Source organism: Manacus candei, unplaced genomic scaffold, assembly GCF_025592945.1.
Source record: "Manacus candei isolate 608988 ecotype Guabito, Panama unplaced genomic scaffold, ASM2559294v1 h1tg000034l, whole genome shotgun sequence".
Lineage (NCBI taxonomy): Eukaryota > Metazoa > Chordata > Aves > Passeriformes > Pipridae > Manacus > Manacus candei.
The window spans coordinates 3,431,209-3,719,566 of record NW_026138082.1 but is presented as its reverse complement, the minus strand read 5'-3'; the positions used below and the strand labels follow the sequence as shown (position 1 = coordinate 3,719,566).

General features: G+C 39.6%; 8 protein-coding genes, 3 non-coding genes and 1 pseudogene across 19 annotated transcripts; 4 read left to right on the top strand and 8 right to left on the bottom strand.

The window, feature by feature from the left end:
• Positions 1-56,530: 56,530 nt before the first annotated feature.
• Positions 56,531-107,036, bottom strand: MOXD1 (monooxygenase DBH like 1). The gene is made up of 12 exons (XM_051792584.1): positions 106,673-107,036; positions 95,345-95,491; positions 93,745-93,909; positions 93,304-93,387; positions 75,141-75,320; positions 72,777-72,879; positions 69,553-69,719; positions 67,955-68,146; positions 65,184-65,243; positions 63,302-63,444; positions 59,708-59,876; positions 56,531-57,005 (listed from the first exon to the last, which is right to left on the bottom strand). The coding sequence occupies exons 1-12, from the start codon at positions 106,943-106,945 to the stop codon at positions 56,841-56,843; spliced, it is 1,848 nt and encodes a 615-aa protein (XP_051648544.1). The 5' UTR covers positions 106,946-107,036; the 3' UTR covers positions 56,531-56,840.
• An 11,176-nt stretch (positions 107,037-118,212) lies between these two features.
• STX7 (syntaxin 7) lies at positions 118,213-158,633 on the bottom strand. Of its 7 annotated transcripts, none has more exons than XR_007905312.1 (11): positions 158,500-158,633; positions 150,362-150,502; positions 137,857-137,926; positions 136,492-136,582; positions 134,752-134,889; positions 134,046-134,098; positions 133,178-133,268; positions 132,310-132,382; positions 131,259-131,341; positions 122,215-122,360; positions 118,213-118,374 (listed from the first exon to the last, which is right to left on the bottom strand). XR_007905312.1 is itself a non-coding variant. In XM_051792622.1 (11 exons), exons 3-11 carry the CDS (start codon positions 150,441-150,443, stop codon positions 128,542-128,544), a joined length of 774 nt encoding a protein of 257 aa, XP_051648582.1. In that variant the 5' UTR covers positions 150,444-150,502; positions 154,401-154,538; positions 158,500-158,630; the 3' UTR covers positions 127,208-128,541. The 7 variants fall into 7 exon arrangements, 5 of the variants coding, with proteins under 5 accessions (XP_051648585.1, XP_051648582.1, XP_051648583.1 ...); XR_007905313.1 differs by lacking the exon at positions 118,213-118,374 and adding an exon at positions 121,721-122,068; XM_051792622.1 differs by lacking the exons at positions 118,213-118,374; positions 122,215-122,360 and adding exons at positions 127,208-128,634; positions 154,401-154,538 and having other exon boundaries at positions 158,500-158,630.
• A 16,905-nt stretch (positions 158,634-175,538) lies between these two features.
• LOC127473105 (trace amine-associated receptor 2-like) lies at positions 175,539-176,637 on the bottom strand. Its single transcript, XM_051792325.1, is given in 2 exon segments — positions 175,539-175,608; positions 175,610-176,637. Coding segments are annotated over 2 exon segments (1,086 nt in total). The 5' UTR covers positions 176,626-176,637.
• A 6,501-nt stretch (positions 176,638-183,138) lies between these two features.
• TAAR1 (trace amine associated receptor 1) lies at positions 183,139-190,787 on the bottom strand. 2 transcript variants are annotated; one of them, XM_051792618.1, is made up of 3 exons: positions 190,744-190,787; positions 186,065-186,192; positions 183,139-184,246 (listed from the first exon to the last, which is right to left on the bottom strand). In XM_051792618.1, the coding sequence occupies exon 3, from the start codon at positions 184,138-184,140 to the stop codon at positions 183,139-183,141; it is 1,002 nt and encodes a 333-aa protein (XP_051648578.1). In that variant the 5' UTR covers positions 184,141-184,246; positions 186,065-186,192; positions 190,744-190,787. The 2 variants fall into 2 exon arrangements, with proteins under 2 accessions (XP_051648578.1, XP_051648576.1); XM_051792616.1 differs by lacking the exon at positions 190,744-190,787 and adding an exon at positions 189,999-190,114.
• Positions 190,788-198,411: 7,624 nt separating this feature from the next.
• Positions 198,412-206,749, bottom strand: LOC127473199 (pantetheine hydrolase VNN2-like). The gene is made up of 8 exons (XM_051792599.1): positions 206,128-206,749; positions 203,969-204,200; positions 203,734-203,864; positions 202,614-202,806; positions 201,730-202,021; positions 200,479-200,852; positions 200,155-200,325; positions 198,412-198,962 (listed from the first exon to the last, which is right to left on the bottom strand). The coding sequence occupies exons 2-8, from the start codon at positions 204,179-204,181 to the stop codon at positions 198,843-198,845; spliced, it is 1,494 nt and encodes a 497-aa protein (XP_051648559.1). The 5' UTR covers positions 204,182-204,200; positions 206,128-206,749; the 3' UTR covers positions 198,412-198,842.
• Positions 206,750-206,870: 121 nt separating this feature from the next.
• LOC127473197 (pantetheinase-like) lies at positions 206,871-218,556 on the bottom strand. Its single transcript, XM_051792594.1, has 8 exons — positions 218,309-218,556; positions 216,438-216,679; positions 216,203-216,333; positions 213,808-214,000; positions 212,074-212,365; positions 210,521-210,894; positions 208,105-208,275; positions 206,871-207,847 (listed from the first exon to the last, which is right to left on the bottom strand). Exons 2-8 carry the CDS (start codon positions 216,648-216,650, stop codon positions 207,719-207,721), a joined length of 1,503 nt encoding a protein of 500 aa, XP_051648554.1. The 5' UTR covers positions 216,651-216,679; positions 218,309-218,556; the 3' UTR covers positions 206,871-207,718.
• Positions 218,557-219,578: 1,022 nt separating this feature from the next.
• Positions 219,579-226,043, bottom strand: LOC127473104 (pantetheinase-like; annotated as a pseudogene).
• Positions 226,044-227,126: 1,083 nt separating this feature from the next.
• SLC18B1 (solute carrier family 18 member B1) lies at positions 227,127-245,737 on the bottom strand. The gene is made up of 14 exons (XM_051792604.1): positions 245,591-245,737; positions 244,984-245,123; positions 243,842-243,937; positions 242,101-242,174; positions 241,186-241,333; positions 238,184-238,340; positions 236,614-236,750; positions 234,815-234,916; positions 233,737-233,828; positions 232,678-232,773; positions 230,894-230,968; positions 229,359-229,452; positions 229,211-229,257; positions 227,127-227,968 (listed from the first exon to the last, which is right to left on the bottom strand). The coding sequence occupies exons 1-14, from the start codon at positions 245,634-245,636 to the stop codon at positions 227,902-227,904; spliced, it is 1,371 nt and encodes a 456-aa protein (XP_051648564.1). The 5' UTR covers positions 245,637-245,737; the 3' UTR covers positions 227,127-227,901.
• A 5,403-nt stretch (positions 245,738-251,140) lies between these two features.
• RPS12 (ribosomal protein S12) lies at positions 251,141-255,051 on the top strand. 2 transcript variants are annotated; one of them, XM_051792636.1, is made up of 6 exons: positions 251,141-251,230; positions 251,370-251,421; positions 251,808-251,924; positions 253,592-253,694; positions 254,118-254,219; positions 254,965-255,051. In XM_051792636.1, exons 2-6 carry the CDS (start codon positions 251,408-251,410, stop codon positions 255,025-255,027), a joined length of 399 nt encoding a protein of 132 aa, XP_051648596.1. In that variant the 5' UTR covers positions 251,141-251,230; positions 251,370-251,407; the 3' UTR covers positions 255,028-255,051. The 2 variants fall into 2 exon arrangements, with proteins under 2 accessions (XP_051648596.1, XP_051648597.1); XM_051792637.1 differs by lacking the exon at positions 251,370-251,421.
• Positions 252,656-252,730, top strand: LOC127473228 (small nucleolar RNA SNORD101). The gene has a single exon (XR_007905323.1). It is a non-coding gene; the product is annotated as a small nucleolar RNA SNORD101 (small nucleolar RNA).
• LOC127473230 (small nucleolar RNA SNORD100) lies at positions 253,961-254,047 on the top strand. The gene has a single exon (XR_007905325.1). It is a non-coding gene; the product is annotated as a small nucleolar RNA SNORD100 (small nucleolar RNA).
• Positions 254,524-254,658, top strand: LOC127473229 (small nucleolar RNA SNORA33). Its single transcript, XR_007905324.1, has one exon. It is a non-coding gene; the product is annotated as a small nucleolar RNA SNORA33 (small nucleolar RNA).
• Positions 255,052-288,358: the final 33,307 nt, after the last annotated feature.

Sequence of the window (288,358 nt, the reverse complement as noted above, 5' to 3'; positions counted from 1 at the left end):
AGGCCAGCTCTTGTGCAATTCCAGACAAGACCATTATCTCTTTCACAGTTTTTTTTTCCAATGATTGAAATCAGAGGTGAGACTTAAAAAAAACAAAACAAAACTAAACCAAAAAGCATAGCCTTTGGGACTCTTCTGGAATCTGAATGTTCCAGTGTTCTTTTAAGATTAGAAGTGCTTGGTTGTTTGGTTGTCAGTTTCTAGCAGTAAAGTTGTGAGGGTTTGTTTGTTTGGGGGGGTTGGGTTTTTTTGTTTGTTTGCTTGTTTGCTCAAGTACTAACTATTGTATTCAAAACTAGATCTGAATTTCAAAACAAAAAGATCAGGGATGTTCATCTGGAGTACCAGGACATCTCTAACACAGAATTGTTAACGTGTCTCCATCTATCATGCCTTAGTTATATATGGATTTTTTACCACAAGACTGCTGAATACTTCAGTTAGGTGGATAGTTTGATACACTTTGAAAACGCCCTAAACTTCTAGATATTTATCTTGTCCCAGTTCCAAACCTTTCACTCACCTCCTCTTTTATATGGTTTGTTTCCAGTGCTTCAGTGAGTATCTATCTTCAGGATATATTATGAAAAAGGGAAGGTAGGTCACAAAAGTAAAATACAAATCTGGTTTTAGCAAAGACCTCTGATCAAAAGCATAGGCAACATAGAAGGAGATTAATAGAAGTTACCCTTTCCTTAGATTCACCCTTTTGAAACCACATGGTTTATGCAACGTCCCATATACCCTCCATCTCTGCTATGAACTAATACGACATTCACATGACAGCAAAGCTCAAATTTAGTCCTTAGAAAGCTGCTTGCTGAGGTCTGAGATGACGTGGGGGGAGTAAAACCTCTCTAATGCCTAAATCCTCCTGCTGCTTCAGAACAGTCAGCACCTCATTAGCCTCAGCTCTTTATTTGATAGGAAATGTCAGCTCGCCATAGGAAATCTTCTACACCCAGTGGCAGGAGCATCTGTCTCCATCTAGTGTTCATCCCTCTGCATTTGTAACTCAGTTGCCCCGCAGTGGAAATTGCCAAGGGAGAAGGGGAAACACCTTGGTCACTGAAACATCATCCTCTTACCCATGAGAAGTCAGAGTTACATGCTTGCTGCAGTCAGAGGTAGCAGATGACATATAAACCTGCATGTAAGCTGCGTGTGACCACTCACCTCTGCCTTGCCCTAGAAGACTGGAAAGTGACAAAAAGTGGTTGGAAAATCTTGTCTTTTTAATAGTACACCTCTGCCCATGGCCAAAGTTACATTCAAGCTCTTTCTATTCATTAATGCTGAGGAAGTTTTCAGCATAAGAAATCACATGTTTATTTAAGGAAAAATATCATGGTAACATTTATAGGAATACTTTCCACTGTCATTCCCAAAGTACTGGATAAGAGTTACTCAATTTGCCTCACAACGTGACTGTGAAGAGGAGAAATGTCACACCCTCTGTGGGTTGTGAAATCAAGATAATTTTCCCCCAAGACCTTCTGGGTAGTTTGAGGGCATTTGAAGTGAAACCAGGGACAGGCTACTACCAAGGCAGCCCTCGGCTCCAGAGGCCCTGCTTTTTGATGTACATCTTGCCCAGTCATTTATAAGAGAAACCTGTGTACAAAGTGCAGGATAACCATTTTGTACTGGTAGAAACAGAACTTGAAGGGGGTGATAGGCCACGCAGAAACTTTTGGAAAGAGAATGTGTCCTTTCAACTTATAGATGGTCCTTCAGACTGTCTAGCTGGAATGGGACTCAGCCTGGTGCCACTACTGAAGAGGTATCACTGAGGCTAAGCTGAACTGTCAGCCACAGAGACAACACCCTGAGAAAACCAGGATGGATACAAACACAAATTCTTAGTTTTAAAATCAGAGGTAAGAGATAGACTCCTCAAGCTCAATCTGTAGCGGAATATATTAAGAGCCTTTGGGGGAGCCATGGTCTTTATAAGTCTTTGTTAGTTCTATAATCACTAGCTGAAGGAAATTAGGCCCTAACTCCATTTCTTAACACTTCTGTATTTCAGTAAGTGGAACCAACTCCAAAATCTCAGAGAATAACCTGAATGTCAGTGGGATGAACCCAAATGATTCCTGTGAAAGCCAAGAGAGACAAGCAAGGAAGCCATGGAGTTATAGCATGCAGTTACTACTGGTATCAACTTTCAAATGCTTAGTATTGTCTCTAGACAAAACAGATTTACAGCAACAGTGCAAGACTTCAGGAAATAACATTATATCGCATTCCTTGTTTTATTTGAGAACTTGGTCTCTTTCGTTCATACTCTCTTCTCTACTGCTTGCTTCTCCCTTATTCTGAGAACTTGTCTCGATTATAATCTTCACCACTCAGTTCTTGCCGACCTCCAGTTAATAAGAACAAGACAAAGACCACCCATGATCTGACTCATGAAAATACTGCAAGTGCTGCTGATGTTGGAAATGTCAGTAAGTAAAAATACGTTAAAGCTGTCTGTAGAAAAAGAGGCACCAGCATAGCAATATTCAGCATTTCATGTACATTTTATTTTCATATTTAACTTCTCCCACCTGCCTACCTTGCCATTCCTCAGGCTAAAAAAAAGACTTTTCATTTAGATTTTGAAACAGTCTTTGCTGGATCACTTTCACCATGAACATTCCTAGTTAGCATTACGTATGTCAGGAGGTATAGTTTCCCCTGGGTGTTAGGGGTAAAGAAGAGCGTAAACACAAGTTTTACAAAGTTCGAGGACTGAGTTTAAACTTTGTAATAAAATCAGATGAGTTTTTCATATTTCTGAATTTCGCAATGACAGTTTCACATGGTATCAATCCTAAACGGGCACACTGCAAACGAAGTTGTTTTGGTTAAGCATCCAAAAGCTTGAATGCATTTACAAGCTTCCCTGGTTTGGAAATAGGAAAACATTTTCATCAGATCTGGATTTCCTGAACATATTCCAGGGATCTTTTGTATCAATCAGCTCAGAAATGGTACAGAAGGTGTCACTGGAGTGTCTCCATATTCATGTAAATAGTTGGCAACAGACGTATTCTATTCCTATCTAATACTAATATTGATAATACTAATCATTATCAGTATTAATACTACAACCAGTATTGATGGTGTGTTTATATATGTATTCCACTTTTCAAAATGTTTGAGCTCTGGAGCAAGTCTTTTTTCCTTTTTTTTGCTGAACTACGTTGCACCTTTATAAGCAATGACAATAGTTCTGTTAAGTAGATAAGTACATACCTGTGGGTATACATATAATTTAAAGTGAATGTAGTGCTCAGGAATAGGCATTCAGTTCTTCATATTATTCTTAGGATAGTAAAAGCACTTGCAGTGGCAATGCTTTCTTATACTACCAACATATCTTCAGTGTTTTCTTGTGGAAACACCCCACCCTATGAGAAGGCAGCCCATTTTCTGTGGCAATTCAACTCTCGGCTTCTTTGCTGAAACTGCCAAGAAAGTTTTTCTGGAGTAAGAGATGACTGATATGGTTTTGGATGTGAACAATGATAACGGCAAAAATGGTAAGAATAGTAGAAGTTAGCTTTGAGCAGTTGGATATCTCACAATGCTTCTTCCTTCAATTGCATCTGCATTCAGTGTACTAATTCAACACTGTGCCAATTTATACAGATGATCTTTGAACAGCTTCCATTTAGAATAAAACTAAGCTTGAGTAGCAGGAGTACCATATGACTGCCATGGGTTAACTAGGATTTTAGGACTTTACTAGGGAAATACCAAATTACAAACCTCTCCACAAATCCAACACTTTTCTTAACCAGCACTGATGCCACAAATCACTAATCTGTTTAGTACTTTAGAATGGCACTTATGGCTTTTACTAATTTCATGGTAACTCTTCTGCCCTGTAGTGGTAGGCACAAGCCTCTGAGTAAGTTTATGTGTGATATATGAAGGCAAACTGATTCAAGAGCAGCTCATGAAATAATGACTGGAAAAAACAAAGATCTATGAGAATTCTGCCCATATCTATGAGAATTGCTAGGACTGCTTTTCCCAGACCAATGAGCCCTGGGCAGCAACAGTTTGAAATGTTGAAACCAAGAGCATTTTTGAGGCAGGTCATTTTAGAAGAATGTCTTGAAACTGCATTTTGTAATTGTGGAGAATAAAGTGGAGATTTTGTGGGTGGATTGAGACTGTTGGAATTAGGATGCATCTCACCTAAATTCAGATGTCTTCAAGGAACATATTTAGCCTAAAATGGTCATTTATGTTTCCTCTGTCCGCAATGGAGAGAGACAAGTCTGTGTTTAGTCTGTATAAAAGACTTTTTGGTGACACCTATTTTAGGATATGATGCATTATCCTTGTAAATGTCAATCATTCCCCACTCAATAGTGCCTAGACAACTAGATTAGACAGGATAATTAACCTTTAAGCATCTTGACTAAAATTAGGAAAGACAAATTCTTCTTTTCCACCTTTCAGGAGAAGATACTAACTTCTACATCCTGTAGCCCTGAAGGTTGTAATATAGCAGTACAGACTTGCTTCTTGCTGGTATTTGACCCTTGCCCTGGGTTGGTCTGAGGAGTTAAGATGGTAAATATGCAGACCGCATCTAACAAAATGATGCTGTGACCTCTTCTAGTCCCAGGAGATGTTGCCTGCCTCCTTCTCATTAGAGACCACAGGTCTTAGTTAGCTGCACAATATCCCCATGGAATGAACCTCAAAAAATATCAGTGCTTAACAGGGTTGAGACCCCCATCATTGACACTGTAGTTAACTGTATACAAATATTATGTTCAATTTCATTGTCACTATATAGTTCCCAAAGATCCATGCATTCTTCCATACCTTAAGTGCAGATCTTCCTATCAGTTACAATTACCTGTGTTAACTGTCCAGGCCATACAAGGATTTAACAAAAACATCTGTATAATATGAACAAGGAAGGTGAATCCTACAGTCTAGGCAGACATGGTTATGGCCAAAGCAACCACATTATTTTGATCATAGGTGGGGGAACAGCAAGGAATATATTAAAAATAGTGTCTTCTATCTTCACAAGACAAGTGTTTTGAGAGACTTGTATCTTCATTCTTTAGAGGGACAGGCCATTCAGTCATGACACTGATACCCTGTAGCACTAACCCAAATCACTGCCTTTTGAAAACTCTGGTATAATTTCAGATGGAGCAGACTACCTTAGCCAGCTTTGAAAGGCAATGAAGAAAAAAAGATCTTTGTCTGAAGCCTCCCTTCTCTTAAGTATAAAGGAATTGCCTGAGACAGGAAAAAAAAGGGATGCATCTCAGTAGTTTTGTAGTCAGTACAGAGAAATAGCCATCCCCTAGAATCTTATCTTAAATGGGTATTTGGCACAAGAAAGGTGACTCAACTTTGGAGATGTCGGTTTGTGCCAGGCTGATGAGCCTAAGTGGGATGAAATAACTTATATGAGATGATGTGCCTGGCAAAACTGGGAACCAAACTTGGACTGCCCAAGCCCTGACCAAGTGATGATATCACAAAGACACCCTTTTGGATGAATTAGTATTTGGCTTTAGAAGAGTTGCTGCTATCATCTATATCTAATTAGCTGTGTTTGTTTTAGCAGTGAAGGCATGAAGCAGATTGTCTGATTTATTATTTTCAATATGTCATGCATAATTGATTTTTCAGTCCACTGGAATTAAATATTAACAAAAACAATATTTTAAATAAAACCAAAATGACAAATACCAGTGTCAAATATTTGACAAATTAAAATGGTAAATGAAGGTCGTGTTAAGTCAAATTCAGTATTTCAAAAGTTTTGTAAAGAAAAACCTACTTCATATTTAAGCATTTGAATACTTCTAAGCCTTCTAAGCCTATTTAAGTTCTTAATAAAATTATTAAAAAAAAAAAAGTTTTTAGGAAGTCTTTTTTTTTCTTTCCTAGCAGGAATGAATTGGCAAAAGAAAGGTAACTGTGCAAAACTGAGCTGTGGCAGCAAATCAACAATTTTTTCAAAGAAGAGGTGTTCAATGAAGTCTAGCATAATGGAGCTGGAGAAACTGAAAAATGGCTGTCCCTGAAAAATAACTGTCCCTAAAAAATGAAATTAAAAATAGTCAACAAATTTTATTTATATTTTTCACTTCAGAATAGTTCCTTTTTAGTGGCAAGAATCCACCAAAAATGATACCACCTGTCTGGAGTTGTACCTGAACCCTTGGGACACCACAAGGGGATGTTCCTACAACAACAAGACGTCCCTGTTGTCATTTATTCACTTTCTTGCCATCAGGTTCAGATCATAAATGCTCTCTTCTTCATTATGCAAAAGCAGTACAAAAGCCTATCCCCAAAGGTTGAGTATCTTCCAACTACTGGTGTTAAATCTACATAAGATGAGTGGTATGGTGGCTTTCAAAACTATCTCTGATTCTTGGGGAGCTGTAAAATGGTAGCTCCAAGGGTGACCAAGGTTGCCTTGTAACAATTTTGGATCTACCTTTTGACAGTACACTTGGAAAACAACAGTATCAGTGGAGTCGCCAATTTTCCTGTAATTTTTTTTTCCTTTGAAATAACTTCAGTATCTTTGGGACTATGACAGCAAGTGTGAGTATGATCATCTTTCCAGAAAAGTGCAAAGAGCATATGGGTGAGTGTTTTGGCAGGGCATAACTTACAAACTGGAAAAGAAGATTGCATATAATTATCTGGATGTCATCATCCTTAGGAAAACTTCTGGCATCTTTTCACTCAAAATGTTTGCTTCAGCCCAATCTCCATCAATGATTAGAAAACATTTTGTGATGCCAACAGATTGTTTGTGGGAAGTTTGTAAAGCAAACTATAATTGATGTAAAAAGGGAAAAAAATCCCTTTTAATCAGTTCCTCATGCCAAAGATTAGCAGTGATGTTGACGTGTGCAACATAATCAGTCATAATCAAATCCTAGCTGGAATAGTACCTCAGATGTTGTTAATTGTACTCCTATTAGCCTAAATTTGGTTTACCCATTAAGTGCTGATGGAGGAAGCAGGATATTGTATATTTACCACTAGCGGCCTAATCAAATGGATGGAAATATATAGCAAGGAGCATATACAGTGGCAGCTTGGAAATGTCCATAGGTGTTGAAATTCTTGCTGCATTGTCTGTCACAGAGAGTTTGGCTGATCCTCCCTGCTTCTGAGCTTAAGGATTTCAAAATGTAGCTGAAAATAACATCATCTCTACCAGATATTCAAAGTATCCTTCTAGGATTTAATTGTAAATTATGGAAATCCCTACATCATTCTTGTAGTACTTCATTAAATTCTAAAGGCTTTTCCTTAAAATAGTAGAGACTCCCTGATATTTCTCTTGACTTTTCCATTGCCCTGAGATTTAGGTAGTCTGCTAGCATGTGCAGTTCAGCATTGTTTCAAACTATAGGATTTAACATCTCTTTTGAAGTGAATATATGTCTTCCCTGGAACCTCCATCAAACATGAAAGGCCCTCTCTGAGACCTCCCACTGTGGCTAGGAAACATTTTTGCTGAAGTTCTTGGATAATGATTACTCTCCTCACCTCAGTTCACAACACTTCTTTCCCCGCTTTGTTCTATACTACATTTCCTGTTTCTTCCCCATTTTTACCTTCTCTTCAATGTTCTTTCAATGCTCCTTGTCCAAGACTGATGAAATAATATAGAGAGGAAAAAAAAAAAAGAAAGCTAGATTTTTTTTAGAAAAGAAAAAAATTGACAAAAACCCTTTTGAAAAGGTAGCATCTGCAGGGGAGTTGCAATCACTTCAAATGCACGTTTCAACATTTGAGGCTTACACAGTTTAATAGTGTAAGTTCATGATCATACAACTGTTCATCATGTACATTTGCTGTACCTGGGCTCACACTTGTATTTCTCCCTCCTTTTTTCCCAGAGAACCCCACAAAAAAGGCCCAAAGCTTTTCAAGGAAGGGCAGTTTCAGTGTTTGTGCTTCTCCTCCACAGGTGGGCTGTAGACCAGTGCACATGACTGAGACCTCTGCATGCTGCTGGAGCATAAATAGGATACAAATAATGATGGGACAATATGTAGTCTCAAAAAAGTACTTTCACCAGGTGTGGGGTGATGGATGGAGTTAAACCTAGAGGGGATTCAGAATTTTAAGGTAAAAAGCAGCTGCAACTCCCTGGATGGACTGAGGTTGACATGCTCCCCAGTACAATGATAAATATCTGCTCAGAGAAACAGAATGGAGTGTGGAATGGAGACCATGTGCCCCCCCCCCCCCCATTCTAATCCCAGCAGAATGGGAGAACACTGTGGTACTGAGACCATACAGTACCTGTCTGACAAGGGTAATCAAGATGTTCTGCTGCTGAAGCCAACAACCACGTCAAATGCCCTCCTCAGGTGCCAAAACACGACCATCTCCCTCCCTCATTAAATACATCAATCAGAAACAAAAAGGTATTTATGACTAGAGCCACTCAAACTCCAACCAGACATGAAAATAGTATAAACGTAAGTTGGGGATAGGGAGAAAGTCAGAGAAGACCTCCACCGAAACTGCTGGGATCAGTCAACAGGCTGAGTCCATCTTCTCCCTGCCCAGAGGGACACCTTGGGTGAGAAATATACTCTAAGCATGTCAAATGCTGCTTTTAGGACTAGAGCTTTTGCTTATGCTTACCCCATAGCATATTAGCAGGTTGCTTCAGATTAGAACTCGTGCTTGCTTAATATATGTCAGAAGATTGCTTTAAAACATATTTTTGCAGTAAACGCTATCACCGACAACCTTTGAACCTTATTAATCTGTTACAATTTGTATTAATAAAAGTGTTATTTCTTTAACAGTTAAAGTGAGTCCTTGCAGCTGCTGGCAGTGGATAACAGCAGCTGCAGGATCCGCTAAGGGATCTTGGCTCTGTTGAGTTTCCCCTAACAACAGAGGCTGAGGTACACTTCAATGTTGTGAACCTGTTGGTGAAGGGTCTTCTTACGAGATGCTGACAGACTGTTGGACACCAGGGTCTGAACTTTCCTGGGGGGCCAACAAGTAAAATTCTAAACTCCCACCTTTCACGTGACACCAGGTGTATGTGAACTTAATAGCCACTTGGGGAAACACAACAGTAGTTGGTGTTCCTTGAAGGAAGAAAGTTTGCTACCAAAATCCTTTCTCTCACAGGTTAAAAATGCTCATAAACTAGATGAAGATTATATGATAACAAAGATGAAGCTGTCACAATACATAATGTTAAACTTTGCTTCTACATGCTGTCTTCTCATGTTTTAGCTCAAATCCAAAATATAGGTTGACTGTGCACACCCCTTCTATTGTCAGGTGCTAGCAAGACATATCTGCTTCATAAGATTACTGCATAACTAGTATCTCATTTTAATCAAGCTTAGAAATGGAGAGATCATTTCACTGGCCAAATGTGAACCCTTATTGTTAAGGAGGTGTCATTTGACCATTTCTTCTGGCCTATCAACTGTATTTTGGCCCTGTTTTCCATAGCAGTGATACACATTTTGTATTTCTCCAAGGTTAGAAAACTAAAGCAGCAATGTTTTGCATCATGCCTCTTACTACTGTACTTCTTGCACCAGATCTAGGACAGAACATGTATGAATCAGAGTAAAGGTCCAAATAGCCACTGTCTTTCTTCTAGAGCTGTCAATGCAAATAATAAAGTACAAACATAGAGGAAGGAAATAGAGGTATTTTCCCAGAAAAATCTGCCTCCTTATGACAGTTTGTGGTCAAGCACCTCTTGAATCAAAAATGATACCTTTGCATATAAATAATCCCCTGATGTGTTTTTCTCCCAGACTAATGCAGAAAACATCTGAGTTTAGAAGGGAAAAGTTCTGTTAAATTTAGTTCCCTACCCTCTCAAAAATAGTTTGTGGAATTTTTGACTTTGGTACTACTGCCTATAGTAGAAATTACACTGTGTATCATGATGAGTACCATTCTAAATAGTGGTTAACAAAATTAAGAACAATTTTTTCTCAGCTTATTTTTGTGAATATGCTTTTCAGATTTTTTAGATTCAATTTTAAACATCATCTTGCATAAAGGAAGAGGAATCAGCAAGAAAATTATTTTTGAATACATATCCTTTGTTTTCGAAGAAAAAAGCCTCTATACAGTCATCTTTTGCAAACATGGTTGGTCTCAGTTCTGCTCTTGAAATATGGCTTGAGTCTGATTGCCACGTCACTCTTTCCTGTCACATATTGTACTGGTTCTGCAGCCAGGTGAATGGCTTCTGAGTATCACTTTCTGTTTACTGCTATTGTGGCAGTGTACAACAACAAGGTCCAGGTAAGCATAGCTTAGCATAATTCATTCTGTCTCAGCTAGCAATCATTGGCCCTTTGGTGCTTTACAACAGTAGTTACCTGCAAACTCTCAAGGCTCTCATGTTAAATCTTTTCCTTTTAATTGCCAGTTTACAAGATCTTTAAGACCGGTGAAACCATAAATGGGCCAAAAGACTTCTGTGCAATGCCCAAAATTTTCTTGGATGATCTCAGTATTTAGGGATTTATTTATTTATTTATTATGCTGCATAAATTTAGTCATTTCTGGTAGAGAAATGGCAATGCACAGTAGAGAAACAATAATGTTAGTCTTAAATTATACCATCTACACTAAGTTACATGTTTTCACTGCTACAGCATATGATGCTTTTTATCCACATAGATCAAAGAACTCCTTAGTTACCTGCTCAGCCCTTCGTCCCCAAACACACTGATCTGTAGCAAAACTCCAACATGGCTTTAAGATGTCCAGATCTTGGAAAAGAAAGTCCCTGCCTATCTGCTTATATTTTTTCTTGGTGCAATCATTTTTACTTGCCACCAAAATGTTACTCATGTGCTGCAAGAAAGGGGCTGAATTACCAAGTGAATTTCTGATCTGGCTAGCAAGCTATCATTAGATATTTTATAGTTCCTCTTTGTAGTTCTTTACTCTGCTACCAGCCTATCTATGGGAGATCTACCAAAACCAGTGTTAGCCATGGGTCAGTTATTGGTCTATGGAACACTAGGAGGTGTGATTGTATATACAGGTACAAGTGGAAATAGAAAACATACTCAAGAATCCCACCATTTTACTGTGTGTACCGACACATAACTTTAGGAAAAGTCAGTACATGATGTTTTGTTCATCATGGAAAGCAGGATTCAGGAGTTCTTGAGTCATCCACCAAGGAAATGGGATATCATAACTATCTCAGTTACTTCATCTTTTTCTTCTGCTACCACATGATACCCTACCTACCTCCTCTCCCAGTTTCACAGACTCACTCTGAGGACAGCAGCTGCTAAGATGTTAAGAAAGGCTTACTGTCTGTACTTTCTAACTTTGTTTTTGTCTCCTGTTAGTATGGGACATGGAATTTTGCAGACTTCATCTCTAAAGTGAATGTGACAAATGGGTTTCCTGTAAGTGTCCCAGAAGTGGCTTTTGTGCTATATTTTACACAAATGTAAGATTTTCAAAGTTAGGATAGAATGTGTTTTTTCAGGAACACAAATAGAGGAGTGAAAATTAAGAGAAAAATTAATAATAAATCCTTTAAAAATCTTTCTTCTGCAGAGATCAATGAAACTCAGACTGAAGGAAATAGATGAAAAATTCAATTGTCTTTTAATGAACTAAGATAAAATTTTCCAAAGGGTCTTGGGAAATTGAGCTGAGAAGCTCATCCTCTTTATTCAGTTGCTGGAAAGAGACACGCATTTGCAGGTATTTAGAGGACTCACATAGATTGCTTTCAGTGCTCCCTCTATTCCCTGTTAAGGAAGTCAGTCTGTTTCCAGAGAGTATCTGCCTCTTCCAAAAGAAAATGGAACATTACTTCTGACCACTCAATCTCCAGTGGTCCAGCTGTGCCTGCTCTAAGATAATGCAACACAGTCCTGGCTTTGATGCACTGAATCTCAATTCACTGGTTCCCAAAAGGCAACCAAGAGAGATTTCAAACATAATGAAACAGCTTAAGTGCTTAAGTATTTCTGAAAACCCGAGGAAAGGTTTGGTTACACAACACCTTCTGAAATTGGTGTGCCAATGGTGGTGGTGGTGGCATGCAATCTTAGATGAGATTTTTCTAGCAGTCCTCCAGGATCAGACACTTCCTACACTTTGTCAAGTCTGGCTTTTAGGCATTCCTAAAATGCAGGGGGATCATGCAAAAATCTGTGCAATGAGGAACTTGCCATGTGGTGAAAGGAACTCAAACTAGGTCCCTCCCTGAACAAAAACAGATGGAAAAACACAGACAGACCACATCAGTGCTCCATGACCTACATCAAACCTCCCTCCAAAACATCTCCTAAACCAGTCAAGAACCACATCAGAATAAACTTCCTATTGCTGAGATCTGTCAGATCAACAGCTTACAAGCATTGGGGCATGACCCAAAAGTGGGTCACCAGAGGACATCCACTGGGTTTCATCCCAGCAATTGAAAGGGCAATAAATCCCTGTGGTTGCTAAAACCAAGCTGGAATTTTAAGCCCAGTGAGAAGGAGCAATTCTTTCCCTCACCCTTCTGTAGCTGCCCTTGCCCTGGATTCCATCTTGTCTTGCTCACAGCAAAGTAGATGACCTGTTCTTCAGTTGCCCTCTCAGCTTCCCATTGTTTCTGTTCAGCTCTGACAAAATGCTCATATGATGCATTGTACTGTGTCAAAGTAATGTTGCCCAAGTGCTGAGGATCACAGAAATAGTCCTGTTCCATTCCTATGGTTTGTCAGGAAAGCAGCCTCCAGGGCTCCTCACCCTGCAAACTCAGGCATAGCAGGTTCTAGGGTCTCAGCTCATGGTTAAGACTACCAAGCCCACTCAGTCACATGATTATGTTTCCACCCATAAATGGTCAACTGCTCCTAAAGTAGGACAATACTTATATTTGGTATGACATTTATAATGCTTCTATTTTTGTTAAATAGAAGGAGGATGATAGCAAATGCAGTCACACATATGTAGCTAGAGCTTTCCAGACATCCCTAAGAGCATATGGATAAACAATTTAATGGAAAAACTAAGAGAGTTGCTAAGCCACCAATCAAACTGTGAAGTACAGCATTAGAGGAGACTTTTAAGTTTTACCAATTAGAGCTGACATTTCTCTAATTGATAATGAACTATCATGGCAGTTACATAAGGGCTCTCTCCATGGAACAAATGGGAAATTTTTCTTCCAGACTTTTTTGTATAGGAACAAACCAAAATGCAGCCATTTCTACTTTATAATAGCTATTTTAATAAGTACTAACAAGAAAAATGAAAAAGAATAAAAATAGTAAGAATATTTACTTGCCTGGAGCACTGTTCCCTGTGGCAAGTGCAATGCAAATAGAGAATGAAAAGAGTGTTCCTGCTCCTGTTTATATTCTAAGGAAATGGGCAGACAATACCACATGAGGAAACAAGACACCAATAGCTGAAGCAGAGTTTCAACACACCAACCGTTATTATGCTTTTCCCCGAATATTATGTTAGAAATCCCAAGGCAAATCCTGCTGTATTACAACTGCTGGCACCCTACTAGATTCCAGTAGGACAGGGATGGTTAATTGTATTTGTGTTAGAAGCGGAGAAAACACTGTTAGTTCCCTAAAGTGAGAACTGTACCTAATTAATACTGCATTATTAAAAAGAGCACTAATACGGTTCTTTTCTTTACTAAAGATCTTTAGACTCTAGCCTCAAGCACTTCTTAGGTTTTATGGTTTTAACTTACTGTGACATCCCTCAGCAGCTGTAACACATAAGCACTATCTTATAGATAACAAGCATGCATGTGCATAATTCATTTCTTTCCTAAATTATCTCTCAGTAGTAAATGTGCTTAAAAAATAATTATTTTTCTTTTGTGCTTTGCTCAAAAAATCCATACTTTTCTTATCAGGAGTCAACTTTTCCAAACATAAAGATAAATAAGTATGTTGGGGTAGTTTTAAAATCTTGCCTTAAAAGAATTTGTAAGTATATACTTTGCTATACTATACTAAGCTTCTCTGTTTCACTACTGAGCTCTGGATGTCTACACTGACACCATATAACTGTGGCTCAAAACCACCCTGCCCCTTGTCTGACATCTCTTCTGTTGTGTACACGTGCTTGATGTGGTTTTTATGGTGTTCACAAGATATTAATGAGGTCTTGACGTGTTTTCTTGCATCAGTGATATAGTAAGCCTGAGATTTATATGAGTGTTTTCATTTGAATTTTTTCAATTTAATTCCTTCCACTCCCCAGGACAGGAATTGTGCTCAGTAGTATCTCTGAGTTTGGATAAAATTGAGGGGTCCATTGTACCTCTTGGAAACTGCATATAGTTTAATCACATACACTGTTGTATTTTATACACAGTATCTGTCTCACGTTCCTTTAGTTTCAGTGTCAGCTTTCTTATCCCACCTCCCCCTGAATCTGTGCAGCATAACATGGAAGGAAGAATCATAGCCAGACACATAAGTATGATATACAGTGTACTTTCACAACTCTTTGGTGCAAAGCCAGCATGGAGTTGTTGAAAAGCATGATAGAGGGCTGTTACTTACTTTATTCCAGTTGCTGTCACAAAAAAAAGCAAACATGCTGCTTTAAGTAAATGCTAGTAAAATATCACATTCCTTCCTTCAGTAATAAATTAAACAGTTTGTGTAAATGTTACGGAATTTGCGAGGATTTGGTTTTTCATAAAGCAGCTGGACCTACAAGTTTTGCAGTTTACAACACCATCTTCACATTCTTCACATCTTTTGAAGTAGCGCGTAGTCGTTAATACTTTGTTGGCTGTTTTTATCCTTGCGTACCTCTCGCCACAGAAGCCTACTGGATGGACAATCTCAAAAAGGAGAGAAACAGAAAGTATAGATGTAATACAGTTGATAGAAGTGGAAATTACTAGGCAGGAGATCAGTGATCTAATGTATATTCATAGAAAGAGGCTCTGTCCATGTATTTCAGATATATGCACTAGCTTCTGTGCTAATGCATTGCTGTGGTACTAACTATCCCAAATGCACGAAATCCTGTTTTGTTCTCTCTTTGAAGTTGTGATATGACTACAAGGGGAAAAGGAGAAGGCTGGTAGAGCTTTTGCAAGGCTTACTGCAGGATCTGTAAAATTAGTCATTATTAATATTAATTAATAATTACATTTGCATGTACAAAAATATAAAAAAGGACTAGAATCTATTGCAGAAGAAATGCTCACTAGAATATTAGGTTAGGTACAGCACTGGTCTTCTGCTATAGGTGAGGAGGTTAGGATAGAAAACAGATTAAGCAAAGATCTATTAATTCTGAGTCCATCGTCCTGAAAAACAAGAGATCAGGCCAAATTGAAATTGATGTCCAATGACTTCAGTAATTAGATCATAGTCTCATGATAGGAGGCACATCACATAGTGAACTGAGTATGGGCCAAGAATAAAGAACAGAGATCTCATTAACTGAGATTCTGCAAGTTCTAAATTTTACGAAATCATCTTAATATCACCTGTCACCACTAAGTAGCAAAAATAATACAGTGAAAGCAATCTGTATTTGTGGTACCAGACATGTCTAACATACTGCCTATGAATCCTCAGAGTTTATAAAAATACAAGCAAATATTTGTTAATCAGACCCAACTAATTTATTCTTAATCCTTTCCAAGATTTTTTCAATAATAATACTGGTGATTTCTCCGTAATTTTTTTTATCACACACAGAACATAATTATTTATAAAGCTATGGGAATGTACATGCAAACATGCTTTGCAAATGTGCAGAAAGTATGAGCAAGGTCATAATTTAACGGGGACTAAATGGGACAAATTCCAATCCTGCAGAATACTAAAGATAACTCATTGTTCTGTGTAACAAACACAATGCTTCAGTGAATGATATTTTAAGAATTTGTGAGCAACAGACTTAAGGAGTTCAAAACATAACCATTCTAGAAAGTATGTGGTTACGTCAAAAAACCTTTTCACACTGCTTATCTCTATCTGCTGCCCACATTTGCTTTGCTGGTATGAGTCTAGTCTGATCCTTCTAAAAGTAGATCCACCAAGGAGAAATGTTGCCTAGAGTGGTAGAATCATTTTAACAGGAAGGAGGAGTATGGAAACATTTTACAGGAAAAAAGAGTATATCATTCCAGTGCTAATGAGCAAAATGAGAGAAAATTTATGTAAATACAGTCCAAGTTACAAAATTTTATCATTTTTCTCTCTGGAAGCTGCATGAAGAATGAGCTATAGACTGAATAATGATCTACCTCAGCATCAACCACTTGGTGTGATAGGAAAAGATGTTAGTTATGCAAATCTGTGTAAAATTCAGTCTGCTTTTTATCACAACACTTTATCAAGACATCTTTTACTTAAGGATAGTTTTCTGGCCTATCAGACATTCTCATATACAAGAAGTTTTACTACATTTCAGGGAGAAGTGACATCAGCAATGACTGCGTGAGATTAAAACCCAGCAATAGCAACAACAAAAATCATATTCCACAAGCTGGAAGAGTACCTGTCCAAAGATTATCTGATTTCTTAGACCGGGAATAAGATCACACTAGACTTCCTGCAGAATGTCAATTTGTTTTAAGCATGTTGTTCACTTTTACATAGACTTTTTGTTTAGCAGGTCAACAATGTCATATCCTCCATGGCAAAGGAAAAAGTAGAGTTCAACCACTGATGTGCCTTATAGGAAATAAATCCTTTTGTGTTTGGAGCAGTCTACTTTAGTTGTCAAAATCAGAGGAGACTGGAAATCAAAAAGAAAAGCAGAACCACAAACAATCATCTTGCCTCTTTCATTAACTGAAACTGCTGAGTGAAGTAACAATTAGGGCTTTATCTTCGGTAGTCAAATGAGCAGATTGTCAGGTATCCTGTGAAATGTATGCTCTTTTATGAAACCACACTCATGAGATGGGTAGCACTGCTTTTAACTGGTATGTTATGGGCACCTGTATGTCCCTCTGCATGTGGGGCACAGAGGACAGGCACACACTGACCAGCCAGGGCCATAAATCAAGAACAAATCCCACCCTGGCACACTGAGACCAGTCTCCAGTTAAGCAAACTATCAGCGGGAGGTGAAAAGGTACTTGAGATGTTTAAGTCCCTTTGAATTCACCCAGGTTCAGAGAAGAGCAAGGTGCCTGTGAAAGAATACACTCTCAATCTGTATCTCAGCATGTGTCAAACTAGACTCTGTTTTTCACCTGCCCACTCAAAATGCAGTGACTGTAAACAAGAAGGAAAGGCCATCTTTCTGTTTACAGCACAGCAGGCCCACATCCCAGGCCTGGCAGGAGAATTTCACCACAAAATGTCCACACTAGCAGCATGGTAGCATACATAAACAATGGATTTTTTGTAGTTTTGAGTTGCCTTTTTAAAAAATTTGTAATTAAATGACCTTTATGAAAGTAAATTTTGTATCATAGAAACTCAAATACAACTTTAAATTTCAAACTTAAGTCCTTAAAATCAGTACAGCCACCGATAATAGCAAAAGAAAGAAAAATGTTCCTTCACTTGTGAGAAAAAAAGTCGCAATAAACATATGTATTTTACATTTACATGAGTATTTTACATTTGAACATACTCACAACCCAGAAAAGTGGCAGTCATAATGATGTGACAGATCATTGTGTCATATTCACAATAATGATGTTACTTGGAAACAATTCAATTTTTTGACAAAAGCATATGGCTTCTATGATGTCATTATTCATAAATTAATGTCAAGCCTTTGATTCAGTATTGAAAGGGCCATATGTTCAAATATGTCTCTTACACATCCAGTGATAATCAACACGGACATTCACAGTAATAACATGAAGATTTAAATTCAACAAATGTCACGAAAACCTGTAAAATTTGGATGTTACCCTATCTGTGTAACTAAACCATCTGAACTTGATGCATTTAAAAAGCTGGTCTAGAAATACCACAGGAACCAATATCCCCATGAAAGAAACAGATTGTGTTATTTGTAAATTGTTTACTGCAAGATATCTTTCTCTTACTGCTCGTTCTCTGAACCACATGCTAATGTTAAACTAACCTATATTTAATCAATGTGTTCATTACTTCTAAGTAGAGTCACATAAAAATTAAAAGCAACCAATAAGAACAACAGAACAAAGAAATCCCCATAGCTATTACTCTAATATTCAAGATTATTTCTGTATAAAATTATGTTACATCTTAATTAGAACCTGTTTCCATGATCTTGGACATATTTGACATTCCTATGTATAAAGTTTTGCACATATATGTAGTGGTTGACCCTGGCTGGACACCAGGTACCTACCAAAGCAACTGGAGAGAGGAGAGAAAATATAACAAAGGTTTCATGAGTTGAGATAAGGACCAGGAGAGATCACTTACAGATCACCATCACAGGCCAAACAGACTTGAAGTGGGAATATTAATTAAATTCATTACTAACAAAGACAGAGCAAGATAATGAGAAGAAAATAAATCTTGAAAACACCTTTCCCCTGTCCCTCCCTCCTTCCCAGTGTCACAGAGAGACGGGGAATGGGGGTTATGATCAGTTCATCACAGGTTTTTCCTGCTGCTGCTCAAGAGAGGGGTCCTTCCCCAGCTCCAGCATGGGGTCCCTCCCATGGGAGACAGTTCTCTATGAACTTCTCCAATGTGAGTCCATCCCATAGGCAACAGTTCTCTGCAAACTGCTGCAGCATGGGTCACTTTCCATGGAGTGCTGTCTTTCAGGCACAGGCTGCTCCAGTGTGGGTCCCCCAGAGGGCCAGGATCCCCCAGAGGGCCACGGATCCCCCAGAGGGCCACAGGTCCTACCAGCAAACCTGCTCCAGCATGGGCTCCTCTCTTCACGGGTCAGCAGGTCCCTGCCAGAGCCCGACTCCAACACGGGCCTCCCGTGGGCTCACATCTTCCTTCAGGCATCCAACTGGTCCAGCATGGGTCTCTTCCATGGGCTGCAGGTGGATCTCTGCATCCATGTGGACCTCAATGGGCTGCAGGTGTTCATCATGGGCTGCAGGGGAGCCTCAGCTCTGGCTCCTGAAGAACCTCCTCTCCCTCCCTCTCCGCTGACCTTGGCGTATGCAGAGTTATTCACACATTCTCACTCCTCTCTTCTCTGGCTGCAATTTCATCTGTGCAAGAACTGTTTCTCCTTCTTAAATATATTATCACAGAGGCATTACTATCATTACTGATTGGCTCAGCCTTGGCCAGCAACAGTTCTATCCTGGAGCTGCCTTGCATTGGGTCTGTCAGACATTGGGGAAGGTTCTGGGAGCTTCTCACAGAAGCCACCCCTGTAACACCTCCACTACCAAGACCTGGCCACACAAACCCAATAAAATATGTTTATTTTGTAAGTTGCTGCTTAGCTCCTTTTTTTTTTTTTAAGTTTGAAAGAACACCTAAGTTTATGTAAACAAGAAGGAATATCACCATGTGATTTACAGGTGTACCTGGAATTTTCCAATGAGAATTGTCAAATGAGGGGTTTAAAACAAATCCATAAAATAACAGTAAATACGATATTGTAAATGTTACTGAATATCTCCATTCCTGCCACTGAATCACAAAATTGATTAAGCAATCTAGAAATTTTCTTTTAAAAAATCCCTAGGGAGCTTATGTATCACATTGGAAGACCTTTGCCTGTGTTTTGTATCCCCTGTAAGTCCTCATCTAATGTGGCAGCTTCCCCCCAGCATACTCTTTGCCCAACCACGTGCCTTCACCTGCCCTCCAAAGAAGTCAATCAGCTTCCAGCCCTCACTTTGCAAGTCAGAACTGTCGGTTATTTGTTGCTAATCAAACACACATTTTCTTATGACAGCAGTTGTTCTAAAAAACCTGAAAAGAGCTCAGGTTGTTCTCAGGCTACAATTTGGATAGCACTGATGGGAAATTCCCTGAGGGCTTTAATATTCAAGGTAAAATGTTCATGTAGATGTACAATCAGAGAGCAATTGACAGGATGAGTATGCATTGTATCTGCAAGTATCTCATCAAATTACATGACTCAGACATCAGTATGTGTTAGGAATTTGACTCCATGTACAAAGAGAACAGTTAACTGTGAGATAGAGGATCATAAGCAAACTCACAGGTACCTGTTATTCTTAGTCAACTGCAAGATCACCAGACATTTTGTAATAATACTGTGCACCAAGTTGGACTGTGCCCAGTAAAAGTTCCTGCAGGTGAAACAATAATGGTCTGGGGGATTCAGGCTTACCAGTAAGTTACTGTATGACACATCTTTCTTGTAGAAATGATTTTCACCAAAAAAAAAAATGGACCCAAATTCTGGCCTCGTTTGATCTGAAAGGTCAGCTGGTCATCATTTTGCCAGTAGGTCAGGAACTCTTCAGGGCAGTTTGTTCTGTTTCTCCCTTGCTGAGCAGGTTGCCTGTAGTGGGACATGGATGTTCATTGATTATCATACCCCAAACTGAGTCTCCTATCAAATTACAGCCTTTGGTTCATGCAGTGAGTGTGCCAGTTTAGTTATATCTCAGTGTATTTTCCATGAAAAAGGTGGTATTCAACTTTGGGTCCACCCTGAGAATCCTAACGGGACATAACTAGAAGGATTGTGTCTTGCCCAGGGTCCTACCACCCTGGAACCATGGGCAGGCTGCAGCCTTCTTCAGGATAGAGTTTCCAGGAATCTCTTTGATGTGATTTACACTCACAGAGGCACACAGTATGAATGCAGAGGTTTAGACCATCTGCAATGTTTGTGCAAGTGGGCCCAAGGATGAAAATCTCTTTGTTGCCTGCCCTGCTTACTCCCACACTCAGCTTTCAAATGTGGGTGCTGGACTCTGATGGCACTTTTCAGCACCTACAGTGACATGACTGATGCACTTTAGGATCAAACTGTGTAGCCTGTTTGCCCAACTGAGATACTTTGTGCAGAGCTTCATGTTTAAAAATTCATTAGATGTGAAAAGTTCAAAGTGGTTTCAAATGATCTGCATTTCAAGAAGGAATCTGCAAGTGAGCACACTGTAGTTTAATTTCTTTCTGTGTCCCATCATTGAAAGCTTCTTAGGTAAGTTTCCTTAGATAGAAAAAGGCAATAACAGCTTGATCATTCACTGTATCAAATGTGACATGCACAGCATCTTGGTGCTGAAGCCATTATTTTATCTTCATCCAAAGATCAGAACTTTAATTTTTTAATCTCAGTGTTACTAGCCTGAAGTGCGTGGTACTTTGTTTTTCTTCTACAGTAAGGTCAGAGTGCATAGCTGCTACATAAGGTTAAGAATTAACAGTTAAGGCATTTGATGCTCAAAGGAAACAATATATTTGTGCAAAAATCACAAAGGTCATTGTTTTCACCCTCCAGCTTCCAATAATGTCTTCATCATCATAGTTTCAGAATTCATATTCTTAACCCTGTCTAAAAGACCTGACTGAAGGTAAAAAAACTGAGACTGATTGTTCCCTTCCAGCCTTACCTGGAAATTCACCTACATTGTAGTAAAGCTCTAGCTCAATGGCTCTTTCTCTAATTATCAAGTGTTAATTGGCTTTAAATTAACTAAATAAGGTATCGTTTTTTCTCAGCATCTAGGGAGGGAGAATTTACACCTTTACTGTAGCTTTTTGTTTCATGACTAAACACATCTCCTCCTTCTCTCTCAGTGACAATAACTTTAGGTACCACTCTGCACTCAGAACTTCCCATGAGGGAAGTGCTGCACCACATCCAGCAATAAGTACTGGGCACTGCACTGGATGAGGCACAAGGACAGGTGAACGTAGGAAACTTGTGGTTCAAGTTGTCCTGGGTATGAACAGATTGGAGAAAAGGGTACAAGTGTATGTGTGTTCCTGGCGAGATCATAGATATTTGTCTTGAACATATTTGCCTTGAACGTTGATACCAGGTGCCACAGCTACCCCTAAGTAAGGTTTATGCTGTCATTCCTTAGATAGGATGAATCTTAAGACTTTAAATCAGTAACTTTTTATTTCCATATGTTTCTCATTCAGTGTGATGTGCATTTTCCAGTTAAAATAAACTCGGCTTTGGGATAACAGTGAAAGATGATCTAGGCAGTTCACTATCCCACAACAAACTCTTCCCTTCCTCTGTGTTAACATTCTCTGGTTTGGGTCTGATGCCACTCTAAGGGTTCCTGCTGCTAAATACTGTTTTCTTCCACTGTCTTACACTCCTCTTTCACTGATAATAAGGTTGTATTACTTGTTCTCATGTAAGGATAGTATTGTTCTTCTGTCTCTTCCACACGTATGCAAAAAACCCCCTCTGCAAAGGAAAGAGATGCTGCAGGGAGAAAACAGAGAGGAAAAGGACCCTCTCAGGAGGGTCCTGAGAAGAAATTAATGAATTGGTCCAAACGCAGGCAGACCACCCCTCATGATTTCCTTACACCTAAAGGAGCACCTACAGCACTTCTCTTAGAGGGAGTCAACTTAGAATATTGCAGTGCAGAAGCTCTGCATGGCCTCAGGTCATAGTAGCAAGCTCTGGAGCATGAACAGGACCTTTGCATTGCACAGCCTGACATTGCTGAGGTGTCCGAAGGCCATTGTTTTGCATGGTGGGGCTGTCCTTCTCCCAGAAACCAGTTTTAACATATTTTTTTTAACACATCTAGCCGAAATCCTTTCACTTCAAAAGAAAGTGATGATGACCACACCAAAACATCAGTCATTACTGCCAGGTTGCAGAATAATAACAATAAAAACTCATTTGCAAGGTGAACAAGGGTCATGTAATACTCATGAAAAGGTCACCTTGTAAGGCGGCCGAGAATGAGGAATTCTGACCTCTAAGACTGAACGTAGCCCTCTAAATGCATTTGTTTTTGTTAATGCTGAATACAACATAAAATCCTAGCAAATGGGTACTGGCTAAGGAAACGAAGAGATCCCAGGAATGAGACTGCTGCCTTTCTCCCAAAGAACCTCCTGTTATCAAGAGAAGTAAGTGGTCTGGAAGAAAATTTGTTGATGTCTGCCTTCCATGAAGGTACTTCAAACAGTAAACGAACACACAAAATCTCATGTTTATTTTCTTTTAAATATATTTTTGAAAATATTGTGTGATCCAAAATATGTGTTTTTCAATTTTTCATGGCCTGGCCATGAGTGATGTACTTTATCCATATTCATAACAGTGTACAAACTTTCTATTCATAGCTCTCTCCACAGCATAAATTTGGGTGGGCATGCTGGAATTTCCTTTTGCGGCATATGGTAATCCTTTACCTGAGGGCTTGCTCCAAATAAATGTTTACATTCCTCTGACAGCTCACTTGAAATGTAAAGGAATAAGGTATGTGAGTCTTCCATTAAATAACTGACTGCATTTACATGTTCAGGGGAAGAAGGCACATAGCGTTCCTACACTGGACTGGCTGCAGGAATGTCCAACCTTGTTTCCTCTCATAAATATTTCATAATAGAAAGGATCTTAAAAATATGCCAATTTAAACTGCGGATTGACCCTTCCAACTCCAGGCACCATAGCTAGGAGGGACTGAAATAAACACCACAAGTAAGTGGTGCCTGCAGTGGGCAGTCATCTGTGGAAACCACAGCCTCCTCTTTGGTCCTGGGGACCATCGTTTCATTTGGAGGCTATTCCAGGGAGAGCTGGCTGAAAAGGACACACATCAAAGGCGCAAAGAAAGGTGGAAATGATCTGGAGAAAACTTCCTAGTCTGGGATCAAGTTTTATTTTATTTCACACTGCTCAAGCAAATAATGTTTTTAATGATGTTCATGAAAGAAGGTCTAAGCTGCTAGGGATAAGCATGCTGAAGCAGTAAATAGGAGAAATGTCTATATATGGTATATATCTCCAATTACCGAAGTAAACGTGCCACTGTTTGCTTATTAGAGTACCAGGTTTATTCAAGCTTCCGTGATTCCAGCTAGTCACATGGGGTTTCTTTAACCTTTTAATCATTATTCACATCATCAGGGCTATTTGCTTGCCCATCCTCCTTCAAGCTACTACCATACTGGGGCTGGTAGGTTACCCAAACATCACCAAGAGAAAGAACAGCACAGGAAGTCGGGAGCTTGTTATTCCACAGGAATCCAAACCCACAGCTTTCTCTAGTCACTCCTGCCCACGTTCCTTGGCAATTTAGCTCTAATAAGATATTCTTCAGCTGTATTTGATATCCTTTACTGAGGGAACATGCTGTTTAGCCCTGGGAGGAAGGTAAAACACAGAGGCTCTTTCTCCTCTGTTACTCGTGTTCCTGTACAGTGAAATATGTCACTTTTCCCAGTTATGAGTCCTGTGTTTCCCATAAGTGCTCATTGACAGCATATTTTTTACTATTCCTCTCAATTGCTATCAAGATCACTGTCAGGCCTCTCTAAGTGGGCATGAGGAGATTGTGCAAACTGAGCAGAAATACAACTAGTACTGTGTGGGAAACAGGCTCTCTCAGTGTCCTCGATAGCCCAATAGGAATGAGGGTTTGGACACTTCGATGTGTGGACACTTAGGTGCAAAATGGAACACGCTATTAACATGGCTCCTGCCTTTTATAGAGCAGGAGCAGAACTTGCTAAAACAAGGGGAGTAACTGGGGAGGAGCAAGGGTGGAGTATGCAAACTAGAACCATATAGGGAGAACAAGGGGAGGAGTATATCAGCAACTGGCCGATAGAAATGCAGGGTTTGAAGGCATAGGGAAAATAATGGAAAATAGGGGTACAATGAAAGGGAATAATACAATAACATAGTATAATAACATAACAAAAATCCTAAAACACATTTTCTCAAAAATCAGATCCCAATATCTCCCCCCTTTTTGTTTTATAGAAAAGCAAATTTAAAGAAAACTTTCTTGAACAAGAATTGATTCTTAAGATACAAAAAAGTATATAAAAAAATATATAAATAATTGTACTGTTTTTTGGTAACAGAGAACATTAGTTATAGTTTTCTTAGTGAGTCTTTGGGTCTCTCAATATGACAAAAGCAATCAATAAGGAAAGGAAATCAAGTTATAATAACGGTAAGTAAATAAAAGGGCAAATAAGCACAAGGGAGTAACATAGTTTGTCTGAGATGAGTTCTTTGAGGGATTATGTTTTGGTTATAGACAACAGAGATTTAAAGAAGCAGAATTTTTCATTTAATTTACTTTATCTTCACTTCTTTTTCCACTACACCCTTATAACTTATTCTTTTTTCTTAGAACTACTGCTTGCCAGTTGTCTTCCTTCTCGTACCATCTTTCGACTTACTTAAACTGTCTTTCCTTAGCAAACCACTCTTAAAGCCTTCTATTTAATAGCATTCTGTATTCATTATTTTTAGTAAACCACTCTGGGAGCTTTCTATTATGTATTTTTTCTTTATCACCTTCATATTTCACTTACAAGTCGTACAGATGTTTCCCCAAATTTTCTGCTTCAGATTTTGGTGTGTAACGCTTTCTTTTTTGTTATTTATCTATCCTCATTCTAATGAAAACTTTTTTCAAACTAATATTTTTAAATGTCAAAACAATCTATTTCATAAAATAAAGTCAATAGGATATTGTCAAATTGTCAGGGTTGTCAGGGTTCTTCTGTCATATTGCCAAGGTTCAATTGTCAGGGTTCTTCCCCAGCTGCTCATGTCTTATATTAGATGCGAAGATCAGCCCACCTTGCAGTGAGATATCCGCTGTTCAACTGGGGGCAGCTGCTGGAGTGCTGCTCTCTATTCCACAGCACCAGTGCCCAGGTGGGCAGGCGAGTTCCTTCAATATGAAGGACCTACAATTCTGCACCACATCTGGATGCCATTTAATGCAGCCTGATTGGAGAACAGACCTCGAGTACTTTCCTCAAGATCCTTAGTCAGGGATATTTGCCTTTTAGGGAATTTACGAAATAGATTGTCTTTTTTGTTTTTTAAATTTGAAGGACAGGTTTGAGATGTAAAAAAGGAATTTGATGAAGTGGTTTAACACGTTATTGGTGATAAGTATAATGTTTTTGTGTAGATGAGAAGTGAAAGGGGAAGGAATCGTGGGAGAATATTATATAACAGGGAACATTTTAACAATTGATAACAGTCAGCTGACATAACTGCTTAACTATAAATTGGTATGGTAAAATAAGGAAACTTCTTAATTCTTCCACTGACAGCTTTTTAGAATTGGTAATGCAACATTAGGCCTATTCTTTAAATTTCAAGGATATCCTATGGTTGCTTTCAACTTGACTATAACCATTCACGATTTTAAGCTGTGTACTTTTAAATTGTTAACTTCGTCAATGAAAAACTTTTGATAACAAACAATTCAACAACTTGTGATAACCAGGATTACCTCAACAATTTAACCTTGGATAGCAAAACTTTCAACTACAATGAACTTTTAAACCATAAGCAATTTAACAACCTGTGGAAATTTGCCAGCATAATTTTCAACTGTGATTTGAGGTACCAAAGTAAAGAAAATAAAGATTAGTCATTAATTCAAGAAGAAGGAAAAAGAGAATTTATGAAATTAAGCAAAGGTCATTTACTAAAACTTATCACTCTGCACTCAGAACTTCCCATGAGGACTGAGGTCAGGGATAATTAAAATATCATCATATCTCCCATTATACATTCTACTTTGTAGAAGCTTGTTGTCTGTGACACTTTGCACTCTGACATCAGCAAGTGAAAGAATAATTCATCCTTTGTCTCCTGTATTTATTTTATACCTTGCAAGAATGCAGAAGCTCTTTTCAGGAGACAGGGGGTCATCTGAAGAATCATGCCCACAAAACTCCAGTAGACCACCTCCAAGAAGACGACTAAGAGCCATCCCCTTGAGATACAGCCAGTTCTCTTGTTCCACAATCTGAATTGCCTCTTCAATATGCTCACAGGGAGAAGAGTTAAATATCAGCCTTGAATGCTGCTTTTCAAAGACAGCCATGTCACTACTCATTTTAAAATAAACAGCTCTTGCCCTGGCCAGTAGGATGAGCTAGGTGTTTCTTGTGCTATCTATAAATTGGTGGGTTGGTCTGTGTTCTCTCATTTCTTTATTTCCTATGGATAAAGGTCACCAAAAGAAGAAAAACCTTATTTATTGGTATATAGGTTTGTGGCAAAACCAATTTCCAGCATTTAAATCAGAAAATGATCATATCACTCACCTTTAGTTCAGCAATATTTGGACATGGTCAGGCTTCTTTGAATACCTTGAAGACATGATAAGATATAATCTGACCACAACTGTGTTCCGCTGGACTTATGTTTGTAGACCTACCATTTTCTTCCTCTTCCCTCGTATTTCTATTTTATTTTTTCCCATTTTTCTTTCTTTTTTCTCTACTAGAAGTTCTGTCCTTGCTCTCTCTTCAACCACTTTATAGAAATTCTGCTTTCATGCACTATTCCTCAATCAAGATAGTTCAGCAGAATAAATCTTTTATCAGGAAGCCAGGAAATTACAGTAACGACACATCCCTAATAGCCAGTTTAAACAGTGAGGAGTTTAAATGGATCATAGATCCTTTTCATAGTTCACCCAGACCCATTCTATGAGCTGGCAAAAAGAGGAACTTCTGCAGACATCATTACTGGTGGTATTAATGATCTCATCTCCTCTGACGTAGGAAACACAGCAGCTAGTGGTCAAGGTGGCTGGGAGCAAGGAATGTACTGTATTTTTTAAACAGAAGACGACTAAATGACCACACAGTCAATGCTGCTAGTTTAGAGGGGAAAAAAAGAAAAATCCACCTTTGCTTGTGTTTCTGCATCATCCTAGGAAAAAGTACTATATATGTTATTTTTAAAAGAGCCAAAATATCCTTGTGCTTTGTGACACTTTTCACTGTAAATTTGAAGTGGGTGATAGGAACTATGTAGCAATGGTTCATGGTCTGAAATATCTGTTTTATTCCAAGACAGCCAGCTCTGTTCAAGCTGCTACTATTCAATAAAATGTTAGAAGAACCATCAGAGCACATACCCTGACTGCCTTCTTCATATAAGTCTATGCTTCTACCAGGACAAACGATTGCCGTGTTTGATTCATGTCATGTGAAAGAGTATAAGTGAGAGCAAATTTAAACATAGTATTATACTGAGTTACCATAATAATCTCTCAGGTCTCTGAATTTTAAGAAGCAATGCATGTCAGATCTGGATCATGGAAAAAAATACAGTGCTGATATAAGACGCAGGAAAAGCAATTCTCCAGGCCCTGTTTTTTTCATGCAGAGATTCACTTCATGATGGCAAAGGAGTGTTTCAGCTCATCAATTGACTGATTGTTGCAGTATTTGTCGTTGTGGCGCTTACTTGTTTTGCTAAAGGAAATGCTTTCGCAGGGAGCGCACACACAGCCTGGTACAAACCGGAGTGTGCCCACATTCCTGACAATGATGGTTTACTTAGCTGTGCAGAGGGAGACTGTTTTCAGCTGGCTGGTTAGAGTGCCCATTTTTTCATGAAAAAGGAGAAACATAATACTATGAAGAATCATGGACATGACCTGCCTGATTTCACCATCAGATCTAAATTCTTCCAAAACAAAATACCTCAAAACTTCCAGTGGGCAACAAGATGTGCATATATGCACTGCTGTGGAGTGGTTTTTCATGGTGACTTTCAGCTATCTCAGTGTTACAAACCAGGCACAGTAGCCTTAGCTACTGATGGGTCTCCTAGCTGTTATGGTGGCATAACTTTTTTCTCCAAAAACGCTGCTTTATACTACATAAGAGTTTTGTACTTCATGCATTAAACCTCTAAGAGATTGGATGAGGATATTTGCATGTCATTTTAGGGGATGAGATGGCTATGAGGTGCAGCAGGTTGGGACAGCTCACCTGGAGGGAGAGTGATGGTATAGGTAAGGTTTGTACAACGAGGAAGAAAGTGGAGAAGGTGAGGGAGAGGGTGTTCACCCAAATACTCCACCAGCAGAACAGGACTCAGTTTAAAACAGGTAAAAGTCACTTTACAGACCAGGCAGTACACTTATAAAACATGCTGACACAGAGTCATGGTGAGGAGTTAGGCAAAACTTCCAGGTTCAAAACAGGATTAGACAAAATAAAGCAAATTAGGTCCAAAAAAGACACCATTGAGAATGGGAAGAGAGGGATGTGCCCTAGGGTATCCCCAGTCTAATAGATATTTTTGTGCATTTGTAGAAAAGTTAATCTCCTTAGGATATCTTCTTCTGCAGAGCAAGTCGTGGAGGATTCTGTCTCTCCCCAGTGGCTCTTTGGTGAGCTCAAGGAGGCTGATGCATTTAGGCTAAGTTAGCTTCAGTTTACACCTCTCTCCAGATAAAGAAAATTTAACTTAAGATGGAACTAAAAACGTTGTATGATAGAAAAAGAAGAAACAAACACTATGACCTATTTTTAGAGCAAAATAAATGCTCAAACTCCAAAACACTGTGTCAAATTTTTCTCCCATATCAACCATTCCCTGACATGAAGCCAAAGTTCAGCCACAGTGGCTCAGCTACATCTTTGTCCCCTTGTGGCAGTAGGATTTGAGAAAATTGCACAACTGAGGCAAAAATGGCCAGTATCTTGAGCCAGGTGCTGCTTACTTTTCCCTGCTGGGAAACAGCACTGCTAGCCTTGCTTCAGCTGCTGAACAAGAACTAAGGGGATCATATTTTTTACATCGGTTTCAGTAATGAGATTATAGCCTTTGACTACGAAATTATTTCCAATATTCATTTTGATCCATTTCTTTGTATTTATCAGGACTAACTGCTTATCTTTGTTCACAGTAACCACAAATTCCTTGACGAATGGCAATCCATGTGTAAGCAGTCTGATAGATAGCCTCTTACTGGAAACTGTACCATACATAATTATGACTCAATCTGAACAATAACAAAAACTGCTTTGGTGTTTTGATTTGTCAGCTCTGCTGTGTAATACTAACACGTCTTTATAATCCAGGGCAACAACACAGACCGGCTCATTTCAAGTTTTCTTCCCATCATTCTTTGCACCACAACTGCTAAATTGATTGGCATTCCTCTGCTTCTAAACTGCGTTTTGAGAATTAGCTGAACTGTAATTAGCATAATTTAGCATCTAGAGAGGAATCATGTTTCTAGGCTTGGATTATCCCTGGCTTCAAAGTGTGGAAAAGCTACATGTATATAAACATAATATATTCATAGGTAATAATATGTATGCATAATATAATACTGTATTACAGTGATCTGTGACACTAACCTCTTTATTCCACCCCTTATCCACTCTGCATGATTGTGGACTCCCCCCTGTTGATGGCTACTATTAGGTGGAAAAGAATGATAGAAACATTCCCTTTACTGCTGGGACACTCCCTTGTCTGCTGGTCCCATGGGAGATCAAATCTTCACCCTCCCCCTCTGCATAATCTGGTGTTTTGGGCCTCCCCTCCTTCCTAGGAAAGATATTTCATATGGAAGAATGTTTTCCATATTTATTTTTGTCTTATTCTTACTGAGCTGTGGCATTCAGAGTAGCCTGTTGACTTTCTGCTTCATGCCTTGCTGTGAATCCCAGATTAACACTGGTTGCTTGCTAGTGCTGCAATTTATTGGTCCAAGGAATTTCACCAAGTTTACAATTCCGAGAAGTCTGTCTCACATGCTAACAGGGAGTGAAGGAAGAAACTGAGCATGAAATGAAAAGCATTCTCTTGACTACCCTAGGTACAAACTGAATTTTCATTGAAACTCATCTCAAAAAAGTCATCCAGGAAGGAACCAGAAGTAAAATTACCCACAGGCTTACTTTGACTGAAACAAGTTATGGGAAGTCACATGCAGAGTCTGACCAGCAGATCAGAGGGGATGGTAACTTCCAGTAGCAGAGTGGGGAGGAGGCTAGGGCACTCATCTTTTTTTTGGTACAGCTGCAGATGGAAAAGAACATGCATCCATAGACTTGAGCAAACACCAGCCTCAAGAAAGGAGATGAGAAGAAATGCCAGAAGAAATGCCATATGGGCATGTCAATGTGCATGCAGTTTCTGGCAAAATATCTTGGGCTTGCAGTGAACTTACTCCACTCAAGGCAACAGGAGCTTTGCTAGTTACATCTGTGGCAGAAATAATTCTGAGTTCTGAGGACAACTTGAAATGTATTAAGTGAAATGACAGTTTATTACACATTGTAGGATGAGTGTCAGCTTGCTAAACCACATAATTAGATCACGTGTCAGAGCCCTGAATTCTTACTTATGCATCTAAAGAAATAGATTGAATTTCATAAGCACTGGGAATCCAGGCATCTCCTCTTGACTTAGTAATTCCAAAGGCAACCATAAGGTGCCCAAATTTTGGGAAAATAAAACCATTTATATGGCCAAGGAACCTACTTATAAGTGTGTTCATGTTAATCTTTCAGTCTGTGCAACTGAATGCAAGGAAATAAAGCCCATTTGGAAGGGCAAATTTTAAATACTGCCTCTGTTATTTAAAAATACTACAAAAGCTGTAAGGATATTCAAATAGACTAGAATCTTAGAGCAGCACAACTACAGTGCTTTGGATGACTGTGGTAAGATCTTAGTATAGTGATGGTTAAAATTCTTCTTGGTACATAAATACTTTTCTACAGAACAGAAACCTGTTATTCCCATCAAATTTAAATTAGTCTCTAATTTCCGAATCTAAAGGGTGTGTCAATCACTCCAGCAGCTGTTATCTTTCAGACACATGTAAGTAGATCTTACAGCTTTTATGTTTAGTCATAAAAGAAATTACTTAAATAACCAACAGCAATCTCTGAATAATACAATATTTTGCCTCTTCATTAATTTTACTGTATCTTTCACAGTGTCTTTAAAGGTGACACTGTCCCACTGTCAGGGACGGAAAATTTTACTGTTGTTTTGTGCTCTACACTCAGAAGTTTCAAGAGAGTGAGGCTGAGAAACTACCCTCACAACTTCATGGTTTCTAGATTTGAATGTGCTTGGCAATGGAGACCCAACTGTGTTTACCCATATCAGTTACCTTGCCCAAGCTCAGTGTGGAATTGGTGTGGCAGCGCTGTAAAGCACTGTGGAGCACTGTGTAGAGTGTATGGTGTAACCAGAGCATGCTTCAGTGTAGTGGGGGCTCTTGACCTTGAAAGGAACAGACAGAAAAAGAGACAGGGAATGGGAAGGGTGTAGCTCCGAATAATAGAAGATATTAAAAAAAAAAAAAAAAAAGTAAACTCTCTGCATGTACTGCACATACTTAGTCTTTTTCATTACACCAAAACTATGTACAGTATACAATAGAACATTCGTTTTTACAGACCAAATTCTAGATATTACAGTACCTCATTTTCCAACCCTCCTTTTGTAATCTCTTTTCCATATGTTAGGGAAGCCAGTGGTAAAGAAACAGACCTGTGCACAAAGTTCGTATATCAAGCACCTGAGCACAATAGGTGGGAAAGGAAGCTGTGAAACGCTTTTATCACTTCCATACCAGACAGTGTCTCAAAGTGTCTGGAGAAATGAGGGAGCAGTAAATTGTCTTTCCTCCTTTAAGTTGCCTGTAGAGGCCCTGTGGGGAAAGCTGTGCTGGCTGAAATCTGGAAGGTAATAAGATGTTGTGTGCCTTGCCCAGACAGGTAGTGTTCTGACATTGGGTAGGTCCGCCTGGCCCCTATGCCCAAACTTTTTGTTTTCTCTCCTCTTGTTATATGATGTCATCAGGCAATCAAATCTCACCTGAAAGTTTGTTCAACCCAATATATATTTATTTAATCCAGAATTTAATCTAACCGTTTCTTTGAAATATGCATTTCTTTGGATTCCCCAAGTTTTTTGTTTGTGTACACATATCTATATATTTGTGTATATATACGTATATACATATATAAAAATGTATTGTGTGTATATATGTACGTACTAATACACATCTGCATGCACACACATATAAATGTAACAATCTATCAACCAAAGTAATATGTTATCAGGGACCTGTCATCTCAGGGACTGCTTGCCACTGGAAATACATGAGGGCAGCATGATGTTCTTACTAGCCTTCCCCCTCATATCTTCCTCATACCTTGACTCACCATTGCTATCCCCTGTTTCAACCCACTAACGCTGTGCTGGAATACTGCTCAGGTCCTTGCAGACCATGTTTAAAGTGGAGGCTTTTGGAGCAGAATTAAGTGGACTCTTCCTAGCTGAGGAATCTGACCACGCACTTGGTAGTGTTGTCCCTTGCTAGAAAAGGAGGTGTTGTTACATGAATAGGAGGCCTTTCCACCTTCTAGTGTCTGTGTTTGAAAATTAAACAACTAGACTGCGCTGAATCCATGAAGTTCAGATGGAGAGTGAGGAGCTGGAATGGAAAACCTTCCCACATATAAGTGTTTTCTTTTCCAAACTAACTGGCTCAAATCAGTTCAGCATCAGTGAATAAGACAATTAAGGCCTGAATGGGAAGTCAGTTATGGACAAATTTAAATCAAAATATATTGTGGCTTGACCCTATGCCTAAAATGTTTACGTCTATATTTGAATTGGAAGTTGTTTGTTTCAAGCAACTGGTAGGGTTAGCATGAATTAAGTTAAGCAAATGTATTAGTACTTGTTAGGCTGAAGTCTAAGACCTAGATTCAGTAAGTGATCTCCTCAGATGAGACACAATCATTGGTCATGGTAGGTCCCAACCTAATGTGCCAAAAAGATGCTATCCGAAGGGTGAGGCAAAACATCTTATTTTGCTTCATATTTGCATACATGCACTAGGCATACATATCTGGCTGGTGACTATAGGAGCTGACTCTTGGCATCTTCTTAAAACATTATCATTCAAGCATTGAGGCTGGGTTCACAGGTGCAGCAGGTCAGAGCAGGTCACAGCCTAATTGCTTTGAAAGTGTCTAATTTCCAAATGCAATCAATCCCTCTTGGCATTTACTTGACCACTTTCAGATCCTGCAAGTGCTTCTATTTTGTAGATTTCTATGCAACACATCTCAATCTAGTACTGGTCTGCTTCTCTCATCTTATCTGGTAGATGTTCTTAGAGCACTTCTACTAATGAAGTATCACTACAGTAGAAGTGTTTCCACCTTTTTGCCTCAGACAATATTCACATCCACCCTCCTCACTGAAGCGCAAGAAAAGCTCTGAACTTCAATGTGAGAGGATCAGTCTCAATTCCATCCTCTTCTGAAAGGCCTTTTCATGTCCCTAGCGTTTAGAGGTGAAGACCATAGACCGCTATGCAATAGCAATAGACTGCCTTGATGATTTGAATAATAAACTACAGTGAATAACCACAAGTTCATTACATCAGAGAGAGGGAATGAACAATTTTACAGACTCTTGGGCTGCGTGTTCCCATGGCCGGGAAAGCATCTCACCTGCTGTAGTTCTTGACTGCTTAACTATGTTGCATGGAGGTTTTACCTCTGGGAGGGGTATACTGCTTTTTGCCACAGACTGTCTCAGAACATCTAATACTCACTTGGTTTAATGGTTATCCAGGAGGCAAGAAATGCTCCATCCAGTTCTTAAAGGCAAAGGAAAGGAATTAAATTTCACATCCTTCTCTCCTCTGGCTCTGTTTTTGATACCCCTGTATTATTGAGGAAAGTTCACAATGGCCATAATCTGTGTGAATTGAGCATTGCACAGGCAAGTAGGGATGGAAGAGAGTTCAGAGTAGTGAATTCTGATTGAAAAAACCTCCAGTTGCCTGCATTTTGAAGATTGGGAAGAGGTAGAATTTCAGATAATATTTCCTCTGGTTTATTTATGCCCACATTGGCTTTTTTGGATCCGGCTAGTAAGGATTTAGGCCTCTGCATATTGCAAAAGGAGGATAGGATTCTTCCCTTGCAGGCAGGGGAGTTGATTAAGACATCTAAAAGAGTAAAGCCACAGTATAACACTGAAAATCCCATCCTGAGGGAGTAGGCTTCTAGGAGTTTAATTCCCATTGATTCACATCAGTCTAGGTGCTTTTTAGAAGATAAGTCTGCAGCCTTAGGTCTCTCCAGGGCAGTGACCAGCTATTTCATCTGGCTGCAGAGCAATATCTGTTCCTAGAGTTTATAGTAATAGTGAATGCCACGGAAATCAGCAACTTACTGTCAATTTAAATATATGAAGTATATACCATCTGGCCTTGAAGCATTTGTTTCTCCTGTCTTTCCCCTCTGCATGTACTGTTATGCTTCATCTGAGAGCAAAAGATTCATCACTATCTCCCTCCACTGGTAAATTTTGGTAATTTCTTTTCCAGAAAGAAAGATATTCAGACATACTACCCACTATTTTATAAAGTTTTTTCCAGTAGAGGGAAGAGAGTAGAGTGAGAGATTGACAATTTTAAAAGTCAAATACGCATTAGAACATGCATTCATTCCTGAAAAACAATTCTCATTTATTATGTAATTATTTATTTCTATATAATAGAATCACAGGGTTGAGCCAGAGGCTGAACAGTAAGCTCAGGAAATCTCTATTCCAGCCTCCTGCTCACAGCAGAGCCAGATGTATGCTCAGATCCGGATGCTCAGGACTGTGTCCACTCAGGTGTGGCAAATGCCTGAGGGGTCCCATTGTCCTCAGCATGAAAGAGCTTTTCCTTACATCCAGCCTGAACATTTCAACTTGTGCCCCTTTGTACCTCAGCCTCCCACCATGCAGCACAGTTAAGACCCTGGATGCCTCTTCTCAGTCATGTGCTCACAGGTGCTGGTCCCTTCCCCAGGCTGAATCAGCCCTGTTTCTCCACCTCCTTGCATAGGAAGAATCCTCTGTTCCCAACACCTTCAAGGCTCCTACTGAGCGTGTTCCAGTCTGTCCATGTCTTTCCCACAGAGGTCCCAGCTGAAGACAGCACCTACATGTGGTCTGACAAGTGCTGAGCTAAAATATCATGTAATCTAATGTCTGTGCTTCTATTAATATAACAAAATATCAAGCCTGAGAAAGATCTCATTGCCTTTCTTCCATGCTCACATAAGTAGTTAAATTTCTCTCTTTCCAACATTTAGATGAAGGAAACTTCAGTAGCTAGCTGATGGTCATAGGGGAGTCACCTCTCCCCAGCTCTGCCCCTGGGGAGAAGAACTGATATGGTAGCCCTGGCCCTTTACAGGGTGTGAAGCCCTTTCCTTTAAGGGTGTGAAGAGGGGATGGGCCAGAGCAGACACATTCACTTAAGCATATGTCTTTTGCTGAAAAACATGGAAAATATGAATGTAGCTCAGCTGAGAACACAGATCGCACAAGTCAAGGTCAGGATTTGCTGTGGTTTCACTGTTTCCCGGTAGAAGTTGCAAGAATTTCCATGCTTTTCTGATCTGAATTTCATTTGGAAAGTATGTAAATGGCTATTTTCATTGCTCATACAGGCTTAGTCAGAAACTCATGCTGAGGAAGACGGGCATTTTCCAGAATTTTCACCAATAATAAAGCCATCATAGTTCACTCAAGAGATTCTAAAAAAGAGGTTTGACAGCATAGCTGTGGAACAGCTTTGTGTGGTAGAGCTACTGGTTGTGACAACTCAGCATGCATTACTGGCAAGCCTGCACGAGGTAACAAAAGCTATGCTATTGGACTCCAAAACATCCTTGTTACTAGCTGTGAATTTTATTGTATATTTTGTTTAGATACTCTATTATCCTCATGACTTGCTGTGATTTAGTCAGCAACATGGTAATCTAGATAATAATAAATTGCCAAGAATAAGATATTTCAAATGGTAAAGTAGTTGCTAAAAGATAATAATTATTAAGTGTTCAAGAGTATGCAGTTTTGGCAAATAGATTCAAAAACTGTGCTCAGGTAGAGTTTGTAACTAATTTCAGGGATTAAAATGATGTGTTTAACATATGTGTATGTATGCATAATGAAAGACAGAGAATAAAATTTGAGGGATAATTTATTCAGAAATCTAATTTGACAAAAAAAAAATTTCAGAACCACCTCTGAGAATTGCGGGTCTTGGTCATCGTCACTGTCAATGAGACTGAAGTGTTACTCCAGCTAGTTACTCTAGCAAAAAGTCATCATTCACGAGATACTCAAACATCATCACATCTCAAAATCTGGATGTGCAAAAGCGGAGAGAGAAGAGAAAGAAACCCCCATTGGAAGCAGAGCAAAAGCAAGTAATTTTGGTGCCTGTGGTAGAGTATAAAGTAGGTTTTCCTCCACCCCAACCATCAGCAGGCAGCAAGCAGCACACACAAGGCAACAACATAACTGAAGAATCAGATAAGTTTGGAGAGGGGATCTGATCATCTGAAACACATGGGGAATCAAACTTTTCAGATTTCTTTTTGTCAGAAGATGGCTGAAAACTTCATTCACTGCTCCTTAGTATTTGTTTCCTTGTGGCAAAGGAACAGATCTGTTTCCTGCTTGCTCTGTATTGTAATTCTCTATCGGGTGATCAAAGATGGTGCCTCTGGGGACACAACACTACAGTGTTCTCAAATCAGACCAATAAATAACAGGCAAGACAGAGCCCTGTAACTATTTTTTTACAGGTCCATTGGTCTGGGCTGAATATTAAGCATGTAGTGAACTAGTTGCTAGATTTCTTACTATCCCTTTTTAATGTCTTCAGTCTGATGATGTTACTGCTGCCTCTTTCTGTGATAGATCCAAGTCCTAGAAAGAGAAATGAGCCAAATCTAAAGGACACCATATTTAAAATTCTTGTGATATGAGGATCTATCTCCTAGACTTTCACTGTAGAGTCAGACTGTTCATAAGCCTCAACATACAAAAATTACATTATTTTACAGGTGAAGATACATAGATTGAATTCAGGTAGAAGCCAGTATATTAAAACAAAAAAAAATGGACGACACATTAATTAAACAACAAGCCCCCGTGTATTGCTCACCCTTAAAAAAAGATTATTTTTACTCTTATTATTTACCATTAAAAATGGTAAATGTTACATTTTAAACAAATAAGAATACGAAACCCTATATTTATATTAACAATCTGAAGAATTATGTGAGAAAATGCCTGTTCTAAGTAGAAAACATTTACTAGTAAAATGTTTCCTTCATACGTTGAAGAAAGAAAAGGTATAGCTGTCTGAAAGGCAAAAGGCAAAGTGACATTTTCAAGGGACAAGGTACATACAAAATTCAAGCTGGGACCAATATTTCCTAGTGTTATTGTTTTCCTCTCTGTACATTTCCTATGATCTGAATTTCTTCTTAATAACATCCTCTAGCAAAATTTCATACGAAGTAACCTAAATTTGATAAAAGTAAAAAATATATTATTCTTAAACAAGAATACAAGGAATTCTTGGCAAGAACACTTGCTCTCTAACTTTTGAATGAACGTACCTGATCATTTGATACGAGGTAATCTGGGGACATGTACTTCTGTGATAACCTTTAATGACACATAATAGAGATTACATATGTAACCAGACAACACTAATGGTACATTTTCTTAACTATGTAAAACTTGTTAAATGGACAAGTGCTCAGTCCATGTGGTTCATTCCTATCTATATTCCAATCTCTTTTTTCTCCATCACTTCAGTTCCTAAATATTGCTGAATTTTATTGGTTCTGGGCTGAGATCCTGTCTAATGTGTCTGAGTACATTTCAGCACAGTAGGACTCCAACCTTTCAAAAAAATACATTATACTTTATTCAATATACAGTTTATAGTTTATGTGACAGATGATACGTTAACAGAAATACATTCTAAAGGGGTTTTTTTCCAAAGAAACAGAGAAAATGAGAAGAGAGTCTGAATAAAATCCCATTCTAAACAAGCAGTGAAAGGTCTGTCCAAGTCCTGCCGTGAGCGGCTCTGAAACACATTATAGCACATAATGTTCTCTATGACAGGATCCCACAGACATATGAGAGAGCAAATATTTATTTCACAAATTTGGACTCTGTGGTGGAACATAAACATTTTGTATGTAGCCTGTAGCTTGTTATCACAGATCCAATGTTACATTTCTCAGAAATCAATAACCTAGAGTGCACTTTGTACTGAGATCCAGGGTAGGCAAGGAATAATAAGGCTTTGTATTTCAACAATAATCCAGATGCAAGTATAGGTGTATCCCCCAGGAGCCTGGTAGAGAGTCCTGAGTACCTTGACTGCAGGCCAAGCCTGTCGGTATTGTACTGTTTATGGTCTGTTCCTTACATTCACAGCCAGGCCTGGAATCTGCTCTGTCTGGACAGTCCAAGAGAGCTGGGTGTTCTTGGCCAAGGAGCGGGTGTTTTTCCACAGCTGGGACAGGAAGGACTCAAGTGGGTACTCATGAACAGAGAAGAATTGGACAGGTTTCTGCTGCTGGGAGGAGGTAACTCCTGGTCAGTGGTAAGCTGTCAACAGAGGAAGAGACATACACATGTGTTTTTCATGGAAGAAAAGACAGGAACTTTGGTAAGGACCACACTCATTTCTCCACTGAAAAGTCTGTGAGACCACCTGGAGGTCTCAACTGGCAAACATGAGGGATTTGTTGTCTCGCATGTTTCCAGAGATATTTCTACGCTGGGAGAGAATGCCAAATGCTATCTCTAAAAACATTTGAGATTCACTGGAGTGAATTTCATCTAATGCCATATTACCACTAATTAATTTACTCAGTTTTTTTCCAGTAATTACAGGCACTGCTTCTCCACTCACAGGACACCTTTTGAAACATCCCTTTGCAGTGTTGGGTAACTGAAAGCCATTCAGTCTCTGACCACAAGAACTATCTGTTTTATAAGCTGAAAAAAAATACCCCTCGGTATCAGAAAAATCCTATCCAACCCACTCTAAACCCAGGTGTACATTGGACTTTTCAAAAACGTATGGCATGAATTGCATAAGCCGACTACCAAAAAAATTAAATTTTTTGTTGTTAAATTATTGCACAGGAATAGCTACAAATGTTTTTTTGTGTTACTATACAACATAACAGAAGAACTATTTGTGATTTTGTTTTCCACAGATCAAGTTCCCCTAACCTCTTCTGAAGTAGCCATGAACAAATTTTACAGTTTGTCGTGGTTTGCTGTAGCTCACCAGATCATTATCTCTGGCTCAGTCCTATTTGTTAGATGTTCTAATTCTTGGCTGCAGTGGTGGTACCTACTGCACAAATTAGGGCAAATTTATGAGCTTCTCTAACCTACGATCTCCAATCCATGATACTGAACATTTCTATTACCTAGACTTGGCCAGGAACAAACCACCCATTCTCAGTTGCATGCCGTGAACCTCAGGAGAGGTAAAATAAGGCACTAAAAAAACAGTTGTACTAACTTTATAATGCGTGTGGGAAAACACCAGAGGGAATATTTGAGGGAAATTGAAGAGTGTTGGTGTTTATGCAGGCATCCAGAGAGGCATTGACTTCACTTCAGGACAAGAACTTGGTTCTCTATTCCCTTGATTGTGCGCAAAGTCCAAAGAAGGAATTAATGAAACTCCTATCCATTGCTTGCACCTCTAGGGCCCTTTGGATTAACAGAGTAAAAAGAATCCCATGTGGTACCTTGATGAGAGAAATGGCACAGTGAGATAAAATCTATGAGACAACAGTATTAAAACTTGGATTAATGCACATTGATATAAGAATGAGTCAGGACCTGGCTCCTTAAGGCTCCCAGTGATAAAGGGAGGTAGTAAGCTCATAAGAGCATCCAACATTATCTGAGATTTGAGTAACCTTTTGGATGCCCTCTTCCTATTGACTATAGTAGCAATCTGACAGGCTTCTGCAGCTCTTCAGTGTTCACTCTCATCTTTACCACCTTAAATAATTTGTTATTATCAGGAAATTTTGGTACTTCACTTCCCAGCCATTTTTCCAGAATATTTCTGGAGATGCTGAGCACAGATGGTGGCAGAATATCATTGATGACATCTTCTGTTGTGAAAAGCTGGCATAGCTCTTTGAGTATCATAGTCCCTTTTGTCCTCTAGAGACACTGAAGCTAAGTACAGAACTGTGGGTCATACCAGCAGTTATACCACTCTGCCAAGAAATAATCATTGATAATGTCTTAAAAATGTGTGTCTCTCTTCACGCCCCTGGATAGGTGGAGTGAGAGAATGATAGGGATTTACAAAGCCATGAAAGGTACAATAGATATATATAAGAAATTATATTTAGAGTCTTTAGGTTGCTTTTTAAAGGTTGCACGTGTCAGTAAACATTGTGAAACTGAAACAGAATTGTTGTTTCTAAATATATACAAAGGTATAAGAAATTTTTCAAAAATCATTATTGTTTTTCCTTCCCAGTGGTTTTAAGCACCTAGTCTGGGACAAGTAACACGTACCTGTCAGAAGTCTACAGCATAAAAATTTTCTTCAAGGAAATTAAATAAGTGATCAATTACTCATGTCATTAGCACATCAGTAGGAAGATCACCTAAAACTGTCTAATGGAACTTCAGGAAGTCAAAATCTTGAGATAATTTTCTTGCTGTTTTTAATCATTGTTTTTGTTGTTGTTGTTAATTGTGGGTGCAGTAGATTATCTGTCTTGAAGAGGATTAGAATTTACCTTTTAAATACACTCCTGAGACATAGTATAAGATACTATAAGTGTTTCTTGTATAGTTTTAAGATTGTTCTTTTCAAAACGTCTATGACTTCTACAGATGTGATAATAAATTAATTTCAATGAGGTTAAATGAAGTGTATTTTCACATACCTTAAAATAAATTGCAACTCTTGTGATTAAAGGGAAAACTTATTTAGATGAAGACAGTGGTTTAAGCTCTAATTTAATATAGGTTTAAACCAATTTAAAGATCACAGACCATCTGGATAAGCTCAGATGCAGAGAGAACATCTTGAATCAGTCTGCATCCAGGTGCACAAATCCAAGAAACTTAAGGATGTAATGAGTGATTCAGGCTGAATGCTAGTCAGAGGCTGTCAGATATCCAGTTCTCTCTTTTCTCCGTCTCTCAGCTTCCAGCCTAGAGCCGTAGCTGGCAATTCAACCTGTGTGCTGCTGTTCTGCTTACAGTAAGCCAGTCATCCAATACTACATTGTTATATATAGTGGGAGAAACCATCCTGCAGATAATGAAGATTATTGATTCCTCAGCAATGTGTGTATGTGTATATACGTAGTGAAAAACAGAGTGTAAGTGATATGAAGAAAGAGGAAAAGACAAAGAGAGAGAGCATGAAAAGATAGCATTGGCTATTGATTAATATTTACTATGAGGACAGCCCCTCGACAGAGAAACTATTTTCCCCATCAGACTGCTTTCACATTTTTTTCCAAACTGCAGCCTGAAGAAAATAGGAAAAAAAAACACCCTCTATTTTTCCAGATCTCATACCAGGATGCCAGTCTTTTCCTAGGTCATCATATCAACCTTGCTGATTGTTCAGCCCACTGTGATCTACGTAAGTTGTTTTAGCAGTTGTGTACCAATAGCAAACATTCGCCTCTTACCTTCCTGTGTCACTGAGCTTCTCTCTTTGCCCAGGAACTCCTGGCCAGCTGCCACAGACAGTAGATTCACCATCTTGACTCAATCATATTTATTAACTCGGTCTAGATAAACACAGCTGATCAGCAGCAGCCAGTGGACCTTACTCAGCTATTTTTCCTGACAAACTCCACTGTCATGAGGTGCACTGTGTTACTGACTTGGAGGGTTACTATCTGCAGAGCTCTGGAGAAGGATGCAGTGTCAGAAAGTGTGAAGTGTTAAAACACAGGTCTCCAAAACAAGCCCTGTGAGCCTTCACAACTCCTAGGAAACAACCTTTTCCAGACTGACTGAAGAAAGCATGAATTAACAGACAAGAGCTTAATTAATTCAGTGGTTCCAAAGGAAAATCACATTTCTTGGCTTGCCCAAAGAAAGGAAAGGATGTGAGTTTAAAGAAGGAAAAATATTACAGCCAAAAGCGCATAATTGTCTTCAAGGAGAGTGATTAATTGCATGAGAAATACATAGACTGAAAGACCATGTAAAAATACTTAGTAAACACCTAAAACTTATTCCTAACAAATTCCCTTGAACATAACTTTTGCCATATTTGTCAGTTTTGCTTTAGTCTTAAAGGTGCAAGAATGTCTTGTATTGAGGCCACAGTTACAGAAAGGATGAGTGCCAGTGACTGATATGGGTACTTGGGAGATCTGCTGCAGGTAATAGAGGTAATTACTGTTCTAATGATGCTTCTCATCTGCAGAGACTCTGAGGTGGGCGGAGGTACATTTACCAAAAGCTCACATTTACCAAAAGAAAATATTGAGAATCAGAGAGCCAAAACACTGAGCAAAATGATTACCTCCTGTTGTCTGGTCTGTCTGCTAACTCTCTACCGCTGCACTGAGTTACTTGTCTTGCATTTTTCTTTCTAATGACACAGCTGGCTAGATGTTTTCCAAAATTGTCTGACTGGGAATATTAAAGCTCTGCTAAATAAGTCCTGGAAGAGGAGTGCTGATTGATGGGTGCTGATTGGTGAGCTACAGATATTACCAGAGACCTGTTGTGGGAGGAAGGAGAAAGAAGTCTTTTCAGTACTGACAGCTGTAGCATAAATCTTTATTAGTTTTATTGTGTGTAGTTAAAATAGCTCTCAGTTGGACTCTGTGTGGAAGTCAAGGCTACACATTGCCCCTGTTTTTCACCCTGAATAGGGATTTTGTTCATATGATCCTCTGATGTCATGAGCTCGATTTTACTTTTGATGCAATGCCCACTCGGTTTTTCCCTGACTGCCAGCAGTACAGAAACAGACACACGAGGCTGAGGGAGCCTGTGTGTCCAGTCACCTATCCACCAGGATACAGGACTGAAAACAGAAAAGGAAGATTAATAGAAAACAGTCCAAAAACCCAGTGGGAAAGAGCTGAATAAAGCTACAGAACTGGATAAAAGGGTCCCTCTTACCTTCGGACCTGCTGTCTCAGCTCTGGAGGTAATAACAAGCTGGCTTTGTTTTTGTGATCCAGCCTCTGGTTTGTGGGAGAAGGCTGGCAGCCAGAGGCTCTTGCCCCGTGCCGTCAGGGGAGCTGGGGAGCGCTCACTCCAGGACAGCCAGTGGGGAGATGGATTTAGGCATATTGTGCACACCACAATTAGTCTTCCTTTTCCACTGTTTTGTTGTTGTTTGGGCAAGCATGAACCTTTCCAAGAAAGGGATGATACAGCAGAAACAATATGCAGTATTTTGCAAGGAACTGTTCCCTAACCTACTCCTAATAATCACAATTCGGAAAAATCTTGCCAATTCTTGTGGTAAAAATGTTGAAGAACACAACAATAATATTGAGTGGTAATATTTTATATTAGCTTCTGAAATGTTCATTAATTTGTCTCACCTACTGCTATATATCTCCATAGGAGATGAGTTAAAAGACAGATAAAAGTCAGCATTGACAAAAAAAGGTGCAAAAGAATAAAAAATGCCTTTGTTGAATTATTTATCTTTCCAATAGGATTACTGTAAAACCACTTAACAGAATCAGTTACTACTAAGATCTCCCCATCATTTCCCATTTGAAGGTCTTATTTTCAGTTGTGTATAATGTTTCTGAATGCTTCATTTGGACAAAATTTTCCATGTCTAGTGTCTGCTTCAGGCTGCTTTGTTTGTGGAAAAAATCAGCCAAAATGATTCATCGGTTTCCAAGTAAGAGGTTATTTAAAAATACATTGTTTTTCACACAGTAAAAATATTCTGATCCCCTTTCCCTGAAGGCACTGAAGTACTCCTCTCATTTGAAACCTGGAATCGGGCTTGGCAGGAAGGTCAAAAGGAGAGGGGTGCTTAGGCAGTACAAGTGGGCTTAGAGCACACTCTGATGTACAAGTAGTAAATCAGTAAGTCCAGTAGTCTCTCCTCACTGGGATTCTGCCAGCAGATGTCCAACAAATTTGTTGTTGGGTCATTCATCTTTTTCCTCTCTTCCATATCTGCCACTCTTGTGCAAATGCTATGCAGCTGTCTGCAAGAACCAGGGAGCTTTGGGCTGTATGTTTGCAATGCTCCTTGGCTGACCAAAAGTTGCAGATGCTTTTCTCCTCATCCAGGAGAAGCTGAATTGCAGGCATTTGGCTGCTGAATTGTCAACACCTGGGAAGAGCAGTCAGCATTTCCATGGGCAGCACCTAGTGGCTTCTCTCTGATTTTCTTGCGTTATTATTTTTAAAGACAAAATTGCAAAAAAAAACCCCCACTATTTTTGAAGAACATCTCTCAGGTTGCAAAGCGAAGCCTTTTCATCATTTGTACAAGATCTCTGCCTCATAAGTTGTAGAGAGTAAATAGAGAGAAATAGTGAATCGTGCTAAGAACTGTCTGGCAGTTTTTAAGCAATACAACGTCTACTGATTCAGCATAGGAAAAGGTACATTTTTATGTGTCTGATCTCTTTGCACACGGGGAGTACGGAGGCGTGGTGCTGGTGGGGAACCCAACAATCTGTCAAAGAAATGGGGCACTGCCAGGAGAGTTCTGGTCTGTGTGCTTGTGTGACCATACCCTGCACTGCATCAGCGCATCTTGTCCTGGCTTCTCATTCAGCTCCATTTCTAAATATTTTCTTCTGCATGTGTTTATGTGGGGAAGTCTAAGTTTCAGCTGCTGGAGCAGGACCATAGGTCACAGGGCCATGTGTCCAGGTACCAGCATCTGGAGCAGGAGGGGGTGTGGGTGTCTGTGTACAGCCATCCGCCAATATCACACTGGGCTAGCTGGTGAGAAGGACAAGGGACCTGCTTGGGAGTTGAGGGGAGTGTCTGTGTGTGTGTTCATGTGTCTACTTGAACACCAGCAAATGGAGCAGGGCAGTGGGATTGTAAGTCCAGGGGACAGCTATCAGAGGGATTCACGTTATGCATAGACATATATTTCCCTCTGATGGACCTTCATCATGAACTGGTTGAGAAGGCAATGGAGTTAGGCTGTTTGTGCTGTCTGTTCATGTGTGTCACTGTTGGTGTTGCTTTTTGAGGTCAGCCACAAGCATATGCATATTTGCATATATGCATACATCACGTTTGTGCACGCGTGCCAGATGGGGCACACATTCAGTCTTGCCACTGGCTAGACCTGGTAACATGCAGCAGCAGCAGCATCTTCACCTGTTTTGGGACGTCACATTCAGCAAACCCAAATAGTTATGGTATTTCTAATGTAGAGTAAATACCCTATGTGCTGATGGGAGAATGAAATGGACAAATAAAATAGGCAGATAAAACCGATAAAAGTATTTTAATAGTTCCCATTAGGTGAGAACTGAAATGTGACAGTATTTGAATCCTTGCCCCTCGCACAGCCTACCATTTTTTTTAACATTGGTGGATGTTTGGGGTACTACTGGTTGCCAGGGAAGCAAGACCAGGACAGCTGAAGCACTCGAGTTATTCTCCCTTAATGCCACAAGATGGCAGGACCTTAATTTTAAATCTTTCATATTTCTGTTTTATTTATTATTATTGCCTTTTTTAAAATTTCTTTTCCTTTTTTGGGCTGCCTGACACTCTCAGATACTGCTATTTGTTAACCTTAGAAAATGAATATAAATTTTGTTTTTTTAATGATGAGGTTTTGTCTGCCTAGCAGTTTTGCTTTAGCTCTGGAGTGGATTAAACACTTCAAAAAAATTACACTGTTTTACCAGTATAACTTGGTGTAGATAAGTGCACCTTTCTGATTCCATTTTGGCACCATTTATTTAATTTTCCTTCTTAGAGTAGACTGGCCACTGCAAATATCTTTATTCAGGTATAAATTACAGATGTAATAGTTTACACATAAAATGCCTCAACTTTTGTGCCTGAACAAGACCTTAGTAAAATGACTTATTTGAAGAAGGCAGATGTTGAGGTGTTGTTGGTGTTGCTTTTGCAGTCGTAAAGGGGTTTTTTGAAGTGCACTAATATTGCCTGATTTCAGCTCTTCCCCTCTGACCTCTGCAACTGCACGTGATGCTACATCAGTAGGCAGTAAACCAGATGGGGACGGAAGATGGGGTTTTGATGCATGAGTGTACATTAAGGCCTCCCACCTTCCTGTCCTTCATTACCTGTGAGCTCTCCCCCCCCTTGCCTGGCTGAGCAAACAGCAGGGGGTAAGGCTGGCATAAAAGACTGTTTAGCATCATCCTGTCTAGTGCCTTGTCAGAAGGCAGAATTTCTGCCATGTTATGAAGTGTCCCTCTTATTGAAAAGCTTAGAACTGATGCCACATGCAAATCTCTCAGAGGGCAGCAGAGAGTGCTATTCAGTAATCAGTTATTTTTTCAGTCTGGTTCTCTCTTTTTCGAGTTTTAAAGCAAAATTGAAGAGGAAAGCATGAAAGGGGGGGGAAGAAGTATTTTACTCCTTCTGCTAATAGGAAAGAGCCCTCTGTCCCCTGCAAATTAAGTGGTGTACCAAATACAAGCTGGTGTGGGACCCTAAAAATAGACATGAAGAGCCTTACACCTCATTGTGAGTTTGACAAGTTCATTTCTCCTGCCCAGGTATCTCAGCTGTACATTGCTTCAAGGCTAGTGGCTGGGCAGATGAGGGGTAGTTCCATAGCACAGCATGGGGAAGGTGGCAATCACCTGCTACCAATTCCAGAATTCAACACACTAAAACTCCTCCTCTGCTGTTGCTAACTCTACAGGCAGAAGCAGCACCCTCGAATATTCCTCAGGGTCAAACAAGCAGAATAACTATTTCTTCATGCCAGCCAGATTCAAGTATGTGGTTTTTCTTCTTAAGAGACAAAAGAAAAATGAAAACCTTGGTGGAAAGAACATGATCAGCAGGGATCTTGTGGTATCAGAAGAATTGGAAAATTCTAGATAGGGTTGGAATAGGAATAAAGGGAGGGAAGCCAGAGAAAGCAAATTATAGTAGCAAACCAGCTGGGAACTAAATCCAAATAAATGAAGATAGCACCTAACCTAGCAAGTACTGAAAGAAAATAGGAAAAGAAAAGAAAAGAAAGAAAAAAGAAAGAGAACAGCCCTACTCTTCCTACTAGTGCAGTATTTGAAAATTGAGAGTTTTCAGTGAAAATTAAACTTTGATGAGGACACTACATAGTTGGAACCATTTTACTGTTCCTGTTGGGATTGAGGCTAACTAGCAAATTGAATATGAATTTTTCTCTTATATGAAATCTTTTCCTCCACTTGCAATTTCCAAAATTTCTAAACTGTTTCAATATCACATAAGCACTTAACAAAAAATAGAGAGAAACACTCTAAAAACCCCATGGGTCTGGTTTAAAAAGACCAATCAACCAACCAAACAAAAAGACCCAGAAAAGAACCATCTCTAAGAATCAACTTTGGCAAAGAGATCTTAAGCCTTTAACACAGTTAGATTGTTACAGAATAAAAAGAGGTCCTTTGAAAAGGCATGTTTTATCTTTCTATTTGCAAGGGAAGGTCCTTATCTGGTTACCAGGCTACCTTCTGTCAATACAGCAATGTTCTTCTAAGTGGACAGATTTTGCTGAATCTAAGATTACCTGCCCCTGAGAATAAGTTGCCAGGAGTTCAAACAGGAGAAGAACAAGAAGTAGAACATTATTTCAGAATCAGAAAATCTTGGCTAATTGTCTTTCCCAGCCTTCCATAATTTTAGTTTACCTAATTGTCAAAAAAAAAAATCTTTAATAATTTCTTCTCCTCTTCTGCACCAATACATTCTCTGTGCATTTCTGGCAGTTCTCTGTCTCTCTGTGGTATCAATTTTCACAGAATTATCCACCATCACCCTGTCAGGAGTGGTTTGGAGTGTGTATTCATTTGACTGTAGACATACTTCTGGTGATGGCATGGATAGACTACTGAACTTGGGACTCCCAGGCTCGGTTTAATGCATTAAGTATGAAGCCAATTGTTCTTTCCATCATGCTTTTTAAAAATATCTACAGATTTTGTATTCAGTGATCATCTCTCTTCTCGCTATAGCTCACTTCTTCTACACCTCAGCTAAAAAGCACTAACCTTTGGTGGTATGTTCAGTAGGACACATTTACCTTTAATTTTTTCCCTGCTCTCTGGTTCCTGAGATACTTTTCTCAACTTTCTGACCTGCTTTTCTGTATCTTGCCAACCTCGAAGGACCAACTCCTCTACTGCTAAAGGACGAGGTAGATTCATATAGCTCTATAATGGATTTGTGTCACCTTACATCAGCAGCAAATCCAACCTGTCAAGTCTAAAAATGTGTCCAGGTTCAGTATTCCACTTAGAGCCTCCCCAGAGAGGCACAATCTGGGAATAGCTTCTCCCAGGTTTATTACATGATGCCACAAACAATGGTCAACTCTTGAGCAGCTTTTGTGGTTTTCACAGCATAATGCAGACTTGTAACTTGATGTCTAAAAGACACAGGTATATATATAAGTTTACTGTATTCCCCAGAAATGCTTTGCAAAGTTCGCATAGGTTATAAATAAGTTTTCAAACTTTATCCCCTTAAATACCTTAAGATATCCTCTGATGAGAAACTAGTCATGCAATCCTAAGACAACCAGTGAAACAAAAAATATACTGCACAACATACTGTTTTAGACCTAAGAGCATAAATTCCTCGTGAAACCAACAGGAGAACCACAGAAATGCTATTTGTCTTAACAAAGTAGATATTTTTAAACATATTTTCTCTTGTACTGATAATGTGTGCTTAAAGGCATTTGAGATTGTCACATTATTTTTATTCCTTCATAAGGCACAACTCTTCACAGTATTGTGTCTAGTTGCAAGAACCTTTTATTCTCTAGGTCACAGGTTAGAGCAGGGGAAGGAGTCAGCAGCTCAGATTTTGGCAGGTTTCCTTTCAAGAGATTAGAAATTTCTAGTGAAAAAATACTCTTATGTTTCTCAAAAATCAGTGCAAACAGGGATAAACAGTTTAAATAATGATTAAATAGTGGCAATGTGTTAAGGAAACAGTTGCTCAAGCCTATAAAGCTAAAAGACAGAGTAATTTTTTTTTTGCTTTGCCACTATTTTGTAACAGAATTGTAAACCACCAGCAATGGTTGTCTGGTGGTTAATTAGTGACAGAACCACATTCAGCAACAAGCTGGTTTCTTGCTTACTGGGCTGGAAGAAGCTGGAAGCATTTACAAGGTGATGTATATGTGACCCATGGGAGGCATCCACAGGAAAGGAGACAACAGCCTCACAAAAGGCAGTTTACTTTGCCAGTAACTCTCTGAGTCTCCAGGAGATTATTTACATAATCTGGTCATGCTTTCTATCTCTCAGAGCTCACCTCAACACCACAGTGTTAGTTGTCATTGGTAATGAAATTGCAGTATGTTGTCTTAGATCAAATGTGGAGCCCCAGATTCTCTGTTACATGAATTTGTCTCACACAGAGTAGCAAGCATAAAAAGACATTCACTTGAAGTAAATATTTTGCTAGTACGACCTGGTGCAAAACATTCCTTCACATCAAAAACTGTCAGGGAAGAGTTGTTCCTCCAGGAAAACCCGTATTCCATGCTGTTCTCATCTGCTAGAAAGAGCAACTAGAAGCCTCAGCTGGCTAGGTATAGGAAAAAACACTTGGCATCATTTAAGGAGCTCTGGCATATACCAGGTAAAAACAACAGTATGTGGGGATGTATAGCAACTGTGAAAAAAGGGCTGCCTTTTGCACAGTAAGTACAAAAAAACCCACAAGGCACATATGCTTTTAACACCTGGAGCTTAAAATACAAGGCAAAGGTATAAGGTGAAGGAAAAATATGTTCTGCTGCATATTCTATATTTTTCAATGGTTAAAATGTTGGCACATTTCAAGATAGATGGTCAACCCTTCCCCCAAAAGCATGCTCTGCAAGCCAAGAATTGTTGCAATATATATCTGTCATTAGGTATCTATATGCTGTCTATGACATAATAAAAGTTGATTCCTGAGCTACGATATGGACATGATCTTAATAAGTGAAAACATAATAGAAAGAGTTTAACACAAGTAAAATTATCTAGAAAAAATTTTATCTAATAAGTCATGGAGATGAAAGTTTTTACCTGTCGTAGCTAACACAGATCTTGCGCTGTCCACCCAGGTCTCTTTCAGTCAAGGGAGCAAGCAAAGAATCACCCAGTGATTTTATTTTCAGGAAGTGGTGATAAGGACGGTGCTACAACCTGAGCTTGTACCATTATCACTTGCACACTCCCAGTGTACCATCCTTCCTTTTTTGTGAAGTCATTCACTTGCACCTTCGGGGTTTGTTTGCATTTAACTGTAAAGGTGGGTATCTCATTCAAAAGACCTTCTTAAAAATCTTAAAACACAGTTTAAACTTCAGTAATTTTAAAAGGACACTTCAAAAAGTATTTAATCAACCCTCATCAACTTTCCTAACTGTGCATGATGCTATATGTTATAAGACAGATTTTACTTCTAAGGCAGGTAATCAGAGTAGTGAAAATTTTCCCTGTATATCAGAGTAACTATGCTCCTTGGAGCTGTTAAGAAGTTTCTTTTTCTTACCTTTACATTTGGTAGCTATGACTGGTTAAAATCCTCGTAGTATATACACAATCTAACTATGCAGTTTCTTCAGTTTAGAGTTCCCATTACATATTGAAATCCAGCTTTACCCAACTTTGTGAGCACATTTTAAAAACATATTTCACTTACTCCTTATCAGTTTTATTGAGACCCAAGGTAATTTGCAGAGCAGCCATGACAAAGCCAGTGGCCACAGTCAGTTCCAGCCCTACTCAACACAGTCGAGGGGCAAAGAGCAGCAGAAGCTGCACAGCCAGAGCTGAAGTCACTGCTGAAGTCATCAGACAGGTCACCAGCAGTACTACAAGCGCAGGAAAGGCAGGACACAGAGCAAACAAGTGTTACTGGAGTCGGTGGCTCACTCAGCAAAGTTGTTTGGGAAAAGCTTCATGTTCTCCTCATATTTTTACAGGTGTGGTACCTGTAGCCTTGAAAGTTTTTATGGGTCATCTTGAAGGCAGTTAGATTTAGTGTAGGTACTGGGAGCAGGAAATATTATTCTGCTCTGTCTTCTTCAGTTACATAAATCAGGGCAAAGTAGATTTTGGAACAATTATGTCAATCACAGTATTTAAAAATCATTTTGCACCATTTAATACTGGCATTTATACACTGTGCAGAACGGAAAGATCCTCCGTGAGCATTACCTCATACAGGTAGTACTCATTTCCTACTGAGCAGTATGAGTAGGAGAAACAATCACAAATTTAGAAGAAAAACACATTTATACTTGTAAAAAAATTGCAGTGTAACTATACCTTTTGAAAACGCTTTTCAACATTGAAGCCCATGGATGCAATGCAAACCAAGTGGGTAATAGGAAAAGCCACGTCTGATTATGTGGAATTGTTCAAGTGGTGATGTGCGATTCTTGTTCAGTAGTTTGGAAGAACTTGAACTCAATTTTAGTGCGTCTTCTTTTGAGCAGGATGCAACTAGTCGTCTAAAATGTCCATCTTTCAGAAGCAGACTATGTCACATTTTTAGTCATCTTAAGTTTTCTTATGTTTGCCTGATATCTTACAATTTTCCTGCAAGCTGGAGTCATCTCAAAAATAAAAATTCAATCTAGGAAAATAGTCTACTTTGCTAGTTTCGATGTAAAAACATAAATTGCTTTCATACCTTTTTCCTATGTGAGTACACTAAGCACCAGGCTTTAGGTTTTGGTATACAGGCCAACTGCACCTGCACTACAAGCACTTTGCAGGGGCTGAAGTAGGGAAAATTCATGGTTGCCCTCATCCATTTGTTCACCCTGTGCCAGGCTCAGTGTAACTGCAGGACACTGGTGGGGAGATGGGAAATGCTCCTGGTGATAGCTATGACCTAGGGAAACCTCTGTGGTGATGGAGGAAGAAGGACAGAAGAGCTCTTTGTGTCACAGCTGTCATTTTCTTCTCCCAGCTTTTCCCTCTGTTAAAAGATTCAGGGTAAGTTTGCTCTCTTTCTCTCTCTCACACCAGGCAGGGATATACCAAAAATCAGAAATAAGGCACAGAGAGTGGAAGAAATGAAAATTCTTAAACATTCCAATAGTAATAATTGGTCTAAAAATATACACTTTCTGCATGAAGGGAGGAAAGGGGAGAATGAGACCAGTGTTTCTGCTAGGTTTTATGTATTAAATTTGTACCCCTTCAGCATCTGGAACAATATGGCCACACAGGCCTCTTTTAAACCAACCAGTCCTGTTACCAAGCCAGATCTCCCCATTGAAAGGGATTAATCCCAGCACAGTTGCACTCCCACCAGCTGCAACTCTGCCTCTCACCCTTGTGCTGGTCCACACTTGCACCCAAGTTAGATGTCACTGAGACACAGTCATGGATGAGCTGATACAGGGTTGTATGATGGGTCTTGTGGATGGGGTATGTGATCAGAGAATGACACCCTCCTCTACAGGGGCAAATTTAGGAGCTCCATTCTCAGACGTCCTGTGTACTTTTTGTATAGCACACAGGCAAAATCCCAAATAGTTGCTGATTTAAATAACAAGCATATTTGAGGACAGCTGTATGTTTGTTAAATGGAAGCTCCATAATGAACAAATAATAAACCTAAAAGAGATTAAATAGTATAAATATTATAACTATAGACAGTCGGCAGATGACAGGCAGCAGGACCATTATGTGGGGAATCTGATTTAAGTAGAACGGGATTTTTGGCACCTATTCTGGAATGCAACACCTTATCCCACTAAAATACTTATATATTTAGCTTCTCACTTCTTCACATAGAAATTATGTAATCATTAAAATACAGTATCATACTTAGTCATTTTGAGCTCATCATGCCTTAAGTCATAGATTTTACACATCTTCTTCTCTACTATGGTTTGCTTGATAATAGTATTTTCTATGTATACTTTTAACTGTAACTATTATGAGAGCTTTGAGTAGAAATACAAAACAAGAACATACACTTTACCACAGCACAGTAATGAATGAAAACCACAGAAATTTGTGTCTGAGAGCTTTTCATGTGCAGTGTGACTAGGTATCTCTTTGCTGCATACATTTTTAGTTCAGTGACATAGAGTTAGCTTGTGGCATTTCTCAATTTTTCCTTTGTTTGAATTCTCAAAAATTTTAGATTCTTCTTTTTATGTTTTTTTCTTATTTTAAGTTTTTTTAATAGTGTCATGTGCTCACATGTTTTGAATCCTTTTATTTGGAAGTCTCCCAGAACTGTATCACCAGTCTCTCTTTTAATTTACCTGTGAAGCAAAATTTTCCTTTCCATTCCTCCAGAAGTCATAAAACAGTTGTAGGTTAAACAAAAATATTTAACGTGTATGACAGGTCTTCCTGATATACTGCCAGCTATCTCTCACAGACATCCTTTTTGAGCTGTCTTTGCTTTACATCATCTCATGGCATACTGGATGGCAACAACAAGCACCCGTCTGTTCACGTGTTCTTAGGATGGGTGCCCACAGAAAGGAAATCCCTGTAGATAAGAAACCACATTAAATCAGAGAACAACCAGAATGGAAAATAGTCCTAGATCTGTTTTATCTTTGTTGCAAACCAAGTCAGCCTAGAATGGATGCCAGTAGTAGCAAATGAGACACCACAGTGCATGTGAAAGGGCTCCCCTCTCCAACACAAATGCTCTGTTCTTATTTAATTCCCTGTTATTTTTCCCCTTGCTCCCTGACAGAAAGCTGTTCAAACATTCCCATTTTAGGGATGGTATAAGCATAAGAAAGGCCAAGGTTCCCGCTGATTACTTTTACAATAAGAGGCATCCTAGACTCCATGACATCTTAACTGAGGATGCTCATAGCTTTTTATATTCAGAACAGATCAGTAATCATTCAGAAGACTTTTCTGCCTATAATTTGCCAAGACTATGTTTAGTTTTTGGTTTTGTTTTTCAATCAGTTTTATTTGGGAACACAAAACAGAAGAACATAGTTCTTCTGCTGGCAGGAAGAAATGTCAATAGTTACATTTCTTTATTGAATCTTCAGGGGCTAAACCCCAAAAAATCCATATGGTCTTTGGCATACACCTTTTCCTTACCTATCCAGGACCAAAGGGAAGAGCAGTAGAACATATCGCTGTCCAGAAATACTTAGAGCAAGCAGCTGCCCAACAACGGTAAAGAAATTTCCCAGGATTTGGTGGGACTTGGTCCTACTCCAAATGCAGATATATCATTAGGAGGATATAGTAGGCCTTGTGAACCTCTACCTTCATGGCTCATTTTAAACTCCCTTTATGCATACGTTCTGTAACGAGATTGTTAGAAAATTAATCTATACTTGATTGATTCTCTCATCTCTAGTTGAAACATTAGCTGCTTCAGTGACTTTTTCCTGTGTCATATGCATTGTCATTTTGACTACCCACAGTGGAGCCTTACCAGCTCTGTGATGTTTTTCTTTTCACTTCTCAAATGCAAAGAAGACAGTTCTCAAATCCTCTCCTTATTTTCTTTCTTACGTGATATTTCTTTGCATCAGAACAGCCTAACAGCCTCATTAAGAGGAGTAAATGCACAGATAGGTGGTATCAGTCATTAATAGTTACTGAACAAAAACAGGCAGAAAACCAGTTTATCTTGGCTCAGTCAGGTTCTTGATCTGGTCTGGACTCACCACACTACACAAGAGTGCTCAATGACATAAAATGTACATAAGAAAGAACTGTATGTTACTAAGTCTACGGAGGTTAGTCGTACTGCAGGTGTCGCAATGGCCAGGGAAGCACTTTTAGCATCCAAACGAACTTATTTTTATAGCCACACTCCAGTAATGTTTCTGCAACACTGAAAAAATTATATCTTACTATAACTCTGGTATGTCTACAAAAATGAAGGTTTTTTTTTAAATGTTCAATGTCGTTTTCTACTGTGTTGCCTAATTTCATTGGTGAGTAATAAATTGGGTCTCTTTTGGGAATCTTCCCCACCCAACACCATCTGAGTCAAAAAGTTGCCGATTTCCAAATGTATAAACAAATAAATAAAAAATTGTACATATGAGACAGAAAAACAACCTCTTAATCAGCAGTTTGGCCTATTATTATGCTCAGCATGTGCTAACAATACCTCCTGGCAGGCTCGTATTCTGATTCCCTGTGCATGCCAGAGCCTGACTGTGAGATAGATCTTAATTGCTACTGCTGTCCAGATCAAATCTAGAAAAGTAGTGCCTACTTCTTGCTAAAGATTTACTCACTGGACAAGTACCTTAAGACAGAATAAAAACTCTGAATTGTCAAGGATCAGGAAAAAGAAATGCCAAACAAGCCAAAGGACTCGTACAGGATTCACTATTGGGAAATTTGGGGTTCTGCCTGTGTTTTCAGACCTTTCACACCCATAGTTCCCACTTCTCTTAGGAGCTGAGATGGTTTGCAGTGTGTTGCTCCCAGAAATGTCCTCCCTGAATGAATTCCCCCTGTAGTTTTACGGCACATGTCAGTCAGACAAACATATGTTCACAAGACCTGTTCAGTAATTTCGTTAACTGCAGATGTCAAGAACTAAGACAAAATAATACAACACACATCAGATTGAATATGGTTAACTAGGTTGCATTTAGTTTATTAATTTCATTCATATACATAGATGACTTTGAAAGCACCATGTGAAATAGCCAAGATAAAGTATAAGAAAATGTCACAGGAAAAGATTTCTATATGCAATGTGTCAGTGTACCTACTGTGTTTCATACATACTTTACATTGAAAACCAAAAAACCCACAGTTTTCAGAGGATATACACATTTTATTTTGAAATGGCAAGTTTCGTTTATTAATATGTAAAAAAATAAATCTACAATAGCAACAGTGCAAACACATCAGAACTCGCATGGCATACAGAACACAAACGAATAAAAATTATTATACAAAGAGCTCAATGTTTCCTTTGCTACTGGCTATGATGTGTACCACGAACAACAGAGTGAAGAATAAACTGCAACTTAAACAGGAAGATGAGCTGCATATTACTGGCTCTGTCTTGTATGGTCTCTCTATTTCAGGGGGTAAAGCTGTCATGCCTTGGATCTGCAATTAAAATAACAAAAAATGATCAGAGTTTTGCCACATAGGATTAGAAAACTATATTTTGCTCTTAAGCTAACTGGAGCTTGCATGAGAATCTATTGTTAGTTTTGTACTGGGGTTATGATTCTTATTGTGGAGACATCAAGCTCAGTAAAAATATTGATACATTACATGCCAAATGATCAGCCAGTGTGCACATCCTATGTTTTCAGCTCAAGAGCAGCTGTGTACATTGGCATCCTCTCCAGTAAAGCAAGGTTATGCCGTGGTTGGTTGATTTGAGTGACCTTTTTTTGCTTAGTAGAATTGTTTGGTTGGTTTAGTTGGTGTTTTCATCCTTCTGGCAGAAAAAATCAGAAGTTTACAGTGGCACAGTGCTGTAGGGATATAGGATGATATCTGAATATGTTCATTTCTATGTACAAGGCTTACACTTCCATGTACAAAGCAGCTAATTGTGTACACAGTGTTTCACAGAATCACAGTCTGACTGAGGTTGGAAGGGATCTCTGGAGGTCTGGAGGATCTAGAGGATCTCTGGTCCTATGTCCCTGCTCAAGCAAGGTCGCATACAGCAGTGTCATGTTTCTATAAACTGAGCGTTTTCCACTTTCCCCTTAGAAGTCAGTGCAATTTTTATTGGGTTGGACATAACTACATGTTTGTTATGGTTTTGATATGCAATTAGAGACATTTGTATGTGCTGCGTGGCTTGCTTTTCCTAAATGTACTCCCTATATATTAAAGAAAATAATCTCTGCAAAAGCAAGCTCCTGGGCACAAATACTTTTGAAAGTCTGAATGTCCACCTGTACAGCGTGTGCTTGCTTTGGGTTTTTTTCCATGTTCAATTGTTCTGCACTGCAGAAAAAAACCCAAACACCTAAATATTGACTTAATCCTAGCAAACACAACACGAAACTAAAACTGATCAAGGGACCATCACTATAGAAGAATGAAGGTATTTTCAACTCAGTTCCTCTGCTTCAATTTTTTTTCAGTCTTTTAACAACTCACGGACTGTTTGGCCATTCACGTTAAATTTATTCTTGATTTTGATGTGAATGGTCATTTTAGTGTAATATCACTAACGAGTGAAGGGAAAGGAAGGAGTCCTAATCTTAGCTTTGATGAATACGCCCTATTCATTTGAAATAGGAAACTATGATTAAAAGGAAGAACTAAGAATACCCAGTTCAGTGAGCTCATTCTTTGACTATGTTTTTTAAGTTGTAAGTGTTGCTCCTTCATCCTGTAAGATAAAGAGGAACAGCATTTTCCAGAAAGTATACCATTAGAAAAAAAGAAAAAACAGCTTATTCCTGCTTGATAAAATTTCTGTCATCATCTTAACTTGTCCTCTGACAAATAATCAGTGAAAGAGCGGATATGCAACTGCTACTGCTCAGTTGTAATGATCAAGAAGTTTAACCAAAACTGGTGAATAATCACGTGGAGGGCTATGATGGGACAAATACTAGAAAAAACACAAAACCTCTTTGATTACTTATAGTACACAGTATTTCTTGGACATCCCATGGGCAGAACCGTCTAATAGATGTTGGAAAAATCTGAGAACACCACTGCAGGAGGGGCAATTTCTCCACCACCTGAAAAGACTGCGGGACATGCTATGAGACACCACAGGCTTATTTCCAGGGTGAGGAGAATGAGGCAAATGTCCTTTCCTAGGAAGTATTTCATTAGTAGTATCTTCTGTCCGCTCTGGTATACTGGACTGAAATCACCATAGGAAATAAGCCAGTAAAATCAGACCATCTCCCCTTCAGAGCAGAAAATCTCAAAAAGGTAAAAGAGCCTTGAACTTGGAGTCTGTAAAGGAGTTCAAACAAAAATACATATTTTTCATCATTCCTTTCAGGGATGATACTACATGCACTAGCCATTCTTAATGAACACACATCAACACTAATGATGACAGCTTTTCCCAGCAGTCCTAGAAAAATACCAGTAGACATTTGGAATAAATAATAACTTACTGGGCAATTATTTTTTATCTTACAGGCTTTTTTCATCAAGAGAATAGGAAAGGGAAACCTATGGAAGATAAAATCTTACAAAGGTGCACAGGGGAAACAGACAATACAAATGTACTTTCTTTGGCCCAATACTATAGACCATTCTGTGATACAAGACAAACAGAAAAGCAAGAGATATTGGAAGAGTACTCATATAACTCTAGGTTGTCTACATGCCTGAGTTAAGAAAGTAGATTCTTGAGGCTACCTTATGCAGTCAATAAGCTTATGCCTAGAAGGTGACTCAGAGAGGAAACCCGATTTGGGTTTGAACGGGTTTGAATCACCCATCTCAAGACCCTAACATAAGTCCCTGACCATGAAGGCAGCCAAGGAAAAACAGCTTCCTGACTCAGTCACGTAATCCGGACATGTGTGGTTACTCTCTGACCAGTCCCAACCACACTGAAAGACTCCATTCTTCTATTACCGGTCCCAAGTGCTGATCAAAACTCCAATTTTTCTCTTTAAATGCTTCTAGAACTCAAGTTAGGTGAAAGCATTGATAAAACTTTCTCATCATTTGTTATTGTATGTAAATGCAATATAGCCATGTAAACATTCTAAAGATATATAACCAGATATTTATTCATATACAATGAAAGAGACTAAATCACATTTTTTTCACAACATTGTTGCTTCCTTTTCAACACACAGACTTACCGACCATTCTGCATTATCTGTTTTTGAACACCTCACGTTCACAGGTAGTTTAAGAACAAGTTTATTATAGGAGAGACCCTCTGATCTGGACCATTTGAATTTGTTCATTGCATCCATAAAAGATAGGTTTTTATATTGCTTAGGACTCTTGATAATGAAAGGCCAAGTCCTAAAAAAAAATAAAAATAATTACAATTAGATTTTAAAAACCCCAAAACATAAATACTATCAAGTTGGAACTGATGAGGAAAAGCTTTTGGAGAATCTCCTCAGAAAAATAAATGTACTATTACTGTGTACATTATGCATAGCTCACATTCACAGTTAAGTTCTATTCTACTGAAAAGTGAAGCAGTTTCATTGATTTTAACAGACTTAGGACTCTTTAGGACTTGTTGCCAGACGCTTTTAGAAACGAAGGACTTCAAGAGTTACATTGCTGTTCTCTGATCTACAAACTGAATACACAGGCAGTACAAAACAGATCTTCTGCTGTAACTTCTCAAAAAAAAAAACAAAACCAAAAAAAACCCACACCCTCTCTGAGGTTTGGCAGGCCAGGTTGCCAAGAAACATTTGCCATTAGAAAGCTGCTTCCAGATGGTTCTGCCAAGCTCTGGTCATAACTCAGATAATAGGTCAAAACCGAGCCTAACATCACAGGAGTTGCTCTGACATGCATTGGTTGGCAGCAGAGAATAACTGGTTGTGTGGACATTGCCTTTTGGCATGTTCCTACATGCTGGCTGCAAAGGGGTTTTTGGCCAGAGGTGGTATAGAGAGACCTGCTGCACTGCTCTTTTGCTCACACGTGGGAATCCTCCCATGAACAAATGGCGACAGTCCCACTCCCCACCAGCCAAAAGTGTGGAAAGGGAAGGAATGAGATTTCTTGTCTTTCATTTAGTAAAGAAAATTTAGTAAAGAAGATTAAAAAATAGTAACAAAGGAAAATTAGGAAAAAATCCAAAAAAAACTAAAGAAAATCTTTTCCATTCTTCCTGCTTTCTCCTTGTATGACTCTACTGGGATGAATGAAAACAATATGGTGGACAGGTCAAGTTCTTAAAAACATAAAATCCAATACAGCTAGTAGAAGAACAAAGGTATTCAAAACTTTATCTAAGTAACCTAATTAATATTTTGGTTGGAGCATGAGTTGTCTTTTCAAAGCACTTTAGATAACACTCTGTCTTATCTTGCAGTAGGCTGTCTCCCATTTGCTTTGGGTAAATTGCCTATGCCAGAGTTCTATGTCCACTATGTTCTTGATGTCCACTCAAACTCTAGGTATTGAGCACATAATTTTAATCAAACACCTATTTGACACTATTGTGGCCCAATTACTTTCATCTGAGCTCCTCGTGATTTAAACCATTGACCAAAAATGTTTTAAAGTGAGCTATGGTGCCTTGCTCCTGCTTCCAGTTTGTCTTCATGTGTAAATTGAGAGAGACTTTAGAGGAGTCAGTGAAGCAATTCTAGTGTTAGACTGATACAAGAGAGATGAGTATCAGGTCACATATCCTTAGGCTGACAGAGCTTAATGAAACAAGAACTGTGGATTAGGTCATAAATACTAGAGGCATTAATAATCTCCTCTTCTAATTACTATTCCATTTGTGGCAGACAGTCTGCATACTTAGTCTATTCAGAACATCCTTATTTCCCCAGGCCAAATGTGCATTTTTTCCTTAAGTACAGTTATCATGAATGAACACTCAAGAGAGCATATATTTGTTAGAATATTTTCTTTCTAAGCTCAGAGAGACTCTTTTAGCTAGGACTAATTTAGAAACTCTGTTCTCTCTGTATTAAAAGAGGTCGCAAATGGAAATAGTGTGGAAAATTAAGTAGACATTCATTGCACCATGCATTCCTTCAAACTCTTCTTTCTTAAATGTAAATTTCAGAACTAAGACCACCAAGCCTGTACATCAAATTATTTTGCAGTAATAGTTTTATATGTTTTGTTAAGATAAACTCTGTAAGGAAAGACAACTTTTAAAATGTAAATGTGGTGACACAATAGTAGTCTATCCATTTGATTTTAAAATCTTGCTATTACCTTAATTTAGTGCAACCAACAATACAAATTTAATTCACCTTTCACTGCTAATAGTGCATTTTACTTTTTACTGTTTAATTTTTTTTCTGCATTTCATTCATTTGGGAACTTTCCTCTTTTGATTGTTCTCACTGTTTGCAATCACTTCGACTCTTGATCTGCTGTTGAGATGCTTTAATTTTAAGCATTATGAAGGAGACTTAAAACTTGAAATAAACTCTTTGTTGACTTTTATGTATTCAAACAGATTTAACCTGTCTATAATAGACTTCCTCCTATCTCCTAGCAAAATTTAAGTTTTATGTTAGATTCTGGAAATCATTCTTAATGAGTGATATTGTTGTGCAGGTCATTCCATTGACATTAAAAAACAGAAAAGGCAGATCCAACAGCAAACTGGGAAGCATTTCGTTTTCGATGAGAACTGTCACGAAGAAGAACACTTCTATCAATTTACTGGAGAAACTCCAACACTCTATATAAAATTCACCGATTGTTCACTGTTGTTTACTCCAGCAGTCAGCTGCCAGCTGAAGTGCATGGACCGTTATGGTGATTATTATGGAACCTGAGTTGCCTAAATGGTAATGGCCCCCAAACCCCACCATTCACAGAAGGGCTATTTAACATTTGTGGAGTACTGAAGTTGACAGATCTTACAACAAAATAATATTATCCCTTTTGAGCAGAGGAATGGGCCAATAGTCAGATCTTGTGGGTTATTTTGATTAGGAACCAATGTTGATGAATGAGCTAGGGGTTTTTCTTTCTGATATGGATTTACTACTCAAAAATGTGCAGTGTTCTGTTTTCCTCAACAGTAGGAGTCCAAGGCTTGGGAGAGTGTGTCTTTACACAAGATTGCAAGCCCCTGTAGCCAACAGTTCACCTAAAAAGCTCTTTGCTTCTTCTTGGCTAGAATTCTAACACTACTTTCATGTTTTTCTCTCTACTCACCTTGTACATCAACCTCTGACTCTTCCAAAGCCTTCTTTTACTGGTCCATATCATGGTCCTTATCTACCATTTATCTTTTACTATGGACAATGTAATATTCTCTCAATCCCTTCCCTTCCTTTCTACCTTACAAATTCTTCCCTTTTTGTGCACTTTTGTCAGCAGAATTGCTGACAACAAATCTGCTCAGGGTGATTCAATACTTACACTCACAAACTCCTTTTTCAAAATTATTTCTCTATATATGAAATGTTGGTATGTTTTAATAAATTGATAGATTTAAAACATTAATATGTAGTCTACAATCATAGATGGTTGGGGTAAAAAAAAAACCCTGATGTGAACAATATAATCTTTTTAAAAGAAGAAACTGCTTTCCTATCAAAAGAAAAAAAAAAAGGCAGAGTAATTTGGCAGGAAAAATACTTATCAGCACAGCATATTGATCAAAAGAAAGCAGCATGAGTGACCATGTTGCACTACCAGAAAGAAAAGTTGTCTAAAAATTATTCTATAACCCCATAGACAGAAGTAGAGGTGCTACACATATTCATAAACATTTTGCATACCTGACTGGTCTATAGATTTCCTTAACTCCAATGAACTGGAGCTGTTCCATTATATCTGGAATACTCGCACATCGGGTGAGGTTGATTCTTGGGTAATAGAGCAGATATGACAGGCACATTTCATTCCTGGTGCTCAGACCACCCTGAAAATGGGATTTTTCTTTTAATCAAGGTAGCATTGGAATCCCACAAATGAAATCACTGATTAGCATTTATATGCTAATGAAATGTGTATCAGGAGGCCAACTCAGCAAGTTTATCTTGTATGCTAGGTTATCAAGTAACAAGAAGTTATTACACAATTAATTACAAAATATTTAGCAAGCTCAAGCAATAGCTTCTAAGATAAAAAGACCACAGAAAGAACATCTATGAATAAAATAAGACTCATATTATGTTGAAGAGTACTATCTGAGAAGTTCAGGTTTGCTTTCAGTTGCCTCCAAGGTACTTATATCAACCATGTTTCAGAAAAGGGTTTCAAAGTGGAACAGAGGTAGAAAAAAACCTGGTAAGATAATTGATCTGTTAAATAAGAAATTAAATAAGCATTGCCTAGTAAAATGGAGATTGGGATGGAATATGTATCTCTCTGGACTCTGCTTGTAAGTACTCATGAAGATAAACAGTAAGAAAAAAATCATTTATTTATGCTAACAGACAATGTTGACTCAAGAAAAAATGAGCACTAATTATAAAAGAATTAATTATAGTAACATTTCTAGAAATAGAATCTTAAACACTCTTCCATTGAGTAACATGGGGCAAACAACTACTTTAAAATTAATCTTGGTAAATATGAAGATTATGAGCTACATAATCCTAAATCCTGTGTGGGTACAGTTCCACAAATCTCATGGAATCACAGGAATGGGAATGGAGAAGACAAAACACATGAACCAGGGGCCAAGAACTAGTGTGGTCACCACACAGAAAAACAGGAGAAAACCTCAAACCCCTCCATTCTTGCTATTTTGTTTCTTAATATAACTACTGCATGTGCCTACATGCAAGCCATGATTCAAGGAGAAGTATCCCTGAGCTCACTGGATGCCAGGAACAGTTCTTCCCTGCAGAACAGAAACCCCTCAGGTCTCACCTCCTAGAGGTTTGGAACCAGTCCCTCCCCAGTAAGCAAGATCAGATCCATGTGAAGGCAGCTATATGCCTCCCATAGGCATACTGGGTCTGGCATCACTCTACATTTTTGTAGCCAACTGATACAGTCCAGCTCGTGTGCCAACACCCAAATTTCTTTTACCTCCAAAACCAAGTGGCTGCATCACAATGGCCAGTGCCAACCTCTAAAGCTGCACCTGGGAGACTGCACTAACGTGTACCAAACCTGAGCTGGACCCCCTTGATGGGGGAAGGGTCCTCGGCTCCTCTTCCCAGTCCAAAGGAAATGCATTCTGCCTGGATTCTACATTAGGCACAAAACTAAACAGTCCAGTAACATCCTGGTCATATCTTAAGTAAAAATCAATACATAAGAACTGGCAATCACAATGTCGGGGAAAAACATGTAGTAAGTCCATTAAAATAATTCATTAGAATTTGCAGAATTTGCATGTAAATACATGTTGTGATGAAAGCATTCCTTATACTAGCAAAGTTTGACTTTTAAAGATTTTTTTGTGAGCTGAAGTGCTTATTGTTATAAACTAGTCATATGAATGCCTTATGCTAGAGATAAGACTATGATCACCATCATTCAGAAGATTTTAAAACCTAAGAATCTGTGAAAGGAAAGATAATACATAATTGCATGCACACAGGCCTTAACAAGTAAGTTCACTTTTTTTAATAATGTTTTATGAAAAAGTTTCTAATCTCCAATATTGTCTGTGTACTTATTTTGATCCATTTAAATATTGCTTACCCATGTCATGCGAATTCGGTCCACAGTATTGTAGTGACATTCTGTGATTAAATTATCTCCCTGGAACACAAAATTCAGAAAGTTTGCAGTTTTGAAGCTTATTAACACCAACTTCAGGTAACCACAGACGACAGTGAGCACTTAAGAAATAAACATCAGAGCAGTGGATATGACTTTTTCAAAGAGAAGGGTTAAGTAATTGCCATATGCTAAGGCCTCGGCACTTAGCATTCATATTATCCCAGATTCTCGGGGATACCCCATGGATTTAAATAGAGTCTTATTAAGACTGTTGTCTGCATTTTTTTTAAATAGCAGTGAAGGTGCCCAGTTATCATCCAATTTCTGGAAAATTATATACTAGACGATGCATACAAATGATTCTTACTCCAAAACTCATCCAGTGCTACTTTACCCAGGCCAGTTTATCCTGCCAACTACAGCAGAAATATTTGGCAAATGAGGAAAAGAAGGTTTTCCACATCACAAAGGCAACTATTTCTCTGCCAAGCCTGGGAGTAGAGGAGTGGCAGGCAAAGACTTCACTGCATTGACAGATATGTATGGGAAAGGCTTAATACTTACCTTCTCAAGTGCATACAATTACCTTTTGGTGTCTTGACAAACTGATCAACTGTTTGCTAATACCTTTACTCCCTGTACCTAATCAACTACAAATCTCAAAATCACCACGATAACCAAGTGGAAGTTCAAGTATTCAAGGACATAGCCAGACACCAAAAACCTGGTATTTTTGTCAACTTCATGTCACAAGGTTGCCAAATATTTGTTTGGTTTGGTTTATTTTTCTTGTATCATCATCTTCCCTTATCACCCATTATACTTCCCTGAAAAAAATCAGATCACCCTTTAAAGGCTTAGATTTCCTCCTTTCCTGAAGGCTGTCTCATCACCAGATAAATGCCAGCAGAGTCTGTACTCCAGACCGCTGGAAGAAGGTGTGTCAGCTTCATGTCAGCCAAATGGAGATGGAGGTTTCTGAAGCAGCATGAACTGGCATTGCTTCACTACTTCCAGCAGGAATATGCTGGTTCCCACCAGAAAGATCTATGGCTTTCATAGGTTACGGACCGTATAATGTTCACTAAAAGTGTTCCTTTTGTGATATTTGATCTCTTGCTTCTAAACGGAGAAGAGTGTGTGAGCACGTGAAGAAAGCAAATAAACTGGACTCCACAAGCTAAAAGAAGGATACACCCTTGGAAGAGCTTCTGTGAAGTGAGAATAAGTAGAACTTACTTGAAAAATTATATTATTATTAGTTAATTGATTAGACTGTTATCTGAATTACACCAGATGATGTGTGCAAAGCTGCATTGGTAGTTTTGCATAAGATAAAAGCAAAGAAAGGCCTGAAAAAAGGCTTTCGACTCAAGGTGGGGTTTTTTTCATGTTGCTGATAGTATCAGATACCTTTTTTAGTCTTTCTGCTGTCTACTCCCTTATGTTCTTGAATTGTAAGAGGCCTTCTTCTATAATCTGCATGGATTTTCTTAAAAATATTACAAGCTTTCTCTGCAAACCTGTCATCCTCTGCCAGCCCTCTTCCTAAACCTTTCAACACTTCTTTCCTCAAGGAGGTAACATCAGTTTGTCTTTGAAGTCCCTGTAGAGTACAAGCAGTTTGACTTCAAAGAGTAAATGCTGCACTTGAACATCCAGGTTTTGCTGTAGAAATTAAACTAGAAATTTAGCATTTTAGCTTCTTGCCTTTAAAGTACAAATATCAAAGTATCCCAGTGTGGGAGAAGAGACAGAAGAGACAAAGAAACTTGAAAAGAAGTCTGGAAGTTTAAAACCATGGGGCTCCTGACCATACTTGAAGTTCAATGATTTCATTGGTCTTTTCTGACATTTTGTGTCTGATCGATTCTATTAAGTAACAGGCTTGTTCCCATGTACCAGGATAAGCTTCTCTGCTGGCCAGATCTGGAGCACCCAGAGTGTGCAGCACTAAACTTTCTGTCTTCAGGCCAAAACATCAAAAAATACGCTGGCTGGAACTAATAAAAGATGAGTGAATAATTTTTAAATGAATGACTCACACAAAAAACCCAGACTCTTTTCATGTGATATCTATGGATAGCTACTGCTTAATAAGATAACTGTAGCTGGAAATTTTCTATAAGTTATGTTACACTATTTTCACAAGCAGAATAGATAGAGTTGTATGATTTCTTTTTCAAAAGGGTTGTGTTTACAAGTGAAACCTCAGGCGGAAGATAAGCATGGAGCTTTCCTTCCAACAACAACAAAAAATGTGAAGCAAACAGAAGATATGGCTGATTTGTAGACATGTTTGCAAGGCTGGACATTTGCTGTGTGAAAAAACTGACGATGTGCTACTTGGTTCCAACAGCTCTGTAAAGCCATGCATTGACATTTCCATTATTCGTCTTGCTGGATGCACAAAGATGGCACAGCCAGGCACATGTGGGATTTGCTAATCTGCTTTGTTCAAATATTTGTGATAGTAAAGTTCAAATCAAGTAATTGTGGATATCAAACATACTCAAAGAATAGCTTGAATTGATGGACCAAGCCAGTTCTGTGGTGAATTGTGTGGACACTCCTGAGATAACGAAATTTTAATGCATTAGTCTGCGATAACTGGAAAAACTAACAAAACATTCAAAAATTCTATGATGCAATGGTAAGAAATTTCATAGCAAAATTAATCCTACATGTGAAAAAATGTTAGGCACATGATCTCTTAAAGAGTTTAAGGGAAAGAATGAAGTGTGTCGTACTGGCAAGATGGTTCTTTCTTCTTTCAGATACTGAAACTCCTGGAAGTTGAAGTCAAACTCATCATCATAAGCAAGCAGCTTCTGCTCCTCGCCATTATGGAAGTGGCGCATCCTGATAGCTCTGCCAGCAAGATGTGCATGAAGAAGGACTGCAAACACTTGAATCCCAGTAGGTCTCTCAGCACCTAGAGCCTGGCCAAGGGAAACCACTATTAGTGTGTCCAAATGCAAGGTAATGTCATGTAATGTAATGTACAGAGTGAAAATATATTAATTAATGCATTTTGCATTCATGCAGTTTACTGCAAAATGTAGTCTAGACTGAAACCAAACCTGTATGTGAAATTAAGGTTGTATACACACAAAAAAAAGGCTAGATTTTTTCTGTAATTATTTTTTACAAAAAACCCATGGTTTTACTCTTAGTACATACATTTTTTTAATGAAAATCAACTAGACTGCAAACAATTCTTAACAGTTTAAGACTTCCAAGGGAATCATACTATAAAACCTGCACATTATTTTAGTGCTAATGGCTGATACTGGAGAATGTGGATTTTTATTGTGAAAAACAATTTCTCTGTAGTTATGAATGATGTTGTCATCAATACCGTGCCAAGAGATGCACTTAAAATTGAGAGGCTGTAATAATAATATGCTCTATTTCCCATCTTCAAGTGAACTGGTAGTGAAATACTGTAAGTTCACATCTGAAATTTTTTGCAGGTCAAGAACATTTGAAAATTAACTTTTCCAAATTGATACAAATCTGATCTCACTCCCATTTAGATCTACTGATCTAAACTTCCAGTATGCTCAACTTTGGTTCTTGTTCAGAGCTTAAGGTAGAAATAGTCTCTTATTGCAGTACCTTTCAAGAACAGCCCTAGGGTCAGAAACCTCATGAAATAGATTACTCAAGTGTTTTAAGGCTGAAAAATGCTAGGAGAATATGCAATATTTAACACCTCCAAGAAGAAATCTAAATTCTGTGTCTGATTTGGCCTTCATAGTAAACTAAGTTCTTGATTCAACCTTTCCTTATAAAGGACAAAGTATATGAGAATCAACCATGATACATTAATCACAGATCTTGGACAATGCTTCCATTACCTGTAGAGATATTTAAGTTATCTTAATGAAACCAAGTATTTAATAAATGCATAAATGTACTTCGGGCCATACAACAAAACCTGGTCAGGTCTTTATTTTCTGTGGTTGGTCTAAGAATACCTTTCAGCCTTTACCTCATCATTAGGAGCCTTTTGCACATGCACAGGTCTGAATTAGTCTCAACATTTTTTCTGGGCTAGCTATTCCAAGTTATTAATAGCTTTGCCATGGAAAGCAGTGTATGCTTATATATTCAACACAAAATTAAAATATTGCAAGCACTGTGTCATCCAGTATTGCTCATGTAAGTAAAGCAGCCCGAACACCGAGCAGTCTTAAGACCCATTTCAAAAAGACTCAGCATTTTGGAGGGCAACATGTAGTACCAGATGCCTTTGCTCACATCAATCTTCCCAAGAAGTTAAAGTGACTCTCTAAAACTATTTCTATGAAGGAAAACCAATGGATTTAGGCAGGGGTCATACCTCTTCCAGGCATTCCAGCGTGCAGTGACCCTCTGACACAAATTCGGGCATGCCTGGTGGGATATTGTGGAAGAGGCTGACCCAAAGACCAGCTTCAATAACTCCAGCATCATATTTCCTTAAAACTGGAGTATAAATTAGCCTCAGACCAGAGTTATCTATCAAGCCTGCAACAAAAGAACACAGTGAGCCATGGCTATAAATCTGTATTTCAAACACAAAAAAACCAAAACCAAATTGTTTCACATTTTTCATGCTATGTCCTAAGTTTTTTACATGAAAATCGAGAAATCAACCTCAATAACCTGGAAATGAGTTCAAACTGTATTCAGGAAGTAATAAATAGGGGCAGTCCACAGGACAGTTTTTAAGCACAGTATCTTGTTCTCTTTGGTGTTTAGATGTGAAGGAAAAATATGTACTCTCTGTAGCCCTCCTGTCCCTTCCACTGAGATATTCAACACGGATTTCAGGGAAAAGAAGATAAATCACAGGCAGAAGAAACAATACAAGGAAATAATAAGACCTCAAAAGGTTCCGTGTATGATTTTCATATTAAATATTTAAAGCAAAGCTTAAAACTTTTGTGTTTTATATTCTTAAAAATTATCTTCTGCTTATGAATGTTATCTATTTCTTTGCCTGGAGTCTTAGCATTAATTATACTTTCCTTTGCTTAGGATTGCCTGTTACATTACAGCATACCTCAAATGACAAAATATGCCCCTTTTACAATCTCTCAAATTAAGAGAGCATCAACTAAACATGAACATTTGCTTACTAAATCCCAAACCTGTACATAACACCAGTACCTTGAGTGAGGCAGACAAGAGAATTACAGGGTATTTTAATGCTGCACTGTCTCAAGAACTTCTCTTGATTTCAAAAATTAGTTTGAAGAACCAAAGCCTGCTGTGAAGAGGATGAGTTTTTAACAGTCAAAAAGATATAGTCTATTTTGTTCACCTACATATGTTTAGCCATATGTTTGTTTGTGTAACAATTATGTTACCTTCATCATCTAAATGCTTACAATTATTAGTCATTCATATTAATTGAGATACACACAAAAAAGATTAATTTGTATTTGCACAACTGCTACATTCTGGTGGTTCACTTTTTCTTTGTATTTATGAATAATCGCTGAAATAATTTCAAATTTGAAAATTAAAAATGCAAAAGGGTATCAAGTATCTCAGAGAAGGTAAGAGGCTTCCTAGTGACCTATATTAGTCTTCTAAAAAACAGACATAGCAGTGCCTGAAGCCAAATTTTACACCAATATGATATTACAGTCTATTTTAAGATAAGTAAATAGCAGAGGGACACAGCAGAGACTGTTACCCAGTCACTAAAATATCTAAGATGGAGTACTGTATATAATTATTAAGGAACAAAGAATATGAACTGTGTATAGCCAATTAAAAATGGTAATCAACCATTCTGCAATACATGAATCATGACATTTATGGTGATATATCCTATCCCACAACATCACAACTTTAGTATCTGGGAATCCAAACTCGCTGCCTTCCTGGAGCTATTCATGAAATCTCATCAACTTGGATTTTTCCTTTGTGGAATTTCCCCCTCAAACTGGTTGCTAACATCTAAATGTCAGACACTTTTACGGTCTGTCAGAGTTTCTGATAAACAATCTGAAAAGAGGCCATCTTTCAAATGAAAAGTGAAGTTAAGGACTACAAAATCAGAAACATCCACATTAAATTAAAAATGTTTGAACTGCTCCTGACTGGGAGCCAACAGTGACTGCCAATCTGAGTCGATCAGGAAAACGTTACCCCAGGTCACAAAGTGAGGGAAACAGTGCAGCCTTTCACCATGAGACCCAGGCTGGGGTAACACAGATGACAGAGTACAAAACTGAAGGTCACCCAGTGGTGAGTTTGGTGTTGTGTCAGGAGAATTCTTTTGTCCCCATGTGAAGCAGATAGAGCACTCAGGTGTACGCTCTCACAGTCCTGGCACAACTTTATACTGTGTATTTTGCCAGGGAGGAGGAGATGTAGGACCTGGATTACAGGCACCCTTCCCTGCCTACACTGTCTGAATTTTTCCAGGTCTTCAGTGAGATCTTGTGTTCACCTGGGAGTGTCCCTGCAATTGTCCACATTGCTTGAAAAGGAAACAAAACATTATTGATTTCCAGCTTTTGTATGTGCCACCTGAACTAAACCAATGCTGTCATACAGCACAGTCAATTAAAACAAAATGATAAATTTAGGGACACAACCAAATCAGACACAGTTTTTCCGCATGTGACTTCTGAGGCTTGCAGGTAACATTTGATGGAAAAGCATACAATATCAAGGATGCAAACAAAGTTTATTGTATCCCATGCAAATGTGTATGCTAAAAGGACAGAGTCTGTCACTAAATAAATTAAAAAAATGATAGTTAATTTAGAACAACATGAAGGGGGAAAATGACAGTAAGACAGAACACCATAACCCACATAGTGGATTTTATTTTAAAACACAGGGGTGTAAAGAAAGGTCAGTACACTATGCTGTATTGGATTTTACTCAGTTCATGTATAAAAATCACCAGAATATTCTCAGGTACAGTAGCTAACAAACTTCTGCTTCAGAACAAAAAATATCTTTTCCAAAGACAGCTTCAAAGTTCCCCTGATTTTCTGAAGTTCATTGGTTTCTTCCTTTTACTTCTTCTAAATAAAATTTACTTTCAGGAGGAACATTTAAAAAACACTGTTATAAATTTAAAGTTTATCTTATAAGACAAACTGCTTTTACCCAGTGAATGGTCTAGCAATCTGAGTCTGTACTTCAACTTCAGAGACTGCCCACAGTTCAGGTAGATTTAAAAAAAAAAAAACTATAAAAATTAATAAAAGGATCATTTCCTGTGTTGCTGCCTCACAGTTTGAGTGCTATACTGCTTATTTTCATTCTGATTGGATTTCCCAGCAAACGGAGAGAGAGATAATAAGAAGAATGTAGTGATAAAAGGAGATTTATTCACCTGGTCCCCAATTTCTTGTATACCTGAATCTCTCACTGACTTTGGCTTAAACTTTTGAGAGCAGTGAGAAAAACACTGTGAATCACTTTTTCCTGTGATCAGGAAAAAGTAAGCCGTGGCTTTGTATTTGCTCTGTTCGCCACGCAATGCAGTGATGAGCACTTGTGCCTAGTACATTTTCCAATGTTGCATGTTTTAAAGACTGTGAGGCTACAAACCTTCTGTGTATGATGGATTGTCATAATGCACCTCCATAAGAACGAACAGAGGGTCAGATGCTGTGCCAATGGATAAGCCAACATGTGGAGGGTAGGTGAAGCCCTGGAAATCAATACATGCATACAGAGTTCAGGTATTTTTGCCACAGTTAAGAGTTAATTTCTCTTTATAAATACAGTGACTTCTTTTTGCAATGATATGATCATATTAATGATAAAATTTACAAAGGTAACTTCTTTTACAGCTTTGTGAACATGAAAATTTGATATAATATAGTTATTATATGCTCAGTACACTAAATAATTCTATCAGTGTAAAATAGCAGATCCCATGATAGCTAGAGGACAAAGCTCTGAGCAAACAAGTCTGACCTCACTGCTTTGAGTAGGAGGCTGGACTAGAGACTTCCTGAGGTGCCTTCCAATCTGCATTATCCTGTGATCTTATGATTATTTATTCTGTATTTATTGTTTGAGAATAAAAGGAAAATTTCATTTTAAATGTATAAACATTGTATCATCAAACACTTAGCCTGACAATAAAACCCTTATGAAAAAGTGAATCAACATTTTAAATGTTCCCAGTTTCTACAAGCAGCAATTTCCAGGGAACACTGAGACTGCATGTAATTAACTTGGTTTTCCTGCACAAATCACTGTATTCTAAGTAAAATTATTTGAACAATAAAGATGATCTTCATGACTGCATTTACATTAGCAAGTCAGTATTGCAAAAGAAGTAGTTTCTGTACCTTGCTACAGCTTGTGCTGGACCCACTGCCCCCAAATGATGCTCCTTTGGACAAGCTCTGGTCAGCCCCCATGCACTGAACCTCATTTATTGCTAGAAGGTGCTGGGTTCACCCCTGCACATTCAGTTTAAGTTCATTCCAAAGGGGATTGTGAAAATTCTCAAACCACTCATGATGATAAAAAGAGCTTGCTGAGTGGGAATAACTGGGAGATTTACTTCAGAAGCTCACTCCTGAATCAAACCAAAATGCCAGTATCTCCTAAATGAACTCATTTACCAAACTCACTGTAACAGGAATTAATCTGCAACATTTTATAGTATATAGCTAATATTTTAATATGAAATTTGAGATTCTAACTTTCTGAAATGTGCAATTTGAGATTCCAACTTTCCGATGCTTGATGGACATTAATGAATTAATTGTAATATATAGTAAAAAATATTATCACCTTCATTCGATGTAAGGGTAAACTGAAGTTAATGAAGTGGGTACTAGGTTAAACCTGGATGTACCCCAGATCTGTCAGATTCCTCTCTACCAGTCTTTAACATCAGGATCATCCTTGCAAAAGCCTCCATAGTGCTTGTTAAATGATAACTTATTTATATGAGTTTTTAATTTCACTTAGATTAAGATACTCGAAAGTACAAAGACTAGGTCAGAGCATAGCTGGTGGCAATGCTCAAAGCATATGTCAGGGATAATGCTCATAGTAGATTAAATTTCTTTTGAGGAGTCCACGTAACAGCTCTGGCTTCCTCGCACTGCAGCACTCGCAGATAGTTTTGGACTGCAGGCTGGCAAATGAAGGCTTCAGAAACTATCATCACCCCAGTGCCTCTCTGTGCCTACACCATCATTTGTGTGGGCACACAGTGAATCACGGGGGTAAAGGGGTGGAATTCTTTTGGCAGTAATGGTGCATTATGTCAGCTGAAAGCATTAACTGGAGCTTAAATTGACATATGAAATAAGCTGAAAACACAGCCTGAGGTGAACATGGCAATCAGAGTCTGTATTTTCTGTAGATATGCCCCCTCTGACGTGAGCAAAGTGGTCCTTGTGCTGGCTCAGCACTGACACAGGGTCTCTCCTACACTGAAATGATGTCTTCTGGGGCTGTGTAGGAAACTTCAGAATGATATGCCTGAATGGAGCAACAATGAAACCAGGTCCTGGTGAGGCACATAACTAAGTAAATCTATTTGGAAAGTCCTGAGTCTGTGTCTTTTACAAAGTCACCTACAGACACTGTTTTCCTTTCTGTTATTCTCCACAGGTAGCTGGTCATTGCTGGAGGCAGTGTGTTTTCATACCCGATAGGACAAGCTGATACAGTGATAGATTTCCATGCTCCAAAGCTCCCCTACGGCATCTATACTATTTTTGTTACTTTTGGCTTGTCACTCAGGATCACCATTGCATTGCATACTTAAAAGGCCAATAAGAGGTTGAGGACTTACTGATGAGGCATTTAGGGATTGTGATTGTGTATCCTTAAAAACAGACAGGTTAAGTAATCTCTAATATACTAGGAAGAAACTTCATTATGATACACCCCCTTGTAAAGTCCCATTGATGAACCATGCTAGACAGACATTCATCTTACCTCTCCTCCAATGGCCCAGGCAAAAATTACTGTCTCACATGTGAGAAAAGAGTCTGGCATGTTGGGGTGGTAACATTCATGCCCATAGTCCAGCACACTGTCATTCAAATTGCTGCTGCATTGGTAAAGCAGGATATGGTGCACCAGATTCTCATGGCCTTTCTGGATCAATGGCTCAACCTGTCAAGGTTAAAATGAAAAGGAAAAGGAAAAAAGAAAACATATCTCAATGTGACTATTTTAATGCAGGTATGAAGACGGATATAAAAATTATGTAATACATTTATTTTAAAAGAGAAGACTTGATGTTTTATTGTAGTTATGTTGAGATGTACTTTCAGCACTCTGCAAACTCAAGAAATGAAGTTGCCAAAAATTTCATTTTGCCCAAGTGCATTAGTGGGGAACAGAAATAAATACTACATCTTGACAAAACCTCTGTTACCACCTTTCTTGATCTCTCTTCTCTCATCCCCGTCTTGCACTGTCACTTGTCTTTCTTCCTGCCCAGTCTTGTTTAGCAACATTCCAGCATGAAGGGGGTATAAACCAGCTAAAAGTCTGAACCAGCTTGGTGTCTGAACGAGTCAGAGCTTTTCACCCGTTTCTGCCTCTTTTGTAGTATTTCAAATTACAGCTACCCTTAGATTCTGTGTATCTAGGGTGAGCCTAGAGGTATAGCCCACATTCTTCAGCAGCTCAAAATGGACTTTACAATTTTTTTGACATGTACGAGAAATCAGAATTATTTTAAAATCTGCTCAGTTGTAAAGACTTTATTAACATGAAGTCATTCTTGAGAGGTTGGGTGTTTCAGCCTGTTTACAGCAGTGATGAGCTGGAGGGCTCTCAGTGGTGCCCGAGTGCCCCCAGTACAATTAAATCACCAAACTTCAGGGTAGGCTGAAATTATTTAATTCCCGTATAAGTGTTCACTCTCTATTTGGATGGATGATGTTAAATCATCTCTGTCAGAGATGATGTCCCTGGGGTAAACATGAATACTTTTGAAAAAAATTATTTTGCTTTTCAGAAAGATCATATTCCACAAAATATCAGCATATAGAAGACAGTATTAAAATGAAAGGATTTTTCCCCTTGCCTTTGCTTTCAAAGATTTCATCACATATCTACTTTCAAACTGAATAAAATAAAGATTAATATTTTTACAAGAAAAGTCAAGCTTTGGCAATGCAACTCTTAAGACACAGGGTGCCATGCAGTATTGCCTCAATATCACTGAACCAATGAATCACTGAATAGTTGCAGTAGGAAGGGACCTTTGGAGGTCATCTAGTCCAACCCCCTGCCAAGGCAGGGTCACCTAGAGCATCAGGAGAGAGAAGGTTATTTTAAACAGGAAAAGAATGTATATACATCGTAAATTTACATCCATTTTATTTTGTAAGCACATTCATGTGCTGCCAGAGGACCAGAACACAGTAAGCAGGAACAGTTTATTACATTATTAAAATATTGTCAACACAATTTATCTCTCTGCATTTCATTCAAAAAACTAAATCAATTGCAAAAGAGGAAGGGCGATAAGAAGCAGCCAGAGCCCGTGTGTATCAAGACCAGCCTTGTAGGTATGAATCCACAAAGTACCAAGTCCAAATGATGCTGAGTACCTGCATGTACATTCAAGAAGTGCACAACCCACTTCACTGGGCTTAGAAATTAATGGAAGGATGCCAATTTAATTGGATGCCCCACAGTTTTGTTCTGGAGGCAAGATTGAAATACTTCATAGGAGATCATCTGAACTGTTCACTGTTCTCAGTAATCCTCCCATCATCATGCATTACTGTACTGCACTATGGAAGTAAAAGGTATTTTTGAAGGAGATAAGAGTCAGTTTTCCCATTAAATAAGAATTCAATCCCAAATATATCAGACCGAATGACAAAGATTCAGAAATTCATTTCAGCTTGATGTTTCTTCTTCCCTCTGCCCCATCATATACCTGCATATTTATCCAAATACTACAGAAGAAAAATGGCCTTGTAACACGTCAGCTTATACATTAAATAGCAGGATATATGTCAAGAATTCTGAAGTTCCACATAATGTATAGGTTAGTAAAAGAAATGGTCATGGGAATATTATCCCTGTATCTACCAAGAAAAAGGAGTACTTTTGTCCCAACATGTGACATTTCTGCCTGCTGCTACAAGATCCCACTGCATGCTGTGCTTACAATCACTACTTCAAAACCAGCTTCCTCTCAAAACAATGGGATATCACCAAAATTAGAAACTCACATCCTGTCATCATTTTTTAGTGTCAGTTACCTAAATAATAACAGCACTTCAAAAAACAGTTTTGTTCAGTTTTCTTAAATGAGAAAAAAGAAAAAGGAAGCTAAAACAAAATAAATCCTTAAACATACTTCTATTGCATCTTGTAGGATAACTTATATTGTTCAGATGCAGAAATAAGTCATGAAGAACAGCAGTGAAGTTATGCTTTTTACACGTTTTTATTACAACTCGGTTGAAGAGGTCTTTCTCTTTCTGTTTTTAAACAAGTTTTTAAAAAGAAAATATTAGGAGTGGTCAAAATTCTATTAAAAAACATCTTCAGAAAATCTCATTAATCATGAATTATTCAGAAATGTATGGAGATATTTTAATGGCCAGCTTACTAAGGGTCACATCATTATTTCTCATTGAAATGAGAGAAGAAAGAGGACCAGACCTCTTAGGTATGTTGAGCTCCCCTTCTCTGATCCGATGAATAGCTAACTGTATTTATTTACTAGAATAACTTCAGCAGAGAAAAAACCTAAAAACTATGATTTCTTACTCTATTGTAGTGATTAACTGGAGTAGGGATTTAAATGTGCCATTCTACATCCCAGGTGAGTGCTGCCTCTTTACACAGCTATTTGTTATTTTGGCTCATAGAATAAGTTGGTTATTTAGGCTGCCTCACACTTCCTCTCTCACTTTCCACAAAGAGCATCTGTACAGATTACTTTGCTCCAAGCTGAAAAGAAATTCCAAAATGTCATTTTTTTCTCAAATAAACAAAATTCTTGTTCTCTGGCCAGCCTTACAAATAATGATGAACAACAATGATGTTTGTCAAATTGGGGGCCAAATTCAGAAAATCACTTGTGTTTAGAAGTGCACATAAGTAGTCCCAGGTGTAAAATCAGTTGTTAAAGCAGGTATCTACAATTAAATATCTAGATCAGGGTGGCCTGATTTCCAGAGCACTTGCAGCCTCAGTAAATGACAACACAATTTGCAGTTACAATTTGTGCAACTTTAAGAATACTTGCGAAAAGATAATAATTTGATATGGCACATTAGGGAAAAGGAGTGAAATACAGAAAAATAGTGATTAAAAATAGGTATGGTACATAATAGTCATTAAACTCTGCAGATTTAAGTGAACAGTTAATTTTTCTTTGGATTTTATTTATACATAGCCTTGTTTGCTCTGCTCTCTTACAACAAGGGACTCTCAAATGACATTTTCAGTCAAGTAATTAGATAATCAGTGATTGAGTAGTTTAGATGGTTGCAGTGAAAATGGGAATCCACTTTTCATTTTCAATAATTATGAAGAAACCTGACTTTGAAACGTAGTTCCTTCTCTTGTCCTTGTGAATTCCTATCCACCTCTTGTTAGCCAAGGCAGCCAAGAAAAAAGCTGACAGGAGACTAAAAAGGAATATGCATGTAACTACCTATTTTCCCCATTTTACCTCATTCTTTGAGGCTCCTCTGTGGTGTTTTCCCTGTTGCTGACATGCAAGGAAGACCCAGCTGTCAGGGTTCATCTCTTTGCCATGTTGTGAATAAGCCTGCAGAGATACTGCACCAACGGGCACCTCGGTGACTTCTTCCCCTGCAGGCAAAGTGCATTTTCTGCTTGACATTTCCTAACTGCCAGAGGCATGGAGAACAAAAGCCCCATATTCATGCTACATTAAAATGCCCAACATGTTTGGGATTGCAAAACATAAATGCATGCAACAAGACACCATCTCTCCTGTTTTTCATGAAACCTGCGGTAAGAAGCTCATGGTTTATTATTCATGATGACTTGCTTTCTGCATCTTCCTCTATCTTCTTTTGAAAGCCTGGGAAAAAGGTCTTTCTATCTGAGCACACTCACATATATGAACCTATCTGACTCCCACTAACAGCGGCAAAACATAATAGAGGTACTATAATCCTGCACCACTCCAAATCAGAGCTTTCAAAGGAAGTATTTAAAATACACCATATTCAAATATAAATGAAGACACTACCTTCTGCAACCAAAAGTAGAGGTTTCAGTAATGGTGCTTGGTTGACATGACCTGTGCTCATCGGACAGGTTGAGAAGTTTTGCAGAGCTCCTTTCATGGTACTGAATCTCTTAACACTTCTGAAAACACTGACTTTCAAAAACTATAAATTAAAAAATTTTCAAGTCATTATAATGTTAAACCAGATAAGATGTGTGTTGTCTACCTGTTATTTTAACAGAAGCCCTATTCTAGTCAACAGGCTGACATCACATGAACAAAGAGAAGGTTTATATCTTCCAGGGCCAAGTTACTCATCTTCAATTTTTCTTCCTCTCTTCTCTATTTCATAGAATCAATCACAGAATCACAGAATCAACCAGGTTGGAAAAGACCTCCAAGACCATCAAGTCCAACCCTTGATCCAACACCACCGTGGTTACTATTATTCCTTATCTATTATCCCTTTTATCCTATTATCCCTTTACCTATTGCACAAACTGAACCTGTCATATGTTGTTTCTGTTTTTTTTTCCTTAAAAAAAAAAATCAAAATTTTAATATAACAGTGGCTTGCATCTCAAGCAGGGTCAAGATACTAATGTGTTATGTATTAAACAGGATGAAAATTAAAAGACCTCAAGTGGTCCAAGAAGTTAGATTTTCTAAAAGGAAAAAAAATATCTCCAGAAACCTGGAAGACTTTCTTGCTTATTCCTGGTTTTCTCCTTTTTTATTTGCTCTGTTTTATCTGATGCTAACAGCCGTGGTTTGTTCTTCATACCTGTTCGTGCAGACGATGAAAGTTAGCAAAATATATCCATAGTCTCACCGTAGTATCCCTATTTAGAAAATATAGCCCACTGAATGTCAGAAAAAATACCCCTGAATTTATTTTTAGATATGAAAATGACAACAGGTTTTTGATCTTTTTGAAGTGATGATTCTACACTGAAATGTCAATGAAAAGTATGATTTTTTTTTCTGGCTCAAAAATGTAGCTTCAACTTAATCTTATATTTTAAAGACATATGGGATTGCATACTGCCATATAAATGACTCTGAATAAGACCACAGCCTTACATCACACCTCATGTAAGTAGTCAGTGGTGACACAGGGAAGAAAATGCAATTAGTTTGTCTCAAAATGGACACTAAAAATTTGACATATTTTTGTCCTGCTACTGTTGCATCTAGAAGAGTTTCTAGCCTGTGGTTGGTTCATTTATGTGTATGAGCTTTCCATGTCTCCGATTAACTCAGACCAAAAAGTGATGGCTGTGAAACTGAATACTGGCTGAGTTTAGTTGAGAGAATTTTTGCAGCAGAAAACTAAGTTATAGGCTTTCTATACTCCTCATCAGGAAGAACTATTATATTCTTACTGATTACTTTGGTCCTTGTACTGCTGTAAATTTGTACCATGTGCATGCATTGAAAAATTATCTGACTTGGAAAATTTCTTCAAAGGTTGACACAATTTCTTCTTATTAGATTCATCAAGATTTTTTCTGATTTTTTTTCAGAAGTGTAATTGTGAAATGATCAAATATTTATCTAAAACATCTCCTTTAAGGTTTTAGATTTCTCTTCAGAAAAGCAAATACTTAGTTGGCTTTATAAAGTTGGGTCTTTTTCAGCAAAAAAACCCTCCATGTATTCCAGAAAAAAAACCCTCAGTAATATGGTTTTATTTTCTTATAAATGTTCTGAAAGAAAACCACCAGCCATTTGCTGCCTAACACTTGCACACAACCCAGAAATGTGCTGAGCAAAAACTCAAGAACTGGAAACATGCCTCTCAGCTGGGGTAGATGTTTAAGTCCATGACTCCAGGGAAGAACAGGGTTTTAACCCTAACAACACAACAACTAGTTCATGTGAGTAGAAAATCCTGTCTACGCCAGTGTCACATCTGGGACACTAATCTGCTGGAGACTTTCAGCCCAGAGTTAAGGCATTCCAGGGTCAGCAGAGACCACCCTCCCCATGCCTCCATCCTACCCTGTCTGTCAGAAAGCATTAAATAATTACCACAGAATAGACAGAGCTGAAGGAGACAGTTCCAATGCTCAACTGGCTGCAGTCTAGCATGGACTAACTGCTGTAATGTTTCCTGAGATCAGCAGTATCATTTGCATGTACACAGCTAAGTGCCCGTTTCTGTTTTCCTCCCTGTACAATCCAGGTCTTAAATTCAGTCATCACTACTGACAAATCCCTTTAAATCCCTCTCTATTCGAAGTGCTTCTGTGTTAAGTAAGTGACCCTTACTTAGAAAGGTGTATATTTTGTTGAGTTAGGAGGCAGAGTAAAGCCCTGCTTCTTGTTGATTCATAGTCATCTGAGATGATGTACAACTGATGTACATCAGGAAGCATCACCGCTTGACGTGAATTGTCCTTCAAAGGTAAAAGTGTTCACTCGCATGTTTTTCATACATATTTTTCACATCCTCCAGCTGGAGGAAAATATAACCTGTGTAATTAGTGACAGCTCTTGATTTTTGTATTTTAAAAAAAAAGAGATGTAGATGAGAAAAAGGCGCAGGCAACAGTGATATCCCCAACGTTAATCTTATCATGTGATTACATAAGGTTTCCTTGAAGGATGGAAATTTTCCAGACCAAGACTTCCATGCAACTTAAGGTATTGAAATTTGTATGATTTGTCCTTAATATATTTGGGTTGGGTTTTTTTCCAAAGTGAGATTCAAATATCAGACATAATCCTAAATTGAAATAACAGTGCTAACTTAATTGATTGATTGATTGGTTGATTTAAGCTATATTACTGGCATTTCTGTTCAACTGGTTTTGAGTACACTTTAAAACGCAGAACAAAAATCCTAACATCACTGTGGAGGAAAAGTCCTTACCACGTAAATAGAAAACTTGATTCAAAGCAGATATTTCCTGTTCTTGATCTAAAGAAAGAATTTTTTAACTCAATAACTGCATTGTTCAATGAAGGCTCTTATTTAAGTTTTATTAGTATATGGCATAAAGAAGTAATTAACATACCTCTGTTTAAAGCTGCAGAATAGTTATTGGAAAAGAATACGTACTTTCAGGTAAAAGGTAATTGTTGATGTACTGCTAGCTGAAAGAGGAGGCCATTTATCTAAATTTACACAAATCTGTCTATTCCCACATAGTATTTCTAATGATTACACTCTACATCCAGAATTTTGCAAGTCAGTGTGCAGAATACCTTAAATATTTTAATTAGGAAAGAGGAATAAAAAACCACAATAAACAATAATCCCAAACATTTAAAAATGAGAACTAGAGATGGGTTTGCGACTTCTTGTTCTCTCTGCCATGAAGTCCATTCTTAAGTTCTTATTCCTATTTAATCACCTGGAACTCTGCCACTCATAAGGAGTTCCAGACTTTAAAGACATACAGTAATTTAGACTACATCCAAAAGAAGTATAGCTTAAAAAAATACCCATAAAACATTGTTTCTGCCTGACGTATGTCTGAAGATTTAAGATAACGCATTTAGTAACAGTTAAAAAGTATAACCCTGAGGAACAATCTCATAAAAAGCTCAAGTCAAGAAAAAACATGTTTCATTTAATTACACTTCCTGGCAATACACTCATTGCACTCTTAAGCAGCAGCAGCAGCACTGGCAGAGTGGTTGCGGTATTCAGTATGACCATAGTCTCTCAGCACAGCTGACACACTCCAAGCAGAATTATTTGTCAATTAATCGTCAATTAGTCATCAGCATCATTACTTCCCTGTGAAAACAATATCATAATAAAGTAATATGAAACCAAATATGTTTCAGATCTAAAGCCAAAACGGGTACTCTATAATGAGTTTATATATATTTAAGAGGAACATACAATTTGAATAGTATAAATAATAAAGTCAGTGAAGGTACTCCCTTTGTGAAATCCTGAAATCACCATTCATGCGCAGCAACGTCTACCTATTTTTTGAGATAGCAAAGGAGAAGGTTTTAATTCTATTGTACAACTGCAAAACATTCTCATTCAATCACGTAGTTAAATAACATTGCACTTTTTCTCCTCCTGCTTGGGAGTGAACGCACAGCTTTGCCCAAAGACAGAGCACGCAAGAATTTACAACCTGTCCCTTTTTTGTTTTACACACACAGAAGTATTCTATTAGGAAACAAATTTTCTGAAAAGGACATGCTGACTTCTGTGAAGGACGACCAAAAGTGAACAAATGTGAGAAAGACCTTAAGCATTTGAATACTGAGCCTCTAGAAGAGTCACCAACCTGCACACTCTGGCACCTATAGTTTGCTGAAGGGAAAGCATGGGATTAAATAAGCACAGGGCTTATGATTTTGACATGACACAGCCTCCTGTGTCAGAAGAACAGCTCTAAGGGACTATTGCTCATAACCCTCTAAAAATGTATATTTGCAGGGTTAATACACAAACATAAGATGGCTTACAAAATAAGTGCAGTTAAGTAATGCTCGTATTAACACTATTATTTCCAAATTTTCTCACCCAAAGTCAGGTCCTGGTACCCTTCTCTAGGATTTAACACACCTCAACACAAGCATGAAATCACACAACATGGGCTATTTTCAGATTACATGGTTCTTTTAAAGTCTATATTAAAATTATACCATAGCAATTCTCTAGAAACCAAATCTGTGATTGGCACTTCTCAAAACAGAAAGACGCAGCTTCAGTTCTAGCAACTTAAGCCATAGCAATGAAAGTGAGGGGATTGAAAAAGGAGACTGAAGAGTATTAAATTGTAGTTTATAATAATTTGCTTAGATATTTAGTTTTTCTCAGGATTAGGTGTTTTGTGTTTGGGTGGATTTTTTGTGCATTTCAGTTAGATACAAGATGTAAATTAATTCCATGCAGGTATAACATCAGTCTTGGTGTAATGAGAAACTATTCACCATCTACCAGTGGTTCATTTGTCATGTGTATGGATTTTGATGTCATATATGTGTAGTGGTTTGACCCTGGCTGGATGCCAGGCACACACCAAAGCCGCTCAATCACTCCCCTCCACAAGTTGACAGGGGAGAGAAAATATAGCGAAAACTCATGAGCTGAGATAAGGACCAGGAGAGATCACTCATTGAATACTATCATGGGCAAAACAGGCTCAACTTTGGGATGTTAATTGAATTTATTCCTGACAAAATCAGTTCAAGATAATGAGAAGTAAAATAAATCTTAAAAACGCCTTTCCCACATCCCTCCCTCCTTCCCAAGCTCTACCTCCTCCCTCTCACCAGTGGCACAGGGAGATGGGAATGGGGGTTATGGTCAGTTCATCATGACTTGTTTCTGCCACTGCTAAGGGAGAAGAGTCATTCTTCTGCTCCACCATGGGGTCCCTCCCATGGGAGATAGTCCTCTGCCAAGTTGTCCAACAGGAGTCCGTCCCATGGGCAACAGTTCTCTGTGAACTGCTGCAACCTGGGTCACTCTTCCACGGGGTGCAGTCCTTCAGGCATAGGCATCTCCAGTGTGAGTCTCCCACAGGGCCACAAGTCCTACCAGAAAAACCTGCTCCAGTGTGGGCTTCTCTCTCCATGGGTCTGCAGTTCCCTGCCAGGTGCCTGCTCCACCACAGGTTTCCCATGGATCCACAGCCTTCTTTTGGGCATCCACCTGCTCTGGCGTGGGTCTCCTCCACAGGCTGCAGGTGGATCTCTGCATCCCCGTGGTCCTCCATAGGCTGCAGGGGCACAGTTACTTCACCATGGTCTTCACCACAGGCTGTAAGATAATCTCAGCTCCAGCGCCCAGAGTAACTCCTCCCCCTCCTTCTCCACTGACCTTTGTGTCTCCAGAGTTGTTCCTCACATATTCTCACTCCTCAATTCACTGGCCACAATTACTTCCATGCAATAACTTTTTTTTCTCTTATTAAATATGTTATCACAGACGTGTTACCATCATTCCTGATTGGCTCAGTCTTAGCCAGCTGCAAGCCTGTCTTGAACCTGCCTGGCATTGGCTATGCTGGGCATAGAGGAAGTTTTTAGCAGCTTTTCACAGAACCCACCCCTGTAGCCACCCCGCTACCAAAACCTGGCTGTGCAAACCCAATGCAGTATGCTATGTGTGGACGCAGCACAGTAGCATTGTCTGCCCATTGTCTGTCTGTTTTCCCACTGTTACTAAAAAGAAGTCAATGAATCTATGCTGTAGACATAGCTGTGACTACTGTGCACTGCAAGGGGAAGCAGAGATGGAGGGGGTATCATAACATCATATATAGGGCAATTATATCAGCCCTATAGAAAATTTGCTTAAGATGCTGCTACTGTGTGATTTGTCTGAATTAGAAATTTGATCTTAAGAAGCAATGCCAAGATGCTAGTAGGACCAAGTTAGATTTGTTGTGTGATCCACCTACACAACCCCCATCAAGACAGATGTTACTACCTATGAGCCTGCTATTCTGATACTGGCACAAAATATGCTTCAAAATTGCTGATCTTAGGCCCAATCCTACTCTAAAGTATTTTATTGCCTGCTGTGATAAGAAGCGTTGATTGTTTGGTTGCAGACAATTTCTAGATACAATTTTCTTATCTTTTCAGATAAGAAGTCACAGGCTTACACTAAAACAAATCTAAGGATGAGGAAGAAAAAATAAAGATGTAGCACAAGACAAAATGGGGTAATCATTAAGAATCCTCTCCTGAAGATCACACTACATATCATCTCAGAATTGGGAGGTGAAACTCAGACATCTTCACATCTCTTTTCCATTCTCACCTTTGATCAATCCTAAGTTAAAGCTCCTGACATTAAATCCTGAATGTAATTAGAAATTACACACCTTCATACAGCACACGTAGCACACGTATTTTCCAACCACATACTGGCACAGTAAATACATTGCCTTTATGGATAGATGTTGTTTTTATTTAAAAAGCAAAAATTAAAAGAAAATGGGCTAAATTAACTAGATGTTCAACTTTGCTGATAACAAAAACGAGTAGGTTATTTTTGCATACCAAGTATGGAATAAATAATGCAGAAATAACTGCGTAACATAAGCATTCTTATCATTAACACATAAAAGTGAAATGAAAGACTATAAGAACATAAGAATATGTTCTGTAAGAAATATTGTTTGGTGTGATAGTAAAATCTGTGGTCATGCGTAATTTAATCTTTGATCACAGAAAGCAATACTATTTCAAACAGTTTCACATATGAAATAATTTAGTAGAATATGAGAGAATAATGTATTTCTGTTATTTCCTGAGACAGTCCTTGGGAAACTTTTAATTTCCAGCCTGTTCGGTTACATGAATCTCTAGCACTGCTAAACCTAATGGGCCAATTCAGGCTTGCACTGAAGAGCCAGCCCTCCAGATCAAAGGGCAGAGAGCTTACAAGCTTTGCAACCTAAGATGATTGTTTGGTTGCCAATCTAGTTTACCGAGGCTGCAATTGCTTTGTAGGGGAACGTATGGGAAAATATAGAACATTATATTATGTCAGGCTGCACAGTGCAATTTGCTAGAGTTATCACATTTAGCAAAATGTAAAAGTTCAAGCCCAAGAGAATAACAAGCAGTTACTGTCTGGTATCACTCAAGTTAAAAATCAGTGCCCTCATTTAGGTACAGCAAGATACAAGCTTGCCTTCTGGCTTCCAATCAATCAGTCTCTTAAACTGGAGTCCCTTTGTGTTTTCACACTGAGGTCTTTGGTATTACTAAAGCATTCCACTGTCAAAAAGCAAAGTTACCCTTGGCAACAAGTTTTTTGGAGTTTTTACTTCCTTATCAGAGTTTGCCCCGAAACAGAACATGAAGATTAACTAGCAGCTGCTGGTGTGTTATAATACAGGCCTTTCTTTAATTGAAAAGAAGCTCCATCTTCTAAGGAGATCAGTAGTGGAAAGCTTTGGTGCTTATATAAAAATATGCCCAATGTAATGCTTCTCAGTTAATGCTAAATAATTAAGTTTTTTCTGATTATATGCTTAGCCTGTTTCACTAGTCACATTGTAAGTTTAGTGCCAAAAAAAATCACACAGGGTTGTGGTTAAGAAAAGTCCATTTTTCCCAAAAGCAAATTTTTTTAAAAAATGTATTTTTTTGCAATATTTGCTTCTAACATAATCTCTTCTCTCCCTTGACCTGGTGGGATATGTCTTCCTGATTCATTCATCTAAGAGTTAGTTATCCAGCACAGACTGGTTGTCTGGGTTCTCTCATCCGTCAATGGAGAGAGAGATTGAACCATGCAGGGGGTGCTTGAGCTCGTACATTTCAAACACCTTCTCAGGATGATATACAGCTAGTTTTGTCACTATAAAGGTCAATTAAGCAGCTGACTCAGACCCTTGGTTAAGTCAAGTCAGATAAGAGGAAGCACATCCTCTTGGTTGAAAATTGACTGTCTTTAATATGTTTCCTGAGTATTCATGAGTTGTACTTAAGAGATATTGAATTTTGACCACATAACCTCATCCCTAGGATGGGGTTTATTCCCCATTTCAGCAGTGCTAAACCCGTTCATTCCATTTTCATAAGCTGGTTCAAATAATGCATATAGAAGGACTACTTTCTACAAGAATCCAAATGTTTAAGACCTTACAAAAAGCAACCTACCACCCTCCTTTCCGATGCCAAAGGTCCTCTAAAAGTGGACATCCCATTAAAAAAGCTCTCTTACAGAATCAGAAGTATTTTATGCTTGTGAGCATGGCCACATCACAGCCTTTTTGCTGGTATTTCTCTGACTATACTAGTTTTGGAAAAAACCTAGAAAGTTTGAGACTGAAAGAAAATGAGTAGTTCTTAGAAAAAGGACATGAAGATACAGCTAAGTGACCCTGCTATCCAATTATAGTTTTTATTTTACAGAAATTATTTTTCCTACTCTTAAAGTGAAATTCAATATTTGACATTTTTCACTACAGGATTATTACTAATGAAGCCTGGGGAACTACTTTTTCTAGGAAAACACAGTGTATTTCAAAGGAATTAAGAAAGCATGGAGAGAAAATTTACAGTGTTGAAACTAGCACAGACTTGCTATGCACTGAAGCTGAAAAGCTTCTCACAAATTCATGATGGCATGTCTGGCATGTAGGATAAACATACTATTCCTTCACTAGTATATGCTGTAAATTTTCGGCTTACACACAGAATTAAATAATTTGTCAGGTGGAGTGGGAGACCACAGGTCTAGAGGATTCACAGAAAATCCAGAGACAATAGAGGAAACGCTATCTTAAAGTTTCTTAATTGCAGTGGAAAAAATAATCAAGCACATGGGAGATCTGTGGTTAATGTGAAACCAGAGTAATGAATCTTTAGCAGATGCAGTTATTTTAATAAGCAGTACAATTACATTAAGTAACAAAAGACACGGAGTATTGAAACCTAAGCTAAAGACGGTAATAAAGAAGAGTTGTATCTGTAGAAACATGAGTAGAAAAAGCAGTAAGAACAAGCTCTGAACATAAAGCAAAAACAGTATTTACTGGAACACTGAGAAGTGTTTCTCATGGATGTAAAACAAATTTTCTCTTTCTTGCTAATGGTAAATATCTGCATGATGCCACCTCACAATGAGCAAAAAATAAATTCAGCAAATAGACAGAAAAAAACCCAATTGTCAGCAAATAGACTTACAGCTTATCAAAATAGAAAGAGATGTGTCAGCACACACATATCCACACACACTGAAAATCATGAAAATCAGACATCCTAACAGTACAAACATGACAAGATTTTGGAAGTTTTCCAGTGTGCTGCCACTGAATAACTTTTTTTTTTTTAACCTGAAAAAGTAATAAGAAAGAGACTTTAAAACCAGGTAATTTACAAGAGGGAGGGTGCTGCAGAGACTCCCCTTTTCGGGGTGTGCTCCCCCGGGTTAGCTGTCTCTGTCAGCCCCTCTCCCAACCCTGGCATTCAGTGTCTCTGCCTGTGTGGGCTCTCCACACCCAAGGAGCTGTCCTCAGCATGGCATTTTCATGCAAAGGTGGGTGCATGGACATGCCTGTGTGTCTGGTCTACCAGTGGGTCTCTCTCTCTCTCTCTCTCCCTCTGACAGGTCCTGCTGGAGCAGAGGTCCTTCCCAAGGTGCCATCAGTGAAACCAGAGAACTTTCTTTTAGGGATGCAATTAAGAGGCACATTCAGGACCAGTCAGAATAATTATATTTACAGAGAACTGCAAAAATCCTAGCAAGACGTAGTCTTAAACCCACCTCTGGAAAGTCTGGCTCAAGAAATGGAATGCTTTTTTCTAAGAAAGCTACTTCTGAGAAGGCTCTCAGCTAATTTCGGTACGTGAGAAAAAGTAAAAATCCCTTGGGTAGTAAGCCTGAGGCACATACCACAGCCTGAAGCTCAAAGCAGCACAACAGGCCAATGCACACATCGCTGCAGGAAGAGTTTGCAGGCAGGCAGCCATGTGTTGTCCCGTGTGAATAGCAACCAAGGTCCACCACTCCAGCACCACTACAGAGCCATCCTGCAAATAGGTGTTTTGAAGAAAGATGGTTGTCTGCTATTACCTCCAACGAAGTCCTTTCATCTGTTTTGCATATTATTGTTTTCAAAATTTATCTATTTCTCTTGTAATTGGTTCTGCTATCAGAAAACACACGAGAGGGAAAATCTGTAGAAGTTTAACAAATTTTCAAACAGTCACAATTCAGCCGGGTAGGCAGCTTGAACTGAGGAGTGATGTACACCATTAGTCACAAAACCAGCTTGGTGCCTGGTTTTGGTTGCGATCTGGGTAATTATTATCACTGTTACGCTCAGCTATTGAGAAATTTCTTATTCTGTTTTATTTTTTAGCAGGCATAATGTTATTATGAGTTATCTCTCCAGAAGTTCCTGGAGGCATTACAAAAGATCTTGTAAAGGAAGGCTTTGTAGGGACATGTAGGAAGACACAATCTCTTCCCTAGGGAAAAAGTTGCAAGAGATGTGAAGCAAAGGAAGATTTAACACAGAAGTCCTAACCCTGGCTGGGTGCCCCCTTATTGCAGTGAAGCTCTGTTCTCCACTGGTAAATGCAGCACAAGGAGAAATTACTGAATCACTTATTCATGTCCTTATTCTACCTACGAGACAAACACAAGATTACAGTCTTATCTCTTTCACGATTTACATGTCATGGTGCATGCTTGATCAATGAAAATATGCTCTTTCCCATTACCTGGGATTCCCAGAAAGCAACATGACTATTATGTAAAAAGAAAGAGAAGACTTAAGGTCCTACATAATTTACTTTTGACTAAATTTGAGATCTCTTATGCTAGTTATTTCTTCGTCTTGTGCTAACAGAAGAAACTAAAACACTAGAGTAGATGAAGCCTAAGTCCTAGTGTTATGTCACCCATCTGTTGCACCATCAGATTGTATCTACGAAATATATTTGTAAATACCTTAAATATATTCTGGCTAACAGCATATAGTCACTCTTTTTAAAAACAATGCCGTCAATAGAAATTAAATAATCCTTTTACATTCAGAATCTGAATTCAGAACCTGGCATTTGTTAACCAGAAACGATTAAAAGTCTTGTCCTCTACCTTTAATAACAGGTCTGATTTTTTTCAGTTTCCTTCATTAAAACATCATGCTTTCCTGATGAAACTGATTTTTTAAAAAAAAAACACTTTACTATAAAATGCTCAGAGTAATTTTCAAGAAGGAAAGAATGACAGAGAAGAGCTGAACATATGAAAAAAAAAATTCCTATTGTGGCTGTTGCACCCACTTGAGACTCCAGATTATCAGCAGATTTACATATCAGCACAGCTAAGCACACATTTTTGGTGGCACAGGTTGTCCAGCAAGCACTGAGCTGTGCACTTCAGTGCTCCACAAAATCATACAAGAGGACAGAAATGGCAAAAGTCAGTTCACATGTACACTACTGAAGTAGAATAAATCATACCAGGGACAAATTTGTACCATTTTGAAACCTTTTTTTTTCTGTCTGTAAAAATGAGATGTGTAGATTTGTGTGAAAACTCTGTTACAGAATGAATCCAGAATCAACATCTACAAAAGTATTTAACTAACACAGACAGTTTGATCAAGCCAAATAGTTCATCTGTCCTCCCCTTTGTGAAATTCAATCTTTGTTTGCATAGCTAATGTCTTCCTGAGTAGCCATAAGCCCCATCCTTTGTGTATCAGTAGGCTTTAGGAAATGTTTAATCAGTTTGCGAGAGAACATAGATACAATTCCACAGTAACCCTCTATGTGTCATCTAAAAAAAGTCACTATATGAAAATATAAGTTGTGTCCCTGAAAAGAAAGGTTAGGGGAGTGTTCCTACATAGTTCTACTCTCTTTCTGTATTAGTTTTTCTCTCTCTAAATATTTTTTAAGCATTAACATGAAATTTTCTTGTTTTTTGAAGATGGAAAATCACTGAGGATTATACTCTAATTTTCAATTTTATTTTAAGAAAATGCATTTCTGAAAATACTATCTCTAAAATTTTAATATTCTTTATACATTTTAAAAATAAAAAAAATATAAAACTATTCTGAAAAATTAGTCAATGTATTTCTGAGCTAAAATCTTGTTTTAGCTTCAACCAATCACAATTTTTTAAAAACTGAGCAACTGTATGTGCAGTCAGGCAAAACATTTAGAAAATATATTCCAGAGAACCTTTTAGCAGAACGTGTATCTACAACTTCCACCAAATTTAACATGGAAAGCTTGAATTCTAATCCTACCATTTAAAACTCTCACTTGAAAGCAGAAAACTAGGAATCTTGACATATACACCATAATACAAGTAAAGTCTGCTTTTCATAAAGATCTGTGAAAGTAGCTGTCATAAATTTCAAATGTGATTAAAGATCAAGTGCCTGAAAGCAAAAATTTGGGCCTTGCAACTGTTCATTCTGATAAGCGCAGAAACCCCCAAAATTTCAGAGTCATTATAGGTATTTATCAGACTTACACTGGGGATCATATGTTGTCTGAGTTAATTTAAAGTTTCAGTCTTACTGACAGCACTGGAAAAATATGACTGACAATAATAAAAAAATGGAATAGAATTGTATACTTAAAGCATTTAAGAGTTTAAAGAACATAAAACTGAGGGCCAGAACTACATCACTGTACTATCTTATGACTTTTAGAACAATAAGAAGTTGTTCTTTCGTGAGGTCTTCAGTACATTACTTGGGAAGAATTGTGAGCGCTACCTTTTGCTCAGCACTCCTAAGCTTTCATTTTCAAACTGAAAGAAAAGTTAGAAAATGTGTTATATGAAAACATGTTTATGCATGCGGGTTTTAAAATCACCTAGGATTCTTCTGAGTCTTGTGTGAATGTTTACACACACATTTTCACTAATTTTTAAATAAACTACAACATCACCTCTTTTTTTCATAATATTTGGCTTTTACAAGGCTGGAGATAACGGTGTCTTTGCCTATGTGACATAATGTGGCATAACTCCACAATGGCCACCGTAAAAGAGGTGACTGGAATCAAACAAGAACCTGGCCCTTTATTTGAGTAAACATCACCATTTAATTATTTTTTAATCTAAAATTACTATCTGTTAAAAGCAATTCATTAAATTCCTATATAAAAGTAGAAACCTAATGTAACATGGTTTTTTACTTAGTCTTTCCCGGAAATCTTTACAGACAGAAATAATTTTCAACCTCATTTTCTTAAAGGAGAGAGGACAAAGGAGAAGAGAAAAGAACAGAAAGAAAGGGGCTCCGTCCTTGTGCATGCAGTTGTCGGGGCACACCTGAATTGAGTCCTGGGAACACATACACATACGCTTGACCCACGTTTGTGAAGACAGAGAAGAGGTCTTATTTTTCCCTCCAGTAAGCAGTAAAAAAATTTCCAAGTGCAAGAATTGAATTATTATCTGAGTTCCTCTAAAGTTGGTCAGTCTGAATCACTCACCTTTGTCACGTGATGCTTTTCATGTTGTATGGGAATCTTAAACATTTGGCACCAATATGTTGTATCCTTGTCTGGTACAGGCACCTGTCTTAATAAAAAGGGCAAGAACACAATATTATCATAGAATCACAGAATGGTCTGGCTTGGAAGGGACCTTAGAGAACATCTATCCCACCCTATGTCAATCCCCTCACCATGGGCAGGGACACCTTCCACTAAACCAGGCTGCTCAAAGTCCCATCCAGCCTGACTTTGAACACTTGCAGGGATGAGACATGCACAGCTTCTCTGAGCAACCTGTTACATCAACCTCATAGTGGAAAATTCCTTCCTTATATTTAATCTATATATAGAAGTCACACTACCTGTTGTGTAAGCCCAAAGCTTTGGCTACCACTTTATTCCCATCTCCACATAAACTCAAAACATGGAGTAACTTACGTCTTTGTTTGTCAAGTCAAAGTATGGCAGAGAGGCAGATAAGACTTCTTTCTCAGGATTTAGCAAACGTAGACTCTTTGTGCCACGATTAGATCCATGGTAATTTTGACCCGTTTCTCCCATGTCTTTGTGGTGGTAGGCCCAGATTACCCGCACTGTGCTCTCCTGAAAAAACCAAAACAAAACCAAACAAAAAGCCCATGAGGAATAGAAGCAACATCTTCCTTACATAGTTCACATAGTTCCTACAATTGTATGGCATAGATGTAGCTGTATTTGAACAATGACAATGTATACCAGAGGAGCAGTCATCTACTTACGCAATTTTGCCTTTAAAATTAATAATGTATAGGGTTCACTGGAGATACACAGAAGTTAAATCTTTCTCTGAGAAATTCTTTCCCTAATGTTGGGAGTTGAAATCCTATCTGCAAATGGCAGGACAGATTCATACAGAGGTATCCAACTAAATGCATGACAAATATTTTTCTAGAGATATTACTTATTTGGCCAGCAATGAGATTCCCTGCCAAATTTTTTCCAGGTTCAGATCTGTGAAGATGTGAATACCTTCAGTGAAATGCTGTCTTTACATACTAGGGAAGATAGACATTCAATTACAGGACAGATTTACATCTTAAAAATCATTCTAGTCACTGCACAGATCAGTTCTCTGCAAACTATTCTCAGGTTGCAATAATCACCCTTGAGTCAAAGTGCTCTAATAAATCCTGAAGTGTCCCAGAATGTTAAATTATGCTCAGAATTTGGAGCAGGTGTGAAAAACAGAGATCCATTGACTGCCTGGAAAACTGGTGGTTTATACAGCTGTGGTTTGCTTCCTTTGCTTCCTGCATCTTTCAGCCTCTCATGTTGCTATTATTGCATATGTTATGAAAACATAGATAAAGCAAATACTGTTTTACTCTTACCCTACAGCTTCCAAAATAAGTACTAAACAAGCCAAAGCATAGAATGCCTTGCAAATTTGTCTAACTTATCTGCCATTTCCAATACAGAAGTCATCAATTTAATGTAATTTAAAATTACACTTAGGAAATGGCACAGCAGTCCCTAGGGCAACACAAGAATTTAACGTGGAAAATATTTTACCGTGGAAATTTTTACCATAAAATTCTTTAACTTCTTAATTTTGAATAAAGAAATAAATAGATGCTTTAAATATGTCTGCTCCAAACTTTTTAAAAATCTGTTTCTAAGATCAATTACAAGTTAGTGTAATATCTAAAAACTGTTTCTTAATTTGGCATCTTGAAAGATTGGAACTGTGGCATCTGGGACTTGATGGCCCAGAGATACCTGTTTCAATCCTCTGTACTCTTGTTAGAAATTAAAGAACATAATGTATTAAAGAACAAAGGACAAAGAAAGCAGAAATGAAAATATAACAGCTTAATAAAACTAGCACAAGAATTTTGCTTGGTTAATTTAAGTTGAGCAAACAGATATTTTGGAAAGTGAATTTCTCTAATTCTGTCTTTTTACTAAAAAGAGATTTTAATAACCAGTTTAATAACTACATATACAATTAACCTGTATAAATTACTTCATCTGTCTACATATAGTCAGAGTCTCTTACCGTTATGCTCTTGTCGTTTGTGTCACAAGTGTGCAGATCTCTGCTAAAAGCCAATATTGTATGTGTACTGTTTTCCATGGCATATTCCAGATGGTAATCCTGTTGAGGGTCCTTTTTTAGTACTCTGTTTTCATCTGTAAAATAATCCTGTTTTAAAGAGAAGGTGACCCATTATTATTAAAATTTAATATTAAAAATGAAACTCAATGTCTAATACTGAAGCCCCTTGAAACATGTAAAGTTCTGAAGTATCAGTTTTGAAGCAAATGATAAATGTGAGGTGGCACTGAACTATTTTTTCATACAAAATCTCCAAGAAAGTCTCCTCGATAAGCAGCTTAAAGGACATCTTGAGTAACTTTAGCAACAGGTTGTCTGACATAACTGCAGAAATAAAGGTTGTACCCAACAACCAAGAAACCTTATTTATCATAACTGGGATGCCATGAACTTCAGAAGAAATTACAGAGATAACTAATTTCACTTAATATTTGTAACAACAATAGTCATTCCCTCCTTTCACAACATTTCCTATGTTTTTCATTTCCCCATAAAAACAAACTTTCAATGAACATTGACTGGAACTAGAAACCCTATGGCTTAACTAGGACAGAAAGTGCTCAGTTCATTCAAAAGCTGATGGGCTGGGATTAGACTGAGGTTTTGAAAGAGGCTAGGGAACTGTTTATAAGAAAGATGCTCTCCTTCAAGGGTTCAGCAAAGGCCTGGTACAATGGAGTAGCAGGGCAGCAATGTCAGGTCATTAACCTCCTCACCCCAAATTCCTGCAGCCCAGCGCAGCTGGGACCCAGCCTTCCCTCTCCTCCTACACCAGCCACCTGAAAGGGACTGGCCACTGCCTCAGACGCACCTTCTCTGGTTGTCCTCTTTTGAGTTTTAGGCTGTTTCTCTGCCTGAGTTGGGGTAGGGAAGGGGGCTTCTAACCAATGTATTTCTCACACCAAACAGGCAGACACCATTAATTGTGTGGTGTCCCTTGCAAAATAATGCAGCACTGGTGATTCTGGCAGGCATTTACTTTTGTAGCTGTTTGGACCTCTGTTCACTTTTGGAGAGATTTCTATCTTTCTCCTTCTGTTTAAGTTGAGATAACAAAGATGAAAAATTACAAAATGTTATGTCCAAGCATTTTGATACTAATAAGCAACAACTGAAGCCTTATTAATTCACTAAGGGATCATTTAGGAGCTGTAATCTTAAACTTAACCCCACCCTAGAAACCTGTGTGTGTGCAAGAGACCACAGAGTCCTTCTTTTCCTATCAACACTTCTTACAAATACAAATTAATGAGTACATATGTCAAAGAATAGACACATGGAAAAAATAATCACCAAAAAGAGCAAAAGAAGGACCTGGGACCTGAAAGAAAGGGAACCAATGTTTATTTAGAGAAATAATTTTGGATTTGTGCTTTTCCAGATGGAAATAATAGACTTGTTCTGGGATGGTTCTTTGAAGATGGGTAATTAATGGGATCAAAACACTCCACTTTAGCCCTGCATCAGAACTTGGAAAGAGGTAGTGCATGTCTGTACACAATATCATTCCTGCTCTGAAAACACTCCTCATTGGAATCTCTGCTTCTGCTTGAAAATAGTGAGGGCTTGTCTGGACGAAAAATGTAACCTTGTGAACATCAGCTTTTATTGAAGTGTGATATCTTTGCTGAAATGTTACCTTAAATTGGAGGAAGGCACTCAGAAAGAGCACCCACACATTGAAATATTGAGGAATACAAATTCAAGAACAACTTTTCCTCATGTGAACAAATTCAAAGTCTTTGCCTGAACCCTATGAGAAGGAAAGCTGAGAAATGTGAAGCAAAGCTAGGTGTTCGCACTCAAATATTTTGTTGGTGAACTTCACCATTTCTTCACAAGTCTAGAAGACACAGTTGAGATGTGCCTTGATAATGTGACTGTCACTGTAATTATTTCACTTACCTGCATGACAGTCAAAACCAGGTCACATCTCTGGCTCACCACGAGGGACTCATTTTGTGGCTGCTGGCGAATGCTTTGGGGAAGGTGGTCCCAAAGCCCAGGCCACAGGAGAGGACCAGGATCCTCCCCATGGGACAAGAGCTGTGTTGGGCACTCACATTTCTGCCTGCCCGGGTGCTCGCTGCCCACCCCTGCTGTCCACAATGAACAGCACCTCACTGATTTCAGTGGCACACCTGAAATTATTCTGTGGCTAGATGCTAATCTGACAAACTAACAATAATCTTTCTCATGTGAAAATTTCTGTGAAAGAATTAATTCCTTGTCTCTACTTACTTTCTCTGCCTGATACACGCTATGTTCAAACACGTCTTGAATATCAAAGTGCTGAGAATACCTGGGAAGCAAATTTATATAGTGCCTAGGAAGACAGTGTTTTTTCCCCAGTTCTTACAATTCCACTGTGTGCAGTAGAAACATCGAAGAGGAATCAACTGCAAGTACTCTTGCCAAGACCTATTTAGGAGTAAGCGAACTGCTCCTATTACTATTTTTACTTCCTTTGTTGAAAATTATCCAGCTGTTCATCACAAAAATAAAACCAAATGATGTAACCAAAAAAAATCTAAACAACTCAGACTTTGATTGCTCAACATCTCACGTAAAAATTGTTTGTTTACCAGTTTTAAAACAAAATAATGCCATATTGCCCAGGAACTATACGTATCTCTTTCTGTTCGCAGAGATTTTAAGTCAAACTGTGCAGATTTTGCTGAATTTACTCATCACAGCTTAAAAGCCTTTAAGATTTGTGTTTATATACAAAACATAATGAACAAAAGGAGGTTTTCAAAAATGAAGACACACTGAAAAGATATGATGCCACATCTTTTTCAGTCACAACTTGGAAAAGTGAGAAAATGTTAGTTGTAGATATACCTACGTAGATATATGTCTGTATCTTCACACGTATCTTATGCTTCCTTTCAGAGTAGAAAAATAAAAATAAATTAAAGTCCTGCTCCTATGCTGCAAATGCAATCAAAATCACCATATTTGGACTTCCTATACTCCATTTAAGTCCTTGTGTCTTGTCAAAAGAGAAAGCTGGGTACTTCTGAATGCCTTTGAAAAGCGACAGTATAGAGAATGGATTCACAAAAGGCCAGAGAGGGTAAGTTGGGTATCTGTGTTTCAGCTGAACTGAGGATATCTAAGTATGGTTTGAAACCCTCTCAGGTCCAGACACGGAAGTCATTTAAATTCATAGGTTTCACTTATTTAATTCTTAGAGAAAGGAGTGTGACGTTTTCATCAACAGCGTTACAGTGATTTGATATCTGTCACAAGTGGTCTGAAACATGCTTCATATTGGAACCTTTTATTCTTCCTACCAAGTAGGAAAAGGCTCTAAAATGGTGACTTTTTTTACACAGATCTGGTTTTGCTACCCTATACAGTTAGCTGGAAAACCTGTGTCTTTTGTAGGATAGATTACACTGATACAAGTCTCCCCAAATTTCATGGAGTCCCAGCAGAAATCTACACTAATTGTCAATTCCTTAAAACTGAATTTTTGAAACACTCACATGTGTGAGTGTGGATAAATCCACAAAAAATGAATGCAAGTACTGATTCAGTACTTGCACCCAGATTCTTCAGTTTCTTATACACACTAAAAAGCATATATCATATGTTTAATGAAGATAAAGTTTTCAAATTACAAATCACCTTTACAAAAGTATAAGAATTACAGAAAGAAAAGGGTGAAGCAACTATACTGTTCTAGTATGAATATCTTTGATTATTTAAAGAGTGTTTAAAACTAAGTTTCAAAAGTGTTATTGGTCATACTACATGATAACAAGGATGTTTATTTCAGAATATTCTTATGTAAATTGTTTACACATGAAACATTTAAAGTTTTTGTACTCCCTTTAATAATATTGCATAAAATACCATATTAAACTCTGGACTAAGTTGTGCAATCCATCACATAATTAAGTATCTCCTTCCTCATAGAACCTGGGAGTTGAAAAAACATATGGAAAATGAAAAATCTTCCTGACAGTATAAGTTATTTTATGTTCCTTTCCAGATGTGAGGCCGATCATGTTATATGTTTTTCAAATCCCATTAGCCTCTCTCATTCCTAAAAAAAAATGTTTTGTGATATATATGGTTTCCGATTCTGCTTCACAAACAGTTAGGGAGAGTAATTTCTTAAGGATGTGAAAAGAACTTGGTTCCTCCTTCAAGAATGCAAGCACAGCTGCAGAGGGAAGGCTGACCCCAAAAGCCCTACCAGCTGTCATCACGGACTGAAACAGGTGTTTATGGGACTACCTCCCCACATCTTTACAATGTACAAGATTGTTTTGTTTACAATATCCATTTCCTGTACTAAATTACATATATCTCCTTTCAACCTCAGGGACCATAAAATAATTCTCAGACTGTGGCCCCATCCAGCAATTGTCTTGTGGGCTTGGCTTGTGAGCAACTCGGCCACCCCAATTTATGTATGCTGCCCTTCTCTAACTGGAAGATTGCTGCTGTTTCATCAGCAATTTAACACCAAGAAGTTAAAAAAGTGACAAGCCAAGAATGGGAAATGACAGAAAAACAAGCTGTGTTGCAACTCATCCCCACCGATGTTCTGTAGCCAACCCAAATTACCAAACCGATGTCTATGACCGGGATCAACGACAAGTTTGGCAAAAGGAATCATGAAGCTGGAACAAAGATGAAAGTTGGTGCAGGAGAGGATCTTAGTATAAATAGGGTGGATATCTTACTACAGTACAGAAAAGAACTTGATGAAACAGTTGTTTGAAATAAACACCAAGCTATGCCTTTCTGGGTTTCAAAAAAAATAACTGTGGTTAACATTTCTCTTTTTTATTGTTGCATTCAATTTAAATGGAATCCTGCTGCTCAAGGTTCCAGTACACACTAGATATTACCACCAAAAAGAAGCTGCTTTTACACCGTATTTGGCAAGAAGCAAACAGAACACAAATTTACAAATGAGCAAACCAAACTTTTTTGCAACCTCAAATGAATTTCAGCTTGAGTTTCAGGCAAAGATCTTACTATGCTCTTATGCTAGGGGAAAGCAGAGCCCACCTGCAGAAACCTAACACAGGAGTTTGAAAGCATCACTGCTTAGTGCAAGAACACCTTGAGAGCATTCCAGTTGACTGAGCCGATCTTGGGATTGGACACAAACGAAAAAATAACCATAGAAAAGGTAGAGCAACAGCAATCAAGCAGTTGCAGTATGTTCCTAAAGTAACTGGGATAAGTAAGTTCAAGTTAGCAAAAAGTGATTCAGTCCTTGCTAGGAAGCCTGGATCTTGCTCATGCAGACAGTTCTGAGAAGCTGTGCACAATTCGTGGTACAATTCCAATTAAACTGGATAAAATACGCTAAAGTAAATGTGGGTTGTTTACTTCCTGCGCACTACTAACTTTGATAGGGACAGAAAATTTTTACCTCTAACAAATAATTGTGGATGTGTCTGTATTTCAAATGCAGACATACAGATATACACAACAACAACACATTTTCCACTTGAGTATTTACAGAAACAGAAAATGCCTGTGTATGTACATACATTTTCTTTATAAAAAGAGGGTTTGTATTTTTTACACATTAAACACAATCATTTATTTAGAAATATGTCTTTACTCTTTCAAACTGTGTCACTTGAATACACTTCAGGGTATTTCTTATATCTAGTTAAATGCTACCCAAGGTGGCTTCCCAGTAGCCTATAGCTCACAGTGACACCCTTTTGTTCATGGGACATACCTGAGAGATAAAAAAATATCGCTTATGCCGCACACAAATGAAAACACTGGAGTGTGGAGACCTGTCTAACTTACCACACAAAGGTGTAAGAAGCACAAGCAGTTAGAGGTTGAAATACAACATCACACATTGGCATGGGTAATTTGACTTTGCAGTGGAGTCCCAAGGGCCTATCCTAGTCTTTACATGGAGAATAAATGTTAGTTTAAGAGTTTATATTCCAGCTATATCAGAAGATACTAAACTAGATTAAAGGTTGTCCTAACACAAATAGACTAGACAAAACATATATCAAAGTGTTTTAAGGGAAAGAAAATCAGTAAGTACGAGATACTGCAAGATACAATCTTACAACTGCACTTTATCACAAGCAACATTCCTTACACAGGAGCCACATTTAACCAGTACAAGTTTTCTTGGTTTAATTACTTTAATTACTTCAATTACTTCAATTATGAGGAAGATTAAAAACACTTAGGGGATTTTCAAGCAAAACTATTAGTGATACTTGTTCCCAAAATTTCTGTATGCGCCTTAGAAAATCTCCCCTCTTCCCCCTCCTACTGCTGTGATCCTTGTTTGTATTGGGAATCAAATCACTCTTCCATTATTTTAAGCCTTTACATCAGTCATGGTGGTTACAATTCCATATTTTTGGGGAGCTGTAGGAAGATTTCATTTTCTTGGTGTTTCCAAAATCCAAAAGAGAGGTAAAAAAAATATAAAAGAAAAGAAAACAACAAAACAAAACTAAACAAAATCAAAAACAAACAAACAAACCCACCAAAACCCCCCAAAAACAAACAAATTAAAAATACTTGCAAAAATGTCCTCTCCAAAGCCTGCAAACAGCTTCAGAATTCTTCCCATCTTTTGTTCTCCAACTGTTTCTTCCTTGTCCTAACTATTGTACCTCTGAAAGGGAACTACAAAGCATCCAGCCAGAGAAGATGTACACTGGAGTGTCTCTTTATGCCCCACATTGAAGCCAAGAGGGAGACATTAGTCATCTGGAGATTTTGCCCCAGTGCCCAAAGGCATGAAATACCTCCAACAAAACACCGACTGAGATATGTCAGTGTGGCACTTGCTTTGCATCTCTTGGTGCCTTTCAAGTTGTTTTCTAAACACTTCTTTTGTTGCTGTTGGCATGAGTGCACTTAAAAGCAGCATATCGTTAAGTACTGAAAATGCTCACTGTTTTCTGTCCTTCAAAATCTCTTCCAAGTACTTCCCTGTGAGCAATTAAGCTAACTCTATGGGATACATTTGATAACAGATATTCTTTAGTTTGGGTGACAGTTAACAAGCAAGGCTCTAATGAATAATAAAGTACTTTTTAGTGACACACAGTCCCTATTCACCCTGAGTAGGGACTATTTTTGTGCAAGTTCAACAGAAGATTCTAACAATGCAACCCTCTTGTATAACTTGCACAAAATAGGCATTCATCAAGGAGGATTACTCTCCCCAAAATGGGGCTCTCAGCAGCTACGTGCTGTGGGTGGGGATGCACAATTCCAGACAGGGGTGGAGACCAAGGAAAAAGCATGGGTCTAGCCTGAAAATGCATGCTGTGTCAATTCAGAAGCACAAAGAGATGTATTAGGGAAAAAAAAGAAAGGGGGAAAAAAGAAAGAGAAAAAAAAAAAAGATGAAAGAAAATTAGATGCAAAAGCTGAGGCTGCCCCAAGAACTTGTAACTTGTATGAAGAGTAACACATGATGCAAGTGACCGTGGCAATATTTCAAGGTAATATTTTGTTAAGTATGAACTCTCCTAAGTCCACCTCCTTCCTATACAGACAAAGACAGATTTCCAATATCAACCCCCATTGGTATCTTGTTCTGAAACATGCTCACCGAAACCTCACACAATCTGGCACCACAGGGCTCTCAGTAATGTGTGAGAATAATTTGATCTCCTTCTTTTTCTTCTTCTGCTTGGTGGAGGTGCGTCTCTCGTGACAATACACTAAAGTTATGCATGTATGCATGCATATATCCATGCTATGCCTTCTAAATCCTCCCAAAATATGCTTAGCTTCCCATTTCAAATACCTTCTGAAATGTTATTAAAGTAAATGTATAATTCTCTGATCATTCAAACGCTTTTCAAAAAACTACTCTGGTACACCATGAAGGTTTGTTCTTCTTCTCTTATGACATTGTAACACTTTTCATCTTGATATAATTGAAGAAAACTAAACCTCAGATTTCTAGATAATTTTAGCCTTTCCTTATGTCAGGCACACTTTCAGATTAAATACAGCTCAAACACAGAAAAGCAAATCAAAACAAATAGCTCATTATATTCAAGTTCAGGATACACCTGAAAAATGAGAAAGTAAAACCTAATCTTGGATATCCAGGACCCCATTTTTTCAAGGTAAACACTGCCTGCTGAGGGTGGGAATAGCATTTACTTGCTCTATGAGGCCAATGAATAAATGCCAGAGAAAATAACATTCTCTTTCTTCTCTGAAAACTATCTGAAAGTTTTCCTCTACCTCAATAGCTGGATGTTCCACAGACTAAGGAGTATCTGCTTTTACCCTTACTGACAGCTGTAGTCTAACTACATTTACATGTTTGTTCCCAGAAGAGAACTCTTACCTCTGAGAACACTTTCTATTTTTAAGAAGGAGAGAGAATTTAAGGGGGAGAAAGAGGCAAAATTGACCCAAGAGACTAGCAATTTCAATGCCCACTTGAAAGGCTATAAAGGTGTTTCAGAACATCATCTGAATGTCAGGCCACTAACAAGCATCTCAAAACTTTCAAAGAAACCAAAAAATGACCCTTCTAAGAGTTTAGACCACGATGCACATTTTCCAACTGACGGTCATGGAATAAAAACATATTTCTAAAACCAAAAAGAAAAGTAAGTTCATTCATTATAGGGCGTACATATTTCATGGAGTGCAGTTAGGCATAAAACCACATACTTTCAAGGGTGCTATCTATGAAAAAATCTTTTTCAGTAGTAAATAATGTAAATTATGATGATATACAATTAACACAGAATGTATTTTTAAAATATCAACTGTATTTGTGTGTCCAGTAAAGGCAAGAATTAGATATTATTGAAATGGCATCCTAGAACAAGTTATTTGTTTTATAGTAATCCCTGCTGCCTGATCAGAAAAAGCCTTTGGACAAATTTGGGGGGCCACCTTGGGGCCATCTTTGTTTCCGGCATTTCCTTGTTGATGCAAGTATGGAAATATATGGAAATATTTTAACTGAGCAACTTTTTAAAAAGCCTCAGTCCACTTTAAAAGGAAACTGTGTTGACCGGAACTGAAGAAGGAATGGGGATGGAAAAGGCCTCATGTTGCAAGCAACCATAACAGGAATATTTCACAGAAGAAATACTTGAGTTGCATCTCAAAAGTGCAACAAAATAATATAGCACTTAGCATAGCAGTTTATGTGTTAAATTAGTGTTTCAGGAAAAATATCAGTAGTTCTGTATCAGCAGGCACTACAGTCCATTTCTATTTGTCATGGAATGTCAGTGAATAAAATCTGTGGAAGAATGGAATTTGTATGGGGTCACTCCTAAAGGATGACAAAAACCTGTGAAGAGCACTGGAAAGAGCCACAGAAGTGCTTTGATTGCTGGGGAAAATGTCCTGTGATGATAAAGAGCTCAATCTATTTATTTTATGAAAAAAGAAAATTGAGCAGTGACTTGATTGCCTTGATTGCAGCATATAAATAACTTTATGGAGGTGGGATGCAGGGGGAGTACATTTCTTAATATAGCAGAGAAGATACACAGCTGAAACCTAAACTCAGACAAACTAATACTGGAAATCAGGAACAACACAGACTAACAAGTGAAGCGATGGATCCTCTACCATTGGATATGTCTACTCTAGTTTTGAATGCCTTTCTAAAAGGCTTGCTTTACTCTAACTGGATCTGTGAACTAACCAAGCAAGAAGCTTGGGGTTCTTTTAATTGTTAATAGTTGTATCTTCTGAAGTGTAAGGCTCCAGAGAGCCTTACATCCTGTGAGCGAAGAGCTCAATCTTTAATGAGCAGAATAGGTTTTATTTTTATTACTATTAGTGTTTTATTCAGGCTCAGGTTTTCAGAAAAATTACCTTCATTTTGAAATATGGAGAAAACAACATTCTGAAAATCATTGATCTGAACTTAGAGAAGACAATATTTTGCCTAAACTTCATACAGTAAACTAAGAGGGGAAAAAAAAAAAAAGAAAGGCTCCCTTTTTCTGGAAAAGTATAGATTTTATAAAATCTTGACAAATAGTAGGGAAAGCATATTATGCACTTAGCTTTCGTATGGTAAAATGCTAATAAAAATCCATAATCTTAGAGTAAAAGCTCCTAAAATTTAAGCAGCAGCTTCAAAGATCAAAAAACTCTGACAATGAAATAAAACCAGACAACCTCTAGACCATACTCTAACAACTGAGTTCTAAAAACTCTGCTCTTAAATTGCCTGTAAAGTTTTTATTTAAGCAACAGGGGGCAACGATGTCGTTCCAGGCCTGATTCCCCTTTCACTGACCTATGGGACGAGTTGTCCCTGCTCCCCCGGCCCCAGGGCATCTCCTCCAGGCCGTATCTCAGGTTGATGAGAGGGGACCAGAGGTGTGGGTCCCTTCCTCTCTCATGGCTTCTACCCCACCACCCACCAGTGCCTTTTGGAAGGGATGATTCATTGGAAGCACCAGAAGAGCGTCTGTTTCACACTCCTGTTTCCAAATGCAGCCCTGACAACATCTAGACTACTACAGAAACATACCAAGCAAATTATGCCAATACAGCTGGGCCCTTCTGAGGTTGCTTTACCAGACCAAAGACATGTATCAGAAGTCCCTGTGGTTACTCTGCAAGTTCCTTCAGATATCTTTGTCAAAACACCTCCAGGTGAGTAGAGGAGGAACAGCACAGAAAGGAGCATCATCGGCTCTGCCCCAGCAGACGGGGACGTCATCAGGCTTGGAAGCTGGTGGGATCGTGCTCTCATGCCAATAGAATTAGAAAGATCAAGCTCAGTCGGCATCAGGACGGCCAAGCTCCGTCAGTTGTCGGCAGGGTGAGGGGAAAGGTGGTGCACCTCCTTGGGAGAGACTGCCATCCCTCCCCTCTCCTCTGCGGGTCTAGGCTTAGCGGGCAGGCAGGGAGAGCGTCCAAGGAGGGAGAAAAGGGTTGTTGCATTTTCTGGATAAAAAGGAAAGAAACCTGACACCTTTAAATAAAAACATTGTAGAAGTTTAGAGGGAAGGTTGGCAGGGAGGGGATCGAAAAGGAGTATCTCCTCCGGGGGAAATGAACGCCGAACAATAGGGGTGACCAAAAAGCTTGAGGGAAGAAGTAAAGAGGTATGGAGATGCGGGGCGAGGAAGTTGAGAAATAAAAGAGGAGCAGGGAAAGAGGGGCATCCAGAGAGAGAAGCAGCGAGGGAGAAGGTGGGCGAACAAAGAGGACCCGGCAAGCGGAGTGGGAGCGGGGTGCCAGCAGCGCTGGTCCCGGGCCGGCGGTCGAGATAAAGGAGCCGGGCCTTACCTGCAGGTAGGGCTGGCCCCTCTCCACGCCCCCCACCACGATGTCGGCTGAGGCCATGCTGCCGCTGGCCGAGAGCCCGAAGCCCACGTAGCCGTGGGTGCGCACCTCCAGACAGAAGGCGAGGGCGCTGCCGCGGCGGCCCCAGTGGAGGCGGTAGGCGCCCGCGCCGTCCAGCACCGCGCTGTGCGGGTAGCTCCGCAGCGACGGCCCGGCACCGGCACTGGCACACAGCAGCCCGCACAGCACCAGCGCCCAGGGGCGCAGCCGCCGCATCCTCTCGCCTCGCACCAGCGGCCTCTGCGTGTGTCCGGGAGGGCGTGTTCGGTGTGCGGTGTCTGTGTGTGCGGTGTGTGTGTGTGTGAGCTCAGAGAAGGGGCCGGGTGCCCCGGTCACTCCGCCCCCGCTGCGGGCGGCACCGCGCCGGCCCCGTCGGGGCAGCGCGCCCTCGGCAGCTGCTTTGTTCGCTCCCCGCCCCGACCCGGCGCTGCGGCCGCCCCCGGCTCCCCCGCGATCCCGTCGGGGACGGGACGGAACCCGCCGCGTTCGGAGCACCTGCCGTGCGCTCGCCGCGGGGGCTTCCCGGGGAGATGCTCGGAGTCGGCATTAGCGAGCGAAAATCCTTCTCCTGACCGGAGAAGCGGAGAGAAGGCGGCGGACGGGAGACCCCCGCCTGTCCCCCGGCAGCTCTAACTCCGGTGGAAGAATTCTGAGGGAGAAAGCCCGGAGGCAAACGGGCGCTTTCCCTCTCTCGGCCGCTTCTTCACTCAGTGCGAGCGCACAGTGCGGCAGACGGATGGAACGATGCAGGAGATCTCCCGTCGGGAGAGTTCTTTTCGCTTCATGAGTGGAAAACGAGGACCCCTCGAGTGATTTGCACTGAGACGGCTACAAAAGCACAGCTCGAAAGCCCACTCGTGTCCCTTGACACCCCCACAACCGTCCCCGGTGCCACCAACACTCGGCCGGCCCGGCTGTGCTATTTCCGACACACCCGCAGCAAATGCTGCCCCCCCTTTTCTCGGCACACCACCACTGCCATTGCCGGGGGAGAGCAACGGACAGAAAGATGGGTTTGGAGGAATGTTCCCAGCCCTCTGCAAATCTGGATGGAAACAAAAAGTAGCATAACATCCAAAACGGGAAAGTTAGAGTCGACAAGAAGTCATAATGGGACTTGAAAGCTCCAAGAAATACAAAATCAATTTCAAAAGAAAATTACACCGTTTGAATTGTGTTTTCTTCACACTTACATGAAAAAGTAAGAGTCTGGTACTCAACGAAAATTAAATATTAATTTTATAAAACCCAATTAAACTAGTACATAAGGGGAATTAGTAATGCTTCTTTTTTTGCCTTTTGCATGAAAATATTTCACAAAATCGCTTGAGCTTCCAGAATATCACCACCTCCTGTCATGTGAGGGATATATCAAATGACAAAACATCTTCTAGAAAAGCAAGTGCTTAAAAAAGGATAAGCACCAAAACTTACTTTTACTTAAAGCATCACAAGAAATGAGAGAAAACAATAATTAGATACTGGTGAAATGAAAGCAATCTTTAAAGATAATAGATTATTTTGACCTGTCTTCTAATTATAGCAAGAACTTCAAATGTACAACCTCAGATGACTGACAAAACAGAAAATTGTGAGATTTTCATAGAATCATAGAATCAACCAGATTGGAAAAGACCTCTGAGACCATCAAGTCCAACCCTTGATCCAACACTGCCATGGTTGCTAGACCATGGCACAAAGTGCCACATCCAGTCTCATCTTAAAAACCTCCAGGGATGGAGAATCCACCACTTCCCTGGGCAGCCCATTCCAATGCCTGATTACTCTCTCTGTAAAAGAGTTCTTCCTAATATCCAACCTAAACTTCCCTCAGCAGAGCTTAAGATTGTGCCCTCTTGTCCTACTGCTGGTTGCCTGGGAGAAGAGACCAACCCCCACCTGGCTACGACCTCCTTTCAGGGAGTTGTAGAGAGTGATGAGGTCTCCCCTGAGCCTCCTCTTCTCCAGGGTAAACAACCCCAGCTCCCTCATTCTCTCCTCATAGGACTTGTGCTCAAGTCCCTTCACCAGCCTTGTTGTTCTTCTCTGGACCTGCTCCAGCACCTCAATATCCTTCCTGAACTGAGGGGCCCAGAACTGGACACAGTACTCCAGGTGTGGCCTCACCAGCACTGAGTACAGGGGAAGAATCACTTCCCTGGTCCTGTTGGCCACACTGTTCCTGATCCAGGCCAGGATGCCATTGGCCTTCTTGGCCACCTGGGCAAGAAGGCTGGCTCATGTTCAGCTTCCTGTCAATCCAAACTCCCTGGTCTGCCTGGCTGCTCTCCAACCACTCTGTCCCCAGCCTGTAGCACTGCAGGGGGTTGTTGTGGCCAAAGTGCAGGACTCGGCACTTGGCCTGGTTGAACCTCATCCCACTGGAATCAGACCATCTCTCCAGCTTGTCCAGGTCCCTCTGCAGAGCCCTCCTGCCTTCCAGCAGACCAACACTCCCCCCCAACTTGGTGTCATCTGCAAATTTGCTGATGGTGGACTCAATCCCCTCATCTAAATCATCAATAAAGGTATTAAATAGAACTGGGCCCAACACTGATCCCTGGGGGACACCACTAGTGACCGGCCGCCAACTGGATGCAGCCCCGTTCACCACCACTCTCTGGGTCCGGCCCTCCAGCCAGTTCCTGACCCAGCACAGAGTGCCCCTGTCCAAGCCGTGGGCTGCCAGCTTTTTCAGGAGTATGCTATGGGAGATGGTGTCAAAGGCTTTACTGAAGTCCAGATAGACCACATCCACAGCCTTCCCCTCATCCACCAGGTGGGTCACCTGATCATAAAAGGAGATCAGGTTGGTCAGACAGGACCTGTTCTTCCTAAACTCGTGCTGGCTGGGTCTGATCCCTTGTCCGTCCTGTAGCTGTTGTGTGATTGCACTTAGGATGATCTGCTCCACAACCTTGCCAGGAACCAAGGTCAGGCTGATATTTATCTTAGAGAAAAAACACTCAAATTAGGAACAACAGTTTTGTCTGAACCTACTCAACTAAGGTGAGAGAACAAAGCACCATGCTTATTTTATTAATGTTTATTGAAGCTGCACTTTGGAGAGTAGAAATACAGCCATGTAAATGTATCAGAAGTTGTGTATTGGTCTTTAAAGTTTTATTCCCCTCTTATTCTTCTCTGCCACCCCTCTTTCCCAAATAGTTGAAAATTATTTTTACAATGTAAAGTGGAAAATGTGCACAATTTAATTGATCACTGCAAACAGAGTAACTGTATGAAGGCTTTCAGAAGTCTTTAATTCTCTTTCTTTCTATGCATTTTTTGTCCTTTTGAATTTTTCTTTTCTATTGCTGGAGGTAGTACAGAATAAGACACGGTTGTTTTTCCTTTCAGATAGGCATACTGAGGAGATGCAAATTCTTCTTATGAAGTAATATACAATAATCAGTGAAGCTGGAAGCAAAGTTTGGGAACAGTGAATACAGAGGTGAACCATTCTGTTCTTGAAGACTGATTTGCTCCAGTGAGGATAGTTTTGGAGCTCTGCTGTGCCATCTATAACCTACATTTTAAATGTTCTGTTAGTCTTAAACTAGTATAAATAAAGACTAGCATGCTTTCAGCTATTCTTATGATGATTCCGGACTCATGCTGGTTGATATTTTAAATTAGTTCCTTGAGGACAGAAAAATAAAATCAATGTTAGAAAAAAAAACATTTTCCCAGCCCTGTGCTTGGGGCAGCAGCAGAACGATTTAGCTTTCTTTTCCTCATCGGCAGGCTGGTTTCAGCAGATATTGCGAAATTTCCAAATACCTTGACTCAAGTTCATAAAAACTTCTTAAAACTTCTCTTGGGAGAGAAAATTGGAGGGCAAGAGTTTTATTAGACCAGTTGGAAAAGCCAGCAGGCTTTACAGCAAAGAGTTCCTCATTTCTCTTGGTTGTGGTTGTTGTCTTTTCCCCTCTTTTACGAGTACCTCTGCAGAAGGAGGCACTTAGCCGTAGTCAGTCATGCAGGGTAATGCTGGGAGCTGATTCACGGCAAGTCCCACAAGGGAATACCTCAGCAATGGCATTTTTATACAGTCATATGTCCTCAGATGTGGGGAAGAATTCATTCCCTTCCATTTGAATTTAACCTAATCTCAGGTTTTTTACTTTTCCCTGAGTGTATTTGTTCTGGTGCTGGTGTTCCCTGAAGAGAAATAGCTTTTAACACATGTACCTTTAAGGATGAGTACTATTTTAAAATGATTACTTATGCTTCATATATATGTTCACTAAGTTAGTACACACATAATCACAATTTTACCTGTCTCTTCATCTGTCACACAAGACATACACAGTTCAAATGCTTTTTAGCATTAGATATTAGATACGTATATAGAGACATATAATATTTAGATAACAGGAAGAAATTATTTACTGTGAGGGTGCTAAAGCACTGGAACAGGTTGCTCAGAGAAGGGATGGATGCCCCATCCCTGGAAGTGTTCAAGACCTGGATGGATGGGGCCCTAAACAACCTGGTCTAGTGGAAAGTGTCCCTGCCCACGACAGTGGGGTTGGAACTAGATGATCTTTAAGGTCCTTTCCTGCCCAAACCATTCTATGATTCTGTGATCTTTTCTGTTTACTCCCCAGCTCCTATCAACTCCTAGGAGCAGGCTCAATAGGGTAGCACTAGGAAGGAAAGTGCATCTCTTATTTCTTAGAACTTCTTACCATTTCTAAACCTGGGTATACCCCACAGTACTAAAATGTGCCAAATTTAGTTTATGTACAAGGGTTATGGTTGTAAAGTGTAGGCCTGAACAAATGAGAAAATTATTATATATAATGAGTATGAAAGCAACATAAAGTTTGTGGAGAACTCTAACTTCAAATGCACAAAACCATAGGTAAAAAACCAAATTTAGAGTTGTATAAAATGACTTTTTCAAAACAAATGAGGATTCTGAGGTTCCTGACTTTAGGAGGTCTATGGTACATCTCTAAATTTATTTCTCATAGTCTCATTAATAATGTCATCTCAAAGATTTTAGTGATTACAAAAAGCACCCGTCTGGATTAAACACTGTAAAATAATTCTTCTTCCAGTATTTCTTCATCTAAAAAGTACCTCCTGTATTCTTCCTCACATATAGCCAGATGAATCCATTTATTTGGAGCAGAGGCAGAGTGCAGGAAGCCAGCCAACCCTGGAAGAACCCTGGTGCCAGGTGGACTTTCACCACAATAACACCATTGAAAAAATGGAGTCAAAATGCTTCTCTCTGCTGTGTCTTGGCAATTTCAAACATGAGTAGAAATCTGGATAGTAAATTTAACATATTTTTTTACTGGTTATAACAAGATCGCAGAGAGATTATTATAGATTTTATTGGTTAATTAAATATTGTCATTTGCTATCTCCACATAATACTAAATTTCTGAAAACAGAATATATGCTACTGGATTAATAATGATTTACTATTGACATCTCTTTTACTAAAAAGTAGTAAATAATGCAGGTTGACAAATAATTGTCATATTGAAAATAGACATGTCGATTTTAAATTTTTTCCTTAAGACAGGCTGACTAAAATCAAAGTGAAAGTCTTTATTTAAGTAATGCACTTCCCAGGTGACAATTAACTTTCTGAGACCACGTAAGCCAAACAGTGGCTCATGGGCTGGAATCACCTTTTACCTGTAACAGACCTAAGAGATGTCTGTCTAGCCTCCTCATTGCGATGTCCATCACTCTCAATTTTTTTCTCTTCTCCTCTCTTGCTCTGCCTTTGGATAGAACCAATTCTCATTCATCACCATTCGTCCTGTTAGAAAGCTCTGTTAGGTGGCTGATCTTGGAAAAGGCAGTTCAGGCCCATAACTGCTGTTCTGCACCTTATATATTTCTGTGACTGTGTGGAAGACAACACAGCTGCTCTTGGAGGGGAGGAAGGTACTTCCTGGTCCCTATCCTTCACTGTCTTGTTGTCTGTCTTGATCCAGTTCAGAAACCAGCTGGTGGATATAGGTTTTTAACCTGTATGACTTCTGTAAGAAGATGAAGACTATCCCTCCTGTACAGCTTTCACAAAGTTCATTAGGCATCCAGTTTTCTAAATCTAAATAAACAATCTCTCCTTTTTTCATAATTGGACAGATGGATTCAGAAAGCATGATTTACCTCTGGGTTTAGTTTTCCCCTCTTATTTATAATGTTAATATTAGCAGAACAAACACAAAACAGAAGGAGAGCAGGAGGTGGAACTTGGTGCCTTTGGGGGGATGTATTGCTCTGCAGAAGGAGAGAGTGCACCTACCTACCCTCTGTGCAAACAGCCTGCATAGCCAGTCAAAGATATAAATACGCACAAGAAACAAAGATGTAGCAGAAAGAGGGTGCCAAATGTACTGCATCCTTTGGACAACAACAGTAGTATCTTTCTTCCCCACAAATTAAAAAGATTAGCTTGAAGTTACTCCATCTAATGAAAATGTTTCCAGAATTTTTCAACACAGCAAACTACTGAACCCAATCCTGTTTTCGCTGAAGGCAGTGGTAAATTCCCAATGCAAACAAGAGAAGTAACCTTGCCTTTGAGAAGGAAAACATTCTTTGGTGGAAAAAAATACTCATCTCTAAAACTTTGAAGCACTCTGCTGAGCTGAGGTTGTTTTTTACTTAGAACTGATGCAATACATTTTGCTCTGTATATATAATACCCTCCCCCCTCCCCCACCAAACACTTATACACAAAAGACAGCTTGTATTTAAGCAATGAAAATTTTGTTGAAATGTGGAGTTTACAAATAAAGTGTGTGCATATAAAGTGTACACAGGTTGAGAAATTAAATTCTTAACTGCTGATTCAACAGTAAGTGTACTGTAAAATTTCCAAAAGAAACTGAGAATATAGAGAAAAATGACCTAAAGACTCACTGAAGCCCTCAAAAATCTCCTTCCTTTTCTTAGCTCTGAGTCAAAGGTGAGATGAGTTGATTATGGCTTGTAAATACCTATGGATAAAATTACAGTAAAAAATATGATCTGCAAATAAAGATAAGTCCCAGCTGCATCACTGAAAACAAAAACTGTTCAAATTCAAAACAAGGACAACTGTATGGAAAAGTTACATGGTAACCATAAATGCTTGACCAGCTTCCCAAAAGATGAGGTGGGTACTCAGGCCCTGCAGGCTTCCAGGCAGGATCCATGGTCCTAATACACAGGTACATGCCAGGTCAGCCTGGAGCTGTGAATTGGGCACAGAAATTTCTAGGTAACATTTCATGGGACAGAGAATTTCTGGGCAATATTTTTAGGGACATGCTTTAGTGGTGGCTTTGGCAGTGGTGGGTTAATGCTTGGACTTGATAATTAGAGGTCTTTTCCAACCTAAATGATTCTGTGCTGATCTGACATCAAAGTCACAGTAGCTGTTCTGGCTTTTACATTAGCAGGAGGTAGCAAGACATAGTTTTTAAATAAAAAGGTATAGTTTTTAAATAAAAAGGCTTTATCAGAAAGCTAAATTCGAATGTTTAATGACAAGTTTTCATTGTAAGAGATTTTAATCAATGTAATACAATCTGAAGCATGTTCAGGCTGTCACCCATGTAATGTTTTTACTGCATCTGAGCTGTGTAAAGAGATTGCTCTCCCAGCCAAATTCCAAATGTTCACCATCACCATTTTTCTCCCATCTCTCCTTTCCTTCCCTACACTGCTTCTGCTCCTTGCTTTACTGCCCTAAACACCCCCTAACCCATTGTTTTCCAAATAAGTTGATCCAAAATTGTGCTTTTAAAGTTTTTAAACTACCCTAGCTCTTTATAGTTTTGACAAGAAACTGCTTTTTTTAAAAAATATTTTTTTCAAATTTTTTTTCCAGGTTTGTTATACAGTTCTGTCCCATATATTTATGAGGTAGTCTGGTAATTGCTTTTCAATACCACCATTCACCTTCTCAGTAGTTGATTGCTTAGAGAGGATCTGGACAGATGTTTTATGACCATATGAGAAGGTTGTATCTAGTTAAATATTCTTTGATGCTCAGTTTGGTCATTTAAGAGTTACTCTAATAGAATTATTTATATCTTTACATTCTTATTATTTTATAAAACAGCTATGTTGAGGACACAGTGTTATCAATACATATTATTTTATGAATTACTGACATTTTTTTCAAAGACACTATACAAGTGTTGCAGAAGAGACAGTGGGTATGATGAACAGATTTCTAGACTTTTTGAGAAAGTCCAGACAATAGCAGATTGCAGACGTTTCTTCTAAGCATCAGGAGAAAAGCAGTTGTCTGATGTTCTAATATGAGCACTACTGTACAGATTTGCAGCTGTCTAATGTTCCTAGGCACAAAAGTTTTCAAATTAGGGCTCACTTCATCAAAGCTGGAGTATTCCAAACATAACTAAACAAATTACTGCTTGGAGCACACAATACCAATCCAAAGGAAGAATACATGTTATTTCAATTTTTGGTGATGACAGGTTGGTTAATATACCCATGCGACTGTAGCCTCAAACCCAGACTTATATAAGAAACCTTTTGACATGTGACTGTACCAGCTGAGCTCAATAATGACAGACTATTTCTGGGGACTTCTGGGTGGAGCTGCATTTAACACTTTCTGCTGGTGATATGAATTTGGGTCCTTGTTTACTTTATAAGCCATCAGATGACTCCAGGTGTGCTAACTGCATGGGTGTGAGGGGAGAGCAAAGATCATGCAGAAGCATCTGCCTGTTTGCTGGTTTTTGGTTTAACTGAAGCTTTAATTCCTTTTGTATTAGTCATAAGTCATGATATTTATGAAATACATAGATAATCCCATTTTGACAAAAGATCACTGGGCTGTGGGAAAAAGAAACTACCTCTTTCACTAGCCAAACTTGCTTTGGACTTCCAGGAGCTGCAGCTCTTTAATATGAAAACTTGACAAGTGAAAAATAATTTAAATGTTTATTTTAATTTAGGAAAACCTTTACTTTTGAATACAAGAATGAAGATTGATTATGCAATTCCTAAATTTACTTCAGCTCAGGTTGTGTTATCATCTTGTGATTGGGGTAGAGGGAAGCAGGGAAGAGGTTGCAAAAGAGTACTAGGAGCCCCCCTCCTCACTCTTGCTCATCTACAGAAACACAAAAGCCAGGGCTGTTCTTTCCCCACTCCCAAAGAGAAGATTTCTGTGAGAAAAAAGCATAAAGATGGGAAAACAGCTCCAACCTCCATTCCTGACAGTCTTCAAGCTGTAAATTTACAGGGGTGCTCCTTTTGCAAAGCCAGCAGCTCCGGTGTGTGTAAGACAGACTTATGCAGCAATTCCACACACAAACTATTAACAGTGAAAGTATCAGAGCAGTGACTTTTGTGCAATCTGGATATGGGAATACATGTGCACAAAAAATTCTTCTCAAATATCCCTCCCAGGGAAGGTCAGAGGCCTCCCAAGCTGCATTTCTGCAAAAGACTGGAGGGGTTGCCTTAAAAGTTCTGTGCTGGTGCCAAGATTTCAAGCAGCTAATTTGGGTGATTCTGTGTGATGATGGAGCCTGTGAAGTACCTTGTAAACAAATTTTTTCCACAGTCCCTGATTTCTTTATGATACAGCATTTTGAAGACAAGTAATGTTTTCATACACTACTCTAGCTCAGAGCAGGAAAAGGAGTTTGTTGTTGGTTTGTTTTTTTTTCTTTTTCTCCTTTTCCTTCAATCGGTAAGAGAAAAATATAACTCTAATGAGATCAATGTTTGTTCTGGAGCTCGTCTATCTCTGCCCATAATGGTTGTATTTTTGAAGAAGAGCTCCTCAAGGAAGCAGTGAATTCAGCACTCTCTCCCAAACCCTCTGGAAGCTGGAGAAGTCAGCAGTACACATCCATCTGTGGTCACAACCTCAGAAGACTCATGTGATACCAATATTGTTGTTGACCACTTCTTTCCAACCCAGATGCACAATGGGTTATTTTCAGTAAGTAGTGGCATTTCAGACTTAAAATCATAAATTTTTTTTGGTTGTTTAGCTTCATTCATCTCTCTCTATTCTTACAAGCCTGACATTGCAACAGTCAAATACTCAGTTTTCTATTAAATAGAAGGTCTACAAATAATGAATTTTGGTTTGTTGGTGCTGTACTATAATTTCACAGTGCTAAGTATAGACCAGTGCCTGACTCCTCAGCATTTTTCTGGAGCTTCTGTGTTATTTTAACACCATACACTCATTACCCCTGGTAGGATGTGAGGTTGCAGTCCAAACCTGACCTTCCCTGCAAATTACTAGTTTATTGCTCACAGCCTCTTGTCAGAGATTTCTCTGTGAAGCATATCACCGCCAGTGCAAGGAACATCCACAGTCACCTGCTTGTTTTTCTAGCAAACCTGCATCTGGACTAATGATTTTAAAAACCATCATTGAGGGTTTTCCAAGAGAGCATCTTCAAGTCTTGGGTAGATCTTGCATGGTGTGTCACTAAACCGTACTCTTGCAGCTGGTGGAAAAAATGTCACTAGTAGGGTGACTGGTGTGGAGGTTGTCCAAGTTGTTCTTATCCTCTTTGAGAGAAAAGAGGAATACCATAGCCTTTCCAGCTTCAGACTCTACTGCTAGGCTGTTGCCTTGGTGTCAAGCAGACAGGGTTTGTTGATTTGCCTTGTTGGTTTGATGGTTTTTTTTAAATAAATTATTTCCCCATCACCACTCCAGAAGCAGCATGGTTCTGAGGTGCCGCTGTCACCCACTTGTTCTCATCCAAGATGATGTCCATGCACCAGCTCAGACTAGTCCCAGTCTTGTGCCATCCTGTTAAATCTTCCTCATCCCCTTGCCCACAGCATCTTTCACAAACACCCAAGTTACCTTGACACCCATTGAAAACAAATCAGTAATATTAGTCCCATAATGACTAATAGTCATTAAGCACTACTCAGCACAGTGGGAAGTATCCTGTAATGTGCATCCGTGGAAAATTTTACAACCCTGCACTAGTAGAAAAAAAACCAAAATAACAAGCAATTATTAAAAAGAGCTTGTGTTAGAGGCTGGGTTAAACAATGCAAAATTTGCATTCTCCTTTCTCATTTTGATTTACAAACCCCATGGGTTTTTTAAGGCTCAGGAATTTTTCATCAGTCAAATAGTTTCCTGATAAAGCATTTGATAATGTTGTACTTTTTGCCTTCTTTAAATTATTTTCGTCTGATTTTGTTAAGGACCATATCAAAAGATCCTCTATCTACATGGCAAAGTCTAACAAGGAAAGACAGAGGGCCAAGCTAAGAAACCTCCTCCTTTCTGCCTTTAGAAACAAACTGAAGGCCAACCCAAATTTCTATTTCAGAAAAACCCCAAAAAACCCCAATCAAAACCCAACCAAAAACGGTTTTGTTGCCAGACGAAAATATTCAAAGTGTCCTTGGCATCAAAGAGCAGCAAGTCAGATTAGCATAAGATTTTACTTACATCTTCCATACCTGCCACAGTATTTTGTACACACTTTTCAAAAAATATCAGTCTTGAAGAGTCATGTCCTTGCATTCCTTTGGGGATCAGGGTTGCTGCATACAAGCAGACAACACAGCTTTGGGCAGAGTTCTTGCTAGAAACATCTCAACAAAATAGCACAGGACTGTTGCAGACATGACTTTGGTGCAGAGGAATCATGCTGAAAATCACAAATGAACAAACTTGCATTGGGAACAGCTCATATTTCACCAACACCTTCCTGACAGAACAGTAGAGATGAGGAGGCATAAAAGTAATTAAGAAACAAAAGTAATTAAAATACAACACCCTCTGACTTTTTGCAACCTTAAGGACATTGTTCAGGCAAATATGTTTTACTGAAATTTTGAATATCATTGAATAACTATTTGACTTGCTAAGTTTTTGAGACTAGTATATATTTTGTCTTATAACAACTCATGCATAGCCAAGTTGAATTATGCCTGTATATCTCAACTTCTTCATATTACTATGATGCCAATGCTTTTGTCTTCTTAATCCTTGCTCCAGTCCTCCTTATATTTTTATTCCAACTGCAGCCCTCCCAGAAAACAAGAAAATAACAGGCAAGTCAATAAAAGTTCAGGGAACTGGCCACTTCCCTAGAGTCATAGCCAAAATGACTCCACCAGACTATTGAATTCTCAGGCATCAAATGAAACACAACAGGCAGGGAAGCTTCTGTTTTTTCCCTCCCTGTGAAACAACAACAGCAAAAATGGGTTTTCTGGCTGTAAAGAAGGCCAGCTTCAGAAGGCTATTCATGGAAGACCAATTTCCAAAGTTTGTGTCATCTGTATGGGGTAATAGTCAGACACCATTTAATGCCCAGAACAATGTTGCATAGTGTTATTCAGTACAACCCTCTGCAGTCATGTCCAGTTTCTCAGACCTACAGTTGTCGTATTTGTTTCTGCCCTTCTCTATAGCACAAGATATAGAAAGATCCTTTTCTGTCTCCCCTACCTCATCCTTTCCCCTCAAATATTTTTCTTGCTTTCATTTAGTCTTGTGGCCTTTATGTAATATTTCTGGGTTTTCAAAACTCTTCTAGTCTGTGTGCATGGTTTACAATATACCCCTTTAGCCCTTTTTTTGTAGAGCTCTGTTTGCAAATGGATGAATCATAAATCTCTTTTTTTTTTTTTTTTCAGAAATAATTTCTAATGAAAATGTAGAGGAGTTGCAGTTTAGGTAGAGAGTTTATGGATATCTTGTCTGGGCGCAAAGTTAAATTTGAGGTCAAACTTCACAGTCCTGGCAAGGTTCAGATGTAAATTGGGGACTGGGGACAGGCAGAGGAGATGACAGAAGGGCTGACTTCCAAGGAAATGCTTGGTTTACTGGGTATGTGCCTGTTTTCAAGTGCAGTTCCATCATGGAATTAGAACTGTAGGTATTAAATAAAAAAAATACTCTCTCCAGTGTCTGTCAGAATAAATAATCTGAAATTTTTACTTTACTGAGAAGAGCTACACTGAGATAAAACCACTAATTGGTTGAGAAGTTCACTGAAGTTTCCAAATTGATGATGTCAGATTGCTTCATCACTGAATGCCTTTGACAATGATTGAATAAAACGTTTGTTCCCAGCCTAGAACTACTGACTTGCACAGCAATCATGTAGCCAACCTAAGTGGCCTTATTTGCAGAAAGAAAGTCATCACAATGGGGTAGGCAGAGCCTTAAAGCACAGCTGATTCTGCCCATATGGGTTGCCAGGCAAAGGCTGGAACAAGGGGAAAAGCTGCCAATAGGAAAGCCAAGACCAGGATAAATTGTGGAGAGATGCTTTTAAAAAAAATTGCCTCCCGTTTGGGTGACTTGACATAGGGAATGTAGGGAAGATACTGAAGGAGGCAAGTCCCAGTCCTGGAAGGGAATTCGGTTTTACCACTCCCAGGATGGTGAAGCCTGAGAGGTGGATTGGAGCACCAGTTGCCTTCACTCTCTGGTTTGTGCACCTCCCACATTCTGTCAGTGAATCAGATACAACCTCCCTTGCAAACAGCAGTGGTTGCTTCTCCTGTTAAGTTTCTGCTGGAACAAACTCGCAGCAGTGCTTCACAGAGGCAGTTTCAAAGGGATGGGGACACTACAGGGTTAAGCAGAATGACTCAGCAACAGCTGACAGGGTCTCAGTCCCATCTACCCCAAATGAAGGTTATGGAAATCCTATTGAAACAGCCCATCTTTCCCAATAGCTGCTCGTTTAGTTTAGCAGAATGAGCAACCAAGCAAATATCTTACACATCTTACAGAATCATACTGATATTTTACCTGAATAAATCCCAAATAGCATACAATGTACTCCCCTCAGTTTATACAGCACTTAAAGCAAATTTGGGTATTTCAAAATCTATTTTACATTCCAAATATTTTTACCAAAATCCATACTCCTTAAAACAGATTAGAAGGTGATTTCTACCCTTCACTGAAACATCCAGATACCAAAACCATGAAAGAAACTTCCACAAAATGCATAACAAAGATTCTTCATTCATCTCAAGGCACCATAGACCTTAAAAAGAACCAGTCCAACACTCATCTGCAAAGCAACTATTGAGAGATAGCCAAGTGTCTCTTTCCAGTAAGCCAGCTGTATTTTCTCACTGTAATTTGAAATTCTTCAGGTGTTCAAACACCTGATTCTATTCCTATTTGTAACAGATGAGCTTAAATAACTACCACATCCCGCTTCAGCTCACGATGGCTGACCAGGTTGCAGAAAAGTCCTTCCCCCAACTCTAGAAACTCAGGCATCAGAGAGATATGCTTCTATTCCTCTGGCATCAGATGGTACTTAAGAGTATTTCATCCTTAAATAAAAAACCTGCTTTTACCTTAAGACTTGAAAATTAGCGATGCCCTATGCTTTTGCCTGGCCACTCAGGCGCCAGATTGCCTTTTTCCAGGGACGCCACTGTGGGGCTACAGTAGAAGGATAGTGGCTGCAGAGACAGCTCCTCTTCCCTCAGAGCTTCAAGGCTTGAAGGAGCAAGATTCAGGATGGGGACACTTCCAGGCATGGAGAAAAGCATACAGCAATTGGCAGGACTTTATTATATGGACCTTGCAGTTATCATATGGACTTTACTGTTATTATGTGGTTTCATTGTGTTCACACTGCACAGTGCACAACCTGGACATGTCCAGGCTTGCCATGAGTTTGCCTGCTCCCTGCTCCCTGCTTCCCCCACTCCTCCCCCTTTTGCCCATGTCCCTATCCTGGTTTGTCCCCCTGCTTGTCTGTCTCATGCTCCACCCTATGTTCTGGCCCTTTCCCCTCTTGAGCTGACAAAAGACAGTGTGTACGCGTGAATAGGGAATTCAACTTGCACCCTTCCTCATGTCCCATCCCCTCTTCGGACCGCGGCAAAGGCTTGCAGTTTCCTGCTTGGGAATCTACAAACTAGTTTGTAAACTAACAAAAACAATACAAATTGGGGCAAATGGTCTACTTTCATTCTCTGTTTAAAGTTTGTTTTATTATTATTTTAAAGAAAGACTGGTTGAAGACAGCAAAACTGTGGTTGACACAGAATAAGCCTTAACAATTTTTTGTCATCTTACAAAGACAGTTTAAATCTACTTTTTAATATACATTTCTAATCCTCCAAACTTCTTCAGCCTAATTCTCCTGACAACACAGTGGCTAGTCTCCAAGACTATATTTATTCTTTATCTGGTCGAAGAAAAGCTGTTGGGGATATCAGACAGCAAGGCATCTATTTCAGTAACACTGTACCAGAGAAGGTCTTGAAGAGCACAAGATACGAAGGTCAAATTCTTCTCTTGTGCTGGGCTCTGGGGACCCCATTTTGGGGCTTCAGTTTTCTCTGCAGCAAAAATATCTGGGTGTATGAGAAGGGAGAAAGGGTGGGTGGGAAGTGAGCAAACAGTGCCGATGGCAGGGAATATATTTCTCCACTCTCCCCACAAGTTGCTGGTTGCTGTTCTCCTTTTGAGGAGAAAAGATCCTGTCTTTGTCCCTACTTACCTCCTTCAGATAAAGGTCCATCCAGAGAACAGGGCTTGGGAGCAGCTGAATCTCTTGCTGAGGAATTCAGTGTGGATCTTGAGCACAGCTGAGTCCTTCCTCCTAAGCTGCAAACTTGGCAGCTACAGTAAACTCCAGCAGCTTTTCTGAGTAAAGGTGGAAAGGTAGATTATCATTTGTACTGCCTGGATTATGCAGTTTGCCTACTCCTTCCCACCTCTTATTACCTCTTTAGACTTCAGACTTACTGCCAAAGACCATATGTTTCTGCATAAACATTAAACAAAGGAAAAATGCAATTATAACTCAGTCCAGGATGAATCCTGAAGTACTTGGTGGAAAGGGAGGGAGTGAACAATCCTGCTATCAATTTCTAACTTCTTTTTTATTTTTTTTTTTATTTTTACTTTTCCCCCACAATTTTTGCAAAACATATTTCAAAATGTGAAAGTAAAAAAAAAAGGCTTCAAACTGATTAATTTTCTTGTGCTAACAAGCTCTTTAATCTAGGTTATTTTTGTCTTAAATCAGAAAAATATATTTTATCAGCAGTAGCAAAGAAGTGTGTTCATGGAAAGAGATATGTCTACAAAAGAGCAGACACTTAAAGTGAATATTCCTTCTTTAGAATATTCTTGCAAATATAGAATCATAGAATAGTTTGGGCTGGAATGGATCTTCAAAAGTCACCTAGTCCAATCTCTGCAACGTACACAGACATCTTCAACTAGATCAGGTTATTCAGAGCCCCATCCAGCCTGGTCTTGAATGTTTCCAGGGCTAGGGCGTTCACCACCTCTCTGGGAAACCTATGCCAGTGTTCCACCACCCTTATTGTAAACACTTTCTAGTCTAAACCTACCCTCTTTCAGTTCAAAGCCATTCTGCTGCTGCCTAAAGAAAATTCAGGGAGAAAAAAACTCTGAGACAATTTAGTTTTGAAGGTGAGATAAGGAAAGGGTTTAATTTGTGCCTAGGCATAGGTTACAAGACATGAGCCCCTGGTCTGTTACAGATGTTACAATTTATAATACTGCCTGTCCGATCAGAGATTTTTCCACCTCCTGGCTTTTGCCCTGGACCACCCTCAGTCACACCCCTTGGGAACTGAGGTTGAGGTCTCGGAGACCCTCTCTTCATCAATTTTGATCATCTTCAGAGCACAAAGGGGACTAGTTCACCCAGTTTTTGACTGTTCTCAGGCCAGGATTAGATGTCCTCAAACAGAAGAGGCCTATCTTAAAGAGAGACTAAACATTTCTACTGGAATTCAGGTGTTATTGATATGGGGAGTTGGGGTAAAAGGGTTGGAGAATGTGTGTAGCTTCTATGCTAAGAGTAAGGGAATAAGTGCTGCTGCTTCTAAATCTACTTCTACTATATAACTACTTATAAAGCTTATAAAAATTAGAAAAATAAAAAAAACAGATGGATCTTAAGGCATCACTGCCTTGACCCATCACTACACCCCTTGTAAAAAGTCCCCCTCCAGTTCTCTTGGAGAACCCCTTTAAGCACTGGAAGGCTGCAATGATTGTCCCTGGAGCATTCTCTTCTCTAGGCTGAACAACCCCAACTCTCTCAGACTTTGTCTGTAAGAGAGGTGCTCCAGCCCTCTGATCATTTTTGTGGCCTTCCTCTGTACCCACACCATATCAACAAGCGTGACGCATTTCCTTATTCTGACTACCTTTCTGGTATTTGAAATAGTCTGTGATATTTGGAATAGGAGAGCAAACCAAATCACTGCAGCTGTGTTCAAGCCTAGACATTTGATATAGCCATGTGGGGGAAAAGTGGAGAATGAGTTGTATAAATAGCAAGTTACATCATCATTTGTTGCTTTCCAGCCTGCCTTTCAAAGATCAACATTTTGTTGCTTTTTCTGGTTATTTCTAGGTTTGTGTAATTCTTTACTATTATGCAAATATGACTCCCCTTATCATTGAAGGATATGATATATCAGGAAATATAAAGAACTAAATAAATGCCTTGTTACTTGCATTTTTAAGCTACAGAAACCTTGCAGTGTCAGGGACACCATCAAAAACACATACAAGGACAAAGATGTCTGGAAGCTGATGGCTTTCAGATATTTATTCTTGCAATTCTTATGTTGCAATATCATCTAGAATGGCTCTGCAGGTGGGCACCTCATCAGAGGATAATTACTCCTCACTCCACAACGGCTTTGGGTGAGAGATCTGGACTTGCAATCTGAAAAGGAAAGCTGTATGGCACCCACTTAAGCACCACTTTTCACCGTGGGTATCATAAGAAACAGAAAGTCATCAACTGTTGATATCCAGCAGGAAGGAGATCTCTGTGCATTCCTCTCTCACTGATGTTCCCAAAAGAGTCAAATAGGTTCATACAGAACTAAACAAAAACAAAGCAAGTAATCTCTTCCAAATGTGATACTCAACAACATAGTCCTTGAAACAACCCAATACAGTGATCAACTACAAGGCTATTGGTTCTTTCCAACTTCACTAACAGATTATGTCATTCTCTCCCTCCCTCCACCTTTAGACCCCTTGCTCCCCAATGTTAACATTTTTTTCATGGTTTCAAACTACTTTTGATGCCAAAAATCTAGTCCATACCTCTGACATACAAACATATTTGCTGACTATACACACACAGTGGGTGACATAAGAAGACTGTTAGGTATGAAGTTAGTTTGGGGATATTGCATACCCTGCCGATTATCAAGAACAATTTCCAAGGGGGGAAGTGCAGGAGGAGAAAGAAAAAAAAGCTTTAAAAAGCTGTCTGCCCCTCTGATTTTCAGCTCTTTGAAAAAGTAAGAAAGAACAGAAAAGCACCCCTGGTGTGTGGTTAAGATAACTACAAAGGAACTATTCTTAGCAGGTTCCTTCAGTAAAATGAAGGGTGCTTTTATTGCATTTTTTGGCCTTGCTAATCTGACAGATATTGATGGATAATTTGGAACAGCCAAAATCTTTGTTCTAAGAAACACTGACTCATACATGTTACATCCAGATGTTTTACTGGTTTCTTAGTAGATATCAAAGTTTCCTTTAAACACTTGTAAGTTGCATTTTATACATTTAAGAGTGTATGCATGCAGGGGAGGGAAATGATAGAGAGAAGTTCCACTAAGAACAGCTTAAAAAAGAATTTTTATGCCCTTCAATGCGCTAAATACAACCACTCCCAGCACTTTGTTTCTGTCTAATCAAGTTTGAAAATTAACAGAACCAAGATTCTTAATGAGCAATTAAGGCTTTGCAGGCTGGTCTCTCCAAAAGGTACAGGAGCTTGTATGTAAACACTCTAGTGCTGACTTCCCCACCACCCCCTACCTCAGAGGCAGGGCAGCAGCAGCAACCACCCAGCCTGCTGGAGCCAGCCTGCCCCATCTGGCTGCCCAGGCAGGGATATCCCTGTGATTTCTGGCAGTTGGCCCTTCATCTCTTCCATAGGTAAAGGGGTCCAGCATCCCACCTCCACTGGGATTTAAGAAAGGAAGAATACTTTCATCTGAGAGCACGTGGGAAAGGCCCCCCCACACACCAGAAGCTGCTTTTTTTAGTAAATCATGAATGAAAGCAGCAAAGCACACATGTGAGCTCTCAGCAGTGCTCTTCTCCCTGACAGTGCCCCAGCCACTACCACCAGAGAGCAGCTGAACAGGCGCATGACTGAAAATAAAGAGCCAATTCCATGTGGGAAATAAAGACATGCAGACATCAGACACAGAAGAACAAGAACAGAGGCAGCAGGTTGCAGTAGGGGTTAGGGAAAAGCAATGTGGCACAACTCACAGAATTTCCAAGTCATCTGATGTTGTTGCCCAAGCCTGATTCTCACCAGCTCCTAATGGATGAAGTTTTATATACTGGCTATTCTGCTTTGCAGCCACTATGGGACAAACTCAGTAAAGACTGTATTCATTCCTTTATAAGGTAAACAGACCATGAGTAAATACACCATTCTTCCCAAGATGAGCAATATTCTTCAAGTTGTGTTTTAGTAGAGAATCCTCCTAGCAGAAAACCAAACAAGCAGACAAAACACAATGCATATGCAATGTGACAAGTATCAAGCATAGACAAAATTTCTGATCTGCCAGGAAGGAGTCAGCTGCTGCCAAAGCATTGCTTTTCCTTCCTCAGCATGTCAGTCGAATCAGTCAGTCACTGACAGACGTATTGCAGCAGCAAAAAGGATCTCCTGGGCAAGCAGAATCAGGCCATGTCTCTGTGCCTGTTTGCAATAGTATAAGGAGTTTGTTAAATATTAAAGTCAGGAAATTTCCAAGTCAGTTTTAGACAGTTCACTGGTGAGAAAGCTACTCAGCCACAATGCTGACTGCTGTTCTATTTTAGACTAGTGTAGTCTGAAAACAAAAGACCCAAGGCATTAGCATCACTAGTGTTAGCCTTAACATAGCTGGTAGTGACCCAAAGTGTACCTGATGGCTACTTAAACGGACTCCCATCGTCGTGCTCAGCACAAAGTCAGCCACAGGAACATAGGAGCTGGGATCTCAACAAACAAAAGAGTCCATACTGCAATTTGAATTCCCTTTTCAGTCTCAGAGATGTTACATAAAACATAATCATGCAGTTTCAGGACTTATTTTTACTCCATTGCTTTTGAAATCCAAACACAGAAGAACAAGCCTCTTTCCCAAACCGTGGATGCCAATTCCTTAAGTTACATGCTATGCTGAAGGTGAGCTAGTAAACATCTACCCTTAGCACCCATTGTCAGCAGCCCCCCAGCGAAAGCAGCCTCTCCTACCATGGCTGGGCTCACACAGGTGGGAATGCAAGATCCAGGAGTGTTTTCATTAACCCTGTGTGCAGCACAGGAACAGAGGTTCCCCTGGGCTGCCCCACTAGCAGAGCTGAAATCCTCTGGAATTGTTCAGAGAAGTTTCAATCATTTACATAAAGGCAAAGACAACAGCTGTGTTCTTAAAGATGGATTCCAAAAAAAACCAAACCAACTATTAGAAAAATGTACTCTTTAAAAGACCTTTATTTTGGTTGCACAGTTACAATTCTAACATCCATTTATGCTTACAGTTAGATTGTTCCCGAATAATATTTCTTAGCTCATCATGTAAACAGTGCATTATCTATCAGTCTGGTGTATAAGAACATTATAAAATACAGATGAAATTACTTTTTCATCTATAGACTTTCAGATTAGTTCACCAAGATCAATTAAAAAGGCAAATAGATTAATTGGCAAAAAAGTGTTGTTATATTTTTAATATATTAGTACAAAATGGCACAAAAGGAAGAAGGTCATTTTAAAGGCCATAAGCATCAAATGCCTTAAATAGTTTCAATCAGTTCAACCGATTTTAACTTAATTTCAAATTCCAGTGTTGAACTTGAAATTTAAATTGTAATCTTCTTCTCTTCAGCTGTATGAAAGACCTTACATACGAGGTTGGACCTGTTCACGGAAACTAAATCACAGCAGTTTCAGAACAGTGACATTCAAGTGCAGCTAGGAAGTTGGGAATTTCTATTTTTCCCAGTAACTCTAAGAATTCACAGACTAGACCTTATTTTCATTTAGCCAAACTCATTGATCCGCACTTCAGATGCAAAGATACCAGATGTGTGCACATAAAACATAGTATTTCTTAATGCAAGAACTGAAACAAAAAATTGACATAATTACACCATCCACCCTACCTACCTTTGCAGGAGGCTCCAGACATAACCATATCCAATGCCAGATACAGAGAAACAAGAGCATCCAAAATATTTCAAGAAAACTTAGAAGGCTTAATTCACAGGCTTCAAGTATAAAAGAGAGATCACACCAACTTCAGCAACCTAAGTTTTATTTTTGAACCACCCATATCAAATGGGTAGGTGAGTTGGATGGAAGGGAAACAGACAAGAAATACATTTCTAACTTAAAAATAAATTCTGAGATGTGAATTTGTTGCCTCAAGCAACAATTCAGGAGTTTGTTTTGGCAGCAACATTTAGCAATATCCCAAAAGATAATTACCCACTCTGTCAAAACAAATTATCATGACTTTGATTAGCTCCCTAAACCTTCAGAGGTTTTATGTTTAAGTTAACGAAACAGTTTATGACCTTGACTGCTTCTTTTCTTGTAAGACAGCACCCACATCCAAGAGGGCAGGCAGTTATACTGATGGTAGTACTGAGAACATTATTTCTCAGGTCAAAACAAAAAGTCTTATAAAAAAAAAGTGAGATGAAGTACAGAATTACTATTTTACTCAGCTTCACAATGAGCAAACCATGACTAGGAATTTCCTTTCCTAATTTAAATACCAATTACAAAGCTTTCTCCAGAGACTTATTTGTTAGATAACCATATGATGAGTCCAAGAAGCAATAATCCAACAACAAGTATAACAATGAGTATGCACATCTTCTTTCGGGATCTTTGCTGCCAAGAGAGAAAAAAACAAGTTGATTGAAAACTCTACCACCACAACAGAGGACTACTCAGATGCTTTTATGGTCCTACTGCTTGTGCAATCTAACCAAATTGTGTCCTTACTAACAGGTCATATAAAGATGTTCAAGGAAAATAAAAGGAAAGTTATCCACATTATTATTCAATGGAAAGATTTTAGTGGTATTTTCTGGCATACCTAATAAACTAATGAAAGAGAATGCAGTAATGTAATGAATGAATGTAATTACAACACTTGGGGAAGTAAATGTGAGGGTGCAGATGACAGCTTATAGAGGAAAATGGACAATCAGTCTGCACAGTAGAGGAGATAGAAACAGTCTGCTAGGAAAAAAAACATTCAAAGACTATTAATGGATATACAGAAGGTCAAAACAGACTACAATTTTAGACTTCTCTGCATCCATTCACAGAGTTATTTTAAAGCTGTTTTTGTCAATTTTCTTAGGTACAACTTGCTCTTAAAGAAAACAAACAACAACAACAAAAAAATCCCAAACCAAACAAAAAAGACCTGACTAGAGACCCAGATATACAGACATTACTACAGTAAAGCGTAAATATAAGCATGTTCAGAACTTCTGCATTTCCCATACAGATCTGTAACTTGAGATACCAGAGCACTTAAGACTAGAAGCCATCTGTCATCCTTTATCTGAAAGATATGGAATCAGAAGGTTTCCTTCACAAGAGGAAAGAAAATTAGCAATGCATTTCTCAGGCTTTTGCTGATAGCCAAGGAATAATAACACTCAAATCTTGGGATTCTAGGTCACAGCCCCAGAAGTAAAGCCAGGCTGTGCTCTTGGCAGAAGATCTTCTGCCTGGGTGGTTTTGTTGTGTTTTTTTCTTTCTCTTCCCCTCTGAAGAACAACATCTGTGTCAGTTCTTCATTGGAGCTGTCAGTTCTCTGCCGAGTACCACCCAGACTACCAAGTTTCCTAACAATTCTCCCCTCCTAGTTTTACTGTCTCATTGCCACTTCTCCAACTGTTGGCTAATATTTCATTTCATCATTTTACTTGCTAGAACTCAATCTGTTTGCTAGGATATCTTCCTTTTTTAGACCCTGCAGCCAGTTCTCTCTTTACACACAAGTCTCTTCCTTCTGCATCCCGCAGACCACCTCTCGACAGCAATGCATTCAAGTCAAACATTTCCACTGTAATACTACTTAAGCAAGGGAGTAGACTAAAGACACGGCAACCTTATTTTCTCATGCAATTCATCATCATTTATACAAGTGCTGAAGCAGCACTGGGAAAGGGGGAAAGAAAGGAGAGAAGCCTGGCTTTGCCCAAACTGCTCTGCTGTGTGAATGCACCCCATAGAGCAGATGAGTGATGCAAACCTCATCCAACCACAAACAAGATGCTGTGAGGGTACCAACAGCCCTGTCCCTACCAGCACACCCAGGCCTCTAACACTTCCTTGAGCAGGTCAGACCAATAGTTGCTGAAATGAAAATAAGTTTGCTGAAAGTGGAAATGATTTTTCAGTGCCTTAGAACAAGGACGAGTGCAAGCAAAGGAAAGTTCAAATCCAAAGCAAACTACACAATCCTTTCAAACAAACACAGGACAACTCCGCACAGTGTTTGGTCTCTGCTGCAAGACCCACTGAACAGAAGCATTCAAAAGTATTGATAACCTTCCTTTGAGATCAGAAGATATTCATCCCTTCCTCTTCAAAATAAAACATGGAAGTTTTTAATTTTAAATTTCAACGAGAAAACTAACACCTTCCACCAAAAATTTTGGCTGCTACTACTTTTTTTTCCCCTGAACTTTGTCATTATCAAAATAGGAGCCATCAACTATAGTTAATGTGCCAATTAGTGCCACCCATAATACAATTCAAGGATGTACCCTCTCTCACTTCTGAAATCAGTAAGCAATGCTTCAGACATTCCATCATTCATTTACTGTCCTGGTTACTACTAACACACATAAGAGGATTTAAAAAAAAATCTAAGGACTAACTCTAACTTTAAAGAGCAGATTAATCACTAATACGATTATTTCTAATAAGTTCCAAAAATGTTATAAAGAAGTGGTATTTAAAGGTACTTAAAAGGTTTTTCAAAAAAGTTTGACAGTTTCAAATATGAGCTTTGAGAATATTGTAGACAGCAAAAATTGGTGCTAACTGGCAATGTCTTCAGAAGACTTTTCTGCCTATCTTCCCTACTCCTTCAGTGATCTTTAGAGGCTTGCTCTCCATTTAAAGCAACCTTTTACTTCTTGAACTATAAAATAAGGGGTTGGTCTGTTTGCATTTTTTTGTTGGTTTGGAGCTTTTTGTTTGGTTGGTTTTAAATAAAGATGTAACTCCAGGTGATCTCATAGAATCATAGAAGGCTCTGCAACAGCCTATCTGGAAACAGCTTTACAGGAAACCCAAAGCTTTCAGAGATCACTGATTTTTGTTTTATAGTGACCTAGAAACACCATGGTAGTCTAACATAAACCTATAACTAAGTCTTCAAGCCTTGAGGAACTTGCTGTGCAAAATCTGAACTGCCTAAAACAGTGGATGTCAGGACTACTGAGAAAAGACAGTTACACACAACTGGCAATAGGCATTGGCATTACCTGGTAGTTTGCTGCTCTTGCCAGCTGCTGGTTTGCTTGCTGCACGTGTACATCTGCATTTTCCACGTTGGCTTCTATGCTGTCTTTATTTTAAAAAGAAAAGATTTCAAATTTTTATTAATTATAACTTGGAAAAAGTTTTGGCATGCTGAAATACTCTTGAGAGCATACGTAATAGCTGCCCCCAATTGCTGGTGTCTTCATCAATATCCGAAGTTTTATACCTTGTACTGTGAAAGCTTGACTCACCCTATACTTATGCCAGAGCTCATTTTAGAAGTGCCCAGGCAATGAGTGGCTGAATTCATGACAGGTAACAACTCCACTGTTCTAGATGCAGGACTGAAACTTTGATACGAAGTAGAGTAAAAACTTACAATACTTCTACTTTTTTTTTTTTTTAATAACCTTTTACTTGCAATCCAACTTGCTACTGACCACTCTCTGCTCAGACTAAAAAATTCCTAAGGCTTGTGAAAACAGGAAACAGACACAAAAAAAACCATCCCCAAAAGCTAGTTTGGTATTCTATCATATTGACAAAGATTTACTTTTTCCCCTGGAAAAATATTAATAGATTATGGGCTAAGGTCACAGAAAAAGCCCTGAAAATATATGCTGGACAGAGACAACAGCATGACATGGCAACAGACTCAGAAAATGTATTCTCCAATCACATTTTATTAAAACATTAAACCTATTTGTAAGGAAGGCAGGCATGAGCCTTTGCTGAATCTGCACACATATCATTAGCAAATACAGTAAAACTTCCCACATAAATTCCAATTTCATGTATAAACAGTTCAAAAAACTACTTTTAAAGACATTTTATACACATGAAAAACTACATAATGTTTTAAACTACATTTTAAACACAGTTTATATATTCCCAGTCACCTCAACCAGTCTACTCATTATTAGGCTGCACCGCATTTGCTTTAGCATTGTTATTCTCATTAGAGGAATTTTTCCAGCAAAAGGAAGTTCTACGTTGCAGCTCTCCAGCAAAACCGAATAAAATTTTTTCGGATAGTATGTGAATTGGACTTACCTATGACATCACCTTGTTCATGAATCATCATTCCTAGATCTTTGAAAATTTCATTGATGTCCATAATATCAGCCTGTAAAGAACCAATCATAGCATCAATTGGCATCACATATTCAAGCATCTCTGCACATTTAGATATAAATAGTGTTCCTTCTCCTCCCGAGTGCATATCCCTGACTCTTTATACTACAGGATAAAAAAACTCAACTTAATGTACTTATTTGGAAGGGGATTTTTGGTACTATGAGACCAAGTTTATCATAATCAAGTTAACCATCAAATCCAACTGAGGATAAGCATGTGCACAAAGTACACTTCCCAACACATCACAAACAGGATCTCTCATTGCTGAGGGCTCATCTAGACACATGCTTGTATTATAAGTTTAACTGCAAAGAAAAATTCATGACAACATTGCTTAAGATGTATCTAAGCCAAATTAATAAAAGCCGGTGTAGGACATATTTTGCATTAGTTTTAGCACTAGGGTGGTTCAGATTAGATATCAGAAAATTCTTTTTCACTGTTGGGTGGTCAGGCATTGGAATAGATTGCCTGAGGAGGTGGTGGAGTTACCAGACCTGGAAGTGTTTAAGAGGCGTCTGGATCTGGCCCTGGGTGATTTGGTTTAGGGGTTACAGTGGTAATGCTGGGTTGATGGTTGGACTTGATGATCTTAAAGGTCTCTTCCAAACTTGATGATTCTATTATTTCAAAAGCACATTTTACATCTAAAGGCAGTATTTTCAGTTTTAAAGAAAAAAACCCACACCAACAAACAAATCTCCTCAAGATTCACTTCTGCAATTAATGCTCATACCATGGAAACATCAAAAGCATATTCTGCTGTAAAACTACTTGTACTTACTTCAAGCTGCCTAATGGAAGATTCCCTCTCCTCGATAAGACGGAGATCATCCTCTGTAATTTCTTCATCTTGTACTTGTGCTTGTGGTTGACTATCAAACAAAAAAAACCTCAGAACTCACACAGAATTGAACAGGCACAATGAGAAATAATAAAATGACAGTTAACTACATAGCACATTTTACATTACTGGTTAACAAAATGCATGTTTTTACCTTTGCCTGTTTAGTTAACAGGGACAGCATAACCGTCACACCTTAGGTGTAGGAAGTTGCTGCTGTAGCAAAGCTAGTAGCTAGCTAGAAGATAGCTGACTGGAAATTCCAAGTATGAATACAAGGGCAAAGTTCCTTCCAAATTATAAACTGCAGAGTTGATATCTATCAGAGGCAAAAGCAAGTTACCCAACAAAAAATGATCTGAGACCAAGAAGCAGTTCTTGGAGCATATGGAAGCAATGAGACACCCCAGTAAACACTGTGCCCTTATCACAGCAGATTTACTCTATTCACAGGTTAAACTCTTCTTCCCTAAGTTTGGGTCTCAGAAAACCCAAAGGTAGATTAGGGGAGCTTAAGGTGATGGCTACAGCTGAAGCATCAGGAGAACTCTTCCTTTTTTCTTCCCATCTATGCCATCAAAATCTCTTCTCTATGCTAGCATTATAGAAGAAAGCCTAACTGAACAACCTATCCCAAATCCCTCCAGAAAAAGGCAATTGATCAGAAAAAAAACCCAAAGCAAAACAAAAAAAAAAACAAGTGAAAACAAAAGAAAAAACCCAATCCAAAAAAACATGGGCAGGTGTCTTCCCTGCAGGTCATTTATTATTCTGAGCTTGGTTAAGGTTGTGAACTAAGTCAACCTACCTGTCCCAAGACACAAGTGTTCCTTCTTTGTAGCTATCTTCTGGAGCACCACCCTACATGATCGGAGATTAAAAATACAAATATAACATTATGGCCCTGAAAGGAGCACTGTCAGCATTTCTATAACAAGTCAATATTAGAAGGTTTTTAGAAAGTCAATTTCAAACTGAGACATGATTTAACATGCTCTCATTCTGATTTTGCTTTATGCATGCACAAAGACGAAATACAAGCAAAAGCATTCAGCTCAGTAACTGCCTGCTAAAATTTGTAAGTACAGTAACAAGTATTTGGCAGAGTGAAAAGGCAAAATTGATATATTAACACAAAAAAGCTCAACATCTGAAGCTCCTTAGCACTTCTTCACTTTCATACTCTGCAGAAATCTGGCAAGTCAATTTTCCCTGTAGGAAAAAACCTGTTGATATCTTAAAGCTACAGCAAAAGCATTTCCAAATCTACTATAAGTTGTTTTTGCAAGACTACAGCAAGAAAATGGAGGCAGTTTGTGACAAAAGCAAGGGAAAAGTAACTGTTCTCTTGGGAGATTACTACAGCTTAATGTAGCCTCTACTATAAAGTCATATAACACACGGTCTGCAGTATTTAGGGTCAGATATGAGCTTTCTTAAGCAGCATTATGGAAGCCAGTTTGACATCAAACACCACTGTAAAGAGTATAATGGCACATTTTTCTGATACTTACAGACACCCTTGAGCTGGCTCTTACTCTGGCTACAAAGTCTTTTTCTTTCTCAGCAGCTTGCCTTTGGAGTCTTTGGAAATTTGTAAGTGCTGTGGTGAACTCCCCCACAAGACGGTCTTTCTGTATTTTTCTCTGACGCTATAGGAGAAAAAGTTTTACTAAGTCAAATGAGCTCAGGCTTTCCAAGGCTTTGCTATTTCCAGTCTGTTCAATGCTAAGGTATATACTCTTTTTCTTCTAAATAGGTATAAGGGAAGACTGCCTACAAAACCATCTGCAATTGCATGGACAAACCTTCTTTCCTTCTGGAATAATAAAACTGCACAAATTAATGCATTTAAAGAGGAAGCTGACGTATTCATTTTCATTTAACAGCTGGAAATGAGAAATGGGCAGGGACAAGAAAGCTTTTACCTTCCTTATCATGTGCTGATTATAAAACCTACTGTTACAGTGTAAAATATTTTGATACCAAGAATGCTAAAATATGCAAAGGAAATTGATTAGAGAGGAAAGGTGCAGAAAAGAAAGAACATGGCACTTCTTATGTATTTTACGTAAATGTTGGAAATACATATTGAGCTGCATGCAGAAGTAGCTTCACATACCCACTTAAGTGCTTTAGAACTGGTACTAAAATACATATTCTAACTTTTCAGGCTTTGTTTGTTTGTTTGTTTTCCTTAAGATGTAGTGAAGAGTAATATTGGACACTCAGGAAAGCCTCTACCAGATTTCCCTAAATATATACAATATATCAACCTTTCTTCCTAATGTCTAAAAGGCTGTAATTTGCCATTCATTAATCTGTTATTTATGCCTTTTGTTGAGACGTAGCTTTGATAAAAGGAGTAAAATTAAACAGTAAAATGTTTCATTGCCAACTTTTCAGCTCCAAGATACGGAAACAGAGAAACCATAAAAAAGACAACAAACTAAATATACTTTGCCTGGTTATGTATTAAGACCAAGTTTTAACACTGCTATTAGAAGTTTACAGCTTGACAGGATGAGTACACATGGATCATGGCCTGCCATTTGAATTCAGTGTTTCAAGACCGTTCATTTTCCCAAGGGCTCCTTAGTAACCAATACCAACCAGGCAAATTGAGTGATAATAACCCAAATCCATGTTTTCTGGGATCCTGTTGGTTTTGTCTTATATAAGTGACGGATTTTGCTAGGACAAGAAACCATAGGATGGCAGACAGGAGTGTGCTAATCACAACAGCCCCTTCACATGTTATGTCCTGACAAGATTTTACACAGACCTGGGAAAGAAGAAGTTTAAAGACTGCACAAGTTGTTTTAGTAACAGCTCCCATCTACTCCTCTTAAGAAAGGAAAAGCCTGTGGACAAGATATAGCACATACGATGATCTGAGTGATATGGAACTAACACACTGTACATGACACGTTGACCTTGGAAGCAGTCAGAGTGCCAGTGGAGTCAGATTTAGTATCACTGCAATGGATTACAAAGTGTCCAGCTACCTGAAATCACAGGCAGGCACAGTGCACTGCCTTGCTTCCCACCATTTCAGTCAAACTACCTCATTCCTGACACATAAAACCAACTTTGGGACAAGTCTGGACTGCAACAAAATATTCTTATAAGTATCCCCACAGTGCAAATGTGTTGACTAACTAAACAGTGCTTTGAAAACAGGAAAGAAGAACTCAAATACTCTACATGAGCCAACATGATAGTCAAACAAGCCATGCTCTTTGGTTTTATACCTGTTCACTTGTTGCAGCCAAAGATCCAAACTCCTTAATGTACTTGTCAGTTTCTTTGGCAAGCTGGTTGGTGTATTGCTGCTTTTGTTGCCTAAAATCAAATGCAAATTTTCATTAGAGACCATTGGGTTACTTCGCTGAATTTTACTGATTCTCAGAAAAGCAGCAGCACTAAATGCCTCTTTAAAGCACACAAAGCCATCTTTACTCTGTTCTTTACTCTGCAAAGCTATTATCAAACCATCAGTATCAATATTTAAAATAATCAAATAACTCTTGAAAAGGCCAAATGTTCAGACAAGTGAAAAATGGACAGACGAAAGCTCAAGGAAACTTGATATATATATTGCATCCATAAAGGGACTGAAACATGTCCTTCACAACAGTTTCTATCCTGTTTAGTTGTGAATTTTTGCCTAGATATGTCAGGTTATTGCATAAACTATATCTTCACCTATTCCCAGTCACCAGTAGAATACCCACTGTGGATTGTACCTAGCTAATCTTATGGGCCCTGAACTCAGGGTATCATAAAGCAATTTGGCTGTTCACACAAAATGAACACGATGACTTTGGTTCAATACACACATCCTCCTACTACTCAACGGCCACAGCGCAGCATTAACCGCACCGAAAATGCCAACCTTCTCACCTACAGGGTGAGCACAACGTGTCGCTTACGTGCATTTATGATGCTGAGATTAACGTGGTAAAGGAGTTGAATGAAAAAAATCATACTGGTTCATTAGACCACACAGAGAAGTGGAAAGCAGCTGACTGTCTCTGCTAGAGGTATATTAATGAAAGACAGCCTTTAGGTGACAGAACTACAGCAGAGCATCTGCCCTGGAGTCTGATTTCACTGCTGTTATATTACTATTTCTGATACATGTTTATCCTATAATGCCATCCCTTACTGCAGCTTTCATCACTAAAAACGACATTCCCCTTTCTCTCCCAGCACCCCATCTCACAAAAAACCCACCCCAATATATTCATTACCTAGTGAAACTTATACAGACAGATTAGAAGTGTTGACTGGAGTGGAGGGGTACAGGTGTACGTTTTTAAACAGCGCTATTCCTTTGTGGTTGTGCCACTTTCCCTTCCCTGACATAGAGCACAGGTTTTACAGAATGTTGATACTTCAGGCAATATGTATGGGCAAACCAGATGACTCTAGTTTGCAGACTATCCAAAACTAATTTTAGAAAGCACATCTCAACATTTAAGTTTCAAATACTTCCCTATATTCACCTTTCTCAGTGAAATCAAGAACTCTACCTAACAAAAAATGACCGCATCACCTACCAGGAGATTGTTTACAATGCGACAAAACTAAACATTTTTGTGTGAAGTACTCACAGCTGTTGCCTCAACTCAGGCGTGTCCTGTGGTGTTCCAAGCTGATGTAGTATTCTTTGTATTTCAGCAGCTGTTTGAGAAGAAGAAGAGAAATTTTAATGGGGCAAAGACAATTCCTGCATAGTTTTATGCATTTTTGCTTGATAATTCTAAAGCAATATAAGCTGACAGAAACTGAAACTCAAGACTTTTTCAACCTCCTACAAAGACTCTACTTTTAAGTCTCAAAACAACTACTAAATGGTTTTTGCCAAGGACAAAGCCCAGGGTTTCTTACAAAGGATGAGAATGTATACAAGTCTTTAGGTAGAAACAGGCAATTTAAAGATTAGTTAATAGTTTCATTATAATAAGTCTAAATCAAGACTTCTAATATTTTGATAGACTTATGTTTTTAAATGTGGGATACAAACTGCCAGTGATTTTTAAATGTATTTCATAAAATATATTAGTTTTGAACAGCAAAAAGTCATACATCATCTGAGCCTTATTTTCAGCCTGGTATATATTACTGTCACATGAGAAAGCAAGGAGAAAAACACACAGAAACTTCAAGGATATGTAGTTTTTCACACTGCAAGACTTATATCCTCAAGATGCTTTATCTCAGCTTAACATCCTCATGTTCTGAAACAAAAGAATATATATCCAGAATAATTTATTTTGCTTGACCCTCAGCTGGGCGTAGACTTGTCTTCCTTGTATTTCTGTGGCCTTCCCCAGGCAGACTGGTATACTGCATAGTCAGTAGAAAATATGTTGGTATCATACTTTGTGGGATCCTCACTTTACTAGCATACTATCTTTTTTTTATCTCTAACACAGTTAAAAATGCAGTAAGTGACAACTCCATGTAATGAAGAAAAACATACTAAAAAAACCCAAAAAGAGTACTTTTCCATATGCAATAAAGAGACCTGTAAGAGACAGAACTTCATATAAAAGAAGAAAATAACCTATGACTTTTGTTAACCAGTTAGATAAAATTGGAATTCCTTAAAGCAGTTTTAGTAATAATATTAATTCTAATCTTTGTTTCATAGCAAGTCTCCAGTGAATTAGTGATACTGGATTTTCTACACTGCTTTACATATCGTCCAATGCCAATAACTGCTATAGGTAATTCTTTCTGTGCACACTCATGTAATGAAAATATCAAAACAGGGGAAAGTCAGTACCTAGTTTTGCACAAGGTAAAAAAATAAAATACTTCGAGGCAGATGTTTGAGGAGCATAAACTACTTACATAATTTCTGAGGGAGAATAGCACTGTAAGAAGGGTTTCATCATGGGTTTCAGCTTATATTTTAATTGAGCTGAAAAGCAGCAAAACCGAAGTGAAAATCTTTGAATTTTTCCTACAGTTTGACTACCAGTCACTTAGAGCCAGCCCTTTCCTGTCCAGTGGGGCCTCCTGAGTGCTGGGCTGAGGCACTGTCCAGCTGCCCATGCTTCTCCTGGGCACCTGCAGCTGGTCACACGTACTGATAAACACAGGTTCAGGTCAATTAAGCTTCTTTTTTGTGGTCACGGTAATGCATTATTTAAAACAAACAAACAAAAGGATAACTGGCTAGTGTTATCTTCAATAGCATAGAGTTTTAATATCTATAAAACTGAACATTAGCTATCCTTTATTTGTTCCAAGGCACTCTCCCTTCTGATTCAAGAGCCAAGGAGCTCAGTGATTCCGTATGTACCTTTAAAAGGGAGAGTAAAAGGAAAACCAAAACAGAGGCAGAAAAAGTTCCGGTGTGTCCTACCGCCACCTAGAGGTGCGTTATTTAACCGCAAGTACAGAAAATGTAGGTTTGCGTTTTAAATAAAAATTCCCTGAAACAAGGCCTATACTTAAAATATTTGCATCCCAAGCTAATTACATATTTATCCTACTTCTAAAGCTGAACACTAGTAGATAATTGAGGGAAAATTAAAAGCCAGCACTGCATAACTGGTCAGCTGTACAATTCCAGATGCAGAGGGAAGTTCACCTCAGCGCAAGTCTTACAGCTCAGGAATTCAGCATAAAATTAAAATACATTTTACCAGAAAGTCTGTAGCATGTATCAAAATAGTAAAGTGCTAACGGGCTTTCAAGTCACGAGGGAAAAAAATAAAATAAAGAAAAAAAAACCCAAGGACTGAACCAACACCATTTTTCTGTGCTTCCTGTAATTTAGCATTTTCCACCTTAACCTTTCATAATCAAAATACTACTCAGAAAAAAACCAGCATTTCTCACATGAATTTTTTTTCATATGAAGTATATTGCATAGAAAAGTGAAACATGGCTTATTCAAGTAAGCAAGTATAAAAAAAGGCAGAGCATTAAAAGTAAATTTTGGCCAAAAGTCTTCAGCACTATTCCCAAAGCTGCTTCATAAAAAAGCCAAAAGCAAGTTGATAGGACCAGTATAATATGGGTAGTAGAGAAGGTGACCTTCCTGAAATCTTGATTTACAGTGTATGCTTGCAGGTTGATGAGTTAAAGAAATCCATCCTTTGTACTCTTTCATGTTAATATAAACACACTGGAGTGTATAGAGACTAAAACATATATTTCTTTATAGTCTTATAATTCTTTTGGTTTGGATTGTTTACTGATTTCTTACTGTAGCTACTTCTCATTCAAATATTTGATATTATAATATACATATAATCACAAAAACACCTAAACTATAGACATTTGTTCAGACTCATGCACTCATACAGCTTTATTGATAAAAGCAAGATTTAAAACAGGCTTTAAGACACTACCACCTGAATCACACAGAGAAGGTGTCTTGTTCCCTCACATGTACACACAGAGATCTCACAGAATTTGATTCAAAGCAAGAACTACCTTTGAAACTTCTTAAATCAAGTTAGTATCCCTTCCTTTCCTCAAGGAAAAAGCAGGGCAGCCTTAGTCTCTCTTCCTAAAGGTTAGCAACCCCTAGTTGCTCCTTCTACTGCCCTACTTGTGAAATAAGCAGGGAGAATGTCTTGGCACTGAAGAGCAAAACTGCTGGAAGCCTGGGATTACTCTTCATAAAACAGAGGTCCCTAAAGTCCTGGCCTCACAGGTGGTATTTACAAGGGTACTGAGCCGCTCATTTAACCAGCTTTTCGGCCCTGTGCAGGGAGTTCAGGCTGTCACATCAAGGCTCATGGCATCTGCTCTGGTACCTCTCAAATCACCAGTAACACTCAAATGTCCCGGAGAGCCAAAGGCTTACGCCCAGCTTACAAAGGCCTAGCTCTGCACTGTAAACGTACTGGTGACAGTCAGGGACCAAAGATCAGAGCACGGTTTTGACAGGTTCCTAGGTTACCTCACCCTTTATGGGTTTCCCTTCCCCAGTTCCCAATCCTTCAAACTTTCCAAGGAGTTCTGAAAGACAGGAGTAATCTGACTACCAGATGTCCCTCCTGTCCTGGACATTACCAATCCTGTAACAGAGACTGACTGGATCTTGTACATTATTTTAATCCATTTCAGTGCAAAGTCTTGACACTTTGGCTCACTTTAGCACTTAGGCTCCTTGGATGTATACAGCTGGCTGCTGGACTTTGCTCAGGAGCTGCACAAGGGCACACACCATGTGCATACAGGCATTCTTCACCAAAGTCACCAGGACATGGGAACAGTTTGCATCAGAAGTGTGCGAACTCCTGAGACCACTTCACACTGAAGATCAGGGTACATGTTTGCATATAATGAAAATTAACAGCTCTTTTAGGGCTCAGACTACAATCCTGCAGGAGCAGCCTCTTGCCAGCTGTGGTTGGCAATAAACCACTGCAGAAAGAAAGTCCCCTTTGGGAACTGGGCAGCACAGAAAGCAGGGTACACGATACCATGCAAGCAAAATGCATGTTTTTCCAAGCAACTGCTGTCTTGCACGCAAAAGAAAAGAATCTTTTTTCATCCCAAAATTAGTCTTGTCTTAGAAAGAAGAAATATTATATTAGTAAGAAGACTTTTCACTTGTAATTGCAGCATTCCTGATCTAGATCTCATAATACACAACTATTAGCGGATGAAAGTTACTTAGCTACTCTCAGGCTGGTCACATGCTCAGGAACAGGTCAGACGTGGTTAATGATGAGTCAGAGAAACAATTAAGACCTAACCTGAATTCCTAAGGAGAAAATTATTCCAGAGTTAGCTTATGTTTTCTTTTACTAAGCCAAACGGTGCTTCCATTTTTAGTTAGTGGAAGCTCTCCCCCTAGTTAAAGAGAACAAAAAAAAAAAAAAAAAGGCACAGGAAAGAAAAAGTAACAGTGTCTCAGATAAAAGGCTTCCTTTTCTCCACAAGAGTTACAGAAGTAGTCATAGTTACAAGGGAAATATTTACATTTTTTAACAGGTAGGAGTATTTGAGAAGCATGTTCCTGACAGATTTGTAATACATATTTTTTTTCATAGATAAAACCATATTTGACATACTGGATCACACACTACCCTTGCTTAACAGCTGGCTAGGAAAGAAGAAAGTTTCATCTCCTTCCTCCTCATCTTGCCCTGTTTTTAAGTCAGCTCTGGAAAGCTGTTTCATTACCACAAGTAAATCCCTGTTGAACTGCTGGTTCTGGTCCTTGAACATGAGAATGTTTAATATCACACAGGAAGTTTTAAACTTAAAATAAAGACACAAATAATTTAATACAATGAAGATCAAAATATAAATAACTTCTTGCCTCTAAGATCATCAGTGCAAATAATGTTATCCCCATTTGAGAATAAGTAATCATTGTACAGGGTGTAACACCACAGCATTGCTACAGAAGAAAAGGTGAAAAAAACCCACCAAAATCCTTCAGTAAAATCCTAATGTTTGAAAGGCAATGAACCAACTAAGAGGATGGAAATGAAGAGCAGATTGCAGGTCATCCACCTGACCAAGTGAGTCAACAAATAGCACATCCAATTATAGATTAAGTTGTATGGAATCTAATAAACTGCACAGTCTCTTCAGAGTAGGTTATTGGAACAAAAGAATTACTTGTTAAAATTACACCAGTTCAAGCTGCTTCTGCCTGGGGACAACAGACTTCCTCAATTTATTCAAATCCAATTCAATGTGTTTTCCTTCTGCACTTCAATTGAGGGTACTTGACTTAAGACGAACAGATGCTGCAGAAAACATTCCTGGATCAATCTTTTATAAAAGCTGCTACGCGTAGCAACCTAATGGTTACACCTGCCTGGAGGATGGTGACGAGAGGTGTTTCAGGGCTCTGCCTTGGGACCGATGCTCTTTAATATCTTTATCAATGACACAGACAGTGAGACCAAGTGCACCCTCAGCAGTTTGCAGATACACAAAGCTGAGCAGTGCAATTGACACAACAGAAGAAAGAGATGCCATCCATCTAGACAAGCTTGAGAAGTGGGCCCATGAGAACTTCATAAAGTTCAAGAAGTCCAAGAGCAAGGTGCTGCACCGGGGTTGGGACAATCCCAGACATGAGCACAAACTGGGTGATTAACTCATTGAGAACAGCCCTGCCAAGATGGACTTTGGGGTTCTTGAGGATAAAAAGCTGGCCATGAGCCTACAAAGTATGCTAGCAACCCAGAAGGCCAACCGCATCCTGGGCTGTATCAATGGAAGTGTGGCCAGCAGTTCGAGGGAGGTGATTCTGCCCCTCTACTCTGCCTTTGTGAGACCCCACCTAGAGTCCTGCGCCTGATTCTGGGGTCCTCAGCACAAGAAAGGCATGGACCTGTTAGAGTAAGTCCAGAGGAGATCCACAAAGACGATCAGAGAGCTGAAGCACCTCTCTTATGGATACAATCAGAGAGTTGGGGTTGTTTAGCCTGGAGAAGAGAAGGTCCCAGAGAAATCTCATTGTGGCCTTCCAGTACTTAAAGGGGGCTTATAAAAAAAAGAAAGAGTGACTTTTTATATGGGCAGAGTGTGATAGGACAAAGGGGAATAGTTTTAAACTAAAAGATGGTAGGTTTAGATCAGATGTTAGGAAGAAATTCTTTACTGTGACGGTGGTGAGGCACTGGAACAAATTGCCCAGAGGAGCTGTGGACGTCCCATCTCCAGAAATGCTCACAACTGGGTTGGATAGGCCTTTGAACAACCTGATATAGTGGGTGTTACCCCTGTCCATGGCAAGGAGGTTGAAACTAGATGTAGTTGCAATAAATTCATCAGATGAAAGTCTTTTGTGTGAGTGTGTTTCTTTAATGCTATTAATGTAGTTCACGCTCACTAAAATTTAACATAAACCACAATGCCACAATGCTGTCTGCACACCTCACTAGCCCTACTTTAACCAAGAGTGACAGTTTATTAGAGGAATCAAGTACCAGACAGGCCAAATGATACCAGCTTATTAAAAAGCATTCCCATGTGCAAGAGCTCACCTAACTGGAATGAAATATCTAAAAACATCAGTAATTTGGTTTTAAGTAATTTGCTTTATTCTGTCTTAATGTATAACACTGATTATTCTGAAGCAGGATAATACATTAGCAGAGAAAAACAGTAATTGAACTACTGTGGGAAGGAGAAAACAAAATGAGGATCGGGGGTGAAGATTGTCCTCAGAGCTCTAAAGACTAAAGACTCTTTAAGCATAGAAGAGCGGGAAAACATCCAGTCTTGTAACCTTTTCTCTAGATTTTATTACAGCTTCTAGCATTTCTAAATAGAATCATGCCCCAAAGTGACCAGGAACATCAGCAACAATGTCTGGAGTTCAGGATCTACCTTCATTTTTTTCAGTGCTTTTGTAATTATTTCATGCTAATGTACTCCCATCTAAAATGGTCTTTCAAGAACACTGTGAAGTGGAATTGAAATAATGCCTGTTCTTCTAATGTGGGCATAGAACACACTAAATACACATTGGTTAAGTGCACAATAACTGATCATGCGGTCAAGTATTACAGCTCAGCCAAGGCGAAGTCATTAAATCAAGCTACAATCACTTTATATTTATATCCTAAAGTGTCCCTGGTAACTCCCTGAAACCCCAAAGGTTGAATGTTCCTCTAAAGAATACCAGTCACTTATTAAGTTATGAAAATGAGGCACAGTTCTGCAGTAAACTGCAGCTACACAAACACCATAAACCCAACCCACTTACATGAAGAAAGTTTGGTTTTTTTAAGAGGACAGGTCATTACTACAGGAAGCTAACTCAGAAGCTAACATGGAAGCAATGCACACAACACATCACTGACTAGTCAACACAAACAAGTTGCTGATACTCCAGGGGTTACTCACAATCAACCACTGACCTGGGTTTATTCTGAGCCCTAACGGGAGTGCAGCCTCCAGCACAGCAGTTTTATAGATTTGATAGAGGGTTCTCTGTATAGTCAGACTGCTATGCAATCTCCTCCTCTCCTGTCCACAAGGAGAAAAGATCCAACAGAACTGAGCAGGAACAGGTACTTTAAGTACCCTAGAGAGACTGAAATATAACTCTCTAGAGATAGGAAGGAGCATGAGGACCCTGGCCATATCCCTTCTCCCCTGCTGAAAAAATGCAGGCTGTTTTGCAAAAGTCATCTTGTCAAGGTGAGTCCATTTATACTTGCTCCATCAGCAAAAGCAAGAGTTGCAGTAAAAATTGTGCATGTCTTCCCTGGACACCTTGTTATTTGTAAATTGTGGTTTTACAATTGTTATTTAAACTGCTTCCAAACTAAGATGGCTTAATTTACAAAGGTCTTTCTTCCCCACCCTGCCCAGACTAGTTAACTAAGGTAATGCAATACAGTGTAGGTCAAGGAAAAAATCTACCTTTTCTGCACATAATAACACAAGAAGTGTGCTGGGGTGTACATGAAAGATCCATTTTTCACTCTATTCTCCTGCTAGCATAAATAAATCCCCATCCCTCTTGCTGAATATCATCCAAATCAGACACTGTTTCATATGTAATTTTCCATAGAACCAAAATATTTTAACAAACAGGACAAACCACAGAAAAATATTAACAAACTCCAGATTCACAAACAAATCTGTGAGGTAAACTACCTTATATATATGTGCTACTTTACATAGAAGAAAGCCTTAGTAACTGCATGCAAATGATTCAGGTTTGAAGTTTTCAGAATTTTTTTATTTCTAAAAGAACTAGGGACTTCATAACTTCACCTCATTGCAGAAAGACAAGCATTTACAAAGACCCAAAATAGATGAATTTCTCCTCAATTCCTCCGCCTTGAAAAAGTCCACAAAATGGAGGACCATAATGGGAGCTTAAAATCCCTAAATAACCAGCCTTTTCCAGGTTTTACAGAAACTTCACTTCAAATCCAAGAAACCTTTCTGACAAAAGCAACAATAATACAGAATTCGTTCCATAAAGTTAAATCTGATTAACTGCAGCGAATTGGAAATTTCTAACAATATCATCATTAGAAGTCTCAACCAGCTCTATTTTAAGCCTATTTGCTTTAAAACCACACCTGTACAAAACCACACTTTATATAACAGAATTCTGTTTTCATACAGGCTCTGACTTTAACACCTCAGTGATTTCATTTATTTTCCATGTGCCCCTCTGTGTTCTTTAGCTAAGAGTAATCATGCCAACCTGTTGGTGACAGACACAGTTTTTAATTAATGTTTCAACCTGTTTTAGCTGAACGTTTTAGCTACTTACTGGACTTAAACGACAGCAAAATGCATCTCTCAAAATTCTTAATTTTTTCCAGGGTTTAATCTATGTTTAGGATTTTCTACAGTTATATAAAGTGAATGGGAAAGTCATATGATTGATCTAATTCTACTTCAATTTTAACAACATTCAGTGAAAACACTGGCTTATACAAAACTTGAGATGCAACAGAAATTGAACAAAATTGTTGTCACAGGACAAGTATCACATGACAGAGGGATCTCTGCTGGCTTAAGTTGGCCTTCTGGGAATGTGCTCTATATGAATTGGTGTTTGTGCTACCTCAACAAATAGCAAAGAAAGTCAGTAGAAAGCAAAAGTTCTTATAAGAAAGAATCTCTCAAAGTCAGACTCCCTCTGGCCATATGTGGATCGTGGCTATTGAATTTTATTTAATTTTTATTATCTTGCAGTATTCAGAACATGTTTTTCCAGCTGGGCTGATTATCAGTGTGCATGAACAGGTCAAATATTCTATCACTGACTTTGCCAATACTGAGCAAGGTCTTACTTGCTTTGCAACTACCTCTGCACAAAATCCTGACGCGACCTGGAAGAGTTGGGAAGTGAAGCGAAGGAATATGAATGCATCACTTCAGCTAGCGTAGCTTCTCCAACTGTTTGATTACTGTTTGCAAACCGGAAATGTTTTAGAACTCAAAGACTGAGTGTATTTTACAAATGTTAGTCTTTGTTCTGTGTTCCCAAGCAAAAGGCAGCATTCTAAACTGCTTCTAAAGCAACAGCTTCCAAAGCCCAGCTTAAGATGCCAGTGAAGACTTGACAGTTATATATCTGGGCTGCATCCTTGCTTTTCTTTGGGGGTTGCTCTGAGTGACATATTTGGTAGCTACAAATAAAATATTAAAAGCTAAGCAAACCAAAGGCATACTAATCTGCTTCCTCAATGACCCACACATGGGAGAATGATTTAAGAATTATGTGGGGGGAAGAAAAAGCATGTCTGGCTATTTCTTGCACAGTTCCTGTCAGACACATGAGTCAAATCTTTCCAGCTGAGCAGAAGAGGCACCTATTCCTCTAACTATATCCTTCCTACATTTATAACTGTGGAGTTCTTCTCCCTGTAGAGGGATGCAACTCCCATTTTGCTCCCTCTTGGGAACATCTTTTTAAATAAAATGCTTTCCCTCTTTTTGCCACACACAGAGAATCAATTTTTTAAAATGCAGAAAACAGTCAATTTCAAGGAAATGCTCCCCTTCATCTTCAGTTGTAAGAAGTCTGAAAGCGACATATTTTAAAGACTTTAAATTATACTTTTTGTTTGTTTTGCTTAATCCACTTTCACCTTTCCACTTGTTGAAAGAGATCACATTTATACAATTGTATGCCCTTCAAGAAGAGGAGGTAAAAAAAAAAAAAGAAAAAAACCCCAATCACATATGTATTCAATGCTCTCATTCTCCTAGGCATATCCCAGTATACCTGGTAGAAATACAGATTTGTAAGCAGGCAGGACTTGTTTTGTCACAAAGAAATATATTTTACTAGCTCACCTTGTATCTGTGCATCACACTTATTCCTTGTCTATCCAGTTGCTGTAAATGAGTGATCAATATGAAATATTTCAAGGAAATACTGAAAGAAGGCATTGAGATTTATCTCAAGAGCAGCTGCCATTAAGCTGCCACATAAGTGAGACTGCAATCTAGGAAACCCAGTTCTAGAACTACTGCTCCTTCAGTAAACACTGATTAAACCACCTTGATAATAGGTTCTCCATCTGCAAAGCCCAGACACGTTGGAGCTTTACACCCCATAGGTATTCTTCCATATATTCTCTTCTCCATACTCCTGTTCTTCATATCCAGAAAGTTGGGGAAAAACCTCAACCACCTTTAAATGCACTGGACTTCTGAAATATGAAATGTAGGTCATCTAGATTTTATAATCAGATATAAGATAGACCTGGAACGAGAATTACAGTTACTTTGGACTCAATGCCAGACAGATAGACTTTGAAACCTTAGTTATCAGTTGTGTTCTCTAAGACAAATTTAGGAGCTGCCCAAGTCTAGTTCATTATATGCTTCTTTGGTTTTATTACTTAAATCTGAAATTTCCCTAGCTGTTTGTAGATCTGTTTCTCATCACTGTTAACACGAACCTGAAACCAAACCAGTGAGACATGGCTTGCCGGCATCGCTGACCTCTCTGACATTCAGCACACAATGCTGCAGCTCATTCAAGCACATGTGATTCAGGCTCCCCATGTGTTACAGCACTTCTCAGAGTCACAGGTCCCTAAGCCTGCAGGTTTCTTCCCATTTGACCTGGAACTTCCTGCAGCTCACACTTTCCAACAGAAAGCTGGACAGGTATTACACATGGGAACAAAAGAGCTAGAAAAGTGTACATAAGCCCTTAGAGAACTCAGTCCAGGAAACGTGTTCTCGATGTTCATAGGATCCAGATCCTCATAAAATCTAACAGAGAATGGACTACAAGAGTAACTGAGTGGTTACAGTTCAATCAGGTCTACAGAAAAGTAAGGGATGGAATCCAGCTGTGTAGCTACCAGAACCATAAAAGTGCTTGGCTGGATCTTTTGAAGGCAAATCTCCTGTTTCTGAAGCCAGGTAGCAGTGGGGCTAAGAGACATTTGGACTTGGAATGGCAGATGCATCTGCCTATTGCTCAGACATTAGCTGTCTAAATTTCAAAATGCAAAAGACAGCAGGATTGCATGTCTTTCTGGCATTTCTCCTTCTATCTAAGCCTGAGCAGCTTGCTTTTAGTATGCCTTGTTTGTCACAAGGGGAGAAGACACACAGTAGAAGGAAGAGAAGAGATGGAAAAGAAAGGATGAGATTAAGGAATTGCTGCATCCAGTATACAATGGTTAATTATGTTCAGCAACTGTCTTCACAATGTTCCAGTTTCAATCACTGATTTGACTTTATGTTTTCACCTGACAAACAAAACTTTTTTGCATCTTGGAGCCTCAGTGTCTGCCACAGGTTGGCAGTTGCCTCTGGAGGACCAACTTAGATGCCAAGAGACTGAAAGAATTCACTGAGCAGACTTTAAGAAATCAAGCATAAGGACTTTTAGAGAGCCAACTTCTTAATCTTATATTGAGAAAATACAATCCTGATCTACAGAAACTTTTCAATAAAACAAAATTGCAATTTTTGTTCCTGTCTATTGAGATCTTAAGAAATTCTATCTGGAAGAATATAAAAAATGTAGCTGAAAAAATGTGCTAAACTAACTGTGCCACTAACCTATGCTAAAAATACCAACTCCTTGAACTCGTCTTGCAAAACAAAGATCAACATTTTAATAAAAACTGACATACCCAACTGATCATTATTAATTTGAAGTTTTAACAATAAAACACTTCTTTCTGCATGCACTCTGCATCCCGAACAACATAAAACACATGCGTGCCAAAACTAGGCACATGCTGTTCATGGATACCTCCCTTCTGATGAACAGTATACTTTGCATAATTTGTGAATCAAGTTGTATTTGCCTCACACACACACACACACACACACACGAGGAAGCTGCAAGGCCACAGCTTCTGTCCCTGCTAAACAATTAAAGCTTCAGCAAATACTTAATGCAATCCTTGCTCAGCAAACATGTCAACCAATCTTTAGGTGCCATATAACTGGCCAGGACAAAAGTGGTGAATATAGAGTGACACTATACTTCCCCATGGCAGATCACTCTTAACCACATATACGAAGGACTGACCATGCTGCGTGGGGTGCCACAAACGTGCCAAATGAGCGGGCAGAGTCAGAGTGAACTCCCATGAATGAATCTGAGAAACTCACCTGGAATGGGGGCACTACTAAAGTTTTATAAAAAAATGCATAAATGCAACTTACAGCACTGCGTGATCTTCTGGATGTTAGAAGTTATGTGTTGGGCTAGTTGATTAGGATCCCCAAAACCCGGTCCGTACGACATGGTTGAGTAGAGTTGCTGTAAAGATCATCCACAATGGGAAACAGTCAGACAGTCTCTACCTATAAAAAACAATACTTTTGATCATTGGCTTATAAAGGTCTTCACCATCTTAAAGAAGAATACATAGGAAAAGATTAAAGAAAACTCTATATACTAATGCTTACTCTCTCCAAAAACACAGTACTTCAAGGACAGAATTTAAGGGAACACTTTCTTTAAAAAGTAACAAATAGGAATATGACGTCCTTTTTGAATTTCCTACAATAGCTCTTACTATTGAGATTCTTAGTAATACACACAGCTTAAGATCTGCAATTACTCTACAAGAGCCACATCACAGAAACTACATCCTTTGTCAGACTTCTTACATATTTTCCCCACTGTAATCAAAGAAAGAGTATACATTTTCATTTGTTGCCATTCCAGAAGAAAACTGATGTTTAATCTGAAAATGCCAAATCCTCTAAAGAATTATGTCCCAAACTAATCATATTGTTATTTCCATACACTGTATCACCCACCCCAGCCACGCCAGGCAGGCAGCAGTCCCCCAGCCCCAGTGGCCGCCGGCCACGCTGGGCAGGCTCCCGGTGGCCGCCTTGGAGGAGGGGAGTAGAGAGGAGGAACTTTGGAGCACACAGAGGTTTGCCAGTCCAATTTAGGGGAGCGGGAGGGGGTCTAGCGGGCCATGGGGTCTCAGTGGGGTGGAAGCCTGTGTACCCCTATGAGGTTGCGAGCTATGCTGGCGATGGTACATGCTGTCGGTAGGGTCTCCCATGCCAGACAGGTCAAAACCAAAGGGTCAGACATAATATGTCCATGGGCAGGATGGGCTCACTAGCCTTCTGGCAACCCTCCTAGGAGAAGGACAACTCTAATTTCCAAACCCGGGCAGATGGAGCTCACTTAGCCCTGTAAGGCCATCCATCTAAGAGAAGGTCACTCTAATTAAACTTGTGTCCTGAGGACCTCACTGCCACCGTCCAAGCTCGGTCGGCCCTGGCAGATGAACCTTAGGATTAAAGGGTGGGTTCAGTTCCACCCATACTGCGTCTCACCTAAAAAATCCATTGTGCAGGCTCGAAGGCTTTACCCACATTTGCAAAGCCCTGCAGCAAAGGGCAAGGGTCGAAATGGCAGGTTAAAGGTGCACTGGGAGCCGCAGATCCAACCCTGCATGCAGGCGGTTCAGGATATTGGTCATCAGAGACTGACTGAAGATGACAGTCTCTTTGGGCAGCACCCTGAATGTCCAAGTAGCCTTTTCAAGAACAGCACTGCTTGCTCCACTCGGAGAGGGGCCTAGAAAAGGTGGCCTAAACAAAGCTCATCTCCCCCTTCACCCGGTTGGTTAACCGCAGACCAACAGGCATCTTCTTCCAATGTGGTCACACAAAGATCAAAAGACAAAGGCACACACCTGCCTCCAAAGGTGTACCTAAATTAACTCTAGCATGCTGGAACATCACAACCATGCTTGATTCTGCGGATAGTGGACATCCTGAGCATCGTTCTGCCCTAATTGCCCATGAACTGTCACGTCTCAACATCGACATTGCTGGTCTCAGTGAAGTTTGCCTTCATGAGGAAGGTAGCCCTAGAGAACATGGTGCCGGTTACACACTCTTTTGGTCAGGTAAGCCCAGAACCAACTCTAGGCATCTCTCAGGAGTTGGCTTCATGATCAAAAACTCTATATTGTTCCTAAACTCAAAAATCTGCCGACAGGTCTTTCTGACCGCATTATCTCCCTACGCCTTCCACTCCACATTGTAACAAACGTGGGTAGTGCCCTTCTCAAATCTTCGTTCGCGAAGACTAGCCATGATGATGATGATCACCTATCCCACTAGTCTATATAGTCTAGTCTATATAGTCTAGTCTATATAACCACTAGGAAAAAAAACCATCAGATATCACACAAGATATCAGAATGAAGAAGGCACTTTATTTCCTCTTAAGATCAATAATTTGTATCAACTTCAGCTTTAGTTGTAACCCAGTGTCACCTAAGTCTTATGAATTACCACTTTATCCTGTTTCATCTGGTGTATTTCTCAATATGAATTCATTTTTCAACAACTTGGGTATTCAAATGCATTTTTAGAGGTGCTTTTTCCTCCATACAGACCAAAGTTCAGCACAAGCTCATATGCTCATATCCTAAATCTAAATTAACAATACATGGATTACAATACCCATGCAAATCAAAACTGGCAGTTTATCTGTTCTGCAGTGAGAATGCAGACTAATCAAGCATAAATGCATCCAACACAATCCCACAATTTCATCCAGGCTGTGCTCTCCTGCACATCACCTTCATGGGTTCAACATTTTAACTTCACCACTTTCCCACATTTCCAGTGTTCAACCCAAACCATGTGCCTTCCAAGCAATATCCTGTTCTCCTGGCCTATCAGCTTCTGGTTAACAGACACTGCTAAAACTCAGTTTCAAGGAGAGAGAAAAAGAAAGTACATTAAATAAGTAAAAAGAAGGAAATGAAAAAGCCAGCTGATTTGTCAAGTATGATAACAGCTGTGCTACAATTTGCAAACCCAAGTCCTTACAAACTTTTTTTTTAGTACAAACAATTAACACTCCCTGTTGCCAAATATTTTCTTTCACCTTTGGAAATGCCTGTATTAATGCAGGCAGCAACGCCCTGGTTGTTTTTGTATCTCTATGATATGAAATGACCTTTAGTGGAGCCAGGACACTGTATGGGTCCCGTCATTGTATATACCCAAAACTTCACCAGGGGTGTAACTACAAAGGTCAGGCCCACCCCTGCTGCCCTGCAGGAGACACCACCTATGCCAGATGAACAAGCTGCTGCTACTCTGGAGACAAACCCTGCATGACTTTGAAATGAATGCTCCACTAGGGTCCCAAGCCCTGCCTGGAGTCTTTAGGCCCTGAGGTATCCCCTAGAAATGAACAACCTGATTGCAGATGAGGTGACAGGGAATGTATTTGCACTCTTCTACTTACTTGCTGCACAATTGCCCTCTAGTCATGCCAGCCCTCTGCAGTATCGTTTCCTTTGTCTGTACCACATGCAGATTCAAGTTATTTTGACTGAAGTCAGTCAGCCAGACAGCCTAAATATCACTTATCTGGACCAAGGCTGGCATAACAACCCTTGATCTTTTTGGAAACCCTAGGCAACCCTGCATTGAATTTGGATTGTAAGGCCAAAGCCATGCAAACTTTAAAGGTGAACAAACAGCTCTATACCCTACCGTATTGACTAAGTAAGGAAATCTACCAATTTAGTGGAAAATACAATCATAGGCATAACATCCAAAGAAACTTCCTAAACATTTAGTTTGAAAAAGATTTCTCAGAACTGCTGACAGATTGGGGTTTTTTTGAAGTTATGACTATTCCTAGACACCTTAGTAGCATGCTAGCTACAAGGCTAGCACTGACTAAAAATACTTTTTAGTTAAATATTACAGTTAATGTCAAAAGTCAATGTTAAAAGTTAAACGTATGTTTGAAGTTAAAATGTCGCAAAAGACCAAATTACCTTGTGTAGAACTAACATAGTCTTTCATGATTGTTTTTTCTTCTTTCATATTTGTATTCACAAACAACTCCTGTAACACTGTTCTCAGGAGCATCATTACAATTAAGAGATATACATTGACTGTTTCATCCAATTCTTGACAAAAGCAGTGACTGCTTTTCATTGTCTTGCAAACTTCTACAGCTGACCAAAAGTATCTTTAAACAAGTTACACTGCACTATACTGACAAATGTACAGATTGTACAATACATAAGACTTTGAATTTTTCAACTTTCTAGCTATATAGGTAGCCAAACACAACACATAATGAGAGGATGTTCAGATGATAGATTGCAAAGTCCACAGGATACAGTTCAGCTTTTCATCTGCAAATGTAGATCTCTCTGATTGTTGATACAATTCTTTGTATCAGCTCACATACCTGAACTGAGATTTATAGTAAATTTGTAGGATAGCAATGTAAATTCACAGCTGGTTTACTCTGTGCAGATTCTTCCACTAGCAGTGCTATTGATGAGTATTCTAATAACACAGGTTGGTGACAGAGTAAGCTACTGGTCTGGGGAACAGACAGAAAGAGATGTAAGGGGTCAGCCATCAGCTCTTATCACCCCTCAATCTTCACCGCACTTTAGCATTCTAGTTTTCACAGCAACATGGGCATCTGAACTGAACAAACACCCTATTTCAACCCACACACCCTTCACCTGTTAGTGTTAAGTTACTCAAACTCCTCTGAAAACACAGATAGATAGGCCCTCGGGAAGTCAACTGGTGTTTTTGCTAATGTCTTTGACCCAGACAAAGTCAGGGTTTCAACCACCAGGAAACAAACCAGGCATGCACCAAGCATTTCCTTCCATCCAAGGGGATAGGAGCATTCATCAAGGTTCTGAATTTCCATAGAAATTACTCCTTTTCACTTCCACAGCATTTAACTGCTCTGTTGTGATATATTTTGGCATTACTGGCTGCATAACTTATAAATTGGGGAAGTTAAAAATCTGCTGCAGTTGAGGAAATTACAGTCTGTGTTCAAACTGGAACAGAGCTCCATCTATGGTAGTCTTCAGTTCCCCTAAAAGTTTCAGTCAGGTGTGAGCTTCTGATTGTACCTTTTATGTTCCGCTCAGTATCTCTGTCTTTGGGAGTATACCTAGTGGCAACTCAGCTTGCCAAGCTACTGAAGAAAGTCGAAGGAACCGAGTCCACTGTCACAAATGAAATGAAAAATCAGGACATTTCATCAACACTCCCTGAAGCAGGACCTCGCTGCACATATTTGAGGTTTAAAGAATTCAAAGGACTTCTACATATTTTTCATAATTTTTGCACTAACTGGTTCCTCCACTGTCACTCTATACCAGAGCAAAAATGAATCTTAGTATCAACATATTTTCTAGAAAGGTGTTCGTCAGGTATGGGAAAAGATCCATTTTTCCATAGGTTATGAATGTAGAGACAAGAAACTGGGAACTCCAAAACCAAGCAGTTCCCCAGTGTCATTCTTGAAAGCTCCATCAGGACAAAAGGATATGATGTGTCAGATCTCACAGCAGTCACCTAAATATCTTCAAGGTTCCAGTCAGCTAGTTAAGTACCTAATTTATCTTGTATTTTCTCATTTAGATATTTTAAAAGTCTTCTTTCTCCCATAAATCTAGACCATACACATTAGGATAAGAACCCTTAAGCAATAGCTTTACTGTTTGAGGAATGTTTCAGCATCAGGACCTAGAAATGATTACATGGAACCTTAACTTTCAGAAAGCAAAAAAAAAAATACATGCTACATTCCATAGAACGCTTGGAAATTTAAATCTGATCTGAATTTACATCTGATTTTATGCCCTTAATTATCCAGAGACAAGTCATGGGGCTTTCTTTATGTGATTTTTTTTTCCTAAATAAAGGTCACAGTAACAAAGCTTCCTGCCAACAATAAGACTTCCCTTGTAAACTGCTTCCCCCTCACAAAAAAAAAAAAAAGTTTAAAATCCTTCAAGCAGGGTGAAAACACAAGTAAAAGTGATGAACTAAAAATTTCAGCCAGTCACAATGTTAGTTACAGAAAATATAAGGATGTCCTGCTACAGCACCTCAGGGATTCTCATAACTGACTCATAGCAACTGACTTAGTGAGATACAGGTGAGCATTAAATCTGTCACTATTTTCTCTAGTGGGTATGAGGGAGGTCAGAGTTTTTTTCTGGACTCATCTCTTTTTTCTTTAAACTTAAGCTAAAATATTTACTAGACAGATATCATATTTTCCACTATGTGTTTTTACAGCTCTTAATGTACTGAAATCTTGGTCCACAAAGGCAGGCTGTAGGCCCCCATAATAAAAAAAACAACTGTGGAGCATAACAAACATGCAAACAAAATTAAATCCTTCTGGTCTTCTTGAAAGAAAAGTTTTCAGATTTATTTTTTTTTGTGATCTAGTGTCAGGTGAAGTCAAACTTAAATCCATATAGGAAAGGAAACAGTTCATTTAAAATTTTATTTCTCCTGCAGCAACACTTACATAAAAGATGTCAAAAGATAATTTTCTATCCACTCTGCCCAATTCCCTCAGCCTTGCAACACTAGTGATGCTGGAACCTAACAAAACCAAGTTTACATTGTCTAACAGCTATAAGTACTTCTTTTTTTTTTTCTTTTTTTTCTTTCCTGTTTTCTTTTTTCCTGGAAAGAATTATTAGATTGTGCCACTGGTCAGTGTTTTAGTCATTTTTCCTAGAAAAGATTCCATTGAACAAAGGTGCAATTTAAAGCAGTGGCGTTTAAACTGCCCAGCATGAAAAACTAAATTACAGAAGCCTAAAATACTACTAGGTCTAATGCATCACCAATGCTTAGCATATACAGATAAAAAAAAATAAAATGTTTGTAATTGTCTGATTCATCCACACTGATATTTATAATGAAGTAGGTAAGAATCACATGCTTTCACAAGCCTAAAAGAACATTTTAGTTCTTGGTAAAATGCCTTAAGAGAATCATGTTTCCTAGGAGTGCACGAAGTGTTTAAAGGCCTGATGATGAAGCAGGAATAGGAAAATGAACACTAGGGACTGGAACTATTGGGGAAGATAGGGAACAGGAGGTCTGAAAATGGACCTGAAATGACAGTTTCAAAGTGCCTAGTTTCTTGTGCTACTGACAGACAAACATCATTTCATGTGAAAATGAAGATGGATTAGAAGCACAGCACACCTGGCATGCTAGATAGTCTAACTCAAATCTCCCTAATGGTAGTTTGTTCACATTGAACCAAGTGCTCAGATCAAGTGCACCAAGGGAGAAATTACCTTTGCACAAAATCTCACTGCAATGGATGTCGAGTCTCTCTGAGGCCCACCAGGATGCTAATAACTACATATAGCTCATGGTCTCTTTTTTCCTCCTCCCACAAGAGTTTCAGTTCAGTGTAAGTCACCAAGAAGAGTGCCACTTAATATTCTGCCATAAGACTACAAAAGACATCTTCATGAAGGGAACACAAACACAGTTTATAACAACACCACCATTTAGCATCACTTTCTTCTAATTTTAAGATATTTTAACTTTTTTTTTTGTCCCCTTTCTTTTCTGTTAACAGTATTTGCACAAACTGCAAGCTCTGAGCAGAAGGGCTGCACTGCCGGCAGAGCACAAGACTGGATAATGACGCGTCAGGAGCGCTCCTCTCGCCCGTGGCACAGCCCTCTGCCTTTGCAAGGCTTGTTCGTCAGTGGAGGGGGTCACAACACATGAGCACCTTGCTTCTGGCAAAGTATTCCTGCGATTGTATCACTGGGCTTCTTCAATTTAAGATGCAGTGCCTCGCATGGCACGGACAGTGGAGCGAAACCTTCCATTTAATTGCAGAGTTTGCAGAAGTGCCCATCCCTGATGCAGCGGAGAGTGATTCACCAGGAAAGTAGCGATAACATCGGCCCAGGAGCCCGGCGCGCCAGGCCCGGGGTCGGTATTTACATCGGTGACTTTTATAATCTCCCTTCCTCCCGCTGACATGCTCACCTCGGACCTGGAACAGCACGGGGAGCGCTTCCACACGGCGGAGGCGCGTCCTCCCCTACAGTTCCACACAAGCTGCTGTAAAACACCCGCTGTAGGCCCCAACTCCCTTCTCAGAGCATCGCGGCCAGCGCCCAGTCCAAAGCCTCGGTACCGGGGATGTCCCGGGAGGGTGCAGGGGAAAGGGGATGGTGCTGTCACGACCCACATCGCTCCAACACTGCCCCCGCCGAGGCCCCGGCCCCGCAACCCCCGTCACCCCAGTCCCGCCCGCAGCCGCCCCGCTCGCCCCAGGGCCGGGCACAGGGGGGCGGCCCCGAACCCAGCGAGGGCCCGAAGGGCGCTGCGGCCCTTCCCGCCGCCCTCTCACGGGCTCCCCGTGCCTGGCAGCCCCTTCCCGGTTGGCTGGACACCGCCCCGGTCACCCCCTTCCCCGGCGGGAGGGAGGACAGCGAACACCCCCCGCACCCCTGAGGGGCTCCGGCTGCTCTTACCCGGCCCCGGCGAACCCGCTCGCAGGGGCGCGGCGGGGGCGGTGGCGGCTGCAGGGCGTGGAGGGGCGGTAGGACCCGGCCCGGCCCGGCCCGCCCCGCCGTGACGGCGGCGGCGAAGGGAGGTACGGCCCTGCCCGGCCGGTGCCGGAGCAGGGCGGGCCAGGGCAGGAGCGGGCGTGGCGCCGCTCGGGCCTCCGAGGGGACCCCGCTGCTGCAGGGCCCGGGGACATCGGGAGGAGAAGGGCAGCCCTGTGCGAGTGGAAAAAATGGGGATAGGGAGTGGGGAGAGTGTAATGTAGGGAATAGATACTGTTGCATCCGGAAGTAGGGGTAAACATGAACAAGGAAACGACACTGCAGAGAAAAATACGAAGTTGCTACGTTAAGACCCTGCTTTGCAGCTCCGCCTTCAGCTTGGGTCATTTCTTCTCCAAATGGGAATGGACACTTCAAAGAAAGTGAGTGGGAAACTGTAGATCTATTTAAAGGTGCCTTTAAATGCAGAGGTGCATGATATACAGCTGAGAGAGGGGGCAAGTGATGCCAGGAACACGAGGAAAGAAGGGTGCGTTCACACGGCTGCCAGGACTGGACTCGGGAGGAGGAGGAGGAGGAGGAGGAGGCCGCGCGTGGCTGTGAGGGCAGTAGCCCCGGCACCAGGGCTCCTCCTGACCCAGCCGCCTGAGCAGGAGAGGCAGGTGAGCCCCGAGGCTCACCTCAACCTGCACGGCAGCTGAGGCGCTTCCTCATACTCCCCACTTCTTCAAAGCGAAAATGTCGGGGCCAAATGCTCCCTAGAGCCCCGGGGCTGGGCTGCTTCATCTGGAGGATATCCCCGTGCACATTAAATACACAGCAAACATCCCACGGCACCCGGTTGCTGGGAATGCTGCCGCCTCTGCAGAGCCTAACCTCACCTAGGGAAGAGCTGCAGAATTTGAGAAGTGCAAGTTTGTTTCTGCTTCATCATAGATCTTGGTGATTGCTAAGATTTAGAAATAGCTGGAGCAGTGAAAACTTAATAGGCATCCTAATCAAATAATAATAGAAAAGTCCATTAAACTACCAACACAATGGAGCGAAGTTAAAGATCTGAAAAAACAAGACTAGCCTTTACATGGTTCTCAATGGGTCTGCAAGCATGCTGAAAGGAGAGACAACCTAACCTGCAAGACTCGGATGCCTACAAATAGTTCTTATGTTAACTGATGCTTGGAAATGTCATTTTCTCACTTTCATGAATTAAAGTTACTAGGGAAAAAAACATTCTGATATGCCTTTTTGTTGCAGGAGTGCTGTACACGTGGTCAATCTACTTTTAATAGGTTATTTGCAATGATTTTAGCATTACTATCTGGACAGGTGTTTTCCCCATGCTGTTGACATACCGAAGCTGATCCAAGATGATCCCACTAGATGGTGCACTAATGAGAGTGTAATGCAAGTCCCTTCCAAATTAAGGCCTCATCTTGATTATTATCCTAAATGTTTGTCATAAAACTTCATTGATTGAACCGGATCACTCTTGTTTTATAAAACTTCAGCTGAGATCACTGTCAACTTTTTTTCCAGAGAATAGTACATCCTTTATATATGATTTCAAAAACGTATGTCCTATTCTAGAAGTGACTCCTCATCAGTGAGAATACTTTATCTACAGATCACCACTTGGGTATTTTTTTTAGGCTTGGAAGTAATACACAATCATTACTGATCAATGTTCATTCTCATTCTATAGAAAGGAGGTATCCAAATGCTTTCCTAGCAATGCTGGGTGTTTTATGAAGAAAATGCTGGTCCTCACCTGCAGTTAGCTCACTTATCATCAGCATCCACCTTTTATTATTAAATAAGTAAAAATCTTTGTGATATGATTATTTAAAGCAACCAGTTACAGCAATGATGTTACAACCTGGGAGGGAAAGATGGATTATAAAACAAACTTTTCATTGAAATGTTATTTGTACTGTAAAAATACTTAAATAGCTTTTTAATATAATAATAAAATAATTATGAAAGTTACTAGACCATTGATCAGATACTGCTAAGAACATGGTACGCCCTCAGAAGATTTTTGTTAACTCCTACAGGAAAGCCACTGACTGGGAGAACATGCCCTGTTTCACACTTCTAAATAAAACAGGAAAATTCCTTCAATTTCTTCTACTAGCAATAGTGTATTGACAGGCCTTGTGAAGAAGCCATCTCTAAGTGTTATCATCAGAGTTCCTGAAAGGGAGTACTGCTACACCATTTTGTCTCTAAATGCATTTCATTGGCTTCTCTCTTGACTTCCCACACAAGCATTACCTGGGGATTGAGTTCAGAATCATGTATCCATTTATGTTTCCTGTTTCTTATGGAGCATGATCAAATTTCAAACAATTAAATGAAATGGGGAAAGCTCTGGGGGAAAAAAGGGGAAAATGTAGAGACCTTACTATGCATAGTCACCATGGAGGATGCTCTGGATATTTAATGACTGAAGGGCAGAGTATCTGCCAATTGTATTCTAGTAATTGTGTGTAAAACTGAAAAGAAAGGTATGTCACTTCAGCCGCGTGCTGTTTGAGAATCCATACACAGTATGGCATATAATGTCTGGAAGAGCTAGAAGTTAAGCCACACCAGCATGGTGTGATTTTGAAAGAGCACACCTTCCTCCTAGGCCAGTACCCAGATCTGCCCCACCTTCCTGACTGTATTCCTGCCTCCCACCTCCTTCTCCTGCCCTGGCCCCAAACCAGCAGACACACAGGCCCAGCAGCGTGGGTGGCACAAGCATTGGGGCCACCAGTGACGCAGAAATAAGGCGCTCATTTCCGTGCCTGCATGATGCGTGATGAAATGAAGGGGAAGCAGCCCAACCCTGGCCTCATATTCCTGATGAGTGTCCTCTTTTCAAGGTGTGAGCAAGTGCGCAAGTCATTTGTAATTTACCTTATGGGCCAATTTCATTCTCTGCCATCACATTTCACTTGCACACTTTCAGCTTTAGATAGGAAAAGTAATGTTGCCAGTATTTGGTACTGATGTCAAACCGTCTGGCAGAGCTTCCCAGGTGGTTGTTACTGATGCATTCCACCATCAGCAACAATTCCTCTTATTGTCATCATCTCTGTTTGGTAATTTAATAAAAACATCCACTCCAGACTGTGAAATGAGATTAGCTTCCTAATACACCTAATGCTGTACGTAATTATGATGGATGATGGTTTTCTAGCCTGAACAATTTTATGGGTTCATTATATTGCAGAATGGCCTGTAAAACCTATTTGTTAAAAAAAAAAAAAAAAGGAATGACAATTTGCATGTTATTTAGGCTGGTACTTGCTCTCCAGTAGCAGTAATTAACATAGTAGCATGTTTTAAATAAACAGAGAAACATTCTGTTCCTGATATTGATAATGTTTCTTCCTTCAAAAAGATGTTTACTAGCAAACTTATTTTCAAATATTTCTTTGCTTTTCTGTTTAATTTTCAAAGACATATTATACTTTTATAGGCATTAGTGAAATGAGCTGACATTATTGTTTCAAAGCCCAGTCTTTAAGTAGTATTTGCAAATACATAATCCCTCTAACTTCAGCCAGATCATTTTGAAATAATAAACATTTATAAAGTGTATAAAATTAAATGGCAATATTTTATGCAGATAAAGAAATACTAATCTAGAGAAGAAAAAATATTAAAAGTAAGAGAATATATGGATGTTAAGGTCAGCACCTAGCTCTGTTAGAATCCAATAGATCTTCATTTGGAAAGTGAGGTCATTGTTAAGCAATTAATACTTTTCACTTTACAGGTCCTCATAATCTTCCTCCTACTCCTAATTTTCAACTCATAATTACCTTAATTTCTTTTTGAAACAATGTGGAATAAAAAAAAAAAAAAAACACACACACAAAGGGATCTTGACAGAAATTGGCTAGGTAAATGAAACAGACATCAAAGATAAGGGGACAAGGGGAGTTACAAAGATGAGGTAAACGTTGTTTAAGGATATTTGCAAAATGTAGTGTCAGAAAATTAGGAAAGCAAACTTGGCTACTCCCAGAATTTTAGCAGCTTTTCCTGCTCACTTGTATGCTCTCCCATTGTGACTGTACACATCAGTACTCGGGGTTCTGCTTTTCCCTCTCCATTATTTGCCCTGTTATTTAGCCAAAAAGGAGATCTAGAAACAGTCACAAGATGTTATGGCATAGTTCTTATATAGCAGCATAGACAGTGGTCACCCATTGCAGGAACAAGGTTCGTCCACCTCCATTGAAGAAAAGAAAACAGTGAAGACAGATTATGCAGTGGGACTCAAAAAAAAAGGGGGGGCAATTGAATGTGTTCATGGCATCTACCCTCTGTGATCAGTTGAGGACTGGTAGAAAATATCTCAAAAAACAACTAGAAACTCAGTGGATGTTCCCTTTCTCTATGGATTTGGCTGCAGTGAGTTCAGAGCAGAAGGTGTCAATGGAAGATGTTAAGATGTCGCTAGGATAAGACTCAGTTTGAGACTTGGAGATTTCTACATGGCTAAATGTCAAAAATTCTGTTATGTACCCCACAGATAAGCATCTAGTACCATTTAAGATGCCCAGATGGGTCCCACCTTGCTCTCAGCTATTGCTTCATTGGTGCTCTCTGTGTAGATATCTCAAGTTCCCTATGATACCTTAGGTGGCATTAGGCAAATGATTCATATCCTCTGAATACCCACTGACTACAACCTCAGCTTAAACAGCCATTCCAGCTGTAGTTGTAATCAGGACTTAGACAATTACCATAATTATAAACACCTACCTGTACATATTAAATTTAAGAGTCTTAATCTCAAAACTCATCCCACAGTCTAGGTCTTCCAGCATGTACCACAGCTTTCCTATATGTTTCTGTGGTAATTTGGCACCTGAACTTTTATAAGAATCCTATTCTGCTGTTCAGTCCTTAGCCTGATGCCTTGGGTTTGGTACCCTTATTACAGAAAATCTACAGCTGCATGCAGTAGGGGATCGGGTTTTTACCTTCATGCTACAGCATGAGTAGACAGAGGAACAGTATAAGCAGCTTTGGTTTATGTTCAAAGAAACAATGAATATAGCAAACTGGGAGTACATCAGACAGTGGGAGAATGAAGTGAGATTGAATTACACTCCAACTCCAGGCATAAGACTTCATAAATGTCACAGTTTAAGATGAACAACATTTTATGATCACTATGTACTCAGGACATCCCCAAAAATATCATTTAAGCTCTCCTTCTCTTCTCCTTCCTCCAGTTATATGTTTTAGCTTTAATTATTTTGAATACCAATATTTTCTCTGACCAGGGTCTAAACATTAAGGACAAAACCACAAAGGATTTGAAATAAGCACGTGTCTGAACAAGCTACAATGTCCCACAGATGTAGCTAATTTTGTACTAGCAAAAGAAATTGTTCTTGCTGTACAAAAACATAACGATAAGATAAAACAGAGGAAAAAGAGTTTTACCATTAGTTGATTGCATATATTAAAATATATAGCTTCTACAACAATCACTGTATTGCGCTGATTTCCTACAGAATATCTACTGTGCAATTGCTTTGTCTGCTTCTTATACATGTAGGGCCTGATCCAATTGCCTGCTGCATGTAGTGAAAAACTGACCACTCTTTTTAGTAAGCTGTAGGGCATCTGCTAGTCTCTTGCTCTTAGCTGCATGCTTCCTATAGCTGTTTGTTTTTCTAGTGTTTGTCACTCAGAAAATATACAGATGACTATGCAACAGAATTACTTTTTTTAAGAGGCATTAAAGATTTTAACAACTTTCAAACTGTTACCTAAAAAGAAAATATAGGGAGAAAAAAACTCTGAGACAATTTAGTTTTTAAGGTAAGATAAGGAAAGGATTTAATTTGTGCCTAGGCATAAAGTTACGAGATGCACACCCCACGATGTTACAATTTATAATACTGCCTGTCCAATCCGAGATTTTTCCACCCTCTGACTTTTGCCCTGAACCACCCTCGATCTGCCTCTTGGGAATTGGGGCTGGGGTCTTTTGAGATCACCTCTTTATCAATCTTCATCTTCTTCAGAGCACAAAGGGTACACAATTACCCAGTTTCTGACTGTGTTCTCCGGTTTAGGCTAAAATACAAGCATTCTCCAAACAGAACAGGCCTATCTTAGAGTGAGACTAAACATGTCCTGGTGGAATTCAGGGGTAGAATTGATATGGAGAGCATAGAATGGGATTAGAGGGTTGGTAATCTATGTAGCTTCTGTGTAAAGGTAAAGGTAAAGGAATTAAATGCTGCTGCTTCTAAATCTACTTCTACTATACAACTACTTATAAAAATTAGAAAAATCAAAAAACTAAAAGGACCTTAAGGCATCAAAACCTAATGATAGGTTTACACAACATTAACAGAAAAAAAGGTCTAATTATTAGAATTTTATTTGTATGCTTGTTAATTTTGTATAGAGTTACTATAATTTTTTTCCTAATAAAATTCTCGTAATAATGAGGTAGAAAATAACTCCCTTATAAAAAGTACAAAATTTTACCATGCAGCTTGCTGCTGAACAAAGATTTTAAGAAAGATCCAGCACGTTAAGACAAGTTTCACAGCTTTCCTGAACCAATGGTAGGAAAATACATAGATGCACAATATGCAGGATTGCAGACTGAACTGAAGTAAGCAAATCAAATTAGGGCCTGTAGTGGTTTGGACTTTGTTTTTCCCCCAGAGGCTAAGAAAGTGGTAGACCCCGAGGGGTGGAAACCCCTGGAAGTTTTGGAGTTCTGTCCAATGGGCGCTCCTGCAAAAATGTCAACATCCCACAAGCTCACCGGAAAAGATGAGTTGTAGTTTTGGTTGTTGAGGAGAGGTGGCCATGTTGTGAGCCACGAGGAAGGGGTTCTGAGCCCCTTGGGCCCTCTGGGGCCTCCCAGCCCCTGGTTGGGGGCTGCAGGGACCTGGAACAGCATAAAGCTGGGCTAGGTGCCTGTAGTTATGCCGGGAGATGTTTTCTCCATGGGCGCAGAGCAGCAGCCGGCGCTGACCAGAGAAACGGTGGCAGAGAGCCAGAGATAAGAACCTGAACTGAAGGAGCAGCAGAAACAACATGCAGCACCAGAGAAAGGACTCCTGGAAGGAGAGCCGGGAGAAAGAGAACCAGCAGCTGAGAGACAGAGTTCTGGGGGTAAGACTGTACCAGATCCCCTAAAACTCCCTTGAGACCCCTCTTGGAAAAGAGGGAGATGGACTCCTATTAAGGAGAAGAGTTTTAGACATGCAGCACCGGAGAGAGAGAGGAGCTGAGAAGCTCAGAGCGTCCCGGAGCTGGACCGGGACGGCCAGAGGAATGCGGGGGGAGTTGACCTTGGCTCTCCCCCCCTTGCACTGCTGCCACGGTGGCAGCCTGAGAGGCAGGGCACAGAGGCCCTGCAAGGAGCTGAGTCTCCTGGAGATACCAGACCGTCACGAAGACCCCCCCCTGTGTCTTCGTGATATGACGTGGTGATACGACCTTGTCTGGGGTTACGAAGCCCACGGAAGACCCCTCGGTTGGAGGCGATGGGGCCGAGAGAGGCTTGAATACCTCCCTCGTGGATGCTGGCAGAAATCCAGCTATCAGCTGCTGCATGTGGAGAAGAAGACAGACTGCTGCCTCAGAAGATGCTGCTGTTCAGAGACTGGAAGGGATCTGTCCTTCTTTCCCTCCTGGACTTTTATTTGGAGGGGAGATCTGGTCCATTGTAAATACATATGTCATGGTAGAGATAGTTGTGATCATGTGTATAATGTGATATGGTATTTATTTGTACAGTCATTGTAATATATTCCCTTTCCCCCACTTTGAGTCTGGTGTGTTTTGTCTGGAAAAACCCATCTCACATTAGGTTGAGATGTGGGAGGGGGGAATGGAGCTAGGGAATTGGATTTTGGGGCTATCTCAAACCATGACAGGGCCAAACAGAGCTGGAGTAGTAATGAAATCCAGAAGTCTGTCTGCGATGGTGTCAATAGAAAAGGGCAACCAACACAAAAGATGGACTCTTACATCTACCCAAAGAGTCTTTACTGCTTTCCTTTTGTTCTTGGATGCCTCTATGTGTAGCTGAGACGCAATACTCCTACTCATGTTGTTTATCATCCTGACTTGCTGATGTCAGCCTGCCCAGATCCCACTGCCCCCCTTCCCCCAACCCCAGACTCCAGCTCTGAACACATTATTTGTTGGATTCACTTTGTATTTTTTCCCCTCTCTTCTCATCTGGTCATGAAAAAAGAGATCAGTTCATGATTAAGAAAAGGTTCAATTAAGGACAATTTACATCCATATGCTTTGGAACAAGAAGAGCTTTTTAACATGTATTAACTTACAAAGTTAAGAATGCAACCACAAAATTAAAAAATGCTCATCATACTCAAGATGTTCCTTGCCTTTACCCTCCCTTCTTCAGGCAAAGGGATACAGTCTCAAACTGAAGTTTCATTGAATGTACTATGCAACCCAGTAATCCACAGGAAAACATACAGAAAAAAAGGATAAGTGTGCTATCTGATATGGTTCAAACTGCAGTGAAGTCATGCATAGCCAATGTCTTTTTTATTAAAACTCCTGCACATAACTTCTAAGATCTAAATATCTCTAAGTAACCTCTGAGTCTGAGTTCCTTAAAATAGAACAAGACAGTTTCAAAGGATTATTGATTTTCTAAAAGGGCCATCATCAGTGCCCCTTTGCTGTGCATTTTTTCCTCACAGCTTCCAAAAGAGTCAGACTGGGATCTTTAAATAGAATATAATAGTACAAGAAGGCTGTAGGCTACTAAAATGACCTACACAGAGCTAGCGTGCCCAAATCCCAAATCTTCCGTCACGTGTATTACAGCCATATAGCCCATAGGGCAGGCTTTTGCCCTCTCTTGTAGTAGTGAGAAGTGATCATCTCTGAAGAAGTTACTGTATTGTATATGAGTGTTTTATCATTACTGAAGAGTGGCAGGAAAGTTTGGAGAGTAAATATTCACTCCGTCCTGTTTAAAATTCTGCTAAGTGTAGCACACCCCACCTCTGAGACAGGGGGTCTCCATAGCGTGTGGTATGTGTTCTTTCTTCATATTTCTTACACAAAAAGCAACATTTGACCCTAAGCTTTGTAACTATGGAAAATTCTAGTCCAAAGCACTCACAAGAAATTCTTCTACCTGCTGCATCCTACTTTTCTTTAACTTTCGCTTTTATGTTTCCCTGCTTTTAATTGCATTGGTCTGTGTTCTGTCCATTCAAGTACTTATATAGGACACACCTATATGATCAGTTTTAGAAGCAATACCTCTGTAAGTTAGCTGTGGCAACTTAAACCATGTTAAAAGTGGAAGTGAATATGGAGCGAAAAGAACTCACTGGCATCCCTATCTGTAGCATCTTTGTCCAAATTACTCAGCTGAAGGATTAGAGAAGAATTAAAAACAGATAATTTAGTTCAGAAAATTGATAAAAAGAATAAATTCAGATATTTTTTCTGTTATCTTTGAAATTAACAACTCATATATTTATTTCAATCTAGGGTTGTCCTAATGCAAACTGAAATGTTTTCCTTTCAATTTATTGATCTTATTATCCTTTTATTGTCTCATTTTTTCTATTATGACAAATTTGCAATTATTAATCCCATAATAAAGTGAAAAATCCCAATAGTTCCTCATCTTCAAACATTCTCTCTCATCACTTTTTTCTGTCCAAAATTTTTTCTGATGAAGCACTTTGGCCCCAAAGTGTAGTTTGTAGTGAACTTAGTGTTTAGTGATGAAGCAGAGGAATTGCAAAAGATGTGACAGAAAACATCAAAATACACACAGAAAAAAAGTTGAATAGTCAAATGTGACATCCTCTGGTTCAATAGTTCCCTGTAGAAGAATTAATTAATAACAGGTGTTAAAAGTAATGCCAAGACTGCAAAAGAATTCTGCAGTGACAACCAATACAGTCCTTCCCCAGAGCTCCCAATCCACTTTGCTGTTGTTTGCAGTGAGGAAAACAAAAGTCAGCTGGGAATAATCTAAGCAAAACAAGCAATGTGTTAACAGGACCTGTTAATTCCTATCTTAGAAGAAATATTAGAAACTTAAGTTATTTTAAGCTGGTAGAAAAGAAGGGGAGGGGGGGATGTAATGTGTTGTGCTTCACAGCCCTGGCAGAACAAAATGAATGAAGAAATAATACCTAAATACAAGCCACCAAGTAGTTCAACCTGTGGAAAGCATCAAATGGCCCACGCAAAGCTGCCTTTTTACACTCAGCAATTATTTAGTGGCACAAAGCGGGCAGAAGTGGCTGAACTGCCCTAGGTAAGGGGCAAGGAGAGCACATGACAGGTTGAAGCAGATCTCCTCAACACCTACATGTAACACATCTTCTGCTTGTTCCAGGCACCTGTGCATCACTGACCTGCAGCCAGACCACAGATCCCAGGCTGCACAGATACTACTCAGTCCCTGCTATTTCCACCAAAGAAAGCAGAAATGGCCAATATAATTGCCCACAATTTCTTTCTTGCTTGTCCAGTGTGGGGTCTGCAAGATTAGAGATGATGCTCTGGTCCACAGCTGCTCCATGGATATCAAACATCACTTTCAAACTCTGCAGAAAACACATTTTCTTCCTCCCTGACTGGACAATGCTTCACTACTGGTACTGTTACTTGAATGAGATATTGATTTCTGCTAAATTGTCACAAAAAGAAATAAAAATCACTATCACTATTATTATGGGCCGATAAAAAAAGTTATCAGCCCATAATATTAGAAAAGCCAGATGCACTGAAATGTCCTACATCACTAAATAGGATCATCTTCCTTCTATACTCACACACTAGAGGAGCTGCCTGGCAGCACCCAACTATCACTTTGGTGTCCTACCTGTGGGAAAGTAACCACTTTCCTGACTGTGCAGTAACCACTGGGAAGACAGAATTGAAGTTTTGACCATGCAACCTTTGACAAACATGATGGGGTTTTTTTTATTTATATTTGATTTACTACCCTTTTAAATATCTAACTTTTAATTCCTCTGAGGGAATGTACCCACCTCCCTAGATGATAACTAATTTTCATAAGCAGTGCAGTGCAGCATATGGAGAAACAGGCAGTTGTTCAGAGACCACACCATCATACCCTAAATCAACTCACATTTAAGAAATTTTTCAGCTACAGAATGAAAAATTACCTTTATAACAGCAGGCTGAGGTTAGTTTCCCAGTGCCATGTCTGGAGCCCTGTGAGTAGGTAAAGATGATGGAATATTTTCAGCTGGAAAAATTTTTGGCTCCATTCTGATCTCCTGGTTCATTTGGAAAGTTTGGTTAATAGATTGGGATGACGAGGGTGCTAATTTTCAGATAATGATATCTAAATAATTACCTCATGCAACTTAAACATGAGTGCTCCCACTGGTTGTTGGACACAGTGGTTCTTCAGTGTCATGGCCATGTAGCTTGTGACTCTGTACACACAGCAGAGAATCTGGATAACGTATCCTGTATGTGTTGTCAGTTGTCATTTCCTAGAATATGGCACATTTCTCGGGATATTGTAATATTTTGCTGTATGTAAGTACACTCATAGGTTACCTGTTACTGTATGTGACAGTATATGTAAATACTGAAAAGATAAAAGAACCTATATAAGTATTTGCAAAGTTTTCTGAAAGTACTTTCAGGAGTAATTAATGTATGTTGAATACGACTACGTAACCAAGTTTTACAGGAAGGCAGTAGAGTACCCTGAAAATAGCAGTCTGAATATTGCACCTGCAATGACCATTTTCAAAGGTTTTCTTGAATCAAACAAAGCATAAATTATAGGTCTGCAGGCAGAGCTGAAATAATCCATCCTGAAGGCAGTATTGCACAAGTCCTTAGGTGCTGAGAAGTTGGTAAAAATATCAACTATTGGAGAAAAGCAGTCAAGAACAACAAAACCAACCAAAGAACCAACAACAACAACAAAAAAAGCAAACCAAAATTAAACAAACCAGTTAGTATTTAACACTGAGAAAACCATGCTAAATGCGAACAAGAATAAAATTCATGAGCCATCTAAGAAAATTACTTCTTTCATAGGGATGTAATTTTGGGGATCTAATGCAATTGGTCAAAGATAGTATAATTACAATCAAGTGAGAAAACTCCAACAGGAAGGTGAGGTGCTACACACAACTGCATGACAAGATGTGTAGAGTTTGAAGGAGAGCCTCAAGCTACCAGCATGATTTAATGGAGCTGGCTGTGATGTGGGCCATAGCATAACACTGAGGAAAAGTCAGTTTTGACCACGAAGTAGACCAGAAACTTGGTGAGAGAGCAGGTATCTGGAGATGATGGATGAAACCACTCACAGGCATATTTCCCCTCATTTTGGACAGAACGGTTCTACCCATGCACATATCACAGGGGCAAAGCCCAAGCCTTGCATTTCTAGGCACTGAAATCTTAACAAAGTCAAGCCAATATTACACCAGCTGTGAGCTCCAGAGCTGCATGAAGTCATGATTTGGCAACTTGAGATATTCATGAAAGTATTGCAACACAGTCAGTCCTGGGGAAGAAAATCAGGTAAAACAAAATTACTTAAACATAGAAGAACAAGAACTGTTGGGGAGAGTTTTCTTGGGAAAAGGATGTCTTTAAGTACACAATACTTCCTTTGAGTCAAACCTTACCTCTTCTGATTTATTTAAAGCATATCTTTATGTCTTCAGAAGTGCTTTTAAACCATCATGATTACAGTGTTACATCAGGTCTAGAGACAAATGTGACAGTCACAAGTGCTGTGAGAGTCACTTCTGTCACTCAACATCTGATCTGAAGGATGAGGGAACAAAATCTGGCTCTTAGCTCTGCTGATGTCAGGTACCTGAAGTGTCAGTGCACTTCAGTCACAGCATAGGCTCTGAAATTAAAGTGTCTGAGGGCGGGATCCCAAGCACAGGGTGGGGGACAATTCTGATGGGGACTGGTGACTGAGGCCAGCAGCCTCCCTCCCAACTGGCATTGTCTGCAACCTGCTGCAGTGACAGCCTCTGTTTGCAAGAAAAGGCTGTGCCAAATCAGAGTGAAAAAAAAAATATTTGCCTGCTTTTATATCACTTCTTGCCTCAGAAGGCTCCCTTCCTCCGCCTCTTCATCTCGGTCTAGTCTGCACCCCAAAGCACTACCAGATTGCTTTTTTTTCTGTGTGTTTAGGTATCCTTTCTTTATTAAAATCCAAAGCTGCTTTGAGTGGTCTTTTTTCTCCATTCTGCATTTTGGTGGAAATGTGGAATTCAAAATGAAAGTGAAAACATTCCTCCTTTCTTACAAGAAGAACTAGAATGTTCCTGGTTTATATATAGATAAAAAGATTCATGGCTGTCTTTTGAGACACTGTACATCCTTTTCTGTGTCAGTGTTCTCTGTAATGCTTCATTGATGCTTGTTGCTGCTGCAGCCATGAAGGCAGACATGCAGCTCATCCAGAGGGAAGATAATTTGATTACTTTAATATGTTATTGTTACTACTGTATATAGCCTGTTGTCAGGAGTTTCTTGTAACAATTACTTTCATTTACTTAATTTTAATTGAAGATTATTAAAATGTTGTCTTTTTTTTGTCAAAAAACATTATAATTGTAAAATGTATGCTGGCTATTGAGCATTAATTTGCCTGAACTTATCTGAGTTCTTTGACATATTTTAATTTTTAATAGAAAAATTAGTGCCTTTAAACCAAAAATTTTTAATTTAAATCTTGAAGGACTAGTTTTGGAACTTCATGCTAAATATTTTTAAGTCCTCCACAGTATTAAGGTGTAAAGTAAAAATCAACAGAGAACTTGCAAAATGAAAAAAATCTATTTCTCAAAGTTTTCAGCTGTTGTTTCTGCAACCCAAACTTTTTTTTTTTTACTCCTGTGTTAATTTAAGATATTGTTGACTTTTTTGTTAAAGCTGCTTTTGCCTGTGGACTCCACAAGAGGGTAGGAAATCCTTTCTCAATGTTTAGGCTGTGACAGAAAAGATTAAAAGAAAAAAAATAGTGAGTTTAACTATTCTGACCACAAGCAGGCACTGTAGATATACCTGCAAGTTCCTGAGCTGCAAACCATTTAAAAATATAACACTTTTTAAAATAGAAATCACTGGCTTTGAAGACAGCTCTGAATGTAGGTGTTCAAGGTGCTGCAAGAGAGAGGCTGAGTGTGGATTTCCCAGCTGGAATGCTCTAAAGCATATTTTGCTGTCCTACTTGTTCAATCTGGGATGTTTCAGAAAGGGAAAGGGCCATGGAGATGCTCTCAGACTGAGGGGCTTGCCTGGATGTGGAAGCTTGAGCTCCCTCCTGAAGCCAGAATTGGAAATATATCCTCCAAGAGCAACATTAGCTCTTGCTAGAGTAATTCACAGTAATAGAAGATACAAGAAATCCTAACCCTTCTGGCTGCTTCCCTGAGGAATAAGAACACCATCTGGATTTGACATAGACCAGAATTCCTGTCAAAACATTTCACTGCGTAGGGTGGAAAAATAGATTAATGCATAGGCATGTGTTTCAGAAAAAAACCCCAACACAAACTTACCTGATATAAAGGAGAGGAAGAAATTGAGATCTGTAGTACTTGCAACTGAACATAAGTGGTGTACCCCGTTGAACTGAATGTCAGGTACTCCTGACAACAGCACGTGTGGTCCACAAAAGAATTCCCTTTTATTCTGATTCCCTAGGTTTTGTGCCAAGCAGTGGGGTTTTTTTAGCACCAAGTTTAGCACCAGTATCAAGTTTAACAGCAGGTAGAACAGCATGGCATGCCACTAAGTTGCTCAGTAGCCAAATTACACCATCTGACACATCTGCAAGACCCTTTGGCTGGAAGAACTACTGAAGACCTACTAGTAAGCTGCAAATTGGGTAGGAAGACTGACTAGATACTCATTTAACATCCAAGAGCACACACTGAACACACAGAAGGACATGACACACTGAAGCCTAACGGATAGCTCAAAATTGTTCCCTGAAGATGTGCTGTCTGAGAGAAATGTTGTTCTTATAGGAGAATGTAATGTATTGGGTTGACTCTAAATGATTTATGCTGCATATTAATGAAGTAATTTAATTATTACTTAAAATATCTCCAGTTGCATTGTGTGTCACCAGCTAGACATCTAATACTCAGAAGAGTTTTCAGAAATACCTGAATGTGTATTCAGAGACTCAGACACCTAACATTAACGCAACATGTTCTTGTGTAACTAACAGAAGGCATTTAAACTCTGCAAAATAGTTAAGAACTGTGGCAAATATTGCTGGCAGCAAACTTTGTGAAGACACTTAAAAAGGATCTATAGTTATCTCTAAGATTAGTGCTCTATATAATTTTTTGTGATCCATCATTTGACTCATGGTTTCACTGCTGGAAGGATGTCAGGGACATACATCATTCGTTAGCTTTCAAGAAAAACCCCTCATGGACCAGTTTTAACTAGATCTAGATTAAACTAGATCTAATTCCAATCAAGTTTCTCTGAAGAAGCTGCATTGAACTTCATGCAGACATGATCTGGCACAGCTGTCAGGGACACCATCTCTGCTGCAGAAATGGGATCATGGAGCTCCCCTCTCCCTGCCTTTGTGGACATACTGCAGGCTCTCTGTACTATCCCCAAACACTGTGTATTTCATATGGCTCCGCTCCAAAAGGAAAATCAAGAATTCCTGGTGACATCCCAGATGGTACCCTGGCCACTAAGTTGTCATGTAAAATGTATGCAAAAAGTTGCTCTTCTGCTTCACCAGTGTCCAGTGAGCTGGTCCCCGGGAAAGCACTGCAGATTAAGTCTAGAAAAACCTGAGGCAACTGTACAGGCTCTAAAAGTCAGGGCTAGGCTGTGTTACAGGTCCAACTCTCTAGAGCTGAGTCACTGGCTACAAGCAACCTGATGCTCAGTTTTCTTGCTCTCCCTGAGCACTGCTCCTGCTGCCCTCCTGTTTAATCCAGGGGTCTCCCTCAGCATGCATTTAGCGATGGTATGGGACAGTATATTATCCAAATTCTAGGTGCCTAAAGACTTCGTTGCATCCAGCCCTGATCTGTCTGTTCAGCTAATGATGCACAAAGTACTTGTATCAACTTAAAGTCTTTGGGTTTATGTTTCTATTGTGAAAGGTGACAGCCTTATGTAACACCTCAGATAAGTCTGTGACTTTCCAGTTCCTTGCCATCTTAAGTGTTTCAGAGTTGGTGTGCAATTGGAATTCTCCAGATCCAAAATAGTATGTGTTACAGATCCACAAAAAAGTTCTCAGCAAAGAAAACAAGCTGCTATCACTGGCATGGCATGCTAGTATAGATGTGATAAGTCAAGAAGTGGATAAACATGGATAGCTTTGTGGCAGTCACTGTTTGATAAGGGTAGAGTATACACTGTATGCATAACGCAAAAGGTAAATCAGAGGTACAATTCACAATAAAAAGATTGCAGTGACTGCATTCAGTAATGACAACTCAGCCAAACTTATTTTAAGCAGGTAACTAACGTGAATGCTAATACCTCTTTCTGACTTCAGAGGGAGCTCAGCATGGCAAGGACCTCAATCAGATGTTCCAGTTCAGTGTGACAGTGTGGTTGGATGTCAGCAAGTGTATTTTATAACATCTGGAGCCTGACATCTAAGCAAAGACAGGACAAGAACATACCTGAGTATGAGCCATACTCTTGTTCCTGCGTACTCCTTTCCAAGGGTTTCTAGAAAGACTCATACTTCCAAAACACTATCAAGGCATTAAGAGTGAAAACAAGTGATAAATAAATATCATATAAAATTAGTCTGATTTATTAGAGAAAATTCAACAGAAATGATAAGTTAGAGGTAATAAATGATTTATTAGAGAGAATTTTACAGAACTGACTCATAAAATTCATGTTATACATTTCAGGCTTTTACTGAACCATGAATATCCAGTAAGCCACTGTTTCTTCATTTCTAGAGCTACTGTCACTAATAGAATCTGTTACTGTGACTGATCTTCAGATAAAAGTTTTACTGTACGAAAATGCAGGTTAAATATTTTGCCTTTTAAGAAATGTTTTCCGAAACCATGGATAGAAAAATCCATATATTAATGGATTGCAGAAAGAATTTAAATACCCAAGCCAGTTTACAGAATCGAACAGAGATACAGGAACAGAGAAATTTAAGAATGGACCAATTAAGATTACAAAAAAATGAGGAAACCAACATATTAAGAAACCCAGCATAACAATACTCAAAGCCTTAGCAGCTTTCCTATCTTTATTCTTAGAAAGCTCATGTTTCTTATCAATTTTTGAGTGCCTGTGTGCCTGGCTCAACTCCCATGTGTGCCTTTGGGAGACTGTAAAAATTTTAACATAAATTCCTATCATAATGCAAGCAGGATCAAAGAAACCAACTGTAAATAGAAAAGCCACCCCCAGTTTGTTGAACACAATAAGGCACAAGCATTTAACTAGCTTTTCATAGACCTCAATTTCAGAAGCATAAACTTCTGAGAAAACCACACCAAAAGCAAAAGCAGCAGGCACTGACCAGCAGACTGCTACAATTTGTTTTATGGTTGTGACAGTCATGGTGCTGGTGTAATGCAGAGGATGGTGGATTGCATAAAACCGATCCATGGCAATGGAACAAAAATGGAAAATGGAAGCTAAACAGAGCATCAAGTCAAAACTGTAATGAACTTTGCAGAATATAATTCCAAAAAACCAGCATTTCTCTATAGACCTCACCATGCTGTAGGGCATAATGGCAAAGCCCAGCAGGAGATCTGTGCCAGCCATGGATAAGATGAGGAAACTGGTCAGAGAATGAAGCTGCTTGAAATATGAGATGGAAATTATTATGGTCAAATTCCCTAAGATGGTGAGAATGAAGACTGCAGTTACGAATAGATATAGTACCTCTCATACTCCTGCTGACCTAAAGCTCTCCAGACAAGATCTGTTTCCAAACTCAGAGCAATCAGTCAAATCCCTCGAGATATTCGGAGAAAGCATAATCAATCCTTTATTAGACTTTTCTTTTAGAGATGCATTTCCATCAACAGATTTAATTCTCATGAGTTTCCAAAAGATTCCAAATTTTAATATGAGAATACAAGATAAAATAAGTCAAGACTATGAACTCAATTACTATGTGAAATGCAGTAATTCGGAGGGGAATTTTCTCTCGCCTTAAATAGGGACTAACTACAACCAATTATTCTTCTGAAATTATTCTACCTGAAATCTAGCAACTGGAAGCCATTATAAAATTAATTGCAAGCAATATTTAAAACGTAGCAGTTGAAAGTAAACTTAATTACCTCTTAAATCAATAAATTATATGATAATATAAATCTTATTTTGTATCTGGAGCATTTTGTAAAATATTGTTCTTGTATTTTATATAAATCTTATATTAGTAAATTTAAATTGATAGAAGAAAAACGTGCATGGACAAAGAAACCCCTCAAGTCACTTCAATCTGAAAATATTATGTAACATTCATATGTCTCCTTAATCTTAGAATATTGATATTTTTTCATTAGGAGAAATGCTATGCAAACTGTCATACTTTAGCTTTCTTGAAGATTTCGGTTAATGAGCTACTCACCTAAATGATCGTCTTAAGAGACACAAATCAGTTGCTAAACCCCCACTTTCCAAGTTATTTATGATGATAAACTCACCTGCTGTGCATTATAAAGTACTAGCAATGAACACATCTCATGGAAATCAGTTGCAAAACTGGTATGATAAGCAATATTCTTTTCTTTCCCCATATATACACTTGTTTTCTATCATTATAATTCCACCAGCAAAAAGGGTGTGGAGGCAGGCTGAGGCTTGTCTCCTGTACTACACTGCGGTCCAGGTGCAGTAGTTATAAATGAATACACTAGTGAACAGTTTCAAGGGGCAAAAAATTCTCTTCCTTTATCTGGGAAGAACCAGATCAATTTCTTCCACCTCTTTTCCTGATAATTTGTTTTGGACTAACAGCAAATTTAGAAATAGGAGCAGAAAGAGATACTTTCTCCACAGCAATTTAACCCACTTAAAAGGAATATGAGGAGCAGCTAAGTCTACTGATCTTTTTTCCAATAGGTATCACCCAACAATGAGGAAAATACAGAGATTGTGCATCAAAAGATCAAAAACAGATCTTGGCAGTCAGTCTTATAGGCTAATCCTCCCTCCATCTCTTTTAATTGTACCATAAATAAATTCTCTAAGTAGACATTTTTCTGTTCTGTTATTGTCCTGCAAAATTGCAATCTTGGTAACAGGCAGATCCCCTCTGTAACTTGGCTCTGATTCATGAAAGGTGGGAATTTATTTTTCTTTTATGATGTTACATTTAATTCCCAGTAGATTTTGAGCTAAACATATGTATGCAATTTAGGGGCTTACATCAACTGGAAATAAACAAAGCCAAGTGCCTGTATTGACAACACCATTATTTTTATTTGTTCTATTAATTATCTACCCTCACATATAGGGGAGCTCTTTTGGTGACTTAGTCATGTGACAAGTCATGTTGTACCTCATCATTTCCATGATAAGCTTAAATATTAACTGAAGATAACTATTTGGTTACTTATTACTAACTGCTTTTATTACTCTGGGCTTCCTTCAATAAAACAACAATAGACAGCAAAAGACAAACTCAAGCTTTCTCAATGAATTGTGTGATCCTGTTGGTAACTGAGAAAGTCCAAAGGGTATAGGATGCTCTGTTTTCAGCAATCCCTCTCCAACTGACAGATACCTTTTAGTCAATATGTTATGAGTACTTGGTGTTGGAGGAAAATTACTTTTCCTATACCTCTGGGAAATAAGAAGTCGATACATTTTGGAGTGGGTTGTGGAGTTCTCATTGTCTAAATTATGCTGTGGGTCAGGTCTCTTAAGAAATTAATCCGTTTTACAAACACTGTTGCATAATCAGTTCATAGAAACATTTCCAATTACCCATGCAGCTGGTTGGATTTAAGGTGCAGCATGAAGAGGAAGAGAACTTATTAAAAATCCTACAAAGTAGGAAATTTAATGTTGCTGGTTATGCAAGACCATTTAAAATTATGCAAGACAGTAAATATTAAAGGAATAAAATATCATAGAATCACAGAATCATGGAATGGTTAAAGTTGAAAAGGTACGTTCTACCCCATCATCCAGATCATTAATGAAGGTGTTGAAGAGGATTGGACTGAGTATTGACCTTAGGGCACACCACTAGCTGTTGGCCTCCAACTAGACTTTTTGCCAATGATCAGTAGCACCCTAGGGGCCCAGCCAGTTTTCAATCTGCTCCATTCAGCCCGTTTTCAATCTACTTCATAGTCTTCTCATCCAGCCCCATACTTCATTACCTTCCTTGTGAAAATCTTATGAGAGACAGTGTTAAAAGCCCTACTGAAGTCTAGGTAGACAATAACCACTGCTCTCCTCTTGTCTATCAGGCCAGTCATTTCATCATAGAAGTTTATAAACTTTATAATTTGTCTAATGGAAACAGACTAGTCAAAAAGTGCTTACAGGTAGACATAGTCTTTTTCCAAATCAAGTCTTTCAATGCAGTAGCGTGGAAGTAGTAGATAATGAAGATGAGCAGAAAATATGCAGAAGACTTTTGTAGAACATTGTGTCATGTTTGATTATGTCCAGTATTTTCCCTCTTGTTGAATGGGTATTAATGCATTGTAGAGGTCAGAGAGTGCACAGTGTGCATGACATAGATGAGTTAATGATTTAAAGAAAGCCATACACTTTGCAATATTTATAGATTTTGAGAGCTCATTTTTTCCATTTGAACACTTCTGATGGTTCGGGTCCTGCCTAAGGTTCTGTTTCGGCCCAAGCGGCCTCAGAGGAAGGACCGAGTGAGGGGCGGGAAGGGGCACTGGGAATGGGCACCGGGCACCGGGAACAGCGCCAGACGGCGCCCTAGGGGCGCTGGGGGGGCGGTGGAGGGAGGTGGTGGAGGGAGGCGGACAAAAAGGGGCAAGGACCGAACAAGCCAACCAGCCGACCGAAGGCAAACTAGCAAAAATCTCACCACTTCCCTTCGAACAGGCAGGATGGCTAGACACGGCCCAAGGCTCTCCCCTCACGCGTGGCAGATAACGGTAGTCACTGTAGGCCTCGGCTCCAGATAAACCAGACCAAAACAGGGACCCGCCGTTCTCGAACCTCGCCGGAAAGGAAGAGAGCGAGATCCCTCCCGCTGGCCTTATTTATACCTCAAGTTACGTAAAGGAATAGCATGGAATACTTCCGTGATCACTTTTCTAGTTCCTTCCTGGTTACAAGTTGGTCTCCAGGAAGGCCTAGAGTGAAACCACCACAACACTGCACTAATGTATTTTTTTTATCTAGTAGTTTAAAATACTCCCATTTTAGAGTGATGATTTCTCTGTGAGGTTTCTAGAAGGGACTTTCATGGTGTTCCACCTCTTTCCCTGGCCTCCTGCATCTGGTACCTGAGAGGCTATGAGATTTGGACACAGATGGCACCACCTTGCATGATGTAGTCCACCAAGATATGAGCTACAGGGACTAAGGCAGGATACAGGCAGCAGTTCAGGACTCTGAAATTTGCTGTCAGTTTTGTACAAAGCATGAGAGGAAGGTGACATTGCAAATGGTGCTCACTGGTGGCAAAATGAACAGACAGAAGTTTACTGGTGAATCAGAGACTTTCGTCAGGCTGGAGTAATTCCTTTGTGCAAGTTTTCAGGGAAGTTAAGACATATGAAATCACCCATGGGGGAATAATTTGTTTTGCAAAAAGTAGCCAGCTGGGAATTGTTTAATAAGATCGCTAATTAAATGTGTTGATAAGGAATTTAACAATATCATTTGCGCATCATTTGCATTATGATACTTTGAAATCCCAGTACAATGTATTCTGTTTCACCAGACCTAACTCATAATCTGATTGGACAGCAGCAAGAAGCATTTTTCTTGTGCTGTCCTTATTTATCCATGTCTTGGGTCCAAATAGAGTCCCTGTGGCCTCATTAACTTATTTCATTTGTCTGTCCCCCTTATAGTGAGAAATAGCTTTGTGCTGTCTGCGATTAGAGCTAATGAGACAAAGTAACCTGGGACTTCATTACAGTCCCTCTGCTAGAGAAGGTTCGCTGTAAATAGAAAGCAAGGAGGCTCTTTGGGAAAGTGCCACTTTTAGGTAATAGGAAACTAGAGGAAAAAGTTATTTCTGAAACCTTCTGAGCTGGGCTGTGCACAAATCTGGCTAATGTTGTAGGTTATTAAGAACAAGGAGTCCTGTCTTCTAGCTATAGATGAAGGTCACCAGCAATCTGTGTGTGGAAACTCCTTCTCAGTTCTGCAGAGAATAAATATTGGTTACATCTTGGCTAGACTAGCTTGCCAGAGAGTTGTTGATACACTAAAAATTTCTTCTACTATTTCCATTTACACTCAATAGATTGTGGTGATCTTGTGCAGCCATGTTTGGATGCCTTCTTTACTGGTTTTGGCTGAGATATGGTAATTTTATTTATAGTAGTTTGTTTGGTGTTATGTTTGGGATTTATGATGAAAAACAGTGTTGATAAACACACATGCAACTCCCATTTTAGGTAAGACTGAGCACTGCTTACACAGTCCTAAGGTCTTCTCTGCGCATAGCCTGGGGGTGCACAAGAGGTTGGGACCCCAGCTGACCAAAGAGATACTTCACACCATATGATGTTATGCTCAGCAATAAAACCTTAGGAGAAGGAGGAACTGGGATGTTGAGAGTTAGAGTGTTTGTCTTCCCAAGTAACCAACCCTGCTTTCCTCAAAATGGCTGAAGATGTGCTTGCAGATAGGAAGTAGTGATGAATTCCTTAATTTGCCTTGCCTATTAAATTGTCTTTATCTAACCCACAATTTTTATGCCTTCAGGAGTGTGGTTCTGGTTTCTGTGGTTTTCTAATTAGCTTTGCTCTAGGGTCTAGGTACAGACTGCAGAGACATGCTCCATTTGAACTACCATCTATCCCACAAGCAAGTTGGGATCGCATTCACTTTCAAACTTCTCCTACAAGCACAAAAAAATGCCGGAGAGATGCCAGAATAAGTGATAGCATGATCACTTGTGAACTCTGGTAGAGCTGGAATTCTCTGGAAACACAGTAATGTTTCCAGATTTTCAGGGAGAAAGACAATGGATGAAGGGAAAGAAACGACTTCATTGACTTCCTGAAGGGACTATGTCAATATGTGCTGAACTTTTATTTCAGAAGGTAACACTGAGCATGAGAAAATTACTGCATCAGGCCAGATTCACTGGAGATGAATGAAGAAGAGAATTACCCATTATTTATCAGAAAGATAGATTTTTTTTTATTTCATCTTACTTTATTTTTGTTCCTTTTTATGTCATTTTGGAGAGTACAAACTTTACAAGACGGCAATGAAACAGTAAGAGAGACAATCTCAGATCCCGATATTTCATGCTGCAGAAACATATCATCATTCAACTTTTATGCTTCACAGCATAGAGTGTTTCAGTGCTCTACAAATTACAGAAAATAAAGACAAGATACACATATGATGTGCACTTATACAATGAACATGAACGAAGGGCATACTGTTGAATGTAGTTCTTACTTCAGTACAGTCACCAATTTCTCTCCATGGTTGCTTCTCAGATACTAATCCTTTCCTGTCCATTGCCACTACTGGTCCTTCATAATCCAACTGATTTCAACCACAAGATTTCTTCACAATTCTCTATATGCTTTCTTCAAACGCTGTCACAGCATTGCCATCAGACAAAATAACAATATCTCCAAGCTAAAAAAAGTTCCCTGACACAAGAATTGGCAAATATTTTACATCTAAACATTCATTAGATAAATATAATTTTCTGGCATTCTCAGGTTCAATGCAGCTTTTTTGCAATTGTTTTTCATTTCGTACATCATATTTTTCCTTGTCTTTGATCTTGTTAAACATGCTTTTGATCTCATTAAGCAGCAAAGCCTTTAAGTGACAAACTCATAAGTGACAAGCACTAGTTGAAATGAAAACAGATAGAACAGCACAATTTTTCTCTGTCTCATCTTCCCTCCATTGAGTGTGCTGGTATGGCTGGTTATTGGTCTGTTTAGAACTCTGCACAAATATTGAAGAGGAGGGAAAAAACTTATCAAGCTTTGGGTAATTGCTCAAAGATGTAAAGAAATTCAATGGAAAAGGTTTTTCCGTTCTTTCTAGAGGACAACAAATAAACACAAATATTGTAATATAAATCACCTCGTTCAAGGAATTAATCTGTTGTATCAGAATAGTTTTTTAATGATTAAGATCAGGTATGTAAAGTGTTGTAAGTTTTTTTAAGCGTAAGTCTTGCTCTTCTGCACATTGAAAATAAATAGATCTAATCAAAACATCACATACAAATCTCAGTCTGGAATGAAATAAGATGTAAAGTACAATTGCTTATCTGCTTTAATTGGATTTGGTAAATGAGTAAACAAATAGGTGTTTCCTTCCTTTTCAGATCTTACACCCAGGAATTCAGCCTCCAGGTAAAAGTTCTAAGCCATGAATGCAACCATTTAAAGCATGTTAATCTAAAAACAAATGAGACCTGGAAGAGTCCTGTTGAAAAATTTTTCCAAACAGAATAATTTTTAATGCCCTGCGAAACCACATGTAAAAAAATGCATAAACAATTGGGTTAAATGTAGAATTTAAATAGCCAAACCAAACCAGAGCATCGATGAGAATAGGAGGTATCACATAATTCATAAATGGATTGGTAGCTGTAAAGAAGAAGAATGGAGTCCAGCAGATGAGAAACACTCCCATTATTATGCCTAATGTCTTAGCAGCTTTTCCTTCTTTGCAGAATGAAATGTGATTCTTCATTTCAAATTGCACCTTTTTTTTGCTAATTGCATCAATGGATCTTGCCTGCTTCTTGGCTACAGAGTATATTTTCCTATAGATGTACAGCATAACAAATCCAGGTATGTAAAAAGATACTGCAGAGGCCACAATACCTGAAGTTTCACTAAAAATGAGAAGGCATCCTCCTGCACAATGGACATGATTATAAATCTTTTCTGCCCCTCTCAAGTTCAGGTCTAGAAAGATCATCCCAAAAGCAAAAGTAGCAGGGACTGTCCAACTTATGAACACCATGACCACAATAACAAAAGTATTTATCTTGGATTTGTATCTTAAAGGATCACACACAGCATAGTAACGGTCAATGGATATGAAGGAAAGGTGGAAAATAGAAGCTGTGCTCAGCATAATGTCCATGCTCGTGTGGATCTTGCAGAAGAGCTCCCCAAAATACCAGCAGTTCTCAACGGAGCGCACCATACTGCAAGGCATGATGAAGAATCCCAGCAGGAAGTCTACTGTAGCCATTGAAAGTATCAGGAAATTAGTAGGCGTATGGAGCTGCTTGAAATGTGATATTGAGATGATAACCGTCAAATTTCCAACCACTGTGGCTAGAATAATGCAAACCATGAAGATATACATGGAAACACGGGTACTGTTTGACCAGCTGCTCCTTATGCAAGAGCCATTTACAGATTCACAGCACGGTTGCATCCTTACTGGTGTCTCAAATCCACACAGGTATGGAGAACAAGTACTGGTTTTCCTAATGCTGAGGTAAATTTACAATGGTTTTTTCCTCTTCTGTATGTGGGGAGAGCTGCAGGGATGGAAAAGAAATGGCAATTTTAAACACCTTCATTTAGTTGAATGTGTAGGAAATTCGCATTTCATTATTTATGAAGGATGAACACTGTGTAGCCTGCTGAGACTAAAAAGTTTCCAAGAGCCTTGTTTTTTAGGTAAATGGCACTGACTCACCAGATCAAGTTTTCCTGAAAAATTCTTGCAGGCTCTAACTGTAAATAAAGATGTAAGTAAAAGATCTAAGAGGAGAAAAGAACTTTCCTGCCCTTTTGCTGCCAAAATATAATGGAAGAACCTGACTAATCTGAAGCATTATCTGCTGTATGAGCAAATATCATTTCTGCTGGGCTGCGTTGTTTTCAGTGCTAGTAGTTTAGCACTGTTATGAGTATTTATTACGTTAATACTTTTTTTAGCCAAAGCACAAACATGGAAAGAAACATTCTGAACACAGGTTTAGTTTGCATCTGAGGACACATATATTACTGTCCTCTTGTGTATGCGGTAGTATGTCCCTTTTGCAACTCTCTTTATGAAATCTTTTAATGAAAGTACTTAAGCACTTGGCAAGCAATATCCATTGTTGAAGGATCTGGTTTCCTTTTAATTAACAGAAAGATAGTGTTATTGTGAAAAATAAAGATCATTAGCATGTGCTACTCAGTAGCACTACATTATAGTATAAAATGATTGTTTAAGTCAGAAAAATACTGACATGGCACTTCAGCCAGGACTAATTTAACCCATATGCTTTGGGACTTTGCTGCCTCTGGTTATTTTAGATAGAACACAACAAAATACCATAAAAATTTTCCCATATTGAAACAAATGTTATCACAAGCACACCATGCCACTGGAAGCTAAGTGAATATAGATGATAAATGGTAGCTTGCAAATCCCTGACAGCTACCCTGTGTTATAGAGAGGGATTTTTCAAGTAGGGCCAGGCAGTGATACCTGAGTGCCAGGGACAAGGTGCATCCAAACCTACAGGAAGTGTGAAATCTAAAAATATTTATTTATTTATTTGGTTGATTGCTTGTTTATTTATTTATTTATACTGGGGGGTTTGGCTTCCCCTTTTTTCTGCCTACTAATGTTTAACACAATCTCAGCTCTTTTTCACCTGTAACTATCACTTCGTATACCTTTTCCTTCACTTTTTGTCAGTCTCTTCCTGTTTCTTTTTCTGCCTGTCATTCCTTATTTCATCATTTACACCGAGGCGAAGAAAACACATCCAGATGGATACTTATTGACACAAATTTTGCATTTTCACAGTAGAAAGAATTAAACACTAGTTTAGCTGTATATACTGGGCATCATTATAAAAGTTTCAAGCCCATTAAGGTTATAAATGTGTTACATAGATTTTGAACTTCATTTGTTCTATATAGTAAATTATTTAAACAAATCTGGTAAAAGAGTCTATGAAGCCAACTAAAAAGAATTAACGTTATCTCTAGTTTTCTTTAAGATTAAAAATTTTAATAGCTTCTCTGTTGTTCTCTGATAGAAGAACTATTTAGCCTAAAGAAATATGATCTCTCCTGAAAATTGTTTTTCTTTTAAAAAAGTAATATTCTCAGGGAAATTTTTATTTTTTTTAAACAATAAGATGAAACTCCAACCAAAGGATTGAGGAAACTGAGATCAAGTGAGTGGCTTTGCATGAAATGGAAAACTGTGTCAAACTGTTCAAATGAGTTGACCTCTGAAGAAGTTTTCAAAAAGAAAGCAGAATGCTTCCCTTCCATATATAATTACAAAGGTTAAAATTTAATAAGGTGGAATTAAGAAGAAACATACATTTAAAAGCCTGTTCTCCTACCTTTCTCCCTTTGTGCTGGGTAGAATTCTGCTCTTGATGCTCATTTGTTTTCTTCTTGTTGACTGGTATTCCTTCCTTGTAAAGACCGTCTCAAAAAGCAGCTGAAAATCTTCACCATCATAACAGTTCTGGGTAACACAAATTTTGAGAGGACAGGCTTTTAATCCACAGCTGGAGCAGCCTCCAGAAACCCCCCCTCATTGCTGGAGGGTGGTGGTGTGATGAATAATATTCTTGGTTGTTTGACTCAGGAGCAGCTGTTGATATGAATACTAACTCAAACTGTTTATTTTGTCACCCACTTAGAGAACAAAACCATGGCTGTTACACTCACACTTGTTTAATGGGCCTTATTTATAGGTAAATTGAAATAATTTGAAGTAAGTTTACCTGTTTGATTAAACGTTATGGTCACATTGTGAGCAGCCTAATATTATCTAAGTAAAGAACAAAAGACACCTTCGCTAAGTAATATACATAAGTATAGGTAGGTTACAGCAGTACGTAAGATTTTCCTGAAAAGGAATATTGTGAACAGAGTGACACGGAGTGTATTTACCAGCCTATTTCTGATTACTGTACAAATAGGCTGAATCTAATAGCCTCATCAATTAACAGCTATTTGCAAGATACAGTTACTGAAAAAGTGTTTTAAGTAAACACCTATTATTGGCTGTACCAGACTCACGGACAAGAAGCATTGATTTTTTGCTCCACAAAGGACCATGCAGCCTTTTAAAACTGCTGAATATCAAAGACTGGTGACCATCAGCTAAAACCCAGTTATGTTGGATGACTCAGGGGCATATGGAATATGGTATCTTAGGATACCACTTCTTGCAAACTACTCTGGTGACCTGGATTAACTGTGTTATGTTATGTGCTCAAAAATCAAAATTAATGCAAGCAACTCAGTTCTTTTTTTTTTTTTTTTGAGCCTGCACTCATAGACAGACTGGCATATTGCACTGCAAGGTTCTTCTTGCTATGGGAAGAGAGTGTTCCAATGAAAAAAAGTGCAGAAAAAATGATGAGGCTGAGTGAGAAACCACTTAAGAGAATCAAGAGAGTATGTCGAGGAGAGGAGCCAGGTCCCATTTCTCAGATTTGAGGGAATGTGAAAAAGACATTTTGGGTACCCAAATACTGGACTCTGAAAGAGGCCTTCACCCTTCTGAAATGCACAGCAGTGTAATTCCTTGCAGCCAGGTACTTCTCTTTGAGGAGTGAAGGTTTAGGGCCTGGTAATTACTGTCTTGACATATACATTTTATAGGAAGGTAAAATTGAGGGGAACAAATCCATGTTGCCTTACTCTGTGCAGAACTCGTCATTATTAAGAAGTCTGGTGGCCAGCTCATTGTGGGAACTTAGTCAAAGGCCATCCATGCATGAACACACTGCTCTCCCTTCATGCCCTCTCCTTTGAGTGATGCAGTGGCCAAAACTCAAGGGGACAATCTGAAAAGGCAAGTGATTGTTTCAGAGGCATCTCCCTGACAGCAACCAGCAAAACTCTGGGGGTCCCCCTGCATCGAGGGAGCCTTCTCCTGCCCTGAGCAGGTCTTCCCTGCTGCAGACAGGCAGGCAGCAGCCAGCTATGGAGTGTGGGTTTTGCTCTACCTCTTCTCAGGACCAGGCTGGAAGTCTGGTCAAGGAGCGTTTCCCTCCAGTTCCTGGCTTGCAATAAAATTCAATTACAACTTGTTGTTCTTCCTCTTACATGTGACATTTCTCCAGGACTCAACCTGCTTCTTTTTAAACCTGCTGAGGACTTTGGAAGTGTTAGGAGTTCTCAGGGAGATGAAATAAAATGAAGAGGAAGAGTCAAAACCTCATGATGCAAAACAACATGTTGCAGGGTTTATCAGACATACTGTCCGTATGACAATTGTATCTTGTCTGCCAGCACTGTGTGCTTGACACTGGAATTTGCTGGTGGTGGTGAAGTTCAAATAAGAAATCTGAGGGCAGCCAGTTTAAGCAAAGGTCCCTTGGACAGGCCATGTTTGCTCTCTTGTTGGCTACCAGCATTGCCTATATACTTTGAAATAACTAAGTGACCTGGTGACATTAAAGGACAATTTTGTCCCTGTTATCAATGCGAATGGGCTCTCATCTTGACTTCACCTCTAAAGAAGAAAAGCCTCATCTGTGGAGCTGGCCAGCCTTCCTGCTCCTACCAAAATCCTCTTGGGGCCAAGGGCTGCAAAACACCTACCATGTACTTTGCAAAACATAGCAGGGGGACTGCTCTGGGGCTGGTTGGTGAGCACGACTTCCCTCAGCAGGGATGGGAGTGGCATGGGGTCCAGTAGGTGCTCCTCCAGGCAGGAAGCTGCCTGCAGTTGGAACTGCTGGAGACCACACCATGAAGTCTCTGTATAGACTGTTTTGGGAAATGCCCTTCACTCTTCTACCAAACACAAACCCGCAGGCATAGTGTTTGATATTCAGTATCTCAGTACCAGCTTGTACTGCAAGACCCACACGCATTGGAAAGGACTGAACTACAGTTCTAAAGGAAGCTGTGAGCATGGGGAGGGTGGTATTTAAGGGTATGTTTGCTGGAATAAAAGTAAAGCAGCAGCTTTTAAGATATCAAGATAATTAAGTAGTTAAGCAAACGTCTGCTAATTTAGAGCAAGAAGGAACACTTTAGCAAGAAGCTATCATGCTGTTCGGGCAGATGCTTCAAACAGGCATTTTCTTGCGCCTTAGTGCTGATATGGATCATGAAAATATTCACAGAGTTGTTATTTATAATATCAAAGAGAAATATGTCAAGCTCTATTTTTGTGACACCTCAAAGCACTTAAAAATAGTCAGTGTTTAACAGTCTTTTGAATCTATCACATAGTAAAGAAGCATCAAAATTCAAAGTAAAGACTTTACAAAATTGTTGCTGTGGCTTTCTATTCTGAAAAACTTGTATTTCTGCAATAAGTAGTTTTCAGATTTTTGGAAAACCAACAAAAAGAGATGTTGTCATAGTGTCTAGAATACCTTGGGCCTTCTACTCTTCTTATTTGTTTGTTTTTAAAACATAAAATAATTAAAATGGAAAACAGTACAGAAGAGAATGAAAACAGCACTTTTGCCAGACATCAAACACATTTGAAAAATGTGTTGAAAAATCATTCTATCCTTCTTGTGCAAGACGGTGAAAGAGACAATGGAAATAGCAAGGAACAGAAAAGGGAATGGAGATATGAATGGTTACCATTAAAAAAAAAAAGCAGGACGACATTGATTTCTACTGTAATTATTTTAGCTTGCATTTCTGTGGGTACAGTTTGGTCATTTGGCAGAAAATATAATTTTACACTATCCAATAGGCAGAGGAACATTGCTCATTTCCATATGGTTAATTTTAAAAACTGTTTCTCTTCCTAAGTTTCCATTCATATGTTTGAAATTTAGGAAAAATCACAAATTCCCAATAAACTATTAGTTCAAAATAATTATTTCATTATATGTGTTAAACAAGAAGATGTGCTGATGGCTAATTTGAATGCTATTTCTGTAAACCTCATGCAATTCCACTGAAGCTAGCCTGAAATTAGCACAGATTTATACCAGAGGAATTTAAAGGAGAATAGATGAGATGATTGACCTCTAGAACTTTTCCCATGGTTTCTATACTTAGTTTTCAGTGGAAACTATCACTTTTCCTTGCCAAATAAAAATAGCTGTTTATACAGAGTGATGTAATGTTTGTGCTCTTTCTCAAAGTGTAATGCTTAGGATGAGGACTATAAATCCAAACCCCAATATAAATACAAATCTCTGAAATGCACAGAGGAAAAGGGATTCCAAGAAAGTAATGTTTTAACAGCAAACCAAATACATCCATATGAAGCTGAGAAACTGTCTCTGCACAGGGTGCATATTTGGTAGCCCTGCTAAGTAATGTCGTAATGTAGTTCATTACCTTCACTCAGTAGCAAAACTGCTCTGCCAGAGAGCAGCACCAGGGCTCCAGAGGGCAGAAGCAGGCCCTTGCTTCTCGCCCTGGCAGGGCAGGCGAATCACCCAGGCTGCTCTGTGTGTCCAGAGCAGAGGCACATGCACAGCAGGGCAGGTCTCTTATGCCTCTCCAGTGTTTCTGTGCATCAAAAATCTAGCATGAATTAGTTTAGGACTTTGACTGCTTTGTCTGTATTCGTTGACCTCTGAACACCACCTTCAACAAGAAGGCAAACACAGAGGAGGGAGGAGGTGACAGTAAACAGGTATGATTCTATTCTGTCCTCATGGCCCTTGAATAACTTCACAGAAAGTAAAGAGCCTTACTCAGAATTCATAGCTGTGCCTTAAAAGTGTTTTGCCCCCTAGCTATGTTTCTCTTTCATCTATTGGGAATGGCTTTAAAATCATTCTCTCAGCTATCACCAAAATCTCATTGCTGCTGGTGCTATTGCTGTTCATTACAGAAAGAACTCACTCTCGAAGAAAAAATGCAACGCAGAAAGAACCGTGTATTGCAGAATACACCATCTAAGGAGTCTTTCTATTGTGCCTTTTGCAATCGGATATGTCTGTCACATATTGGCCTCATAAGCCACCAGTGTGCCTGTATCAAATGTGGATAGAGCCTTCCCAAATCTTCGTTCGCGAAGCCTAGTCAGGATGATGACAGAAAGAACACAGTGATTTGTGCAGAGTAACAATCTTACCTTCAGTGCTAACTATAGTAGATTCATCTATGAAACAAAGTAATATCCTAGACTAGTATATTAGCAGTTGATCCTATTTCAGACTGCATGACACGGAGGCGGTACCTTCTCAGGAGTTATTTCCTCCTCACAACCCGGCAGAGCCTGTGGACAACAGTGCAATAGTGACTCATCCCACGTGAAACTCCCAGCTGAGTGGCTGCATGCTTGGTCTGACTGGTTTACAGCCTGATGGAAAAATCTCATCAACAGGATGACGTAAACCTAAAATATTCAGAAAAGATAAGCCTGTAATAAATCTATTCTGACACAAGCCACTAGCATATGCGAAGATTAATCCATTTGAAGTAAGTTAAAGCCAGGCTCAGGGAAAGAAGCATGCAAAATAAAGAGAAATGTTCATTGTGGTCAAGGTATAGATGGACTTAGAACCGAACTATTTTAAGATTGTCCAATGTTTCACTCCCTCCTTTCAAATTTCTGTAATGTTAACAAACTTTAACAATTTCATTTATCTTTGAAAATCTGATTTGTCTATTCCAGACTGGACATTTTCAAAAAACTCTGAGCATAATACTTTGACCATATTTGAGAACAAGACTGATTAAAAAGATATTGTTTCCTTCAAATGAAAAATTCTGCAAGTCAGTTATTTGTGATGCTCTGATGCTTATATGCGTTGTAGTGGGGATTTAAGAGGTGTTGCTTTCCTATTTGTATACCTTTTACCATACCAGAGAACTATACCTGCAGCTCATTGATGGCATCCATCATCTTCAAACAACAAGAGGTTTAGTTTTGCTCTGGAACCCAAGAAGGAGTATTCTTCTTTCAAAAAAGTTATCCCAGAGAGGAGGATTGACCCACTTCAGGTCACTTTGTGTGCATCAATTGGTGGGCTGTACTGGTAGAAAGCCAGGCCTTTCAGCTTCTGCTCCCCTGAGGTTTCTCTGAGCCCTTAGTGGGACTTGTGGGGCTCAGTTTGTAACTTCTCCCTGGGGGTTTGGGGTGGGCTTGGGAGTTAGTAAAGTATGGCACTAGCAAGGTGGCACAAGAGAACATCAGGTTGAAAAAGAAGGACAACTCTTGGTGAAATCAAAGTCTTGAAATGGCACATTCTGGTCAGGAAGTGTGACTACTCCATTGGAAGCCACTGAAACCTTAAGTTGCTAAGAAAGGTTTATATGTCAGTAAGCAACCTCCTGTAGCCTCCATTCTCATGGACTGTTCTCCTTCTGATGCTGAATTTGACTACAACAGACACATGCTGTTTTCCCAGAAATATTGAACAAATTTGACTGCTTCTAATAGTCCATTTGCAAGCCCAATAGGCTGCAGATTCCAGTGCTACTGTACTGTGGGCCATTTTTAAGGGGGCAACCTGGCAGTGCCATCTTTTGCTTCCACAGTTGTTTCCTGCAGCAGGAAGCAGCAATGCTGTGCATGAACATCACTGGTATCATGTCACTGCAGAAACAGCAACTCAACTAGTGCAGAAATTCCCAGTGTCAGAGTCCCAGTGTACCTTTTCATGCCTACCCTCTGCCGCCCAGTCTCACAGAGACATGCCTGGGCAGCCTATTTTTTTCACCAGAAAAATTTAATTTATCTTCTCAGTAGGTGCTATATATCAATTAAATATCAGGTCACCAAAGAAGAGGTAAATCAATTTGAATTTGATTTATTACTTTTTATCAAGTTCTTGCTTGCTAGCTATCGCCTGTTCAATACCCATGACACTGAGAAGGAAGAGATGGCAGCAACAGGACTTTTAGCTGTTTAAATGTGCCTCTACCAGCTTGCATAACTTTTTGTTCATGCAGGTGAGGACTGGTGAAGAGAAAGTATCTCTCCTCCTCTCCCACCTCCTTTTTTCATCCTCTATAGTCCATTTTGTTCTTATCTGCAATTGCTACTGCTTCTCCCTTCCACGTTGCAAGTGTTTGTAAGAAATCTAGATTTTAGCTAATGATGAGCCTTAGAAAGCCAAGGAGGAATACAGGTCACATCCTTGGTGACAGAAGGGACAATGATCTGTAAGAATAGACTCAGTAGAAAACAAGAAGCATTGTAAGACTCCCTTGGCAAAACGCAAGAGTCATTACACTAAGTGTTGCACAACCCTTCTGTTTTTTGTTTAGTCTAATACTGAATTTGGAAGAGTTCCTGCAAACAGAGGTTAATGTTACCATGAATAAACAATCTAAAAGGCTTAGTGTAACATTAAAAATTGACTCAGAAACTCCTCAACAAAAAAAAATGTTTAAGCCTGTTGTTAGATAATGATGACTGATCAAACTTAAGCTTTTATTCAGTGCTTATACATACAGACATCGGATATTCTTGTGGTACAGCTAACTGACACCAGTTATGAAAGGTACCACACATATTTTTTTACTTACACCTGCCAAAGGCTTTCTGCCATTCAGCTTAGCTACCAGGAAGTACATCATTATGTATTAATGGCCTGCTTTCCACAGTTTGCTCTTCCTTTTCATATCTCAGTGTCAGATATATTCGATTTCTTCTTAGGTGAGAATAATTTTTCTTTTTAAAAGTAAGTTCCCAATGAACTACAGTGTATTTTCACTATTTGTGTATTTTAGCTATTGCAGCCAACTCAGCTTAAAAACATGTCTGAGAAAATTGGAGAAGACAACTACTAATGAAGTAGTGGAGTTTGTATATTTTTGATCAATTTTTCTACAGTTTGTCAGCTGGATGACAAACTAAGATACTGGGAATTTTACAGGGTCAGTGCACTCAACTTTTGCAAAGGTGGGAGCTGTACTAGTCACCATCTCTGGACTCTCCTGGTCAGAATTGATGACTTCCATCTACAACCAAACCCACTCAAGTGGTGTGAGAACCTCCATGAGGGACATGGCTGATTGAATTCACAGATTATGGTTGTTTGAATTCACAGTTAAATGCAGAACATCTCTGTGTCTGTAGATGCACAATCAGTAGAAGCAAACTGACATACCACCATTGATTAGACTGGTACTGTAGCAAACTCACTGCTCTGATTTGACTTTATTGGACCTCAATTGGACCCATTAGGTCAAGATTTCTGGCTCTTAGTGGAGACAAAATGAATGAAAGGGAGAGCTTTAGGTATTATTTAGCAGCACTTAATCAGCACAGGAATAAATGCTGTATGGAAAACTTGGAAAGGTCTCTAAAAGTATGGGAGAGTGAATCCTAAAGAGTCTGTAATGTAGCAATGGCATGGGCCTAGAGTTCAATGTATTTTCTTTGCTCAATTTAATGGAAACTGCTTGTCATTATTATATTTTCTCTAAGATTTTCATAAATTTTACAGAATAAAATTTAGATTTTTCCAAAATCATCCATAAATTCGACAAGAAAGTTTTATCTGCAACAAACCCCAACGCATCTTCCTTAGAGAATCCAAAACCTATAACTACATAGTCCTTTTTCAGTGTACAAAACGCAGTCTCATATGGCTAGAAAACACAGTAAGGTGAATTAAGAGTATAAAAATAATCATCCTATAAGCACAGACCTTAACATTTTCATTTGACAAATTCAAGTATGTCTCACGTTCCTAACACTCATTTAGAAGTAAATGTTCAAAAATTGCTGTTACAAAAATCATCATTTGCTCCTGAGAATTATCTCTAAGGTGGTTAAATTACTTTATTTATTTTAGTTTTATGTTATTACATTTTGCAGTACATAAACTGGACAACCAACTGTATGCAAATATTATTCTCCCTTTTTTTTTTCTGAAAAGGTGTTTCCTAAAGATTTGCTATATTTGTGACATTAAAATATATCTCTGCTTTATACACTCCTTGCTGCTCTTATATGGTGACACTGTCACAGCTATCAAACTATGAGTTCATAAAAATTAACTCTAACATCAGAAGTAGCAAAAGATGATAGATAGACAAAGTTAAAATCATGTAGTTACAATGCATTTCTTATATTGTACATATTTTTAGTAGAAATTCCCTTCTGTCATGAGAATATCTGAACAGACAATGGAGTATTTCACTTGCAACTTTATGGTAATGAGTGGCTACAAGAAACATTTTGATACTTTCACAAGTGGTGGCTACAAGTGCTTCTGCTAATTCTTACTTTTTTTTTCCAGACTGAAAGAGAAAATAACATAGTGTTGTCAGTATGCAAAGTTTCTGTTTCACCAGGACTGATCCTTTTTGTCTGTGCCTAATTCACAGATAGACAACACTTGGTAATGCTGTCATGCTCATCTGTGGCTTCAGTAGGAGGTGTTGTTTGTCTACAGTGTCAAGAGGTTCATTTTTAGAAGGCATACTGGAATTACTTCTCTGTTGGGGTCCATGACGTCTCATAGTCCTTCACAAGCCACTGAGAAGCATTTCTGTATTAGCTACAGTAAGCCTTGTGATAATTGCTGCTGTCTTTATTGGCCTATTCAAGTTATTTCTCTTTTTCAGCTTTCCTATCCTGATGGTGGACAGTGACATTGTAAATACATCTGTCTGGATGAAGTGGGCTTATAATTTGATTGTTGGTTAATTAGAAATTCTGCAACTCAAATTCAGGTCATTGCCATTCTATTTGTCACTCTATACCTGCACTAATTCAGTGTACCTGGGAACAGTGTCCCACTCTGCCAGTAATTCACCTATGATAACATGAGTTGTTCATTAACACCTAGTTTTGAATTACTGGGTATAGATGTTTTGAATTACTGGGTATAATATTTGCACAATCTCTGATTGTACCTCACTGTCCCACATTACTTAATGGATAGCTTGAGGTCATGATGATTTAAATATATGTACAAAGACATGGCTAAAGAGTCCTGCTCTCTTAAAAACACCCAGATTGTTCTTTCCTCAAGGCCTGCTTACTTTAATTCAATATGTACAGTAAAGCACATTAGATTTTAGTCAAAATTTCTCTAAAATTGTTACCAGTTTTACTTAAGTCAGATGCAAGGTTTGGATCATATTTGGTTTAATGGAGTATTTTTCTACCTTCATCTGAAATCTTGCATCAATAAAATCTATTACGGATTTGTTTTTCTTTCTGTGGGATCAGAAACACTGTGGACCGGTGGGTCTTGTTTGCTTTCGCCAGCATCAAGGTAGAAGGAAGAAATATTGACGTGTGAAGAGCAGGCTTTTCCAGCTCAGAAAAGGATGGTGTTCATTAAGATACCATCTGTAGTAGCTTTTGAGGTGGGGTTATTTACCTGAATTACTTATAAATTAATTTGATTTTCCTCCTCTGGCACATCTGTCCCAGAGTCAGTAAATATTCCAGTTCTTTCAGAAACTCAAATTCTGTCTCATAAGGAAAGCATAGGACAGGATTTTTTTTTTTTTTTTTAACTAAAGACGAGCTAACATTCTCTGTTTTCTAACTCCCACCTAGCAGGTAGGAAAGTAACTACATAGCTGGTTAACCTTCTGTGAATTTAACAGAAACTGTTCCAGATAAATGTGATTTGTTGCATGTGTCATTTATTACCTCTCTGCTTCTGTATCCTGAATGTTTCTGTAGTTTGTTTCTGTAGTCACTGAGGTGAAGGTCTGGTTGGTTTTTGCAATCCCTCCAGGGAATCCTTACCCAAAAACAGGGGTTGTGGTTCTTGTGTATTAAAATGATGGAGCTATTCTGAGGCTGCTGCAACAGTCCATGCAACTTAATTCTCTGCTCATCTAAATTCTTGCTTTGTTATCAGAAATGGGAAAGGGATTAATAAATTCCTCAGAGGTCCATTGTATGTCACTTTTGGAACCCTCTCAGGGAGAGGAAAGCTGTGCAGCACATTGAACTGCAGGTCTGCCATTCTTCACAGTTTTAGTGTAATTTTCAAAGAATCCTGGACTTCTGCACCCTCAACGGATGAAATCCAAGAGCCCTTTTCTGATATCCTATAAGCTATTTAACTAGCAATATTAATTGTATCCTATTTGTGTCCAGCTCTGACAATGTAAACAGTCAGTAGGTACCTGGGAAGTACTCAAAATTTCAGAAATGCCAGCATGAGAGATGCCAGCATGTGAGAGATTTTTATGTTCAATTATCACAGTCTAGATAGGGATAAGGGAGCAGAACATGGCATAAAATTTGCCATTAAATTAAAAAAAGAAATTTCTTTAAAAATTTAGTTATCTTCCCAGGGGGCCAGTTTCATTAACACTAATGAACTCTCACTGATTCCACTGCTACAGATACTTTCAGAAGTTCGCATATGATAGAAGAAAGATAAAACTAGTAATAATAAACTTAATGTCTAGAGTTCCTGAAATACTTAGTATTTAGAGTACTACCAACCTGAAAAGTATTTCACAGAATCACAGAATATTCTGAGTTAGAAGGGACCCACAAGGATCATCAAGTCCAACTCTTGAGTGAATGGCCCATACAGGGATAGAACCCATAACCTTGGTGTTTTTAACACCATGCTCTAACCAGTTGAGCTGGTAAATCTGCTTTTTCCTACTGTTGACTTTAGTTTATTTGTTCCAAAAGTGTCACTGATGATTCCATGAGGCATTTATTTCTAAAATGGTTTCAGATTCTTCTTTTTTTTTGTTGATTGCCAAACAGTGAAAAAAGATTTTAATAAACTGCTTTGACTGTGGAAAAAAAAAAAAAGACAAATTGCTTTCATGTGCTATTCCAGTAGCAGTTCCCCTTTGTCAGTTTTGGTTTTTGTTTTCTTTTCCACTCGAACAATTCTAGGCCAGGTAATAACAGCGTATTTCGCCAGAAGTGCAGCCTCAGGGGAGATGGAGGTGAGCAGCAGGGGCATGAGTAGGAGGAGCTGTGGCTCCACCTCCATGACTGAGTGGGCAGGTCTGGCAGTGCCTGTGAGGTGAGAGGGCTGTGGGATGCAGCAGATCCCCCAGATGGACTCCTTCTTTCTTTCAGACCTACCTGCTGGAGACAAGGCCTGAGCTGTCTCAAGGAATCACCAAGCCTAGAACAGAAAGGTACCAGAGGCAGAGAGCAAAAAAGCAGGGTGCAGGGGTAGCTGACAGAGTTACGTTTTTGCATCAAAAACTGGTTTAGGATGTATTTCAGTACCAGAGCTTACAAGTCAGGATAACTCTTGCCTTTCTCAGGGAGGTTCCTTGAGCTTTTCAAGCACAGAGGCCTGAGCGAGCAGCACTGAAGACAGGCAGGGAAGCATGACCAAGGGGAGCACCCCCAGGGAGAAGCTCCCAGCTGCTCTGCTGTGGAGATGCTGTACGTGGTGTGTGCCTGACTGTGCTGACCCCAGCGCAAACCTGTAGACAGGATGACACTGCAGACCTTCACAAGCAGCCTGGTCAATCTTGTTTGCCCTTCTCAAACTGTTGTCCATTATGGACAACACAAGAGGCTCCTGGAGTGTACCAGACTGGCTTGGGAGCAGGGTCAATTCTCACTCTTAGCATGGCCATCTGTGTCTTGAAATTCTGGACCCCATATGCACTACACACGGAACAGTCATGTGGGATTAGGTTTGCCACGGGTCAGTCATAACCATACTTGACCAAAATCTCTTCTGTTTGATGGAAGACTAGTCTGTGCTACCCCACAACTCAGGCACCAGCAAGCAACAATTTGAATCCCTGCCTGTTTTGACTGACTGCTCCCAAGAGGTAGAGTCCCTCCCCTAAGTACAAGCTCAGCTGTTTTATTTCCAGGATGAAATAATTCCTGGAAAGAGCCTCCAAAATTGCATGCTAAGAAGCCACAGAACACGGAGTAACAGAAATCATGAGCTTCTTTGGAGAAAATTTGTTCTGCAGTAAAATGACAAACCACATTTCATATGTTTTGGTAACAGTCTTCTTTTTACTCTTGTCCTAGCAATCTACATGATACCTTGGAGGAAATGAAATTTCTACTTAAAAGTTTCATGTGACAGAGCACTTATACTAAAAAATAATTGCTCTGGCTCAAGCACTGTTAAAAAGTTACACACAATGGAGTGATCACTTCCCTTTCTCCTAAATAAACCAAACTGCCACAGCCGCTGAGCAGAAGTGCAAGATTGCAGAACAGGAATCATACAGGATAGCTGCTATGTGTCATGAGGAAATTCCCCTCCTGTCTTTGTGATTGTGTAAGGAGTCATGTTATTGGGAGGTTCGCAGAGGATGTGGCAGGTCCTTCTCATAAAGCCTTCCAAAAAGTGTCGCTGTTATGAGCGGTTTCGATGTGCCATGTTTACTTTTCAAACGTCCGTCACGTAGAACCTAATCAAAAAGAGAAAGAATGACACTAACAGTCCATTAACAGAGTAGCAATATTGCATAGTACAGAAAGAATAGAACTTAGATGTTGAATATTTTGATGCAACACTTTTAAACAATCATGAGAATGAAAGAAACCAGAATTACATCTGGCTCTGCCATAGCCTTCCCACTATAGCCTTCCCACATTTCCTTGGACCAGGAGGTCTTTAAACATTTCTCTATCTTTGGAAAAAAAAGATCATTTTCTCCACCTCAAGAGAAGGTGAGAGTGAGAATAACTGATTTGTTAGGTTCTCATTATACTCATAGAAGGCAATGAAAGCTATATACATATCTAGGACAGATTTGAAATATTTTTTTATTTGTAGACCCCTAAACAATTTTCAGATGGAAGTAGAAAATTTCAAGCTACTGGTCATATGTAGCTTTTCTTAGTTACTTTTTACATATCAATTGGAAATCACTGTTGTTCAGAGACTATGAACACCGGCAACTTTTTAAGAGCCTCTGTGACAAAAAATAAGCACGCATTTGTTAAAAAAATACAACATATAATTTTTATGTTAGACTATGATCATAGCATGACAATAAATTCTTTGATGTGTATATTTTTACAGAAGTCCCATTCAAAAAAAGTATGCAAGGTGAACAATGCTTTTCAATTCCCTACCTTGTAAAAAAGTCACCCTTGTTTCCCCTAAAACTTTTCAGATCTTTTCCACTGTCTTCATTGCCTCTTCTAAGTTTCAAATAAAAAAATAAACACTACAAAGCCCTAAAAAATTGTTTTTAACATTTTTAACTGAGTAGGATCTCTGCTCTTACACATGATACTCCTAAGCAATTTTTCTCATTTGGACAACTTCTCAAGAGTATTTGATTTCTTTTTCTCCTAAAATCCCCATCAGCAGAAACCTGTAGAAAATAGCTCCTTGAAAGCTGTTGTTTACAGATTTGGGACCTGAAGTGGGAAGGTGTATTTGCTACAGAAAACACTAAAGAGATTCTCAGCCTCAGCATTGAAGTTGATATGATGGATAGAATTCAATCCACCTGTTTTAATGTGTCCTTTTGAGTTACAGTTTGCAAAACCAACGAAAGTGGTTCTTGAGTGGGACTTTGCTGACATGCCAGTTTTCAGCACCACAGCCTGGAAAACTTTGCATCAAACAGCTCCAGGGTGCCTCCTTACCTCAAACTCCCCAGGGGCCAGCTGCACCCCACTGTACAACACTTCTGGAAAGACATAGTTGGTGCCAAATGTGCCGCTGAGGGAGAACATCTCAAACTTGGTCTGAGCCGTCTCCACTGGCTGCCCACATGTGTCCAGGTTTGTGCTCTTGCACTTGAGCAGTGTGCATATCTGCAGGGAGGAGGATAAAGAAAGGTAAAACACCACCAAACTTTCAAAATCAAGAGCTGGATGTGATATCAAGAAAAGTTCTCAGTATGCAGTAGCGGACAAGTGGTTTGGGGTGGTTGGGGTAGCCACATTCACCCCTAAAAAACCAATTACCTGCCAATGGTATTTTATAAGAGAACCGTGAAGCCCATCAAATGCACCCAGGACATAAACTTCGTTTTTCCTCTTGTTTGACATCTGATAGACCAGATGACAGCAGAGGTCTCCTTGGCAAACGGTGTAATTTCCAGTTTTGCGCCTGAGTTCACTGAAAGTGAATATATCCCGCCGGACAGATCCCGAAAAAGTGTCATTTTCTCCTGGAAATTTCTTGATACTTGTGGCATACAAACTCCAGTTGATGGCAGGAGGGTAAGTGGGGGAAAGACAGGGGTATGCGCTCAACTCTGCTAGCAGGAGACATCCCTCCTCAGTTCCAGTGTCATAATGGTAGGCGGCAGGTCCTTCTGGAGTGAACAGCCCACTGCCTGTCAAGGACAAGCAGCAGTCCTCTGTTAGCCAGCACCCCAGAGCATGGCTTGGCAGGGGGACCAGTCGCCTCCCATGCCACACTGGTACTGTTTGTCAGTTACAGTATTTTCTGTTAATACCTTATGGAGAGTTTTGGAAGAATTTTAAAACACAGAACTGCTAAAATATCCATCATAGTGTTAAAACTTAGGTTCATGTTAATATAGATCAGGGCTCTAAGAGGGGCATATTTGACAAATAAGGAAACCATGGGGGTAGTTATTTTTAACTGGATGAAACACAGGGTTGTGGCTTAAACTCAATTCAGTTTATTTAGGGCAGGCAAAAATGTTCCTTTGTGGTTTTCACTCAGGCTTCAGAGAAGAGTTACAGATGCAGCTACAACATTTTCTCAGTTTACAGGAAAAAAAAGGCAGAAAATATCTATTCAGAGCAAAACAAAACATATATATCTCTAATTCCTTAGCAGCCCCAAAATCTGAAAATATTTTATTCAATATACAATAGGAATCCTCCTTTTGGTTTTACATTATTAAGTTTCAATTGAAACATTTTTTCTCTACTTAACTGTTGATTGAATTTTTTTTAAAAAATGCTGCTTCTAAACAAAAGAATGAAAATTTAAGTGAAACTTTGTGCTGTTTTTGAAATAAAATTCCACTTTCAACTTACCAAAATTTAATGTCATGGGCTTTCTAATTTTACCTTTTCCAGTACATTCAACATTTTAATGCCTGAAGGTGTTTATTACATTTAGGATGGTACCACAAAGATCTTTAGTCTGATTAAAACACTATTTTCCTGAGACTTCACTATGTCTAAAACATTTCTGCCTGCTTCTGAATCTGAGGACAATTCCTGAATGTAACTCACCTGTCATTGCAAAGCTGATGTTGTGAGTATTTGCTGAAAGTAAATTGACACCCATGCCCATAGCCCAGGCAGAATGAAACTCAACTGCAGTCAGAAATGGCAGGACATTCATCCAAGCCGTTGGGAAGAGCACAGTGTCCACCTGCATCTTGCTCACCAGGACCACTGCAGGCTCATGGAAAAGGATGTCAAAGCAAGTGAAAATGCCGAACTTCCCAAAGGGAGTCTCAAAGGTGACAACTTCTGGTTCTTTTGGGTAATTAAACTGAGTTTCACCTCTAAACAGGTTGTACTGCAGGTGAAAAAAATGGCATATTAGAAACTTAAAAAAAAATGCCTCAAGATTATGAACACCTATTTTGCATCTGAGATAGGCTTTAAAGCAAAGCTGGGAGTTGAGGTACCTGAGCCGGCCTGCACAGCTGGTTTAAAACCATCCAGCTGACCCTATCCACCTACAAAATGGGGTAGCTGTGCCCCATCTACCTCCTGGAAGCAAAGCCCAGCCAATATTAGATGCTAAATTCTGCCAAGACTTGGCAGACTAACTTGGCTAAGAATGTATCAAGGATGAGCTAACGTTTATGGAGTATGGAAAACTCTGTCACTGTTTCTTTACCATTTACTATCATAAATGTAGCCTTTATGTATTTGGCAGCTGGTAAGCTCTCTGCATCTGTGATGTGCCTGGGAATAATGTCTGATTGGTCAAGCACTTGCTTATTTTTCCTTCTGGCCACAAGATCCTTGCATCAAATCATCCTGAGTTGGTTGACAATTTATAATAATGTTAAATTATTGTAAAAACAAGCTGAAATTGGTGATAGAGAGATGAAAAATATATTGATAATAAATTACAGGATGATGCTGAAGCACCTCCTTACCTTGTGATAACGAGCCACCAGTTTCCCCTCTGGATCAAAGACGACATCCGTATTGTACTGGTAGCGACCGTCACTGGGGCAGCCGGGATCACTGGAGTTACATGGTTTCTTGTCCCCAATGTTTGCAACCACATAGATGGAGTTATTCCTGGCCATGCAGCTGAGTCGTTCCTGCACTGGTGCTGGACCAAATCTAATGTATTTTCAGTGAAAGAAGAAAAAACTTCTAGAAGTTTAAGTGCATCTGTAGAAGAAATGCATTCAAAATACTTTTATTGTCTGCACATCCCCATATGCAAAAGAAATTGATCAAATCATAGTTTCTGTTCATCTTCTTCTCTGTTCATAGCATCATTTTACATTGACAGTGTCTTTTATCTTTAAAAAAAATGGTGTCCCTGTGTTCTTCTTTCCTGTACCCTTAACAATGTTATTTTCTGTGTGTAGAGAATTCCCAGTTAACATGCACAAGATATGAAGAGCTTCAAAAAACAAAGGGGAGAATAAATCATATACAGACATAAATTTAAAATAACTCCTGAAATCTAGCTTTGCAAAGCCTCAGAAAAGAATATAAAAGCTTAGCTTAGACACGAACTCGGTCCTCTTGGTGTCCCCTGCTGACACAGATTCAGAGGAGCTCTGTGTAACACAGCAAATTGTGGAAGTGGCTGGATTTCCAGAAGACACTTCTTTCAGATCTAGATAAATATCTTGTGCAATTTGCTTTATAAATAACTCAGCCACATGAGCTGAGGACTCTATCACTTAGTCTGATCTATGCATCTGATATGATAATAAACTAGCTTATACTTACAGGATTTTCACAAGTGATCTGAATTGATAAAATTTTACATGTTTTTAAAATAATTATTTTGCCTAAAATTTCCTCATTTTCATCCTTTTGTAAGTTTTAAAGTAAAACTGTCTCAATGCTTTTTACTTGGCATATTCCCATTACCATTTAATTAAGACTTCTTTTTGGTTTATCTCACGTCTACAGTACTTGTGATTTTTAACAGATTAAAAAATTAGCAGTTCCTATGCATTTAGTGGGAGCTGCTCATGACTCCATGAGATACTAGTTTGAAACCACATAAATCACTGTAGAAGGAATCACCTTGAGGGGTCAGTGCAGGGAATCCAGTTCACCACTGGAGCAGGGATATCCTCCAGGTACGGGTAGATGGATTCTCTTGTGAATTGCCAGCCATAGATGCCATCTTCAGGAGTCACAATGATGTGGGCACCCTGTCACAACAAGCTCTGTTAGAAGCTCACCCATCAACATATAACCAGGGGGGTCAGACAGAGCAGAAAACACTAATTAACAACCCTCATGATACATCTGGTACCTGCTGGGCAGCTTCCTTTATGGCCCCTTCCAAGACATCCATGTTTTTGTTCATCAGGGCCAAAGCAGCATCGGGAGAAACAGGCTTGTCGGTGGGATCTGGCAGGATGACTGCGTGCTCGTAGACGGCTGCAATGAAGGTGTCGGAGGCAAGGGCCTGAAGAACTGCGAGTGCGAATACCCCAGCATGCAGGAGAGGCTGGGAAGGGAGCATGGCTGGTGCCTCACAGCTCCTGGATCAGGCATGGGGAATATAAAGCAGATAGAAAGAGGAGGAGTAAAGACTAATAAATTTGCTTTGGAAATAATCTCCTGTTGAGTAATCTGAGAATATTTCTGCCAACAATCAGGACATTTATTTACAATAAAAAGTCAAAGGAACATTTCTAGGAATGGGATCTTGTTTCCAATAAGAAATGTTTAAAATAAAAGAACAAAAGGCTAACAGAGCTTGCCAGAAGCAATGCTAATCTACAAGGGGCTCCATTAGAAGGAGCACTTGAACACTCCATTTGCACATCCCTATCCAGGCTTTTAAACCCATCTTGGTGCGAGCCCAGACTCCCTTGGTTTGGGCACACTACTACATATAACCTTACTGCACATGGTGCCATCAGTTAAAGCTTCAGCCAGTGCTGAAGGCAGATCACGTGCATGAAGTACAGCTGTCATGTTTCAGAGTGCAGATGATTTATTGGCCCTTATGAGACACGTAGTCCTGCCATACTTCTTGCTTTTGGCCAGTGGCTTACTATAGTTGTAGTTCGTGCCTTGAGAATGTCCTCCTTGCTGGGCTCACACTGCAAACTATCCCTCGAACTATGCTGACCTCTCTGCCTAGAGCTAACATACTTGCTTGTTTTGTGAGAAAGAATTAAACAACACAGATTTTTTTCTTATTATTGTCCTTTCAAAAAGAAGTTTTTGCACCAATAGCAATTTGAAATTACCCTTAGAAAGCAGGTTTGTTTGGTTTTTTTTTTTCTCATGGAAGGTAATTTTTAGCACAGTATTTCATAAATAGAATATTACTACTATAGTTTCAGGTGAGGCCTAGAAAAACCTTAGTTAGAACTCCTGGTATATCTGTGAGGATGAAAGAACATAACCTGGTTCATAATTTACCACTTAGCAGGAAGCCAAAGAAAATATTCTTCTTCCTGAAAAAACCTTCCTCTTCTCTATGTTGTGTCACCCAAAAGACTGATTTTTCCTCCATCAGCACCAAAGCTTCCTCAGGAGAAACCAACACTTCAGTAATTCTGTGATTCTAAGACTATGTTGTGCTCATAGACAGCTTTGACATAGGTTTGCAGGTGACAGGCTTCCAGAGCAGACAGCACCAAAAACATAGTAGAGGCACAAGCTTTAGGAAGCCCCATGTCTGGAGCCTGGAAGTCACCCAAGAGGAGGCTGTGGGCAAGCAAAGACTGGGATTTAAAGGAGGAAGTCTTGTATGAAACCTGGGAATTCCCCAGGATGGCAGAAAGCCAACAGACACTGGGAAATGCAATCACCCTGCCTGGAAAGTCTCACAATATCAAAGGCAAGAGAGCCACCAGCATTGAGCAATTCTGCCTTACATCCCCGGCAGGAAGTCACTGAGAAGTCACCACTGTGCTGCAGCTGAAGAAACATATCACTTGACAGATTTACAAAAAGTTCAGGGATAGCATTGCTGCAGTAACACAGCTCAAGGCAAATCTGAGTCACAATAAGACAACAAGTTCAGGAAATCTTGGCAGAGACAAGCATGGACACATTCCTGCCTCAACCTGGCAGTGAGGGGTGCCGGCATGGTTGCAGGAGGCAGGTGGCCGGGCCCCAGCATGGGCACTACCTGTGCCACCCCAGCTCAGCACAGCACCAGCTCAGTGTTTCAGGGTCTTTGGGGGCTGCTGCACATCTCAGGGTGGTGCCAGGCAGGCTGATTGTCTGAGCAAATCCATTAGCACACCCACCACTCAATAACCGAGCTCTGAAGATCTCTGGTGCCCAAAGGTCTCTGTTTGAAGAGCATCATGAATAGGAGCCACAATTTCTAAATTTTGCCTATTGCAACCTGCTTTCTTATGCCTATGGATCACTCCAGAAGAAATCTTGAAGCTAAAGCTGCATGTGCACAAAAATCGCTTGTATTTGGTTACCCAAGTTTCTTACCTTCTTTGGTTCTGACTCAGCTGTCAGGTATCAAAATGGTTTTTTCTGCACTGCCCTTGAAGAAGTGTTTATTGCCATCTGTGGCTACACACAGCCTTGTCTTTATACAGAGTAAGTTGGTATGTGGGTAATGGGTGGACTTGTACAAGATTACTTTCTGTATGCTTGACTCATTTTACACAATAACACATTTCACAATAAGTGTTATGCAATCTTTGTAGCAAAAAGAATTTAGTGCCATGATGGCTTATGCCAGTCTTGTACAGGAAAATACTCAACATACAAATATACCTTAACCAAAAAAACAATGGCCTGGAATCAAATCCCGGATTCAAGATACTCACCAGATTCAGGGTTAAGCTATATACTACAAGCACACGCATTCCCTTATCCAGAGGACTGGCAAGAGCAGTGAGTAAATCTGAAGAAGCTGCCTCTCAGTTCTGAGAGTGGCCACACAACTCCTGCTAAGATGAGACTTTCCTGGGTGCTTCCCTTAAATCCAGATCCTTTCCCTGGGAGAAAGTTGTGGTATCACCCACTAAGTTCCCAGGGCACAAGTACAGTATCTGCACTGAATTTGTACCCACAGGAAGAGGACCACACTGGATAATCCCTTGCTGGACCGCGATCAGTCTGTGGTCAGACAGTACCTGACTCCAACAGTGAACTAGGTTTTAAGACAGCATGGTTCTAGCAGCAATGATGCTGAGCTTTCCTGAGTCAGAGAACATTGTCTGGAGTTTTTGATAAACATGTCATTATGTTTATTAGACATGAGACTATGTTATGTCACATGTGAGTATTTATTTACATTTGAAAACAAAAAAGGTCATATGGCACACAGCAGTGGTAATCAGTGCTGGTGTTTGGAAAGTATTTGCAATCCCAGTGTCTCACCAGTTCCATAACAGAAATACACGGGATTGAGGACCTTGAGAGCATCATGGTGAGGCAAGTAATGGTGCCAGTGTGGAGAAAAGGAAGGAAAAAGAAGATTAATAGAGGTCTCTGACCACTCTTAAGGACACAGCCACAAATCATGCACATGTGCTGAAACTCATGTGCTGAAAGAAGGTCACTAGGGTCCAGCAGCAGCAACAAAACACAGGTCACTGGGGGAGAAGAGAAACCAAAGATGTGAACAGTGCCTTCTCACCAGGAGTAGTTGGTCTGAAGTAGAATTCTAAATCCTCTAATCCCTAGAGCAAATTCATCTACAGGGCAGCACTACTCAGCATTAACAGGAAGGAGTAAAGGACAAGGTTTAATTCAAATATGTTGGTGTTATACGACTAGAAAGACATAGAGAAGACGTGAGGGAGGAGTTGCTATGTGATACCAGGTAACTCAGTGACTGGTTTACTGGTTGCAAACAGTTCCATCACTGAATAGCATCCAGTGCAGACAGGAGGTGTTGCCAAGCTGTTTTTCAGAACCGATAAGCAGAATAACTTTTGATTCCAAGTTTTGGTTCAATGGAGATTTCCAAGAAATGATGATTCATGTCGTGTTCTGACCAAGAAGTGGTGGCAGGTTTTGTTGTAGTAGAGGATGCTGTATCTCATTTGGAAACAGTGTTCAGCTTCAATCACAGAAAGGCTGCTGGCTGTGGGTCTTGTTTCAGATGATCATTTTCATACCACCGTCCAAAAAGTGTCACAGTAACGACTGGTTTTGTCGGTTTTGTCTTATTTATCAAGCGTCCATCATTCAGTACCTGATTGAAAAAGGTAAGAGAAGAATGTGATTAGAGAAGTACCTATATGAACACACTAAGAGCTCAGAAAAATGTGACAAACAGGAAGAAGGAACGTCAGACCCTATCTCTTACTGAAACTAGTGATTTCATTAAAAGGTATTTAATAGATCAATTATTCACTATGAGCAAGTTCACTTTGGCTGCTTTGACACAGTTAATTCCATGACTATCCTGCAGAGGACCTGACATGACACAGCTCCAGGGTATTCCATTACCTTGAACTCCCCAGGGGCCAGTTGCACTCCGCTGTACAACACTTCTGGAAAGACATAGTTGGTGCCAAATGTGCCGCTGAGGGAGAACATCTCAAACTCGGTCTGAGCTGTCTCCACTGGCTGCCCACATGTGTCCAGGTCTGTGCTCTTGCACTTGAGCAGTGTGCATATCTGCAGGGAGGAGAAGACAACAACGTATTTAGCAAGATAGAAACACTCTGACAGGAAAGCCTTGTGTCATCAAAGCCGGTATGTGTCAGAGCAGATGAGAGTCACAGGATCTTTTTCATAATCTTCAGGCAACTCCTTTTTAGTTGTACCTTATTTTTTACCCCTTGATCTGACTGGCAGTATTCCAGACCTGCATTGCCTTAGTAGTTACAAATAGACTGCCTCTGATGTAAGTGCTGCCAGAGCACCTTATTTCACCTCTGAAGCCCAGTCTTGTCACTTCCACTAATTCTTCCTATTGCCAGTTCTCTTATTTGAAGGTTCCTTTCCCATGTGTAAGATAAGTTTGTGAATGGAAATTTTAGGCAAATGAAACAAAGTCCTTCTCATGGGTACACTGTGCAAGTATACACCCAGGTCTGCCTACTAGTATTTGTACATGTTGGTAATGACACCTCATTAGATGGCCTGGTAGTCCGTGGGAAACCTGAATTTGATATTCCCTATCCAAATCCTGGTGAATACAGGCCAAGGTGATGAAGTTAGCATCTTCTGTTAGAATTTAGTGTTAGCAATTGTAGCACATAGAGGAAAGTAGGAATCAGTGTCTCCCTATTGTCCTTAATTATCCAGCTGATAAATATTTATGGTCTTCAAGAGGAAATACGAAATAGGGTGCTAGCACTGCTATTATTCAGGAGTGATTCGAAGATGTTGGCTGGTTTTACTCATAATCATGGAGTTTTTCTATTTTGTCAGATATTGGAGAACAGAAGCATATTTGCAAAAATCAGAAGTATTATTCTTCAATGAATATAGTTTTGTGTTGAAATGCAAATAAGCAGAGAAATAAAGAATATGTTCTGAAGAAATGAAAAAATAATGAGGGAAAAAGGAAGAGTAGAAATTCCTGTCTTCTCTAGAACTTTCAGTACTCGTAGAGACTACCTGGCAGCTTCCACAACCACTGAAATAAATTTTACAACCAAGTTCGCCAAGAACTGAATTTGTTCAAGCTACCTTCATAAATGCATTAGATGAGCTGTTTTCTGTTTAAGACCTTCCCTCATATCCTGGAGTCTGTACCAGCTGGTATGCAGAGGCTGTGCTGACAGACAGAAGTAACTAAAACAAAAGTATAGTCTGGTGGCACAATAACTTAATTATGAAGGCAAAGAATATTTTCAGATATGGCTTTAAGCAAATTCAGCCAGGATGTAACTCACTGTCTTCCCAAACATTTGATTAAAAGAGAGGAAGACAGGATATTTCCATTAAAAGTCATATGCCATTTCAGTAGACTTCATTGCTATGATGTGGGTAATGAAAAAAAAAATAACATCTCTGCGACTTTAAACTGTCTTATAAAGATAGCTATGATCAACTGATTTTTAACAGCAACTCTTTGAGGAAGATACAGTGAGGCCCCATCTGGAGTACTGTGTCCAGTTGTGGGCTCCTCAGTACAAGAAAGACAAGGGGATACTGGAGAGGGTCCAGGGGAGGGTCAAAAAGATGATTAGGGGTCTGGAGCATCTCTTTTATGAGGAGAAACTGTAGGAGCTGAGTCTGTTTAGTCTAGAAAAGACTGAGAGGGGATTTTATCAATGCATATAAACATCTCAAAGTGCCAAGAGGATGGTCCCAGACTTTCTTCAGTGGTGCTCAGTGACAGGATGAGGAGCAATGGCCATAAACTAAAACACAAGAAAGTTCACCTCAACATGAGGAAGAAATTCTTTACATTCAGGGTGGCAGAGCACTGGAACAGGCTGCCCAGGATATTCGTGGATTCTCCCTCTCTGGAGACATTCAAAACCCACCCAGATGCATTCTTGTGTAACCTGCTCTAGGTGACCCTGCCTTGGCAGGGTGTTGGACTATATTATCTCCAGAGAACTCCATTCAATCCTAACTATTCTGTGATTCTGTGATGCAGAGGAGATTCAGAATAATTACTGCAGATAGTCACAGAAGAAGATCTAAATTTAGCCAATATTGCACACCCAAAATAATAGTGAGTGCACTCTGGGAATTTAAAAGAAGCTTAGACACCTCTCCACTGCTTTTGTTGGTTTTAAAGGTAAGTAGGCTTGGATGTTTTAGCAACTCCTTTCCATTGCTAACAAAAACAACACCAGGACTCCAGCATACAAGAGAATCATTGTCTTTTTCCACCATGGAGCTGAAAGTTTCTCCCTGTAAAAAAGCTTCCTAAAGCAAGTAACCCCCTCCAAAGAATTACCTGCAGATAGTACTGTCCTTCAACAACATGAAGCCCATCAAAAGCACCCAGCACGTAAACTTCATCATCTCGTTTCCCTGCCATCTTGTAGCTCAAGTGACAGCAGAGGTCTTTTTGGCAGACAGTGAGATCTCCCCCAGGCTTAGTGAGCTCAGTGAAAGTGAACTGGTCATGAAAGATGATTCCTGTGAAATCATGGTCATCTTGTGACAATCTTTTGACACTCAAAGCATATGAGCTCCAGCTGACAGCAGGTGGGGAGGCAGGAGAAAGACAAGGGTGTGCATCTAGTTCGGCAATGAGGAGGTGACCATCTTCACTTTTCATATTGTAGGAGTATGTCCTGGCTCCGTCTGGTGCATAAATACCACTCCCTGAGGAGAGCACAACAGTCAGTTCAAGAATTAAAAAAATCATATTATCCTTTTAAGTGTCCCTACTGCTAGCTCATCAACTATTCCACAAAGATTACAGAAATTTTAGTCTCACTGAAGGTGACCATTAACAACTCAGTACATAGAGCTCGTGCTTTGGCAAAGAATAGCATTTATTCCCCTGGATGAGGTCTGCTCAGTGTAGCCAAAGGCAGAGGATGTTATTTCTGTTCTGTTCTGTTCTGATTCTATTTATAGCCTCCTCAGTTCTCTTTTCTCCTGTATGCAATTAAGTTACTTGGTAATTCCTTTATTCTCAGCTAATTGAAGTGAAAGGACCACCCATGATTGAGACAATCCAAAGCACAACACAGTCAAGAATCACAGGCCGGTCCTGGTGAAAACATAAGGAGGTAGCAGTTGTCCAGCCCCCTTTAAACTGGCTGAGAACTCCTCCCAGTGTGGGGAATTCACATCTGACCAGTACCAAGCAACCGAGGGAAATCAAAGTAGATCTGTCATACCCATCACTGCCAAAGAGCCTCATAAAACGGGCAACAAGCAGAAGCCTCTCAGGCATGTCAAATGAGAAGCCCAAAGACAACACTTTGGTTTCACAGCTCAGTGAAGATACTGGTCTAACTGAAATATACTGTCCCATAAACTAAGCTCTAAAAAATCAGTCCTACATTGTAAAGTGAAAATGTAGACTTCTTAGCAGTGTTACTGCAACAGATTTGAAAGTTTGTTTTTAAAGCTCTTCCATAACCATGTTAAATACGGCTACAAATAAGTCTTTAATTTGGTCAGAATAAATGTAGCCATGTACATGGTTTACAAGTATATTTACAGTTTGGCATTCAATCACAGACTTAGAAGTGGAGAGGAAAAGAGCCTAAGTGGCAAAATTTCTATTCAGGTATAAGGAACAGTAAGTAGTAAGTAGCTTACTAATTGTTTAGAGACATTAGAGAACAAAAGAAAATCCTAAGAAGCTAGGGCAAAGAAAACACTACAAGTTTTGCTGTGCCTTGTATGGCAACAGATGGAATCTGTCAGGTTTAAAATTTGGTGACTAGACTTCCAGATAAACACATTATATTCCTCTGCAAAATCACCTTGTAGAACAAGACATATAGATTCACGGTTATAAAGATTTTTTGGACAGAGTGAAATTACCTGTCATTGCCAAGCTGGTTTTGTGAGTATTGGCAGCTAACAGGTTGACACGCATACCCATAGCCCAGGCAGAGTGAAACTCAACTGCAGTCAGAAATGGCAGAACATTCATCCAAGCCGTCGGGAAGAGCACAGTGTCCACCTGCATCTTGCTCACCAGGACCACTGCAGGCTCATGGAAAAGGATGTCAAAGCAAGTGAAAATGCCGAACTTCCCAAAGGGAGTCTCAAAGGTGACAGCTTCCGGTTCTTTTGGGTAATTAAACTGAGTTTCTGTTGTAAAAAGATTATACTGTAGGGGAAGGAAAAAAGAGAAATCAGTTAGAGGCACTTACTGTGAGACCCTGGAGTCATTCCCTAAAACTGTTCAGAATGACTTGTGAAAATTTTTGACCTGTACTGGAACCCCTCACATGCAGGAAGTCAGGCTAAAATTGTATGATCATAGTACCCAAAAGACGGATACGGGGAGACACATATTGCCCTGGCATTTAGTTAGGAAAGCAGCTGGTTGTCTTCATGTCTGCTGATGTCATCATAAAAATAATCTCTCTACTCTCCCTACCTGCTTTATACTTCTGGTGACCAAAATGCCCACAGAATAATAATAATAATTTAAGAGGAGCAGGGAGGTTCTGGTGCCAAGAGACAGAATTGGTGACCTTGGTGTGGAGATGCCCAGAAGTACTGTAAGTACACAACACCAGCATGAAGCACGAGACAGTACTGGAAGACTGTAGAACAGAGAAGAAAACAAAGGATGGGCTGATGGGGGAAAGGCAGATGATCTCAGCCAACAGAAAAATCCAAGTTTGCAAACATTCTTGGTTTCCAACATTTTCCTTTTTCCTTCACATACATGTTTTTTAACAACTCTTTATTACTGTCCAAGTGGCCTGGACAATAAACATGGACACCAAACCAGAAAAGAGGTCTAAATTTACTGAACTTATAATTCAGCACCTGGGTTATGCTAGGTTGGAATGAGGGGTGGACCAGACTCGCATTATCACCCAGTTTGCTCACAAATAAATATCTTGGCATCATCTCTGAACAACAAGGTGAAACACTGGGTCCAAAGTGCATTAAATGAACAACTGACTTCACTCTAGTAACATTGGTATGATATCTGGCACACAATTCATAAACAACCTTGATGGAACTTGCAGGAAAGAACATAATACTGAAAGAACTTTCATTGGGTGCAAATGTTTCAAAGCCCTCATCTCTTTTAACACCCATCTTAGGTCCATGGTTTTGTCCAAATAATTCCCATTGTACAAAACCAGTGCTGAAACAGCATCAGAAAAAAATTTACAGGAAGGGGCCTGTCTTTCTCAAAGCAGAGTACTCATCTATAATGAGATACAGATGAATGTTTTCAAATCCTGGAACATGAAGGGGTAGTCTGGTGAAAACCTGGCACTGAAAACTGAAGCTGCTTAAGCAGCAGGATTTCCAGTATTAGGGATTTAATGATCTGAGGAAGTCAACCAAAATCATATGCCACTAAATTGCACCAGAGCAATCATTTTTCATACCAGTCTGTTTTGAGAAACATGACAGGAAATGCAAATTCGGCATCAATACTTCAAAGCAAGAGAGAGATTCTTTTAAATTATAAACAGAAGAAAACTCTGACATGGGACAATGACTGGCATCTAATTCTCTTTCCAAATGAGACATTTTGGAAGTAGTGGAAAATTAGTTCCTGCCTTTCCAAGGCCACTTTACCTTGTGGTAACGAGCCACCAGTTTCCCCTCTGGATCAAAGACGACATCCGTATTGTACTGGTAGCGACCGTCACTGGGGCAGCCGGGATCACTGGAGTTACATGGTTTCTTGTCCCCAATGTTTGCAACCACATAGATGGAGTTATTCCTGGCCATGCAGCTGAGTCGTTCCTGCACTGGTGCTGGACCAAATCTAATGTATTTTAGAAAAGGAAAAAAAAACATTAACAAAAACTGTGCTATCAGTGTCTGTCACTGGAGTGCTTGAGGGCACACGAGCTGCACCTTCAAACCTGTAGCCATGCAGGGCAGGCAGATACACAGAGTTGCTGCAGTGCTGCCTCAGATTGCCTCCTGCACCTTGGGGTGGGTCCTGGACCCTTCCCATTGGCATATGCAGGGACATGCCTGCCAGTCACCTTCAGCACCTGGAACGTGCTCTGCAGCAAGCAGATAATCCTCGGGTTGGGAAAGGCTAGGAGAGGACTCTCTTCCAGAGGAAGACACTAACTTGATGTCACACTGGAAAATATTTTAGCATCTGGCATAGTGACACCTGAGGACCGCAGCTCTTGGCCCTTAGCACACTAAGAGAGTTGAGCTGTGGAATAGTGCAAAGGAAAGGGTCAAGGCAATTCACCTCCTCCCATGGGCAGGAGCACTTAGACCTCTAGCCATGGCATGAAGAGCAGTGGGCTATTAATTTAAAGATGTGACAGGCCATGTGCCAGAAACTGGCACCACATCTGAAGCACTCATACTAGGCCATAAAGAGAGCAGCCATCCCCCTCTGCAATGTGGCAATGCATATGGCTTTGCAAGGTGTGCATGGGCCACACAAGGAGGACCATCATGCAAAATACACATACAGCAGCAAGGAATGAGGTATGCCAGACAGTGATGGTAGGTGTTATATTACCAAAAGCTGCTAATGAAACCCCTGATTTAGAACAGTGAGATCACCTCTGCCAAAACTGTGTGAAGAACTGGAATAAAGACTTGCTTAGACACACTGCCACCCCACACTCCACAAAGACATTAAGCTTTTGGAAAGCATCTAAAGGAGGACAACAAAGATGGTAAAGGGCCTTGAGGGGAAGCTGTATGAGGACTGGCTGAGCTCACTTGACTTGTTCAGTCTGGAGGAGACTGAGGGGAAACCTCATCGCAGTCTACAACATCCTCGGGAGGGGAAGAGGAGGGGCAGACACTGATCTCCTCTCTGGTGACCAGTGACAGAACCCAAGGGAATGGTCTGCAGTTGTGTCAGAGGAGGTTTAGGTTGGATATTAGAAAAAGGTTCTTCACCCAGAGGGTGGTTGGGTGTTGGAATAGGCTCTCCAGGGAAGTGATCACAGCACTAAGCCTGACAGAGTTCAAGAAGCATTTGGACAATACTCTTGGGCACACAGTGTGTCTCTTGGGGATGGTCCTGTGCAGGGCCAGGAGTTGAAATTTATAATCTTTGTGGGTCCCTTCCAACTTGGCATATTCTGTGATTCTGTGATTCAATGAAAGGTTGTATATTTTAGTTACTTATATCTCAGTAAAAAGTTGCACATCCTGCACTGTTCCCCATTATGACACTTCTCAGAATTGAAGAATTATATCCTCACAGATATAACAAGCTCCTCCTCAACAAGAAGGTGCAGAAAACTGTGGTGAAGAAGGTAGACCATGGCTGTAGTTCCACAGCTGAGCACTTAAAGTGTAAGCTGTAAGACTCTGAAGTCCGATACTCAACTACAGGTTAGTTTGTCACTGCTGGAATATGCTGCTTGAATGGCAGATCATGTTCTACCTCACAGAGACTCTAGCAATTCAGACTTTATCTTACCTTAATTGTGGAAAACTACGATTAGAAGTTTCTGGGTTTGTATCACTCTGAGGTTTGAACTTTGACTACTGATCTCATCACCTCTATTATTAGCTGCTCAGAAACTAGTTCTTAGCTGTCCAGAAAAATGGTGTGTGTGCATTTTTTGAACATGGCATTTGTAAAAGACAAACAAAAAATGAAGAAAACCCGGTGTTAATAACTTACAGTCAGTTCTATTCAAAATAATGTGAAAAAATTGAAAGTAGAATGAGAAGCAGCATATTCTGGCATCAAAGCTTTTCCAAAAAAAAAGACATTTCCTCTACTTTTCATAACTCAAATTCTGTATGTTGTTTGAATTTCTCCTTGAAGAGCCTAATTAAAAAAAAAGTTTTTAATGTTTCCCTCACCAATTAGTCATGGACACGCTATATATTTTATCATGTAACTTCAAACTCAAATTTAATTGAAACTTACGTCAAAAGCATTAGCAGTTACTATGCATTTAGTGGGAGCTGCTCATGACTCCATGAGATATTAGTTTGAAACCACATAAATCACTGCAGAAGGAATCACCTTGAGGGGTCAGTGCAGGGAATCCAGTTCACCACTGGAGCAGGGATATCCTCTAGGTATGGGTAGATGGATTCTCTTGTGAATTGCCAGCCATAGATGCCATCTTCAGGAGTCACAATGATGTGGGCACCCTGTCACAACAAGCTCTGTTAGAAGCTCACCCATCAACATATAACCAGGGGGGTCAGACAGAGCAGAAAACACTAATTAACAACCCTCATGATACATCTGGTACCTGCTGGGCGGCTTCCTTTATGGCCCCTTCCAAGACATCCATGTTTTTGTTCATCAGGGCCAAAGCAGCATCGGGAGAAACAGGCTTGTCAGTGGGATCTGGCAGGATGACTGCGTGCTCGTAGACGGCTGCAATGAAGGTGTCGGAGGCAAGGGCCTGAAGGACTGCGAGTGCGAATACCCCAGCATGCAGGAGAGGCTGGGAAGGGAGCATGGCTGGTGCCTTGCAGCTCCTGGAGTACTCTGAGACATGGAAAACAGTGCAAAAGGAAAATGCATAGAAAAGAAAAGAGGGACAAAGTTCAACTTTGAAAGAGGGAGGAACTGCTGGTCTGTTAAAACATTATCTTGGAACCAAGCGTGACATACAGGAAGGTATAACAGCACACACTAAGGATGTTGCAACTGAACATAACTAAAATACTGGACAATGCCAAGACTAATTGTGCCAATAAAAAAGTAAGTCATTAAAAACATGTCTAGAACTAACAGTCCAATTTTTTTTGTATACTTTTCTCTGTCACTGATTCAATAGATTTTTGCTATCTCTGTTGGCTCGCTCTTCACCCAGGTGAAAGGTGGATGTGTCACCCATGGAGCTAGTGTTCTGTGAAGTCTGAGTGGCAAAACTGAGGGTCTTAAAAACTGCTTTATGCTAGTATCTTCATATTCCTCAATTCCTATGTTGTGTTAGTATGTGCAGTGAGTTTCTTTAGACCAAAGTAATTGCATTAGCATCTCACTGTACTTGATGTCATATACTTCAAATGCCAGCAACAGAACTGTTCCTTGAGTTCATCCAAGTTTCTCTCCCAGTCACTTTAGCTGTACATCACTTTCCAACAGCATTCCATCAGAAAATACAAATCTGGAGGGAATGTTTTCCTCTGAAATCAGGCAGGTAAGTAACTCATTGCCTGGCTCTCACTAACCTGAAGCAGAAGAGCGGTAAGCATACCTGCTCCTCTGTACACCTTTCTAGTCCCCAGGAACATGCTGTGTATTGAGAGGCCTTCACTTTTAATCTTCAACTCAGTTCAAATGCATTTGTTGCTATGACATTTTCAATTTTTTGTCTTTCTAGTAGTTGCAGTATTCTCACTTGAGAAAGGCTGTCTGAACAGTGGAAAGCAGAATAGGCTGTCTGCTTTCAGCTACAACAGATTGCCACTGTAGAGCTGGCTCAGAAATTACAGACTTGTGGATGAATGTAGATACCACAAAGTTCTCTGCAAGAGTAGTGCTGACTGAGCATTTCAACCATTGGGAACATTGATTTCTATTTGGTAACATTCACATCTAAGTACTTCTCCACACATTACTAAATGTGAGCCTTTTAAACGTTGCAATAGAGATTTCAGTGATACTTGAACTAATGTAGCTTGGAGGCCTTCCCCTCCTCTCCACCCCACTTTTCTTACCAAATCAAATATGTGTTGAATCATATTAACCACAATTAGACACCAGCCTAAAGGAGGAAGTAGTAAATGCTCCCTTCTTTAGCAGTAGAGAGGACGTCAGCCAGAAAAGTGACTGACCTGGCAGGGCTAAACAGAAAAATTTACTGCCCTGCAAAGTTCAAGTCACACCGCCGGGACAAGGGGGTTTCCGTAGTACAGTGAGCCTCTATCTGCCTACTGCCTGCAGGGCTGGGAGCTCACCCAGGAACAAGGAACTAACACAAGTTAACAAACAAACACACTGAATAAACTTAACAAAACTGCAATAGTCCAGGCTATATGTTGCTGTGGACAATGTAAGGGGAAACTTTATCTAGAGGTCTGTCTGCTTTCCACAACTCTATCCTCCCAATCCACTCTTCCTGTACCGTACCCGCCCCCATCTCTGCTACTGCCTGATGATGACGGTTACCTGAGAACTTCTGTGAAACAGGAGGCAATTTGGTGCTAAATCGGCTTAGCTATAGAGGGAGTCTGTCTTCAGACTGGTTCTGCTTCTTTTCTTGTGCTAAGACAGAGTGTGTGGAAGACTACTGTGCATTCAAAGGGTTAATCTTGCTGTGGAGAAGCCTGTGTGAAACGTCAGACCTGCAACCATGCAATCACTACACAGCAGTGAGTACATGTGGGCAGGAATGAGGAAATCAGAAGCAGTTTATTTTTTGCAACAGCACATAGTCATTTTACTTAGCTGTAACAGGACACCATATCCTAGGGCACAGATATAAACTTAAAGATACAGTACTTGCCTTCCACGAACAAGTAGAGTACATTATTTCTACTATATGAATTGTAGAGGATTCTAATTTGATACTTTTCCAGACAAAAATCTTGTTTTTAAAACATTCATTTTGTTAAAAAAACAATGTATCTTGCACCCTGGAAGTCTGGTTTTTTTATTATGTTGGTCAGAATAAACGTAAACAATGTTTTTGATTCCAAACAAACCTGCAGAACAAACAACAGAATTAGCCACACATAGAAACCTTAGCAGCACCACACAAAGTAATCCAGTCCACTTGCCTAAAAAGTACAGTCTTCAGGGCCTGCACCCTCACACATGCCAGTGCATTCCATCTGTTCAAGCTGTTCACTGCCCCTTACCAACACCTGCTGGCACAGTCTTGACTCTCTCTCACACCAGCATGAGCAACCATTTAATAGGAACGCAGATATACTCTTGAAAAATTGCTCATTTTGAGAATTTTTGAAACACACCCACTTGCCTGCTTGGAAAAGGTTATCAACAAGTTTTGTGGAAAGGAAATTTTCCACACCCTAAAAATGTGGCCAAGAAAGATCCAAAGTAGACTCCTCTAGTTGTGAGTTAGAGCACGGTGTGATAACACATTACATCGTGTGCTGACTTGAATAATTGTTTTTTGAATCAATGGTGATTGGAGGCTTGTTTTCTTTTTCAAATTAAATGAGAACCTTTAGATGTTCTGGTTTAGAACAGTGCATGTCCAGAGATGGGGCAGAACAGTATTGTAGAAATGGCTTCTGTTACCCCATCAAAAATTTCAAATAATTAAAAATTGGTTTTTGTTGGGCCACAACCCACTCTTATGTGCCTAAATCCTACACCATTAAAGTCAGAGGAATTTATTTTCTATTGTCCCCAGTGCCTATCCCAAGCCCATGACAACCAAAGCGACTACATAAAAACACAAACACAACCGTCCAGCAGAGCAATTTATTTTTGCTGCAAAATCAAGTCAATAAATCAATGTGCAATGACTATACTGTTAGATAAGGGAACTTTAGAAAGAGAATGCCATTATAATTATGAGTATTAGTATTATTTAACATTAATTAACATTATGATTAATTAGCATTACAGAAAAAGGAGATTAAATATTTAAGGATCTGTAGTGAAATCATGGTGAAACTTGCTGTGTGTGTGGAGGGTCCTTATCATACCACCTCCCAAAGAGTGTTACACTCAAAACTGGCTTAGATGTAGTAGTCCAACTTATCAGACATCCATCAGACAGCACTTAGTTATGGAAAAGTAAAATGAGCAGGAACATCATCACAGCAGTACTATTGCATGGCAAACACACAAAAAAATATTTAATAATGTCAATCTAGGTGAGAGAGCTCCAATCTCAAATGGAGCTACCATGAAGTTTGAAAAAAACTACACTTTGTCTTGAGGGAGATCTTGTTCTAGGGGATTTTTGGGGGACAGGGAAGAAGGGAATTGGTAAGATGGACGCTCTGTATGAATACAACCAGGAAAATCAGATAGAAATAAAACTGCCTTGAACTCAAGGCAGTTAATGAAACAGAGGACACTGATAACTACAAGTAGCTTTTTGACCATTTGTGTTACAAGTCTGACATATCACGAGGGTGTCCCATCACCTCGAACTCCCCAGGTGCCAGCTGCACCCCACTGTACCGCTCTTCTGGAAAGATGTAGTGGGTGCCAAATGTGCTGCTGAGGGAGAACACCTCAAATTTGGCCTGAGCTGTCTCCACTGGCTGCCCACATGTGTCCAGGTTTGTGCTCTTGCACTTGAGCAGTGCGTATATCTGCAGTGAGGAGGATACAGGAAGGCAAAATACCATTAAGCTTTCAGCAATCAAGAGCTGGATTTGACAGCAAGAAAAGCTGTTATGAGGAAAAAAATGATCCAACATATCTGCTCATTTATTTAGGCCAAGAATATCCAAGGATGGCACTTGAAACTTTGTAAAAAGACAGTTCCATTTATTTAGGCCAAGAATATCCAAGGATGGCACTTGAAACTTTGTAAAAAGACAGTTCTTTGCCAATACTGCAGCAAAGCCTTGTGTCTGCATTTGCACGTGCTTATAAGTGTGTGCATTAATGCATAATATGTATGCATTTAGTCACAGATGCGACCTAGAGGAGTTACTGAGTTTCCAAAAAAACTGAAGCCATACTCTATATATTCTCTATATATTTTTATATATATAGAAAAGATATATAGCATACTAAAAAAAAGCTTAACAGAAAAATTTTAAAGAATCAATACACTGGTAATGTAAATACAAATGTTATATCCGTATTTAGCTTCTTAATTCTTTTAAATAACCACATGGTAGAGAATCACATCAGCACAATGGTACAAACTACTAAGCAGAAAGAGTGACAAGAGCACCCCTATGAAGACAGGCAGAACTCTACAGTCTTCTCTCCCTTTTTTACACATATACAGAAATCTCCTTAGAATCACAGAGTCATTTAGGTTGGAAAAGACCTTTAAACTGATCAAGTCCAATCATTAACCCAGCACTGCCAAGCCCACCACTAAATCATACCCCTAAGGACCACATCTACATATCCTTTAAACACCTTCAGGGATGGTGACTCAACCATGCCCCTGGGTAGCCTGTTCCAATGCTTGACAACCCTTTCAGGGAATACATTTTTCCTGATACCCAATCTAAACTTGCCCTGGCACAACTTGAGGTCATTTCCTCTTGTCTTGTCACTTGGGAGGAGAAACCAACCCACACCTTGCCACAACCTCCTTTCAGGTAGTTGCAGAGAGCAAAAAGGTCTCCCCTCAGCAATAAATCCTCCCAAACCTACAACCTGCAAAACCTGAAGAGCAACTTACGCAAGATGTGTTCCAGAAATTACAACCAGCATGGATATGTATCCATCTTGTTCTGTCCTTGACAAAATTACTGAGTGACCTCACATTGTTGAAGTGTGGCAGCATATGGTCAACCCAAGGTCTTCACTTCCATCATTTCTAACATAGAAAATCAACACCCTTAATGAAGACAAAATGTATCATGAAGAAAACAAACCTTTTCCAGGGGGCCTAAAAAATGCCTTGTCTTAAATGCTCTCAAATAAAAAATGGAACAAATGGAAATGGACTGTAAAGAGAGTATTGCAGCCTTCCCACTGCTGAAATAAGAGCAGAAAACTCTTACCTGCAAATAATACTCTCCTTCAATGACATGTAGCCCATCAAAGGCACCCAGAACATAAATTTCATCTTGCTGCTTCTCTACCATCTTGTAACTCAGATAGCAACAGAGGCCCTGCTGACAAATGGCATGATTTCCTTCAGACTCAGTGAGTTCTATGAAGGAGATGAGATCATGGTAAATGACACCACTGAAATAGTGTCTGTTTGATGGAAGCTGTTTGATCTTGCTGGCATAAAATTTCCAGTTAACAGCACCAGCATAGTCAGGAGAGAGACGTGAGCATGAAGTCAGTTCTGTCACCAAAAGGTGACCATTATCCATTACAGCATTGTAATAATATGCTTTTGGACTGTCTGAGGCATAAATACCACTCCCTGCAAACACATAACACCAGAGAGCTTCTGATCTGAAAGCAAGTGCACGGGACAGGTAAGCAGTATTCACTAATTATATGTGTGCAAAATTTTATTCTAATGTTTACCTTCACAGACTACAATTGTAACCTAATGTTTTTTGCAATCAACAGAAAGTAGACCAACCTCTGATGTTTCAAGTATTGTAAGTGACAAAATTAGTGTGCTGATTATATACGATTTGAGTGGCTGAAGCTATACATTCTTCCTTGAGTTTACCTGCATTAGAAATCACTAACTCTGACTAAAATAAGTGGTAACACTGTCAAATCAAAAAGTTCTGTATGTAAAAGATATTACCAAAATTCACATCCTTATTCAAGTGCTTTACATAAATACAGAAATCTTTAATGCCCAGAGGAAAACCTATTCATAAGGAATAAGAGTTGTGTGACATTGGGTTATCAACAACATAACTAACTGAATGGCCCGGATCTGCTTTTACTTGGACGGCAAAGTTTAGAGCTACATTGCAGCAGGAAGTTTCTCTCAATTCTGCAAGCACATGCACACAAAATTTGTGATTGACGTCTAGCATCTGTTTAGGAAAAATAATGAAAACAAAGCCTGCAAAGAAAACGAGACACAATGTCTCCAGCCCAGAGGTACTATTTACAGGACTCACAAGAACATTTCTCAGAATCAGGTTTCCATCTAGTGGAGAAAACAAAGTTTGGGCTTTCGCGTGACCAAAACGATGATAAACACCAGGGTCAGACAATGAAGAATAACACTCATAAACTCTCAGGACTCATTATTTAACAAATAACTAAAAGTGTTATAGTCAACTTGAGCATTTCTGAGTTCTGACATAGTACATTTTTAAATCCTTTATATCTTTACAAGTACTCCTGTCCTAATCCTATTGACATGTGTGTATGCCTGCTGATAGGAATTTCTACTCAGGTCAACTGCACTACACAGATATAAATGTTGCCCATGTGAACAAGACCAATTAGAGCAATATCACATTACCTATCACACCTAAAGTGGAGTTGTGCGTATTTGCTGAAGAAAGTTGATGCCTGTTCCCATGGCCCATGCTGAGTGAAACTGGACTGTTGACAACAGTGGAAGAGTGTTAATCCAAGCAGTTGGGAACAGAATGGTGTCAACCTGAAATCTGCTTGCCAAGACCACAGCTGGAGTGGTCTAGAGCATACTCTACCACATGATAGAGTATGCCTGTGCAAGTGAAAATGCCAAAGTAGCCAAAGGATGTATTGAAAGTCACAAATCCTGGATCCTTAGGGTAATTAAACTGTTTCTCTGTCATGAAAAGGTTGTACTGTTAATGGAAAAGAGAATGGAGGAAATAAAATATTAGAAAAGAAATCCAACCATTTAAGTTAAAAAACATTGAATACTCATTCACTTAAATACAGGTAATGGAGAACATGTTTTGTGAACATGCTATACCTCAGTTTCAAAGAGGAGAATCATACCACTGCAAGAGAAGTCAAGCACAAATAACTGTGGTTCTGATTTATACCAGTGTAGGGGATTTGTATTTAGTTAGCAAGAGTTTATTTAGGATATTAATGTTTAAATATCTTAAGTGTCACTTCCTACTGAGATGCAGTAAAAACAGAGGGCTTATTGAGCTCTAATTAATTTCATTTAACTACTTGCTATTAAATTCAGAATAGCAGGAACAAAGATATTGTAAGGCAGTGGCTTCCACCTGCCCTCTGACACTTGTTCTATAACGACTCTATGTAGAAACACATTTAAGCCTGGGAAGCAGCTTCTGTTTCTCATCTTTAATCACCTGAGAATCATAATCGCTTCCTGAACATTTTAAAATCCTCTCACCTTGTGATAACAAGCCATCAGGTTTCCTTTCTGAGTCAAAGATAACATTGGTATTGTACGGATAGTGGCTATCACTTGGTCACCTTGGATCACTGGAATTGCATGGTTTCCTGTCTCCCATATTTGCAACCACACAGATGGAGTTATTCCTTGTCAGACAGCTCAGTCTTTCCAGCATGGGTGAGGAAGCAAACCTAATCAGCAGGGAAGGAAGAAAGAAGTAAACGATCAAAACTATTCGATCCATAAAAATTCTAACGCTAAGATTACAGATCACAAGAGTGATAGGTCTAGGTTAGCCATATCTAATCGGAGACTATTTTTTTCTGTTATTTGACAGAAGGCAGCAGATTTGTGCTTCAAAGTGTAGCATGCTGAAACTCTTGCATCACCTCACATTAACTGAGGAACACAAGGGTTTCCTTGCAGTGAAAGCAAATCTTTGCACCTTCAAGTCTCCCTTCTGCTGCTGGCATGTGGCACGGCACCGATATTACACCAACACATGGGCTAATCTCAGCCGTTCTGCTGCAGCTCTCCATTTGGCTGATGTGCTGAGGTAGCTTCTGATTTGTTTCTTCTATGGTATGTATTGTTACTTGCCTATTGCAGCTTCAAAAAATGGAGCAATTTATTAAGAAAAATAACAGAATAAAAAGGCTACCAAATCATGATTCAAAAATGTAAGTTTGGAATTATGCAGTATATTCTTTCAGTTGTAGCTGTTATTTTATTCAGAAATATTCCTAATATTCTCATAATGTAAACATTTTCTACAACATGCATAGAATAACTTATTGAAATGTAGATTCCATAAGTTTCTTCTTTTAAATAAATCTCAACCTTTCTGGTGTACAAATAAAGAGAGTTACAGTGAAGAAAAATGACAGAGAAAAACTACAAAGAAAGTTGTCTGAAGCTATTTATGGCAACTACATGATGACTAACCTGGTTTTATTTCACAGCAGTTGCTCCAAGACACTTAAAACTATCAATCACGGCTCCTAAAGGTAGCCATCTTTCTTGTCACTGTTCCCCCATTTATAATAGGGACAATACCTTCCAGGATCAGCACATGGAATCCAGTCCACCTGTGAATTTGGGATATCCTCAAGACAAGGGTATATTGTTTCCCTTGTGAAGACCCAGCCACAAATGCCACCTTCAAGAGTCACAATGGTATAGGCACCCTGGTACCAACATACAAACCACCAAAAACACCATTAAGATAGGAAAAGACAGTCAGTGTTTACTCAAACAAATGTCTCTAATGAAATCATAATAGCTGTCTGGCTGCTTCTTTGATGGTCACTTCCAAAATTGCCATATTTTTGTCCATCAGCATCAAGGGTTCCTCAGGAGAAACTGGCACTTCAGTGTCCTCTGTTGTGCTCACAGACCCCTGCAACACAGGTTCCCAGGGCACAGGCCTCAAGAGCAGATAGCACCAAAGGGCTTTAGGAAGCCCCATGTCTGGAGCCTGGAAATCATCCAAGAGGAGGCCACAGGCAGGCAAAAGCAGAGGGCTTTAAAAAGAGGAAGTCTTGCACAATATCTGGAAGTTTCCCAGGGTGACAGAAAGTTGACACCAGGAGATGCAATCACCCTGCCTGGAAAAACTCACAGCATCAAAGGCAAGAGAGCCACCAGCATTGAGCAATTCTGCCTCACACCACCACAGAGAAGTCACCACTGTGTGGCAGCCGAAGAAATATCACCTGCCACATCTTCGAATGAGTCAGGTGTGGCATTGCTGCAGTAACACAGCTCAAGGCAAGGTCACCGCAGGAAAACAGTTTGGGAAATCTCAGCAGAGACCAGCACGCATACTTTCCTATAGAAACTGAAGGGCGTAGGGGGCAGGCAGGGCTGCGAGAGGCAAGCAGATAACTCCAAGCTCAGCACCACCACACAGGCACTACCTGTGCCACTCCTGCTTAGGGTTGCTCTGGTCTAGCTGGTTGTAGTTTGGCTATACCTGGCACAGTTCCCATTCATCACAGCTTCACAGCTTGTACAACTGTGTGGGTAATGACAGGTGGGTATTTAGACCTGCCACTGAATGAGACAAGCACAGCACTAGTCAGAGAGTGGCTTAGCTTCCTGTAGAAGACCTGACTGCCCTACTTTAACTATTGTTCCAGGACCTTTGGGTAATCATAGTAAGAGAACATGCTTATGAATTATTTCACAAGGTAAAAAACTTGGAAATCAGGATTCCCTTTCATGTTTCTTTGGTCTCCATTGTGCCCATGAAAGAATGAACAAGGGAGAAGATATGTTGCCAGGAAGTTAAAGGAGTTAGTTAAGCCTGCCTAGTTTCTACTGGTGGTCTGGTGAAGTTTTCACATGCAGCAGGACAACTCATTACTTTCAGTGACATTTGTGCTTTTTCTGGTAATCCTGGGCACGCTGAAGTCCTAACAGTACACATGAGGTAAGTGAACAAGTCATTGCACAAAACAAGCTAATTAAGTCTCATGTCTATAGATCTGTATCTTGTGCCCCTTGTGCCTAACTCTAGTTCTCTCAGCTCCTTCTCACCTGGCTTATCATCAGCACTGGCATGATCAGCATTTCATAAAAACTTGAGGTGTACACTCCTCATTTCAGTAAAGTCTAACACCTGATACAAAAAGGAAAGAAAGATATTGACAGGATGTTTCTAGGGGAAGCCTGCCCTTTCATACCCTGATGTTTCACAGCTGGCTACCAGAGCAGTTGGTCTTGCTAGTCCCAAAGAGCGCTGGCAGAGAAAGAATCATTTCTCATGTAAAATCCAGTAACTACTTATAAGAGGAAACTGATTGGAAATTGCGAGACAGACCACTTTTCTTATTCATGGAAAACGGGTACCACAGAGAATCCCTTCCAGTACCCTTTCCAGTGAGTTATGAGCTCAAGGACAAATTAAAAGACTTTTGCCACAATCAAAGTCAAGAAGTCTAGTGAGAGTTTACCAGGCACGTCCTTGTCTCAGTTCCCCTTGAGTTTCTTTTGCCAAGCATCTGGAGGAGGTGAAGATGTTTTTTTTCCCTTAGTAGCCCTAGACTCTTGATAGATTTGCTGTTGCAGAAGCAATTAGTACAAACATTCCAGGCAGGATTTATTAGCAATATAAATCTCACACACACCAAGCTGAGTCTTCATATATAATACAAACATACATATATCTGTCCATGTGTGTATACACACATATACAGAAGATGCCAAATCTCCTCCGGATTGAAGATCAGTTGGTTCTGTGTAGACATGGCAACTCTTCTCTTCGTTACTTTTGCCTCCTATCTTCACGCACTCTCAAGATAATACACATACTGGTAGACAAAAAGTCTTTTGGACTTAAGTTTTCTAAGAAAATTTACAAAACTTAGGAAAAAAGTTGCTTTATTGAAAATAATATTGTGCTTTGTAATGCTTTGTAATTTCAAATTCTGTCTCAACGTTTTATGTTATCAGTTACAGTATTACAAGATAATGAACTTCCCTTAAAAAGGTACAGAAAATCATGGTAGCAAAATAGGACCTTTATCCAAGAATAATGCACAGCACACACAAGTATAGAAACTAGACATTTGAAAACGTGTCTCTTCACATACAGCGGTGCACTGTACATGGAACACAATTAAACAGGCTGACAGCTGAGGGTTAGTCATCACTTATGAGAACTTCCAAAAGAAAGGCAGTCAGTGTTTAGTGTTTAAAAACAGTAATGCAGCTACAACTAAACCACAACTGGTTGTTCAATAAGGGATCATGTCACAGCTCCAGAATAATGAAGCACTCTTAAGTCCAGTCACCTCAATACTAGGTTAAACCACAATAGTAAACAGAGAATTAAAAGTAGTATGTCTGGCTATGTTTCACTGCCCATGAGATGAGTTCTTTCTTCATTATTACCAGGAGAATTTGGCAGGCTGGAACTGTTTGCATAAGGAAAAGAACAGGAGAGAAAACACAGGTTGCATATTCTCTAGACACTTCTATGCAATATCAGCATTAAAAGCAAAAAAGCATATTGCATACAAAGAGCTATGTGAATCACTGGATTTGATTCCCTGCTATTGCACCCAACCATTCATTCATTGCACCCAACATTCATTCATACTATCATATAATGGTTTGTACTGAAAGTGACCTTTAAAGGTCAGCTAGTCTAACCACCCTGCTATGGGCAGTAATATCTTCAACTAGATCAGGTTGCTCAGAGCCATGTCCAACTTGGTCTTGAATGTTTCCAGGGATGAGGCATCCACTACCTCTCCGGACAACCTGGTTCAGAGTTTTACTACCCTCACTGTAAAAATTTTTTCCTCATACCTAGTCTGAATCTACTTTCTTTAAGTTTAAAACCATTTGTCCTATCACTACTAAAAAGTTTGTCCCCATCTTTCTTGTAAGCTCCCTTTAAGTACTGAAAGGCTGCAATATGTTCTCCCCAGAGCTCCTTCTTTTGCAGGCTGAACAACTCCAAATCCCTCAGCCTTTCCTCACAGAAGAGATGTTCCAGCCCTTTGATCCTTTTTCTGGCTCTCCTCTGGACCTGCTCCAACAGGTCCATGTCTTTCCCATGCTGAGGGCCCCAGAGCTAGATGCAGTACTCTAAGTGGGGTCTCAGAAAAGCAGGGTGGAGGGGAAAAATCACCCTTGTGATTGTCCAGGTCCCTCTGGATGGCACCTCATCCTTCAGGTATGTCAGCTGCAGCACTCAGCTTGGAGTCATCTGAAAATCTGCTAAAGGTGCGTTCAATCCTATTATCTACGTTGTTGTTTAAGATACTAAATAGCACTGGTCCCAAGGCAGACCCCTGAGGGACACCACTCTTCACTGATCTCCACCAGGACACTGAGCCACTGACCACTATTCTCTGCATGTGACCATCCAACCAATTCCAGCTCACAGACACCCTTATGGAAGAAACATCAGTAGGGTTTGCTCATTAATGTCATGGTCCTGCTGCTTGTATAGAATAGGCATTGTCCTGTTTATGTGTCTGTTTAGGTCAGTGGGATTTAGGAAACCATACAGACAAATAATTTAAGCAGTATTTTTACTACTTATCATTCATTATCAGGTTGGTAGTGAGGAAAAAATGGAAGCACAGCTTTCAAAGGTTTGCTTTATATGACTGCAAGTAAAATAAAGAATAAATATCTCAGCATACCTTTTCCTTGTTGCCTCAATGATATAGAATATTCCAGTAGCAAGGCCCTTTGAGGAAACAGTCAGTTATAATTGTAATAATAATAACAACCTTATCCAATAGCTTGCAACTGCAATAGATATAAAACAAAAAATGTGTTCCTACTTACACTTAACAGTGCCCATCCTCCTTGGATGGCTGCGGCCCATTCAAAACCCAGCTTTTCATTTAGAAATCCTCCCAGAATGGGACCTGCAAATGCTCTGTAACAAACAAAAATCAGGTATTTGCATCCCAAACAAAAAAGATAACATCTCATATTCTCAGAGAACTGTTTTATTGTGTTTTGTGGTCTTTATAGACTCTCTCACTTTTGTCAACAAAGAAATTGCCTTCCACAGGTCTAACTTCCCTATTACCCACAGTAAGTATTAATTCTTTGTTTTCCAAGGCCCCAGTAAATCTGTCTAGTCACCTCCTCAGCTGGAAACGGGATCCACATCAGAAAGCTGAATGCAGTCTTCTTCAGCAGAGAGAATCCATTGAAGACCATGTTCTAACAGAACATCTACACTGATCAATTCTATCATAAGAGAAATTAAAAGTCTGATCCCTCAAAACACAAAGCTTCCAAACTTCAAGACAAAGGACTAGTGAATATAGGCAGGTGGGGAGACACATTGTGACAGACATGGTCACTGCAAGCTTGAGCGGTATCTTAACTGCCCTGCACCTTTAATGTCTGTCTAAAAATGCCATGAAAGGTTATGCAGCTGCTGTCCCTTTATGAAAGGTAAGTGATACAGTCTCTCACTACAAAAGGGACAAAACTGTGTAAAACTGGAGAGATTTCCTGGAAGAAAGTTACATTATAAAACTGGGCTTGATAACAGCATAAAACTGAGGTTTTGTAACTTTATAGTACCAATGTCTATACTGAATCCTATGCCAAATAAACATGACATCTGGACAGCTAGAGTTTGTAAAAAATGGTGTGAATTTGTGCCACTGAAACAAACCCGCAGCCACTGAGGACTACCAGGACAGATGAAAATATCCTGGAAGTGGCTGTCAATAGGGGCACTCTATCACTTCCCACTGAATGACAACTCTGAAGGGTCACTCAGCCAGTAGCACCTTTCATGCATTTCTGTGTTGATGACCACTGACTAATAAATACAGACACATTCTGCTAAGTTACAAAAACACAGACCTTAAATAATTGCTGAGGCTGAAAAAAAAGAGAAGATTCTACCCTATCATATACAAAAGGAGGAAATGTGGAAAATGGAAAGCAGAATTAGTCAGGAGCAGGGACCTTCTAGCTCACCTCATGTGGGTGGACATAGCTTTGTGAAAAATTAGGGTCCAGATCTCTCTGTACTGAGCATTAAATTACAAGAAAAATGATCACACAGAAGTGCAATCAAACATCCACTTAATCACCGTAGTTTTTTGATATGCAGGACAATACATTTCAAGGAAGACAAGTTCAGGATCTTGTCAAAACCAGTTTTACCCTTTGTTGGGTAAAAAGCTTTGTTCTAACATGCCCACTAGGCACCTGTCTAGCAAGAAACTTTTGAATCAAGGTCAACATAATGGCTACAAGGCAAGACTTCTGGTTATAATGTAGCCAGGTTTTGCGTGGCAATAGTGTAGAACAACCAAACTCTCCTAGGTTACAAAACGGTGTATACATACCCAAGGGACCACATGGCATTGAAGAGTCCAGACACCACTCCCAGCAGACTAAGACCTTCTTCAAATCCATTCTCACTGCAGAAAGACAGACCAGTTAAGAGTAGTACAACACATTATTGTGTCTCAGTCTATAGCCTTTCCTTATGGAGTTTTTCCCCTCCTTTTAATTTGCGCACTACATAATTAGTTAACAATCCAAAGTGCATAGTAGAATGTCTGTTTACCCAGTACTTTCTTCCTTGCTGCCTCTCTGGAGGATTGCAGTGCTACTCCTCCTCTCTAATTTCTTCCAAGTAAGATCACTAACATCACAACATCACACTCATTCCCCATGTTTCATATGGCAAGTGTAAAACAGTGACAGCTGGCTTTTAAGAAGAAAATACCTTGTTCCAAAAGGAACACAGTAATAAGAGTAAATCAAGACCCTTCTAGGTCATTACTGCCAAGCCACAACACAGACCTTGTACTTTGAGCACATATGACTCTTGCAGGTGCAGCTGTAAGAGCCAATACAGTTTGAAAATCCAGTGAAAGCTGCTTGCTATTAGTAGTCCTCAGAAGATGAAATAATCTAATGTATATGAAATCACACACAGGTTCACCAGATGCTATAAGACCCAAAGTCTGATGGACTTCAGTGTGTTCCTAGTACTGAGGTACACATTTACAAAGCTATATTGGGAGTATAACGACTAGGATATTCAGAAAAAACTAAGACAAGGGAGTAGTGGAAGCATTTAAGTGTTACTAGCTGCCTTTGTCTCAAAGAGGGGTAAAAAAGCCACACTTCATATTCACCCCTTGTGAGATATGGGATCCAAATCTCACTGAATTATTGATATGGGTCAGAACCATCTCACTGTGTGTGTGTGCGTGTCTGTGGGAAGGGCTGGGCCTAGACCTGCAGGTACAAGGTAAGGCCTGTCTTATCACATAAAGCCTGCTGAGAGCACACGGCCTGCAGTTAAGAGGGCCAGGTCCCTGAGAGCACATGGCAGAGCCAGAAGGCTGCAGCCAACATGGCTGAGCCTATGCAGAGCACACGGCATCACTGAAGGCCCTGTAGCTGGGCTGTTAGTCAAGGCAGACCTGCCCAGTAGCCCATTGACACCACGCCCCTGGAGCCTGTGACTGGCTATAGCACACCTCACTCTGGCCTGGAAGGCACTGACTGGATATCCCACCTGGGGGAGAAAACTGAACTCTATAAATACATGAGACTCCTTGTGAGCTCTCTCTCTCTCTCTTCTCTCCTGCTGCCTGCACCATGTGAATCATCGAATCTTGTTGGTAACCATTTTTCCTTTCCTCTCTCTCCTTCTTTCTTTCTTCTCTCTTTCTTTATGCTTTTCATCGGTCTTCTTCTTTTACTCTTTTTCTTCTCTTGTGGGTAACTTAAAACAAATGAATTGCGGTTTACTAAAGCTGGTATATTGCTTATTTATAGGGGGTGTTTTCTGTTGAATGGGTCTTTGTGCTGGGTGTTTTAGTAAAATGCTTTTCTTCAGTTATATGTTACCCGTTATATGTAAAACCCTTTGTCAAAATGTCTTATTTTTCTCGCCAAATTAAAAAAAATTTCTCTTAGACAAGTGTGCGCGGCTCTTTCTCCAGACACAAATTCGAGGTTATAACGAACCAGAAGGTTTAAAAAGTCTTAAATAATATGTAACTGCTCTGGGTATCTTATGGCTTAAAATCCAGAGTGTAACACCCCTGAAAAATAGTTGCAGTTTCCTACTGCCAGTAGCATGAAAGATGGGTTGGACCAAGTTACTTACTATGCACATTGCAGTATCTCTGGAAACACCGGAATAGCACTCATGCCAATGGAAAAGCCAATCAAAACCAGCACTAGCACAAACATCCACAGCTGACTGAAAAAGAGGTATTTAAAAGAAGTTAGCTGCTTAAAACTCTTTTCAAAGGACTCCATTTGACTGAAGGCTGTTATGTCAGCACTCCACGATTGATCAGCAAACTATGTTTCTTGAAGCCAATACTAAGACTTGAAAAATACAGTTCTTTGCTTTAAAAAAGGACTTTTTAAAAGAACGTGAAGAACCTGTGCTCAAATTACATATTTTCTTATCAAATGGAGTTTTGTTGATAAGTTACAAATCTTAAGTTGATTTAACGAGGAGCACATAGAGAAGAGGTCGACAGACGAGCTTAACTCAATAATGCATCTGTCCAAGCTCCAGACTTGGTTTGTTGCAGAAGTGAAGGATTTTGAAGCTAAAATTTTGTAGCCTAGTATATTATAAGCAAATATACTTAGCTAAAGAATATTGAAGACATCACTGATTTCTTTTTCTCACCAGCTCAAACATGTCACCTCACCAGTTTCAATATATAATCTTCTTTAAAAATTAGAAACCTAGGAGGAATTCTACACATTAACAAGCCTATCATCTTTAACACAGTATCTGACCTAGGACAAAAAGACTGTACAGTTGTTTTGTAAATGTAGCAGCATGTTTTGTTGTGAATTAACTCAGAGAGATATGGCAATACAGCATTCAGGTGCAATGGACATTATCTTTACTTAGCTAGCTGAAGACAAAACTATAATCTGGCACTTTCCTCAGTAAGCTATACATACAGAGAAAAAATCATTATGAGCACAGTAACAGTAAAAAACAAAGGAAAAGGATCTATTTATGAAGCTGTAAAATCTCCATTTTCAGATGCTTTCACTGCTTTACACTCAGTCTTATGTTAGACATTAAAATAAAACTGTTTCATGGTCAGAGGTGCTAATTATAAACTTGAGGACATACATGACATGGCTGAAAACATCACATAAGGGGGTAGGTTCAAGAAGAGGCAGTTATTACCTTTCAATGTGCAACACTGGAGCAGGTCCTAACATGAAAAAGGACAGTGCTGTCAGTAAGCCTCCAGCTATCAGCAGCCACTTCCTGATGTACTGTGAAAGACAAGGTATGCAATTTAAAATTTGTGAATTCCTAATGTAGCTATTTTGTCTTTCCTAATATTCCTGTTCTAAATCTTCATCTGAAAATACAACTCCTGTAGAGACCATCACTACAGACAAAATGGGAATTCAAGTTTCTCTGCCAATTCCGAACACCATCAAGAAATAGTGAATCCATGTTTCCTCACCGCCAATGCAATCACTGGCAGCAGCTGCTTAATACAGAGATTTCTTTATGATACTGACCAATAGTGCTTCTCTGTTAGCAAAGTATTTTAGGTCTCACTCTTCTTCAATACAAGAAATATCATGTAGCATTGCTCCTAAAGGTTCCTTCCAACCCAGGCCACTCTATGATTCCGTGTAATTCTCATGTAGAAAGGCCATTATTACTTTGTGTCAGGAAAACTAAGTGTCGGAAAACACAGTGTCAGAAAACTGTCACTGTGCTTCACTCACGGCATTCAAAGTGTAGGTTTTCTTGATCCATTTGTGGTGCCTCTCAACTAGGCAGTTTTAGGTGTATCACTGTCAAAGTCTCTTTCTATGGTGCTGTCAAGAGCTAAAGGACTATAGCCAGCCAGTGTGCTGATCTAATTTGGATATTAAACTTTTTAAGAGATAAAATCAATACAGATAACCAGAACACCTTTAATCCTCTTCTCAAAAGCTAATACAATTAGATGTGGTCAAAAGCAGGGGTAACTGTGACATATTTTCCCACTCTCTATTCCATATTGTCTGGAAACAGTTTGTGCTCAGTCTACCAGAAAAGCTCAGCACACTTCAACCGCTCGTCCAATATCCTTTACTGCATTGGACATTCCTAAATTACCTAGGCCTTGCAAAAGAGACCTTCCACTTGGCAGTAATGGGTCCATGTACAAGATCTTGAAAGGCAGATCCCTTCACAGGACCAGACCTACATCCATTGCTTCAATATGGGAAGTCCTCCATCTTTACCTAACAGTACTCACTGGCAGTTTGTCGCTTACAAGTCCAAGGAGAGGAGAAGACAAGGAGTATGAGAGTGCCAAACCAAGGAACACCAAGCCCACATAACCAGCTGGGAGCTTGAACTATGGAAAGGAATAAACAAAACAAAAAACCAAAACAAACCATATATGCTACATTTATTAGAGGACAATTCAAGAATTATATTTTAGTTCAAAATACTGAAATGCATGATTTTAAGCATTTTACTGACATCATACAGAGGTTTTTCAAATATTTGAAGTCATCACAGAGCTTCAGTTTCATTGCTTTCGGCAACACTTTTAAGCATGGAGTGGTAGAAACACCTGACACAACTGTACTCATAAAAAGCCTAAATAATGTCAGGAGGAAACACTGTGCTATGCCCCCTACAACAGCACGCTGGTTTCTAATGTTACTATCTGACACATTTGAAACAGACACTTCAGACACTGAAATTTAGATGGATTTAGTCTTTACTTCTCCAATCTTCAGTTTGATTTGCATTTAGAAAAGCATAATACTGTAGCCATCCACTGTTAATCAGCGCATCTTAAAAGTAAATAGTGCTATAAAACTCAACTCCAACTTTTCCACCAGAGGATGATTTTTGTGAGAATGAATAAGAGTTCTTTTGCAAACACCCCGAGGTTTACATTTTCCTAATGCAGAGACACATTTCTGTACCGAAACAAAATGCGTAATGAACCAAAAGCATGCCAGTCTCTCAAATGAGTGCCTTGACTAACAGTTAGAAGGTATTCCAAGATGTTTCATGTGGCATTGACTAAATAAATATTCATTATTTCCTTGCCATATGCAACTACATGATAATAACTCTAATTTAGTGGTTAGAACATCTGCCAAGAAGGCTATAGCCCTTTCACAGCAAGTATCTGTAGCACAGTAGAGAAGGAAAGCAGAAGAGCCACAGAAGCACACAGTATTCTACAGTGGGATAATTACAGACCCCTCCTGGGTAAAGGAAGATGTACATTCACATCTCCACTGATGAAAGCAGTTAGCACCAAGTCCCCTTCACCCCAGATGAGTGCTCTAAGTACAGTACTAGACAGAAAAAAAGTAGGAACACAACCACCTGAGAAACACTATCCCTTAGAAAAACAATAAATAAAGCACTCAAAGAGCATTGCTTAATTTCACAGAGAAACTACTTACTTCAAATCCATTACCTTAAACACCACAGGGAAAAATAAATAAATCAAGTAGGAAACAAATAAGTACTAAAATAAATAATAAATAAATAAATAAAATGTCATTTGCCTTTTTAATGAATGATTTAAGTCAACTGGCAACTACATAGTTGTAAACAGTTTAATTTTAGGATTGCTGTAAGAGAATGCAGAGCTACGACACCACTTTGTGGAAAATAAGTGTTCACATCAAGAGATGTAACACTGTCAGTGACTGTGGCAATTTTCAAGAATTTTATTTCAGAAAGGAAGAAAAAGTCCCTTGCTTACAAAACCAGCTGCTGTGCCCTATTCAGAGAAGGTACTTTGCTGTTGAAAGCCAATTACGTGAAAAAAGCACATTTTTAAAGGCCTTACATTTCCTTGTTCTCAAAGTTACCAAGATCCAGCAGGATGAGATACTGTCAATGGAAATTGACTTGTCAGTACCATGGAAATCAAGTTATTTGGAAATCATACTATTAACAGTTAATCAAAGCAGTGTAATTGGATAAAGCTCAATTTTGTTTTGGATATTTAAGCCACATTTATAACAATTACTTACTGTTTAGCAACTCAAGAGTTCACTGCATGTTAACAGGACTTACCTTCTTTAGAATAAATAGAGACATTGTGGGATCCAAAAAGCTCAAACATGCACTTAGAGAAAATATAGTGAGACAGAGTACTAAGACTTTTGGTAGATGTATAAGCTTCCAAAAGGATTCCTTGCTAGGGATTGAATCTGTTTCAATAGAAAAGGGGGGAAAATTGCATTATCATAAGCTCATGACTGATCTTCTTGCTATAGAAAAGAAATCAGTATTTCTCTTTTTCTAGTCCTATTACTCCTGTTTACATACCAAATGAAAGTCAATAGTAGATTACTATGCACTATACTATTTTTATAGTAAAAAACCTAATTTCGTAGATGAAGAAGAAAAGTGCACAATTTAGATTCCAACACCGCAAATCCCCAACTTGAAAAGAACAAAAGCATGTACTACGCCAATTATGTGTAAAAACAGTTACTTCTCTGCTAGTACTTACACAATGAAATTCTTACGGGTATGTCTCAACATGCACACATACATGAACAATTCATATCCAAACAAAGAAACATGGTTTAAAAGTAAGATAAAAAGATTGTTATTTATCAGTTGAGATCTGCCAGACTTTTTAAGCAACTAGGTGTTTGGGTCTCCTATATGTTCAGTTTGTACTCCAGGAAACTTCTTTCACATGTCATCGTTACATGGTACTTCTACGTCAGGCTTCTTTCCTGATGCTGTTTCTCCTTTAATAGTTGAATGGGGTCTCAAAATAAACATTAGAACTAAAAGTTCAAATACTGGCATCCACCACCTCAGAGCTAACATTTATTTAACATCGTTTCAAATTGGCCAGTAATATCATGACTCCAGACAACTTCAGAGCTTGGGGAGGTCAGGGGGAAAGCCAGCAGTAGCAGCATATGGTTTATCACTGCAAGTTTCTTCTAAAAGCCAATATACGCAATTTTTTAAAGAAGCATTTTAAAGTTACATTTTCTTTTCTCTAGAAAAGAATAATGGAACTGTAACCTTGCAATTACAATCTTGTATGAAGACATCTTTAAGTTAGTTTTCTGTCCAAGCAGGACCATATAAAATTTAGTCAAATTTATATGACCTCCAGCACTTCATTAAACACCTCATTTATTAACTTTAATAGTCTTTCATGTTAATCAGATCTTGTGTAATTCGGTACAAATAACATCTTTTTTTCTCCCTGTAATTAGCTTCCCCACACACACTGTCAAATTCTCTTGTTTTAGGCAAAATCTATCTCCAGGTTTTCTTCAACTAGCTGCAACGACAAACCTATATGAAGCAGATGCAATTGGTCCTTTATGAGCCCTGAAGCCAAGAAGTCAAAAGAAAAGTACATCTCAGTTCACTTCCATAGAGTTCTTAGTGTTTGCAGAAATAGGGATGAGGAGTTGCATTCATTCCAGGCCATCTGTACACATGCATTTAGGTTAGCATTAAAACATGGGCCTGATGAAGATGATCAGCTAATTCAACTGGAGCTTCGCCCTCTGACTTGGATCAGACTCCAGAAGCTGATACGCTTTAAAGATACTTAAATACGTGAAAAATAAAGGTGAGTGAAGGAGGCAGGTAGAAGGATGCTTACCGTATTTTGGCAATATGCACATATTCATAGGCACGAAAACCAACACTATACATCCCAGAGTAATGAAAGGGACCTCATAACCAAATGATTGATACAAAAAACCACCTAAAGGTGGGCCCAGCACCATTCCGAGTCCTGAAAAAATTTCAAGGCTGCCCTAAAGGATGAAAAGGCAAGCAAAAAGGAAGTCAGTATGTGGAGCAAATATGATGCAATGATAAAAAGCAAGCCATCTGTCTGAGGGGCAGCACAACCTAGGCAGGCTAGTGAAAAGTAAAAAGACACTACATCACTAAGGACAACAGCTAGTAGTGACCTTCACAAGGTGGAACAGTGAAAGGGATTTCACAGTTATCTGTGTGACAGCCATGACCTCTTTTGGTTCACTACAGAGAACCACCTGAACTGCAGCATTCACTGCCCTGCTGTTACCTAACAGATCCCAGTCCTAAGACAAGGCGAATGCTCTAGTGGCAGAGAGTATCTGCAGGAAAACTTAAGCTAAATGAAATATCTCTCCCACCTGCCATTACATTCCAGCGTGAAGGGAAGGATCTAAACAAACCTATTCAGATGGGTCATTATCTCATGGGATGAAGTGCATGTGCCAAGTTAAAGCTTTCTCTTCATAACTGTTTTGATTCACTCCTTAGGGGTAGGAAATAATAATGAAATTGCAATGGGGAATTTCAGATTTGTTTTGGCTATAATTTAATAATCTGGTACCTTTTTATTAAGATACTAATTTGTAAATGGACAATAATACAATTATACTTACCTCGTGTTTCAAGTCAGCACTGTTAACATCTGCCTCAACACTTGATTAATCAACACTTAGACCACCACTAACAGCTGGTGGTAATAACTGCTTACAGCTAAAGTTTTGATAACCTCTAGAACCCAGAAAGATAGTAGAGGCACTCATCCTCATCTTTAATTTTACTGATACAAGTCAGAGTGGTCAAATGGCCCAAAATCAGGCACAGTCAGCAACAGCCAAGTTCTTTACCCTAGGTCAGCCTAGGGTTGCAGCCTTTTGTTTTCCCAGCAAAGGAAATAACTAGTAACAACCTACAACTAGTAAGTTTCAAAATTTCCAGATAGATTTGAGACATTTTGGTAAATTCTGACATGTGGAATAGCTGTTAACACAACTGTAACCAAATAATTCTTTCACTTGTGTTGCTCATCAACCATAAAAAATGGTTGATTTGATTTTTCAGATTTTAGTTCTTATCAGGATGTACATCATTTAGACATTCTAAATTAATGAGGTGGGGATGGAGGGGAAGCTGAGACATTGCATTAGTACAGATTAGAGGACAAGATAAACCTGATTCCATAAGAAAAGTGAGACTGCTTATGTTCTGAAGTCCATACCTCCTCCAACAGAGGGATCATGTTGACACATGCTCAACTTCCCACTTCAACAAGGCTGATGTGCCTACATTGAGTAACTTCCCCATACATTCTCTAGGGAGTAAAGGTAGGCTGAAAAGGTAAAGGAGTAAAGGTAGGCTGAAAACTGATACCAAAATGGTAAGGAGAGGAAGTGCTTTTCAGTATCTACCACTATCAAGAAGGGCAATGAAAAGCAAGGCTAAAAATATCTCATCCAGTCCCCCAGGCCTTACAATTTTACTCTAAGATGTGTCTTGCTTCAAACCATGAGCTCTTTTTTCTGCCTCCTGCCTCAGAGCTCAGAGTTACAAGAACTCTCCATCATGTCCATTTAAGGACAGTACGTCTAAACAAATGAATTTGAAGATATTTCATCCTCATGCAGAACAAGACACAAAATATGGTTAATAGACCAACATTTAGAAGTCATCTGTCTTCTTACAGAACCCTTCCTAGATTTTAAACAAAGATAGCTGCCAAGCCAGAGCTGTGTAGCATTTCTAATTGGGGTCTTGAGATGACCTTCATCACCACATACCGTTTTCGGCCACATATCACGGTTACTGTGCTGCCACGACAGAATTTCATTACTTTTTAATTCTGATTATAAGATGAATAGCTAAGTCCCTTTAAGTCAACATTACTTACCTATTTAAATTACGTCTTAAAATTTGTAAACAGGAAACCTTAATCTTATTGACTGAATAAATCCAAAACATGATTAGAATATACAAACTGCTTTCCAAAGAAAATGCTAGTTGATTACTGCTGATACAATTTAGCAGGTTTTTTTTAGTTAGGAGGACATATTCTTATAGATATTTACTTATAGAAGTAATTATAAAGCTTAACAACAGTTTTAATAAAAGCATCAACTTTTCCAATTTTATTTAATGCTCTTAAGTAAGTTCTCAACATTTGTTTACTCATTAAAATTTAATCTAGTTATTTCAGTCAGTCTATATTTGAACTGAAACCAGAATTTATTGAAATAGAGAAAGCAGCATTTTATTAAATACAAAACTTTTCTTCCTAACACCATAAAAACCTAACTAAATAAGGGTAATATCTCAGGTTGAAATGAATCATTGATGAGCAGAAATACTCCCCTCTGGATTTCAAGAAGTTCTAGCTCTCATCTTCTCATACATAATTTTATCAATAGACTAGAAAAATGAAGCCAAAATTGTTTCCAGTTTTGCATCTTTCAGGCATTTAAATCAACACTATTTGAATGAATTTAACAATTTTTGTAATCAATCCACAGGGATCCTTACTATCCATGTAGAAGTAGTCACTAAAAGCTGTATTAGCATTTTATTAGTCTGATTTCAACTGAAGAGGTAAATGCTGACATCAGTGGTCAGTTGTCCTCAAAGCACAAGCAACTAATATATACCGCCTAATTTACATCTAATTGGAGTTATGCTAAAGTCTATACTTGTTCTAGGATTGTGATTCTAGATTGCAAACAAAGTACGTGGTGACTTCAAATAAAGCTGCACATGAGACAACAGATTTTCTCCTCCTGGATTTAGGCTGCCCACTGGCAATTTATCATATTGCAGGTACTCAGCTCTAACACTGCTTTTTGCACTTACCAGGACAGTAGCTATGTTAGTGGGAAACGCCTTCGCAAGGATTGAAAACGACGCTGTCATTGCTGCTGCAAAACTTATTGCATCAATTGCTCTTACTAAAAAGCAAAAACCAATGAACATTGGTCCACTTGGCACCTTGTCCAGCATTCTGAAAAAAAAAAAAAAATTACCAACAGTAAATGGAGCTCTCTCAGGATGGAAGGAGTCATCTACTAAGGGCCCTGGAGTATCATTTCTTACTCATTAAAGGACACAGCTACAAGACAGTTAATGCTTTCTATTGCAACATATTTTTGAATCGCATCGCTGAAGTCATTGAAACTCTACCAACTTCTTTCTGGCAGCTTTCTCCTTTTCCCCTTGGTTTGGCAGTGGGAAAAACATGGAAAACCTAACTCGTGAAAAACTCCAGTGCCATCTTCTGTTGTATTTCACAGCTTCTCCAATCACCTGTGCAAGCAGTCTGATGCAATGTGTTACAGCTACCTAAGAAAAGGTTCTTACCTTGCTAATAAAACATTTATTTTGCTAAAATGAGTGACTTAGCCTCTTCACCTGCCAGGTAAAGCTTCCCATTTGCACTCAATATTTCCAGGGAAAAAAAATTAAAACGTTATGTAGAAATAGTTCCCTTTTTGCTGCATTTTGACAGGCTTCTCACTATTCATAAACTACAGTAGTTATTTAAATATATGAACCTTCCTCCTCTGTTTTCAAAGTAGTAAACAGACTTTGAAACCTACTGAAAGGGAGAAGTAAGTTCTTTACAAGGGGAAGATAAAAACTAAAGATGTAAAAAGTTAGGTGACCTAACCAACACACAAAAGATGCCCAGGATTTTCTAGTTTGGTTTTGTGTTCATCTTTTCATATGGATGAAAATGATCAGAAGACAAATGCAACAAAAATTACTCACCCAAACAGAATGGTCACACATCCTGAAACAAATATCCCTGCCACAAACATGAATTTTGCTCCAATGTGTGTAAGCTGTAAATTAAGTACCATTTTTTACATATTAGTATTTCAAGGAAAGATCAAAAATCTTCCAACATAAGTTACTATTAAGAAATCAAACACTATGGGCACTTTATAGCACATGTAACTAAAAGATCTGAAGATACTGCTTCTGCTGGTGTACCTTTATGCAATACTGAACCTAAAAGTACTCTGAACGGTTAAGTGACTTAATCCAGTTTTCAGAATGGTAAGACAATGCTGCAATTAACTATGTCACAGCAGCATGCTGCAGCTTCTGCAGAGCAGCAGGTTACAGCAGCAGTCCTCACTATAAACAAACACAAAGTAATACATTCCTGCTTCAGCACCATCACTGAGGGAAGATCAGCAATACCTGTCACGTATACGGCTGAGGAGTCAATGGAAGCTGATTTTAAAGCAAATTTATCACTACTTTTAATACCACAAAGCTTTGGCATGGGAAGCACAGTAGCTTCAGGCCTCCCCATTCACTATCAGGGAAAGGACCCCACCTTCCTTCATTTCACACTCTATCCAGTAGAGTGAAGGATGATGGGAGGTATGCCATAAAGCTAACTCACTTCCATAACAAAGTACATTTGAACTTCTAATTACATGCTGCAACTTCCCCTAAGGGCAGCAGGTACTTCAGACTCCTTTTTTTTCCAGACCTGGACAAAGTCCCTGCCTTTCAGCCATTATTACTAAAGCCCATATTTTGCTGAGTTTCATTATAACCCTCAGGATCTCTGATTGCTCCACTGTCCATGTCTATTGATGCTCACTTCAGCTGTCTGCAGTGAGGATGGCACGCTCACTCTCTCCCCTGTAAAGTACTTAGTGAGGGGTTGTACCACAGCTGAATGCCGTCACAGGCACCAAGACTTGGACTTACAAATGGCACTTGGGTGACACTTTGATGAGCCACCTCACCACCAGAGAAAAGCACTCACCATAGGGTCAGCAAAGAGGCTGCCCAGCCAAAGACAGAAAAGATTTTGACTCTGCAGCAGCCCCAGCTTAGGGTATGATCCTGAGCAGCCCTAGCCAATAATGCATAGACAGCAGTGCTCCAGCACATAAACAAACAGTTATGTAATTTATTTGTAATTTCTCCAACATGAGAAAAATCCTGAATCTGTGGGAAAACTCAAGTTGCAAGAACTGGAGACATTTATCTCGTATTACTACATAATGAAGTTGAAGGGGAAACTGAGTTAAGCAGCAGAGAAAAAAAAAAAGACAACATACCAGAAAAGAAGAAGGGGTGTAGTTAACTAAAGAAAAAAAAAAAACAAAACCAAAACACCTTAAGAATGTTGCCAAAGGCAAACAGAATATACAAGTGCAAAAAATAAAATGGGGGATAGGGGAAAGGAGGTAACAGAAAGCAGAACTGACCATCAAATTACTCAGATTACAAAGCAAACAGAACAGTTAACCAGAGAAACAAAACAGCTACATGTCCATTGCCCTGCGCTACCTCAAGAACTACAGAAGAAGCACTGACAAGACTTAGATCAGACTCAGACTAACTGGCCAGACTCCAATTAGTGCATACACAAGTCTGCAGGAACGCTACTGAAGAGACATCTTTTTCCTCAGCCTTAAAGAACTGTTTTCATGTATCAACCTGTGTCAGAATAGAAATAAGTTACAGCTCCAATTATACTTACATAATTTCCCAAGATTAAAGAAGACAAGAAATTGAACAAAGCAAAACATCCAAAAATCAGGCCAACAATGGTGTTACTGGCACCTTTTTTTTCTGCCTGGAAAAAAAGATCACAACCACGTAAAGATGTAGTCAAATTCTTGAGGTGAAAAACATTCATGCTTTGTACATTTAATTTTTTTTAATTGTCTATTAATGCAGTTAGAAAGCAATTTCCTTTTGCAAAGGTAGCAGGGGTTCATAACGTAAAACAACACAGCAATTTAAAGACATATTGCACTTCTAACATGTAACTAAGAGAAAAACCATGTTCATTCCTCAGTGAATGGAAAAATGCGTTATTTGCTGAACAAGCGGAGAGACTTTATACAGTGTGCACTGGTGTGCAACAGTGCTAGCTACAAAACTTTGATCCTTTGCATGGTGAGAGGACAGTAAACGGAGATATCTGTTACCTTCACTGTAACATGCCTCCTTATAACAAGCACCAATTTCTTTACTTACTTCGGTTGGCAAAGTATATTTACTTGGGCACAAGCAGTACATAGGAATATTTAAACCAAAAAAACATTTTGCTGTAAATACTTGGGAACAATTTGGTCATGAGAGAAATGGACTTCTGCTGCGAAGGCACCATGACCAGTTTTTTCATCCTATATTTAAACATTGTATTCACTCCACATAAGCAGAGATTTTTTTTTTTTTCTCTGAAGTTGCTAGATCAGGAAGTTAACACAGTTAAGGATGGCCCAGCCTGAGTTAACAGAGAGGCAGATATAAATAAAGTCATTGAGTGGTTAGAGCACTGAAATGCAAGTCAGGACATCGGCAGAATTTAAACTCAGCTCTACGCAACACTGAGCAAAGAACTATTTCAAGTTCTCCAAGAATCCACCTTCTATCTCATATCATTACTTTGCTGTCACCTCTGTAGTCACAGGGAAGATTAGTCCATGGACAGGATCCATCATACACACACAAACTACGCCAGCATCAGGCTATCACTGAGTTCCCGCAATTGAAAAGTCTTAACTCAGAGCTTACAGCCAACCATAAAGGTCCCATGGAGTTCAAGATACTTCTAAAAGTGTCGACAAGGAAAAAAGGTAGTGTAAAGAGTAGCTGACTAAGTTGTTTGTTTACCTCTGAAGGGAAAAAGGGTCCCAGGATTGAGTAGCATATCATTGAACTGAAGTTTATAGAAGCTGTCGCAGCCAGTGTAAATAGCTGTTCTCTGGTAAACCCTCTTGATTCCTCAGCAAGTGCTTCTGACACACCACCATCTAGAAATATAAAATAAAACAACAACAAAGTATCATCTCCCTGAGAGAGGGGAACAAATTACAAATCGGGTCGGAAAATTAAACGCCGCACAAAAGAACTTCTACCCTTCCTGCTCTGAGAATTAAATCAAGCCGTGCTGCTTAATTCCCTCGTGCAGGAGCGCGGACTTCGCCGTGCGGGCGAGACCCGCCCGCTGCGGTGCGGTGCGATCCCGTGCGGTGCGGGCCGGCCCCCGCCCGGCAGCCCATCCCGGACGCGCCCGGCCCCAGGCGGTGCGCGCTCTGCCCCACCGGGACAGCCGCGGAGCGCGGCACGGCGGCGCTCAGCCCCTGCAGGGACCTGCTCCGCTCCCCTGCGCTCCCGTTCCCTTTCCCGTCCCGGCCGCAGCGTGCGGAGCCCGCGGGGCAGCAGCTGCCCCCGGCCGGGCCGTGCGGGCGGACAAGCGCGGGGCGCCCCCGCCTCCCACCTGGGGGCCGCTCGCTGCCCGCGCCGTCCGCCGCCCGGCTGCCCATGGGGACGGAGCGCCCGCCTGCCACAGCCACACCGTGCGGCACCTCCGGCCGCCCCGCCTGACAGCGGCCGCGGGCTGACCGAGCACCTGGGCCAGCGCCAGCCCGGCCGCCGGCACTGAGCATGCCCGGCCCGCGGGAGCGGCCCGCCCAGAGCGCGCCCGGCGGGGAGTGCCCGCCCGGGCCCGGAGAGCGCCGGGCTTCGGACACATGGAGAGTAACGTGCCGGCTGGCGGGGTACGCTGCACATCTGGCTCAGGGAAGTCACGATACGTCCTTAAGACTGGTAGACCAAGAAAGATCGCCGATCTAGAGACGTACACGGCCTCTAGCAAGTTACAGGATCCATAAAAGAGAAGTGCAAGAGCGTAACGACAAAGTTGTCACAAGAATTAATAGCTATAACTGGCCAGGAGTAAATTCAAGCTAGAGATGAGGGAGAGGTGGTATAATCAACACACTTGGCCCGAGTTTCTATCCACAGGGCAGGAAAGTGAGGAGAGAAATGGGGTGTGAGCTCAGGATCTCTTCCAAATGTGGTAAAAGACAGACCACCTGTTGCTTGAAGAGAAAAAACAGTAATTACATCCTAAAAGCGCTATTTTAACTAGGCCAGTACTCCATCTAGTCACCAGTTATAATATTAAGATGCATAAAAAAGACATTTCAGACCAAATGTTGCCATGTACCTAACTTTAGAATCCCACACCCCACATGACAGGAAAAAAGCAGAACTACTTTCTTATCACAAGATTAGGAAACCTAAAAGCTATTTAGCAGCCTGAAAGAACAACAGCAACATGTTCCTTTGCTGAAGCCTATTTGGACAATATATTTTGTGTAGCATACATTAATGGCTGTGAAGTTGAAAAATCCGTAAGAACTACCTTCATCTTTTTCTGTCTACCTCCAGAAAAAGGCATAAACATAAATCCTTCTCATATTTATTACCTCTTGGGCAGCCTTACCCCTCTCTCAAAAAATAAAAAAAAAAAGGAAGAGCACTTGCAAGTCATCCCGAGTTCACAAAAGGACAATAACAAAAGCATGATATATGCAAAGTATAGCATACAAATAAAGCAAATAATAGAAAATTGGAGAGCGATATTAAAATCGTGGCAAGGCAATAAAGCCTTAATTTTTGTGGCTAGAGATCAACAGTCAGTTCTGTTCAGGAGGTGAAATAGTTTTCACTCCAACTACTTGCTCTTTCCAGTCTAGACTCTCACTCCACAGATTCCAACTACTTTCAAAACTCAGTCCTCTCATTAATAATGATGTATGAGTAATCCAACAAAGCCTATAGAGTCAGATTTCCACAAGGTCAGTGTGTACAGTAGAAGACTACTGTGATGTACTGTGATCAGCATGGCTCCAATAATGAAACAGGGCTATGAACTTGCCATGTGTGCATGGAGTTTACTTATGCTCTACTCATTATTGCCACAAGAAACTGGTTGAGTCACATCTGCAGCAACTTTAATGAAATGTATCTTTTCTTTCAGATCCCAAATCATATGTAGACTTCAAGGCTTGGAGTACTAGCTCTCTATAAATACTAGACATGGAGTCATATCCATTGCTTGTGTCCACAACATAAAAACATATTAAGAACAATTGCTTTAAGGGTAGCTTCCTTCACGGACATCCAGGACATTCTGAAATGCTTAGCACATGTGGGAATACATATTCTTTGTACATATTCCTTGAAGAGATCTTGGATTAGAGATCTTTTGCATTGCAATCAAGAAAATACTTAGTGCGTATTTGCAGCATGCTAACATTTCTTTTTTCAGAAGTCACAGCAGCTGCACACTGCTACTTGGAACTAGTTTAAAATTACTCTAATGTGATGACATGATAACTACTAGTGCAAAATCTGTCTAAGGCAATGGAATCAACAAATTGTTTTGTTCAGTTATCATGAATCTTTCTTGATTTCAAATTGGTATTGAAATACCATAGCTTGTCCTCTCTCTGAGACTCCGGGACAATCTCTCCATAATTTCTCTAAGTGCTTGAAACTTGACACAGACATCTTTTTGTGCTCCTCAGTAACAGCATATGGTTGCCTGTTCTTTTCTATGTGTGGAGACACTTGGAAACCTCTGGGTTGGTTAGCAAAACTTCTGTGGATATAGGGCAAGAAATTTGGTAAAAATAGCCTGGCCTCCCAGCTTTATAATGCAGAACCTTTTGTTGTTGTTGTTGTTGTATGACCAGGAAATACCAGGAAATAAGTAAGATCATTGTTTAGGAAGAGTTAGGTGAAATGCGTACTGGTGTTATTTGCAAGAAGGCTTCTAGCTTGATGTTCCACAAGACTGAGAAATCACATCTTGTTCTGCAAGGAAAATGAGATAATTCTATCCAGTGACATTGGAAATTTCATTATAGCACATGCCTGTGTTTGTATTTCTAGAAAAAGATGTCAGAGGGGAGTAAGTTTCACAAGGTTTGTTCTGAACTGAAATTCAGAAAGTTTAGAATTTAGCAGTGTCATAGACTTCTCTTAGGAGTCTGCAATACCTGATACTTTCGTCTGCCTCCCTGGCTGCATCACTGTACTGTGCTGCTGTCTGTATGGCTCGGAACTCAGTTCCTGAGTCTCCACAGTTTACAATATTGGACTTAAATTATCACTGAAGTCTGACATTTTTAAGAAAATATGGGTTGTGGTTGTTAGGAGAAGGTAAAGGTTACCAGCAAGAGACAAGGAGAGAAATGGAGGAAGGAAAAAGGAGCAGGAAGAGGATGACTGAGAACGAATGTGAACCATTATATCCTCATTGCAGTACTGGTCTTCCAAAAAAGTCCCCCATTTCAGCTCCTATTTTGATCATAGTGGAAAAAAAGAGGAAGGCTGCCAGCCTGGATAGGGGGGATAGTCAGGGGGAGTCAAGGAATTGAATGGAGAACACAGAGGGCAGTAGCAATAACCAAAGAATTTTTAAATATATGTGGAAAGATGGTAAGTCCAAATGGATCACCCAGAATAGCAGGCTGGAGAGAATCCAAATTCTTGAATGTCATGTGACAGCAGCTCATCTTCCTCTCCCCAAATCCAAGTTTATAGACAGCATGTTACGCTGTTTATAATGAGGGGACTGAGTTCCTGTGCTGGGGCTGGCTGCTCAGTGAAACAGCAGATCAGTGCACCAACACCACCTCAGCCCTCTAGAACCTAGACAGGCTCTTGCACTGCATCTGGCAGCTCCTCATTTTCTAGCACTGCTTGTTACCCCACTCACCCTCAAGTGGACTAAAAGTACTTTTAACACAGGACTGCAATCCTTGGCTTAAACGTGTCATTCCCTCCTTGTGGCTGTATGCCAGCATTTAAACTGCAGGGTGATGAATGGACATAACTCTAAGGGAAAATGCAGAGCTTAAGGAACTAGCTATTCCTTGTAGGAATATGGACTGAAAAGTGGAGCAGGTGGAGTAGTGCCAATAGTGTGCAGAGCACTGACATGAATGCTGAGCTCACAGTAACACACTGTGCAGCAGAGTGGACTTTTTCCATCAAGATCACACACTTCCATTAATTATTACACAGAATATACACTCCTACTATGCTATACCAACATTTCCACACAGAGTTCAGTGCCAGTGCAAACCTACTCTCTACACTTTAACTGTCTAACTTTTATCTCAGCACAGCTTTATTTTCTTGCAACTGCTTTAGGAAAACTGTTTTTTAATATCCTGCTTCTAGAATATTAGATTATACTTTGTTATTATCACTTTTGCTGTAACATAAAATTGTTCATATGTGCATACTTCCATCTCCTGGACTGAATGTATATTGCACTTTCTGGCAATACTGATGTGTCTTATGGCTGGATATGGACTCCTTGTTATCCTTCGAAGACCCTTAGGGGAGATAATGGTCTATTGTTCCACTCAGTACAAAAACTACTCTGTAGATTAGCTGTCTTTGGGGATTTTCAAGGGCTCAAGAAGATTAAGTGATAGCTGAATATAGGGAAAATGGTTCCAAGTACTATAAATGAAACTACACGTTCCCATTTCTTGTGGAGGAAGGAGGGAAGAAGTCAACATCCGACAGTAGTTGGAGGTGCCAATCGCTCCTCAGAGGCTGTCAGTGTGAGAAGTGGGCAGTGCCGTTCCTGCTCAGTAGCTCAGAGTGCAGGGAGATAGGAGCCCCCACACTACACTTCTGTCTCCCTTACTTTTTCAGAGGTTAGCCTCTGCCCTTTCCAGATCTCAGTAATATAAAAGGTACGTAGGTGCCTGCCTCAGAGTTGACATTAGCTATATCTCACAGCTGGAGCCTGTGATTGCTGCAGCTACAGCCCCCAGCAAGGCCTTTCCCCCGGGCAGGCAACAAAAGGTGGTGCTGCCCGAGCTGGGGGCATGTGGGGCAGGTATGAGCCAGCTGAGGAGTTTCCATTTTCCATCTCTGTCCTCCCCTGCCCTGACCTGCTCCAGTGGGTTGCTTTGCACTGTCTTTTCCCTACCCGGATTTAGCCTACATCCTGCTGCTTGGCAACACCAGGAATATCAAAAAAGAACATATTGTGGAAAAGGTGACTGACAACGATGGTGACAAATGTGTTTGATTGCTTTAGCCACAAATCGTGGCTGTCAATATTTGTTATCTATTTCTCTTATATTTTGCCACTATGTATTTTTTACAAAGGTAGAGCAACCAACAGTCATGTTGTCTGGTCAGAAGCAGCTGGTATGGACAAAGCCCCGTGTCAGACTGACAGCACCCGAGCAGGGAACACGTTTGCAATGCAGTGGCCGTGCTGTGCTTGCCATCAGCTGGATCACCCGGGCGTGTGTGAGCCCCTGACAGGAGTGGGGATGCACAGTCACATTTGTGAGGTTTCTGAGCTGCAGCTCAGTGCTGTGCCCCGCTGACAGAGAATTAAGGCCTATTCCCTGTGCTCCCCATCTCTTGGCTGCCAGCGATAGAAGGACAGTGCCAGGTGAGGCCAGACCGCTATGGCAGCACCAGAAGCACTCGCTGCCCCAAGGCAGCCGATGTGACCCAGCCCAGGCGCCCCTGTCCGGCTGCTGCAATTGGCTTTCCCCCGGAAGCTGCTTCCCCAAATCAAATGGATACTTTAAGCACCGAGTGTTTTTTCCATTAAAAGAACAATTTTCCTTCTTAAGGAACATGTTGGGTGATAATATTCCTTCAGAGACTCAATTTGCACTATTCTTTCCCTAGAAAATAGCCAACCGACTTTCTTGTGAAACTTTATTTGATCCTCAGTGAAGAGGTGCCTTTGCTGTGGCTGCAGGCTGGGGTCAGGTATTGATAACAGTACAGATATCGCCCATAAAATATATTCACAAAGCCAATTTGCAGCTGTTTCCTATAGCTGTTCACGTTCATCCTTTAATTCCTGTTTCAAACCATGTCCCCAGTCCTTGGTTTCAAACCTCCCCATATCTCCATGCGGATAGGTACGGAGGGGGGGGTGCGCGGCCGATCAGGCACCGCGACGGACAGCCCCGGCGCGCACGCGTGCGCGCGCGGGCCGGGGTCCTGCGGCGCTATAAGAGCGCGCTGCGGCAACGTCCCTCTCTCTTTGTGCGGCGGCGCGCGGCGGTGCCGGGTGAGTGTTCGCGGTGGCGCCGGGGCCCGTCCGGGCGGGATCCCTCCGGCCCGCGGGGCATCGCGGCGGGAGCGGGCGGGGTGGGGGCCCCGGGGCGGCCGGCGCCGCTCACCGGGGCGGCCTGTGTCTGTATTTGCAGCAGGAACCCGGGCGGGGACCACACCCACCGAGAGCGCCATGGCCGAGGAAGGGTGAGCGGGGCCGGGGGCGGCGGGCGGAGGGGCCACGTCTCGCCGGGTCTCGCTCTGCGGCACGTCGGGGCTGCGCGGGCCCCGGCGCGGGGCTGCGGCGAGTTCCCTGCAGGCCGGGGCCGGGCGATGGAGGCGGAGCCGCCCCACGGGGCCCGTAACGCGTGGCGGCCCTGCTGCGGGAGAGAGCGCGGCTCGCTGCTCGCCAGGAGTTAGCGCCTTGGTCTCTTTCAAGCTCGTCGTTTCTCAGTTACTCTTTTGCCTTGGTTCTTCAACTTGTGTTTCTTCTATGTTTCTTTAATTGTGGGATGCTTGCTGGTGAACGGGAAGTTTTTGCTTATAGCTGTAAGAGGTTGGCACGATCAGAACATTGTCTGTCTTCTCTTTAGCATTACTGCTGGAGGTGTAATGGATGTTAACACCGCCCTGCAAGAAGTGCTGAAGACCGCACTTATCCATGATGGCCTTGCTCGCGGTATCCGTGAAGCAGCCAAAGCCTTGGACAAGTAAGTATTGTGTCACCAGTTTATTTCTGTGATGAGTAGCAAAACTGGGTGAAGTACGTTGTGATGAGGTACATTGAACACATACAATGGTCACTTTGTCCAGGTGTTCAGTCTAAAACTTTAACAAGACCACAGTTTTCTGCCAGTAATCTTTGTCTTTTGTAATCTCTGTTTTGAGATCTTTAACTGTGATCTTGAATTATCGAGTTTAGCATCTATATTTTGAGAATAGCATCATCTGGTTTATTAGGTTCTGTCTGTGACCCCAGTGCCACCAACTGTTCATGTGGGTGTATGGGTTTTGTGAAGAAAATGGAATGGTGCTTGCAACCTGTGGCTGTTAAAACCTAGGGCTCAAGAACCTTGTGTTTTCAGAAGTGATAAAGTCTTCTCAAAACTTTCTGAGATTTTAATTGGGTTAAATATGTGTCAGACTTAACCTGGAAGAGTTGGTTTAGCATTTGAAAAAAACTTAAATCATAGCTTGTTTGGGGTTTTTTTGCTGTCTTCATTTCTTGTGTGTGTGTTGCAGCTGTAGATAACTGCTTTGGTACAATATCAAAGCAATAATAAACTCGTCTCTTGTGCGAACCATGGTAATCAGTTATGGTCTTTTGTAGGGTGAAGCACTATATATATGCATATATATACACATACATACACACCTATGTGTGTTTATATGCAGAAGCACACTTCTAAGAACAGAAGGTGCTTTAGGGTAATGCTACAGTGTTTGGGTGATGACTTCACAGTTTGTCGGATACCCCTTCACTCGTTTAATGAGTGATAACTGCTGTCTGACAAACCTGTATGCAAAAACCTCTAAGACAAGGTGCTAAATAATGGAAGAAAAATACAATTTAGGTGACTGACAGCTAGTTTGTAAGAATTCTTATGAGTTCACCTGCAGCTTCACATGCTGTGTGTTCAAAGGATAATGTTTATACACATTTGGGTGTGATGGTTTTTGCTTTGAAACGTTTCTGACATTCTGGTGACACTCATAATGAAGAAGGTCACAGAGAAAACCGATGTTGTCTGTAGAGGTCACACTGCACTAGGTTAAGCATAGAAGACCTACTCAGCTCTCTCTGTTGTCAGGTATCCCTTTGGTGTCTTAACATTGTACCACAGTATACAAAGATCCTAATTAGAATTGGGGCCCTGTCAAAACAGCTTCTTTGAACGTAAGTAGAAAAGATTGTTCTGAAGAGCTTATAACACCTTGATGTGGAAATTCAAGCTTTTAGTTATTACAGTTCTAATGTTAAATTACTGTAATCTGTGGTAAACAAGAAAAAGCAACTTGTAACTTGGTTGCTTTCTGACAATGACACCAGTTCTTTATGGGACCTTGTGTTCATCCAGTCATTAGACATTTTTCCAATGGCTGAGAATTTATTTAGTGGGATTTTTAAAAGCTTTCAAAACTGGAATAGAATCTGATCATAAAGCTAACTATGAATAGCCTGTTATGTATATTAAAAACAGAAGTGATACATGATGTCAAAAGTATATTTAGTATTTCAAAAGCATAACCAAAAATGAAGCTTAGGAAGTGATTCTCTAGAAAAGCATGTGCTGAATTCTTTCACTTATGATTTTTATTATAAAGAATTTTCAAGTATTGTCTCAAGTTACATGTGTCAGTTTTCATTCTTTTTTAGACGCCAAGCCCATCTCTGTGTTCTGGCTTCAAATTGTGATGAACCCACATATGTAAAATTAGTTGAAGCACTCTGTGCAGAACATCAGATCAACTTAATAAAGGTAAGTGTCAACTTAAGACACAAGTTCATAACAATTGTACTCCTTGTTTCAGCATTTAGAGAGCTGAATCTTTAAAACACTGTTCTGTAATTCTGTGTATGGCTTATCTAAGCAAAATTTCTCTTTGCAGAAGTTGTTTAGTTCTGTGTGATTGGCATACAAGCAGTACAAAGTTAAAAGTGAGTTCTTGTGTCCTGTATAACAAGGCATAGAATTATTGCTGCGAGTGGGTGGAGCACAGGAGGAGTCCTGCCGTGAGGGCACAAGCTGTACGATGATGATACTTTGGCTCCCTCTGCTGATGCCTGTGAGGAAATCAGCCATCCGTTACCCAAAGCTTCTGACAGTACAGCAGCTTTTGGGCTGACCCCAGTTATGTTAGAAATGGCAAGTTCTAATGTGATGCAATGCTCTGCACCTCAGGTTGATGACAACAAGAAGCTGGGCGAATGGGTAGGTCTCTGCAAGATCGACAGAGAAGGAAAACCTCGCAAAGTAGTGGGCTGCAGTTGTGTGGTTGTCAAAGTAAGATTATGTTAATTATAGATTATTTCTTGACTTGTGAAAATAGGCAGTAAACACAAGGTTGCTTTAGATAAGGAACTGTTAAATGGAACTCTCATATTCATTTTTATAAACGGTTACTTTATATTGTTGATAGTGAACATAAGCTGCTCCCGTGTTTTATACTCCCTTTCATTTTTATTTAAAACACTCATACGTTTTGTGAGTTAATGGTTGTCCTTAAAGTCTTTATGCCCACTTACCAGTAAGCATTAAAAGGAAAGACCTGACTAGAAGATAGGAAGCTTTGCTTAAGGAAAAAAAAATGCCAGTTCAATGTGTCCGCTCAACTTTAAAATGTTTTGCGGAGCATATTTTACAATGACACTGGTAAAGTAAAGCCACAGTACGAGCCTTGAAGACTTTGTTGTCTCTGAGGTCCCATGAGATGGCTACAGCTTCACAATAAGGACTAATGCCTTCTGTATGTTTTCGTACTTTTGCAACTGTTTCACACATTTCGCTTGACTTCTTTTAAGCAGATAAGATGACTTTAGTTCCCCGTCAATGGTTGTTACATTTGAATGAAATAGTCTTTTTATTAGATAAAAAAGGAAAAACAGCTGACAGATCGCTTCAGGTTACTTATGTGGAATTTTCGGAATGCCTTGAGAAAAAGTGTCAGAATCCCATTTGTCCTTTTGAAAATAGGTTGTAAAATTTTGAATGGGTCTGTATGTTAATAATGGGTTATCTTGTGTTACAGGACTATGGCAAGGAATCTCAGGCCAAAGATGTCATTGAAGAGTACTTCAAGTGCAAGAAATGAATGAAAAATAAATTTTAAACCTGACTAGTGTATGTGTGATTAATGGTTGGGTGTCTGTGGAATAGTTCTTTGAGTTACAAAGGATAACATCAGAAGATGAAAGCACTTTGCGAGTGTTGGTGTAGTTTACTAGTATGTTAACTCTCAATTGGCTAAAAAGATCACAGCGAGCCCTTCTGTTCCTATTCTCTGGTGCTTCTATTTCCTCTTCCTACCCCAGAGATTACCAGCTGGGATAACTTTGCACAGCTTTAGTTGCAAAAATGCAGGCAGCTAGTTACTAGCTTTGCATTGGTAGTGCTTAGGTCTGTACTTCTGCAGGGAATCTGATTAATTTGTTAAGGAAAACCTGAAGTATAGCTGCATCTGTGATGAAAATTTGGCTCCCTCTGCTGAAACATGAGGAGAGCGGCCTTAACCGTTACCCAGGTCTTCTGCGATGTTGCAGGAATTTCATAAATGCTATCTTAATTTATTCAGGGATCTCAGTGGGCACAAGATGTTTTACTGGTTCCCCTACCTCAATGGAGGCAGATTAAAGGTTTTGGCATCTTATAACAGGTACTGTCATGTACTTCTTGATCTGATTCTGTAGTTCTTGATAGGCAAGGTAGCCATGTAGAGCTCTCACTTGCTCAGATGGCAGTGTTGCACTCCCAACTTGCCCAGAGTCTTGGTTTCCTTAGTAGTTCAGTGATGTACAGAACTTGCGGTGTTGCCGGTTTTTAGTTGGTTTTTTTTTTTTTTTTTTTAGATGTGTGGGATTGAGACTGGAATTTAATTGCTTTTATCTCTGCTGTGAGTTGTTTTATGTGTCTCACCTTTCCTGCAGAAGAGGTCTAAGTGGAGTCATAAGGAATTGCTCCATTATGCTGATAAACTGTAAGACGTGAATGTGAATATGCGGGGTTGGCACCTGCAGGCTGAGGAGATAGAAATGTCTATCTATTCTCAGGCTCTTCAATTTTTGTTATGGTTCGTTACTCCACTTTAGTTATCCCCAGTTGTTTGTGTAGTGTGGAGGCAAGCATCTTCTCCAGCTCTGTTCAAGTGGACTTGTTGCTCTCATTTAAGCTCTTGATGTGTCCCTTAGTTTTGGCCCCATCACAGCTTTATAGTAGCTAGATCTGGGTGACTTTTAATTGTTTGAGAGGTTTCTGTAGTAATAGTTTCAGGTGTACTTGATGATGGAGTCATCTGTTCAAGGCTGCTTCATGGCAAGGTCTATATCCTTTTGCTGAACTTGATGTACGTTCAGTCTTCTCTGTGAAATTGTCCTTGAAGGAGATAAAGTGGTTCTTAAGTTAATGTCAAGCTAGTATTGCAAATTGAGGGAAGTTAACGCAAATATACAAATGTTAAATTTTCCACTTGGATTTGTTCAATATGTAGTTGAAATTACAGAAGTCATTGGTAGATAGGAACCTTAGTTGCAGATCTCATTTCATTAAATTATTGAAGGTTTCTCAATATTGAGAATGAGGGAGTATTTCTTGAATGGAGTTGAGAGGCTTAAATATTGATAAACTTTGTCAGTTGAGACTTGTATACAGAAGCACACTAAAACTTGCTTCATCTTTTGTCCTATCTTAAGGTGCATCTTGCAAGAGTTTTGGATAAAATAGTTATGCACTTTGTTCTAATTTTTATAACATTTGTAGCTACATTATAGAGAAAAGAGTTGTTTGCAACTGGTGATGGTGGCAGTCTAACAGGCTTTGTGGTTTGCCTTTCCTTGGCTGGCTGTTTATCAGGATTAAATTGACAAAGGGAATTGGGATCCAAAGGTGGATTTCAGTACTTGGGTTCAATGGCCTCTGTGTTGCTGATGTTGAAAATTGTTTAACTGAATATGCCACTGAACTAGAACTTTTTTTTTTTTATCGGGAGTGGTCTGAATTCCTTGTGTCTCTGGATGCAGTGTAACAAATGTGCAATTCAGTAAGCCTCTCCAGGGTAGTGGGTGAAGATTTTTAAAAAGATGAAATTCATAGACATTCAAATTTGAGGAAGTAACTTAGCAAACAGCTTTTCCAGATGTTTAGCTTTTTGGTTAAAACACAGCTTTTCATTTTGTTATTTTTTGACACAAAATGACCTAGGAGAATGGAGAAGACACCTACTTCCACATCTAGTAATGATGTCTTGTGATGTAAAGCACTAATACCAACACATATTAACATTTCAGAGGAGACTTTTATGATTTGCTATTGGAAAAATAGGAAGGAATTGATGGAAGGATAAAATGCTTATGTCTAGATGTAGTTCTGAGATTATGATCTTGGAGTGAAAGGAAAAGGAACTATCACTGAAAAGAGTGAGTAAAAAAAGTTGAGAACCTTGAGTAAAAATTCTGAAAGTGTCTGGCTGGTAGTACCTGGAGGATGTGGAAGGCTGTAAATACAGTGTATTTAATACCTGAAGTAGTTTCCCTTTGCATTTCCCCCAATATTTATGCAGAAAGTTGTTTAAAAATATTGTATCATCACTAGATTTCCTGTCCAACTATAACACTAGAGGAAATAGGGTATGCTGGGTAAATGAAATGATGTTCTGTGAGCATTCACAACCTACTAAGGTTCAGTTTGTGGGCCCTCACAAGGAAGACATTGAGGTGTTTGAGTGCGTGAGAAGGAGGATGGCAAAATCTGGTGAAAGGTCTGTAGCACAAGTCTTAGGAGGAGCCACTAAGAGAGCTGGCACTCAAGCCTGAAGAAAAGGAGGCCGAAGAGATTATTAGGACATCAAGAGATTGGGTATTAGGAAAAATGTTCAGGCATTGGAACAGTGCCCAGAGAAGTGGTGGAATCACCAGTCCTGGAGATAGCTAGAAGACACATGATGTGATACTTAGATATGGTTTAGTGGTGGGCTTGGCAGTGTCTGGTTTGCGGTTGAACTCTGATCTTTTCCAACCTAAATTATTCCATGATTGAATTCATACATGTTAAACCTGCAAGCAGGTTGAGAAGAGTCCAGCACTCTATTTAAGTTTACAAAATAATTAATGGATTTTAACTTGTGGTGTGAGAAAAATAACATCTTTATCAAAATGGTTTTTGTGCTTGATTTATATAATGCCTTTATACTGTTGGAATTGGCAGCTTTAGCAATAGCTGGGTTATGCATTTGCTCTGAATTACTGTGAAGTATGACTAGTTAGCCCTTACGAAAAGGGATTCAAGTAAGGAGAGCTGTAGTCATGAGCAAGTTGGTTAGGCAGGATTTCTTTTGCTACAATGGAATGATACTTTAATAAAAGTTCAGGAATATGTTTCTTTATGGGTTGGTTGGGGTTTTTTTAATGTCATGATTTTACATAGCAATGAATATTAATACCAGGGAATGACAACTTTTCATGGCAAAGTTTTTTCAATTCTGTTGGAATAGAATCAACACTTCCTAAATATTTTTTGCTGTGTTGAGATGCAAATTTTCTAATCAAAATTCTTAGGTATCAAACTAAGAGTTTTTCATGTAGTGTTTCGTTTCCTGCAAGTGACCTTGGAACCTATGCAGAGTCAGGACTGGAGAACTGATTAAGACTCGGTTTACTTTATTAATGCATTGGTATGTCCTGCAGGATTTTTCAAGGAGTAGACTTTGGATTACACTTGAAGTTACAGCCATCTGTAGTCATCATCCTAAAGGTACTCATCACCTGGCCCCTGAAAGGACCTGATTAGACAGTATTAAACATGTGACTGGAAATTAGAGGCTTTGGAGTTAAGAGTTCCAAGACTGGCCCTGACTTTTTCTCTTGCTGATCATACTTAATGTCACTTGCAGGTTTTCCTTGTGAAACGGGGGAAATACAAAATGGTTTGATCAATGATGGATGTTTCGTGACTTTTTGTTGGCAAAAGCAGCAGAATTAACATTTTTTGTGAACTAAAATACCAGGTTTTGGTGGTTTTGCATGGAATGGTTGTTGTTTTCAGGTCTAAATTATTATATTTCAACTTGAAGTAGAAAGCTAATGAAGTGCTTTGAAGAAATGCTGGTAAGTCATTGTGAAGGTGTTAAGTACAGACTTCTAGAGAGCATTGGAAGAACATACCCTGTGATGTTTAAAAAAAAATAGATTTTGAAAACAAGCTCCACTTGAAGGCAATTGCTTACTAGGACAGCTCATTCATATCCGGGTCCCACTGTAATGCTGATATGTTTTGCAGTTGCACAAACATCAGGGAATCAGGGCTTGTCAGCAGCAAATAGCTGCACCGTACAGGCACTTCTTTGGGCTCCAACCACTCCTATGGAGAGCACTGTTTATTTTGTCTGCTTTACCAAGAGAAGAGTATTATCTTCGTGTCTTATTTAACACATTTAGTATCTTATGGAGGGTGAGAACTAATACCACATGAAGAAAAAATATATTTAATAATGTTTCATATTTAGAATTGCCTCTACCTGTCTGGTTTTGTTCCTTGTTTGTTTTGGAAAACCTGGATATCCTAACTGTGAGCCACTGCTCCTCATGTGTCCATGTCACTGAAGTTGGTGCAAACATTTTTGCTGAAATTTGCTTCCTTCCCTGGAGATCTCACAAAGGTATCTCATCTTGTAATGTGAAGGAACTCTGAACACACATCCAGTTGTCAGCCTTGTCTCCTTTGGAGATCATGTGTTTGTGATGTGAAGCCTCACTAGGATTTGTATGTTGTGTCATTGAACCAGACAGTGGATGTTAGGTGAGCACAGATGTGACTGGCTTGTTTTTTTAGCCTTAAGGAAAACAGAAGTATTGGCAAATTATTTTTTCAGGGATTTTAGAGAATTAAGTAAATACACAGAAAATTTTTCAGCTGTTGGTCAGCAAGCAAATGTTTGGTTTGAGTCTGCAATAAATTGAGCAGATGGAGTGGTTGCTATGCTGTTGTGTATCCCCCGTGCCTGAAAAATTTTTGATGCATTGGCATTGATTTTGAATGCAAGTTCACCTACAAGAAACCCTAAACACACATCAGTTGTTTCATGTATTCTGATCTGTTCTAAGTTATGATATAATCTCTTATGAAAGTAAATTACTATACAAATATCTGAACTTTCAGCCATTGGTTATCATACTTCCTCCTCATCATTCTAAAAGTGTCATTATGATATATGACACTTATAATATATTATAATATATGAACTAACAGAAACTAATTTGAAAATCACTTTGTTATTAGGAGCTTTTTCCCCCTCCTCTTCCAATTCAAAAGCAATTGAGGACTTTTTATAGTATGTATGCAAAAGTATTTAAAATATTTTCACTGAGAACTCTGAGCAACACAACATTACATGAAATGTGGGTGCTTTCTGGAAGTAACAACTATTCTTTCTGAGAAAATTTACAAACTGATACAATTTTGTTTATATCTGATTTGTGTTTAAAAAATCCATTTATTGATATTTAATATTTCGTATTGCTGACAGATTATTAGGCAGAGTTATGTACAAAGAGTTATTACAAAGCAGAGTTATGTAAAAAAATATATCTACAAGAGGTAAAATGTTTATGTACAAATCAACCTAGCTATTATTTTGCTTATCTGATTACTTGTTTACCTTCAAGTAGTCCTTTAACTCAGTCAGTGTCAGGAATCCATTCATCTTTGCTGTAGTCTGACTAAGGCAAGTGTCTGTAAGGTAAGTTTTAATCTTTGGAGTAGATAGGTAGAGTTTCTATGTCAATGTTCTAAAAAAAAAAAAAAACCAATGTGTAATTAGCCAGATATTATTTGTCAAAAGTGATGAATTAATAGGCATTTAGCTTAGTGCTTGGCCTGCCAAGTTCCTGCCCTGTAAAACCCTACCACCGAGTTACGTAGCTGAAAAAACTTATTTTATATGGATGCACAAAGTATGTTTATTAAAGCAATTTCCTATTTTTCATACTCAAAAAAAATGTAATTCTGGTATGCTTTTTTTTCTTCTCACCCGAATGGTTCTGAGACATTTTCCACAGTGAAAGAGTTCAAGTCTCTGTTAAAATAAGCTTTATATTTTGAGGACAGAAAAAAGCCATGACCCCTAAGTAACCTTTTATATTGATTGTATTGTTAGCAGCCAGTGTGTTGAATAACATAATACAGATGCTTGGGACAGGTTTAGGAAGGCAAATGGGTGGGGAAAAAACCAAATGTTTCTAGTTTTAAAAGTATGTGTTTAAGGGGATGGAGGTCATATTCTATAGAACCCCTCCACAAAAAAATGAAACACCCTCAGATATCCATATATATAAAAGTGTTTGTATGTCAGTACGAGCTATGGTATATATTCTCTTTTTCATCCATTTATTTGAATGGACAAAATTCAAGTAACACCCTTCAGCTTTGCTTTTTTCAGAGCAGCGAAATACACTGTTTGTCAGTACCTATACAAGAAATGCCTTTACATGCATGGGATTTAGCAAGCTACTGTATTTTAAACATCATATAAACTCAACTTCTGTTTCTGCAAGAGGCTGACCCCTCCAAATAAAATCTCAGCTGGTTCTGACTCTTCCCTCATAGCTGTCTTAACCAGTTGTTTTACACTCAGCATGACAGCTTTTAACATTTTCTCTTAAAACCATCATGTCTTGATTTTTTTTTGATCCCTGTGAACAGGAACATCATTCTGTCTGACCCTCAAGCCCACTTACATGTCCTTTTCAAATGAAAGTTAATTGAAATATACGTGCCTCTTCTACTTGGAATTGTGTGAAAACACCCCTAAACCTGCTGTTTGGACATGAGATATGAGTGCTTATAATGAGAAGAAAAACTTCTAGTCAAAGTGACCTGCAACCAAGAAACAGGGATGGAATTGCAGTGCCCTTTGTAGGTCTATCTCCATAATGTTATGATAAAATCCATCATACCATTATTGACTGAGCTAGTATGGTTGTGAATGTAGGTAATATTAGCTAGACCTTCCCATTGTTGAGAATTTTGATAAGCTTACTTGCTGTGACCTGAAATTGTTTCTTATAGAAGGTCTCAATTTTTTTTTTTTTTAAATTTAGTTAAAGCAACATAGTTATTTCTAAAACTCTTGTTGAATGTAAGGTGTTTGATAGGGGAAGTTTGAGTACTTCCATTCATGGACTTGAGATGTTATAGGAAGGTGGTGGGAGAGAAGAAGCACTTCCAGATAATGGGTGAAGGGAGAGGATTTGATGTGTGAGAAAGAAAAGACAGACTGATCAACACAGTTAACAGTATGTGGGGACAGCAAAATTAGCAAGGAATAGCAAGAAGCTGAGTCAATGAAACACAGGAGAATCTGCTAGTGAGCCTGGAGATGACACTGTCTCACCATGATTTCTTGCCAATAATCACCCATAAAATGATTGGCAAACTATAAGGAGAACTGTCAAGAGACAGAATTGAGTGGAAGAATGAAGATGCATGCATGTGCCATTTTAAGGCAGATTACAAAGCTCAAGATAATATTAGCCAGGAAAAAAAGGCTGCGTATGCCATCCTGTTCAAGTCTCTTGGCATATAAATATTCTTTAAGCATGCAGTCATGTGCTGTTATTTCTACAGTTTTCTTATGAAATTCAAAGGCAAACCAGCAGACTCTAGGAAAGTTCTAAGGCTCTACTGGGACAAAGGCTGCAATGTATTAAAAAAGAAAAAAGCAATAAACTCACCAAAAAAGGAGAAGACTGGTTTTGTGGTTAAAAATGTTGATGAAGTTTTGTCTCTGCCACCAAGTTGCCATGTGAAGGTTGGTATGGAAATGTTCACATGGGAGGTGATGGTGTGTTTTCATTTCCTGGATGCACCAACTTGCTGATGCTTTGTTTTTAAGGAATGATGAATGCTCACATATGGACATTTTGGTTTAAGCATAGAAAGCTACCATGCATGCTTTATTCATGAAAAATAGTTTAGCAGGGTCTCAGATTTGCATGTTCATATGGGCGGGTGCCTGTAGCTCGTAAATTATAATTTCGGAAATTGGGGAAATGGTGCCCTATGGAAGGACGGGGAACACAAGCCCCCTTCTGCTTGTCGTTCACTCGCTCCCCGGGCATCCGTGCTGGGGCTGGCTGGCGTGCTAGTTTCGGGCGCGTTCCCAGGGCCCCGTGCTGGGGTTGGCTCCCGCCGGCGCTTCCCCGGCGAGGCAGGAGATGGCAGCCGAGACCCGGCCAAGGCACCAGGCTGGCGGCTGGAGCAGGTGCCGCGGTGATCCCGACGGGCCGCCAGCGCAGGAAACAAAGTGGAATGTGACTCTTCGGTGCCTTTGAATGTTGTCGGTTTCTATGCCCACTTTCCAGTGCTGCAGTCTTGTAAAACGCCAGCACGTCAGATGTTGGAGCTTTTACGGTGTGTAGGAAATGTGTTTGCATAGACCCATAGACTTTGTTGTACAGCTGCAATGCCTTTAATCTGTCTTTCTGGGAGCTGTACTACACGGGGCAAGTACTCTTGTCTGCTTTCCTTCGCAGAAAGAGTCAACAGGTTAGGGGGGTGTGGTCAAGGAGCCAGTTGTTTGGAAATTCTCTTCATACGCTGTAAGTAGCACCATCCGTGAGACCAGAGAACACCAGCGTCAAACATATGAAGGACAGCACAGACCAGATAAGAGCCAAGATAGGTGAAGGCTCTTTTTTCCTTTTTTTTTTTCCTTTTTCTCTCTGCCTCAAGTGTCTGATCTATTACAGTGTTCAAAGGATTTCGATATTCTTATATTCGATTCACACATATGCAACGTATTTGAAACATTCCTACCAAGGAGATTGTGGTAAAAACTGTAATGTGCAGCTTGCTGGGTTTCATTGTAAAGTAATATAATCTCCACATGTGCGAAGGCCAATGCAATATTTTATTTTTTGCTTACCCCAGGGAATGTGATATTAAATTTATCAGCTGAAGTATTTGAATGAGAACTCATAAATATTTTCTGAGGTGCATCGGTGGTGTACTTAAGGAGGCAGAAGACATGCAGCACTGGGTGAAGAGGAAGTAGTTCATACTTTCCATCCTCTGCTGTCACATAACAGCTATGCCTTGCCCTTCAGATGGCGTACTGATAAATTTTCTCAGTGAATGAAAACAAGTTTTAAATTGTGGAGAATTTGTTAGTCACTGATTTTTTTCTGATAATTATTAACTCTATAGTAGATGGGCTGCAGATGCTGTTCACATCGGATACAGAGCTCCACATGCCTTGGGGAGAGAGGAAAGGGCTCCCCAAAAGAGTTATAATTCTGAAGACACTTCAAATGCACAGGAGGACTGTTGTCCTGCCTGCCTTTACCCAATACACTGTCACCGAAGGCATCCTCGATGGACAAGCTCCTGCCAAATCGAGGACGAGTTTGCATACTGCCTTCATAAATCTTCTAGGGCTTAAGCAAGCATCTCTGCATGGTATTATCTGGCTGTTGTGCGATCTAGTCTCTCGTCCAGAGTTAATTTAAGCATCTCCAAAACAACTCGGTGGTGCTTTAGAATAGTCCAAGCCATACTGAGTTGGTAGTTCTTTGTCATCATTGACTCAGGGTGCAGCTGCAGCCAAAATTGCCTATATCAGGAATGGTACTGAGAACATGACCAAAAATGACCTTTTACCACTGTAGAAAATCTTCATGCCTCCATATCTTGAGTATTGCATCAATTGAACTCCACATCTCAAGAAGAGCATATTTTTTTTCTTAAAAAAAAAAGTTATGGAAAAGGACATTAAATTTGTTACAAGGAAGTAACAGCAGCGTAGGATTTTATGTCAGTTTAGAGGGAAAACTGAGGAGGGATGAAAAAGCTGGCAGCCCACGGCTTGGACAGGGGCACTCTGTGCTGGGTTAGGAACTGGCTGGAGGGCCGGGCCCAGAGAGTGGTGGTGAACGGGGCTGCATCCAGTTGGTGGCTGGTCTCTAGAGCTGTCCCCCAGGGATCAGTGTTGGGCCCAGTTCTGTTTCATATCTTTATCAGTGATTTAGAGGAGGGGATTGAGTCCACCATCAGCAAATTTGCAGATGACACTAAGCTGGGAGGGAGCGTCGATCAGCTGGAAGGCAAGAGGGCTCTGCAGAGGGACCTGGACAGGCTGGAGAGTTGGGATGATTCCAATGAGATGAGGTTCAACAAGACAAAATCCCAGGTTCTCCACTTTGGCCACAACAACCCCATGCAGCACTACAGACTGGGGACAGAGTGACTGGAGAGCAGCCAGGCAGAAAGAGTTTGGATTGACAGGAAGCTGAACATGAGCCAGCAGTGTGCCCAGGTGGCCAAGAAGGCCAATGGCATCCTGGCCTGTATCAGGAAAAGTGTGGCCAGCAGGACCAGGAAAGTGATTCTTCCCCTGTGCTGAGCGCTGGTGAGGCCACACCTGGAGTGCTGTGTCCAGTTCTGGGCCCCTCAGTTCAGGAAGGATATTGAGGTGCTGGAGCAGGTCCAGAGAAGAGCAACGAGGCTGGTGAAGGGACTCGAGCACAAGTCCTATGAGGAGAGGCTGAGGGAGCTGGGGTTGTTTAGCCTGGAGGAGACTCAGGGGAGACCTCATCACTTTCTATGACTACCTGAAAGGAGGTTGGAGTTGGTCTCTTCTCCCGGGCAGCTGTCAGTAAGACAAGAGAGCATGGTCTTAAGCTGTGCCAGAGGAGGTTTAAGTTAGATATTAGGAAGAAATTATTTACAGAGAGGGTAATTAAGCATTGGAATGGGCTGCCCAGGGAGGTGGTGGATTCTCCATCCCTGGAGGTTTTTAAGATGAGACTGGATGTGACCCTTAGTGCCATGGTCTAGTAACCATGGTGGTAGTGGATCAAGGTTGGACTTGATGGTCTCAGAGGTCCCTTCCAAACCAGCTGATTCTATAATTCTATGAAGCTGATTTCCAGCATCAAGAAGGCCTAAGATGAGTGCTAAACTTGTTTACTGAATCCTACAGTACTAGATCAGAGTACATGTATTGAAACTGATCGGATTTAATTAAAAACAGGTTTTTAAAAGTGCCTTTCTTTAAAGCCTGTAATAAACTTCTACATCTGGCTGTTGCAAGAAAGTGTGAAGTCAGAACACATCAAGAATTTCAAAATGGATTAGACAAATTAATGGATAAAAAGTGCAAATCAGATCCTACTGGGAAGGCGGTGATATTCTAACATCTGAAATCTAATAGCAGGATAAAGAAGGAGCATGAGGATTGGATTTTAAGTAGTGGCTTATTTCACATGCTCTCCCTAATGCCACAGTGCGGGGCGTTTCTGATAGGAAAAGATGGGCATACTCTCAAGAGTGCTAAGAGAGCTCAGATGGCTGCCTAATCCAGTTAGTTTTCTAGGTACTCATAGGAAATTTTATCAAAAAGCTCTTGAGTTTTTCTTTCTGAGGTTACTCTGGTTTTGCAGTGAACATAACTTCTGTGCCATTGTCATCTTGGGAATTACATTACTGTGAACCTCTTCACTTGGATCTACTTTCCAAGCCAGCTTAGAAACTGAAGTCAGTCCAGAGCTGAAGCTGGCACATGCTGTCTATTGTCCTGCAAGTATATTGCCTTTGTGCACTAAGATGGACTATTTCCAAAAGGAGTTGAAAGTTGTATTTGTCCAGTACATAATGTCTTTAATGACCGAGGTCTGCCCTTATTAGACACCAACTCTTCTCTCTCCATAGTATTTGATCCAGCAGAAAAGGTGAGTTGGCTCTTTTCTGGTATAACAGTATGGAAGCTTTTGGCATTTCAGAAGGCATTTCTCCCTTTGGTCTAAAATAGCCCATGTACAATGGCTTCTCTGGCACACTGCAACGTTCACCAGTCCTCTTATGTTTTTCTGAGACTAACAGAATCATGAAGGTGGTGAAGGGGTGAACTGGGGCAAGGATTTGTTTGTTTTTTTCTTTCTTTTAGCTGTTGTTGGCCTGGGCTCTGAGGAATGAAGTTAAATTTGTAGTTTCTAAGGACCGTATTTTAAAATATTTGCCAGTTGTTCCAGATAATAAAATAGGGATTTTTGTCGAGAGGATAAGAAATGAAAATAAATAAACATGGATCCTTTTTGCCAAATTTATGATCTGCAAATATGGTTCCTCCTTAGCCTGCATGATTAACTCTCTCCAGCCAAAACTGACCATTTTGATTACATCTTCTATCAATAAAAACTCATGAAAACTTTTTTTCATAAACAAAATCCAACAATATCAAATAACTGCAGTGTAGATTGCTTTGCCATTTCTACCAAGAATTTAACCATGTTACAAGCAATATATAAATTATAGTCCCTCACCTTTAACACCACTGATAGATTTAGTTGAAAGACATTGCCTTTATCCATACTAACTTTAAACACAGTAGAGCTGGAAAGCTTTTTGTATAGGAATGATACTGCTTGTTCCAATGGCTGCTGGTTATGATACAGTTTTGTTTTTTGACCATGTAGATGCGTCAAGAGGATTAAAAAGATTTGTTTAAAATGTTACATTTGATTAACATTTTTTGAGCCCAGTTTTCTTCTTTTAGAAATACTTTGTGGTGTGAGTGCTTATAGAAGACAGTTGCTTCCCAAAGGAAAAGGTGCAGCAGTTCTGTGTTAAGGTCTCTGTTCAAGCTTATTATCCCAGCCTCAGAAATGTGTTTTCACTAACCTAAGAGTTGAAGGAGAGGGTGCACAGCTTAGGCACTTGGCAGTGCTTCCACTGGAGCTGCTGTGTGAGGGTAGTGGTAGAAGATCATGAAGTGAGGTGTTCTTTCAAGTCTTATCACATCTCAGCTACTTTACAATCTCTGGAGGGTCCCAGGCGGAGTTTCTATGAGCTGCGCCTTGGTGTTCACACAGTACATGTGCTGCAGATGTTTTAGGCTATCACCTGAAGTTTGTGATGACTGCAACACATGCTGTTTTGGATGATCTCAATAGGGCATCTAGTATCTTATTTCTGAGGCATTTTTGCTGCAAGAAGCAATAAATTCAATTCTGTCATCATTAGGCAGGTGTTTATATGTACTGCAAGACTTTAATCTCTCTCTAGGGAGCAAAATACTCCAGAGGCCCATTCTACAACTTGGCATTTGCTTTGCATCCCTGGCATGTTCCCATTTCTCTCTAAGCCAGGAGAATAAGCATGGTTTTATGGTTAGGACACAGGTCTTGAGTAATTTTTCAGCTTTGCCAGTGATTGCTGTGAAATCTAGAGCAAATCTGTCCCTCAATTCACCAGCTACAAAGAGTGAGGGTAGTGTGGCTTTTTATTTCTGCTGTGTGTTTCTTCTACATAGCTTAGGACATAGACTACATTGTGTTCGATATATGTATCTTGGATCTTAAACTTACTACACAAAGTCACAGTCTACTAGTAATAATAGAGCAGAAGTTTATTCTACATAATATTTGATAAAGAGTCCCCAAAATACATCATCTGTACTTGATAGTCATATGATGTGCCAGCAAGTGATTCATGGTTGTGATGTGACTACTGCAATGTTTGGGTTTGGGAGAGTGTCAGTGTGTACCAACTCTGGTTTCCTAAAATAGATTTACGTAGGTGGTGAGCTGGTTTATAACTGGATCATGAATTATTTTACTTCAGACGTACCAAGTTTATCCATGTAATGTCTCCTTGGTGCTTGTAGGAAGCCCTGGTGGTTGCTCACATTCTCCATCTCTGAGGAACTAGCTTTTTCTGGCTGCAGCGGTTCCTGGGTCTGAAGGCAGTCTGCAGCATCTGAATGGCCTGGAAAACCTGGAGTCCACTCACTGATAGTTGTTGAGCAGTCATTAGTGAAACTTTGTGCTGCAACTTGCTGAAAATTATTTGGATAACCATGAAAAAACTCATAAAACCAAGAACACAATGAAAAGAAAATGCCTTAAAGAAGCTTTGAATAGATTGCTTATAAGCCCAGTAGCTCTTTTTTGTTGGAAAATGACCTCAGGGAAGAAAAGAATAGCATTTTTAAAGTTCTGAGTCCTGAGAGAAGAATCACAAAGAAATTCAACTGGTTGACTCAAGATAATTTTGGTGTTCCACATTGACTTGAAACAGCCCAGCCATAAAGGCACTGTTAAAACAGTTATCTCAAGGAATTGTGGTCAACTGAAAAAAATAAATAAACGTTTCCAAGTAAACTTCCCATGCTTAGAAGATAGTATGGTAGGATAACAGTAAGGCAAACAGGAAAACTATAAGAAGCCCAAACAAATCCTTAAAGCTTTAAACATGAGCTAATTTGCTGTATGCTTAAAGTCAAGACAGCAGCTACCATTTGCATCAAGCAGTTAATGTTTTCTTTCAGGTGTGTTTTAAAAAGTTATTCCATTAGATTAAGATAATATGCTTTGTTTTACTCGTTAAACATTTACAAATTCATCATGTTATACAGTATATCATAGTCTATTACTTCAGAAATCTGGGCTGATACAATGAAGAAATTTCTACATTGTTATTTTGCAAGCTTTAATTTGTTTATTTAAGGAACAATACACCATAATCTATATTTCTTTTTTCCTAGTGAGTCTAGGAAAATAAAATTGTTTCCCCTCCTGACTCCCTCACTGCTTGATGTTTGCACACATACAAGTGCACATGTGCATACATGTTTCCCTCCCTGAAGGAGGTAACATGACTATCTCCAAGTATATTATCTCTACCCATTTCTTTCTTGACTTTAATAATAATGATGTCAGTTTCACACTCATTTGTGCTTAAAAATATGAGGTCCTTAAGAATTTTTAAATGTACAATACTTTAATTTGGTGTATTTTTATTCTAGAAAACAAATGTCCATTTTATTATCTGTATACTGTGTTAGGAAGTTTCTGTAATAGCAATTTTTACTGGTTTATCTTCTGAACTAATCCAGCCTTCTCAGTCTGCCTGTGTAGGTAGTGTCTCCCCTACCCTGCTGAAGTTGGACCTGTGCAGTGTAAATGCTAAAGTCTTGGAGCAAAAAGGAGAAGAGGCAGGAGAGAGCCTGATCTGTAGTTCGCTGTCACAGTCCTGAACTGGGAATAGGGAGAAAGAAGTCTGGTCCTTTATGTCCAAGTAATTTCTTGGGATTTTGTTCTCTTTTTTTCTTCAATAACTCTCTAAAGTAAAATGCAAAAACAGTCCATAGGACAAAATAGCAGGAAGGCTATTGAGTTTCTTCTGGTAAGGTCCCTCATCTCTGCCTTGGTGTCTCCATTTATGACTTCGAGACCGGTTTATCAAACCTTTGAATCTACAAGGTACAGTTAGCACCCCTGACTCTCCTTATGAGCAATGGAAAACACCAATGGGGGTCACTTAACCTTATCTCAAAGCAGATATTTAAATTTATGAGTGAAATGAAGCACCTACTCCTGCAGAACTGCAAAGAGAGCAGATCCAGATGCCTGCATACCTCGGATGCATGGGCTCCTGTGGTACTGTGAGCAGAGACAACTCAGACGAGTGCTGGGTCATTGAAGTAGGCCCGACTCAATATGTTACAGAAAAAGCCTGAGTTGAATAACCTTTAGTTTCCTTATTCCATGTTTTTTTTTTCTGCTGGAGCCTGACTAGCAGCCACTAGTATTTGTTGTTCTCCAAATTTGTTAAGAGTAAGGAGAATCTCCCTCCTTAAAAAAACCCACAAAACAACAAACCAACAACAAAACCTCAGGAACTGCCATAGAGAAAGAAGTGGATTGTGCTGGGTTAGTGAGCTGTATGTGGGGGAAGGCATGAGAAAGCAATCAAAGCAAGGTCAGTGCTTAAAAATAATGTGTACATGGTACCAAGTGGCTGCTTTACCCTAACCACAAGCACCTGAAAGCTGTACAAAGTTGCAGTTTTGGTCTCAGTGTGCAAGCTAGATATATCCCAAAGCTCAAATTGCAATCCATGAGGCTGCAAATCCACATGGCCAGTCAGCTCTGCTGAAAATCAGTTAAATAAATCTCAGCAAATGTAAGCACACTGCAACTAGCAAGTAAATATACGCAGTTGGGGACTTTGTTCTCACTGGCTTCATTGGAGGGCGATATGGACACTCTTAAATCAGTCTGGAGATTATTTAGTCCTAGAAATAAAATTATTTGGGATTAAAACATCTAATGCAACGTTAAATCCTTGCTGCATTACCATGATGCTGTCAATAAAGATTGGAACATTCCTGGTTCAACTATGGTAGAGACACTCAGGCTCCCTCATCCTTGGATAAAACTAAAGCTTCAAAAGCAAACACCAGAAATCTTCTCTATGACCTTTTCTCTCACCTACCTATAATACCAAAACTATGTAATGTCTCTTGGTTTTGACAGAACAGAGGTGCTGTACCTCCTTTTACATCATCGCACACAAGGTAACTACTAAGAGCATGTGTATGCATAGGAACAATCCCTGAGTGCAACCCAGAGAAATTAACTTCAGGGATGTGTTTCCCCTTGGAGCTGGAAATCACTCACCTAACAGTATTATAAAACATTACATAGTTAATAAGTGTTTTTCCAGGAATTTTTCAATATGCATCAGAAAATGTTATCATAGCTTATATATGCTAATCTTCTCTTTTTTGTGTGTATGTACTGTAACTTTCATTACAATGTGTCGTGGTTTAACCCCAGCCAGCAACTAAGTACCATGCAGCTGCTCACTGTCAGAGCGTGGAAAACTGAAAAGTCCTTGACTTAGAGTGAGCGCTGCACAGCAACAACTAAAATATCAGTGCATTATCAACATTGTTCTCATCCTAAATCCAAAACATAGCACTGTACCAGATACTCAGAAGAAAATTAACTCTATCCCAGACTAACCCAGGACAAAGTGCCATTACGTTTACATAAAGGATTCTGTAAAAATGACCCAGTGGTCTTCCAAATTTATTCTTTCAACGATTCAGATCAAAGTTGCCTACTGTAGACATTATTTTTAAAAACTGATGGTGTTGCCCACGGATCCCACCTTGAATGAAGCCTTGATCTTTTTGTGTTGCATTTATAATGAGGATGATTTCATTATTTAGCTGATAATGTTATTAATGATGTGCAAGAGAGTTTAGAGCCTGGTCCTCCAAGCCTTTCTATCTTGCCCTCTCAGGAATTCTGGTAATTGTAGGGTGTTAAGAGAGGAAAAAATGTGTATTGTTTGGTCAAATGAGGAGTATATGTGGATGAGAAAGGCATAGTCTGGTGGGAAGGTGCAATACTGAAGGTTTTCTGATCATTGCAATATTTTAAGGCTAATGAGAGTTTAGTACACATGTTGAGTGAAAGGATTTAGGCATCTTAAATCACTGCAAAACTAGCTTCATTGGTGGTTGTCTTCTATTTCCTTCCACCTTGGCTCCAAAGAACTTCTGTAGGAGCAACCTGCAACCCTAAATCCCACCCCAGATCTTACTGTTGGATGTTGCCCAGGATCCATGAGAAGTCTGCTTCACTGCATGTCATGGCTGTGTTGCTTCAGCCCCCTGCACTCCCCCATCAATGCTGGAATCACTGGCTGGCCATTGTGCAGCTTCCCCAGAAGTAGTAGGTCTGTCTCCATTCAAGACATTTTGCGTATACAGCTTTGTCAGCTAAAAGCATCAGAAGAGAAGAAGAGAAACATACCACTAATTAAACTGTCAGTTCTGGTAAATGTTCTTATACCAGCAAAAAGTTCTATTTAGAGGTATAACTTATGTCATGTGGGTAGCTGGTATAAACACTGCTAGCAAAAATCTCTTGCCAGTATACACCACATCTCCACTCAGAGAGTTTGTTGTGAAAGCTACGTCTGCAAAGATTTTGTACAGCAGAGAGGGTCGTAGCCACAGGGTGGAAGTGGTATTATGTTGAAAGAGAAATTTCAGTTTTTCTAGTGTAGAGTGGAGTCTGAAACTGCATGAAACTGAGATAAACAGGCAAATATACCCCAGTATCTCCTAAAACTTTAAACAGTAGCTTGGCCTTTAAAGCAGATGCCTTAAAGTGTCATTTGTGAAAGTTGCCTCTGTCTGGAGCTTCTCATCTGGAACCTCCAACCAATGATCCAGAGCATGTAGGCTTCAGCAGTATAGCTTCCACTGACTCTTTGGGCAGTCTTTCCCTCTAGTTTATTTCTCTAATTTTGCTGATTGAAGATGATGTGACTACCTCTGCTCTCTCGCAGCGTTCAAGAGTTCCTGTGTTTGAACTGAGCAAATATCTTGGAGCAGTGGCAAGGCACCTGAGACTGGTATGTGGGTGCTGGGTGAGCAGCAGCTTGGTAAAGCCATCAGAGGGAAGCGGAAGAATCATAGAATACTTTGGGTTGGAAGGGACCTTTAAAGTTTATCTAGTCCAATAAATGTAGCTTCATTCTGTCCCATGTGCCCCGTGCCTGTGGGCTACTGTGACCCATCCCAGTGATTTTCCTGCCAGTGGTGCTTGATGCAAAAAGTGAAATCTGGAACTCTAGTACAGGGAGTATTACAGGTAATAACCTTTCCACAGAGCACAATGGGCAGAGCCAAACAGCAGGACATCAGACTTAGTGCCTCCAGTCATCTGTCAGGCAGTGTTGTCCGTTTACAGTAGTTTGTATAAGTAGAAAAGTTCATATCTGGGCTTTGCTGAAGTCCCTAGTGCAGTTATTTCACTGTGAACTAAATGGCAATTAACAGAGTGAGGCCATGCTAGAAACAAGCTGCATGACTGAAATTTTTAAAAATTATGGTGATCCAGACAAACTGGGAGTGAAGTGCAGAAGAATGAAAACTCCTGTTCACACAGATTTCACACCTTTACTTGCAGACAAGAGAGAAAGGTGTTTTACAAAAGCTTCATTTTGAGGGAAATGCAAATGGATTGGCTGATGTATTAATTATAATTGAATTAAAGGAAAATGTTACTGTAGATTTTAAACCATTCCTAGCAGTGTCACTGCTATCACTGTTAGTGACTGGAAATTAAAGAAAAAAAAGTCAAACCATGGTTTTCACTGTTTGTATCTGTTTCACTCAGTTTAGACTATGAAATTACTAGACTTGTCTGGTTCACTTTCCTTCACGGGCAGTGCAATGTTCTGGTTTTCATATCCTATAAAAGTAGTGATGCCACAAAATGACTAGGGAAACGCTTTGGCCCCTCAGCATAGATATAATTAAATCCAACTAAAGTATATTCATTACCCAAGATGAGGAATCTTAAATAAACTAAACAAGCCACTCAGGTAATAACATAAAGATAATTTTTAATACTATACTATCAGACCATTGATGGGAATTTTCAATTACATTTTTAAATATTTTCTTTAATAAAACATACAATCATTATCATATGGTATAACGCCAACAACCAGCTATACCTAACAGAATTGTAATCCTGTTGAGCTGCTGTAATGGCATGAACCACAAAAGCAAAACCCAAGTGGTTTATCAATGTCAACAAACTCCTAGGTGGAATTACAATCTTGTACGCACCATTAGGTTGTATGCTATTCATTATAACATATGACAAAAATTATGCTTCTATTAAAAATGCACAGATGAAAATGTGTTGTTGAAGGGGACTTGTTTAAAGAGCAGAAGGCATCTTTTGCTGCAATGAAGCCTCATTTTCTGTGCAATACTTTTTCAGGCATATTTGCAGGATGACAGGGACTTTAGGTTCAAGCTCTAAAAGAAATATAATGCTTCAGGCTCAATGGAATATTTCTAGTTTTGTCTTTTCAGATGCACTTTTCTTGTTCTGTCAGCCTTTGGTGAAATCTGGCCACCTCTGGAGAAAGCATGAGCTGACCATGGCACTGAGAATCTTTGGGAAATAAACCATGAGGTGCTGGCCTTGGAAGTCCTTTGGGACCCATTGGAACTTCATAACAGAGTGGGGCAGTCCTTGGATGTTTTAAGGATCATTATTTTGAAAATTTCAAAAGCAGTAAAACGGCACAGATTCCGAAGTTCAGTGTGCTATTGTGCAATCATATTTGTCATCTTTTTAGAAAAGTCCCGGTATAAAAAAAATATTTTTCCCAATTGAAATGGAATTGCAACTCAAAAGTAGTGCAATGAGGCCAGCATGTACCAAGTAAATTGTTTTCTGACTTGGAACCCCCGAAGTATTTCAAGGCATCTTCAGTGCTTCAAACACCACAAGGGTCACTCACCTATAATTGAAATAGAGGGACTCTCCAGTATTTACCAGCATAATGGCTGCACAGGCAAAGAGAAGAGTAAAAGCAGAAAAGGCTAAACCTGTGGAAGTGGTTTACTATCCCCCAAGACTCTCAGGAGAGATGTTAGCTCTGTGGATGACCACCCCCAAAGAGAGATGGCAGCCCTGGGTGTGACCGGAAGAATTCAGCAGTTCACTCAGGAAAGCATTAAGGCAGGCTCTGCAGTGAGAACAGTGTGCTGTTGTAGGTTTAATTCCCTGGTGCAATATTAGAAGTAGGGTGATGGCATTGTAGGATGGTGCTTTCTGTAGTTCTCAGTTATTTAATTTCCCCACCCAAGGGAAGTGATGCCCACAAATGCAAGGAGCTGCCATCATCGGCAAGGGCAGCTTCTTTGAATTGTTAACGCAGCATCAGTCTCTTAATTTGCTTTTCTTCTGAGTTGAGTATGCCTGCAGGTGTCTTTCAAACATACTGACCCTGGCTTAGCAGAGGGAAAGCACGGAATGCCTTGGGTTGAATGCTGGATGGCAGTAGCTGGGCAGAATCAAATGTACATGAAGGACAAGCGTGGGCAAGCGTGGAAATTAGATTCATTTGCAAGACAGCAAGAGATCTTAAGAGCAAAGACTTAGAAATTATCTTGAGCTGAGCAGAAATATTTTTATCACATTAATCTTGCGTTTTCTTTGTTTTAGTAAAAGTAGATTTCATCCCAGTATCTCCTCAGGCCTAGACCTCTAGAACCTTCATAAGTTTTCCTCATGTACAAATACAAATTTTAAACTTTGTTTTCACCAAAAAAAAAATTAGAATAAGAAAATTTTCCTGTAAGGTTTATATTTTTTATTTTTCATTGTCATTTGCATTCTATAATTCCATGAGATGTCCATAGAAACGTGTTCTAGGATAGTAGAAATACCACCATAACATGTAATAGTTGAAATATTTTACATTCTGTTTCTATAATTGAAAGAGCCTGCTTTATACTGACTGTTGTATCAAATCTGTTTTTCCATAGCAATATTTCTCCTCTTCATTTTCTGATACCATTTTGCACCCTGCCATAACAGGCAAGCAGGAACAAGCATAAAAATATAAAACCACAAATGAAATTTAAAATGAAATCTCAATTTGCAGAGCAACATTACCTGTTTTTCAAGGCAAATGTCAGAAAAGCAGAGAAGTTTTAGAAAATTATTGTCATTCAAATTCAGAATTCAGTTGGTGGAAAAAGAGAACTTCAAAAGCTTTCTGCAAACTTGGCTTTTTTATCCTCAACAATTTTCACAAAGGGACTAAAAGAAAAAACTAGGCATGACACAACCCCGTGACCTCATCTCAAATCTCTTGGTGCTGTTTCTCTCTGTCTGCAATTGGGTGTTGGAAATTCCTGAGTGAGCTAGAAGTAGCAGGTGAGAGGGTTAAATAAGCTTCTTAAACTATTTCCATCCTGCTACTGCCCTGTTTTAAAATCCCTGAATTACTCACCAGTAGAACTGTTTATTTCATTATTTAAATGAGGCTGCAGGGCTCTCCCTTCTCCCACCCACGCATGATGTTCAGGGAAGGAGAACTACTCCCACATGATTACAAGGTCTGCTATTAAGTGTGAACTTGATATTTAATTGTAATTGCTAGCAAAATATAATTTAACAGCAAAGTATGCTGAATTTGTAACAAAGTACCCCTTTTATTTGAGCAGGAATATGGATGCTGCCCAAATGTTTCCGCATGGTTCCAATTAAGTGGAGGAATGTTTAATGTAAAACTCAACTTGATGAAAGTAACCAAAGTTTCTGACAAACCAATAAATTTGAGTCTAGGAAGCTCTGCATATGCAGTACAGTCAGGGAGGGGTAACACCCACTGGGTCATCAATTTTGGTGCAGTCTTCCTGTTCACTTATGCTAAAATAATACTGTGTAGGTAATTCAATTTCTCCCCAGCTGTAAACATAGACAGGAATGCTGGATGCAGATCTAGCTGAGGATGGAGGGGGGCCTGGGCTGATTCATTAGCCCCTGTGCAATTTCCAGGCTGAAATGTTGAGAAACTTTAAACCCAGTATTGCTTTTCTTCTCCTTCTCCTTCTCCTTCTCCTTCTCCTTCTCCTTCTCCTTCTCCTTCTCCTTCTCCTTCTCCTTCTCCTTCTCCTTCTCCTTCTCCTTCTCCTTCTCCTTCTCCTTCTCCTTCTCCTTCTCCTTCTCCTTCTCCTTCTCCTTCTCCTTCTCCTTCTCCTTCTCCTTCTCCTTCTCCTTCTCCTTCTCCTTCTCCTTCTCTTCTCCTTCTCTTCTTCTCCTCTACCTCTTTCTTTCTCTTCCTCTTCTTCTTCCTCTTCTTCTTTTTTAGGGGGGGGCAACATACCAACAGTTCAGAAGATGTGAGTGTTTGAACCTACCTACAGGTAACCCTGTCTGAACACCTGTAGGAGCTACCAAGAATGCTGGGCATATTGCAGGGAGACTTCCAGCAGACCTCTCAGTGAGGTCTACTCCTCTCAACCTGCATTCTTATTGCCAGGTCCCACCTCAAGTTTTTGTTGAAGATCATGGTAATGCTGGAATCCAAACTTGATCTTGGATGTAGCTATGTAAAATTGGATATGCTTCACCAGCTGAGTTCAGAGTGTGACTTTCTAATGAAGATTTTGTTTGTTTGTTTGTTTTCAGTAGAATTGCTAAATTATAAACATAATGCTGTCGTGGCTAATGAGCTTCATACATTGAGGAGAAAATCAGTTGTTTTATCAATGTTGATGTTTTGTATAAAACACGCAGTTCTTGGGAAGTCCTGCTTTCAGAAAGAGGATAGGTTCAGGGCTACAAAAGCTGCACAAAACCCCAAAGAACTGGAGCCAAGGGCTGCTGGTATATCCTTGCAACGAGAGCTGCTGTATGTAGTAAATGAAATAATCATTAGGTCTTTAACAATCACATATAAATCTTCCCCAAGAAGAAGGGAAGAGAGGTGAGCTGGGATGAGTTCTAAATGAAGGCAGTAGATTAAGAAATTTTTACCTTTTCACTGCTTATGTTACCAGGCTGTACCTCACTTTTCTCCACAGCCACGTCTGCAGACAGCACAGTCTCAGATTTTCAGAGGTGGTTACATGCCCAAAGGATTTCACCAGTGACAAGACCAGGGTCTGTAGAGGGGACTAACTCTTGGGTACCCCAGCTGACCCCATTGTGCCCAAACAGTGCAAGAGGAGAGTGTGCTGGGAAGCCACCTGTGCCAGTGAGGGTGTCCTTATCATCCTCTGTGACCACTCATCTGTGGTCTGCCTAATCCTCTTTTTTCATTGCAAAAATCATCTTATACACTCCTTTCCTTCCCTCATGCTCTGTCTTGCTACTGAAACTGAACTCCTCCATAGTGTTTTCCATGTCTAGCAGCAGAGTGCCCTGTTCTAAGCCAGGCAGTGACATGCTGCTCTGAAATATGTTAAAAGTTATCTCAGTTAATATGAATTGCCCTGTAACTCTGTTCAGCATTTGTGCATGGATTACTTCTCTGAATTCATCTGGGATCTCTTCTTACCCAGGTGTATTGCTAAAGAATCTTACGCAAGGGCTGTTCTGCTTCTCCAGCCCCCTCCCCTCCCCTCTATCTCTGTAAGACAAAAGAAAAGCTGGCTAATTAATTTACCCTTTCTTTTCTACCTAGAGAGAGATCTTGTTTACACTTTAAATGGGGTGGGCCAACTTGCTCTTGCCCTTCCAAGGCCAACATAAGAGCAGACTTTAAGTGGACTTTGTGAGTACCTATTTTTGCTAGAAATATTTAGCTTCTGAGTCTTGTGACAAAGCAAATTGTTCACTTGAGCAGAATACAAAGGACTTTTATTTCCATTATGGGAAATACAATCTGCGAGATCCTAAGAGCATCATTTGGTAGCTGATGCTTGAGGGTCAGTTCAAAGTTATTGTTAACTGTCTCCTGCTCCTGCTTTTTGTTTTCTAGCTGGTCTCTTGATGGGAATCTGCTTCAGTCATCATTTAAGTGTCCTTTGAAAGGCTAAAAAAGTTATTTTTGCCATTTTTTCTAGTAACTTTACAAATTCAGAGTGCTCCCTCTCAGGTAATTTGAAATACAGTGACAGAAATATGGGCTGAATAATCAGTAGTGATTCAGAGGATCTAATATGTATTTAAAACTATCAAGATATATTGGTCTATTTTCCCAGAAGCGTAATAATGAATAACCATAAACCTGGCATGCTTATATTAATCTCTGTAGGATATTACAGTTTGCACTCAAGACCTGAAGTACTTTTTCAGTGACAGCACCAGTTGGCTTGTATCTTTTCCATTTCTTCTAAGCTGGACAGGTGACTACATAAACCGTGTGCTATTTTTGTATTGCACAGAGACAATGGCTAGAAGATAAAGGAGATACAGAATAAACTGCATTTTTATTTTCTACCATTCAAATACTATCAACAAATTCTCTTTGCATAAGATATTTCTACACTTTGGAAGATGCTATTTGTTGATATGGCAGAATTTTAAACTGGTACTTAAGAAGTAGTTTGATATTTTTGTGTGTTTATCTCAGAATATAAACTTACTCATGACACTGGACAAAAAGTAGCTTGATAACCGGGAGCAAGTTCAAACTTCAACATCTAGGCTTAAACACATCAGTAAAGATACTGGAGGGGAGTGGTTGTGTTTGGAACTTGTATCTAATTCCCTGGAGGTGTTAAATGCAAGTCCCATACTCCATTGTGGGTACCTGATCCAGAAGAGCCTGCTGGCTGCCGGAGTCATCCATCATCAATGGGAAGCTGCAAGGGAAGAAGTTACTCCAGATCATAAGGTTCTTTACCTGTAGCAGTCCCGAAGTTAGGGACTTGGGAACTTTTTTGCCTTGGGAAAACCAACAGCATCCTCAGATGTGTCTTTCCACGCAGTAAGGTAATTGATGTGCAGACCAGGAGGACAATGTCTGACCTGGGGTCTTGGTTTGTCAGTAGAGAAAAGCCAGGGCAGCTCCATGACTGACCCAAAAGGGACAGTTTGACACTATCATTTATGTGTCTCTTGCTGTACAGATGTTCTGCTGGGCATTTCCATCTCTGGAACAAACAGGAAATGTTTTGTTCTCATCAGGATTTCCAATTGTCTGGAATATTGGAGCAGGAGAAAGCATATCTTTCTAGAGCTTATTTTTATGGAATGGATTATGAGGAGGGGTCCTTAAGAACTAGTGAGTCACCAGTATGCTTATTAAAATGACCTTGAGGTCAGATTCTGCCACTGTTAATCACAAAATTGTACCTTGCTCTGTAACCTTTCCCATTGGATTCAGTAGGATTACTTAAGGAATTCAGATACTACCTGATGGGACCAAAGTGGCAGAGAGGCTGACTCTTAATAAACACAGCAGCTGTAGTGCAATGTTTCCATTTTCACCTTTTAGCTAGGTAAAAATACCTCATATGCAAATTGTTTTCTTTTGAAAATCCCTTCTTCACAGAGGTGAAATTTTATGTAACAATTGTTAATACATTCTGTAATTTTAATCAATATTTTAACATATCTATTGTAATGTGAAATCATCATTGTTGAGGATGTGAGATCAGAATCTCCCCAATTTTTTATTTTCAAAAAAATCTGCAGTAGGAGAAAGAAAATAATTTCACAATCTCCTTGAAATTCTGCAAGTTTCACAAACATATTTTTCAGGGTTTGTTAGTATTTCTCTTTTTTTCTTTTTTTTTACTTTATCAGACCAAGTAGTTTGATTTAGGAGAACTGGGCAGTACTTCATGGTCTTTCTGAACTGATAAATATAAATCGATGACTTGATTCGGTATTGTAACAGCTGCATGAAATAGAATAGGGTCATGTTGTGGTTTAGGAATGGTACTCCCCAGTTGAGTGCTCCCTCTGAGGCTCTCCAAACCATGTGCCACTTGTTCAGTTGTCCCTCCTCCTGCAGTGGGATGGAGAGGAGAACTGGACACACAAAACCTAAAGATCGAAGGTTGAAATAAGAATGATTTACTTGAAAGAGCAATGAGATAAGAAAATGAACAGTAACAGCAACAATACTAATGACAGCAGTTACAAGAAAGAGGCAAGTGATTCACAAGGGAAAACCCCCAACAATACCTGACTACTCCTTCCAACATTCCAGCTGACTTGGAAAAGAGCCTTTCCACTGCCCGTGGCAATGACATGAGGTGGTATAGAACAACCTCCAGGTCGTAGCCATGCCCTCTCCTGGCTACTGCAAAAATTAACGTTGTCCTGGCCAGAACCAGTACAGGCTGCTATACAATTCTGAATACAAATGGGAAACTCCAGAATATTTTAAATAGATAATGACTATCCTTTAACCTTTCTTGCTTAGATAGCACTGTCTGTTAGCAGGTGTATGGTTCTTTCTCCTCATCAATAAAGAAAGTGATGCTTCTGGAAAGGAATTAATTTAATTCACTGAAATTAAACAGGCTTTGGTATGGATTTGGAGGAGGGCCTACTTCCAGGCATACGCATGAAGTTTGATATGCACATCATCTGTCACTGAAATCCATAGTTTTGCTTGCATTTCTTCTACCCATGGCTAGAAGCATGAAGACAAGAGTGTTGTTATGCTCAAGTCAAATCCCAACTGCAGATATCCTGCCTTTGGCTTCTACTCTCCTAATGTTTGATAACAACCTAATGATATGATTTTTTTTCAGGATATGATTAGTTGTACAATATTAGACAATACAGCACTGTGGTGATTATAACTGTAATAAACTAGAAACAGAAGAGGGTGTGAATCTGTTTTTCTGTCTGGTAACTGGGTGCTTAAGCTTTAATTCAGGAAAGCATTTCTGTGAAAAAGCAAGCTTACAGCATGCTTAATGTCAGTCACAGGTTTGTACCACATTAAGGCACATTTCAAATAGGCGAACATAGGTGTTTTTAAAAATTGAGAGTTCAAGCATAAACATGAGACGGGGATTTTGCAAGAAATCATGAAAAGATCCGTGTGCTGGTGTAGGAGTGTACCCAGGACATGTCTTTGGTGAAGAGCAGTTCCCTTGTTTTCCTAGGATTTTCACTGTGCAGCCCTATGGATCCCACTCAGGCAACAGTGTCATGAGAAATGCAACTAGCAATAGGGCAAGCAAAAAGGAACAAAAATAAAGCTAAAGGTTTTCTTACCCATCAACCTGGGTACATTTGACAGAATGTAATACAGTTGTTCAATAAACTGGAGAGTCAAGCTAGAGATGCAGTCTGTAATACCTTATTTTCTAACAAATGTTTCCACTTTTTTTTCAGTTGAGTTGCCATTGAGAAGATTTTGATTAGCTATTCATCAAAGTTATTTACAGTATTCTATGTCTGTAGTTAATTTATGAGTAGTTCTTGGCACACTTCAAACAGCTGTAATGGCTGTGCAGTGTATATGGTGTATTTCTGTTTCCTGACTGGATGAGGGGAATAAGATTTCCACTGCAAATATTTTCTGTAGGGCTTCAAAATTTGCTTTTCCTGAGTATTTAAAAATATTTTTAATACTGTTTCCATGAGCATTCCTGTTTCTGTGAACACAAAGTCAACATGGTTGAAATGAAGAGTTTTAAATTTTAAAGGAAAAATAAAGTGCTTCTTTTTCAGTGCAATCATCCAGCTTGACCTGAAAGTCACTTTAATCCTAGTTCTAAGGTTTCATAGGGAAGTACACAGCCACAGGCACGTTCACACATTACTTGTGTTCGTGGAAGCATTAACTGAATTTCCAAAGTCCTGTCTCAGCACATACTGCATGCAGTGGGAAGAATTCTTTAAAAGTCTCCCTCACTGTTGGATCCTCGGTCTTTGTGGCAGATGGCTTCATGTAGGAGAAGGAGGAAGGGAATACCTAAAGTTCAGGTGGATAAGCAGTTATGGAAATGACACAATAGTACAAGAGTAATTTCATTGGACTAGAGGATTCAGAGCAATGTCAGGGCTGACTACAACATTGCAGTTTTTTGAGTTATGGGAAGAAGAACAATGTAGTGGTTGTCAAATTTCTAAAAGAGGAAACACCTTTCCTATACAATAAATAATGCTACCAGCAAGAGATAGCCCCTGAGCACTTCTGAATGACATGCAAATGGGAACAACAACTTCACCTTTGGCACAGAAGTCTCACAAAAATATGCAGGAAAATGCCACCCTACAGCTCTTTCATTATAGGTAGTTTTTCTAAAATGGCTCCAGCACAGATATCCCCACCCAGCTAAACCTGAACTGCCTCTGTGGTGGAGTGGGATGGATGTGCTGGACAGAGATCAGATTAGACCGATTCTCTGTCAGTCACTGTGTGTCCTGACATCAAAAAAAAACTGGTGCTGCAGCAGGGGAGCCAACCATTTCGGTGAACTAAATTAGCTTCTCCTCTGGCTGCTTGTTAGCAGTGGTCAAGATTGCCTTTTTCTCAGGCCAGTTTATTTGAGTCTTGGCATCCATCCAACTCTGCAAGTGATGAACTAGACAAAAAGGATCTAAAGCTGAGGCTCAGCTTGGTTAGGTTTCCAGGGATTTTACAATTGATTTTTTTTTTTGTTTAATTTGTACAACATTTCCAAGAAATACTTTACAATATGTATATATTTTTACATAGCTGCCTGTCAATTTTCATGGCAAAAAAGCATTTGGAAATTGGAGAATAGTAATAGTAGAGTTGATTTTAAAGGAATCACCCTACACCATTCTAGGCCAAACCCTTTTATTAAAGTTTTATGAAAATCCTCCCTGTTTTTTACATTCCAGTTGAGCCTATTAGCTTTGCAGGTTTTGGTGATCTAGCAGGTATAAGCACTTCTCACATTAAATGCAGTGTTGACAAAGAAAATTCACTAGCAAAGGTTTCATTAACTGGGGATTATACTGAAACTTTTTCCCAGAATTGCCAATAAATGAAGCCCTGATCAAAAATTTGGCTTTAAATTCAAATGCAACTAATATAATTTAGTGTTTGGTTTAAATCTACCTGTGGTTATTTTATAATTTTTGCAATATTCAGCATTATGTCATCAGAACTCTCAAACAGCATTGTTCCTATGATGAAAAAGCAAACTTAAACCTTGTGTATGAGTGAAACTTCAGTTTAACTTATGCTTCCAATGAGTGTTATGGAAAAAGAGCCCACTCCTTTAAAGATGGAGAATTAACAAGTTGATGCTGTAGGTAGTTGACACACTGCTCAGCCAGGGCTTGGTCTTGGGCTGAAGGTCCTGAGTTGACACATCTACAGTGTGTCAGCATAGCTCAGACCCAAGGATGTGCTCTTCCTGTGCTGGTCAAAGTTTATGGTGGATCTGAGCTGTGAGAACACCTTTGGTGCCTGAGGGTTTGCAATTCCCTCCATCGCTCAGACCCTGTGGCCCAGGGCAATCTGGCACCACGGCAGGCAGCGGGTGTTTTGCTGTTGATGTAAGTGGTCTGACAGTCTTGCTGACCTTGCTATAAAATAATGTAATACCTTCCCCTGGGTCTCCCTCCCAGCATTGAACTTACCTGGTAAATTCTTCTGTTTTTCTCTCTCTGTTCATGGGAAGAAGTTACAGCATCTGCTGGCTTCCTCAAACAAGAAAATCTGCAAATTAACCCACTCCTTTGGTCGGTGCTGGAGTTGCATGTGGTCTTCCTTAGTTTCTTTGTGCACTACAGTGGCCTTTTTCACCCTGTTTCTAGGGAGAAAAAGTTCCAATGACTGATTAGGGGGTTGAAGGTAGGGAGACATTTGGGGCCCTGCCACTGTGTTGCAGACCCTGATGCCTGCCCATGGAGGAGAGCCATGGCTTGGAAAGGCAACAAGAGCATGATCCAATTCTCCTAAACTTGGTGGGAATGAATCCAAGGATCTAATAGGTTTAGGGTTTATAACACAGTCTGTTAAGATGAAGTTTTTGAAACTACCTGAGGGAGCTGAGTGTAGTTTTCTATTAAAATGAATAGAAATAGAAAATTTAAATTCCTTAGCTGTCTCTGAAAGCTTTATCTCTAAGTAGCATATAAAGATGTAATACTTCCATTGCACCTAATTTACAGTTTATAGTTAAGATGATGTAAACTCTGGAGTTTGTTTCAAAATGCAGTTCATTTATTTACAGCTCCCAAAGCTAAGCCACTGGTTAGTGTTCTGTGAAAAGAAACCAAATATTTTTCAGTAGCCACAACTGGTGTTTAGATTTGCATTTAGTCCGAGTTAAGAATACCATATCTCATGAGAAGAACCAAGACAAAATAATAAATCTGAAGTGGTTTTGGTTATGTTTTTGAAAAAGAGTTTGAACTCATATCACTCCCAGCCTCCTTAATGGTTTTACATAAACAATGAAGTGCCTCAGGAAAATCACCAGTGGCTCTTCTGTCAACAGAGAGCTTCATTTTCTCTCCCAGATTAGGGTGGTCTGAAGCTATCAGTATCTGATCTGACAGAGTAAATCTGAAACAAATTGCTGCTGGTATAATCTTTCCTTGACATGAGGTGCTGCAGAGGAGAGAAACCAAGTATTGTTGCATAACTAAATTGGCTTGGCTGGTTGTTCATTAGAGTGTAGTAGTAAGTGTCATGTTCCTTGCAGTTCCAATCTTATTTGACTCTCAAAATTTGGTTGGGGTATATTTCTTCACCCCCAAATTAATGTCCCAGTACCTTCTGATTTTAAAGTTGATCCACAGGTGTAAAACTCAGTCATCTGAAGATTATTTTTTTGTTTATGTTTGAGAAAAGTGATAAACTTTTGTGGAGTTTTGTTTGTTTGTTTTCCCTGAGACTACTGTTTTGGTTGAGTTTAAAATACAATTGGAAAATCTTGTTAGTCATACTGCAGCTTAGTAGCATGGTAAAGGTGATACTCAAATGGTGACTGGCAAGGTATTGCTAATTTCCTTGGGACTGGTGGAGACACTCAGTTTGATAAGCAGGAAACAGCTCTACATTACTCCCATACTTACTGGGGAGTTGTGGTTCAGATGCCGTAGCTGTGTTTATTGCCATTTCTGGGACTCCCCAAACACAGTTGGGTTCCATTTTGCTGAACAGGTCTTAAGGAAAGAGAGCCATTTCAATCAGTTTCAAGAAAGCATCACTGTGTTCTAAATTTAATCTGCTGAAGGAACTGCCGCCAAGGTAGGTCCCAGCACTCCAGGCCATTACCATGCTCTGGCTGAGGCCAGAAGAGGGAGCGATGGGGAATTTCTACTCTCCTCAGGAGAATACCCTGCAGAGGGTGTTATCCTTGAGGGTGCTTTCCCCTTTGATTATTGCGTGCACACTTATCTATGCGTCTGACAAGCTAGTTGAGTTGGTTTGGATTTTTTCCTTCTGTTGGAGGAAATGCCACCATTGGGCTGCCTTCTTACATTTTCTGTGTTATGAAAAGGAGCTGTGTGAATTAGACTGATTTTTTCTTTCTCCTAGCAAAAGATAAGAGTTGAAATATTTTAAGACCTAATTGCACCAAAGGATGGAAATTAAAATATCCTTACAGAAATTCAGGTTGCTGAAAAACTCAGATCCAGCTCAGACACAAGTATGTTTTATTTTAAAACTTAAGCAACCAGCCAGTACAATATTTCCTGAAGTTTCATCCATCATCTCTACAGGTAGAGAAACATAACCTTCCCTTGCTATGTCTCAGGAAAACTAAATAATATTGTTAAGAATCTGTCATATCACAAGTGCCTAATTAGAGAGGCTTGGGAAGCTGGCAAGTTTGCAGACTTCATTAAACATACTGCAATGCTACAGGGAAGAAAAATGTTGAGGGACAACTGCAAATTATATACATGCAGACTGTCCTGCATCCTTGGACCACTAGACTGCAGAATGGTTTCTCCAGTGGGGCAGAGAAAGTAGCACATGGCTGCACGGACTGAGACCCAGAGCTGTCAGGAGTGTGGTTGAAGGAGCTGCAGCATAGCACTCGGTTCACTCTCCTGCAGATAGAGGATGGTGGAAAAGCAGGGGAACTATTTATCAGTAGGCCTACCCATTTTGAAGACAACTAGAGACCTGCTGGATCTGAGAGGTGCTGGTGTGTGGTGAGAGCAGCCTCGCCACACAGTGACTAAGGTTGGGGCTCCACCAGGAAAGAGCATGGTAAAATGTGGTCTTTCTGAAGAGACTTCCCATCTCGGGCTTGGTCCTGTCTGCTGTCTGGGAAGCATATGCTTGTCTCTGGTCCTGGCTGAGAGTCTCTGCTCCTGTTGGTCACTGGGACATAATGACAGCAAAGGGAAGGAGAATCCCCTCCATCCTAGCCTTCGATTGGCAGAGGAGCGCATGTGAATCTGAATTTCCCTCCACCTTAACAAATTCTCCAAATGCTAAACCCCAATGGCATTCTGATGGAAATCTCTTTTAATTACTCCCATTGAAACTGTTGTGCTTGTAATGAAATAATTATGGAATCTAATGGTAGTGATATCAGTCAGGTCAAGTAATTGTAAGTCTCCCCTTTCCCACCTGTTTGTCCCAACAAATGATCTTGCAGCTTGGGCTTTGATAGTTGCTTTCTTCAATGGCCAGTTAATTAATTCATCAATGAAAAGTCTAACAGCTTGAGGAGGACAGACAGGAATGACCATAACCCTGGATACTATGCAGCCTGGTAGAAACAGAGCTGGAACAACTTTCCCATACCATGTGTAAGTGCGGTTTTTAACCAGAAGTAATGAATTGAGGTAACAGCTGCACCAGGTTCTCTGTGCCATGAAGGGATTGAGACTAATCTGAGGCTCTGAAACCTCCTAGTTGGTCAGATCCAGCAGAGTGGTCTTGGCAGTGGTCCTGATGTCACTGGCATAGGTGCCAAGCTCCTCAGCATCACTGAGCCTGGGACATCCTAGGCATATCCAGAGCACCTCATCTAGATACTTAAGAAATCTTGCTGGGAGTGGCAAGCATAGCCACTTCAAGCCTTTAATAATAAAGCAACTTAGCTTTATTTTAAGTGTGGGAGGAAATCCTATTTTTCTCTCCTCCTCACTAAAAGTTTAAAGATATTTTCAAATGTTGAAAGCATGATTTTAAAATATTTATTTATTTATTTATTTGCTAGTGAAAAGTTGAAATGCCATTTAGGGGGAAAAATAGAGTCTAAGAATACTGTACCTTAGTATTTACTTGAAAAATAGGTTTTGTATTCAGGGAATAAATAAATAAAGGTCCTAGTGACATATTTGACACATTTGCATCACTAAAAACCTGAAGTCAGGGGAAAATTATCATTAAGGGCTTGTATAAACATCTCATGTCAATGTCTCATGTCAATGAAGTCCACTTTGGGATTAAGCACA

What these genes read in the sequence shown, in the direction of transcription:
- LOC127473197 (XM_051792594.1), bottom strand. Translation starts at nt 216,650, where the DNA reads ATGCTCCCTTCCCAGCCTCTCCTGCATGCTGGGGTATTCGCACTCGCA. An exon ending in TGGTGGCTCGTTACCACAAG is followed by an intron (nt 212,366 to 213,807) that starts GTAAAGTGGCCT and finishes CTTCCCCTACAG; the next exon opens with TATAATCTTTTTACAACAGA. An exon ending in TGGCCCCTGGGGAGTTCAAG is followed by an intron (nt 207,848 to 208,104) that starts GTAATGGAATAC and finishes TTTTTCAATCAG; the next exon opens with GTACTGAATGATGGACGCTT.
- SLC18B1 (XM_051792604.1), bottom strand. Translation starts at nt 245,636, where the DNA reads ATGGGCAGCCGGGCGGCGGACGGCGCGGGCAGCGAGCGGCCCCCAG. An exon ending in TGTGTGACCATTCTGTTTGG is followed by an intron (nt 241,334 to 242,100) that starts GTGAGTAATTTT and finishes TTTTTTTTTCAG; the next exon opens with AATGCTGGACAAGGTGCCAA. An exon ending in TTGTAAGCGACAAACTGCCA is followed by an intron (nt 233,829 to 234,814) that starts GTGAGTACTGTT and finishes TGTCTTTCACAG; the next exon opens with TACATCAGGAAGTGGCTGCT.
- TAAR1 (XM_051792618.1), bottom strand. Translation starts at nt 184,140, where the DNA reads ATGCAACCGTGCTGTGAATCTGTAAATGGCTCTTGCATAAGGAGCAGC.
- MOXD1 (XM_051792584.1), bottom strand. Translation starts at nt 106,945, where the DNA reads ATGCGGCGGCTGCGCCCCTGGGCGCTGGTGCTGTGCGGGCTGCTGTGT. An exon ending in CGCTGGAATGCCTGGAAGAG is followed by an intron (nt 68,147 to 69,552) that starts GTATGACCCCTG and finishes TCCCTTGGCCAG; the next exon opens with GCTCTAGGTGCTGAGAGACC. An exon ending in ACCGAATTCGCATGACATGG is followed by an intron (nt 63,445 to 65,183) that starts GTAAGCAATATT and finishes TCCCATTTTCAG; the next exon opens with GGTGGTCTGAGCACCAGGAA.
- STX7 (XM_051792622.1), bottom strand. Translation starts at nt 150,443, where the DNA reads ATGTCGTACGGACCGGGTTTTGGGGATCCTAATCAACTAGCCCAACAC. An exon ending in TGAACAAGGTGATGTCATAG is followed by an intron (nt 131,342 to 132,309) that starts GTAAGTCCAATT and finishes TTTAAAATAAAG; the next exon opens with ACAGCATAGAAGCCAACGTG. An exon ending in CAAGAGCAGCAAACTACCAG is followed by an intron (nt 128,635 to 131,258) that starts GTAATGCCAATG and finishes CTCTCTTGGCAG; the next exon opens with CAAAGATCCCGAAAGAAGAT.
- LOC127473199 (XM_051792599.1), bottom strand. Translation starts at nt 204,181, where the DNA reads ATGCTCCCTTCCCAGCCTCTCCTGCATGCTGGGGTATTCGCACTCGCA. An exon ending in CATCAGCTTTGCAATGACAG is followed by an intron (nt 200,853 to 201,729) that starts GTGAGTTACATT and finishes TGTCCTTGACAG; the next exon opens with GCAGTGGGCTGTTCACTCCA. An exon ending in TGGCCCCTGGGGAGTTTGAG is followed by an intron (nt 198,963 to 200,154) that starts GTAAGGAGGCAC and finishes CTTTTTGATTAG; the next exon opens with GTTCTACGTGACGGACGTTT.
- RPS12 (XM_051792636.1), top strand. An exon ending in GCAGCCAAAGCCTTGGACAA is followed by an intron (nt 251,925 to 253,591) that starts GTAAGTATTGTG and finishes ATTCTTTTTTAG; the next exon opens with ACGCCAAGCCCATCTCTGTG. An exon ending in GCAGTTGTGTGGTTGTCAAA is followed by an intron (nt 254,220 to 254,964) that starts GTAAGATTATGT and finishes CTTGTGTTACAG; the next exon opens with GACTATGGCAAGGAATCTCA.